Source organism: Macaca nemestrina, chromosome 1 (assembly GCF_043159975.1).
Source record: "Macaca nemestrina isolate mMacNem1 chromosome 1, mMacNem.hap1, whole genome shotgun sequence".
Taxonomy (NCBI): Eukaryota; Metazoa; Chordata; class Mammalia; order Primates; family Cercopithecidae; genus Macaca; species Macaca nemestrina.
The window spans coordinates 68,111,087-68,357,291 of NC_092125.1; the positions used below are offsets into that span (position 1 = coordinate 68,111,087).

Below are 246,205 nucleotides of genomic sequence, written 5' to 3' on the forward strand. Positions count from 1 at the left end.
CTGACATTTCCCTCCATTGATATATCCATTGCAGCTGAAGTTTTCCCTCTAGAAAGCTGTTAAAAGTCTGTGATCAACTAACGCACATGCATCTCCCTTTTACCACTATTATCTGAAGATTTAAACATAAGAATAAAATGTTCAGGTATGTATTTTGGAAATGCAGTGTATAATATTGATAGAATTGAAGAAGATAAATTTGGGCAAAGTAATGATATGTGGAATAAAGGAAAGACAGTCAAAGCAGGAAGATAATTTAGGAATTTATTGTAAAAATCTGGAAAAGAGATGATCAGGGCATCCATTAGGAAAAGTAAGGTTTTGATTATATATATATGGTGGAATCTACAGATTTGATGACTTTTTGAGAGTGAGGGATACAAATAATTCTAAATCATTCTAATTTGGATTACTTAGTGGATTGTGGTATCAATAACTTAGGTGGTGAATAAAGGAAAAGGAATAATTTTTTTTTTTTAAAAAGAGAATGTAGTGAGTTTGATTAAGAAGTAGGTTGAGCGTAACAGGTGGAAATTACCAGTAGGCAACTAAAAGTAATACTCTGATATTTAAAAGGTTTAGAAATGGATCCCAGTGGAAATTTTATGCAAACATTACAAAGGATAATATATTTGTTACGTTTTAGATTGAGAGTTTGAAATTTAGAAGCCTCTTGAACAATGGTGAATTCAGCTGAATTAATACTTAATAAATAGACATAAACTCAATCAAGTGTAGTTTGGTTGGGTGAGAAGTCTGGATGGAGAAGAAAAATAACATGGCTTAGCATATAGCAAAGGAGTACAGTTCCCCTCTGTAAATTTGTAACAATCAGATGCAGTGAACAGAAACTAGTAGAAGTAGCAGGTACCCTAAATGTTTTATCTAATATTATCTATATTATCTTTTCTACTGAAAGCTAAGCAACGTCAGGTGCGGTGGCTCACACCTGTAATCCCAGCATTTTGGGAGGCCAAGGCAGGTGGATCACTTGAGGTCAGGAGTTTGAGATCAGCCTGGCCAACATCGTGAAGCCCCACCTCTACTAAAAACACAAAATTAGCAGAGTGCATGCCTATAATCCTAGCTGCTCAGGAGGCTGAGACAGGAGAATCGCTTGAATCTGGGAGGTGGAGGTTGCAGTGAGCCGAGATCACTGGAGTCTCACAATTTACTTCCAGTCCTTAACATAACATTTTCAATTCAAAATTGTACTCTTACAAGTCATTCTATGATTGATTTTGTAGCCTATCTTTCTGAATCCTTAAAAAATGTTCCATAATTCCTTTAGTAAATTGTTCCATGTTAAAATAGAAAACACTAATAAACTTTCTAATTGTCAGATTATGGCATGTCGTACCACGTTAAACTCTACAAATTTTTTCCCTTTCCTTAATAACAGTAAGTAAATACTTAAGCAAAGAGAAATTCTGTATTAGGAAATGATGATTAGGAAGATGATAATGAGAAATACTATTTTACATAAAGGGTTTTCGATAATCAATTTTTAGCTTCTCTTTATCACAATCATCAATGGCTATTTAATCTGACTTTTGTGTAGATGTATGCATCAGAGTTTAAGAATTACAATCATAAAGGACACATGACTCCAAGCCTGTTACAATTTATTCATTTAACAAAAATTCATTGAGCACCTACTTTTATACAAAGAATAATGTTTGATAGCATTGTATTTGAAGAGCATAAGCAATAAAAGCTCTTAGTGACCGTCATAGATTCTCTGCTCTGATCAAGCCCATTATTTCACCTCCTTTTCCTAACTGATGCCCTAATCATCTCTTTTCCAGATTATCCTAAACTATCTTTCTGCTTTGACTCTCCTTCCTCTACTCTATTCCACACATCATTACCCTGTTCAAATTTGCAATTATATAAACCAAGAAGATTTGAATAATGTTTTTGCAGCAGAAGACCATTTTCTCATCTAACTCAGATTATCGATTTATTTTAGGTGTAAAATTCAATTTCTTTCCTGTATATGTATATTCTTTAGGGCTTCTAAAAGTTGCTTCCATTTTCCACATGATAGGTGGCTGCATTTACTGGTGGGTGACATATTTATGTCATGTAAAAGGTTTGTGGCACACTTTTTGACCTCTGAGTGAAAGTCATCATACAAATGTCACTTGTCATTATCATGGAAACACTCAGTCATGAAGAAAGGTTTTAAATATAGTCCAGTACTCCTACCTAGAACAAAATAATACGCTTCTTTGTTGTGAATAAGAACACTTAGTTACAGTAGCCTGTATCCTACTAAGCATGTACTTGTTGATCATTTTGTGTTAAATTGGTCTATATGTTTAAAAGTTCTGTTCACTCCTACGAGCTGGACAGGCCAGTATCGTGCTGTGTTATTATTCTTTTGAAAAACCTCTGCATACTGCTCTATGCAGCTAGCCAATAGCAATAACTTCAGTGAGCAATAAGAAAATTATAGCAGATTATACAGGAAGAATATCATATTTACAGAGGAAAAGGAAGCAAAGTATAGTTGGCCCTTCTGTCTGAATGAAAGGCTTAGAAGACACAACGGAAAGAAAGCACAGGATAATAAATTAGTGTCCATGCTATTTGCTCTTTTGTTCCTTTTCTTTGCTAGAGCTTGTGTTACTTCTAAAGCTTTAGGTGGCAGGAAAAAAACTACCATTTGATCTGAGTGAACAAAAATAATTCTAGAATTTTTCATGTTAGTTTTTCCCTGTTATAACTGTGCTATCTATAGTAGAGTAAATGACAACTCTTGAGGAAAATATTTGCTGGAGGAAATGGAAGAGAAAACAAAATTATTCTGATTTCTGGTTACTTTTTTCCATCACCGTCTTTAACTACCTCCACATAGCATGATGGATATATTTCTTACAGTGTCAGGTCATTAGGTAGAATTGCCAAACATGGGAAATTGCTGCTATCCTTTTCCCACTATAGACATTACAGTTTATCTCACCAAGTGCTCATTAAATAATCTTATTTCTTACTTCCTGCCTGAACATTACCATGCCATTTCTGTAGCTCTAAGTCTATGCTGTTTGATATGGCAGACAATAGCCATATGTGGCTTTTTAAACTTTAAATTGAATAAAATTAAATAAAACTAAAAATTCAGTTCCTCAGTTGCACTCCCTACATTTCAAGTGCTCAGTAGCACAGGTGGCTAGGGGCCACTGTATTGGACAGCACAAATATAGAGTGTTTTAACTGTTGCAGACAATTGTTTTGGATAGCTCTGCTGTAAGGGAACTGCAGGGAAGTATGATGAAAGGCAAGTGCTTGCAAAAGAGTTAGAAGGTAGACATGAGGTGGATGTCTAGACAGTACAGTACCTTTGTAGTTACTACTTAACCCATTTATGCCTGAAGTTACAATTTTTAGAATTTTTGCAATCAGACCTTGGCAATGTCCTTGAGCAGTAGGACATAAATAACTCCCACATGCTTAGCGTTCCGATAATGGAACACTAGGCATAAATTTCTTTCTGTACCAACAACCTCCTTCTGGGAACAATCTTCCTTCTTCCCCAGTTCATCTTTATGAGTCTCATGGGGGATGCTGTATTATTCCATGACCCTGCCATTATGGCCACAGAGGTTTTGTTCAGGGGCATTCACTTGACTCAAGCTAGGGCTAATTTTTGTACTTGGCCTCCTGATTGGTAGGAAACAGAGTATTTCATTTAAGTTGAGTAATGATGCTTTACTTTATGGGGACTTTATGAAGCTGGGGCCCAGAAAGTTGCCAGAAACTGTGAGCTATAAAGCTCGACATCTTTCAAGTGTCATGTTTTCTGCCATAGGCACAAAGTTAGCCTGTGGTGAGCAAGCAAAATGAAGCTAACATGCACAAAAGTAGAGATAAGAGGTAGAAGGTATGGTGCTGGCATTGGGGTTTCCAAGTCTAGCTGACTGTGAGGCCAAGGTTCATTTCTGTACTTACACCTTTATAACTAACTTTCCACTTTTCTTAAGCTAATTCAAATTGAGTTGCTCTCATTTGCAACCAAAAAAGTATTAACTAATGTACAATTAATTGAAGACACTAGCTTGTTGGAATGTATGGATTTAGAGAGGCAAGTATAATTCAAATTTGTAATGTAACAAATATAAACAAAATAAGTCAATTACATACATCAACAAAGCTCTGGTAATTATATTTATTTTAAACAAACTAATTTATAATTGCAAAAAGACAGTATTATTTTATAAAGACAACTTGCCATATTTTGTTTAACTTCATGAGTGCTAGAAAAACAGACGAAGATATCAGAATAACTAATAGTGTAACTTTTCATGGCACTGTGATTCATGAAGAAAAAGAAATATTAATGGTTTTAACTTGGTTTTTCACCAGGTTTGTATAATCCAGCCACCTCTTTTCAGATAATTACAACTGGTAACAAAACTTAAAGTTTAAAAGTGTTGGCTGGGCACATTGTCTCAGGTCGGGCACAGTGGCTCATGCCTGTAATCCCAGCAGCTTGGGAGGCCGAGGCAGGAGGATCGCTTGAGCCCAGAAGTTTGACACCAGCCTAGGCAACAAAGTGAGACCCTGCCTCTCCACAAAATAAAAAATAAAAACGTTAGCCAGGTGTGGTGGTGCATACCTGTGGTCCCAGCTACACAGGAGGTTGAGGCAGGAGGATTGCTTGAGCTTAGGAGGTCGAGGCTGCAGTGAGTCATGTTCACGCCACTGCACTCAAGCCTGGATGACAAGAGAGAGACCCTGTCTGAAGAAAAAGTCTCCCTTAACTCAAATACTCAAATGCCTGAATAATATAAGATCTACTAAAATTTTTCAAAATACATATTTTTTTGTATAGATACTTGTTAAATCTCCACTTCTATATATGCAACTATATAATTGCTGGTTAGTATTTTTTTTTTCATTCTTCTAGTGGTTTAGTCTTTTTCAGTTGAACAGCTTAAATTAAATAAAGGAAAGGTCCAATTTTAAACATGAGTTGTTTCTTAAAAGCACATTGGGAATTTTTGTAACTTGGAACATACTTTCCCATCAAGATGATATTGTTATCAATAGTGGTTATTTTGTGTGGTACATGAAAACTACTTAACTAATATAGGTGAAATTACTCTTCACTTCCCTTTTGAGTTGTTCTTCCCACATGATTCATCTTCCGTGCTCAATTTTTCCACTGATGTTTCAGCCACATCACTAGGTAATAAGCTTTGTGGTTCTCCTGGAAATAAAACTCTCATTGAAAATAATAGCTCTATGAAAAACTAATTGGAAACTGAAAATACCAAAAACATTTCCATTTTATAACATAAGAAAGGAAATTAGTATGACTAACTTGCGTTGCCTAAGCTGGAGTGCACTAGTGCAATCACTGTTTACTGCAGCCTTGACTTCTCGTTAAGGTGATCCTTCCACCTCAGCCTCCTGAGTAGCTGGGACTATAGGCAAGTGCCACCATACCCGGCTAATTTTTTGTAGTTTTAGTAGAGACAGGGTTTCACCATGTTGTCCAGGCTGGTCTTGACTCCTGGGCTCAAGCCTGCTTCAGCCTCCCAAAGTGCTGGGGTTATAGGCATGAGCCACTAAGCCCAGCTTGACTTCTTTTATTCTACTTTTCCTAACTGAGCTCCTAACTATCTCCACATCACATGATGGTAATTGCTTGAATTATATGTTTGGAAACTGTTTTGCAAATAATTTATTATAAAGAAGAATGAAGAATGAAAAATGAAGAATCTCTTGTGCATTCCCAAGTACATAAAGGTATACAGACTAAAGACAGTTTTGGAAGTGTAAGGTGAAGATTAGGAACAATTTTTGTTATTAGGCAGGATGTGTAATTAACAAAATGTAAAACATTCAAATTATAAATAATTGACAATCCCTAAAAGTATCAAACCCACAACATACTTTATAAATAAGAATATGTAAGACACTAAATTAAAAATCTGATTCCAAGTGGCTGCTAAGCAAACTCAGCATCTATATGAAATCTTGGGTGAGGAAATCCATATGATATTTTCCAACATCAGTCTCAGAAATTTTCCAGTTAGTATTTGGAAAACATAGTTTCTTTTTTTTAAAAGCAATGTTGGTAGGGAGAATTCTGCATTCTAATCCAGAGGGAAAGGTCATCAATACCCAGTGGCCTTGGCCTAAACTCCTGTATTCAACAAGTTTGAAACTCAAGTTCACCACACATACATACACAAATAAGTCTCCTGAACAAACAATAGCGATGTTAATCTAGGTTATGGAAACTCACATAATCTGGTTATTTACTTAATAGCTGTGTAATTGGTGAGGAAAGGATGATTAAATTTTTGGGGCTTTCAATATGAAATTCTTTAAAAGTTTGAAAAATTGGATTACTCAGAGCTAGCCAGAAACCACAGACTTAGAATTGTGGTGTCAAGTTCAGATCAATGTCTTGGAGTTCAAGATTATTTTAAGGGAGGCTGCCTGGGGAAAATGTCATTAAACATTTTACCTGAATCCTCTAGATGTCTATCATAAACTCTCTCATGAAGCTTTCCTAAAGTATAGGCATTTTAATGTTTTCTGAGTAAAACAGTATTTTGTTTGATCCCTCAATAACAATTCTTGCTTGTAGCCAGATTTCAGCACAGTGCCGGCTCCACAGATATTCACTGAACTAACGAAAATGGTAAAGGATGAATGTCTATTGAGCATAAACTGCGACTGAGGGAGAGGTTATATAAAAGCAATGGAAGACAGTTTCTGCTCTAGATTTACAGTCCAACCTCACTTACATAAGTGTAAAATATTTCTTCTTTGTGTCAGTCCCTATATAGCTATTTTGCTCTAGGAATTAGCATTTCCTCCACAAGGGAGAATCACTAAACTCCCTATTTCTCAATGTTGTTTATGCTGTTGATTGTCCAGGTCCTCAAATTACTAAACGAAGTTGAGAGTTGGGTAAATGGTTGAGCGGTTCAAGTATCTTAAGTAAAAACTAAGTGGCCAATTGTTGTTGTGCTCAGGGTTGGCCTGGGACTGTTGACAATGCTCACAGGTTTACAAATTTTAAAAACCTGCATGTGACATGCTTTCCAGGTCCTTTGTCAGAACGTCTGTCTGACCCCTACTTTTGTGTGGCTTCAAATGTGCGTTTGCTGTGTGTAGACAAATTCCAACTCTTAGTTCCAAGAGGCAAACCAAGCTCTGTGTGCCAGCAAGGCTTATCGAGAGCGAGGCTAAGGGGTGAAGTGGGTGCGTGCAGGTGTGTGTGTGTGTGTGAGAGAGCGAGAGAGAGAGACAACTGCTGTGCTCAGGATTCCTCTCTCTTCTTTGCTTTTTGCGAACTAGCTGTTCCTCCACTTCACAGCGGAGATCTGAGACAAGTATGTGGCTGATTCGGGCAAAACAAAACAAAATAAAACCACACGAAACCAAAACAGACCTTCCTATCACCAAATCTGAGTTAGTGGGTGGAATCCTTTTCAACCAAGGAGACCTGTCCTTGGTCCTGACCACATCATTTGCCACTCGCCTCCTTCATCGACTCCGTTTGCTACAAGTACGGAACCGGCGGGCGCCCGGCTCCAGGAAGCTCGGGCCCGGGCCCCCACAAGTGCTCGGCGCGCCTCGGGCGGGTCTCGGGCGCGGGCCCGTGGCTCTCCGGGCCGGGCACCTGTTTCGAATCCAGGCGCGAGGCGCGGTGGGGGCGGTGGGGTGGGGTGGGATGGGGTGGGGTGGGGGCGGGGTGGCGTCACGTGCCGCCGGCGGCGGCGGCGGCGGCCCCGGGAAGGTTCCATTTCTTCAGCGGCCCGCACTCGCGGTGCTCGGGGCCCCTCCCTCGCCCCGCCCGCGGCGCCCCTTGCGGCCGCGCAGCCGGGCGACTCCGGGCCGGGCCCCGCCCCTCTCGCTGGCGGACTCGGCGTGTCCTCCGCCCGCCCTCGCGCCCGCTGCCCCCGCCATCTAGTTGGTGCGGTCCATGGCGAGCACATCATGGCGATTGAAGGTAAGTGGAGGCTGACAGCGGGGAGCGAGGATGGGGACCGCCCAGCTGGCGGGGGGCTCGGAGGCGCGCCGGCAGGCCGAGGCGCTGACGGGGCCGTCTCCTGAGGGCTGGAGCCGGCTGAGGAGGCGCGGGGGTCCCGGCCGCGTCTCGGGAGGCAGGTGGGCGGAGCGGCGCCGCTGGGACGCCGGGCTCCACTGGCTCGCTCGCCCCGGCCTTCGCAGTTTCACCGGCCTCCCGGCGGCCGCACGCGGGGCAGAGCGGACTGGCGGGCAGGTACAGCGTCCGGGCCGCTGCCTCCTGCCGGCCGCGCGGTGTGGGGGTCGGGCTGAGGCCTTACAGACCCCGCGGGACGGGCTGGGAGGAGCGAGGGGCCACGGGGGGCTCAGGCTGCACCTTCTTCTCTGGCTCCCGCCGCGGCAAACCATCCTTTCACAATACCCGCCTTTCTGCCAAACTGAGAGTCCAGTTTTTTGTTCCCTTTCTAACCCTTCCCTGTCCCCACTCAGGCTGATGCTGGGTTACACTCTCTGTCATTCCCCTTCTGTTTGCCGTTGTAGGGTGTCCAGGAAATTTGGGGTTAGGTTAATTTTCTCTTCAAGTGGTTTTGTTCCTCCCCAACACTCAAAATTGTTTTTCTCCGTGAAAAGAAGTAAATACGTCTTTACAACAAGCACACATTCTTAGAATCCTGCAAATATCAGTCTATGAAGTGTTACAGTGCCAACAATGCTCATATTTCGAAAAGCAGCTTAATAAAAATTAAGTTCCTGGATTAGGTAGTTGACACGAAAGTGTATTTTTCTCTTGTTCCAGAAACATGTAACTGGGACCCAGTGTCTATATTTTGCCTTGTTTTTAAGGAAGATATTGTGAAAATTAATTTCACACGTCTAGGATGTTTATGTGAAAGATTACATCTTCCAGGCCCTGTCTCTTAGATTAACTCAAACAGTGAAAGTAATTTGTAAATTTTCCCTGTGCGTGTATATTAATCTGTACAGCTGTGCAAGGTGCCTATAGCTGTATCATTATTTGTCTACATTGAATGTGTGTTCCTAAGTAAAACTTTTTAAAGCGTTTCCCTTCTAAGTGACCAATCACTGGTAGTATGCATCTCTGGGGACTGCTTTTTGTCAGATCGTGTGGACTCCAAAATAGAGTTTAGCCATGTGTTTACGTTTATCTTATTTATTTAAGCGAGGGAGTACTATTATATGCAAGACACGCATTCAGACAGTTTCAAATGTCTACTTTAGTTAAAATGGTGGGAATAAGATCTACCTATAATTTATGATATTCCTGTTATCTGGAGCAGTACTTTCAACGTTTGTTTCCCTGGCTGTCCTTTCACCAAAGGTTAAAAATCAAGAAACCAAACCCACTGATTTATGTTGTGTACTTTATTTTCCCAACTAGTTTGTGGTAGAGTTTCTTGTGAAGCTGTGAAGGTAGAAAGGTTTAGCAGAACATGAGGAAAATCCTTCAGCCAGATGCCATTCAGATATGATGCTATAACTTGTAATTTCTTAAAATCTTTTCAGTTTTTTCCTTTTTTTCTTAGTTCTTCCTTTCTTTCTTCTGGCGGTTAAGTGTTACTGGTTAATTTTCCATGTCACCTGATGGGATTTTGCTCTGCCTACTACTTAACATGTTTAAAGAATAAGATTTTTTGAATCCTCACATTCTAGAGATTCCTCTGTGTTTGAGATACTCTCATAAATATTTTCACACTGAAGCATTTGCTTAAGGTTTCATAATACAAAGATCAGGAATTATATCTTTTCTAGTTTGGCAAAGAAACTGTAATTAATATTAGCACTTCAGATAAAGATGGCAGTTCGAATTAGCCTAACTGTGCTCCTTATCACATAGTAAAATAGATTCATTATGCACACCCTCCCTAGGCTGTGTTATGGAGTAGAATGAGTTCTGCATGAGACTCTGTGCTAAGGAAATCTTAAAAATTTAGGGGCCCAAAAGGGCATCTCATTTTTTCAATGAAGTGTTTCTTAAAACATTCAATTTCTTCATTCACCTATTAATTCAATAGACTTTTTTTTTTTTTTGTACAGTAGCCGTATACAATGTTCATTCCTGGATTCCATGAGGCCAAAACATAAATAAGACTATAACCCTTCCCTCAAAGAGTTCATGTTCTATTCGGAGAGACAGATAATTTTGAACATGCAATTACAGTGTAGTGTGAATGCTAAGAGATGGATCATCTTTCCTTTGTAAAAAAACGTTCAATGATGATGGGTCTAACACGATTTTTGGCAGTAATTCTTATATTCATAAGGTCTTTGTATTTGGCCGAATATCTGACATTCTCTAATGTGTGTCTACCCATCCTAGTTTTGCTTTCTGTAGCAATGAAAAGCCCACTATTCTCTCTCTCTGTGATATCCCTTCTGCCATTTGAAGACAGCTCTAGAGTGTTTTCTAGATAAAATTATCCACTTCCCTTCTCTGGATGATCTGTAGTTGTATGTTTTAAAATTTAGAATATCGTAGTGGGCCATTTCATTCCAGTTATACTATTGAATAGCATACATTAAAACTGTTATACCACTCCTTCACTTGTGTGTAATCCTATTAATATAGTTTAACATTAGAATAGGTTTTTTGGAGCTTCATGTTGGCACAGAGCAAGGCTGTAATCAACTAAAACCACAGTCTCTTTTAGCTGGACTACTCTCAAGGCATGTGCCTGCAACCCTTTACTTAGCTAACCAATGTTTTGAACTGAACAGTTCATTAATATCTGTTAAGCATACTCTTATTAGCTATGGCCCAGTGTTTTAGCCCGAGTCTAGACTTTTAAGTACTAAGGATTGTTTTTATTTCCTTCTCTGTGTAAACCTGCTATTTTATAACACAAAATTATTTCTACTAAGTAATCATTAATTTCCTCCTTTCATCAGTCAGATGTGTGACAAATAAAAGAGACAAATAAAAGATGCTAGAGTTACTACACTGAGCTAACATAATTCCAGTCAGCGGTAAAGAAGTTAGGCTATATTAGGTAAAGTTACAATTTTTAAAAGGCATTTTGAAATATTGAGAATAGTTATACATCCTTACTGTTGGCCCAGTGGTCTGGCAATACCAGATTGGGAATCATTGTTGTAGCCTAGCCAATGAAGTGATGTAATTGCTATCCAGCATATTCATTCTTCTAGTGTTGGCCTCTGTTAATCTGATAGTGTTGACTCTTTTTTGTTGTATTTGAAATTTCCTCCTCTCTTGATTACATATTTCTCAGTCTTCTCTTAATCTACCTGACCTAATGTTCTAGTGGCTTCCATTCTTGACCCTGTTGCCATTGTCTGCTTTATACACATTGCCGTAATTGCACACATTGAACAATTTTGTAATCACTTATTTACAAGTTTGTTTTTCCTGTCTGACTGTAAATTTCTAGAGGTTAATGTCTTATTCATTTGTACCCCTTAGGTTTTGTATGGTACCTGAATACAGTTTCCCCTTGGTAACTGTGGGGGAGATTGGTTCCAGGTGCCCTGGAGATACCAAAATTTGAGAATGCTCAAGGTCTTTATATCGTATGGCATAATATTTGCATCTAACTTATGCACATCCTCTCATATACTTTAAATCATCTCCAGTCTACTTGTTACCTACTGTAATGTAAATGCTATGTAAATAGTTCTTTAGGGGATAATGACAAGAAAAAAAGTCTGTACATATTCAGTACACTTACAACCACTGTAGGCCTACCTATGTTTTCCACGCACGGTTAGTTAAATCCGTAGGTGCTGAACCTGTGGATATGGGGGGCCAATTGTATTTTGTATGAACTGAAACCAAGTTTCTATGCATTGTTTCATGGAATTCTGAACATTGTCATCATAAATTATGCCATTACCCAGAAGCGTATTTCTAACACAGAATTTTCCTGACTTATATTTCCAAATAGTAGCTAGATACTTTCACATGGTTGTCCTCAGCAATCCAAAATGTTTAGCTTGGTATATTCAGAATGTCCCAAAGTTGTCATCACAGCCACCAAATCCAGCCTCCATCAAAATTTACCCCCACTCTGTGCAGATTTACCATCTGAGTGGCATTTTTAAGTAACCAGGAATCTGAGTTAAAAACCTGGACACCAACCTTGTATTACAGCTCACCTCCCACATCCTGTTGATAACGAAGTCCTGCCAAGTCTACAATTCAAATCAGTTTGTGCTGCTTGGTGTCTTCACTTTAGTTTATGCCCATATCGCTCATTAAGAGACTTGCATTAATTTCCTAAGTAGTCTTATTTCCAGTGTTAAGTTTCCTTCCAATTCATTTTCCAAAGTAGTGCTAGTTATCTTCGTATTATAAAATGCAAACCTGAGTTTCTTAAAACCTCAAGATAAGGCTGGTCTTTAATGATCTAACTTCCTTCCTTCATCCAGTTGACATTTTTCTTTCTCTTCCATAAGAATATCAGAAGACTCTGCAAACTGTTTTGCCAAAGTAAAAAATAAACACTTGTTACATTGCTATACTAACTTTAACTACTTAACTTCTCTGGGTAACATTTTTTAAAAATGTAGAATAAGGTTAAACTAGCGAGAATCTATGTGTGTGTGTATATATATGTGTGAGTGTATATAGTGCATTTGCTTTTTATTAATAATGTACCTTATAGTTTGCTACATACATATATTGTATTTTTAAAATAATGAGAAGAATACTGAGATGTTCTTTAAGGTTTCTTTTGGCTCTAAGATTTCTAAGGCAAAATTTAGACTTTCAAAAGCCATTTGAAATACTCAGTTAAAAAACCCAGTAGATTTACTTTGAATAATTTACAGTTTATTCAAGGTTACTTTTCTAACTCACCTAAGAAAATTAGAAACACTTAGGGAACATTAGAGACACAGTGGTATTTTATTTTTTGTTGTTTTAAGGTTGTGTTGCAGCAGTGCACTTTGGTAGGCCGAGGTGGGTGAATCAGTTGAAGTCAGGAGTTTGAGACCAGCCTGGCCAACATGGTGAAACCTTGTCTCTACTGAAAATACAAAACTTAGCTGGGTATAGTGGCTCACGCCTGTAGTCCCAGCTGCTGGGGAGGCCGAGGCAGGAGAATCACCTAAACCCTGGAGACGGAGGTTGCAGTGAGCCAAGATCGTGCCCCTGCACTCCAACCTGGGCAACAGAGCGAGATTCTGTCTCAAAAAAAAAAAAAAAAAAAGGAGAATGCAGCAGTGCATGCCAATGGGGAAAGCAGAGAGAACCATACACTGGCTTAATTTATACAGTTTGTTATTTGAGTAATACTATTTGCATTATCAGTTTATTTGCAAATATTATGTTCGCGCATAGTATATATGTGGTAGTATAATAGATTGTTTTCATGAATTTTATTTCCATTTAGCTGACTTTATCCTTTTATTCTTTTCCCCAAATCCTAGTCGATTACTACCTAATATGAAAGTGCCTATATATGAATAATGTAAGACTGAACAAACTACTATAAATAAAACATTTCACGCTTTTGAGTAAAATGATTATATGCATATTTTGTATGTCTATATAGTAGTATCTTAATTGGACCCTATCAAATTAGAACACTTGATTTGCCATTTTTTTAGAAGGGGGAAATAGTGACAACTCAGGAAGCTGTTATTGGGCATTTACGAACAAATTTCGAAGAGCCACACATGTATTCAGAACAATTTCTTATTTTCACATTTTTAGGACTATGTTAGAATTGGTATTCAAGATATTATTTTGAGCCATCATGAGGTAGAAGTTTTAATGAATATTAAATTATCTTCAGTATTCTGAACTTAATGCGGTAATGCATATGAGTAGCTTTAAAAAATGATTTGGTGCAGAAGTAAAAAAAAAAGTTTTATTCTCTGTTGACTAGAAAATACACTTAAGTAGAATTTTTTGTGAGCACATACTTAAGGTTTTATTGTGTTATGTTAATGAGTATCTAGCAGTCAAAAGCATAATTGACCAAATGAATTGGATTAAAAAGTAGCTCAGAAGTTGGAAAAATGGATTAATTTGTGAACAGTAAATTTAATTTTATAGGATAAAATTTATACCTCTTAGAAAAGACTATTGAATAAATTCATAGGAACTTACATGGATCAAATGAGATATCATATTTAGCATGCTTTGTAAATTATAAAGTGCTCTAAGATATTGTTGTGAATAAGATCTAGTTTATTTTATGTGATGCTTGAGGGGTAGTATGTGTCTCAAAGTGTAGGCTGCTATTTAATAGGAGTATCATAGATAAAATGAGTTTGTAAAAGTATAGAAAGGACTTGACTTTTTCAGACTATTTTAACTCTACAGTAGTTGCATAGCAACAGCAAAAAGTAAAGGAATTCCAATTTGGGAGGATAACTCCCAGAGGGTTGGAAGGCTGAAGGTTTTTTCCCCCTCTTTTTTAAAGAAAAAATTCAAAAAAGAGGACAGGTTAAGAAGTATGAGAAAGTTAACATTTATTTTGGAATATTTACATGGGAGAATGTCTGACATTCAATGATAACTGTAGAAAAGAAGAAAACATCTCCAAAGCCTGAATTTCTTTGATTTTTATATTCTACTTGGTGAAGAATGCAAGGGAATTACCTTTCTTTGGGTGCTTGCCACGGGCCAGGCAACATATATTCATTTTCTCAGTCATGAATAGCACCACTTCTCCCTCTGTTGTCTGCAGCAGACATCTCTTTTATTAAGACATCTTTTTTCCTGCCAGTTGTGGACTTGGTTTCCGAATCCTTGGCAACACTACCCTCCACCCCTACTCTAGCAGCTACTACCAATCCATCAGAATTAGTATACAAGATGAAAGCTATTTTCTGTCCTGAGGTTATTATTACTATTTTATAAATTACTTTAGCTATTATTTTTGCTTACTCCAAAGATTAAGTAACAAGCACAGGTTTGCAAAGACAGTACTAGGTGATGCTGACTTTAGAATTGAAGTCTGACTCAATTCAGAAGCAGTGATCTTTATGTAACCCTGTGTTTTAAATTGGTGACCAAAATTGGTATTATTCCTTGAATGGTCTAATTAGGGACAAAACTAAAAGATGTCTAGAGGTTAGTGACTATGGTCTAAGTGGATTAAGTTGGTTGGGGGTTGGTAACATTAGTAGTTTCATGCTTATGATGTGCAGTATAGGTGTCTGCATAAGGATTAGCTATAAAAGAGTTTATAATTGTAAGTTAGGTGATCATTTAAAGGCTCTGACTGATGCATGTGCTTTGGAGAAGAATCTTTAGATGAGATAGAATTTAAAATATTTCTAAGGTAGCCTTTCAGTGTTTGACCAAGAAGAAATAAGTAGAACCTGTAAATTGTGGTGATTTAGGCTAATGGTCAGAATAAACATGGTAGACAAAATAGTTGATTTTGAAAAGGACTCTTAGATCCATTTTAAAGGAAATAAATTTGGGGGTTTAATTCCATGTTTGTGTGCAGGTATACAAAATTGCGCTTCATTTTATTGTAAATTCACAAATTTGCATTTTTTACAAATTGAAAGTTTGTGGCAACTCTGTGTTGAACGAATCTATTGGCACAATTTTTTCAACAGCATGTGCTCACCTTGTGTCTCTGTGTCACGTTTTGGTAATTCTTGTAATATTTGAAACTTTTTCATTATTATTATATTTGTTATGGTGATCTGTGATCAGTGATCTTTGATGCTACTGTTGTAATTGGTTTTGGGCGCTACGAGCCATGCCAATATAAGATGGCAAACTTAGTTGATAAATGTTGTGTGTGTTCTGATTGTTCCTCCAACCAGTTATTCCCTCAGTCTCTTCCTTTCCTCAGGCTTCCCTATTCCCTGAGACACAACAATTAATAACCCTACAAACGTTGAGTGAAAGGACGAGTCACATGTCTCTCACTTTAAATCAAAAGCTAGAAATGATTAATCCCAGTGAGAAAGGCATGTTAAAAGCTGAGACTGGCCAAAAGCTAGGCCTTTTGTGCCAGTAGGTGAAGTTGTGAATGCAAAGAAAAAGTTCTTGAAGGAAATTAACAGTGCTACCTGCTGTAGTGAACACATGAGTGACAGGAAGACTTAACAGGCTTATTGCTGATATGGAGAAGTTTGAGTGGTCTGGATGATAGATCAAACCAGCCACAACATTCCCTAAAGCCAAAGCCTAATTCAGAGTAAGGCCCTCACTCTCTTCAATTCTGTGAATGCTGAGAAAGTGAAGAAGCTGCAGAAGAAAAGTTGGAAGCCAGCAGAGGTTAGTTCATAAGGTTTAGAAAGAAGCTATCTCCATAACATAAAAGTATGAAGTGAAGCAGCAAGTGCTGATGGAGAAGCTGTAGCAGGTTATCTATAAGATCTAGCTGAGATCATTGATGAAGGTGGCTACACTAAACAACAGATTTTCATTGTAGGTGAAACAGCCTTCTATTAGAAGAGGATGCCATCGAAGAGTTTCATAGCTAGAGAGGAGAAGTCAGTGCCTGGCTTCAAAGCTTCAAAGGACAGGCTGACTCTCTTGTTAGGGGCTGATGCATCTGGTGACTTTAAGTGGAAGCCAGTGCCCATTGACGATTCTGAAAGTCCTTGGGGTCTTAAGAAGGATGCTAAATGTATTCTGTGTGCTCTACAAGTAGAACAACAAAGCCTAAATTTTGGGGGTTTTAGATGATAGAACATCTGTTTACAGCATGGTTTATTGAATATTTTGAGTCTGCTGTTGAGTCCTACTGCTCAGAAAAAAGATTCCTTTCAAAATGTTACTGCTCTTTGACAAGGCATCTGCTCACCCAGGAGCTCTAATGGAGACGTACAAGGAGATGAATGTTGTTTTCATGCCTGCTAATATAATATTTATTCTGTAGCTCATGAATCAAGGATTAGTTAAGACTTTCAAGCTTTATTATTTAGGAAATATATTGTGTAAGGCTATAGCTGCCATAGATAGTGATTCCTTTGATGGACCTGGCAAAGTAAATTGAAAACTTTCTGGAAAGGATTAATCATTCTAGATGCCATTAGGAACATTTGTGATTCGTTTGCGGAGGCCAAAATATCAACATTAATAGGAGTTTGGAAGAAGTTGATTCCAACTATCATGGATGAGTTTGAGAGGCTCAAGACTTAAGTAGGGGAAGCCACTACAGATGAGGTGAAACTAGCAAGAGAACTAGAATTAGAAGTGGAGCCTGAATATGTGACTAAATTCCTGAAATCTCATGATAAAACTTGAATGGATGAGGAGGTGCTTATATGGATGAACAGAGTGGTTTCCTGAGATGAAATCTACTGGTGAAGCTGCTATGAACATTGTTGAAATGACAAAGGGTTTAGAATATTATATACACATAGTTGATTAAAAAAAGCAGTAGGGTTTGAGAGGATTGACTCCAGTTTTTAAAGTTCTATTGTGGGTAAAATGCTATCAAACAGCATTGCATGCTACAGAGAAATCTTCCATGAAAGGAAGACTCCATCGATGTGGTAAGCTTCATTGTCTAATTTTAAGAAATTGCTACAACCACCCCAACCTTCATCAGCCATCATCCTGATTGGTCCACAATCATCAACATCAAGGCAAAACCCTTCACCAGCAAAAAGATAGGACTTGCTGAAGGTTTAGACAATCATTACTATTTTTTTTTTGCAATAAATTATTTTTAAATTAAGGTCATACATTTTTTAAGACACAATGATATTGCACACTTAATAGACTACAGTCTAGTGTAAACATAACTTTTGTTTGCACTGGGAAACCAAAAAGTTTATGTGACTTGTTTTATTGCGATATACACTTTATTGCAGTGATTGGAAGTCAAACCCATTGATATCTCTGAGGTATGCCTGTACCTGGATGTATTTCGATGGGGCTGTCATATAACTACATATTTTCCTTCTGTAAACATGTGGGCAAGTACATATGTTGTAATGATCCTTTTGTTTATTTTTTTAAAATTCCAGTTTCCAGTGACACTCACATGTATATTCATACACAAACACATGCACACAATCACAGCATACGTGTGTGCCCACACACATCTATTTTCTCTTATACCTCTTATTCCAATTGTAGAGGATTATGCCAGTTTACATTTTGCTCCTACATGGGTTTGCCTGAAGGAAAAGATGGTAACTTTGACTAAGCTTGTCATTTTCTATCTGTTTCTCCTTTCCATGTTGCTGAGATGATTATTTCAAAAGCAGTGCTACTATTATCTCCAAGTATAGTTTTTATGCAGTTCTATTTAAATTACCTTAAAGGATTGGAAAACAATTTCATAACTTTCAGTTTTTTCATAAAAATGAAGAAAAATCAATATTAACTTTCCAAAATGCATTAAACATAATGTTCTTTTTTTTTCCCCCTGACAATTAACTAGTGACCTTGAACAACTTTAACTTTTGGGGTCTCCATTTATCTATAAAATTATGAACTAGACAAATGTGTTTCTGAGTTCTAGTGTCTTATGTTCTGTTGTCTCAGTACTCATTTTCTTGAATTAAATTTGGTGTGTGGAAAATTGTGTTTATACAGGAGTTCATTTTGGGGGTGATTTTTTTAGTGGAAGATTAATCTCTTTCCAAAGATACGGGCTAAGTGACTAAATAAGCATTCCCTCTTGTGCATTACACTGTTAAAAGCAGTATACCACTTTTTGGATTACCACCACATCTAAATCAAGATATGTCTACAGTGTCTTTCTTGCCTCCTGCTTACAAATTTAACATTTCTTTTGGAAACTTTTCAGATTTACTTTTCAAGACAAAATAAAACATAAAATTTGTACAAAGTTCAACTTATCTCTAACTGAAAAAGTATTTAAGCCTTTGACTTCCAAACAGACATATACATTAAAAAATTTACATTTAACCTAGAGAATTCATATTTTTTCCTTACACTCCTCCCAGTCTTAGGAAGGATTGGGGATAAAGGGAACACTAGGCTGGGCATGGTGGCTCACGCCTGTAATCCCAGCACTTTGGGAGGCTGAGGCAGGTGGATCATGAGGTCAAGAGATCAAGACCATCCTGGGCAACATAGTGAAATCCTGTCTCTACTTAAAATACAAAAATTAGGCACCATTTGCACGTGCCTGTAGTCCCAGCTACTTGGGAGGCTGAGGCAGGAGAATTGCTTGAACCTGGAGGCGGAGGTTGCAGTGAGCTGAGATTGCGCCACTGTACTCCAGCCTGGTGACAGAGTGAGACTCCATCTCAAAAAAAAAAAAAAAAAAAAAAAAAAGGGACACTGAATTTCAGTTTCCAATAATGTAATAAATTTATATGACTTTTTTGTATTTCTTCTTTTGTATTTCTAAAAGCAGGGTTTTCTTGAATTTTATTTTATTGTCTGGAAATTATGTATCCTTAGTATTTCTGTTCACTGTTCATTTTCATAAGAATAGTGATTTCTTTTGAGTTCCACATGTACATCAGTGAAGTCTTATTTGTTGGTTAGAATTTAGGGGACAAATATCAAGAAAGGTCGTGCATAGTCTTATTTGCTTATTTGACTTTTGTGGGTACTTTGACAAATTTGGCAGCTAATTGACTGTAAATATGAAATATAGTGATTATTTGAGTAACTTGAAAAATTTATGAGGTTCTTTGATATAGATAAATTGAATGCTTTTAAAAGTGGGAATTGGCTTTCATTGTCATTCTGCAGTTTTGAGAAATGTCTTAGAATGTAGTAGTTTTTATTGTTACTGTACATACTAAGCCTTGTAAAAATAATGCTGGTACAGTTAAGATTAGGTGTATGTGGTAAAACCTAATCAATTTATATTAAATACATGGGAGAGTTTAGTTCTAATTACAGGCCTTAAAAAGTACAGCGTTTTTACATGAATTAACTATGTAACTCAAACTAAGTTATGTGTGTAACTTCTAGAGAATGAGCCTTAATGTGCATGGAGAATATTTCTAAGTAACCTCTGAAAACATCATCGGCCTCAATATATTAATACATTATAATTATGTTATTTTTATTACATGACCCTTCTGATGTTTCAAAAATAGCTTTTTGTTATAATTCGGTAAATAGCCAGTCATTGGACTAGCATCTCCTCAATTGGAAAGAACTGTAGTACATAGGTATATTTCATTCCAGCCTTTCAGCAGGTAATCTGTGTTCACTGGTAATATTCCAATTAACACTCTATTTTTTGCACTGGGGTTTTGCTGAATAATTCCTTTATAACCCCATAGCTTTAAGTTAGGTGTTTCTTCTTGCAAAGCCTATCTTCCTGATAATCAGTGATTATTCTGTATTTTTAATAATAAAGAAGCAATGCCATTGTTACAACCAAGTCAGAATGAAGATCTAACCTACTTTGGTGATAGAAATACTATTTTCTAGTTTTTTTAGCTTGCTTCTCAGACGACCTACTTTTTTTAGTGGATATCATGGTTTTTACTTCTCATGTTATTGCTGTAGGATATTTCTGTTTCTTATATCCAAGCTGTTTTTAAAAGCTTCTGTGCTAAACTGAAATGATTAAATTATTTAATATTTTCATTATGGAAAGACTAAAAGTAATTCACAATAATTATAAGGTCATACATATACAGAACACTACAAAGTTTTATTCAGCTTACATTAAAGTGGTGACATGCTTCTGAGTGAAGGAAATAGATCTATATAGTAGTAACTAATAGATAAAATTACTCTTATAATAAATTAGAATATTCAAAGTATGTGTTTATGGGGTACAGTGTGATGTTTTGATATATGTATACATTGTGGAATGATTAAATCAAGCTAATTAACATATCAGTCACTTCACCTTTTTTGTAGTGAGAACATTTAAGGTCTATTCTTTTAGAAATTTTGACATATACAACACATTATTAATGACTGTAGTGACCATGCTATGCGGTAAATCTCTAGAACTCCTCGTCTATCTGAAACTTTGTACCCTTTGCAGTATCTCCCCATTTCCTGTCCTGCCCCTCTCCATTCCCTTCTCTCTCCCACCTCTGGTAACTACCATTCTACTCTACATCTGTGAATTTGACTTTTGTAGATTCTACATACAAGTGAGATCATGCAGTATTTGTCCTTCCGTGTCTGCTTTCTTTCACTTGGCATAATGTCCTCTGGGTTCATCCATATTGTTGCACATGACAGAATTTCCTTGTTCTTTTAGACTGCATAGTATTCCACCGCATATATTTACCACATTTTCTTTATCTCTTTCCACCATTTGCCATTATCTTCTAAAGTTAAACATACATTTGCCCCATAAACCCAGCTGTTCTCCTCGAAATACATTTAGAAGACACGCACGCACAGCATGCGTGTGGGAAACAAAGAGACATGTATTATATAAAAAGGTTCATAGCAAAATGAGTCACAGCAAACCCAAATCAATTCAAATGTTTATGAATGGTAGAATTGAAATTTATACGTATGTATGCATGAATATATGTGTATATATGTATATTTATACACAATGGAATTATATACAGAAATGAAAAGGAATGAGCCACAACTACAAGCAATAAAATAGTTTGATCTTACAAACCTAATATTGAAAGAAGTAGGACTCAAAAATGCCCACTTAACAATTCCACTTGTTTAAATTTTCTAAGCAGACAAAACCAAGCTGTGGTGATAGCACTGAGAAGATTAGGTACTTCTGGAGCACAAAGTAGTGCCTAGGAAGATGAGTTAAAGGGGCTCCTGGAATGCCAGCAAAGTTCTGGTTCTTGACTTGGTTTGTAGCAACTCAGGTGCTTACTTTGTGATAATTACATGAAAGTTTTATACATTTGTGCACTTTTCTGTATTTTTGGTTTTTGGCCCAATAAGTAGAGATTTTTTAAAAAAGAAACATTACAAAAGACTCTTTCCAAAAAAGAATAATCAAAGTAATTTTTAAAGTTAAATTTGTTTTTATCATCATACTGTTAAATTTGTTTTACAAATTTATAATAGTGGGTTGTTGGAGAATATATAATATGAGCATATATGATAAAATATAAATAGTAACTTTAGAGGATTGACCTTTCAGTAACTTACTTGTGTATGTTAAGGCTCAGATACAAAAGTGGGTCCTCTCTTAGAGTGTTTCCTTCTAGACGATGTGAAGAGATGCTTGGGAAATGGTGGTGTGATTTCTGCGGTTGGGAAGCTTGCCATTCAGAATCACATACTTGAATGAAGTGTCTTCATTCCGAGACTTCCTAAGACCTAATTTCTGGGTTGTTCCAGAAAATTCTGTTATCAGGCTATCATATTCATTTAGTTAAGTATAAAGAGACGAGTTAGGGAAACTTTTTCTGAGGTCACTTTTAGGTGCTAATTTAAAATGATTCTTTGTAACAGTCAAATTCACGCTACTTTCTTTGTTCTTAACTTCCCATAAACTTTTTTTAACAGGTGGAGAGAGAACCTGTGGAGTACATGAACTTATCTGTATTAGAAAAGGTAAGTCACTGCTCTGCATGGCTGTTTAAATACTAACTGAATACTTTCAAAGTGTATAATAGATTTTAGTAGGATGGCGTATAATTTGTATTTATAAAGTGTAAATTTTAGTAAATATTAACATTTGTCTTATAGACTTAAGCATTCATAAAGTGCATATTACTTATTATGTGATTATTGAGAGTTGTTGCTTTATATTTAGTTTTGATGGGCTGATAGAGCCTGCCTGGTTTCTAGCATATTGGTTATTAGACATGGTGAAGAGGCAAAGAATGGAGGGTTTGATTTTTGTTCCCTTTCAGAATCTGGAATCTGAGTGCATGCTGATCTCCCATTGACTTCTGTTCTATTACTGTACCCCATCAGAGAGATGTGAGGAGTTGGTTGAAATTCAAATCGGGAACATATCCAAAGACCACAACATCCTTTGACACCAACAACTGTCTATGCTTCCTTAGAAGGAGCCACCTGACAACTGGGTGGTTCAACAAAGTGGCCCCAGGAAAGGTAATTCAGTTACTAGGTGGGAGGCAAGGAATCAGGTATTCTCTAGATTTGGAAGAATCAGGAGAACCTTGGGAATCCTCACAACTTCTTATAAGTAATCACAAATCTGTGAAATGGTATGAAGAAAAGATATTCCTGGGGAGGTCAGGGGAAGAAATCCTCATAAATTTACTACTCTTGGCTCTTTTTAAACTTGGGGCACTTTCTTTTCTTGCATCTCTCTTCAAACTCACTTGGCCCTCCTGAGTCTAGCCAACTAACAGCACTCCTCCCATCCCTAATATTTCACTTTAAGGAAGTTTGGAGCAGTGTCATTATTTGACACTCATACCTGGGTATTAGAGGCATGGCAGGAAAATGTCAGCATATTTTCAGTAAGTCTTCAACAGCTCTGAAAGGCCTCAAGTTCTTTAGACTTTAAAAACATTTTAATCCTTTTTAGGTGAATTTATGTCACTATTATTGACATGGTCGTACTAGTTTATCTGTGAGTCATTGCATGCAATTGCTGTTCATTTAAAAATCTTCTTTCTTTATTAAAATACAGTTTTTCCATGTACCTTTCCTCTGGTACCACAAAGGAGGAAATTGAAGTCAGTTTCGTGAAATCTCAAATTTAGGATTGTGATTCTCATGCTATAACCATTGTTGATTTGTGCTTCTTACTAAAGTGGAGGTAGGGGATAGACAAATTTATGCATTGTTTTATTTCTCCACATAAACATTTGTAGTCTTCTGCTATTTATATAAATCCAGAATTCCTAAAAATGTTTAAAATAATTTTATAGTTATTATCCAGTCCCACTAAAACTTTTTAAAACTTTTAATTTGATGGGATAGCAAAAGACAGTAAAGATCAGTTGGAATCAAAAGCTATTAAAGGTGTGGTCAGGTGAAAAGAGAATCAAGACAAGAATAGAGACAGCTAGAAGTAAGAAAATGAAAAGGTTTAGAGGGTCTTTTGTGGCTACAAAGGGAACAGAAAGCTACAATGGAGAAAATTAGATAAGGATAGAGGATAGTGTGAATATATCTTTTTTTATCATGGCTTTTTTGGTTGTTGTTCTTTATTGCTGTCTCTATTCCTGTTCAGGTAGTTCTCAAAGTATGCTTTGCCCAGATTTCTCTATATTAGTCTAGCTTTTTCTCTGTCTTCCATTATCTATAGAAATTTAATTCTGCATTAAAAAAATTTATTCACACCATAGCCATGACATGGAAAAATATCTGAATCTCTGTTTATCCTCTGAACATTCAGTACAGTAAATTTTTCATAAGTATTTGAATATTTTTAGAATTAATGCTCTGGGCTAAAGCTTTTTGCGTTTTATGCTAGACTTCCATAGAGTAGATCATATGAAAGTTGTGAAGAGTAATTATAATTAGTATCAGTGATTATTCGAATGAAATGACATCTCTGACATCACAACCTCCTTTTTTCTTTTTCTTTTTTAAAGACAGATTTTCACTCTGTCTCCCTGGCTGGAATGCAGTGGTATGATCTTGGCCCACTGCACCCTCTGCCTCCTGGGTTCAAGCTATTCTCATGCCTCAGCCTCCCAAGTAGCTGGGATTACAGGCGTACACCACCATGCCCGGCTAATTTTTCTATTTTTAGTAGAGATGGGGTTTCACCATGTTGGCCAGGCTGGCCTTGAACTCGTGACCTCAAATGATCTGCCCACCTCGGCCTCCCCAAATTCTGGGATTACAGGTGTGAGCAGTCGCACTCGGCCAGACATCACAACTTCTTTTTACCTCTTTGGCTGTTTCTGTCTCTTTTGCTAGCCTCTCTCCCCGTCAGACCTCTGATTATATCATATACCAGGGGTTTGGTCCTGGGCTTACTTCATTTTTCTATCTTTTACTCTGTTTGATTTTATCTAGTTCTGTTGCTTTAAATACCACATAAATTTGTAAATCCAGCTCTTGGCTGTCTGAGCTCCCTCATCTTTTATCAAATGAGTTACTTGATATTTCTATCTGGATATCTGTTATAACAACAACTTGACACGTTTAAAATGCAAGTCTTGATTTTCTTACCTGAGCCTATACCTTCCTCAGTTTTCTCCATCTCAGCTAATAAATAGCACCATCTACCCAGTTACTCAACTCCTAACTTAGGAATCATCCTATATTTCCCTCATTATTATTGTCCACATTTAATTTATTAGTAAGTTCAATCAGTTCTACCTGCAAAGTGTATTTTTTAATTTATCCTCTTTTTTTTTCATCCTGCTGCTGTCATTGTAGTCTAGTTCTCTGTCTTTTTTTGCCTAGATCACTGTCATAGTTTTCTAACTGGTTTCCCTACTTGCATTTTTATCTCCTTTCAGTAAGTATTAGTGATTTTCAAAAATGTAAATCAGGCCAACCACTTTGCTTGTTGAAATTTTTCTGTGGATTCTTATTATACTTCAAATAAAAGTATCTTACCCTGATCTACAAAGACATTATAGTATCAACTCGGAGCCCGAAATGTCATCTGAATATCATCAGTTCAAAAGTCTCATTATCTAAATCACTTACATAATGTATGGGTGAGACTCTGGGTGTAATCCATTGTGGTTCAAAATTCCTTTCTATCTTTGGACCTGTGAAAATAGAAACCAACTTACCCTCTCATGCATTTCTTCAAATCTCATTTCCCTAAGTTGTATTTCAATTTTGATTAAGTCAGTTTTCAGAACTTACTTTTTTATGATCAATATTGTTTGCAGTAAAGCCATATTATATCATAATTATATTTCCCTTTTATATAGTTTTCATCTTAAAAATATCCCTTCTTTCAAATTGTAAGCACCTGTCTCAACTCCTCATTAACCATGGTTCAGAATCCACTCTGATTTCTCTGTCATTCTTATTTTTCTTCTGCTACCACTCTTCCCCCTGTGTTGAAGTATACATCTTCTGTATCGTATATCCCTATAGAAGATTTTTCTGCTTCCCTAGGAAATAGTCAACATATTGTATTACTCAAGGTACTGTTAGCTGCTGCGCCAAACAAACCCCAAACAAATAATGACTCAAACAGGATAGAGGTTTATTTCTCTCTCGTGAAGTTTATATCGGGTATTTCTAGTTGCCACATAGCACTCCTTCAGCAGTGATTCAGGGATCCAGGATCCTAGCTTGTGGCTCTGGCACATGGCTTTGGAGGTTAGTGTATTCATCTTCATTAAGCAGGGAGTGTGTGGGGGAAAAAAGGGGAAAGGAAGATCGTGTGTACGAGATTTTTGTGGGATAGGCCTGGAAGCAAAGTACATTCTTTAAGATTCCCATGTCAATAATTCAGTCACAGGGCTACATCTATAGTAACTTCAAAACAGGCTGGGAAATGTTAGTGAGTCAGTGAGCCCAAGAAGTACAGCAACCTATATTCTGCCCTTTATCAATTAATCTACCCTAATATAAAGTGCTCACCTTGCCATAGTCTTACCTGCTCTATATATGCTAATGGTGACCATGTGGATAAATTTCTTCTAGAGGTAGGTATATAACTTAAAGGTGTTACTTCAGTGAGAAAATTTAAGGCTAAGTAGAAGGGGAGATTGATATGGAAATATGTAATAGGGTTGTTTTGTTTTGTTGTATTTTGTTTTGGAAGGGAAGGGATTGTGAATCCTCTGATTTTGTGATTGTCTTTTGTCTCTTAGGACCCTACCCCCTTTTTTTTTCATTTTCCCTTCACCACCCAGTTGCTGAAGGGCCTTTTCCCTTCTGCCTTTTTTCCTCCTGCAGAAGCTATGTACAAAGACTGCCCAACTACCCCGTTAAGTTATGCTCGAAAGTAACTTATGCTAAGTTATGCTGAAAGTAACTCACATGTACTTTTAGAGTTCCTTGCCTGTAGGCTGTGCTGTCATCTACTCAATTTTGTTATTGCTGCTGTTAGTATTTTCAGATTTAACATGGACTTTCCTTTCTAACTTTAGCCCCCCATTGCTGTCTTCTTTCTTCTGTCTTCCTGATAGTTTTTCTCTTCCTTTGTCTACACCAAAACCTTTCTGTTTTGCTTGGGTGGGGTGGGATCATGAGACATTGCACCTTATGATTTGGTAAGTTTTCTGTTTTTACTCGCGTTTATTTTGAGATATTAGCATTCTCTGTATTCAGATGATTCTGAGGATATAGTTTTTATATGTGAGACAGAGTCTTGCTCTTGTCATCCAGGCTGGAGTGCAATGGCGCGATCTCAGCTTACTGCAGTCTCCACCTCCTGGGTTCAGGCGATTCTCCTGCCTCAGCCTCCCAAGCAACTGGGATTACAGGCATGCACCACCATGCCCAGCTAATTTTTGTATTTGTAGTAGAGACTGGGTTTCACCATGTTGGCCAGGCTTGTCTTGAACTCCTTACCTCAGGTGGTTCACCCACTTCAGCCTCCCAATGTGCTGGGATTACAGGCGTGAGCCACCCCGCCCAGCCTGTAGATTTACTTTTTCTTTCTTGTTTTGTACAGTTTGGGGGAGGTAAAACTGGGAGGCATGGAATTAGGCAGATTCCATTTTTTTCAAATACTCGAAAGTGTTGATGGTATGTTCATGAACAAAAATTTTAATGTTAATTTAGTCTAACTTCTTAATATTTTTTCTTTTCATTCTTTTCTCTTTCTCCCCCTCCTTCCTTCTTTCTCTCTGTCTTTCTAGTGCTTTTTGAGATGTTGTGGGGAAATCCTTCCTTACCCCTAAGATGATAGCAATTCTATTACTTTAAGAGGTTTAGTCTTGCTTTTTATATTTATGTTATTAATCCATCTGAAATTGATTTTTATATGGTTAAGAACCTAATTTCAGTTTTTATTGGTTAAGTAGTAGTTCCAGCATAATTTACTAAGTATTCCAAACATTTCCCACTGATCTGCAGTGCCACCTCTGCTACCTCTGTCGAGTTTTTATCAAGTTGGTCTGTTTCTGTTCTGTTAATCAGTTTACCTATTCCCTAACAGTACGTCACTATCTTAATTATTAAAGTGTTGTGATTCTTGTTATCTAGTAGTACAAATTCTTCTTACTTTTCTTCTTCAGTAATGTAGTAACTATTTCTGGGCCTTTGATTTTCCATATAAAGTTTAGAATCAGCTTGTCAAGTTCTTTAAAAAGCCTTTTTGGAATTTTAATAGGGATTACATTGAATCTCTAGATCTATGTGGAGATGATATCTTTAAAATACTGAGATATCTTATTCTTGAACATGGTGTATCTTTACATTTGTTTAATACCTTTCAGTAAGGTTTTGAAAATTCATCTGTAATGATCTTGCATTTTTTTAGATTTATGTTTAGATATATTATTTGTTGCTATAGTAAATGAAATTTGTTAATAAAAATGCAATAAACTTCTCTAAATTAGTGTTATATGTGGCCATATTGCTAAACTATTTAACTATTTCCATAGATATTTTGGGTTTTCTCAGTAAACATATCATCTGCAAATAATAACAGTTTTTTAATCTTTTCTAGTTATACTTTTTATTTCTTTGGCAGCTTCTTCGGGAAAATAAACAAAATAGAACTAAAAGGATACTCTATATTCCTCTTCCAACTGCTTGACTAAGCATGATCTTAAAAATGGACAATAACAAGTGTTGGCAAGGATGTGGAGGAATTGAAACTCCCATCTATAGCTGGGAATGTAAAATGGTACAGCAACGTTAGAAAACAATTACAAAGTTCCTAAAAAAAAAAAAAAAAAAAAAAAAAAAAAGACATAGAGTTACCATATAACCCAGGCCTATACCCAAGAAAATTGAAAACATATGTTTATACAAAAATTTGTAGATGAATATTCATAGCAAGGTTATTCTTTTTTTAAATTTTTTTTCTTTGAGACAGAGTCTCATTCTGTCGCCCAGGCAGGAGTGCAGTGGCATGATCTCAGCTCACTGCAACCTCCGCCTCCTGGGTTGAAGCGATTCTCATGCCTCAACCTTCTGAGTAGCTGGTACTACAGGTGTGTGCCACCACACCCAGCTAATTTTTTGTATTTTTAGTAGAGACGGGGTTTCACCACATTGGCCAGGCTGGTCTCGATCGCTTGATCTCTTGATCTTCCTGCCTTGGCCTCCCAAAGTGCTGAGATTATAGGCATGAGCCACCACACCTGGCCTAGCAACTGTATTCTTAATAGCCAAAAAGAAAGGGAAACAACCTAAATATCTATCAACTGATGAATGAATTAAATAAATGTGGCATATTGGCACAATGGAATATTATTCATCCACCAGAAGAAATGAATTATTGATACAAGCTACAGCATTGATGAACCTTGCAAACAGTGAAAGAAACCAGACACAGAAAGCCACATATCATATGTATAGGCTTTCATTCATATGAAATGTCCAGAATAGACAAATCTATAGAGACAGAATATAGATTAGTAGTTGCCAGGGCTAGGGGAGGGGAGAATAGGGAGCTACTACTAATAGGTATGGGTTTTTCTGGGGAGTGATGAAAATATTCTGAAATTAGATAGTGATTGCACAACTCTTTGAATATATTACAGAACACTGAATTATGCACTTTGGTGAATTTTGTGGCATATGTGTTTTATCTCAATAAAAAAAAGCATCTGCTTACATAGCGTGTTTTATTCTTACCAGCTCCTCTTTTTATGCAAAAGTTTCCATTACCTGAAATTCTATTCCTTTGATATTTACTACTTTAGATTTTTTATGTCTTTATGAACCTAAATTAAAATAATGATATGCCTGAGACAGGTGAATGTATATACTAATGTATGTTAATATGTTCAAGTCATATTAACCTGGAGGGTAGTTTGTAGTTTTATGGCACAGGACTCTCTATTGTCCTGGCCTGTTAGTATTTTTATATACTAAATCTATCTTTATGGCATTACTTTATTGGATATTCACAAATCAACATGTAATATCCCAGTATGAATGACAATCTGTTTTTGGAAATTGTAGAAAAAAGTCTCTGTAGTGATTAGAGAATAGGAGATGATCAGTGGTTAACTTTGTTTTTTCAATTTAGGAAAAATAAATATATGCCTTTTTTTAAACATTGAAAATAAAAATTACTGAGTCAATTGGGAAGATGTATAGAATATTTAAATTTATTACCTTCAATGTTTTTCCTTGACTACAAGGAAGTCACTTATTTAAACCACTAAAATATAAATATCTGAGCATACTTGAGAAATAGTAGCAAAAAACAACTTTCCAGTCTTTTCTCCCATTTGAATCAAAGACTGTCTTGAAGCTAGGTTGGCCACATGTGGTTTTTTGAATGCTGCTCATCACTAGTCTAGGTGGCCTTTACAATTTCTTTCAAATATGATCTGAAATAATAACTTAAACCTCATCAATTAACATCTTAAGGTGAGTAGTTGTAACTCATCTGAGGGCAAAGCCTTGTATGATTGTTGACATAGGATGTGCATGGTAGTGGTAGGTTTACAAATTATGGGGCTACAATAGATATCCTATATCTGTTCAATTCTGATAGTTTCTTGTCCTGATACACAACTGTTTTAGAGTGATACACTTATAAGAGAGTATAAGGTGTGAGAGATGAAAATTTGGAGACAATAGGTAGATTACAGTTACTAGAGCTAGGGGAGAGGCTGAACTTGATGCTGCTTTTCCAAACCTCTGGCAATCAAGGGAATGTTTTTGCATGTGCTATTCTTTTCCTTTGAGTTGGCTGATATCGCTTTGTGGACAAATGGAAATCCAGTTAGGTGTTTATATTTTACTGTCTACAGCCTTGGATTCTCCCTTTTTGCTGGGTAGACAGATTTATTATTTCTTTCTCTTTCCCCTGAAGTGCATCGTGGGCTCTTCCCTCTTTTGGTGGTGGTTTAGTTATTTCTTTTGGGAACATAGTAGAAAAGTGTCTGAACTGTAGGTGACAATTTTTCATGTAGAATTCGTGAAGGTGTAGAACTATATTCTGACTTTTTAGGGGCTGGGATAGGTACAGATTTCTTGCTTAGTGACCAAACTTGACTTTCAAGCCTTTTATAGTTCTAATTGTCCAGAGTAGTAGAACAATAAAGTAACTTTTCTTTTTTTGTGTATTTATTAGAGCTAGTATTTAGTAGAAAGAGAACATGATTATGAAATAAAGAGATATGGATTAAATTTCCCAATTTGCTTCATCCAGGCTAGGTAACTAAAGTCATTAAATTCTTTGAGTCTCAGTTTCCCCCTCTGTAAAATGGTGACATTATTAAGGCTATCTATACTAATCTCACAAGGCTTCTGTGAGGATCAAGTAAAGTAAAGTGTATGAAACCCTTTGTAGTCAGTAAATTGGTATGTACATATTATTGTTATCTTGCTGAAGAAGGTAGGGACAATCTTGGAACTTGTAGACTCTTATTGGAGATGAATGAATTTTTTTGTATGAATTCTGGAAGGCATGACCCGATTGTTTCATTGTTTATTCTTTCAGTGGTTTGACACTCAGAGCTTTGAATTTATGAGACCTACCTACTGAGTCACTAATGTTAGCCTTCTAAAATGTTTCAATAATTCATTTAATAATGGCATATGTCTGTAGGAAACAGTTTGCTGATCTCTGAACAAGGAAGTGGCTCCTAGTATGAAAAATTCTGACCACAAATCTTTGGGTGTTGGCATATAAGCAGACCTCCATCTTCAATTTCTATGCAGATCCAGTAAAATACTTTTTCTCCTATTGTTAGATCAACATGCAAATGAAAAATTCTAAAAATTATGTAAAAATTGTAATTATCTTTTCTTTCTTGTGACTAAACAGTATGTAATGAATCAAGTACTCTTTTTCTCAGTGTATAATTTAGTTTTCATTATTTTAAAAAATATCTAGTCATAATATAATTCTTTTATTTATGCCATTTTCATTTTTTCTGGTTCTTAGGGTAGATATGTTTCCTTTTGATATAGCTCAGTGACTTCTAGACACTACTATTAAGAGATATCCTTGAATTGAAGAGGCCAATAGATTTTTGTAACTGCCCTGTTGTACATTTTAAGCTTTTTTTTTTTTTTAACCTGGTGCAAGAAATTTCAATTAGGTTGTGAATTTATAGAGCCTCAGTAGTAGCAGAGAATAGGGCTTTAGCTACTATAATTAAAATGACAGTTTCATTTACAATTTAATAGAAGGTGGAGATCATGGAGCTGTATTTTCTTTGATTCATTCTCGGCTTCTTTGAACTTCTTAATGAGAGGTTTGTGTGCACCCAGAGGGAGGGAGCCTACTGCATTGACTCATGCTTGTTATTTTTAGTTTTATGTTCCAAATTCAGGCTGCCATAAATTAACATATACGCTAAGAGTAAAGCAGACCCCCAGTCTTTGAAGGGGAATGATTTTATTCATTCCTGAGGGGAAACATTTTATTATGGAGGTCATAGGAGTATAAGAATCTAGAGTAATCCAAATAAAAATGGAGAGCAAATGGGTGATGAAGGCTATGAGAACCCATCCTGTACCTCACTAAGTTCTACCTTTCTCTGAAATACCCATCTAAAAGTGTCATTTTCTTCTTCCCTTATTTCTTTCTGTAATGGCTGTATGAGTTGGAGTTTTATGAGTGTAAAACTAAGGTGTTTACAGAATGATGTCTGTGTACCAACCTCAGAAATGTAAAGCCTATTTCAGTTTTTCCTAACCCGTCTGCATTATTCAATTGAGTTATGGACTCTTTAATAAATCACATTGAAACGGAACAGAAGTTCATTTATTGCTACCAGAACAGAAAGACAAGAATGTTGTTTATCTGCCCGGCGCTTGGTTCAAGGGAAGTGGTCTAGGCATTCTTTTACTCAGAATAGACATTGTAGTTGAGATGTCCAGGGTGTGTGTAAAAAAGAAAATCTTTTTTTATTCTTGAGAGAAGAGGAATAGAGATGGATTGCTGAGATGATCCTGACAGAATGGGTGTCATACATACCATCCACTATAGTCTCTTTAGTAAGGGTCCAGGTATTATAAAAAATGTCCCATTGTCAATTTAGTTTAGATTTCTCTCTCCTAAGGTCTTTTCCATTGGAAGAAAGAGAGGGAAATTTTCTTGTTTTATCAACCTGTTTCATCCTACGACTTAGGCAGACAAATGGGATATATACTAAGTAATTTTGGCTTATGTACTTATTTTACCTAAATGAATTATATATGTAAAAGTATGTATGGTTGGGATCTTTTGATCAATAAATTTAATTTTCTGATTGTTTATTCTGGCCTGTCATCATTTTCATGAGGAGGAAAAATATCTACAGAGGACAGTTTTCATACATCAACTGAAGTATGACTCATCTTTTCTACATTTCAACACCAGAAGTTAGGTAAACACAAACAAACCTTTAAGAAATATATCTACAAAATGAGAGTGATTAATCTGATGAAATGACAGATTTGGTGATTATTTCCTCAAAGAATTGGTTGTTCACATCAGTGAATCTCTAATTACTGTAAAATATGGGCTTCTGTAAACATATGTTTACATCCACTTGTAGTTTATTTCAGTCAGAGGTGTGAGGGAAGGATCCAGCTTTACGTTAATCTCTAACTGATCAGCCACTTATACAATACCAGTTATTGGATACTTCATTCTTTCCCTGACAACTTGCAGTACTACTGTTTTCATGTACTAAGTTGTTATACACGCTTGGGTCAGTGATATGGTTTGGCTCTGTGTCCCCACCTGAATCTCATCTTGAATTGTAATCCCCATTATTCCCACATGTCAAGGGAGGCACCAGGTGGGAGGTGATTGGATCATGGCGGCAGGTTCCCCCATGCTGTTCTCGTGTTAGTGAGTTCTCACAAGAGCTGATGATTTTTAAGAGTTCAGCAGTTCCTCTTCTCTCCCACCTGCTGCCGTGTAAGATGTGCCTGCTTCCCCTTCTGCAATGATTGTAAGTTTCTTGAGGCCTCCCCAGCCATATGGAACTGTGAGTCAATTAAACTTCCTATCTTTATAAATTACCCAGTCTCGGGCAGTTCTTTATAGCAGTGTAGACTAATATAGTCAGTTTCTGTAGTTAAGTTTTTTTTCTTTCTATTCATCTGTATATGTTTTCTGGAACCACTATTACTCTGCTTTTATTAGTGAGGCTTTTGTTACCTAGTAGAAAAGGGTTTCTTGCATTAATGTTCATTTTAAACATTTTCCGGTTATTCCCTTATGTTTATTTTTCAGTGAACTTTGAAGTAAAGTATGCTTTTTTACAATTTATATTCCAAAGGAATCCTTTTTCCCAGAAATAATCCTAATACAATTGAGTTTCCTTGTGCTTTCTCCCTGTCATGAGGGGTCACACAGAGCACACCTCCCTCAGCAATGAAAATGCAGTAACATGTATACCATCTTCATGCCTAGGAAAGTTCATTAGAGACTCAGAGCCCAAGGTTTTCATTGAGGGCTTGCCATGTAAGCACCCTCTTCCTAGCTTGCAAAAAAATTGCAGATTTCCAAAAGAAATATAGGAGTTCAGCATAAACCATAGTATTTATACAAACAGTCTAGGTACAAGAAACTACTCATATCAATTAATGTTGACTGGTACCACTCTGAGGATCAAGTTCCCAGATGCCAGCCAGGGGCCAACCCTATAAGCAGGGTTTTCTAAGGATAGCAGTCTCAGGTCTGCCATGTTCACTTTTTTTTCTGTACAGAAGGTCAATGCCAAAGTAAGGCATGTTTTGACGAAGTCTATTTTAAAATAAAATTTTAGATTCAAGAGGTCCATGTTCATGTTTGTTACATGGATATATTAATATATTGTGTGATGCTGAAATCTGGGCTTCTGTTGGATCCATTACCCAAAAAGTAAACAGAGTACTCAATAGTTATTCAACCCTTGTCCCGCTCCCTCTCTCTTCTCTTTTAGACTCCCGGTGTCTATTGTTTCCATCTTTATGTCTGTGTGTACTCAGTGAGAACAAGTGATACTTGATTTTCTGTTTCTCCATTAATTCACTTAGGATAATGGCCTCCGGCTACATCCATATTGCTGCAAAGGACATGATTTCATCTTTTTTGTGGCTGCATAGTGTTCCATGACATATATGTACCACATTTTCTTTATCTAGTCAATTGTTGATGGGCACCTAGTTGATTCCATGTCTTTGCTATTGTGAATAGCACTGGGATAAACATATAAGTGCATGAATCTTTTTGGTAGAAGAGTTTGTTTTCCTTTGGGCATTTACCCAGTAATGAGATTGCCGGGTTGAGTGGTAGTTCTATTTTTAGTTCTTTGAGAAATCTCCAGACTGCTTTCCACAGGCACTGAACTAATCTACAGTCCCATCAACAGTCCGTAAGCATTCCCTAAGGAAGACATTTTGAGTTAATTTTTATGTATGATGTGAGATACATATCAAAGTTCACTTGGTATGGATATCTAATTGTTTCAGCCTCATTTTTTGAAAAAAAAAAAAAACCTCTCTGAAATGCCTTTGTCCTTTTATATCAAATCAATATATTATGTATTTATTGGTTTATTTTTGAAATTTTCTTTTTTTTTTTTTTTTTGAGATGGGGTCTTTGGGCCAGGCTGGAGTGCAGTGGCGCCATCTTGGCTCACTGCAACCTCCGTCTCCTGGGTTCAATCGATTCTCCTGCCTCAGCCTCCCAGGTAGGTGGGACTACAGGTGTGTGCCCACCACACCCAGCTAATTTTGGTATTTTTAGTAGAGATGGGGTTTCACTGTCTTCGCCAGGATGGTCTCGATCGCTTGATCTCATGATCCGCCTGCCTAGGCCTCCCAAAGTGCTGAGATTACAGGCATGAGCCACCGCACCCATCCTCTTTTTGAACTTTATCCTGTTCCATTGAATTATTTGTCTGCCTTGTTGCCAATACCAAAGTGTCTTGATTACTATAGCTTTATAACCATTCTTGAAGTGCAAGTCTATGAATTTTATTTGTTTTCAGATTCTTCGCTCTTCCAGATCTCTTGCATGTCTATGTGAATTTTAGCTTCAGTTTATCAATTTCTACAAAATAGCCTGGCGGAATTTTGGATGGGACTGTGTTAGAAAAAAACACCTGTAGATAAGCTGAAGAAAATTGACATTTTAATATTATTGAGTCTACTAATCCATGAACCTAGTGTATATTTCTATTTAGTTCTTCTTTAATTTTCTTTAGATATAAATTGTAATTTTCAGTGTGTAAGTCTTAAACATTTTATCAGATATATCCCTAAGCATTTCATATTTTTTAATGTTGTAAATAGAAATTTTAAATTTAAATTTTTAGTGGTTCATTGTATTATATAGGAATACAGGTATGTTTTGTACATTATTTTGTATGCTGCAACCTTGCTAAATGCACTCGTTAGTTCTAGTAGCTTATTTTGTAGATTCTAAAGAAATATTTATGTAGATGACCGTGTCTGTGAATAAAGACAGTTTTACTTCTTCCTTTCCAATCTGGATGCCTTTTATTTCTTTTTCCTGCCTTATATTTCACTGACTAGAACTTACAATACTGAATAGAAGTAGTGAGAATGAGAATCTTTGCCTTGTTGGTGATCTCAAGGGAAAGCATTTTGGGTGATCTCAAGGGAAGACCATTCAATCTTTTACCAGTAAGAATGATGTTAGATGTTTTTGCCTGGGTGAGGAACATCCTTTTTATTCCTAGTTTTCTGAGAAAGTTTAGAAGGAATGATTGTTGGAATTTTTCCAAGAAAATGCTTTTTCTGTATCTACTGATATGATCATGTGATTTTAAAACTTTTTTTAGTTTGTTTACATGATGAATCACATGTCAAACCAATCTTACATTTATGAGATAAATTCTACTTGTTCATGATGGATTATCCTTTTACTATATTGTTGGATTGAATTTGCTAAAAATTTGTTAAGACTTTTCGTGTATCAGTAGGGATACTGGTTTCTTTTCTTTTCTTTTCTTTTCATGTCTCTTTCTAGTTTCAGTATCAAGATGATACTGGCCTGAGAGAATGAATTGGGAAGTTCCTTCCTCTTGAATTTTGTGAGAGAGTTATATATAGTTGGTATTATTTCTTTCTTAAATGTTTGGTACAGTTCACCAGAGAAGCCACATAGGCCTTGGTGGCATAAATTTTCTTTATGGGAAGGTTTTTAACTGCAGACTTAATTTTTAAAAAAATATATGGGCCTCTTTAGGTTATGTATTTATTCAATCCACTGTTGATGGGCACCTGGGTTGGTTCCATGTCTTTGCTATTGTGAATAATGCTGTGGTGAACATATGTGTGCATATGTCTTTTTTGGTAGAAACATTTTCTTTTGAAGATATATCTGGTAATGGGATTGCTGCATCAAATGGTAGCTCTGTTTCAAGTTATTTGAGAAATCTCAGAGTTGCTTTCCACAGTGGCTAAACTTATTTACTTTACCATCAACAGTGTTTAAGTGTTCCCCTTTCTTTGCAGCCTCACCAGCATCTGCTAATTTTTTACTTTTTAATAATAGCCATTCTGACTATTGTGAAATGATATCTCATTGTGGGGTTGTTTTTTCTTTTCTTTTTTTTTTTCTTTTCTTTTTTTTTTTTTGAGATGGAATCTCGCTCTATTGCCCAGGCTGGAGTGCAGTGGTGCGATCTCGGCTCACTGCAACCTCCGCCTCCTGGGTTCAAGCGATTCTCCTGCCTCAGCCTCCCGAGTAGCTTGGACTACAGGCATGTGCCACCACACCTGGCTAATTTTTTGTATTTTTAGTAGAGACGGGGTTTCACCCTCTTAGCCAGGATGGTCTTGATCTCCTGACCTCGTGATCCACCCGTCTTGGCCTCCCAAAGTACTGGGATTACAGGCATGAACCACCATGCCTGGCCCTCATTGTGGTTTTGATTTTCATTTCTCTGATGATTAGTGATATTGACCATTTTTTCATGTTTGTTGGCTGCTTGTATGTCTTCTTTTGAGAAGTGTCTGTTTGTGTCTTTGCTCACTTTTTAATGGGGTTGTTTTTCGTTTGTTGACTTGCTTATTCCTTATAGATTCTGGATATTAGACCTTTGTCGATACATAGTTTGAAATATGCGAATATTTTCCCCCATTCTGCAGGCTGGCTGTTCGTTGTGTGGATTACTACTTTTACCGTGCAGAAGCTTTTTAGTTTATATAGTCCCATTTGTGTATTTTTGTTTTTGTTGCATTTGCTTTGGGGGTCTTAGTCATGAATTCTTTGCCTAGACAAATGTGCAGAGGAGGTTTTCCTGTATTTTCTTTTAGAATTTTTATAGCTTCAGAATTTACATTTAAGTCCTTAATTCATCTTGAGTTAATTTTTGTATATAGTGAGAGATAGGGATCCAGTTTCAGTCCGCATATAGTAATCCAGTTTTCCAGCACCGTTTATTGAATAGAGTGTCCTTTCCCCAGTGTATGTTTTTGTTAACTTTGTCGAAGGTCAGTTGGCTATAGGTATGTAACTTTATTTCTGGGTTGTCTATTCTGTCCTGTTGGTCTATGTGTCCTTTTTTGTATCAGTACCATGCTGTTCTGGTTACTATAGCCTTATACCATTTAAAGTTGGGTAATGTGATGCATCCAGCTTTATTCTTTTTGCTTAGGATGGCTTTCACTATTTGGGCTCTTTTTTGGTTCCATATGAATTTTAGAGGTTTTTTTGTTTTCTAATTCTGTGAAGAATTGACATTGGTAGTTTGATAGGAATAGCATTGAATCTATAGATTGCTTTGGGCAGTATGACTTTTTTTTTTGGTGTCGGAGTCTCACTCTTACCCAGGCTGGAGTACAATGGCAGTCTCGGCTCACTGCAACCTCCACCTCCCAGGTTCAAGCCATTCTCCTGCCCTCAGCCTCCCAAGTACCTGGGATTACAGGCATGTGCCACCACTCCCAGCTAGTTTTTGTATTTTTAGTAGAGACGGGATTTCACCATGTTGACCAGGCTGGTCTCAAACTCCTGACATAAGGTGATCCACCCACCTTAGCCTCCCAAAGTGTTGGGATTACAGGTGTGAGCCACTGCACCCGGAGCAGTATGGCCGTTTTAATGATACTTACTCCCCAATCCATGAGCATGGAATGTTTTTCCATTTGTATTATCTATGATTTCTTTCAGCAGTGTTTGGTAGCTCTCCTTGAGGAGATCATTCACCTCTTTGATTAGATATATTCCTAGATATTTCTTTTCTTGTGTGGCTGTTATGAAAGAGATTGTTCTTGGCTTGGCTCTCAGCTTAAACGTTATTAGTGTATATAAATGCTACTGATTTTTGTACTTTGATTTTTATCTTGAAACTTTATGAAGTCGTTTATCAGTTCCAGGAGCATTTTCCTGGAGTCTTTAGGGTTTTCTAGGTATAGCATCATATCATCATTAAAAAGAGACAGTTTGACTTCCTTTTGTCCTATAAGGATACCTTTCATTTCTTGCTCTTGCCTGATTGCTCTGGGTAGGTCTTCCAGTATTATGTTGAGTAAGAGTGGTGAGAGTAGACATCCTTGTCTTGTTCCAGTTCTCAAGGGGAATTGCTCCAGCTTTTGTCCATTCAGTATAATTTTGGCTATGAATTTGTCATAGGTGGGTCTTATTATTTTGAGGTATGTTCCTTTTGCTGCCTGGTTTGTTGAGGGTTTTTATCATAAAGGGATATTGGATTTTATCAAAAGCTTTTTCCATGTTGATTGATATGATCATGTGATTTTTGTTCTTGACTCAGTTTATGCAGTGAATCACATTTATTGATTTGTGTCTGTTGGACCAACCTTGCATCCCAGCAATGAAGGCTCCTTGATCATGGCAGGTTAACTTTTTGATATGTTGCTGAATTTGACTTGCTAGTATTTTGTTGAGAGTTTTTGTGTCTACATTCATCAGGGATATTGGCCTGAACTTTTCTTTTTTTGTTGTTGTATTTTTGCCAAGTTTTAGTATTAGGGTGATGCTGGCTTTGTAGAATGAGTTAAGGAGGAGTCCCTCCTCCTTGTTTTTCTGGAATAGTTTCAGTAGGGTTGGCACCAGTTCTTTATGCATCTGTTAGAATTTGGCTGTGAGTCCATCTGGTCCAGGGCTTTTTTTGGTTGGTAGGGTTTTTATTATTGATTCAATTTTGGAACTTGATATTGGTCTGTTCAAGGTTTCAGTTTCTTCTTGAGACAATCTTGGGAGGTTATATGTTTCCAGGAATTTATCCATTTCCTCTAGATTTTCTAGTTTTATGGGTATACAGATATTCATAGTAGTCTCTGAAGATCTTTTATATTTCTATATAATTGGTTGTAATGTCTGGATCATCTCACTGTTTTTCTTTTTTAATCTTACTAGTGGCCTATCAATGTTGTTTAACTTTTCAAGGAAACAACTTTTGGTTTCATTGTTCTTGGTATGTATTTGGGGTCTCAGTTTCCTTCCGTTCTACTCTGATTTTTATTTATTTATTTATTTATTTATTTATTTATTTATTTATTTTGCTGACTTTCAGGTTAGTTTGTTCTTGTTTTTCTAGTTCTAGGTGTGATGTTAGATCATTAAGATTTTTCTAACTATTTTAGGTTGGTGTATAGTACTATGAACTTTCCTCTTAATACTGCTTTTGCTGCATCCCAGAGATTTTTGTATGTTGTGTCTCTGTTTTCATTTATTTTAAATATTTTTAAAATTTCTGCCTTAGTTTTATTGTTTACTGCAAAGTCATTCGGTAGCAAGTTGTTGAATTTCCATGAAATTGTGTGGTTTTGAGAGATCTTCTTGTTATTGATTTCTATTTTTATTTCACTGTGATCTGAAAGTATGGTTGGAATGATTTCAGTTTTTTTGAATTTACTGAGACTTGCCTTATGGCTGAGCATGTGGTCTATCTTAGAGTGTGTTCTATGTGCAGACGAGAAGAATGTATATTCTGTGGTTGATGGGTACAATATTCCGTAGATGGTTATTAGGTTCAGTTGGTCAAGTATCAAACTTAAGTCCAGAAGTTCTTTGTTGATTTTCTGCCTTGATGATCTGTCTCATGCTGTCAGTTGGGTATCGAAGTCCCTCACTATTATTGTATGGTTGTCTAAGTCTTTTCATAGGTCTAGAATAATTTGTTTTATGAATTTGGGTGCCTCAGTGTTGGGTGTGTATGTATTTAGGATAGTTAAGTCTTATTTAATTGGATGCTTTCTCATTATATAATACAATTCTCTATCCTTTTTTATTGTTTTTGGTTTAAAGTATGTTTTATCTGATATAAGAAGAGCGACTCTAGCTCTTTTTTTTTTTCTGTTTGTACGATAGATCTTTCTTCTACCCTTTTCTTTGAGCCTATGGATTTATATGTGAGATGGACTTCTTGAGGACAGCAGACAAATGGGTCTTTTTTTTTGCCAACTTTTAAGTTTAGGGGTACGTTTGCAGGATGTGAAAGTTTGTTACAGAGGTAACATGTGCCATGGTGGCTTGCTGCACAGATCATCCCATCAACTAGGTATTAAGCCCAGCATCCATTAGCAGTTCGTCTTGATGCTTTCCCTCTTCCTGCCCCCCAACTCTCCAACAGGCCCCAGTGTGTGTTGTTCCCCGCTATGTGTCCATGTCTTCTCATCATTCACCTCCCACTTGTAAGAGAACATGTGGCATTTGGTTTTCTGTTCCTGGATTAGTTTGCTGAAGATAATGGCTTGCGGCTCCATCCATGTCCCTACAGAGGACATGATCTTGTTTCTTTTTATGGCTGCGTGGTATTCCATGGTGTATATATACCACATTTTCTTTATCCAGTCTATCACTGATGGGCATTTAGATTGATTCCATGTCTTTGCTATTGTGAATAGTGCTACAATGAATGTGTGCATGCATATATCTTTTTTTTTTTATTATTATCATACTTTAAGTTCTAGGGTACATGTGCACAACATGCAGGTTTGTTACATATGTATACAGTACATGCATATATCTTTATAATAGAATGATTTATACTTCTTTGGGTATATACCCAGTAATGGGAGGATTGCTGGGTCAAATGGTATTTCTGCCTCTAGGTTTTTGAAGAATCACCACATTGTCTTCCACAATAGTTGAACTTAACTTATACCTTTGCCAACAGTGTAAAAGCATTCCTTTTTCTCTACAACCATGCCAGCATCTGTTATTTTTTTTTTGACTTTTTAATTATAGCTATTCTTACTGGTGTGAGATGGTATCTCATTGTAGTTTTGATTTACATTAATCTGATGATCAGTGATGTCGAGCTTTTTTTCATATGTATGTTGGCTGCGTGTGTATCTTTTTTTGAGAAGTGTCTGTTCATATTCTTTGCCTACTTTTTAATGTTTTTTTTTCTTGTAAATTTGTTTAAGTTCCTTGTAGTTGGTGGGTGTTAGACCTTTGTGAGATGGATAGATTGCAAAATTTTTTCCCGTTCTTTACGTTGTTTGTTCATTCTGATGGATAGTTCCTTTTGCTGTGCAGAAGCCTTTTAATTAGATCCCATTTGTCAATTTTTGCTTTTGTTGCAATTGCTTTTGGCACTTTCGTCATGAAATCTTTGCTGGTGCCTATATCCTGAAAGGTATTGCCTAGATTTTCTTCTAAGGTTTTTATAGTTTTGGGTTTTACATTTCATTCTTTATTTATCTCGAGTTGATTTTTATATATAGTGTAAAGAAGGGGTCCAGTTTCAGTTTTCTGCATATGGCTAGTCAGTTCTCCCAGTACCATTTATTAAATAGGCAGCCCTTATCCCATTGCTTGTTTTTATCAGGTTTGTTGAAGATAAGATGGTTGCAGGTGTGCAGTCATATTTCTGAGTTTCTGTTCTGTTCCATTGGTCTATGTGTCTGTTCTTGTACCAGTACCAGGCTGTTTTGGCTACTGTAGCCTTGTATAGTTTGAAGTCGGGTAGCATGATGCCTCCAACTTTGTTCTTTTTGCTTAGGATTGTCTTGACTATTTGGGCTCTTTTTTGTCCATATGAATTTTAAAATATTTTTTTTTCTAATTCTGTAAAGAATGTCAATGTTAGTTTAATGGGAATAGCATTCAACCTATAAATTACTTTGGGCAGTATGGATTTTCATGGCATTGATTATTCCTATCCATGAGCATGGAATGTTTTTCCATTTGTTTGTGTCATTTCTGATTTCACTGAGCAGTGGTTTGTAGTTCTCCTCAAAGAAGTCCTTCACTTCCCTTGTTAGCTGTTCTTTCTTCTTTTTTTTAAAATGCAACTTGCAACTCTGTGCCTTTCAAGTGGGGCATTTAGACCATTTATATTCAAGGTTAGTATTCATATGTGAGGTTTCAACCATATGAAGTTGTTAGCTTTTTGCTCTGTCATTTTTATTGTGTGGAAGCTGTATAGTGTCTATGGGCTATGTACTTTATTATGTTTTTGTGGTAGCAGGTATTGTTCTTTCATTTCCATGTTTAGAATTCCATTAAGGATCTCTTGTAAGGTTGATCTGGTGGTAATGAATTTTCTTAGTGCTTGCTTGGTTGGAAAAATGTTTTATTTTTTCTTTGCATATGAAGCTTAGTTTGGTGGAATATGAAATTCTTTGTTGAAATTTCTTTTCCTCCTCCTCCTTCTTCTCCTCCTTCTTCTCTTCTTCTTCTCTTTTTTTTTTTTTTTTTTTTTTTTGCCGGGTCTCACTCTGTTGCCCAAGCTAGAGAGTGGTGTTGTGACTGAAGCTCACTGCACCTCAAACTTCTGTGTTTAGGCAATCCTCCTACCTTAACCTCCCGAGTAGCTGGGACTACAGTTGTGTACCACCACACCTGACTAATTTTTAATGTTTATTTTTTGGAGAGATGACATCTTGCTATGTTTTTCATGCTGCTGTCAAACTCCTGGGCTCAAGCAAGCCTTCTGCATCACCATCTCAAAGTGTTGGGATTACAGATGTGAGCCACTATGCCTGACCCAGACTTTCTTCTTTTCAAGAAAGCTGAAAATAGGCCCTTATTCTCTCCTACTTTGTAGGGTTTCTGCTGAGAGGCCTGCTCTTAGTCTCATGGGGTTCCATTTGTGCATGATCTGACACCTTTTTCTCTAGCTGCCTTTAAGATTTTTTTCTTTAGCATTGACCTTGGACAGTCTGGTGACTGTATGCATTGGTGATGTTTGTTTTGTATAGTATCTTGTAGGTGTTGCCTGGATTTCTTATATCTAGATGCCTACCCCTCTTGCAAGATTAGGAAGATTTTCTTGATTTATTCCTTCAGTTATGTTTTCCAGGTTTACTTTTTCTCAAGAATGCCAGTAATTCATAGGTTTGGTTACTTTACATAGTCCCATATTTCTCAAAGACTTTGTTTATTATTATTATTATTATTATTATTATTATTATTATTGTTATTTGAAATAGGGTCTCACTCTGTAACCCAAGCTGGAGTGCAGTGGTGCCATCACAGCTCACTGCAGCCTTGACTTTTTGGTCTTAGGTGATCCTCCCACCTCAGCCCCCAGAGTAGCCAGGACTACAGCCATGTACCACCGTGGCCGGCTAATTTTTGTATTTTTCGTGAAGACAAGGTTTCACCATATTGCTTAGTCTGGTCTCAAATTCCTGAGTTGAAGCAATCCACCTGCCTCAGCCTCCCAAGGTGCTGGGATTATAGGCATGAGACCGTGTTTTAAAATTCTCTTTTCTTTGTTTTTCTGTGACTGGGTTAGTTTAAAACACTGGTTTTGAAGTTTTGAAAATTTTGTTTTCTGTAATAGCTCATTTGTTTTTAACACTGAATAGTATTCCGTTGTCTGGATGTTGTATAGTTTTATTTATCCATTCACCTACAGAGGGACATCTTGGTTGCTTCCAAGTTTTGGCAATTATGAATAAAGCTGCTGTAAGCATCAATGTACACATTTTTGTGTAGACGTAAGTTTTTAACTTTTTCGGTAAATACCAAGGAATGTAATTGCTGAATCATATGGTAAGAGTATATTTAGCTTTGTGAGAAGCAGCCAAACTGTCTTTTAGAGTCGCTTTGCCATGTTGCATTTACAGCAGCTGTTAATGAGGGTTCCTGTTGCTCCACACCCTCATCAGCATTTGGAGTTGTCAGTGTTCTGGATTTTGGCCATTCTAATAGGTATGTGGTGGTGTCTCTCTTGTTTTAATTTGCATTACCCTGATGACAGATGTTGTGGAGTGTGTTTTTACATGCTAATTTGCTATATGCTTATCGCTTTTGGTGAGGTATCTTTTAAGGCCTTTGGCCCATTTATTCATCAGGCTGGTTTTTTTTTTTTTTTATTGTTGAGTTTTAAGAGTTCTTTATATATTTTCGAAACAGTCCGTTATCAAGTTTGTCTTTTGCAAATATTTTCCTCTAATCTGTAGCTTGTCTTTTCATTTTCTTCACATTGTATTTTGCAGATCAGAAGTTTTAAATTTTAAATTGAGATCCAGCTTATCAACTATTGTTTTTCATGGATTGTGCTTTTGGTGTTATATTTACAGTCATTTTTGGCCGTTACTTCTTCTGATATTGTTCTGCCTTTTTCCTCTTCTCCTTTTGGTGCTCGTATGATACATGTGTTGGTATGTTTGATGCTATCTCACAGGCTTTCACATTCTGTTCATTTTTCTGCCTTCTTTTTTTTCCCTTGCTCCTCAAACTGGATCATTTCAATGGTTTTATCTTAATGTTTACTGAGTCTCTGATTTGCCTGGCCAAATCTGCCATTGAACCTCTCTAGTAAACTTTTCATTTAATCTAGTGTACTTTTCACTGTCAGAATTTCTATTTGGTTTCTTTTTATAATTTCTGTCCCTTTATTCATACTCCCTACTCATACAATGTTCTTCTGATTTTCTTTTTTTTTTTTTGTCCCTGGTTTATTTTGGCTTATTAATCTTATTTAAGAGTGTCCATTAAACATCCTTAACTAGTAATTCTAATTTTGGATCTTCCTCAGAGATTGTTTCTGTGAAATTCTTTTATCCTGAGAATGGGCCATACTTTCCTGTTTCTTTGAAGGCTTTGTAACTTTTTGTTGAAAACAACATTTTGAATACTCTATTATGGTAAGTAGAAATGAGATTGTCCTACTCCTCAGGGATTTCTCATTTTTGGTTAGTAGATGCTGCAGTTATCTGTTTAGTGACCTCCCCAGACTATTTTTGAAAAGTCTTTATTCCTTCTTGTATATGGTCAGAGATATTTCTTTTTCATTATATCTGTGGTCAAACAAGGACCTCTCTCAGGTTTTCCTAAATGTCTGGATCCAAAAACCCAACCAAAGATGTATGTGCCTTCTTGAAATAGCCACTGCTGGCAAAGCCACTACAGCCTGAGGCAGCCAAAACAAAGGCAAGCATCTACATCTGTTCTTCAGGGAAATGCCAGAATGATCAAAATGCACAACTGACAATTTTTGGAAGTCAGGGTCCTTACTGCTGATTTTAGCACCAGCTAGCCAGTCCAGGTATATGAGCTGATGTCCCATTGCCAAGGTGGGGCTGAAGGGTGGGGGATGGTAGCTGTTTTGTGCATACTGTTCTCTTACTGAGTTTCAGCAGTCTCTCCTTTCAGCAAGCGCATCCATCATTGCTGTAATTGGCCAACAAGGTTCCAGAGTTTCGAAATAGTTGATTTTGACAATTTTTTTTCCTGTTTAATGGTTCAGTGGAGGTATGTACCCTTGAAGCTTCCTACTCCCTCATTTTCTGTGATGTCACTCTCTCTTATCTTTAAAAAATTTTAAATAATAAGATGAAAACTATTTTTTTAGTACACTGTATTCTTTGTGTTGTATATCTGGGTTTCATCTTTTGTCATTTTCTTTCTGTTTGAAGAACTTTAATATTTCTTACGGCAGATTTGCTGGCGATGTTGTCTTTCAACATTTGTGTATTAGTCCATTCTTGTGTTGCTATAAATACCTGAGACTGGGTAATTTATTATAGAAAAGAGGTTAATTGGCTCAGGGTTCTGCAGGCTCTATAAGCATGACACTGGCATCTTCTCAGCTTCTGGAGAGGGCTCAGGGAGCTTTTACTCATGCTGGAGGGGAAAGGGAGAGCAGGCACTTCACATGGCAAAAGCAGGAACAAGAGAGAGTCAGTGGGGAGGTGCCACACACTTAAACAACTAGATCTTGTGAGTACTCACTATTTCAAGAACAGCAGTAAGCCATGAGAGTTCTGCCCGCAATACTTGAACACTTCCCACCAGGCCCCACCTCCAGCATTGGGAATTATATCTCAACATGAGATTTGGGTGGGGACAGATATACAAGCTATATCATTCTGCCCCTGGCCCCACCAAATCTCATGTCCTTCTCATGTTGCTAAATATAATCAGGCCTTTACAATAGTCCCCCAAAGTTTTAACTTGATGCAACACTAAAAGTCCAAAGTCTCACCTGAGACAAGGCAATTGCTTTCTGTCTAGGAGCCTGCAAAATCAAACGGGACAAGTTATTTACTCCCAAGATACAGTGTGGGTAGAGACATTGGGTAAGCATTTCCATTCCAAAAGGGAGAAATTGGCCAAAAGAAAGGGGCTGCAGACCCTATGTAAGTTCAAAATGCAGCAGGGCAGTCATTAAATCTTAAAGCTCCAAATCAGTCTCTTCTTTGACTCCACGTCCTATATTCAGGGCACACTGCTTCAAGAGGTGGGCTCCCAAAGCCTTCGGCCGTTCTGCCTCTGTGGCTTTGTAGGCGGTCAGCCCCCAAAGCTGCTCTTCCAGGATGGAGTTGAGTGTTTGTGGTTTTTCCATGTGCACAGTGAAAGCTGCTGGTGGATCTGCCCCTCTGGAGTCTGGAAGACAGTTGCCCTCTTCCCACAGCTCCACTGGGAATGTCCCAGTGAGGACTCTGTGTGGGGCCTCCATCCTCACATTTTCCCTCTGCACTGCTCTAGTAGAGGTTCTCTGTGAGGCCTTCATCCCTGCAGCAATCTTCTTCCTAGACATTCAGGCTTTTCCAAACATCCCTGAAATCTAGGCAGAGGCTGCCAAGCCTGCACTACTCTTGCACTCCAGGTGCCTAAAGACTTAACACTAAGTGGAAACCTCCAAGGCTTACAGCTTGCACCCTCTGAAGCAGCGGCCCAAGGTATACCTGGGCTTCTTTGAGCTGGTTGGAGCCAGAGTGGCCAGGATACCGGGAGCAATTTCCCAAGGCTGTGCAGGACAGCAGGACCGTAGGCCTGGCCCACAAAACCATTTTGTTCTCCTAGGCTTCAGGACCTGTGGTTGGAAGGGCTTCCATGAAGGTCTCTGAGACCTTTATCCCATAGTATTAGGTATTAGTACTTGGCTCCTTTTTAATTTTGCAAACTTCTCTAGGAAGTGGTTGCTCTGCAGCCTGCTTGAATTCCTCCCTTGAAATTGAGCCTTTCTTTTCTACCACATGGCCAGGCTGCAAATTTTCCAAACTTTTATGCTCTGCTTCCCTTTTAAATATAAATTCCAACTTTAGTCATTTATTTGTTCCCAGATCTGAACATAGGCTGTTAGAAGCAGCCAGACCACATCTTGAATGCTTTGCCACTTAGAAATTTCTTCTGCCAGATACCCTAAATTATCTTTCCTTCTTTTTTTTTCTTTTTTGAGACAGAGTCTCGCTGTGTTGCCCAGGCTAGAGTGTAGTGGCGTGAGCTCAGCTCACTGCAACCTTTGCCTCCCAGGTTCAAATGATTCTCCTGCCTCAGCCTCCTGAGTAGCTGGGATTACAGGCATGCGCCACCATGCCCGGCTAGTATTTGTATTTTTCGTAGAGACAGGGTTTCACCATGTTGGTCAGCCTGGTCTTGAACTCCCAACCTTGTGATCTGCCCACCTTGGCCTCCCAAAGTGCAGGGATTACAGGCGTGAGCCACCATGCCCGGCCCAATTATCCTTCATTTTTAAACTTACACAGATCCCTAGGACATGAGCACAATGCAGCCAAGCTCTTTGTTAAGGCATAATATGAGTTACCTTTGCTCCAGTTCCCAGTATGTTTGTCATTTCCATCTGAGACCTCAGCAGCCTGGATTGATTGTCCATATCACCATCATCATTTTGGTCACAGCCATTTAACTCATCTCTAAGCAGTTCCAAACTTTCCCTCATCTTCCTGTCTTCTTCTGAGCCCTCCAGACTATTCTAACCTCTGCCTGCTACCCACTTCCAAAGTTGCTTTCACATTTTCAGGTATCTTTATAGCAGAGCCCCACTCCTTGATATCAGTTTTCTATATTAAAGAAATTGTGTTGTTGCTATAAAGAAATACCTGAGACTGGATAATTTATAGAGGTTTAATTGGTTCACAGTTTTGTAGGCTGTACAAGCATGGCGCTGGCATCTGTTCAGCTTCTGTAGAGGCCTCAGGGAGCTTTTACTAATAGTGGGAGATGAAGTGGGAGCAAGCACTTCACATGGTGAAAACAGGAGCAAGAGAGGGTGTGGGTGAGGTGCTACACACTTAAACAATCAGATCTTCTGAGTACTCACTCTTGCAAGGATAGCACCAAGCTATAAAGGATCCTCCCACCATGATCCAAACACCTCCCATTAGGTCTCACCTCCAACACTGATAATTACATTTCAGTATGAGATTTGGGTGGAGACAAATATCCAAACTATATCCTTTTTTGTGACTCAAAGTTATGTTGTATTGTTTTGCAAACTTTCACCTTTTATTTTTCAAAGATCATTTAACTGGCAAGGACTTCTAGATTAGCGGCTTTTATTCTTTCAGTACTTTAAAGATAGTGTGCCACTTGTTCTGTCTTTTATTATTTCTGATGAATCTCTTGTCAGCCTTACCTCTATTTTTTTTAGGTAATGTGTAATTTTTCTGACTACTTCTGTTTTTATCTTTACAACTTTAATGCATTTGAATATAATGTTCCTTTGTGTAGTTTTCTTCATTTTTTTCTTTTTTTTCATTTTTTTCTTGTTCTTTGAATTTAGTGAGCTGCTTTTGGTTATAGTTTTCATTAAATTTGGAACAATTTTGACCATTACTTCTTCAAATGTTTTCTTGATTTCTTCTTTTCTCATCTCTTTTGTGTGGGTGTCAGTTATACATACATTTATCTACTTGAAGTTGTCCCACAATTTACTGATTATTTGCTTATTTATTTAGTCATTCTGTTCTTGTGTTTATGCCTTCTGTTGATATGTCTTCAGGTTCATTAACATTTTCTTTTTAATATCTGATGTGCTGTCAGTCTCTTTCAGTGTATTTTTATCAAAGACATTTTAGTTTTCACGTTTGGAAGTTTGATTTAGGCTTTTAAGAAAAGTTCCATGCCTCTTCTTAACACATTTGATCATTCCTCTGGTTCTTCAAACTCATGGAATATATCATAATAATTGTTAGTGTCCCTGTCTCCTAATGTTATCAATTTTCTGAGTCAGTTTTGATTGATTAATTTTTCTCCTGGGTTTTTTTCTTTTTGCTTCTTTGCATACCTGATAATTTCTTTATTGGATGCCAAACATTGTGAAGTTTCCCTTGTTGAGTGTTAGATCTAATAGTGATTAGTTCTTGAACTTTATTCTGAGATAGGTTAAATTACCTGAGAACAGTTTGTTCCTTTCAGTCTTGCTTTTCACCTTTGTTAGGAGGGGCAAAACCTGCATTTAGTGTAAGATTAATTTTCTGAAGCAAAATCCTTGATATGTCAGTCTAATCAGTGGATCATAAGGTTTGAGATTTTAAAATTCTGGATCTTCAGAATAGTCCCCATTTCATGCTCTGTGTAAGATTCGGCATCTCTTCCCTCTAATCCTGTTAGGCAGTTTTTTCCCCAGGCTCTCATTGTTTCCTTACATGTATGTGCTAAGAAGTACTGAACTGTATGTTACCAGTGACTCAGTGCAGGTATCTGGAGTTCTCTGTCTACACAGCTTTTTATTCTGGGACTCAGCCACATGAACTTTAGCACACGTAGCTTCTTCATACTCCCAGGTTTATCTCCTCAGCACTCACCTGATTGTACAGTGACCTTACTGTCCCCTTTCTCCAGGTAGTAAGCTTGGAAAATCATTATCATACAGATGATCTCATTTTTTTTTCTTTCTCTGAATGATCACTCCTTTATTGCCCATCTTCAGTGTCTTAAGTGCCATTGTTTCATATGCTGTCCGTTGTTTTAGTGTTTTCAGGTGGTGGGATAAATCTGATCCATGTTATTTTATCTTAGCTGGAAGTAGAAAATGTGATTATTAGAATGGGGTCGTTTTTGGTGTTTAAATAGACTATATAAAAATCTGCAGCCGCGATTTCAGGAGGGAGTGGGAAATTACACAGGAACCGAGAGTCCTGCATTAGAGAACAAGATACGGTGAAATTTAGGAGGAGACAGAAATTTGATTGTTTAGAAGAAGTGGAAATTGGACAACGTAGTTTATGAATAAAAAGTAAAAACAAAATTTATTAAGGTAGAGAATTAGTTTTATCTTACATTTACCTTAAGGAAAGGCATTCTCTAGCTGTCTGCTCTTTAACCTTTGAATCATTGTCTTAGAACACTCCATTTGATTTCTGAATGAGATTACTTATTAAGTTTTAACATTCCAGAAATGGTGATGTAAATGTAGTTGCTTATGTCATCTTTCTTCATTTTAAAACTTAAAGTTAACAATGATAAAAGATAATGTGTATTATATTTACGTAAAAGTTAAGTATTTTTATATTACTTTTTGAGCATGTCGGGAAATTAGTTTAGTATAGTTATGTTAACTAGTAGATATATGGTGCCATCTAATGGCTAATATGAAAATATATTTAGTAAATACTTCAGTCTTTGCCTAGTGTGTATATATGAAATTTTACTATGAAATTATCGTTGCTTTAGATGTCCAAGGTGCAGTTTTTATTTAAACTCTAAGATATATGTATATTTTCATTTCAGTTTATAGTTTTTAAAATTCAGCTATATATTGGTCTGACTTCTCATCACGTTTAAAGCCATATACTTGCAATTAGCACAATTTAAAGTATATTCGATATATTCAATATAAAATTAGCATATAAATCAATTTTAATAAGCAAGTCAAAGTTACAGACCTCCTGTTTGCTATCTTTTAGTTCTGGTTCCTTAAGACGTGACCCAATATATAGTTATAAATTATGCCTTATGGAACCTCAGCTTTATTGTAAACAGAATTCATTTTCCTTCCACCTTTCATCTGTTTTTGTACATTTTACAAAATATATAAAAAATGTTAGAGTGTTGTATTAGGTTGGTGATTTTTTTTTTTTTTTTTTTTTGAGACAGAGTCTCACTCTGTCGCCCAGGCTGGAGTGCAGTGACCCGATCTCTGCTCACTGCAAGCTCCGCCACCTCCCTGGTTCACGCCATTCTTCTGCCTCAGCCTCCCTAGAAGCTGGGACTACAGGCGCCCGCCACCACGCCTGGCTAATTTTTTTGTATTTTTAGTAGAGATGGGGTTTCACCGTGTTCACCAGGGTGGTCTCGATCTCCTGACCTCGTGATCCGCCCGCCTCGGCCTCCCAAAGTGCTGGGATTACAGGCGTGAGCCACCGCGCCCGGCCTACATTGGTGGTTTTTAAGTGCTGTTCCAGATTGTTAGGGCTTCTCTAGAGCCACTCACAGGGTGTGATGGAGATGGCTAAGTTTAGAAAATTAGCATATCAATGGCTCTAGAAGTCCCGCACTGAAAAACTTTTCAACTTTATTTAGCCCAATATTTCCTGAATGCATTTCACCGTGGAACCCCTTACCTTCCTTTTTTAAAAATCTCACATCCAGATCTGTTGATCTAGTGTTCCTCAGATGTCATTTTGGCAATCGTCTTAAATTCCATTTTTAAAGATGAAGGAATATTTCATATATATGTATGTGTGTGTGTATGTGTGTATATATTTCTTGTTTTAATGAAATAAAATTTGTTGCTTTTTCTTGTCATATAATATTTATCAAAAATTTAGCAATATGCCACTTACGCTGATGTGATTATTCCACATTGTATGCCTGTATCAAAATAGCTAATGTACCCCGTAAATATATACACATATATAAACCCCCCAAAAATTTTAAAAATTAGTAAATACAGAGTAATCATTGTTTCTTTTACATTCTTGTCATTTCCTGGTTTAAAAAAAACTTTATCAAATTGGTATTATTACAAAGTTGGAGGTCTCACTTTACCTGACTTCAGGTTATATTGCAAGGTGTTAGTAACCACAATAGCATGGTATAAAAATAGTCACAGATCAGTAGAATAGAACAGAGAACCCAGAAATAAAGCCACATACTTACAGCAAACTGATCTTTGACAAAGTCAACAAAATTATACACTGGGGAAAGGACACCCTATTCAGTAAGTGGTGCTAGGAAAATTGGATTGCCATATGCAAAATGAAACTGGACTCCTGACTGTCACCATATACAAAAAATAACTCAAGATGGATTAAAGCCTTAAATGTAAGTCCTGAAACTGCAAAAATTGTAGAAGAAAATCTAGGAAAAACTCCTCCAGACATTGGCCTAGACCAAGAATTCATGACTAAGACCTTCAAAAGCAAATGCAACAAAAACAAAAGTAGACAAATGGGATTATATAAACTAAAAAGCTTCTGCACAGCAAAAGAAATAATCAACCCAGTGAACAGACAACCTGCAGAATGGGGGAATATCTTGCCAACTTTGCATCTGATTTTAGGTCTAATGTCCAGAATCTGCAAGGAATGCAAACAACTCAACCAAAATCCCTCAAATAACCCCATTAAAAAGTGAGCAAAGGAAATGCACAGACATTTTACAAAGGAAGACATATAAATGGCTAAGAAGCATGTTGAAAAAATGCTCAACATCACTAATCATCAGAGAAATGCAAATTAAAACCACAAGGAGATACCGTCTTACACCAATCAGAATAGCTATTATTTAAAAGTCAAATAACATCTAATCTGGCCAATATAGTGAAACCCCGTCTCTACTGAAAATACAAAAATTAGCTGAGCGTGGTGGCATATGCCTGTGGTCCCAGCTACTCGGAAGGCTAAGGCATGAGAATCGCTTGAACCCAGGAGGCAGAGACTGCTGTGAGCCAAGATCACATCACTGCACTCCAGCCTGTGCAATAAAGCGAGACTCAGTCTCGAGAGAGAAAAAAAAAAAAAAAGTCAAATAACAGATATTGGCAGGGATGCAGAGAAATGGAAACACTTATATGCTGTTGGTGGGAATGTAAATTAGTTAAGCCACTGTAGAAAGCAGTTTGGAGATTTCTCAAATAATTTAAAACAGAAGTACCATTTGACCTAGCAGTCTCATTACTTGAGGGAGAAGAAATCATTATGTCAAAAAGATGCCTGCACCTGTATGTTTATTGCAGCACTATTCGCAATGGCAAAGATACGGAATCAACCTAAGTGTCCACCAACAGATGACTGGATAAAAAAATGTGTTTATTTATTTATTTTTGTGTGTTTGTTTTTGCTTGAGACAGGGTCTTGCTCTGTCACCCAGGCTGCAGTATAGTGGCACGATCATAGCTCACTCATCCTTGAACTCCTGGGTTCAAGTAATCCTCCTTTCTCAGCCTCCCAGGTAGCTAGGACTACAGATGCACACCACCATACCTGGCTAAAAAATGTGGTTTATATAACCATGGAATTTCATTCAGCTATAAAAAAGAATAAAATCTTGTCTTTTGCAGCAACATGGTGGGAACTGGAATGGAGGACATTATTTTAAGTGAAATAACTAAAAAACAAAGTCAGATGCTGCATGTTCTTATGGGTAAGTGGGAGATAAATAATGTGTACACATGGACATAGAGAATGTAATAATAGACATTGGCGACTCAGTAGGATAGAAGTGTAAGAGAAGGATGGGGGATGGGAAATTACTTAATGGGTATAGCATACACTGTTCTGGTGATGGCTGCGCTAAAAACACTGCTATGCAATGTATCTTTGTAACAAAATGGCACTTAACCCCCCTGAATTTACAAAAAACAAATAAATAAAAGGCAAATGTAACCATGCTTGCTTAAGAAAACTGATGGAGGGACAAGATGGCCTACTAGATGCAGGGAGGAAGTAGCATTCACACTGAGAGAGACCAAATTATTGACTAAACCACCTTAATTTGGGCAGATCTTCAAAGAGAAAAAGCTGAGAGTGGATGGAAACACTGAAGCTGAGCATGAAGGGGGCGGAAGCTGGGAACACTGTGTAGGATAACTGAACCCCTGGACTAGTTCCTGGCCCCTAAGAGCTCCTGGGAAAGAGGCGAATGAAGGACCTGAGGGACAGCTCACTTTCACCACTGACCCCTAGGATCCTAGTTACAGGGTGCCTCGAGTCCCCTGTGGACATGTGAGCTGGCAGAGAGATCTTGCTGGGGATAGGCAGAGACTAATTTTCAGATGTTGCAGAGCCTGGGAGTTTTTGTGGGCTGGGTAGCTCCGTCAGAGAGTGGCCATGGATGCCTTTCCTCTAGGGCTCCCCATCTCCCTTCAGGAAGTGCCAGCCCTAACTGACCTCTGAGCCAGAAGAGAGTGGGGCTGGCTTCGCTATGGAACAGGGCACATCTGTTGTGCTAGCTCTCTTGTCGACTGCCTCTCCCTGGACCTATGCCTAGGTGTACTGTGTAGCATCAGCAGCCCAGCCTGAGTGCTTGGGGTCAGGTTCCAGCTGTGCTGAGGAATTGCAGGTGTTTCTGGGCCACTGGGAAAAGAAATAAGGTGAAACATTGCACTCAGGCTGGGCTGCAGATGCTACACAGCTTGACATCTGGGTACCCCCAGAGCTGCAGCCTGCAGCCAAGATCATGGCCAGCACATGAGCTGGGGAGGAGCCTGTACCCTTAGAACACTGAGAGGGGTGACACACATGGGTTCCTGGACCAGGGTGGGAACCAGACATGCATTTCTCCTTACACAGGGCCTGTCCAGAAGGGGTTTGGCATATTTCCCTGTTGCAGCCTCTGCCTGGGGGACCTGGCAGCCTGGAACACCTAACAAAAGAAACTCGGGCGTGGGCGCCCGTGATTGGAGGGAGTTCCCTAAAGTGGACCTGGTGAGGCCATCTCTTCTCCCCCCTCCCCGTCCCCAACCTCCCCACTGCAGAGCACACCAGTGAAAGTGAGGAAGTACAAGAGTTGTGTGGCTGGGTATTAGCCTAGCTACTGGCCATTACTCTTAAGTGCCAGCTACTGGATTCTAGCCCAAACTGCAGCACCAAAAATCTGCTGATATATACACCTGTGAAACCAAGTGCAAGTGTTTACCTACACATAAAGATGTTGTACAGAGCCCTAGTCCTCTGAAAGCACCCAGAAACGAAGCTAACTGACTATATACAGTTAACACTGCAGAACACCAACCCTCCAAGATGAGAGTCAGTGCTAAAACTCTGGCAATTCAAAAAGCCAAAATGTCCCTCTACCTCCAAATGAATCCACTAGTTCCCCAGCAGTGGTTCTTAACTAGTTTGAAATGACTAAAATAACAGTCATAGAATTCAGAATCTGGATAGCAGGGACGCTCATTGAGATTCAGGAGATAGTTGAAACACAATCTAAGGAATCTGGTAAGATGATCCAAGAGCTGAAAGAGGAAATAAACATTTTAAGAAGGAACCAACTGAACTTCTAGACCTGAAGAACTCATGACAAAAATTTTGTAATACAATCAGAAGTATTAACAGCAGAATAGAACAAACTTAGGAAAGAATCTTAGACTTTGAAGACTGTTTCTTCAAGGCAACTCTGACAAAAATGAAGAAAAAAGAATTTTTTAAAACTGAAAAAAAAACTCTGAGAAATATGGGATTATGTAAAGTGATTAAATCTAAGACTCTGGCATTCCTGAGAGAGAAGGAGAGAGAAAAATAACTTGGAAAATATACTTGAGGGTGTAGTCCATGAAAATTTCCCTAATCTTGCTAGAGGTTGACATGTTAATCTAATAAATACAGAGAATACCAGATAGATACTATAGACAGGAACCATCACCAAAGCACATAGCCATCAGATTCACCAAGGTCAACACAAAAGAAAAAAATCTTAAAAACAGCTAGAAAGAAGGGTCAAGTCACATACAGAGGGAACCTCATCAGGTTAGCAGCAGACCTCTCAGTAGAAACCTTACTAGCCAGATGAGATTAGGGGCCTGTTTTCAACATCCATAGAGAAAAGAAATTTCAACTGTTTCATCTCTTACCAAACTAAGCTTCATAAGTGAAAGAGAAATAAAATCTTCATCAGATTTTAAGCAAATGCTGAGGAGATTTGTTTCAACTAGACCAGCCATATAAGAAGTCTTTAAGGGAGTGCTAAACATGGAATCGTAAGAACAACATCTGATACCACAAAAACACGCTTAAGCACGTAGCTCACAGGTACTGTAAAGCAACTATGCAATCGGTTCTACATAATAATCAGCTGACAAGATGATGACAAGATGAAAATCATGTGTATCAATACTAACCTTGAATGTAAAGGCACTAAACACCCCACTTAAAAGACACAGAGTGGCAAGGTGGATAAAAAGAGAAGGCTCAACCATCTGTTGTCTTCAAGAGAGCCATCTTACCTCTCGTGACACCCATAGGCACAAAGGAAGGGGATGGAGAAAGATATGCAAACAGAAACCAAAAAAAGAGCAGAAGTCACTATTCTTATATCAGATAAAACATATGTTAAGCCAGTAAAAATTAGGAAGAATGAAGGACATTACAAAATGATGAAAAGTACAATCCAACAAGAAGACTTAATTATCCTGAATACATAGGCACCAAACATTGGAGCACCCGGATTCATAAAACCAGTTCTTCTTGTCCTACGAAAAGACAGACAACCACACAATAATAGGGTGAGACTTCAACACCCCACTGATAGTGTTAGATCATCAAGGCAGAAAACTAACAATGAAACTTCAGCCTTAAACTCAACATTTGACCAATTGCACCTCATAGACATCTACAGAAAACTCCACCCAACAACTACAGAGTATATGTTGTTCTCATATGCATACTGAACATATTCTAAGAGCCAGCACATGGTCAGTCGTAAAGCAAATCTCAGTAAATTAAAAAGAAAAATCATACCAGCCACATTCTGAGACCACAATACAGTAAAAATAGAAATCAACATAAGGAAGATCTCTCAAAACTGCACAAGTACATGGAAATTAAACAACTTACTCTTGAAACTCCTGGGAGAATGTTGAAATTAAGGCAGAAATACATTATTTGTATTTAATGAAAATAGGGACACATCTTACTAGAATCTCTGGGATACAGCTAAACCAGTGTTAAGAGAACAGTTTATAACCCTAAATGCCTTCATCAAAAATTTAGAAAGATCTCAAATGAACAATCTACCCTTTCCCCAAAGGAACTAAAAAAGAAGAAAAAATACCAGCCCAAAGCTAGCAGAAGAAAAGAAATAACTAAAATTAGAGAAGAGTTTAATGAAATTGAGCTGCAGAAATCCATACAAAAGATCAATGAAATAAAGAGTTGGTTCCTTGAAAAATTAAACAAGACTCATAGACAGCTAGATTAACAAATACAGTTGGAAATGACAAAGATGGCGTGTAAGTGATCCCACAGTAATACAAAAGATCCTCAGAGAATAATGTGAACAACTCTATGCATGCAAATTAGAAAATCTAGAGGAAGTGTATAAAATTCTGGAAACATGCAGTCTTCCAAGACTCAATAAGAAAGAGATTGAAATCCTGAACAGATCAATATCGAGATCTGAATCTGAATCAATAATAAAAACCCTACCAACCAAAAAAGCCCTGGACCAGATGGATTCACAGCCAAATTCTAACAGACACACAAAGAAAAACTGATGCCAATCCTACTGAAAACTATTCCAGGAAATCAAGGAGGAGGGACTCCTCCCTAACTCATTCTACAAAGCCAGCATCACCCTAATACCAAAACCTGGCAAAGACACAACAACAACAAAAAAAGAAAACTTCAGGCCAGTATCCCTGATGAACATAGGCACAAAAACCCTCAGCAAAATACTAACAAATCAAATTCAGCAGCATATCAAAAAGTTAATTTGTGATGATTAAGTATCTTTCATTCCTGGGATGCAAGGTTGTTCCAACATACATAAATCAAAAATGCTTCACTGCCTGAACAGAATCAAAAGCAAAATCCACGTGATCATCTCAATTGACACAGAAAAAGCTTTTGATAAAATCCAATATCCCTTCATGACAAAAACCCTCACCAAACTAGGCATCAAAGGAACATACCTCAAAATAATAAGAGTCATCTATGCCAGACTCATAGCCAACATCATACTGAATGGGCAAAAGCTAGAACCTTTCTCCGTGAGAACTGGAACAAGACAAGAATGTCTACTGTTACCACTCTTATTCAACACAGCACTGGAAGTCCTAGCCAGAGCAATCAGGCAAGAGAAAAATAAAAGGCATCCAGATAGGAAAAAAAAAAAAAGTCAAATAGCTTCTTTTTGCTGATGATATGATTCTACATGTAGAAAATCCTAAAGACTCCACCAAAAGGCTGCAAGAACTGATAAACAATTTTAGCAAGGTTTCAGGATACGAAATCAATGTACAAAAATCAGTAGCATTTCTATACACCATAATGCCCAGACTGAGAATCAAATTAAGAACACAATCCCATTCATAATAACCACACAAAAAATGAAATGCCTGGGAATACATCTAATCAAGGAAGTGAAATGAAAGATCTCTATAAGGAAAATTAAAAAACACTACTGAAAGAAATTGGAGATGACACAAAAAATAAGAAAACACTGTTCTCATGGATTGGAAGAATCAATATTGTTAAAATGGCCACACTACCCAGTGCAATCTACAGATTCAATGCTATCTCTATTAAACTACCAATGTAATTCTTCACAGAATTAGAAAAAAAGGCCATTCTAAATTTCATATGGAACATTGGATACCCAGGGACATAATAAATATGAGAACAGTGGACACTGCACACTACTAGAGAGGGCATGGGGGCATGGGTTCTAAAACTACCTATTGGGTATGTGCTCACTACCTGGATGCAATATAAATCACCATGTAACAGGTCTGTACATGTACCCCCCAGTATCTAAAATAAAAGTTGAAAGTAAAAAAAATTATTATTTAAAATTGCTTTATTACTCTGAAGTTGGATATTTTTTCAATTTTAAGAGTGATTTAACTTTTAAGAAATAAACATTCCTCTTTAGTGACGATTCCATGGAAATTATTCTTGAAGATTTATTAATGCTCTTTATTTAAAAAATTAAAGGCTTTTTTGAGTAATTTTTAAAACCATATGTTAAATTTTGCCCTCTTTTTTGTTTAACTTTGAATTTTGATTGTTTTTAAGACAGAGTTCTCATATTTGTACATAGGAAAAAAGTATTAATCATTTTTATTTCTAGGATTTTTTTGGTTTAATTTTATATAGCATTTCTATACACCAATAATGAGTAGCTGAAAAAGGCCAAGAAGGCAATCACTTTTACCACAGGTATGGAAAACAAAATAAAATAATAAAGTTAGCCATGAAGGTGAAAGACGTCTATGAGGAAAACTGTGAAACACTGATAAAAGAAATTGAAGAGGACCCAAACAAATGGAAAGCCATCCCCTACTCATGGATTGGAAGAGTTAGTATTATTAAAATGACCGTATTACACAAAGCAGTCTACACATTCAGTGCAATCCCTGTCAGAATATCCGTGTCATTTTTAACAGAAATAGAGAAAACAACTCTAAAATTTGTATAGAACTAAAAAAATAGCCCAAATAGCCAAAACAATCCTGAGCAAAAAGGATAAAGCTGGACGCAGCATACTCTCTGACTTCAAAATACAAGGCCGTAGTAACCAAAACAGCATGATGTTGATATTAAAGCAGACTTATAAACCAATGGAATAGAATAGAGAACCCAGAAATAAATCTACATATTTATATCCAACTGATTTTGACAAAAGCCCCAAGAACATATTTTGTGGAAAGAATAGCCTCTTCAATAAATGGTGTTGGAAAATCTGGGTATTCATATGCAGAAAAATGAAACAGTATTCCTATCTCTCACCATATACATACATGAACTCAAGACTGATTGAAGACTTAAACGTAAGACCTGAAACTATAAAACTACTAAAAGAAAAAAGGAGAAACACTTCAGGACATTGGGTTAGGCAAGATTTTATGGCTAAGACCTCAAAAGCACAAGCTAAAACCCCCAAAATAGACAAATGGAACTATATTAAGCTAAAAAGCTTCTGCACAGCAAAGGAAACAACAGAGCAAAAAGACAACATGTTGAATGGGAGAAAATATAAAATATTAGCAGACTTTATCTGACAAGGAACTTATATTCAGAATTTACAAGAAACTCAGTGGTAGAAAAATAAATAATCCTATTAAAAAGTGGGCAAAGGAGATGAATAGACATTTCTGAAAAGACAGTTTGATATCACTGATCATTAAGGAAATGCAAACCAAAGCGACAATGAGATATCATCTTACACCAGTTAAAATGGCTATTATCAAAAAGATTAAAAATGACAGATGTTGTCAAGGATGCAGAAAAATGGGAATTCTTATACACGGTTGGAGGGAATGTAAATTAGTACAGCCACTATGGGAAACGGTATGGAGATATCTCAAAAAAGTAAAAATAGAACTACCATACAATCCAGAAATCCTTCTACTAGGTATTTATCTAAGGGGGAAGAAATTAGTTTTTATCAGTGGGATACCTGCATCCATAGTTTCTTGCAGCACTATTGACAATAGCACAGATATGAAATCAATGTAAGTGTCCATTTTCAGATGAATTGATAAGAAAATGTGGTAAATTTACACAGTGGAATACTATTCAGCCATAAAAAGAGTGAAACCTTGTCATTTGCAGCAACGTGAAAGGAACTAGAGGTCATTATGGTAAATGAAATAAGCCAGGCACAGAAAGACATTGCATGTACTCACTCATATGTGGGAGCTAAAAAAGTGGATCTCATAGAGGTAGAGAGTAGAATAGTAAATATCAGAGGCTCAGAATGGTGTGTGTGGTAAGGATAGGGGAATAAGAGGTTGATTAATGCATATGAACATAGTTAAATAGAAGGAATAAGTTCTAATGTTCAGTAGCAGAGCAGGGCGACTAGGTAACAACAATATATTGTGTATTTCAAAATCTAGAAGAGAGGACTTGAAATGTTTCCAACACATGGAAATAATAAATACTGGAGGTGATGGATACCTTGAAGTACTCCAAGTTGGTCATTCTATTCTTGTAACAAAATACCAGATGTACCCCATGAATATGTGCAAAAATTATGTATTAATAAAAATGTTTTTAAAGTTTTGATTTTATTTTTATTTTACAGATATTTGCAAATGTATACAAATACATTTTTTACGTGGTATGTCAAGTATTTGCTTTAAAATTGTATACGTATATATTTATGGTTATCTCCCTATTTTCATGTACGGTATTCTATATTTGTAAGTATTGTATTAGTCCAGACAGTTGAATCCTGACTCTGCCACTTAATGGTTTTGTGAATTTGGACAAATTATTTCATCACATGTTTCGGTTTCCTTTTCTGCAAGGGTAGTAGAGTTGTTGTGAAACTTGAATGAAATTATACGTGTAAAATACGTGGGATAGTGCATGATGCAGAGTAAGCCTTGAATTACTTTTGTTGTAATTTTTATTAGACTTGCCAAAGTATGTTCATCTTATTTTAGTCCTCCGTCCTCATGCGTGTGCGTACACACATACATACGCACATACACACACACACACACACACAATCTAAGAAAATGTTCTTAGATACTTCTGTTGCTTTTATTGAATTTAATTTTTTGCTGTTTTTATGTCCTCCTACTTTCTTTAGGGCTATTTTATGCCTTCTTTTCTTTTTTTTCTTGAGGCAGAGTCTCTGTCACCCAGGCTGGAGTGCAGTGGTGCGATCTTGGCTCACTGCAACCTCTGCCCTCTGAGTTCCAGAGATTCTCCTGCCTCAGCCTCCCTAGTACCTGGGATTACAGGTGTCCGCCACCGCGCCAGGCTAATTTTTTGTTTTTTTAGTAGAGACAGGGTTTCATCATCTTGGCCAGGCCGATCTTGGTCTCCTGACCTCGTGATCCACCCACCTGGGCCTCCCAAAGTGCTGGGATGCCTTCTTTTTAAAACTTGTTTCTGTGTGCCTCATAGTTTTCATCCTTTTGTGATTAAAAACACATTTTAAGACTGAATTATGTTTTTCATTAACCTCTTAAGAATGAAGTTTTATTGTTAGAATAATAAAGGACTCTTGTTTTCACTGAGGTTCATGGAGGCTAGAAATTGAATGTTGTTTTGAATCCAGGGCAACCTAAAACCTCTGCTTTAGTGCTGAAAAAAAAAGCAAGCAGCTTTGCTGTGTTCCTGATTTTAAAGTGAATACTTTTGAATTGTAATATATTCTCATGAATTTTTTTTGCTATATTATTTTGGCTGATTTCTTTTATCAGGCTAAGTAAGTTACCTTCCAGTTCAAACTTACTAATTTTTTTCTTTTTAAAATTATAGGTTGCTGTTGAGGTTTCTTAATAACTTTTTTTTTTCTGCCCTGTTGAAAGGGTGTCTTGACTCCTTTAACTTGTTTGTGTGATGAATTCTATCAGTTGATTTTCTAATGTTACATTATTTTTACATAGTGGGGATAAATCTAACTCTGGATGTATTTCTCCATGTATTTCTGGATTTGGGTTTTAGTATTTATATTTTACATTTATATTCATCATTTTAAATTACATTTATGTTCATAATTATTGCCTAGCAATCTATCCCAAATATCAGTGACAAATAAAAATAAGCATTTATTTTCATAGATCTGAGAGTCAGCTGGCTTCCTGCCTTTTTGAAGCATACATGCTAGTACGGGAAGGCAGATAACAACTGATGTAAAAAATAATAAATTATTTGGTATTTTAGAAGATAAGAGATACAAAAAATAAGCCAGGGAAAAGGTGAGGTATGGGTGTTAATGGGTTGCACTTTTAAATATTGTTGACAGAGTTGTTCTCATTAAGAAGGTTATGTTTAAGCAAAGACTCAAAGGAGGTGAAAGAATCAGCTATGTGAATATCTGGGAAAATGCCATCAAAGCAGAGGGGGAACATCCAGGGAAAAACAACCTGGCTAATACTTGAGAAACATCAAGGCAGACTGTGGAATGAGCTAGTAGGGAAGTGGTAGGAAATGAGGTCAGAGTAGTCATAGAGAGCCAGATCATGCAGGAAATGAGGAGCCATTGGAAGGTTTTGACCAGAGGACAGTCCTGATTTATATTTTGAAGGGCTCATTCTGGACACTGTGGTAAGATTAGACTGAGAGGGACAAAATTGTAAGTGGGTCATTCAGATAGTAGCTCTTGCAGACTGGAATGATTCACCACGTATCACCATAACCAAGATAAACTGCCCATAAGAACTATACATTTTTTAAGTTCTTTTTAAATTTTGAAACAAAATGAAGAATAATATTTAAAAGCAAGCACCTGTGTAACTAGAACCCAGGTAGAGAAGTAGAATGCTGCCATTTCTTCAAAAGCCCCCATGCACTCTTCCTTAGTATTATGTCTTTTCTGCTTACTTTTATGGACATTAATTTTGCTTGCTTTAAGTTTTACCACCTAAGTACACATCCTTGAAAGATTAGTTTTGCCTGTTTTGAACTTTATATTGGAATCTTGCCCCTTCTGCCTTGCTTCTTTTGCTTAACCTCATGTTTCCAAGTTTCAGTTTTTTGCATATAACTATTATTCATTCATTTTTATGGCTACATAATTTTCTAGTGTATGAGTATATATCCATGAATTTTTTTCTCCACTGTTGAGTCTCAGATTTTTATCGTCTGAAAGATTTCCAATTGCGCCACTTCCTCACGAATACTTCATATTACAGGTTCTAAATTTTGGCCATTCTGGAATAATGATACTGCTTTATGATGTAATTTGAAGTTTTCTGATACATAACAAAGTTGAATACCTTTTCATACATTTATTGGCCATTTTTATTTTATCCTTCGTGATAACCCTGATCAGGACTTTGCCCATTTTTTTTGTGCTGTCTTAAAAAAAATGTTTTTACACATTTTTAATATATTTAGATATGAGCCTTCTCCTCCTGATTATGTGTTGCAAATACATTATTCCATACAATATATTATTTGGCTTCCCTAGTCATTATATGATATCTTTTGATGATCAGAAATTTTAAATTTTAATGTAATAAAATTTATCAGTATTCTCTTGTGATTTATGATTTTTATGTCTTGTTTAGTAAGAAATCCTTTGCCTTGGGATCATGAAGAAAAGTATTTGTATTTTTTTCTGCAATATTGATTGGCTAACACATTTCACACTTAGATCTATAATCTATCTAGTTGGTTTGTATGTAAATTCATTTTTCCGTTATATTCTCGATTTTCCAAACACAATGCATTGAAAACATGATCCCCCACTCACCCACTGCTCTGCAGCCAACTTTGTCATACATCAGAATCTATGTGTGCAAGTGTCTATGTCTGGCTTTTTGGTATGTTATCTATTCCTGTGCCAATATCATCTGGTTTTTATTATTCTACTTTTAAAATAATTATTGGTGTCTGGTAGAGTTTCTTCCCTTTAGTTTTCATTCTGTGCCTGCCAAGAAACCTTTTAATTACTGTTTCAGCTTTTCAGGTACTCTAATACCAGGAAGATGTGTGTGTCCTGGTTTGACATTCTGTTAACATTTCTGTTATTCTAATGGAGTTTTCTCCAGTGTAAATTTTAAGTTGTTCATATATCCTCTGCCATTTGAGTTTATTTGGCTACTGTGTAACAGGATCTAAATGCTAGATTCTTTACCTCTATTCATTTTTTACCTCACATAGGCCCTCTAGGCCCTGAAAAAAGACAAGTTTTTGGTCTTCTGAAAGTGAGGATAACACAGTAGACTGTGATGAACTCATCAAAGATCAAACTGTTCTGGAAAGCAGCTTGCTGACCAGTCACTTGCTGGCAATGCTTCTTAACTTGCTCTCTTTAAGCCATTGCATTATATTCTTTAGCAGGATTAGGAAACAGTTTCCCTTTTAAAATGCATTGAATATTGGAAAAATCCTTACAAATACTGGTTTTAATATTTTTCCCACATTAATTTTATTCACAAATGATTTTTTAGTTTTTTTTTTTTAACAAATGCTGTTTCTGTTTGTTTTCTTCTGCTTTAAAATTTTTTTTTCCTTATTGTGAAAGTCTTCAAATGTATTTTTACTAGATGTTCTCAGTTTTACTTTGAAATTGGAGACCATAATTGCTTCATCAGAATCAGATAGCATAATAGAATGATTAGTTTTCACCAGTTAGAAACATTATACTGCTGATTTCTATTTGACTTGTATTATATTATTTTAATTTTTTTCCTGACATGTTTTGCTGAGCCAACATTTTCATTAACATTTATTAGTGTTTGGCCCCTAATGGAGTAGTAACCTTGAAATTATCCATATTGAATTTCATTTTGTTTTGATGTGTTATTTCTTTAATATATTGAGGTCCTTAGTGTATCTTAATTTCTTTCAGCGAATTAGCAGTCGTGCCCTACCAGTATTCCTAGGACCTTCTACAAAATTAATGAACATATTCTCAATTCCTTTATTCAGGTCATTGGTAAAGGTATTAAGTAACACGGGTTTATATATCTCCCAAAATATCTAACTAAAATGGATACCACTGAAAGACCTGTCATGGTATACCACCAAATTTTACATCTCTTAATTTCATCATTTCATTGCTTATCTTTTCTCTTTTTAATTGACAAATTCTCTCTTCAGTTAATGTTGATTTGGTTGCTGGTGACCCTTGTAACACTACTTCTTACTTTATAATACCTTACTTATTGAAAGTAGGTCCTACTTTATTTTAATTACTTAAAATTTATATTTCAATCTTTAACGACAAAGACTCAAACTGTTTCTCACATGATTCTGCTCCAAAACTGCGATGCTTGTTCAGAGGTTACTCAGAACTCTATCAGTACCTAAACTTAAAGGATTGTATCTTCTTTGCAAAGCTTTTAGAGTAGTTTTTCTTTAAAATTTCAAATATTTTTGCTTTTACTATATCTGATACAGATATATCAACAAAGAGGTAGAATGGTATCACTTTGCAAATGGAGCTACACATTTTTTATTCTATATGCGTTGAGAATGCAAGTGAGTAGAACATTCCAATTGCTATATTCGGGTGGGAACACAGTATGATGTTGATATTGAGCTCTTGTCATCACTAAAGTATGCTGGACTCATTTATTTAGTGGATAAGAAAACATGATATGCTGGTAAGGTTAGATGAACCTTTGATTGCCTATTTATGTGTTCGTACACAGCAAATCTATTGAACCCTTCAATGTTTTCAGGAAAAGCTACTTCTCTTCAGAATGGATCAGGCTTAGTAAGGGGAAAGATGGTTTTTGAGTGAGCGAACAATGTTTTGATCATTTCAAGAAGAGAACCAGGTGTCCTAATATTAAAATTTAAGAGGAAGATGGTGTCTCTCTGAGAGATTTGAATGAAACTGCTTTGTATTTACCAGAATTTTGATGGGTTTGAACTAAATCTTGAAATAAGCACATCTAAAACTGTGGTTGAAATCACAGATTGGCTTTAACCAGAATATTCCCTTGGGGCTGGTGTTGAATTCAAAATCTTACTCATAGTAGCTCAGCAATGAAGATCTTATTGAAAAGAAAGAACAAAGAATCATTGAAAAAGTAAAGGAGAGGAAGCGGTGACCTTAGATATTGCCCATGCCTTTTCTCATTCAGGTAATTTTAAAGGAATCCATACACATTGAATAGGTAATGAACAAATTTGACATAGTCAACCCTAGTTTGTTGTTCAAAAGAATGACTATGCTTTGCTATAGAGAGATTTGCCAGGAAAATAAGTTTTTCTTAGTCTAAACTTCATTGGAATCATAATTCTAAAGCCTCGATCAAGACTGTCCTTGAAGAAAAGTCTCTGCCAGAGATTGACACAGTTTTATATTAAGATTTGGTTTAAATATATGAAGTACATTAAGTATTATTAAGTAAGAAGTATGTGGTTTAAATATACTTTATATTTGGTTTTCCATACTTGATAAGTGTTTGGGTTTTCTGTTTTTTCCAGTTTCTTCAAGATTGATTTAGGGTTTTTTGTTGTGATATTCAAATGAATTTTCAATTTATTGCATTGTACTTAGAGGAAATACAGGTTCAATCTATTCATGGCTTGAACTCTGAAACAAGTTGAGTGGCATGTCTTTTATCAACCTGACCAGGTAGGTAACTGTTTCTCTTAGAGGGCATTTTTTTCCCTAAGATCTTAGTTTTTCACATCACTGCCATCTATGCCTTCATCCGTTGTCCCTTTAAGTTACTCACCAGTGAATTGTGTTACTTCTGTCAGTAAATGCTCTTTGTAATGATTGGTTTTTATAAAATCTGGGGTTAACAGCTAGCATTGCTACATTCTTTTTTTGATTTACATATATTCTTTCCAGTTTTGTGTCATTTATAATGTAATATAAAAATTTGAGGGAAATTTTATTTGTGAACTAATTGAAATATTATAAAAGGAAACTGAAACATATTAACCTTCTGTTTTCCTAAATTATCTCTTAGAATTATGAATAATTCTCTATGTCCAAACCCAGAGCAAAATAAATTATAGCAGTTTTCTGATTAAAATATGGGGAAAATATTTAGAGCTAATTAAATGTAAAACACATATATCTTTTTCAATGAAAGTTGCCTTTGATAGTTCACATTTTGGTCAAGAGATAGAATTGCATCTATTAAATGAATTATTAAGGTATCCATGACATGGAGTTAGAGGATTAGTGTTTCATGCCCAGCAGGACAAATCAGCAATACATCCCTTATAATGCAAATTGTAAGTTGTTGCTTTTTATCTTTTTAAAAAAATAATTAGATGAAGCAGAGGTACTTTTTGTTTAATTTTGCATTTAAGATATAATGAATAGAATAGTCTTGCAAAATTTATATTAGAAGTTATAATTAATTTGTTTTGATAGAAGTATTATTTAGAGTATTATTGTGGTCCAAGTAAATCAAAATTGAAAATGTGTTGGTTTAGTAGATAAATATCCCCCATATGTTTAATTGTTTTTATGTATATCCTAGCATTTTTCTCAGAAAAAATTTTCTTAGCTAGAAAATGTTCTTTCGTAACAAAATATGATGCAGAATTTAAGTGAAATCTACAATACTTGCAAAGTTGAAATGTATTTGCTCTTGCTTTGACTTTAGTAAGATTGTAATTTTATCATCTTTTTAATGACCAACTTATCTGTAGAAATTAAAATGAATTTTACCACTGTTACTGAAGCTTAAAATTTAAAAAAATTGGTATTTTTAAAGTTTATTTTTTGTAAACACATACATTTATTTCTAAATATAAAGATAACTGCCAGAGCCAGTTCAGTATACATAACACAAATAATCATTAGACTTGAAAGGACTTAACTTTCTACATTTTCTGGTGAGATATTGTACCTAGTGCCCCTTCTCACTTTGCAGTATGATCTTTAGGTAATTCATATAGCGGATGATATAGCTCACAGAGAGCAGTTAATATTCTTTATTGAGCACTGCTAATGAATATCAAGCTTATTTTTTACAGAGTACCTTTAGTTTTTTAATTCATATGTGTTTTATTAGCTTTTCAAATGTGGCATACAAGGATGTACTGCATATTTTGGTTTTTAAACTTAATTCTAAATTCTAAAATATTTTGAATAGTAACTTGAATAGAAAAAAGTTACGATTCCAGTTTTAAAATTCATGTATTTACTTTGAGGAAGATGAAATTGCTTGCTATTTTTTAACATATATAAAAGCTATAAATAAAACATTTGCACATAATATATATAGTAAGCTATGTTACTTTGGTCATGTAGCGTTTTCTTATCTTTTATATGCAGGTTGGCGTACAAGGAGCGGTATTGGTGTTTAAGATCATGGATTCTGGAATCAAAATGTCTAGGTTCAAATCCAGGTTCTACCACTTCATAGATTTGTGAACTTGGACAACTTAATTATTCTCTGGACTTCAATTTACTAATCTAAAAACTAAGATAATATTATAGTACTTATAAAATTGTCTTCAGCATTAAATTTTAAAATGAAAGCAATTATAACAATATCTGGCAAATGGGAAGCTAAGAGATTAGCAGTTAACAGTTTGGGTTCAGGAGTCAGTGTGCCCAAGTTCAAATCCAGATTGTGTCACTAAATAAAAATTTTAAGATCTTGAAGATTTTACTTACTCTTTGTGAACCTCCGTATCTATATCTGTAAAATATGGTTGCAGTGAGGATTAAGTAAGATAATGCTTGTAAAGCACTTAAAATAGTCCCTGTTAAATAATAAGCACTTTTTAAGTGTTTGATATTGTTCAGGTTTTTAGTTGGTCTTGGTTTTGTTGTTTACCACATTAAAACTTTGCAAATTTGGATGGGAAAACAGTGCATTAGTGAAATTTGAGTTATTGACTATATTCAACAAATTTAATTCTTCAGATGTGTAATATTAACCTAAACTAATTATTGACTGTGTGCTTTTAAATAGAATTTTTTCTTCTTTTTGAGATGGAGTCTCACTCTCACTCAGGCTGGAGTGCAGTGGCGCGATTTTGGCTCACTGCAACCTCCGCCTCCTGGGTTCAAGCAATTCTCCTGCCTCAGCCTCCTCGGTAGCTGGGATTACAGGTGCCCACCACCACACCTGGCTAATTTTTGTAATTTTAGTAGAAATGGGGTTTTGCCATGTTGGCCAGGCTGGTCTTGAACTTCTGACCTCAGGTGATCCACCTGCCTCAGCCTCCCAAAGTGCCGGGATTACAGGCGTAAGCCACCACACCTGGCATAAATGGAGATTTTGAAGATCCTCCTTAAGAGGCATATGTATTTAAATAGATTTATTTTCCTGCAGTGGATGGCCTAGAATGCTTGAAAGAAGGTAGCTTCATGTATAGATAAATTAACCATATTTTTAGAAATACTTATGCAGAATGACTTTGTAAGCAGATTCATAGTATAAAAAGATTTTAGGGGGAAATTCTACTCCTATAATGAATGAGAATATATTTTTTGTTAGTGAGGTCTAAATCTGTGTAATTTTTTAATTGACGGTGTACAGCAGGGGTGTCGAATCTTTTGGCTTCCTTGGGCCACACATAAAATACACTAAGGATAGCTGATGAGCTAAAAACAAATTGTAAAAAAAACTCGGCCGGGCGCGGTGGCTCAAGCCTGTAATCCCAGCACTTTGGGAGGCCGAGACAGGCGGATCACGAGGTCAGGAGATTGAGACCATCCTGGCTAACAAGGTGAAACCCCGTCTCTACTAAAAATACGAAAAAAAGCTAGCCGGGCGAGGTGGCAGGTGCCTGTAGTCCCAGCTACTTGGGAGGCTGAGGCAGGAGAATGGCGTAAACCCGGGAGGCAGAGCTTGCAGTGAGCCGAGATGGCGCTACTGCACTCCAGCTTGGGCGACAGAGCGAGACTCCGTCTCAAAAAAAAAGAAAAAAAAAAAAAAAACTCATAAGATTTTAACAAAGTTTACAAATTTGTGTTGGGCTGCATTCAAAGCCATCCTGGGCTGCATAAGGCCGGCAGGCCATGGGTTGGACAAACATGGTTTACAGTATTCATATCTTTAGTTTAATTTCAGTATGTCTTCTATTGCAGTTTTATGTACAGGTGGGATTTACCTGTACAGTTCTGAGTTTTATACTCAGAACTGTTACTGGCTAACTTCTGGTATCATTATAATATATTTGAAATAATAAATATTAGTTTAGTTCTCAGCTAAGGATGAAAAATGAGCTTGAAGATTTTAAATATTTTTATTAGAAGATATTTTATTTCTTGTCTATGACCATATTACTGTTTTAAAATTGTAAATAGATAAAATATTTTTAATGAATGTAAAAAACAGGCATTCAGTCAGGGAATTATGTGAATAGTATGTTTACAGCAGGCATATTTCACCTTTTCCTAGTGGAGCAAGCTGCTTTTTTTTTTTTTTTTTTTAATTTGTCTGATGCCACAGTATGTATTTATCTAAAGATATGTAACATAATATATTTACCATTAATAAAGCCTGGCACCTGCATTTGCCAGCTTGGTTTTATTTAGCGAGTGAAGTGTTTCATGTGGAATAAGAGGAACAAAAAAGAGGGAAAATTTTCAAATTTTGTTAACTAACCTGACCTTTACCAGAACATCATACTCATATTTCCCTCTGTGAAATATTCTGTTGGCATTTCCAATGTAGCATGTCAAAAACTAAACTAATCATCTATCATTCTCCTTCTATTTTCCTCTTTCCTCCCATGCTCTAATCCAAATGCCTTTCTTCTCATATTCTTCATTCTGGTTAGTGCATTACCATTTACCTGGTCACTCAAAGCAGAAACTTTAGAATTAACCTCAACTCTTCTTCTTTCTTACTCTCTAAATTTACATAAGTGGATCTTTATCAATTTTCTTTGAATAAAGACTAGATTTCACCCTTCTCTGTTACCACTGCTACTACTTAAAGAACTGAAGATATTTTACCACTGTTGACTTGCTACCATATTTCAGTTTTCTAGTTGTTTTTTTTTTTTTAACCAATATAGTTCTACAAGGCATACTTGTAATCATGTTACTCCCCAAATACAAAATTTTTGGATGATATTCAAGGTTCTTTGACAATATGGACCTTGCTTTCATCTCCAGTTACAGCTCCTCTGGTATATTCTTGATCTTTCCTGAATACACATATATTTATTAATTCATTCATTCATCCATCCATTTGTCCACAGATGTTTATATGTCAGCTATGTGGTGCTGTCCTAGGTACTTCGAAGATACAGAGGTAAATAAATATGACAGCTGTGATTATTGCCCATTAGTGCTTAAAGAATGCCAGGTATATTTTACCAGGTGTCTTATTAAATGCCAGGTGTCTTTAACCATGCTATTTCAAATGTACTTTTACTATTTATAGAGGTTCTATTAATCTTTTATACCCTATTCAAGTGTCATCTCTTCTAAAGCATTTTGTGACTTTCTCAGGTACTGGTTCTTTGTGTTCCGGTAATAATTTATATTCATATCTCTATTATAGTATTTACTATATGTTATACTTACTTGCTTATAGTGGATCTCTCCTACTAGGTTGAATTTTTAAAATGGGCAAGAGAAAGATGAAAGAGGAACATAGAAATAAGGATTGAGGCAAGGGATAGAAAGAGGCAAGAAGAGGAGAGAAGGTAAACAGAAGCAGTATGAGTAGTAGTTAAGACGCAGACACTGGGGCCAGACAGGGTTTGAATCCTGACTTACTATCTGTACACATAGTTTAATATCTCTTTGTCTCAATTTACAATTGGGATGATAATAGGATCTTTGTGAAGATTAAATGGGTTAATATATATAAAATGCTTAAAACAGTGAGTGGTATATAGTATATGCTATATGTTTTTGTTGCTATTTTTGTTATCGATAACTAGCTTTCTTAAGTGACATGAGCTACATTTTCTCTTTCATTTAGTTTTCCAAGACATGGGAGATTTTCAGTCTGCATGATATCTAATCTTGTGTAGCCACTTAAGGCATTAAATGTCTGAGTGTTTTGAGCCTGGACTAAAAGAGGAACTCCTATATATATTTGTTATTACAGTGTAATATTGAAATACTGCTCTTTTTTGCCTCTTCATAACAGATTATGTTCTGCTTCTGATTTTCCTGGCTATCTGAAATGTTGATTTTAATTATTCTGTTTTCATTTTTACACCATATCTCAGGCTTGATACATACCACTGTTTTTATGTCATATACCTTAGCTTCTTTTATTAAAATAGTTTTCTTCCCTGGCTGTGCTTCAGCCTGAGGACAAGACAGGCAAGGCTAATGTCTGGCTATAATTTCTTGGTTCTAGGAGCAAGATCTGTCCTTCAGCACCAGCCTGGTATCCAGCTAGCACTCCTACCATTCCTGCTGCCTCCTACTCTCACTCCTCCTCTCACTCCCATTGCCCCTGCCTTACAGTGTTACTCTGCTTCATCTTCTACTGTAACACCATTGACCCCGCTTTGAAAAGATATAATGTCTTATTCAGTTCTATACCTCGTATGCCTAACTTTTATAAATAATGAAAAAGGAAATCAGAGCACTCATCATTGACCAATTGGTGACTTCATTTTTAACAAATGAGTTAAGATACTATTTGCCATTGCTCTCTGATTTAAGAATCTTAGAGAAAACAACATTTTAGTTGCTGCTTGAATGATGGAGGAGGAAGAGTAGATTATACAGGGATCTTTGTAGGGGTGTTTGAAACTTAGAATCATTCTCAGCTAATACTTGAATATTATCTGTAAGACAAGGAGGATACAAAAACTTAGCTCCTGTTTAACTTCAAATGACTGATATAGTGACAAATAAAAAAGTTGAAAGAGAGATTGCCAAGGACTGGAGAAGCTGTCTTTTGTCTTTTCCCACTGTATAAAACCTCTCTAGGTGATTTCATATATTTGCTTGGGACCAAATTCTCTTGAAAATCTAGTAGCTTATCATAACAGAATTTCATTCAGTTTCTGGAATATAACATGATCCTCTGTCTCTGGGCTTTTGCACATGTTATTTCTGCCTGAAGTAATTCTTATTAATTCTTAAAATATAATCATAGAGTCCATAACTTCCAGAAAACCTTTCTTGATCTTTCAGCACTGGAATAAGTGTTCCTGTGTTCTCATAGTCCCTGTTCTTTCCCAATCATAGCCTTTATTACACTATATTGCCTTTATTACGCTGTGTTGTATCTGTCTTCACCAGATTGTTCAAGGAACTCAGGAACTGTTTATATAACAATGCCTGGTATATGGTTGGTGCTCCAAATATATAAGTTGGTTGAGTGAATGAGTAGGATATAGTAGAGAGGCGTTGGTTGTTCTAGGCAAGGGAAGAGGATCAATAAAAACAAGGAGTGTGGTATTGAATATTGCAGATTCTGAGGCAATGAGTACAACATTTGACTGGAGTATAGTATTGAAAAGGGAGGCTGGAGCTTTGAATGCCACATTAGGGAATACAAAGTTTACTAAGAAAGAGCGATTGAAGCTTTTAGAGATAAAAATAATGATATGTGTTCTCATAAATTTTGTTAAGTAATATATCCGTGCATGGGATATAACTTTTTTCTAATTCTTTTTTTTTTTTTTTTTTTTGAGACAGAGTCTCACTGTATCACCCAGGCTGGAGTGCAGTGGTGTGATCTTGGCTCACTGCAACCTCTGCCTCTCAGGTTTAAATGAGTCTCCTGCCTCAGCCTCCTGAGTAGCTGGGATTACAGGTGCCCGCCACCATGCCTGGGTAATTTTTGTACTTTAGTAGAGACAGGGTTTCGCTATGTTGGCCAGGCTGGTCTTGAACTCGTGACCTCAAGTGATCTGCTCACCTTGGCCTTCCAAAATGCTGGGATTACAGGCATGAGCCACCGTACCTGGCCTTTTTTCTAATTCTTATTTTCAAATTTTTGCAGTGCTCTTCGATGGATTAAACATATGATGATTGCCTATTTTATAGACTCCTGTCTTTTTTTTTTTTTTTTAAGACAGGGTTTTGTTCTGTTGCCCAGGCTGGAATGCAGTGGCACAATCTTGGCTCACTGTGGCCTCTGTCTCCCAGGTTCAAGCGATTCTCAGGCCTTAGCCATCCAAGTAGCTGGGATTACAGGCATGTGCCACCATGCCAGGCTAAGTTTTGCATTTTTAGTAGAGACAGGGTATCACCATGTTGGCCAGGCTCGTCTTGAACTCCTGGCCTCAAGAGATTCTCCCCACTTGGCCTCCCACAATCACACCTCCCACAGGGATTACAGGTGTGAGCCACTGTGCCTGGCTGACTCCTGTCTTTTAAGATTGTTCCTCTGAATATTTAAGGAAACTTAGAAAATTTGAATGAATGCTGCTGAATAGATTGAACAACTGTCATCAAACTTTGCAGTTTGTTTTTCTTATAAATGAAACTATTTTTAAACTATGACAATTAAAAATATGATTCAAATAAGGTAGTAAGCTAACTTATGTTTGGGGTTTCCTTCTTATTTGTAGCTTAAAGAAAAATAAATGCTTACAGCTGTGACTTTTTTTTCTCTAGTATCTCCAGAGGCAGTTGGATTTTTGTCAGCTGTTGGGGTGTTTATTATCTTGATGCTGCTCCTTTTTCTCTATATTAATAAGAAGTTCTGTTTTGAAAATGTTGGCGGGTTTCCAGATCTTGGTTCAGAATACAGTACAAGGAAGAATTCACAAGATAAAATTTGTAAGTATCATATTGCTGCTTCTCTTGTTTGTTCTCTTTATCTGTACTATTATTTACTTATTTTAATATATGCAATAAAAAGGTTGGTTGTGACATACAATAAACTAATATTTGAGCTACTGTTCTGTAAAAGATCTGTTGAGTAAATTATGTTCAGGTGTCCTTCTGTTGTTCATGAATTGCTAGTACATAAAGGTGAATTGTCTACTATCACAAAATGACATTTTAATTTTCATATGTAAGATATACTTTTGAGCCTATGATAGGAACAGATGCGCTTGAGGAAGAAGGAAGTATGTTGTTACTTTATGTAGCATACTTCCATTGTCCAAGAAGCTCTTTAGAGAACTTTTTTCTCCACATCCCTAGAACACTTTTGAAAGTGTTCACCCTTTTTCTTTACCTGCTATTTAATTTTCAGCTAATGGGTAATTTTATTGTTTGGAGGAGTTGGAGGTGGTTCTACTTAGTAACTTAATTTATATATAAATTGTGATGATAAAAAATAGTGTTCTGCTCCCTCCCTTGGCACCATATATTATAGCGTTACTGGATACTAGGAAAGATGAGGGCTGTAAATACCATTCTTTCTCTTATGGAAACATTTTCCTTGGAATGTTTTTTTAATTACTACAAGAGTTTTTAAAATTTTCTATTTCCAAAGACTGGTTTATATAAATGATAGCAGAAACGAATTGGAAATTATAAAAGCAAAGTGTTAATTTAGAAGAATGTGATGAAAAATAGCTGAGAAATCTTGCTTTACTTATCTGTGTACAGAGATAAGTGTTGGAGATATGCTTTTCTGTTACATCTGATAACTTAAAAGGTGATAGCCCTGTTACTTACAAGAATCTGTAAGTTATTAAATTATATGTTGTGACTTTTGCATTAAGAAACTATAAATAGTATTTTATACAGTTTTAATTTGGTTAAGTTCAATGCTTCTTATAATCCACTCCAGTCCTGCTTTTTGATCATTTGTGCAGAAAGAACTGGCTAAAAGTATCTCTTTACCGGCCTTTGGTAATTCACTGGTTCAGTGTTTCTGGCTTTTCCTTTGTTTAATGACAACTTTGTACAAATTTTATTAAGTACTCCCAAAGAGCTTTTTGTTTATGTGGATTTTATCTATTGATATGTACCATATTAGAGTTAAAACTGAGAAAATTTAAAATATTTATTTTTTAAAAAAACAAGACTATTACACATTAATATAAATAACATCTTTAAATTAAAAAAAACTATCTTCCAAAACAAAAAGAAAATGGGGAAAAAATGGTGAGAAGAGTGATTTTGTTATACTTTTTGCAAATCTTTTTAATGACTAGCATAATGGAAGACAGCTGGATTCTCATTTCTGCCTCTACATTCAATCTGGCATGTAGCCTCTGGATAACTCGTGTTCACTTGTGAGCCAATGAGAATGAAAAAGTTAAGTACCCCCTTGCTGTTATTGTAAAACTAGTCTTGACCTTGAGGATCCCTTGAAAATGTCTCAGGGAACTTTATTTTTCTGAGCCTTGTTTTTCTTTCACTTATTAAATAGGAATGATAATATTTACCTCCTAGAATTACTGTAAGATCAAGTGGGATAAAATGTGTCAATTACAATGCCTTGCATATAGTAGCCACTCAGCAAATGTCCACACCTCCTCTCCCCTAATCTTACCACTAGGCAAAATTGTTTAGATATTTCCCTCTAATATTTTTCTTAATTTGAAATGATACTGGGTAGTTTATTAGTAAGATAGGGTAGTTCCCTTACATAGACTATTAATAAGCAAACTAAAAGTACATAATAAAAATCCTTTTTATACTTCTTCTTTCAGGTATAGAATAAAAACCAATAGTATTTGAGGGAAAAATATTGTCTTGCTGCTGTTACAATAGCTGTGGAGTGAGAAAAAATGTCATAACATTTAAACCAAGTGGTTTGATTTTTGTTTTTCGGAAGAATCTTTACTTCAGCATATTTCTTTCAATGCATAATGTATTTACAGAAAGATTGAAAGCTACAATGTGAATTGCTAATATTGAGCTGACAAATAGCAACATTTAAGTAAATGTTAAATTCAAGTTCCAAAGTGGTTGATATTTTGAGAAGAGAAAATTCTGTTACTGCACCTTTTAGGAACAAGGAATTAGAAAATGGCATTTTTCAGAAATTTCCAACAGAATCTGCCTTCAGTGTCCTCTCTGGTAGACACAATCAGTAGTGCTGTAGAGGATTTGACCACTGCTGTTGGGGAGGTCAGCTATGCTTTAACTGACTCAGTTGCTGAGCAGGTAACAAGTATGATAAGTGGCTTTCGCCCAGAAGAGGAAAGCTCTGTAGCAGAAGAAGCTGTAGACACTTCTAACCAAAAAAATGCCGGGTTAACAGAAGTCTCCAAAAACACTAATTGTCAGAAAACACAAGCCAATTTAGAGCATAGAGCAAAGCAAATAAATACTTGCAAAACTTCAGTTTCACAAAAGCAAGATCAAGGTATATATGAAGAAAGAGTATCTAAACATGTTAATGATAGGCAACAGACTCTATCAGGATATCAAGATACTGGTAATACTGGTGATTCTTCTTTGAAAGGCTGCATGAATAATGGTGGGATATCAGTTATCAAACAGAATACAAGGGCTGGATCTATTTGTCAAGAACTTGAAAGTACCAACAGATGTAAAACAATTGGACTAGGAGTTTCCAATAATGGTAAGAATGATTTAAAGGAGGTAAGATATCAAGAAATGAAAGGAAATCAGAAGAATGCCGATGGAATAAACAAATTGTATGAGCAAAAGAAATACGTTGGTACAGATAATCGTGAAAAGGAAGAATATACTAAATCTCAACATGTATATTTGGGAAGAGATCAAGAGAATATGGGGCATTTCAATAAATATAAACATCTTCCCAATTTAGGGCATTCAGATCGTTTAAAGAAAGCTGAAAAATGTGTTAAAAGTAAAACATCTAAAGGGAATGAATGTTCAGGAAATGAATGTTCTTTAAAAGGTATTTTGACAAGCAATAGACATATGACACAGAAATCCATTATAAAAGAAGACATACATCCAGCACCACCAACTAATTCTAAAGATAAGTTATCTGGGAAAATTGAAGAACAAATAAATTCAAAGAAATACTGTAAAGTGAAAGAAGACATAAAACCGAAGAAAACTGAGGCAATTTCTGCCAAGAAAGGAACAGTAAAGAGTAAAGATGAAAAATATTCTAAGTTAATACCAGAAAAAGGTGAGGTCTCCTAATGTTGGTGTGAATGATTAAATTTTCTCTTGATTTTTTTAAATTAGCAAAACATCATCCAAATTTCTCAGCTTTCCTATTCATGTGTCTACATTTAAGACTTTCTTGAATCCTTTTACTGGGAAACATTTTTAAAGCCATTCAGTATTTTTTCTAAAATGACTTTGAGAGCATTCATGTTATTTGTGCCGCTAAGTATTGCCCCTGGTCCCTGCATTATTTGGCCAACTTTTCAGCAGCCCTAGTTTTTCTTAATGTCCCTATTATGTATGTAATCGTAGCAGAACTGAAAAGTCTTCTTAATGTCCTCGTGATCCGCCCGCCTTGGCCTCCCAAAGTGCTAGGATTACAGGTGTGAGCCACTGTGCCCGTCCATTCTAGCAATTTTTTGATTGTCAGATTTAGTGATCTTTGGTAGGCCCAGTTTAGTTCTGATAGACTTACTGCTTAAAGTAGCAAAAATTAAAAAATAATGTAAAATAGTTTACATATTATTTTATTCAGAAAATAATGGTAGAATGGACACTCATAATAAATTCATTACAAGTAGCATGTAGGGTTTTTAACTTTTTAAATTTGTTTTCATTAAGAAGCATGCTAGTACCTAAAGAAACCAAATATTTCTAACATATTCCACAATATAGTCAGTACTAAACTTACGCATGTTCCCAAATGATTTTCAAAAGCTTTTTGATCCATAGGTTAACCCTTCATTTAGCTGAACGGTAATATTACTGGTACCTATGTTCCAGATTCTGACACAGGGTTTATAAGGTATAGAAAAAGGAGGAAGGCCGGGCACGGTGGCTCACGCTTGTAATCCCAGCACTTTGGGAGGCCGAGGCAGGCGGATCACGAGGTCAGGAGATCGAGACCATCCTGGCCAACATGGTGAAACCCCGTCTCTACTAAAAATACAAAAATTAGCTGGGCATGGTGGTGGGTGCTTGTAATCCTAGCTACTCAGGAGGCTGAGGCAGGAGAATTGCTTGAACCCAGGAGGCGGAGGTTGCAGTGAGCCGAGATCACGCCACTATACTCCAGACTGGCAACAGGGTGAGACTTCTCAAAAAAACAAACAAACAAAAGAAAAGAAAAAGGAAGGGTTTTCTTCTCTATTTCTAATGCAGGTTACGTTAGGTAATGTTTTTTAATAGGTGAAGTTTGGCCACAGACTAATTACCCTCCTCAAGAGACTCAAAACCTTTTGCTGCTTTAAGATCCCCACCGTGGTATCCAACAAAATGCTAACAGCTCTGCACTGGGAGTCGGAGGTCTTATGGCTCGGCCATCTCATTGTTGTCTAATAGTATTTTCTGCAACAATGAAAAAGTCTTACATCTCTGCATTGTTCCATACAATAACCACTAGCTGCATGTGGCTGTTGAGCACTTCAAACGTGGCTAATAGCATGGGGAACTGGGTTTTAATTTCTGTTTAATTTTAATTAGTTTAAATAGCCACATGTGACTATTGGCTATGTATTGGGCAAGCACTGTCACAATATGTGACATTGGTGATAGCATTACCCATTTATGGCTTTATTTTACTGATTTAAAAACTAGGACTAGACTAGATGACATATAACCTTTTTCTAACTCTAAGCATTTAGTTTCTGTCCTGTATTTAAAAATTACTTATTCTGTAACTCCCACTCAAATTTCAGCCTCGATTTCTTTACTACAGATTATCTTAACTGACTATAAAGAGAAAAATAACCCTGTTGAACTAATGAATTTTAACTACTGTAGTCTCTTCATCTTTCTAGAATTGTTTAATAATTCTAAGAAAGTTGCACTATTGTGCAGTTTCAAAGTGGTTACCTTTTTAAAAAACTGGTAATAACTAGTGCTTTTTAGAACAATAAAAAATTTAGACTTCCTGAAAGTTTTTTTTGAAATTTAGGTATATTTAGGTAAAATTTTCTTAGAAATTCTGCCTTTCACAAGCAGTAAGTGTTAACAGTTTGGTGTATATCCTTACAGATAGTTTTGTCTGTGCATACCTAGACTGCATTATGTGTGTGTACATGCCACGTGTGTGTATATATATTTTTCAAATGGGAATGTAATTATAACTTCTACTTTTTAACCTCCTTTTTTCTCATACCATGATATTGTAGTTATTCTTTCCCTGAGAGTTCTTTTAAGTTCACATCCTCATTTTTAATGACTGCATAGTATATCATTGAATAGATGTATCATATTTATTTAAACAAAGCCCACTGTTGGACATTTAGATTATCTCTTTTGCCATTAAATACAATGCAGTGAATTGTTTCAAAAATCTATCTTTACTCATCTGTTAATTAATTTCTTAGGCTGAATTCTTAGAAATAGAATTGATAAATTCCTGGAAATGGATCAGAGTATGCAGATTTAAAAGTCTGATATATTTTGCCAAATTGCTGTCTAGGAAAGTAGTATCAGTTATAATTTCACCAATAGTGTATACCTGTCCATTGCTGTATTTTACTGCTAGCACTGAGTATTATCAGTTTTGAAAATTTCAACCAAAACGAGAACCAGAAATGTGTCTTTTAATGTGAATTATTTGAATCAGATCCATAGTACTGGCAATACTTAGAACTTCACTTATGTGTTACTTATACTTCAAAAAATGTAAAATGGTAAGTATTATAATTTCCTTTATATATAACATGGTTGAAAAATCCCTGTGACTAACAAACATTATTTATATAATAGAGTATACAAGCTGATCTTTTTCCAAAGCTTGGGCTTCTTATGTGAAAAAATTGTATTTCTTTAAATCTGAAAATTCAGGTTATATATGTGTATATATGTGTGTGTGTGTATATATATATTTGTGTATATATATGTGTGTGTGTATATATATATATATTTGTGTATATATGTGTGTGTTTATATGTATAACTTCAGCAAATTTTCCATATTTGATTGCATAAAAATTTTCATTTCACAGGCCCAGCAGGGCCAGTTGAGGGGAGGGAAATGTTTTTTCAATTACGGTTTATTCTTCATGTCATTCCAAATAGATAATTCCTACATGGACAAAGATGAGCATGGTTCGTCCTCTGAAAGTGAAGATGAAGCACTGGGTAAATATCATGAGGCCTTATCCAGAACACACAATTCCAGACTACCACTGGCAGATTCTAGACAAAAGAACTATGCTTGGGAAACAAGGCAGAAATACAGTCCTTTATCCGCAGAGTATGATGGATACAGTAGTGAAGCATCAATAGATGAAGGTAAGATGGGCTGTTTTATTTTTTTACATGACACACTATAGTATTCGATTACTTGTGCCTGAAATTCTAGGAATCTGTGGTTGCAGAATAAACAAGAGAGCTCACACGGTAGAGTCACATTTCTGGAAATGTAATTTATTCAAATTCATATCTTTGGCCTCAGGCCAAAAATCAAAACCAATACCAAAACACCCCAAAGCAAAAACCAAATAATTTACGTGATGTGATAATTGTAGCTCTCATTTCACAGTGAACATATGCTTAGCAAGCATGATATGGAAGATGTGAATCTGCTGTTCTCTCAGATGGAATCAGTTCTCTATACCTGTTATAGGAACTGATAGAGTTTAAGTCTCTCACGGTGTTGAATATGATTCCAGTGTGTAAATGTATGCTGTTTCATTCAATATGGCTCCTAAACACCAGCCAAATGTTGCACATGGCACACAGCGGAAGAAATGGTAATCTGTTTTGTGCAGAAGGGAAAACTGTCTGAGATGAATTTATTGAGAGCTGGTACTATATTATACCATGCTTTAAAGGCAATTTAAGGGATTTTCAAGGATTTCAGTAATTTGAAGGATTATTTGTCTCTAATTGATTTTGTGTTATGTACTGAAATTGACTTTAAAACTCAACCTGTATAGAAGATGTCAGTCCATTTATACATGTTTTTACATCTTTCTGTGACATAAATAAGACAGGTTTTGCCATTAATTAAAGCATATTTATTTCCACATTTAAATAAATTATTCACTTGCTTAATAGACTGTATGGGTGCTCATCATGATTATTATCTTTATACCCAGACATGAAGGGAAGAATAACATATCCTAGATATCATTTTTATCAGTATACATAAACACAAGCGATCCTTGATTTTGTAGCTGTGACTTAATGTTTTAGGGCCTATTACTGTTGATGACTTTGAGTCTTATCCCAACATGTACAGTTGTCAAAGGGGATAAATCGTCTATTACTGTATTTGGCTTCATGCCAACTAAAGATTAGTGCACCTCAATTCTTATGTCTGTTAGTACACAGATATAATAATAAATTAATCAAATACTGAATGATTGCTATATGGTCATTATGAGATTCAAGGGAAAAGATAAAAAATATTTGACATGTACTCTACCCTCAAAAATACAGTTTAGTACTAGGGAAAAGAAGACATGTGCTTACTAAGTTAATTAAATAATGTAAAGCAGTAAAACCAGTCCCCAAGTTATGTACACCTCTGGTACAAGAATAGTAGAGCAGGAAGAGAATGTGTTTTGAGATCTGGTCCTTATTAACGTTCTGGCCATATCTCTTAACATATTAGCTGTGAGACTTTTGGCAATATAGTTCATTGTTTTTAGATTTCTTTCATTGTCTGTAAAATATGAGTAATACTGAACTGGTAGGGTTGCCATGAAAATTAAATGATAGATGTGGTACAGTTTTTAGCATAGTGTCTGATAGCTCATAAGTAAGTGATAAGTAAATGTAGCTAATTATAATGGTAGTGAAAACAGTGATGGTCATGAGCAAGCCCTGAGTGTGCATTCCCTTTTTGCAGGTGTACATTTAGGATTTATTTTCTATTCATTTCTCTTTCCTCTCACCCCAACACCCCTCTGCTGTCTTGAGCATGTCTCGGTAGTTCTGTTAGTCTAGCCTGACTTTATAGACTATGGAAAGAGCAGTGAGGAGAGAGATACAACCTAGGTGCTTTTACTATTCTTGCCCTAACCTCTGCAAGTGGTCCAAGTGTCCCAGAATCACTTTCTCATTTTAGTTTACCCATATATTTAGGAGCTATCCTGTACTTTTTTACACATTCCTACCCTAAATTATTTGATGAAACACTTAATTTTAGGCATTCCGAGATTAGATTTATTTATTTTGTAAACATGAAAAGCTTTTGTGAACACTTTTTAGCAGTCATACACTGCTAGATACTGTGGATATGAAGATCATAAGCTTGTTTCTCTCAAAAGCCTACTGACGGCTGGGCACGGTAGCTCACGCCTGTAATCCCAGCACTTTGGGAGTCTGAGGCGGGCGGATCATGAGGTCAGGAGATCGAGACCATCCTGGCTAACACGGTGAAACCCCGTCACTACTAAAAAAATAGAAAAAATCAGCTTAGTAAAAAAAATCATTTTTTACTAAACAAAAATCAGCTGGGTGTGGTGGCCGGTGGCTGTAGTCCCAGCTACTCAGGAAGCTGAGGCAGGAGAATGGCATGAACCCGGGAGGTGGATCTTGCAGTGAGCCGAGATTGCGTCACTGCACCCCAGCCTGGGCGACAGAGCAAGACTCTGTCTCAAAAAAAAAAAGAAAAAAGCCTACTGACTGGAGGAGGAAAATCAGTGAGTGTATATGTAATATAATATGATGAGAGGTCTGTTAGTCACATGAACAAAGTGCAGTAGAAATATAGAAGAGGGAAAAAAAAGAAAAACTGTTTTGAGATGGAGTCTCATTCTGTTGCCCAGGCTGGAGTGCAGTGGCATGATCTTGGCTCACTGTAACCTCTGCCTCCTGGGTTCAAGAGATTCTGCTTCCTCAGCCTCCCGACTAGCTGGGATTACAGGCACGTGCCACCATGCCCAGCTAATTTTTGTACTTTTAATGGACATGGGGCTTTACCTGGCTGGTCTCGAACTCCTGACCTTCTGATCTGCCCACCTCGACCTCCCAAAGTGCTGGGATTGCAGGCATGAGCCACTGCACCCAGCTGACAAAACTTTAGAAAGTAAAAATAATAAAAGATACACAGAGTAGGAGGTGATTTCGATTTTGGGAGATAGGAATCTCAGGAAGTCTAATGGGGTCTAGGTGAGCTGGACTTGAGTGAGAATTATTTCAACAAGCATGGAATAGGGCTTTCATGCAATCATGAATCCAAAAGAAAGTATATTTCAGCGCCTCTAACTTGGGATCTTTGTTCGAAGAAGGGGAATGCCTTGCTCAGTAGTTTTTAAGCAGGAGAGTGTGATACAATGTAGAGAATATTTCAGGGATGGAGAGAAATCCACTTGACTCCAGCATAGCTGCATCTATACACATACATCTGAGGGAATAGGAGTTAAAATTGAAAAGAGAGATGAGGTTGAAGGCCTGGAGTGCCCCCTGACTAGGAAGATAGGGTTTAATTTGTTTGCCAGTGAGAATTTGCTGAAGAGTTTTTTACTAAGGAATCATAATCAGGGTTGTGCTTCAGAAAGATTAATTTAGCAGCAAGCGGACTGTCAGAAAAGATACCGATTAAAGAGATCTATAGGGTAGTATATGTGGAAAATGATAGAAGTTTGAATTACAGTAGTGGCAATAGAAATAAAGTAAGATAGGAGAGCGATTATTGAGGTAGAATTTACTGGATTTAGGATCTGAATGTGTTTGGAACATTTGGAAAAAGAAAGGAAACATCAGAGATGACTAATTTCCATCATGTATGGTGAGGAGAATGATGACGTCATTAATGTAAATATGAAATCCAGAGAGGGACCTGTGTTTGGTTGGAAGGGGGCAGTGGATAAGAGATATAATAAGTGATTTTACATAGTGATGAGGCAGGATATTTAAGCAGTTGGAAATGGCTATCAAGCTTGTAATCATGAATGCATTTGAGGGAGAAGTTTTCAGATCATATATGCTTAGAGAATAGAAGCTATGGGCATGAATTAAATTGATGAAGGAGAATGCGTGGAGAGAAAAGATCAGAGAATCATTTCCTTTGACAGGAGAATTAGGGGTGTCATGAAAAGACACAAAGAAACAGTAAAAGAGATAAAGAGGAGATTCAGGAAAATGTTATATTTTATCAGCCTTGGAAGAAAAGTTTTAGAAGAAGAAGGAAGGCAGCGTGGTTGGGGAGGGTGATAATTCAGATAAACCCGTTTGTCCAGTAGAAGTTGATCAATCATTTTCAATTAGAGTTTTAGGAGAGTAATAAGGAAGTCAGATTGAGTGTTGTTAAGGAGAGGATAAGTGGTAAGGAAGTATACATTTGCTGCCTAGGCTTTCTTACCATCTATTCTCTCCTTATCAACTCTGAGAGTCAGAGAGGTGGTTGAGGGGTTTTGTTTGTAACCCAACTGTTCACTTTCTTTCTCTCGCCCACTGATACTCCCCTCTGTTATATGTTTGGGAAAGAAGGGGATTTGCGTCTCCACCTGGTGGTTGCCCCTTGGCAAAGCTGCCTCTGCAGAAACTGCTACTTTGTGGCTGATCACCCACCTAAGAGAACTGCTGGGTACAGTTCTCTTGGTAGGACTTCATTCATTTTCTTGTGTGAGTAGAAAATAAATGACACACAAATAAAGAGATGAATAGAGTAAGTTACATTTCTTATTGCTGTGATCCTATAGTCTGCATGTGACCATCACACAAGTTTATAAAGGTTAAACTTGACTAATGTGAGTTAACTAAAGGGAATCACAAGGTAGAAGGAAAAATATTTAAAAATATACATTTTTTTACATGGCATAATATTTACCTCATTAATGCTAATAAGGAACCTTTAGTCTATTTCTCAACAGCCTAAGTAATTCCAGTTGAGAAACTTTGGAACAGCTAATTTTGAAAACAAATCTGCAGGAGTAGAGAAGGTTAGAGAGGACCTGAAGAGGTATTAGGAGACACCAGTGCAAGAGAAATTTTACCAGGTAGAGAGGACTGCCATTTATTGAGTTCCTACCATGTGCCTCACTCTGTTTCTGTTATGCTGTCATATTTAATTTTCATTGCCATGTATGGTGGTAGGTAAGATTCTACAGAATTGAAGTGACTTTGATTATTTTTTTAACCCAAAGTCACACAGCAAGATAAAAACTATACTTGTCAAGTCGACAGCAAAATTAATGTTATTTGGCTTTCATTAGGTCATCACTGCTACTTTAATATTTCCCCTAAGTCTATTTCATACAAGATGAACCCCTTCAATTGGTCCTTTAGAGCAGGTTATATGTTATGAATCTGAAATACACATATTCTAGAAAAAGTAAGAAAATGTAATGGCATATTTGTTTATCATGTTTTCTCCTCTAGGTGGCCATATTAATCTTCTTTTTTTTTTTTTTGGAACTACAAAAAGGATGATATCTGTAAGAAATTTTTCTTACATCAATAAAGAAACATCAAAATAATTTATCAAATCCTTTTGTTCCCAATTTTAATTTATTTTTACTGTGTTGGGCTTAAAATTAAGGGCATTTTCTGATAAACCACTCTAGTTTTAAAAAGGTCAGTGTCAAAATATGGTTTGTGGGTATCTTGTTTAATTGATGAGCTAGACCAACCTCTGAAATTTCATTCACGCTAATTAATACTTTCTATTTTTATATTAGATAGAAGCTTATTCAAGATGATTCTATATGAAGATCAAGTTCAGTGTAAAATTACTAGAATGTCTTCTGTTATTGATAGCTTTTTATTATTAGTTTCCCATAGAGATTACATAGATATATCTTATGGAAAGCTGTATTATTAAATTTACATTATTTATTGTGGGGCAAGTTAATATAAAACACCATGGAAAAATAATTTTCAGCATCACTTATGTCTCAGGGTGTATAGCTTACACACACACATACACACACACAGCCCTACTTGTCATTCTCTTTCTGTTATAGCTATACCACAAGCTTCATTCTATTAATTTTGATGTTACCTTAAAATTAGGACTACCAAAATATATTCATTTATTCCTTTTATTTATATTTTACTCTTATAGTAATTTAATATTTAAGAGTAATAGATTGTTTATATTTCCTTTAAGTCCATTTTAACTGTTATATTAAAATTTTTTTATTAATTTTCATAATTTCTTTGCAAAGTGGAAAAGTACTAAAAATTCTCTCTGTATTTTCCAGAATTCTTTGATATAAAAATAGTGTAGTGACTTTGAATAGTTAAAGTTAGGTATATTACATTTGACTTTTGAATAACCTAGGAGTTAGAGGCACTGATCCCCATAACTTTTGATTCACCAAAAACTTAACTACTGATAGCTAACTGTTGACTGGAAGCCTTTATTGATAATATTAACAGTCAATTAATGCATATTTTAAATTTTATCTGTATTATATACTGTATTATTACAGTAAAGTAGGCTAGAAAAAAGAAAATGTTATTAAGAAAATTATAAGGGGACTTGGGCGCAGTGGCTCATGCCTATAATGTCTCTACAAAAAAATTTTTAAAAACTAGCCAAGCCTGGTGGCCCATGCCTGTAACCTTAATTTCTCAGGAGGCCTAGTCAGGAGGACCACTTAAGCCCAGGAGTTTGAGGTTGCATTGAACTATGATCATGCCACTACACTCCAGCTGAGGCAACAGAGTGAGACCCTGTTCCAAAAAAAAAAAATAATAAGGAAAAGAAAATATATTTACTGTTCATTAAGTAGACATGGATTATCAAAAAGGTCTTCATTCTTCATGTTGAGTGGGCTCTGGAGGAAGAGGAGGGGTTGGTCTTGCTGTCTCAGGTGCCAGAGATGGATGAAAATCTATTTATAACTACACTCACACAGTTCAAACTCCTGTTGTTCAAGGGTCAACCATACATGTTTATTTAGATTTTTGGTAAACTTTTTTCTTAATTTCAGATTTTTGTGTATGAACATCTCTCCTCTAAGGAATTCTTTATCATGTGTATATTTTAAAAATATGGCCAATTTGAAGAGGAAATAATCTTGACTCTTATTTTACTGCAACTTTGGTGTTTTGGATATCTTTTTATGTGATGGGATTAATTCCTCCCAATAGTGTAGAATTTTATTTTATTTTTTACATCTACAGTATTTATTTTTCTCTTTTTATTCCTTATTGTGATAAAATATATATAGCACAAAACTTATCATTTTAATAATGTTTAAATGTACAGTTCAATGTCATTAAGTATATTCACATTGTTGAACAACCATCATCACTATTCCATCTCTAGGATTTTTTCATCATCTTAAATGGAAACTCTATACCCATTAAAAAATAAGTCTTTTATTCTCTCATCCCAGCCTCGAATAACCAATATTCTACTTTCTGTCTCTTATGAATGTGACTACTCTGGGTAGCTCATATAAGTAGAATCATACTCTATTTGTCCTTTTTTTGTCTCGCTTATTTCAGTCAGCATGATGTCATCAAGATTCATCCACGTTGCAGCATGTATCAGAAGTTTATTCCTTTTTTCTCTTCAATTTTAAAATAGTGGTAAAATACACATAACATAAAATTTACCATCTCAACCATTTTTAAGTGTACAGCTCAATAGTTTTCAGTCCAATTGTTGTGCACCATCACCACTATCCATCTCTAGAACTCTTCATCTTGCAAAGCTGAACTCCATACCCATTAAACAACTTTCCATTCCCCCTTCCCCCAACCCTGGCAGTCACCGTTCTACTTTTTGCCTCTGTGGTTTTAACTACTCTAAGTACTTCATATAAATGGAATCATATCCTATTTGTCTTTTTGTGACCAACTTATTTCATTTAGCATAATGTCCTCAGTTTCATATGTGTTACAGCATGTATCAGAATATTCTTCCATTTTAAAGCTGAATAATACTCTGTTTTGTGCATGTGCCATATTTTGCTTAACCATTTATCCATTGGTGAACACTTGTATTGCTTCTGTGTTTTAGCTGTTGTGAATAATGCTGCTATGCACATGGGTGTACAAATATCTCTTTGAAACTCTTCTTTCAGTTCTTTTGAGTATGGACCCAGAAATGAAATTGGTGGATCGATGGTAATTCCATTTTTAATTTTTTTAGGAACTGCCATACTATTTTCCACAGTGACTATACTATTTTACATTTCCTCCAGTAGCATACAAGGGTTCCAGTTCCTCCACCTCCTAACCAACACTTATTATTGTCTGTTTTTTCAAAGTAATAGCCATTCTAATAGGTATGAGGTGATATCTTACTGTAGTTTTGATTTACATCTCCTTAATTATTAGTGATACTGAACATCTTTTCATGTGCTTATTGGCTGTTTGTATATCTTTTTTTTTTGAGAAATGTCCAAATCTTTTGCCCATTTTGGATTCACGTTGTTTGTTGGTTGGTTGTTGAGTTTTAGGAATTCTCTATATATTTTGGATATTAATCTCTTATCAGACACACAGTTTGCAAATATTTTTTCCCATTCTGGACTGGCATTTTTTACTCTGTTGATAGTATCTTTTGATAGACAAAATGTTTTAATTTTCATGAAATCCACTTTGTGTATTTTTTGTTGTTGTCTGTGCCTTTGGTGTCATGTCCAAGAAATCTGCCAAATCCAATGTTGTAAAGCTTTTTCCCTACGTTTTCTTCTAAGAGTTTTGTAGTTTTAAGTCATAGTTATGATGTGATCCATTTTGAGTTAATTTTAAAATATGATATTAGGCAAGGGTTCAGTTTTATTCTTTTACATTTGGATATCCAGTTTTCCCAGAACATTTGTTGAAAAGGCTCTTCTACATTGCATGGTCTTGGTCCCCTATCAAAAATCATTTGACCGTATATGCAAGGTTTTATTTCAGGACTTTCTGTTTCATTCCATTGGCCTATATGTTTGTCTTTGGCCAGTACAACAGTGTTTTGATTACTGTAGCTTTATAGTACATTTTGAAATCAAGAAGTTTGAGTCCTTCAGCTATGTTTCTCTTTTTCAGAATTGGGATCTCATTGGATTCCATATGAATTTCAGGATGTTTTTCTATTTCTGCAAGAAATGTTATTGGAATTTTATGGAGGTGGCGTTAAATCTGTAAATCACTTTGGGTATTATTGACATCTTAATATTAAGTTTTCTAAGCATTAACATAGTGTGTCTTCTCATTTATTTATTTATGTCTTTACTTTCTTTTGGAAATGTTTTAGTTTTCATTGTACAAGCGTTTCACCTCCTTAGTTAAGTTTATTCCTAAGTATTTTATTCTTTTTGATGTAATCACAAATGGAATTGTTTTCTTAGAAATTTCCTTTTTAGATTGTTCATTATTAGTGTATAGGTGCAGCTGATTTTTTAAATGTTGATTTTGTATCCTGCTGCTTTGCTGGATTTGTTTATTAGTTTTTTGTTTGTTTGTTTTTAGTGGAGTCTCGCTCTGTTGCCCAAGCTGGAGTGCAGTGGTGTGATCTTGGCTCACTGCAACCTCTGCTTCCTGAGTTCAAGTGATTTTCCTTCCTCAGCCTCCCAAGTAGCTGGGATTACAGTTTCCTGCCACCATGCCCATGCCCAGCTAATCTTTGTATTTTTACTAGTGATGGGGTTTCACCATGTTGGCCAGGCTGATCTTTAACTACTGACCTCAAGTGATCCGCCTGCCTCAGCTGCCCAAAGTGCTGGGATTACAGGTGTGAACCACTGTACCTGGTCTGATTTGTTTATTAGTTCTAGCAGTTTTTTCTAAGGTGGAATCTTTAGGATTTTCTGCATAGAAGATCATATAATCTGTGAGCAGAGATAATTTTTTTTCCTTTTCACTTTGGATGCCTTTTATTTCTTTTTCTTGCCTAATTGCTCTGGCTAGGACTTTCAGTACTATGTTGAGTTGAAGTGGTGAAAGTAGGCATGCCTGACTTTTTCTTGATCTTAGAGGGTAAGGTTTCTGTCTTTTATCATTGAGTATGATGAAGTGAGGAGTGTTTTAGGAAAGTATGTCAACTTTCTCTGTTGTTGGGATTCATGCATGTCTCTGCGTCGCTGTTGGACAGGGATGAGAGTGTGAGAGAAGATCACTTATAAGAACAGTTTCTTGAGAAAGGTTTAGGAACCAGACATGGTGAACTGGCTCAGTAATAAAACTAATTAGTATGGGAAGGCAGTGTTTTGTTTGTTTTGTTTTGTTTTGTCGAGACAGGTTCTCAATCATTTGCCCAGGCTGGAGTGCAGTGGCACAATGATGGCTCACTGCAGCCTTGACCTCCTGGGCTCAAGCAGTCTTCCACCTCGGTCTCCTGAGTAACCAGGACTATAGGCATGCACCACCATGCCTGTCTTTTTGTTTTTTTTTTTTTTTTTTTTGGTAGAGATGGGGGTTTCTCCATGTTGCCCAGGATGGGGCAGTTTTAAATATAGCTTGCTATCTGTATCTGTTGATAGTATCGTATGGTTTTTCTTCTTCAGCCATATGTGATGGATGGATTACATTCTTTCATTTTCAAATGTTGAACCAGCCTGGCGTACCTGGAATAAAACTCAGTTGGTTGTGGTTTTTATTCATTATTGGACTTGATTTGCTAATGATTTGTTTGGGATTTTTGAATCTTTCTTCTTGGAGATACTGGTCTGTAGTTTTCTTTTCTTGTAATAGCTTTGGTATTAGGGTGATGCTGGCCTTGTAGGATGAGTTAGGAAATATTCACTCTACTTCTGTCTTCTGAAAGAGAGTGTACAGAATTGGTATAATTTCTCCCATAAATGCTTGGTAGAATTTACCACTGAATCCAAAATTTCTGCTTTGGAAAGTTATTAATAATTGATTCAATTTTTAAATAGGTATATACCTATTCTGGTTGTCTGTTTCTTCTTGTGTGAGTTTTGGAATACTGTGTGTTTTGAGGAATTATTTTATTTCACTTAGGTCATCAAATTTGTAGGCATAGATGTTGTTTATAATATTCCTTTGTTATCCTTTAATATCAGTGTGGCCAGTGGTGGTGGAGATTGCTATCTGTTTCTCAGGTTGTTTTCCTGTTATAGCTTTTACCTGATTCATGCCTGAGTTTTGAAAAGAGCAAGGAGGCCATTGTAAGACCTCAAAAACCTGTTTTAATAAATCCTGTAATGCCCACCTATTGTTGTTTAGGGATTTTTTCTAAAAGAAGGTAACAAGAAGGAGAGAAATTTATTCTTTCCCTCTTTGCTGTGGACTACTGTGCACTTTAGCATTTTCAGGACAAATAAGGGACAACTAGCAGAGAATGACTATGCCCGGAAGTAGAACAGGAAAGTAATACCTGGTGGAGCATTTAAATGTCATGGCAGAGTTAAGTATCTTCCTTTTTTCTCTTCTTCCTATGGTCTTTTTTTTTTTTTTTTTTTTTTTTTCCAGAGAAGGATGTCATTGGAATCAGCTGAAGATGCTAGATTAAGAAAGATTAAGTACACTGCCGTCATTTACCGCTAACTCAGATATTTTTGTATAGTACCGACAAAACAGAATGGTATCAATGCAGCTGAATTTCAATAGCATACCAGTTGCTTCTGAAATAATTAAGTAAGCAGTGTTTTCTACCAGTTCTTCCTGCTTTTGTCTTTTGTATTACCTTTTTATCACCATCTTTTACCTTTAGGTTGCCCTAAGCACTTCATCAGGTTTGTCCCACACCTAGTATCTCTTCTTCTCAAATCATGTTTTCCTCTCCTACCAGTAGAAAGATTCTTTACCACTAGAAGTTTCCAAGTTATTGTTTATTTCCTTTCTAAAAATGGAAGTAAAAAGGGGGAGCAGAGGAAAACCTAGCTTCAGTTAGAGTATTAAACCATGTGAAATCATACTTGTTTGTTTATGATATTAACTCCTCATACCCGCTTCTTTCATTTTTTGTATGAGTGACTCTGACTGTAGTACCCAGTAAAAAAACCCCATCATGGGAAGTAGAGTGTAAATATTAATAGTTACAAATAAATACGGTAAGAGAAGAATATATCAATTCTGTTGGTTTTTTATTTAAATACTTACTATGAAGACAATAATTAGAAGCTGATTAATTTAGCTATACTGTTCTCCTAGTTTACTCTTCCATGTTTTCCATTCTACTAATTGTTTGTGGTAGAAGCTTACCTATACATTTGCACTATTTATTTATGTACTCTCTAAATTTGTTCATAGTACTCCCCAAATTATTGCATTTTCAATTTTTTTTCTTTTTTTTGCCTTAAAACTGAGTTTTAATATGGGACAGGATCATTTAAATATCCTTTCTTTCCAGTTACTGCTATAGTACAAACTAGAATAAGAATTAGGGGAGACAAAAAAAGTAGAAGTCAGTTATAATAGTGAAAACATACATTGAAATGTTCAGATGATAATGTCAGAAGAACATGTCCCGTCTGTCCTCTCTTGAGGCAGATATTAATCAGGGTTTGAGTTTTGAAAAGCCTAAAGAAAAGAGACCTGACTGAATGCAAACTTTTATTGGACCATAGGGGTAGACTGTGAGAGTTGAGCTAAAGATACAAATATATACATTATACTTTATGGTAATGTGTTTCTCTGGCTTCATTCATGTTAAATTATTACAGAGCCATTTTAAAGAGGTAAATATCAACTGAATATCATTAGTTTTGGGTGAAATAGAATTGAGATTCTGTTTATTTTAATGCATAATTCTGAAAAATCTTTCATCTAAGCAATCTTAATGTGGAGCTCTCTTTTTGAGATTTCCTACCTTTGAGAAAATAAATTACATTGAAATCTTTGATGTGCGAGTCAAAAATTACCTTGAGAATATAAGAGGTGTTTTGACGCCTTAGAATATCTCTTTCATTTTGCTTGATGTGTACTCATAAGGGTAAAGATTTTCCTAGAAGATCAGATTATATTTAAGTCTGAGTTGCTGAAATTCCATCCACCAAAAGTAAGATCATTTAAATGGATTTTGAATCTTAGTAAGGCAGTTATTTACTATTCAGATAGTTATGAAAAAAGCATTTGGCTTTTTATAATTTAACCAATCTTTTAGTCGTTGTGCCTTGATTTTAGTAGGTAACTGAAAAACATATCATGGGATTTTGGTCATTGGTAACTTTGAAAATGCTTCTTTAATTAAGTATAAATTTAATAAAGCATAACACTTTATAAGGAAAATATTTATACCCTTAAACATTTTTACTTGTTTCTCAAAGAATGAATATACCCTTAAATTTTTTTATAATTTCATAGTGAACAGCTTTTTAAAGATGATGGATTACAATATTTTGGAAGTCTGGAAAATCTGTATTTTTAGTACATTAATTAAAAGTTCTGCAAATAACAATAGCTATACTTTATTAATGATTATGTGGTAAATAATATTGTAAACATTTTACATAAATTAACTCATTTAATCTTCAAAATAACCATAAGGGACAAGTTTTATTAGTGTCCATATTTTGAAGATGAAGAAACTGAAACACAATGAGGTTAAGGAACTTAGGTCTAAGGTTAATAGCAAGTATATGGCAGGGCCAAAATTTAAATACGCTGTGTCTGCCCTCAGAGCTAATGCACCAAACTCCTCCACTGAAATAACTTAGATAACATAATATGAGAAAATTTTTTTTGTATAACTGTTACACCCAAGTAAATCTTTATTGCTGTTTTATTTTTATTGTGTAAGTAATACATGTTCATTATAGAAAAATCAGAAGTTAAAATTTATATATATATTTTTTTCTTTTTTTTTTTAAGTAGATGTAAGGGGTATAAGTACAGTGTTGTTGCATAGATATATTGCATAGTGGTGAAGCCTGGGCTTTTAGTGTAACCATTACCCAAATAGGGTACATTGTACTCATTAGGTAATTCTCATCCCTCACCCACCCACTTTCCCTCTCACTTTTCTGAATCTTCAGTTTCTATTATTCCACTCTCTATGTCCATGTGTAAATATTACCTAGCTTCCACTTGTAAGTGGGATCATGCAGTATATGACTTTATGCTTCCGAGTTATTTTACTTAAGATAATGACCTCCAGTTCCATCCGTGTTGCTGCAAAAGACAAGATTTCAATTTTTTATGACTGAGTAGTATTCCATGGTATGTGTAAACCACATTTTCTTTATTCAGTCCTCTGTTGAACACTTAGGTTGATTCCATATTTTGCTACTGTGAATAGTGCTGTGATAAACATGTAAGTGCAGGTATCTTTTCTGATATAATGATTTCTTTTCCTTTAGGTACATACCCCAGTATTGGGATTGCTGGATCGAATGGTAGATCTACTTTTAATTCTTTCAGAAATCTCCATACCGTTTTCCTTAGAGGCTGTACTAATTTACATTCTCAGCAACAGTATATAAGCATACCCTTTTCTCCACATCCTCGCCAACATGTTATTTTTTGACTTCTTAGTAACAGCCGTTCTGACTGGTGTCATATGCTTGTTGACCATTTGCAAAATTGTATGCCTTCTTTTGCAAAATGTCTGTTCATTTCCTTTGCCCACTTTTTCATAGGGTTATTTGGGGGATTTTGGTTGAGTTGTTTGCATTCCTCATAGATTCTGGATATTATTACTCCTCTATCAGAGGCATAGTTTGGAAATATTTTCTCCCATTTTTCAAGTTGTCTGTTGACTGTGTTGATTGTTTTTTGCTGTGCAGATGCCTTTTAGTTTATATAGTCCCGTTTGTCTATTTTTGTTTCTGTTGTTTTTGCTTTTGATGTCTTAGTCATGAATTCTTTGTCTAGGCCAATGCCCAGAGGAGTTTTTCTTAGATTTTCTTCTAGGGCTTTTAAAGTTTCCAGACTTGTATTTAAGTATTTAATCCATCTTGAGATAATTTTTGTATGTGGTGAGAGATAGGGGTCCAGTGTCATTTTTCTGCATATAGTAGAGGAATGGAAATCCAATTTTCCTAGCACCATTTATGGAATAACATGTCATTTCCCCGGTGTATGTTTTGGTTGACTTTGTTAAAGATCAGTTATTTCTGGGTTCTCTATTCTGTTCCATTCATCTGTAAGTCTATTTTTATACCAATACCATGCTGTTTTGGTTATTACAGCCTTATAGTGTAATTTGAAGTCAGGTCATGTAGTGGTTCCAGCTTTGTTCTTTTTGCTTAAGATTATTTTGGCTATTTGGGCTCTTTGTTGGTTCTGTCTGAATTTGGGGATTGTTTTTTCTAATTCTGTGAAAAATAATATTGATATTTTGATAGGGATTCCATTGAATCTATAGATCACTTTGTGTAGTATAGTCATTTTAGTAGTATCAATTCTTCCGATCCCTGAGCATGAGTTGTCTCTCCATTTGTTGGTATCATTGACAGTTTCTTTTGTCAGCGTTTGGTAGTTTTCCTTGTAGAAATCTTTCACCTTCTTGGTTGAATGTAGTCCTAGGTATTTTATTTTTTTTATTTTTGTAGCTTATTATAAATGGAATTGCTGTCCTGATTTGGATCTCAGCTTATTGTTGGTGTATAGAAATGCTGCTGATTCCTGCACATTGATTTTGTATCCTGAAACTTTACTGAATTTATCAAACCTTGAAGTCTTTTGGAGGAGTCTTTAGGAGGTGTCTTTAGAGAGATGATTATTTTAGGCATAAGATTATATCATCAGCAAACGGAGATAATTTGACTTATATTTTCCAGTTTGGATGACCTTTCTTTCTCTTGCATGATTGCTCTGCCTAGGACTTCCTAGTACTAGGAATAGGAGTGGAAAAAGTGAGCATCCTTGTCTTGTTCCAGTTCTTAAGGGGGAATGCTTTCTTTTGCCCATTCAGTATGATGCTGGCTGTGAGTGTGTCGCTTATGGCTTTTATTATTTTGAGATATGTTCCTTCTATATCTGGTTTGTTGAGAGATTTTATCATGAAGAGATGCTGAATTTTATCAAATGCTTTTTCGGCATCTGTTGAGATGATAATATAGTTTTTGTTTTTAATTCTGTTTATGTGGTGAATCTCATTTATTTATTTGCATATGTTGAACCATCCTTGTATCCCTGGAATAAATCCCACTTGATCATGGTGTATCATATTTGTGATGTACTGCTGGGTTCAGTTTGCTAGTAATTTGTTGAGGATTTTTGCATCTATGGTCATTAGGGATATAGATCCGCAGTTTTCTATTTTGGTTATGTCTTTGGCTGGCTTTGGTGTAAGGGTGATATTGGCTTTGTAGAATGAGTTGGGGAGAATTCCTTTTTTCTTGATTTTTTTTGAAACAGTTTCAGTAGGATCAGTATCAGTTCTTTGTATGTCTCATAACATTTGGCTGTGAATTTTTCTGGTTCTGGGCTTTTTTGTTGTTGTTGGAAGATTTGTTATTATTTGTTCAGTCTCACTACTCATTATTGGTCTGTTCAGAATTTCTGTTTCTTCCTGGTTCAATCTTGGTTGATTGTATGTTTCTAGGAATATATCCATTTCCTCTAGGTTTTCTAGTATTTAAGTGTAGAGATGTTCATGTAGTCTCTGATAATCCTTTGTATTTCTGTGTTGTCACTTGTAATGTCTCCTGTTTAAAATTTCTGATTGTGCATATTTGAATCTTCTTTCCTCTTTTATTTGTTTGTCTTGGTAGCAGCCTATCAATTTTGTTTATCTTTTCAAAGAACCACCTTTCATTTGGTTGATCCTTTGTAATTTTTTGGTCTCCATTTTGTTTAGTTCTGCTCTGATCTTTGTTATTTCTTTTCCTCCAGTAATTTTGGGTTTGGTTTTCTCTTTCCTTAAAGTGCAACATTAGGTTGGTGATTTGTTATTTTTCTGGCTTTTAAAAATTGTTATTGTTGTTATTAATAAAGGCACATAGTACTATAGACTCCCTCTTAGCATTGCTTTTGCTGTATCTCAGAGGTTTTGGTATGTTGTGTCTTCATTTTCATTCATTTCAGAAATATTTTAAATTTCTGTTTTAATTTTGTCATTGATTCAAAGATCATTCAGGAGCAGTTTGTTTAATTTCCATGTATTTGTATAGTTTTGAGCTTTCTTCCTGGAATCGATTTCTAGTTTTATTCCATTCTGATCCAGGAAGATATTTTATATGATTTTTATTTTTTAAAAAATTTATTGAGACTTGTTTTGTGGCCTACTATGTGGTCTATGTTGGAGAATATTCCATGCACTGATGAGAAGAATGTATATTCTGTGGTTGTTGGGTAGAATATTCTGTAAATTTCTGTTAGGTCCATTTAGTCTAAAGTCTAATTTAAGTTCAGTGTTTTTCTTTGTTGATTTTCTCTCTTGATCTGTCTCATGCTGTCAGTGGGATGTTGCAGTCCCCCACTATTATTGTATTGCTGTCTCTCTCTTCCTAGATCTAGTCATATTTGTTTTATGAATCTGGGTGCATATAAATTTCAGATTGTTACATCTTGTTGAATTGATCACTTTATCATTATATAATGCCCTTCTTTGTCTTCTTTTATTGTTGTTGATTTTAAAATCTGTTTTATCTGATATAAATGTAGCTATTCCTACTTACTTTTGGCTTCCGTTTGAATGGAGTATCTTTTTCCACTCCTTCACCTTCAGCCTTGGTGTCCTTTCCAGTTAGGTGGGTTTCTTGTAAGTAGCATCTGGTTGTGTCATGTTTTTTACAAATCTGTTGTACCAATGTTTATCTTTTAAGTGGAGTGTTTAAGGCATTTATGGTCAAGATTAATACTGATATGTAGGATTTCATCTTGTCATAATGTTTACGGTTACCTAGTTGTTTTGCAGTCTCATTTGTGTAATTGTTTTGTAAGATCTATGAGTTTTATACTTTTGTGTGTTTTTATGATGGTGATTATCAATCTTTCATTTCCATATTTAGAATTCCCTAGAGTATTTCTTGTAGGACTGGTCTAGTGGTGATGAATTCCCTTAGCACTTTCCTGTTTGGGAAAGACTATTCTTTTTCATTTATGAAGCTTATACTAGTATGATAACAAATTCATGGTTGACAGGTTTTGTTTTTAAGTCTGAAAATGGGACCCCACTCTCTCCTTGCTTGTACAGTTTCTGCTGGGAAGTCTGCTTTTAGTCTGTTGGGATTTTATAGGTGTTTAGATGCTATTTTCCTCCTGACACTAGGAATTTTTCCTTCATGTTGACTTTAGTCTGATGACTGTTTGTCTTGGTGAAGTCCTTGCAGTGTGTTTTCTAGAGTTCTCCAAGTCTGTTGTATCTGGATGTCTGAATCTCTAGCAAGACTAGTGAAGTTTTCCTCAATTATATCCTCAAATAGGTTTTCCAAACTTTTTACTTTTTCTTCTCCCTCAGGAATGCCTATGACTCCTAGGTTCTGGTGTTTTACATAACTTGATACTTCTCAGAGGCTTTGTTCATGTTTTAAATTCTTTTTATTTATTTTTGTCTGACTGGATTAATTCAAAAGACCTGTCTTCAAGCTCTGAGATTCTTTCTTCTCCTTGATCTAGTCTGTTTTTAAAGCTTTCAACTGTGTTTTATAATTCTTTCAATGAATTTTTCACTTCTCCCAGACTCTTGGGACATTGAGATTGATGAGACACTGCTGTCTAGCCTGCAATGTAGCCAATAGCTGTAAAAGATGCCTGCCCTTAGGCTCACTGCCAAAATAGCTGTAGTGCAGAATCTCCTGCCTCAGCCCCAATCAAGATGGATTAAAGACTTAAATGTAAGACCTAAAACCATAAAAACCCTAGAAGAAAACCTAGGCAATACCATTCAGGACATAGGCATGGGCAAAGATTTCATGACGAAAACACCAAAAGCAATGGCAACAAAAGCCAAAATTGACAAATGGGATCTAATTAAACGAAAGAGCTTCTACACAGCAAAAGAAACTGTCATCAGAGTGAACAGGCACCCTACAGAATGGGAGAAAATTTTTGCAATCTGTCCATCTGACAAAGGGCTAATATCCAGAACCTACAAAGAGCTTAAATTTGCAAGAAGAAAACAACTTCATCAAAAACTGGGTGAAGGATATGAACAGACACTTCTCAAAAGAAGACATTTATGTGGCCAAGAAACATATGAAAAAAAGCTCATCATCATTGGTTATTAGAGAAATGCAAATCAAAACCACAATGAGATACTATCTCATGCCAGTTAGAATGGTGATCATTGAGAAGTCAGCAAACAACAGATGCTAGAGAGGATGTGGAGAAATAAGAACACTTTTACACTGTTGGTGGGAGTGTAAATTAGTTCAAACATTGTAGAAGACAGTGTGGTGATTCCTCAAGGATGTAGAACCAGAAATACCATTACACTCAGTAATCCCATTCCTGGGTGAATACTCAAAGGATTATAAATCATTCTACTATAAAGACACATGCACACGTATGTTTATTGCAGCACTGTTCACAATAGCAAAGACTTGGAACCAACCCAGATGCCCACCAATGATAGACTGGATTAAGAAAACATGGCACATATACACCATGGAATACTATGCAGCCATAAAAAAGGATGAGTTCATGTCCTTTGCAGGGACATTGATGAATCTGGAAACCATCATTGTCAGCAAACTAACACAGGAACAGAAAACCAAACACAGCATGTTCTCACTCATAAGTGGGAGTTGAACAGTGAGAGCACATGGACACAGGGAGGGGAACATCACACACTGGGGCCTGTTGGGGGGTGAGGGGCTAGGGGAGGGATAGCATTAGGAGAAATACCTAATGTAGAAGACGGGTTGATGGGTGCAGCAAACCGCCATGGCATGTGTAAACCTATGTAACCTTCACGTTCTGCACATGTATCCTAGAACTTAAGGTATAATTTAAAAAAAAAAGAAACCAAAGTGATGTTAACTCTACATAGATGTTTATACATTGTTCATATACACGTTACATTGTCCTTATAAATAAATGGACTTAGGATCAGTCTTTAAAATCTAACGTATATAACTATAGGAGCTTCTGAACTTAGTAAGAATTAATTCTATGTCTTTATGATATACATCTTCCAGCAGCATTGGTTCCTAAAGTCATTTAGTCAGGAATCCCCTGTAGTCAAAATGATCTTTGAAAATTCCTAAATGGGTTTGTGTATGTAACTGTATAATAATTCTAAAGTTTGAAGACTATTTAGTCTTTTAAAAATAAAAATAAACTGTCAATGCAAATAAATAAATAAATAAATAAATAAATAAAGGGATTCTCTATTTAGGGCCTCTCTCCAGCCTCGAATAGCTGGGCTTCCATGATCTCTGTTCTTTTGTGGGAGTGGCCTGCAGTGCAACACCAATATGGTGCCTGTGGTGACTTCCATTGCCACCTTTACTTTTTTTCAGAGTAAGTACAGGCTATGGTTATCATAAGGAGTTAAACCAAGGAAATGTGGGCAGTCAGCAGATGGCCTCAACCTGGGTAGGACAGATGGACATTGAACATTTGCCCACTGGGATACCAGTGCCAAGGATGTCTCCTCTGGTGTTGGGAAAACATGTAAGGATAGGGCCTACAGAACTGGTGAGTTTAACAGCAGCCCCTACCCAGGGCTCCTGAGGGAGCAAGAAAGGAGGCTTTAGGTCAACCCTCTTGAGTCTTTGTGGTGTTCAGCAGGTGGGACTTGTGGTGGCTACTTGCTTGGGCACCAAACAGCCTGAAAGAAGGTTTCCAAATGGGGAAATCAAAGCTATACTGGTACTGTGTGGCTGAATGTCAGCCCTGAGTTGATCACTGGTTTTAATTTGATTATTATTAAAATAGGTGAAGCCCTATAATTTACAAAAAATTCTTTTCTAAAGGAAGCATGCATGTGGGATGCAGGGGTGAATATATGCAGTACATTAATGCTTAATATTGATAACTGCTACTGGGAGATGTATAGCATACTGTAAGTGAAAAAAGCAAAGCATAGAACAATTCTTATGCTATAATACCTTTTATCTAGAAAGGTGGAATATGTTTGTATTTCTTATTCTTGAAAACAATAGAAGAAATCATAAACTTAAAAATAGTTACTTATGAGGGAGGAAACAAGATAGAGGAGATAACAGAGACCCTACTACTTGGGTCTGGTGAGACAGAATACTCTTACAAGTTAGACAAAGCAACTTTATTACTCACAGATAGGCAGCAAGATAAACAGAAGCCAGGGATCCATGATGAGCTAGTCCCCCAGGGTTTACAAAAGCTGCCCAAGGTAGATAGAGTCTTGTCTGTGTATGCCTCTTCTTGCAGCACAACTGAGGGACCCCAAAAGCACTCTGCTCTGGGTTTTATACGCCAGCATTACTGGGATCACTGAGCCAAGTGTTGCTTAGTGATAGGAGGAATGATGAGCCTTGGTTGTTCTGGACAGTTTCTTACCTCAGGATGTTGCATTCTGAGTGCATTTATTGAGTTATTCTCACAACTGCAATCAGGAGAGGCAGGGGAAGGGCTGAGTGGACCAAAGCCATCTGGGGACCTGTCCTTCTGCAGGGACAGGGATAGAAACTAGACTCTGTGACAAACCTTGTTTACATAGCAACAAAGTGAAATTAAATTTGCAAACACATTTCCTAAAACCAAAAGCACAATGAAACAAATGAGCTTAACCATGTCTTGAATTAGTTTAACCATACAGAGAAGGATGTTTAGTTAAAAAATAAGTGGAAGCTTCTTTTGCTGTGCAGAAGCTCTTTAGTTTAATTAGATCCCATTTGCCAATTTGGCTTTTGTTGCCATTGTTTTGGTGTTTTAGTCATGAAGTCTTTGTCCATGCCCATGTCCTGAATGGTATTGCCTAGGTTTTCTTCTATCGTTTTTATGGTTTTAGGTCTTACATTTAAGTCTTTAATCCATTTTGAATTAATTTTTTTATTATAGAGTTAATTTTTGTATAAGGTGTAAGGAAGGGATACAGTTTCAGTTTTCTGCTTATGGCTAGCCAGTTTTCCAAACACCATTTATTAAATAGGGAATCCTTTCCCTGTTGCTTGTTTTTGTCAGGTTTGTCAAAGATAGATGGTTGTAGATGTATGGCATGATTTCTAAGGCCTCCATTCTGTTCCATTGGTCTATGTATCTGTTTTGGTACCAGTACCATGCAGTTTTGGTTACTGTAGCCTTGTAGAATAGTTTGAAGTCAGGTAACATGATGCCTCCAGCTTTGTTCTTTTTGCTTAGGATTGTCTTGGATATACGGGCACTTTTTTGGTTCCATATGAAATTTAAGTAGTTTTTCCTAATTCTGTGAAGAAAGTCAATGGTAGCTTGATGAGGATAGCATTGAATCTATCAATTACTTTGGGCAGTATGGCCATTTTCACGATATTGATTCTTCCTATCCATGAGCATGGAATGTTTTTCCATTTATTTGTGTCCTCTCTTACTTCCTTGAGTAGTGGTTTGTAGCTCTCCTTGAAGAGGTCCTTCACATCCCTTGTAAGTTGTATTCCTAGGTATTTTATTCTCTTTGTAGCAATTGTGAATGGGAGTTCATTCATGATTTGGCTCTCTGCAGGGGCAGATTGTAGAACCTTTTTGAATTCATTTCTTTTATTCTGCTTTCAAAGGATTTGATCCAATACAAAGCATGAAGCTACATGTGGTGTGTACAGAAATGATACTTTTCCATTAAAGGAAAAAGGCATCAGAAGGTAACCGTGGAAACAGCCTAGTGTCCGTTCCAATTTCTAACAGAAAATCTTAGTTTTCTAATAAAAACCTACCAGATAGATATATTTCTACTCTAACTCACTAGTTCTAACTTTCTTTTAAAAAGTTTTGGAATCTTTGTTTTACTTAAAAAAAAAAAAAAAGTAAAATATGTGTTTATGGCTGTAAAAAACAAATAACTGGAAGTTGGGTTAATTGGAAAATGTAGTTATGGTAATCCAAATGGCATATAGCTGTCTCTACTGCCGTGGTAACCGTGGGAATATAAGTAAGAATTTGAAATATATTTTGGAACCAGAATTAACAAGTTTGGATGCAATATGGGGGCTGACAGAAATTGACAAATCCAGGATAGATTCCTGGGTTTTTATTTGAGCAACAAACATAGTATGGGAAAGACTAGAGTAGGAATAAGGATTTTCTGGGCATGTTAGGACTTTGAGATACTCACATAGGATATGAAGTTGGCAGTTCAGTGTGAGTCTGTTTACTCAGAGGGAAGGTCTGAGCTGGAGATAGGAATCTAATTATCATCACCATATATGAGATATTTAAAACCAGGTACTCTATTTTTGTTACATACTCCACTGCAGTCGAATCTGTCTCATGGATTATTCCAGATTTTTTATTAGGATCATATTGAGAAAGTGAATTTCTGTAATATGGGCATGGAGTGTATTTTTTCAGAAATCGTTTAAAATATACTTTTGTATTGGTTTCTCAATTTAAAGCAGTTCCCCATTCTTTAGGAATGATCTCTGATTTCTAGCAGTGGGTCCCAGAAGTTATGTCTGTATTTCATGACCTTATCTCCACAGCTGTAGTTGGCTGATGGGTGCCAATGTTGTAAATAGAAGGTGCATAAACATCTACTTTTGGATCCCTAGAGAAGTCTTGGTTCAAGCACTTTTTGAGGCTTAGTTTTTTAATCATTTCCTGGATTGCATGGTACACCTTCCATTTTTCTCGCACTTTTATTTTCTTTGGCTTAAAATTCTAGTTCAAGTTGGTTTTGTTTTATTGAGTTTTACTAATACAGAAATAAATGTAAAGATCCTTGTGTTTTACTACCCAGAGCTCATAATAAGTTTAGATAATGTTTTGAAATCTCTAGAAATTTCACTTCAACTTTTTACTCCATTTTAAGCCACTGCTGGCATCTTTCCTTCTGTGGAAAGCTTATTTGAAACAGTCTTTTAATGAATCAAAGCCATAGGAATCTTGTTTCAGCATCGAAACTTATTAGGGTGCTTCTGCCAGACAATGTGATAGATATGTTCTTTCTGGATCTTGTAGTTTTGATATTAAAGACATCTCGCTCCTTACACATTTTTCTTCCAAGAATGAAAGTATCTCTAAAGAGTTCTCTTTTCTTGGAATTTCCAGATAATGATTTGTATTAGGCTCTTCTCGCATTACTATAAAGGAATGCCTGAGAGTAGGTAATTTATAAAGAAAAGAAGTTTAGTTGGCTCACAGCTCTGCAGGCTGTGCAAGCATGGCACCAACATCTGCTCAGCTTCTGCTGAGGCCTCAGGGAGCTTCTACTTATGGTGGAACATGAAGTGGGAGCAGGCATGTCATATGGTGAGAACGGGAGCGAGAGAGTGAGTTGGCAGGGATGTCCCAGACTTTTATTACCAAGGGGATGGTACTAAACCATTCATGAAGGATCTGCCCCCATGATGCAGTCACTTTGCATTAGGCCCCACCTCCACCACTGGGAATCACTTTTCAATATGAGATTTGAGGGGGACAGACCTCCAAATCATGTCATGATTCTCTTTAAAAATAATAATACATCTACTTTCAGAATATTTATAAATTTTCCATGTATTTAGACTTGAATAGACTCATTTCATTCAGTGCTATACACATTTAGTTCAGTTTAAAATGTAGAAATTAATTCATCAGTGTAAATTAGTCAACAAAATATTTTCTTAATGCATTGTGAAACCTTGTCAAACTAAGATCTGTTTATTCATAATAGTGCTAAATACAAAGTAAATGCTTCCCCAAAATTAATTAGATTTCTGTAAAAAACATATGAGATGCTTTGAATGTAGTTGATTTGTAGTTCATTTATTTCAGACCCTTACATTTCAAATGAACACACTTAAAAATTTATAAGTTTTAGTATACTTTTATGGAGGACATACTCTTTTTTTTTGTTTTGTTTTTGCATTCAGATAAAATTAACTTTAAATACAGAATAATGCTACTAGCAGTTTTGAAGGAATACTCTTTCCTATAAGATGAAGGCATTGAAAAAAGCCTCCTCCAGCCATTTCTTATCTCTGAATTAATAGTATAGTTACATTAATAAATAAGAAGGACTTTAACCAGATGAAAATGCAACTTCTTATCTTTCTGTACTTTTGTTTAGAATAACGTTTGGAGGTATATTTATCAGTAATAAATAGGAGACTATATAAAAGCAAATGAAATATTAGTAATGAGTAAAATCATGTTAAACTATTTTTAAGTCTGTAGGGAAAATTTCTATTTCTATTCTAGGTATAATATTTTTATGTCACTTTAGAACTTCTCAATCTTCAGGAAATTATTGTATATTTTCATTAATTCTCAGAAATTTAACAATTTTATTATATGTTCTGTTTGTCCTTAGAAAATATATTATTTTCATATCTTGATTATATTTGATAATATAAATCATGTAGTACAAAGAAAATTATTTTATCTTAATAATTGCTAATACATTGAACACATTTTTCACTAAGTATTTTAAAATTGCTTTATGGAGTTATGTTTTTTTCTTTAAAATTTACTCATGACTCGGTATCGTGGCTCACAGCTATAATTCCAGCACTTTGGGAGGGTGTGAGGCAGGAGGATCACTTGAGGTCAGGAGTTCGAGACCAGTCTGCCCAACATTTAGGTGAGATCCTGTCTCTACTAAAAGTACAAAAATTAGCTGGGCATGGTGGTGGGCACCTGTAACCCCAGCTACTTGAGAGGCTGAGGCAGGAGAATCACTTGAACCCAGGATGCAGAGGTTGCATTGAGCCAAGATCACACCACTGCACTTCAGCCTGGGTGACAAAACAAGACTCAGTCTCAAGTAGAAAACAAACAGACAAACAAAATTTGCTCATTTTAAGTGTACAAGTCAGTGATTTTTTTTTTAGTAACTTTACTGAATGGTATAACTATTACCATAAATTATTTTTGGAATGTTTCCATTAGCCATTCAGATTTGTCATGCCTATTCACAGTTAATCCCTACTCTCACCCTCAGTATCAGGCAACCACTCATCTACTTTATATAAATTTGCCTATTCTGGACATTTTATATAATTGGGATCATACAATGTGAAGTCTCTTGTGTCCGGCTTCTTTCACTTAGCATCATGTTTTTGAGGTTCATGTGTTGACTTAGCATGGGTCAGTAGTTCCTTTTTATTACTGAATAGTACTTCATTGTGTGAATATACCACATATTGTCTATCCACTTAGCCACTGATGAACATTTAGGGCATTTCCAGTTTTTTACTATTAGGAATAATGCTGCTATGAAGATTCACTTGCAAGTCTTTGTGTGGTTGCTTTAAGTATTCTAAAATCTTTGTGTATATTAACACCTTTAATCTTCACAACATCTCCAGAGTTAAATAGTATTATCATCCCCATTCTATAAAAGAGGAAACTGTAAAATTGTATTAACATCATATAGCTACTAAGTGACGGACCCAGGAATCAAACCAGTTTGATTCCAGATCCCCTGTTTTTAATTCTATAATTAATTAATTTATTTGATATTAATGTGTGTTTATCATATTGATTGATATAAATAATTATTCTAATTAACTTAGATCTATCATATTGATTGGTATAATTATTCTAATTAACTTAGCTCCACCATTATATAATCCTTTTAAACCAGAATTTAGGTAAATATTACTTTATCGTTAGATTTATTATTAGAAATTTTTATGAAAAGGATAAAGGTGGCAAGTACTTTGCCTTATTCATCCTTCTCTATCTAGCACCTCTCAAAGAGTATGGCACATAGAAAGGTAGACAATAAATGTTTATTGAATTAATATAGCCAAAAAATAAAAAATTACTTGGATTTTTCTGTTGCTTAGGTATAGTTTTTTTCATTATTTATCGTTTTCCTGTATATCCTAATTTGAAGAATTTATTTATTTATTTATTTTATTTTATTATCGAGATGGAGTCTTACACTGTCAGTTGAGCTGGAGTACAATGGTGCAGTCTCGGCTCACTGCAACCTCTGCCTCCCAGGCTCAAGTGATTCTCCTGCCTCAGCTTCCTAAGTAACTAAGATTACAGGCACCTGCCACCACGCCTGGCTAATTTTTTGTATCTTTAGTAGAGACGGAGTTTCACCATGTTGGGCAGGCTGGTCTCGAACTCCTGACCTCGTAATCTGCCTGCCTCGGCCACCCAAAGTGCTGGGATTACAGGCGTGAGCCATCATGCCCGGCCTTGCTGAATTTAATGTAGATTATATTTTCAATGCGTTTCTGATTAAATATCCTAAGACTACTACAGATGTTTTAAGATACTATAATTGACAAACATGGGTTGAGTATAGCTCAAGAATTGGGAATCCAAGTTATGTGTTATGCAAAATATGAATAAAAAAGATGTCTGCTTTTTTCAGGTTGATTTTTGGCAGGAATACTGTATCAGTGAAATGTCTTCAGTGTGTTACATCAAGGACCACATGATCTCGGATGTTACTGGTGCTACTAACTTTGCTTGTTTGATTTAAGTGGTGTGGTGTCCACTAGATTGCTCCATTTTGGAAGACCTTATTCCACTTTTTCAGGAGTAAATAATTTCTGGATTGGTACTTTGAGACTGTGAATATCCTGTTCCCCAATACCTAGTGGTTTTAACATTCATTGATGATTCTTGACTAAATCAATTATTACCTTTTTCTTTAGTATTAATACTCAGAGATTCTTTTTCTATTCAGTGTTATCCACTCCTGTCATTTTTTATTTGGATCCCCGAATTGTCTCAAATTGGGCTATCAATTGTTCACTCAAACTGACTCCCACATCTTTTTGACCTGTGTGTGTCCCTGTATTAGTCCGTTTTCACACCACTGATAAATACATACCCAAGACCGGGCAATTTACAAAAGAAATGTTTATTGGACTTACAGTTCCACATGGCTGGGGAGGCCTCATAATCATGGTGGAAGGTGAAAGGCACATCTTACATGGTGACAGACAAGAGAAGAGAGCTGGTGCGAGAAAGCCCCCCCCCTTTTAAAACCATCAGATCTTGTGAGTGAGACTCATTCACTATTACGAGGACAGTGTAGGAAAGATGCACCCCCATAATTCAATCATCTCCCATTGGGTTCCTCCCATGATACATGGAAATTGTGGGAGTTAAAATTCAAGATGAGATTTGGGTGGGGACACAGCCAAAGCATATCATTTCGCCCCTGGCCCCTCCTAAATCTCATATCCTCACATTTCAAAACCAATCATACTCTCCCAGCGGTCCCCCAAAGTCTTAACTCATTTCAGCATTAACTCAGAAGTCCACAGTCCGGCATCTCATCTGACACAAGACAAGTCCCCTCTGCCTATGAGGCTGTAAAATCAAAAGCAAGTTAGTAACTTCCTAGATACAATGGGGGTACAAGCATTAGGTAAATACAGCTTTTCCAAATGGGAGAAATTGGCCAAAACAAAGGGGCTACAGGCCCCATGCAAGTTTATAATCCAGCAGGCAGTCAAATCTTAAAGCTCTGAAATGATTTCCTCTGACTCCATGTCTCACATCTGGGTCATACTGATGCAAGGGGTGGGTTCCCATGGTCTTGGGCAGTTCTGCCCCTGTGGCTCTGCAGGGTACAGCCTCCCTCCCAGCTGCTTTCACAGGATGGTATTGAGTGTCTGCAGCTTTTCCAGGCACACTGTGCAAGCCATTGGTGGATCTACCATTCTGGGGTCTGAAGGACCATGACCCTTTTCTCACAGCTCCACTAGGCAGTGCCCCAGTAGGGACTCTGTGTGGGGGCTTTGACCCCACATTTTCCTTCTCCACTGCCCTGGCAGAGGATCTCCATAAGAGCCCCACTCCTGTGGCAAACTTCTGCCTGGACATCCAGGCATATCCATACATCTGAAATATAGGTGGAAGTTCCCAAATACCAATTTTTTTTTCTTCTTTAATCTTTTATATGGATTTTTTTTTCTTTTCTTTTTTTTTTTAATTATACTTTTAAGTCCTGGGATACGTGTGCAGAAAGTGCAGGTTTGTTACATAGGTATACATGTGCCATGGTGGTTTGCTATATCCATCAACTTGTCATCTACATTAGGTATTTCTCCTAATGCTATCCTTCCCCTTGCCTCCCACCCTCCAACAGGCCCCAGTGTGTGATGTTCCCCTCCCTGTGCCCATAAGTTCTCATTGTTCAACACCCACTTATGAGTGAGACATGCTGTGTTTGGTTTTCTGTTCCTGCCCAAACACCAGTTCTTGACTTCTGTGTACTCACAGGCTTAACACCATGTAGAAGGTGCCAAGGCTTGTGGCTTGCACCCTCTGAAGCCACGGCCCGAGCTCTGTGGTGGCCCCTTTCAGCCACTGCTGGAGCAGCTGTGATGCCTGGCCCACAAAACCACTTTTTCTTCCTTGACCTACTGGCTCATGTTGGTAAGGGCTGTGGTGAAGACCTTTAATATGCCCTGGAGACATTTTCCCCATTGTCTTGATTTTAACATTTGGCTCCTCATTACTCATGTAAATTTCTGCAGCCAGTTTGAATTTCACCTCAGAAAATGGGATTTTCTTTTCTGTCTCATTATCAGGCTGCGAATTTTCCAAACTTTTATGCTCTGTTTCCCTTCTAAAACTGCCTTTAACAGCACAGAGTCACCTCTTGAATGCTTTTCTGCTTAGAAATTTCTTCTGCCAGATACCCTAAATCATCTCTCTCAAGTTTAAATTTCCACAGATCTCTAGGGCAGGGGCAAAATGCCACCAGTCTCTTTTCTAAAACATAACAAGAGTCACCTTTGCTCCGTTTCCCAACAAGTTCCTCATCACTGGAGACCACCTCAGCTTGGATCTTATTGTCCATATCACTATCAGCATTTTGGGCAAACCATTCAACAAGTCTCTAGGAAGTTCCAAACTTTCCCGCATTTTCCTGTCTTCTTCTGAGCCCTCCAAACTATTCCAACCTCTGCCTGTTACCCAGTTCTAAAGTTGCTTCCACATTTTCGGTTATCTTTTCAGCAGGACCCCACTCTACTGGTAACAATTTACTGTATTAGTCCATTAATACATGGACTAATATGTTACATTAGTAATATATAGAGAGTATCACATCATTTGGGAGGCCTCACGATCATTGCAGAAGGTGAAAGGCATGTCTCACATGGTGGCAGACAGGAGAAGAGAGCTTATGCAGGGAAACTCCCCTTTTAAAACCATCAGATCTTGTGAGACTCATGAGAACAGTGCAGGAAAGACCCACCCCCATAATTCAGTCACCTCCACTGAGTTCCTCCCATGACACTTAGGAATTGTGGGAGTTACCATTCAAGATGAGATTTGGGTGGGGATGCAGCCAAACCATATAAGTCCCATCAGGTCTTGAGTCCTTTCTTCCTTTTAATCCTTTTTTTTGGCAGAGAAAGTTGCATTCCTATCTTGTTTTTTTGTTTGTTTGTTTTGTTTTGTTTTGTTGTTTTTTAAGGAGGCCTGGATCCTTTTGTGAGGAAGGACATTTAGAAATGAAGATCTAGGTGTGCTTGTTACTGCTGGGTATCATTTCTTCTAGGTTCTTTCAGTGAACAGTTTATTTTGATATGACGCATTCAATCCAGTACCAGAGTTCTTCCTCTTCTTTCTCTTTTCTGTATTTGTATCTCTCTTCACCCATAGAACTGTGGTTCCTAGCAAAATTTTTTGTATTTATTCATTTGCTCAGTCCTACAATACATAAAAAATAGTTTAGCTATTGGTACTTAAATACCACTGCCAATAATAAATCTATTACATAAAATTCAAGAATTTTGGTTACATAATGTTTGTCCTCGGAATATATCAATAAGGTTGTACAATATACTGTGTTCAAAAGTTATCTGCATTAATTCTTTTTTGTGGTTACTGTTTGCTGTGAATATAGTTCACTTCATACTTTTTGTTTCATTCGATGTTGAGTTTTCCTTTTTCAATTTAATTGTTTTTGAATATGTAAAACATTAGTCTAAATTAAAAGCTAAATTAAAACATATACTCAGATAAATCCCATTTCTTTTTTATTTCTTCTACTTCATTCCCATTCACCTGTGTAGGTAACCACATTTTTAGTTTCTGGCTTATCCTTCCTATGTTTTGTTTTGAAAAAACATAATTATGTGTGTCTTGTTATTTTCCCTTCATATAGAATACTATATATATGTATGTATGTGTGTATATGTATTTTTTCTTTTGCATTTTTCTTTTGTTACTTATTTTGGAAACCACTCCATATGAATTCATAGAAATCGCCTTCCTTCTTTTTTTACATCTGCTGGTTATACTTCTGAATAAGTACCTAGCTTATATTCAACCAGTATCCCACGTACATGAGAAATACCTACCTTTCAGACTATTTTTTATAGGATATTAATATCAGATTCTTTGAAAGAGTAATTAGCCTCATATCTGTGTTACTTTGTTTCCTTTACATTTAATATGATTGAGACTGCTAACCAAATCTTAGTTGTTTTTAGAATATTGTTGGATTTCTTACCTGCTACTTATGTTAACTTTTGGACCCTTTTTTGCATATGTATAGTCAAATTTCTTGGTTTATATCCTGAACTGAAATCAATCAGGAACACTCTGTTGTCAAACAAATTGTTAACAATAACTTGTTAAATTCTTTTCAAGCTCTTGGTTAAGTTACTCTTTAAGAGCAAGTTATTTGGATTCTAATTACAGAATTTTTAGTATATTCTGGCTCTTTGAGTTTTTTCCCCGATGACAAACTCTTTGGAGCAAATTTTAGGTTTTAAAAGCTCTCCAGGCCCGGTGCAGTGGCTCATGCCTGTAATCCCAGCACCCTGGGAGGCCAAGGTGGGTGGATCATCTGAGGTCAGGAGTTTGAGACAAGCCTGGCCAACATGGTGAAACCCCGTCTCTACTAAAAATACAAAAACTAGCTGGGCATGGTGGCGGGTGCCTGTAATCCCAGCTACTCAGGAGGCTGAGGCAGGAGAATCACATGATCCCAGAGCTGGAGGTTGCGGTGAGCTGAGATCGCACCATTGCACTCCAGCCTGGGCAACAAGAGCGAAACTCCATCTCACAAAAAAAAAAAAAAAAAAAAAAAAAAAAAAAAAAAAAAAGCTCTCCAAGCACAGGAACAGTGGCATTCTAAAGCAATTTATTAAATATTAAAGATTTGACAGGCAGAAAGCATTGTAAATACTTAGGAGTCCATTTAATAGGTTGCTAACAGGAAATTATTGAGGTGTATTAATTAAATTTTTAAAATAAAAAATAGCTCCACATACCTATTATAAGTTTATTTTCCTTTTATTGAAATTTAATTCACCTTCAATGTTACCTTTAAGTTTTAGATGTGGTATTAAATGTCAAGATCATTCTGCCGTATTCTCTACATTTTCTTATGACTGCTACTAGTATTATAATTTTATACAATATCCTACATGACTACAAATTTTCTTTCCTTTATTTATACATAAGGACAAAGCCCAGATCAAAGAAGGGCAAATTATACCAGAACATGGAAATTTTGTGTTGATCCATACAATGTCAATATAGATCAACATTTTAATTTAACTTTAACTTATTATGTTCATGAAGAAGGTAGAATTATATTGTAGTAGAATCTCCTTTGGTTTTTTATTACAGTGAATCACTAATTTATGCCACTGTAATTTTATTTTTGAATGCCTGCTATGCTATGCACAGAGATAGAAAAAGAGCTGTTTAAGAGAAAATTCTTTCTGCCAAGTTGAGAAGCAACAGGTGGTTTGTGTGCTGAAGTAATAGTAGTGGTAAAACATAAGACTGAAAAGTTGGTATAGATCATTTAGGGTCTTAACTGATGGGTCAAGCAATTAGGACTGTTTTTTAAGGCAGTGAAGGCCATTAGAAGATTTTAAACTAAAAGCATTACATGACCTGACTTTTGCTTTAGGTAGATAACACTATTAAGTCTAAGAAGAATGAATTGGAGATGTGGGAAATGAGAGGTAGGAAGACTAGTTAACTGTTGAGGCAGGAAAATTGTTGATTTAGTTGAACAGTAATACGAAACTTGTCAAATAGCTAAATGTAACAATTCCTAGCATTCATTAGGTAATTTTGTGGATTGTATCTATAGTTTGAGTGCTTATGTGTTCAACTTCTGGTACCAATCTTATTGAAATCTAGAGCCCTTAACTGTTATCCTAACTCTGGTCTTATCACAGCACCTTTAATTTTCTGTTAAAGTAATTTACGTATGTAAGTATATTAAAAACTCAACAGTCTTTTTTTTTGTTTACTTTCTCATTTTGGTATAAAGCCTATCTTCCAGTAGCTTCCAGAGAAACAGTATATAGCAAGTGAGCTTTTTGAGATGCTGCACATTTGAAAATCTCTTTATTCTAACTTGTAATTGATTAATGGTTTGGCCAGGTATAGAATGCCAGTTTAGAAATCATTTTCCTATAGAATTTTGAAGTCATTGCTCTATTGTCTTCTCACTAATAGTCTTGCTATTTTGGTTCTCATTTATTTTTAGATATTTTATTTTCTCTGCAAGTTTTAATTATGTTATTCTTCTTCCTGTTTTGGGAAATTTTGTAACATTGTACCTTGGGTACAACTTTCATTGTTGATGTCAGGCACTTGGCAGGCGCTTTCAGTCTGAATATTCATTTCTTAAGATGTGAAAAAAAAAAAGGAATCATTTATTTCATAGTTCCTTCCATTTTCTCCTTTGTTTCTGGCAAGATTATTAGTCTGATTTTGAGAAGCCTAATTTCCTCCCATACTGTAACTTTCTGCTATCACATTTTAAAATATCAAGAGTTGTTTCTCAGTCTCTGATGGTTTCTTACTTAAAGTAATTGTTCTTATTTTATGATTGTGATATCTTTTCATCACTAAGGATATTCTTTTCTTCCATCTTAAGCCCTTTTCTTGTTCCTATATTACGTTTCCTTTTTTTTTTTAAGTCTCTTGTCTTTCATATTGGAGGTTTTCTCACATATGTAGAGATTGTCATATTTAACAGTGATATGTAGAAAAGCAGATCAGAAACTGTGTGCTTGGACTGAGTTTGTTATCAGTGACTTCAGTGCTAGTTTATTGGGAAGGAATATGACCATTTCATTTGAGACTCCCACATGTCAGTGTTTATAACTGTAGTCTTTTAGGCCACTTAATTTTTTGGAATAATCCTCCATTATCCTCATCCTGTTTTTGGTGAGAAGTGTGATATAATGCTTGGCTGCAGCACTCTTGGAACTGAGTAATAAAAGGTAGCTGAGCATTGAACTGTTCGTCAGATTTTCACTTAATTCTCTGTTTTCAGAGGGGGAATGCTTCTCTCTGTTTCCTGTTATGCCTGATGTTCCTTAATTGGATTCTTGGATACTTATTATAGAGGACACAATTTATGGTGGGAGTGTTGTTATTGCTTACTGTGCAAGCTTTCATCTGCCTGCTCTTGTTTTAGCATACTTCTCACCCACTACCTTCCAAGGTACTAATGCCTTCAATTCCTGAGCCTTTCTGGAGCTCTGTGGAGTGAACTGGCTTGTTTCTCATCACATTCTGATTTTCACATGAGTCAGGAGATGAATAAGCTGTGGAAAAACTTAATTCCGATCCTGTCTTCAGTGATTATTATCTATGTGATATAATAAACTTTTCTGAGTCTTTTCTTAAATGTAAATTATCAAAAATACTTGCCCTAAAGAGTTAGTGTGAGGACTAGAAATACTACATGTCTTGGGATATAATGGTTCTGAATAAATGGTAGCTATTAACATATTTGTATATATGAAATGTCTTTATGTATAAAATTAAATAGGTATGCCCATTGATAATTTGTTGAAAAAAATAAAAGTGCATGAACTTCAAACTGTCTAAAAAATGGGAACAGCTAGTTTTTAATCGATATTTTATTGGTTGAGAGGGAAAAATATGTTTTTTTCCTATTAGAATGTCTTAAAAATAGAATTGTTGGCCAGACACGGTGGCTCATGCCTATATTCCCAACACTTTGGGAGGCTAAGTCAAGAGGATTACTTGAAGCCAGGAGTTCGAGACCAGCCTGGTCAACATAATGAAACCCCATCTCTACAAAAAAAAACAAAAACCAAAAAATTAGCTGGGTGTGGTGGCGTGCACCTATAATTCCAGATACTTGGGAGGCTAAGGCAGGAGGATCACTTAAGCCCAGGAGCTCAAGGCTACAGTGAGCTATGATTGTACCACTGAACTCCAACCCTGTCTCAAAAAAAAAAAAAAAAAAAAAAAAAGATTGTCTCCCATATAAAAAGTTAATTTGTTATAGTTTTGGTTATATATCAACTAAAATTTAAGTCAAAGTGATTTCTCACTTACCATCTCCAATTCACCTTTAACCATTTAGAAGTCTCTTCTCTAAAGAGACTTCTCACAGAACATTTAGAAACATCATGTAAATAAGATTTTTGATGCTGTTTTTAAAAAGTGCTGTTTTGCCTAAGACTAATCCTCATTTCAGATTTAAAACTCTGTAATTATACAGTTAGAGGCAAAGTTTGTTTATTTTAAATTCATTTTAAAAATTAATATAAATTAACGCCCAATATGAAACTTACCTTTATAAGTTTATGTTCTTTAAAGTACATTTGATGACATCGTATTATAAAAGCTGTACTCACCTAAATATTTCCAACATTTATCCTTATGGAGCTGTTGTCTCTCAAGAGCTTTCAGTGAAACTGTGGGTGAAGAAATCTATAGGGCATGCAACTAGTTGAGAATTGAGCCAACTAAAAGGTAATTGAGACCTCAACCCTCACCAAAAAAATATTCCACAACAGTTTTAAACATGTTTTTCATTAAGGGGTTCTGTGGATCCTTGGTAGGGGTTTGTTCTAGGAGTAAGATAAAATGAGAGTCAGGGAATCAGAATGAGGAGACAGAGCTCAAGCTCCTTATTTCTTCTTTTATTGGTTTAAATAGATTAGATTTTATTTGAACAAAAGGTTCTATAACTAAAAAGTTTTTCTGGGGCTGGGCCTGGGCCTGGTGGCTCACGCCTGTAATCTCAGCATTTTGGGAGGCAAAAGCAGGCAGATCATGAGGTCAGGAGATCGAGACCATCCTGGCTAACATGGTGAAATCCTGTCTCTACTAAAAAAAAAAAAAAAAAAAAATTAGCCCGGTGTGGTGCCATGCGCCTGTAGTCCCAGCTACTCAGGAGGCTGAGGCAGGAGAATCACTTGAACCCGCGAGGTAGAGGTTGCAGTGACCCGAGATCATGCCACTGCACTCCAGCCTGGGCGACAGAGTGAGACTCCGTCTCAAAAAACAACAACAACAACAAAAAAGTTTTTTTGAAAGCTTCCAGTTGATACTATTATTTATTTATTTATTTATTTATTTATTTATTTTTTATTTTATTTTTTTTTGAGACTGAGTCTTGCTCTGTCACCCAGGCTGGAGCGTAGCAGCTGCAATATCGGCTCACTGCAACTTCTACCTCCCAGGCTGAAGCACTTCTCCTGTCTCAGCCTCCCAAGTAGCTGGGATTACAGGCACCTACCACCACATTGGGCTAATTTTTGTACTTTTATTAGAGATGGGGTTTTGCCATGTTGGCCAGGTTGATCTGGAACTCCTGACCTCAAGTAATCTGCCCTCCTTGGCCTCCCAAAGTGCAGGGATTACAGGCATGAGCCACCACGCCCGACCCCAGTTGATATTGATATTTGAAATCACAAGATTGGAGACAAACCCAAACATGAAGTAGTATAAATATCTAAATTAACCTTTCCTTGTTCTCCCATTGTTTAAAACCTTCTCTAGTTGGCCAGTTCTTTGCAGAGGTAATTTGGTCATCATGCCTGACTTTGTACCTTTGTTAATATTGTACCCCAGTTTGAAAAACAGCACCCTCTTTCAGCCTATTTAGCACTGCATTTCAAGGCCAAAGTTAAGGTCAACTCCTGCCATGAAGTTTTCTTGCCAACACTCTCACAGATTAATCTTTCTATTTTCAGAATTTCTATAGACCTCGGTTGCTTTGGATATTCTTTTGTCATGTACAGTAACTTGTTTCACTTCACTTCGGTGTGAGTTCCCAGTATCTCACATAGTGCTTGCTGGATGCAAATTTAATAAATCAATAATTTTTTTATTTAAGTGGAACAAAGTTATGAGGTTGATTTTTCTAATTAAAACCTCTCTTGCCCTTATTACCGTTAGCCTATTTTGTTAATGATTTATATATTTGGACTTCTTGAGTTTCTTGAGTTTGATTCTTTAACATTCTTTATGATCTCTTTCATTTTGCATTCATCTTGATTTGCCCACAAAATGAAATAATAAATCATTCATGTTTGACAGCTAGCTATACTCCTACTTCCCTATAGCCTGACAACAGAATACTCCTTCCATATGCAGATTTCTTGTGACTATTTGGGGTTAAAGAGGACCATCTCTCAGAATATACAGAACACATAAACTTTCTCTCCCTGTGTGTTCTTACATAGGCATTTGATTAGGTTGTGCATTTAGGTCTATACCTACCACAGATTATAGTGATGTATAAGAAAGATTGTTTGTCCCTATTTTAATTGTATTTGTATCAGAATGTTTAATGAGATTTTTCTTGAGGCTTTTGTTATTCTGGAATAGGTGACTAGGGACTGAAAGCTGGAATAAGGAGGTAATAGTAATTCATCTCTATCTAAAATCTTGAGCTAACAGCCATTGGCATTCTGGGTCAGAGACTTCCCTACATGTTTATTATGAGGTAGTCCAAACTAGTTTTATTACTCCCAAATATTAATCTAACTGCTGTGCTCCCACTCCCACCCCATGTCAAATAAGCAGGAGATGAGGTAGGGGGAGAAAGAGAGTTGGAGTTTGAAAGTTGGGAGGTACTGTGGTTACAGCTCTTCTACCTCATCCCATTTTTCAGTGGGCACTTGAGATTTGTGAAGAACATGGAGATATTTTTGAGGCTCCCTTTGGAGAAGCATGGAAAGTAGAAGAGATAAGAGTTATAGGGCTAGTCAGGCAACCAGCAAACCAGGGAATTTGCTACCTAATTAGGAGATTAGGAGTATGGACTTCTGACCACAGGGGAAGACTTGGCTGCTCTCCTCTGAGTAGTTCCTCTGTGACTGCAGAGGCTGAGATGAAGCTGAGTATCACCCAAATGAATTATCTGCATAATTTATGAAGAAACCACCATATCAGCAGAAGCTACTATAGCCAACCAGTGCTAGAGTGAGGTTTAGGGTACCTTTCTACTACCTGCATGCAGCCAGTAAGGCAATTTCAGCAATTTCTGCTATTCCTGTTCCTTACCCCAATACATCAGAGTAATTAGAGGTGGAAGAGAGGGAAAGATGTTCCAGAATGAAGTCATTCAAGGTGCTGGATGGAGTAAGGAGGATTAAAAGTGCAGACCTCACTTTGTCTCCCACTCAAAAGTTCCATGAACAGAAGCTTAGCTGGCATCAGAGGAAAGGAGTAACAAAAGCAAATACATATATAGTGCTTGCGATGTAACAGGCACTGTTTTAAGCCCTTTGCTTATATTAGCTCATTTAATGTTTTGACAGCACTGTGAACTATGAACTATTATTACCTCTGTTTTACAAGTTAGAAACTTAGATATAGAGAGGAAATTAAGTTAGACCTGGGAATGGAATTTTAAATTCTACTAGCTTGAGATTCTTTACTAACAGAAAGTAACTGGTAATGAATGAACTCAAATTAAGGGCAGGATGAGAGAAATTCACTATCATACAATTAAAACATAAGGATTAGAATAAAAATTTCCCACGGAAAAAATTCCCAGGAATTTCACATGCTAAATTCCCATACTAATTTGGGAATGAATTTGGTGGCTAAGAGCTGACAAATTCTCTTACTCAACCTGCATGAGATAAATTATATATATATACATGTATATGTATGATGACAAGAAAGAATATATATATATATATATATATATATATATATATAGAGAGAGAGAGAGAGAGAGAGAGAGAGAGAGAGAGAGACATGAATGGGATTACATTAACATTATTTCCAAAATAATGGGAACTAAAATAATTACTGTCGGAGTTGTGGGCCCTAGGATGTAAAGAGGCTGTTGTTTCAGTTCATGCACTGCGTGTTTTCTTCCCAGGGTGTGAATGCATTGCCAGAATTGGCAGGATAAAATAATTTACTAGCCACCACGTTGCACTAGGGGTCCATACTCTTCTCTGATCTCAGGCCAAATAGCCTGCTATGGCTTTCTGTGAAAGATATCCCCTTTTCTTATTGTGAGTATTCAAGAGTCTCATTGCACTTTTCAGAAATTTGGATTGTCAACATTCACTTTACCCTCTAATTTGCAAGACATGTTTATATATAGTCTTAGTTTAAGATGCTTTTTCTGAAGGCATCTCACCCTCCCACGTAAATCAGTGGATGCAAGTTTATCTACAGTGGGTGGAGAATGAGGAAATGGGATGGGAACTGGGAGGTGGGAAATTGAAGGATATGGATGCCATCTAATTCCATTGTATGAGAAGTATCTGCATCTCAGCTCTAGTCTAGCGTTGGTCCTTGCTACATCTGTTTCAGCTTTGGAATTGTATGCAACCTCATTTCTTTTTTCTTTTTTCTTTTTTTATATATATACTTTAAGTTCTAGGGTACATGTGCACAACATGCAGGTTTATTACATATGTATACATGTGCCATGTTGGTGTGCTGCACCCATCAACTCATCATTTACATTAGGTATATCTCCTAATGCTATCCCTCCTCCCCCCGTCACCCCACGACAGGCCCTGGTATGTGATGTTCCCCTTCCTGTGTCCAAGTGTTCTAATTGTTCATTTCCCACCTATGAATGAGAACATGTGGTGTTTGGTTTTTTGTCCTTATGATAGTTTGCTGAGAATGATGGTTTCCAGCTTCATCCATGTCCTTACAAAGGACATGAACTCATCCTTTTTTTATGGCTGCATAGTATTCCATGGTGTATATGTGCCACAAATTCTTAACCCAGTCTATCATTGATGGACATTTGGGTTGGTTCCAAGTCTTTGCTATTGTGAATTCTTAAGCATACTTAGAAGTAGTTAGAGCCAATGGGTATGCTTGTATAGGTCTGTACTCAGGAGACTTGTAAATGGCAGATGTGGTTTCTAATCTTACCCTTTGTATAAACTATTACTTTAGGAATGTCACAGGCCCTCGTTTCCTTTTGCACAAATGTTAAGGTTAGGCAATGTGATCTAAGGTTCCTTCCACTTCTCATATTTTGAGTTCCTATGTTCCTAAGTAGAGCTACTAAAATTGCATTTTATTGCCTTTATAATTTCCAGCATAATATGTAAAGTTAACTTCAAAAAATAAACTATGTATGCAGTTTATATCCTGTAATCTTTCTTTTAGTTCTTTTGTATAGCTACTTTTCTAAAATTTATAGTTTGTCTCTATGTCAAGATTAACGTGAGAATTCTATGTGCTTTGAACTTTGGTGCTGTATTACAAATATTCCAGAGTAGCTTTGTAAAGGAAGAAAACTCTGAGCCAATAACATATTTACCTTTAGAGAGGTTTAAAATATTCATTGGTTGTACTTGTGGGCAAAAATATGGAAATTTAAAGGGAAACAGCCCTCTACAGAAAGGAAAAAATATATATATTCAATTCATGGGCCGTGCTGCTATTATTGCTGGGTGAGATCAGATGTCCTTTTTTAGGGCAATTTTCCATTTGCCGTTGCTATTACGATTTTGAATTTCTATGCATCATTTTCTCCAGCTTTAATTGGTAGTTGATTTGCTATAAAACATGTTTTTCTGCTATTTTCTTACGGAATACTTAGTGAATAGATCTGGTCAGTGTTATCTACAAACTCCTAATTAAATTCAGGGCTTCATCAATTAAGACATCTTTGATTTATCTACTGTGTCATCATTATTTAAGTTTTTTTTCTCTATAAGAAAACTGAAAAGATACGTTTTGTGTACCTGAACTAGATTCCCTGTCTTCACTGAAAGGACTTCCATGCCTTTATTGTATTTCCCAAAGGCCTGCCATTTAATCTTTTTTTTCATTATCTCAGCTACCATTGAATCCTTTTTCTCTATCCCATTAATTTCATCCTTCATATTACTACACCTTGACATTAATGGACTGTCATTGTAGAGGATATTATGTTTGGTATGTCTATAATATTGAATAGGACTAATATGAAATTTTCATAATTGAGTTGGGTTGCACGAGCAATGATGTTCATATCTGGAGGGTTTCTTTAAATGATGAGTCAAATTTGAAGCTTCTGGGAAGAAAAATTATCAAAATATATGCATTTATTCTTGCTTATGCGAATTTTAAATCAGAGGCTAATCAATTATGTGTTACATTTCAAGTTATTGGTAAACATTTATGTTCTCAGTAGCCTCAAAAATAGATGTTTATAGACTAAGACTCAGTTATCTTTTTTTCCTTATTCGTTTTAAAAGCAAATATCCACAGTAAAGGTGACATAAACTAGTGTCTGGTATAATGGATATTCAATGCTGTATCTTGACATGCTTAACTAAGAAAACTCAATTTAAGTTTGATAGACTTGAGCTTTTCCAGATGAGGGTCACTTCTAGACATGTAACTAGTTATAGAAATTTTGTAGTGGGGTTTATACTTAAGGGGTTTAAATGAAACTAACTTTATTGATACAAAAATAGTAATCTGAATTTAAGTATTAAAAGAATTCCCAATTCACAATATAACTTAGAGTTTTGATTTTGTAATTTTATGTATGTGTTGTTTGTTGGCTAAACTTCATATAATCTATTGTTACATTGTGAGCTTTGCTATTTGAATCTTACTCAACTTTGTCTCTTTCAGTATTTAGAGTTAATTTTCTAAAACTGCTGTAGTTACCTTATTTTTTCAATTATCTCTTTTTTTCAATAGTGTAAAGATCTATTATACAGTGGCTTTGCATTTTTGGCATTCCATTGCAGAAAGTATCAATTTGTCACATAAAAAGAAAAATTAGATATACTTTATTCATGTTAAAGTCACACCCTAGCTTTTTTAAAGGCAGCTTTGACTTAGAGTTCCAAGCCTGAGGATATTGATTTGAATTATGCATGACTGTCTGGTGTGCAGTTGCATTAGCCTGCTGGATGGATAATGTAAACATGTTCTGAATTTTAAGTACATGACAGTATATGAGTGGCAGGTTAAAAATAGAACTAATAACCAAGTGCATATTTGGAAATTTGATTCTTACAGTGTAAAACTATATAGGGATGATCTCTGCAAATGGTTGACTGCAAATACAATAACTTGTTTTGTATTCTACAAATATAAAAGGTAGTGTCTGATAAGTATACTGGGTCAATGATTTTTTTTTCTAATTTGTCAAACTTTTGACAGTAGAAAACAAAAGCACAATAATGTGCAAATGAATAAGGATTACCTTGCACAGATTATTAGTTGATTGCTCAGCCATGCTGTTTCTAACATATTTTTCAATAAATAGGCAGGAAGATTTGATGCTAGTTATACCACTTTGCCATCAACACATCCATTTTGAATTCTAGAATTGCAGTGGGTACAACTAAACGTTGTAGTTTACAAATGAAATTTGACATTCTATTCTCATGAAATCCTGTACCTTTCACTCCCATTTCAAATTGGTAGAAAACAGTTTGTTCTAACTACAATCTGTATCTTTGACACTTATATTTTAATTTACATTTCCAACTATACATTTTTCCTAATGTTATCGTTCTTTGATTTTGAAAATTTCTAAAGTTTAATATTAAATGTTTTAGTTTGTATTATAGTTTATGTGCTTGTATTATATATGCTGTGTGTATGCATGTATATTTGTGCATGTTGGTAAATTTAACCCATTTTTCTTTTGCGTTGATGGTATTTTTCTTCTTGATTCATAATTCATGGATATTAAGAATATTAGCCTTTGTTGCATGTAACATTTTTTCTAGTTTTTTTTTTTTTTTTTTGGTAACATTGGTGGTGATTTTGCTGACCCAAAATTTTTATGTTATCTCAGATTTTTTGTTTTTTTTTTTTCATTTATAGCTTCTGGATTATATGTCACATTCAGAAAGACCTTTCCTGTTTTGAGATTTGGAAAATTGTGTTCATGTTTTCTTCTAGTATTTTTATGGGTTCATCTTTTACCTGTAAATCTTTGATCTAGCTTTGATTTTTGTTGCAAGAACTGAAGTGGAGATCTAGCATTCTTCTTTTCCAAATTGCTGCCGTTCATCGCTGTGTTTTTTGCTGGAAAATCTAATTTATTAATCACTGGTTTGAAATACTGCTTTTATCCTACGTTAAATTCCTTTTTGGACTTGTATCTATTTCTGAACTTTATTGTGTTCCAATTAATTTCTCTACTACAGTGTCTAATGCTATAACATCATATTCTTTGTCAAATCTTTTATGGTTATTCTTATTCAATAATCTTTTTGGCTGAACTTTAGAATAATTCTGGTGCTATTTTGAATGAGATCACATTGAATTTATGTTGAGTGTTTCTTGATTACTTTTAATGCAGAGTTTAATTACCATTGTGAAGTTTTTTGATGCCCCTCCTTTCCAATATTCTGTTGTTTTTATTCATCATTTCTATGTTGTATTCTAGAGGCCAGATACTTATGTCTTAACTGCTGTCTTCATTTGGCCACAGCTGGAATTGGTTATCAGCAATCACTTATTCTTTTTTATTGTGTGATGGCCTTCTTTTTTCTCTATGATTCACTTTCTTCTATTCTTAAACACTCCTAGGTTTTCCTATATGAAGAGTATCCTCCCTCTAATCTTAATTTTTTTAGTGTTTTTTAAAAAATCAACTTGAGATATAACAGCCTTCTAATCTTTTTAATTACTCTTAACACCCTCTTTCCATTTCTTATATATCTCTTTAGAAGGCTGGCTGACAATGCTTTCATATTTTCACGATCCATTTTTCCAAATCACTTGAAAGCTGACTTTTAATTATCTCACACTAGTGAATTTTTTCTATTTAGTTTTTTATTGTGGTAAAATATATACATAGCATACAATTTATCCCATATAAGTGGGATCTCATATAACTTAAATAATAATATATGCCTTTTTGTGTCTGACTTATTTCACTTAGCATAGTTTTCAAAGTTCATTTATGTTATGGCATGTATCAGAATTTCATTCTTTTAAAAATCTGTTATATATTTCTTTTAATTGTGGTAAAATATGTAAAAATAAAATTTACCATCTTTACCATTTTTAAGTGTGCAGGTCTTTGACACTGAGTACATTCACAGTGTTATGCAACCATCACCATTATCTATTTCCAGAACTTTTTCATCTTCCCGAATAGAAACCCTGCCTATTAAAAAATAACTCCTCATTTCCTCTTCCCCTTAGTCCTTGGTAACCACTCTTCTATGTTCTGTCTTTATGAATTTGCATGTTGTAAATAACCCATGTAAATGGAATCATACAATATTTGTCCTTCTGTGTTTGGTTTATTTCATTTAGCATAATGTCTCCAAGGTTCATCCATATTGTACCAGGTATCAGAACTTCATTTCTTTTTGTGGCTGAATAATATTCTGTTGTACATATATACCACATTTTGCCTATCCATTCATCGACGGATTCTTGAGTTGCTTCTACCTTTTGGCTATTGTGAATAATACTGCTGTAAACATTGATGTGCAAGTGTCTGATTGAGCTGCTGCTTTCATTTATTTTGGGTGTATACCTAGGAATAGAATTGTAGGGTCACATGCTAATTCTGAGTTTGACTTTCCTCAGAACTGCCAAACTGTTTTTTTCTGCAGTGGCTGAACCCTTTTACACTCCAGCAGCAATGCATGAGGGTTCCAATTCTTCCACATCCTCGCCAACACTTGTTATTCCTTTGTTGGTTTTGTTTTTAGTGGTAGCCATTCTAGTGGGTAAAAACTAGTATCTCATTATGGTTTTGATTTGCATTTCCTTAATGACTAATGGTGTTAGGCATCTTTTGATGTGCTTACTAGCCATTTGTTTATCTTCTTCTGTGAAGTGTATATTCAGGTCCTTTGCCCATTTTTGAATTGGGTTGTTTTGAGTTGTTTCATATTTTCTTCCATTCTGTGAGCTATCTTTTCACTGTCTTGGTAGTGTGCTTTGATACACAAAAGTGCTTGATACAGTTTGGCTGTGTCCCCACCTAAATCTCATCTTGAATTGTACTTCCTGTAATCCCCACGTGTCATGGGAGGAACTCAGTGGGAGGTAATTTAATCACAGGGGTGGTTACCCCTCATTCTGTTCTTGTGATAGTGAGTGGATTCTCATGAGATCTGATGGTTTTATAAGGGGCTTTTCTCCCTTTTGCTTGGCACTTCTCCTTGCTGCTTCCATGTAAAGAAGGATGTGTTTGCTTCCCCCTTCTGCCATGTTTGTGAGTTTCCTGAGGCCTCCCCAGCTGTACTGAACTGTGAGTCAGTTAAACCTTTTTCCTTTATAAATTACCCAGTCTCAGGTATGTCTTTATTAGCAGCGTAAGAATGGACTAATACAGTGCTCAGTGAAAAGTGTTTGATGAATTTCAATTTATCTCTTGTTCCTTTTGTTGCCTGTATTTTGTTTGTAGTATCCAAGAAATAATTCCCAAAACTGATGTCATAAAAAATTTTTCGTTTTCTTCTAAGAGTTTTATAGTTTAAGCTCTCATTTAGGTATTTAATTTTGAGCTAATTTCTCTATATAGTATAAGATAAGGGTCTGACTTCATTCTTTTGCATGTAAATAACCACTTACCTCAGCACTATTTGTTGAAGACTGTTCTTTACCCATTGAATGGTCTTGGCACCCTTGTCAGTTGACCACACACATACGGTTTTATTTCCTGACTGTCAAGTGTATATCATTGATCTACATGTCTGTCCTCTTGCCAGTACCACACTTTCTTGATTACAGTTGCTTTTACTAAGCTTGAAATCATAAAGTGTGAGTCTTCCTACTCTATTCTTCTTTTCTTTATTGTTTTAGCTATTCTGGTTATCCTTGCAATTCCATATGAATTTTAGAATCAACTTGACAATTTTTACAAAGAATTCCTCTGAGATTCTTATGGGGATTGTGTTGAATCTGTAGATTACTTTGGAGGATATTGCCATCTTAATATTAAGTCTTCTAACTCATGAACGTGAGATGTTTGTCCAGTTATTCATGTCTTCTTTAATTTCTTTCAACAGTGTTTTTCAGTTTTCAGATGTTTTAATAGGTTATTCATGTTGTATCATGTGTTTGAATTTCATATTACTATATTCTAAGAACTTTTTTAGGACATGAAACATTATATAGATTTGAAGACCTCTCTCTATATATCACCATATTCTAGAATTTGGTATTTATGCATCTTATACATATTTTTAAAATTTACCCTCCCATTAACAGCCTTCTTACTGATCTTTTATGTCCTCATCAATGCTTACATTTGCTAGATTTTTGCATTTTTGGCAATCTGATAGGTGGTATTTCACATTTTTGTGGAGTTCCTAGGAAAAGCTGATAATATAGAAATGTGAGATGTAAAGATTGAAAAGGGAGAAATAAAACAGGCATTGCTTGGAAATGATATGGTTGTCTATCTAGAAGAGGAAAGAGATTCTACAGGCATATTATTAGGAAAGGTATCTTATTCAACAATCTTGTTCATTATTTCTGATAAGTTATAATAATTTGTCTCTAGCTCTGGCTAGGAACTCACATACAATGTTTAATACCAGTGAATGTGCCTCTTGTTTCTGTTTTAAAGAGAATGCTTCTAATGTTTGCCTTTTATGATGTTTGCTCTGGTTATTTGGAAGATATCACTTATTGAATTAAGGAAATTCCCTTTTGTTCCTAGTTTGCTAAAACTATAACCATTAATTGATGTTTAATTTTATTATTTTCTCTTTTTAATCTTTGGAAATCACATGGATTTTATCTTTTAATCTGTTCATGTTGTGAATTACATTAAAAGATATCCGTTTGCTAAACTAACCTTGTGTTCCTGAAATAAAACCCAATTTGTCATGCTGTATTTTGATTACCTGTTGTGTTCCCTTTAGGGTTTCCCAAATAAGCTTATTTATACACCATTTTTTCTCTTACTATCTTTGTTTGAGTCTTAGCATCAAGGTTTTATGAAATTGTAAGGCAAGTTTTGGATTATTTGCCCTTTTTCATTTCTCTAGACCATTATATAAGATTAAGAGTATCTGTTCTCTGGTAGAATCAACCTATGAAACTACTTGTGTATCTTATGAGTTTTTTTGAAGATAGATTTTTTATTGATTTAATACTTAAATGTAGGTGTCATTGGATTCTCTATTTCTTCATGAGTCAGTTTTGGTAAATTATATTTTTCCAAAAATTTTTTATTGTATACATTTTCAGAATTATGATTGTAAAGTTGTTAATAGCATTATTTTCCTTACTTAATTCTTACAGGATTTTTAAAAAATAATTCGTTAATTCTTTCAAGGAAACGTTTTGGTTTTGTTAATCCTCTCTATAGAATTGGTTTTTTAAAAATTTTATTGATTCTATCTACTTTCTTTTTTCTTTTATTTGGATTTATACTTTAACTTCTTGAGCTGGATGCTTACTTCATTGTTTTTCAGTCTTTTTTGGTTTCTAACATGTGGATTTAAGACTATACATTCCTTTTAAAATACCATTTCAATTGTATCCAAAACATTTTAATATGCAATATCTTCATTTTTGTTTGTTTTTATAATTTTTCTAATTCCTATTATGATTTTTTTCAGTTGCTGGGTTTGGATTTAAGATTCCAAATATTTAAGCTAAAAGAAATCTCTTCATGTTTCTGAGTTCTCAGTTAAGTGTGTTGTGATCAGCTATCAAAATCTATGCAATACCAACTTTGCTATTTGTTAAGACTTGCTTTATGTGGCTGGTGTATTCGTGTGTGTGTGTCAAGGGGATTAATGTCTATTGTATCCAACAAAAGAGTACGCATTCTCTAATTCTTGGTTGTAAGTTTCTGTGAATGTCTTTTAGTTGAGCTTATTGAGTTCAACTCATCTGCTGTATCCTTCCTAAATATTCTTTCTGCTTTGCCTTTTAATCAGTAGGAGAGATATATAATATCTTCCACTATGATTGTAGATTTTGTCAGCTTTTTCCTTGGAATTCTGTTTTTCTTTAATTATTTTAACGTTATGTTATAAGGGACTTACATGTTTACAAATTCATCTTTCTGGTGGATCATCCCATATATAATTTTGTGGTAATAACCTTCTTTATATATTTATATTTATGTCTCTTCAGAGAGGGCTCAAAAACTATTTTATTTGTTATAATATGCTTACACAGCTTTTAAAAATTGATTTTTGTTAAGTATATCTTTTTATGCTTTAATATTCAACCTTTCTTTATTCTGAGTTATAAGTGTATATTGTAAATGTTTACTTCCTATGTATTTTTTGCGGTACTTTTTATAATTATTCTCTTATTTGAATTTGTTTTTGCTATATTATTTTCTTATATTTACCCCACTTTTTCTATGCTTTTTTTTCCTCTGTGTTATACCTTTTTTTTTTTTTTTGCCTTTGTCATGATGTGACTTAGGAACATGATAATGTGGAAAATTTTTTGATGGTTTCTGCATTTGATGGCATCTGTCTCTGGAAATAACCTCAGGAAAGATCACATTATGAACAGCTTTAAGAATTTAGAAACATTGAAGCAAAACATTGTTCACATTAAAGTTGAGTTTACTAATGAGATCCTCGCATATTAATGTAAAATGTCTGCAAAATATAGTGGTTACTTAAACATCACTTAACATAAACATTTTATTCTGAGGAGGAAAAAATGTTTTTATTCTTTTCGTGTTTTAACCTTTGCATACAATTTCTCTCGTCCCACTCTCTCTCTCTTCCTTCATTGTGCCGTCACCATATATTTAAAGATCTTGAGAGCTTATGTAGTCTTGCAGGAAGGCCTGGATCTCAAATATGAAAAGGTAGAACTCTGTTAGAGTTAACTAGACTTTGAAGAAATGAAATTTTCTAGTTCCCTTTTATAATCCATTGCAGCAATAGCAGTTTTCACTTTTAGAAAATTAATCCCTTATTCTATTCCACTTTCAAAATGGAACTGTTAAGTGTTATGGATTCATTGTAATTAAAATTACACAGATCTTAGTGATCTGGCTCGTTGTCTTCGGTTTATGGACAAAAGCCCAGAGAGTTTAAATACTACTTTGCTTTTTAGTAGCAGACCATGGGTTCAAACTCAGGTTTCTGCTCTCCCTGTTCAGTGTTCTTTATTGATTTCCCCTTTCCCTGTTATAAAAGCTTGACAAATTAGGTTTTCTTCTCAAGGCCTATGGAATTTAGTAACTTGCATAATGCCTGGCACAAAATAGGTCCTAAAATAAATGCCTGTTGTTTACCATTTACTGGGAAATACAGGTACACTTGGAGTCTTGGAGTTTTAAGTGGCTTGCGCTTCGTTGTCTGTGGGCACAGAAGAGGCACACTGAAATCAGCTGAGTGTTTCTTGGTATAGGGTCGGCTGCTTTTCTCCAAACCACTCTTAACAGAACATGGGATTGTCTCCAGAAGCAATCATGAGAGAAGCTGATTTAGATGGATATATTTTCTCTGCTAGTCAGCTTAGTTCAACAAAGATAGTTGGGTATAATTTTTTTTTTTTTTTTTTTTTTTTTTTTTTGCCTAGACTTTTGCTACAGTCCTTTGTGATGAGGAAAAACAGTCCTTTGTGATGAGGAAAAACATTCCCTGTGAGTCTTGATAAAAATTTCAGACATGTGTTATAATATTTTCCCTTAAGCTAATTCTCATATAAGCCTAGTAATACCATTTTTTTTTTTTTACTATTTTTATGGTTTATATTTAGAAACGTTTCATAATCTTTCCAAAACAACAAAAGATGCCTTCCCCCTCTAAAGATGGAAAAATTGAGGCATTGTGAGTGTTGAGTTGGAACCTCTGTGTGAAATTCCCTGCATCAGACTGAATTTGTATAGATATGTATTTCTTATAAATTAAAGAGCTTCCCTTTAGTAAGTACTATATTTATATATTAGATAATAAAAATATTTATGTTTATTCACTCTATGATCTCTAAGTCACAAGTCCTTATAGAAGGAGTAATACGTGTTTCTACATTGTAATACGTATCTTAATCATAAAATTTAAAATAAACATTCACTAAAAGGACATACCTAGCCACATTGAATGATACAATTCCTGTGAATTGTTATGTCATGTGAAGTTTCTTATTATTTATGTGGGTACATTTGTCTTATAAAGTAAAATTGTATCTCTCTGACAAGAAGTCTGTTTAACTGCTTCATACATATTTATACTATTTTTAAAAGAAGTCACAAAAGGAGTTGTTGAAAATATTTTTTGTAGGAGCTGAGTTTGATATTCAATTCCTGATTTTTTAAAAAGATCTCTTATGTAGTAAAAGATATTAAATAGTGAAGAAAGATTTGATTGCTACACTAAGAAAGAAGAAAGTATAGGTAGAATGAGATGATTTCTGACATAATCTGAATAATTTTTACTGGTAAAAAAAAGCTTCGATTCCATTTTGCAATGATGTTTTTGTTACAGTTTAGCACTTAACCTTGAACAATCTGCATGTTCTCATAAATGACCTCTTCTGAAATTTTTTATTATGGGCTACATAATATGAATGTTCCTATGAGATATTGTCTTTCATATAATTAGAAATTTTTATTACTGAAGAACTCAAAACTCAAGTTTACTTTTGGATTCAGGTTTTACTTTGAATCACAGATTGTCATATTGGCTTATTTTAATGTTTATACCTTTTTAAAAATAACTCATTTTCTATCCAATAATTTGATGTCTATTCAGATTTTTAAAAATAATTAGCTGGTTTAATTAAATATATATATATATATATACACACACACACACACACTATTTTTTAAAAGCATGAACAATTAGAGATTCATAATGTCTTGATGGCTTGATTCCTGCCATGTCAGTTTTCTTGTGTTTGATGAGACACATAGAGCAGTTATGGGAGAATACTTGTCACTGGTATCCATGGTAACTCCAAAGATACTTTGGAACTCAGAGGCATAGAGTGAGCCATAGTAATAGATCTCATTATAAGGGCAAAATACATAAAAGGTTCAGGCATATGCTTTTAATTAGTTGCCAAAAATAGCTAGAACTGGAGAGGATGCAGTGAAATATTTTTCACTGATAGAAATAGTATGGGCAGCGTTAAATTTTAAATGCTTCCCATACTATTATCTTTTTCTACTAAAGTAAGGGAGATGTACATTCTGAATACTCATAGTAGTAGTTTCTTAATCACAATTTGGACATGGGAGTACAGGAGTAATACATTCGTAGAAGAGAAGACTTAGTTTCATACTGATAAAAATATAGTATTTGCTTATCATTTTTAATTTTAGTCCTACAACATAATTTATTCAGAAAAGCACTTCTTAGACTTTTCCTTGTAGGTTCTAAACTACCCCTGAGATTTACTTTCTGTCTAAACAACATACAGAATATTATTCCATGCATTTTTGTTTTAAAATGCAAATGATACAGTAGCTAAAATTCTTATTGTTCAGGTATATTAAATTTTCTGTCTTTTTTGGGACATATTAAATTTAAATTAGCTAAAACAGGCTTCAGGAAAAGTAGACAAGAATAATTAAGTATTTTCCATTAGAGAATTATGATGGATAAAAGATTAATAACTCTTTTAAGACAAAATTCTTTAAAGATTTCCTTTTGAATTGCAATCTGTAAAAAAAAAAAAAAAAATCTTGTATTGCATTGCAATTCAACACATTATTTCTTCCTGTTGCTATAGAAACTAATTCTGGTGCAGCTGTGATTGCTAATCAAAATTCTAACATTATACAACCTTTTCCCCTTAGTATTTCATTTTGTTTTTAGTTACAAAATAATAAATTTCAGTGGTAAGTTCATAACAATGGTCAAAACATTAATGCAAAGATTTTTTAAAATTTAAGCCCTTTTCTTTGAAAATAAGGAGGTATTCTTATTGTGTAGTTTCAATATGAATAACAAAACAAAGCATTTTAGCTAAATTACAAAGGTCTATAATTGCTGTATTACATCAACATTGTGAAGCACTTAACTGCTTCATAATCCTAAATTGCTACTATTTCAACCATCTATTTTTGAAGTGTCTGGTTATTTGGTATTATAAAAATGAAAAAATAAAAAAAATCCTCAGAATGCCTGAAGTCTTTTAACACAAAATGGGGATGAAACTTCCTTATTGTTTTATCTTCAAAGAATTGATATCACATCCCCATTTTATGTCATAAGTAAAAGCTAATTAGTTCTCATTCTTGCCTTTATTGATATATACTCCCCAACAAACCGTACTGTTAATATCATCCAATATAAGTCCATATATGTTTTACAGGCCAGAATGGAGTTATGTTTTGGGTTTTGGGTTTTTTTTTTTTTTTTTTTTTTTTTTGCCTCCCTAAAATCATTGGTTCTTTTCTACTTCCTAAAACAAATATAAAAACTAATCACCAATTTATACATAGCAAAAAATGTATTCTGTTATGTATATACACATTCAACAGGCCTTAAGCTGAATCTAAAATAAAATCTTTGGTATGTGTTATAGTATCAATTACACTATGTTATTTGCGTATACTATCACAAAGTTTTAATTTGGTATACCAAGAAAACAAAGATGAAATTTATCATTTCAAGTTACTGATTGAGTTTAATAAAAACTCAGATGTAAAAACATAACATTTTGTATGGTTTAACAGGGTAGACTGTGTCCAAAATTAATCTGAAAACAAATTTATAAGTTCCATGGCCTTTTCTCAGGAACACTAAATAAAAAATGAAAAATACAGATCTAATTTATTTATCCTTTCTGAGCCTCACCTACCTCAGGGGGTTACTGTATTGATTAATGCTAATATGGTAACTATAATAACAATTAAATTTACCGACACTATGAAGCACTGTGCAAAGCACTTAAAACATTAACTGAGTTAATCTTCAGAAATTACAATAAGGTTGATGCTACTATGATTCCTGATTTACAGATGAGCAAATAAAGTCATCAGAGATGTAAATAAGTTGTCCACAGTCACACAGCTAGTGAATGGAAGAGGTAGAATTAGAACCGGGTAGTTTAAAACCCACATTCTTAGCTCCTGTTAAGTACTGTATAGACCACAAATTATTATATGAGCTTAAGGTATTGATACAAACATAGGCACTCTGTCAGCCAACTGCTGCCTTAAACTTTACATTGTTTATTAATAATGTTGGAAGAGGTATACGTCACGTAAAAAATTTCTGTTAGGATGTTCTCAGGTGACTATAATCCCAATTCTATAAATTCTTTACTGTCAGAAGAAAATGCCTTCAGAAAGCAATACATTTTTTCCCAACTCTCCATAATAGTGAAATGGGAAAAGTTCCCTTGGCCCCCTTGCAGGGCCTGTGATGGTGGTGTGGATCACTTCTTCAGTGCCCTGCTACTTAAACCTGTAGGGGAGCATACAGACTGGCAGGCTGTGGGGCTCTGACCCCATGGCAGTGTCTAGGGATGAATGTTTACAACTGAAGCCCCAGTAAGCATGTGTTACAGGGTGCTCTTCTAGTTTGGCCATCCATAGGCGGCTTGTGTTAGTCAGCTCAATTAGACCCCTGCCTTTATCACAAGGACAGAGGGCTTTCTGTGTCCCAGGGTTCTTGCCTTAGTGTGCTAGAAGAATTGGATCACATGTGGGTTTGGAGAATGAATACAAGGTTTTATTGAGCGGAAGTAGCTCTTAGCAGATAGGATGGCTGCCTAGAAGGGAAATGGTTTTCCCCTGGAGTCCGACCGCTCAGCGGCCCAGCTCTCCTCTGACTGCCCCAGCCAAACTTGGCCTCATCTGGCCAGTCTATGGCCTGTCAGTGCGGCCGGCTGACGTGTGTGCTTCTGCCGGCGTGCTCCCCTCGATGTCCTCTCACTGTCCAGCCATTTGTGTCTTGTGCTGATGTGTTCTTCTCGACGTCTAGCCGCTTGTATGCTTGCCTGCTAGGGTTTTTTTTGTTTTTTGTTTTTGTTTGTTTGTTTGAGACAGAGTCTCCCTCTGTCTCCTAGGCTGGAGTGCAATGGCAGGATCTCAGCTCACCACAACCTCCGCCTTCTGGGTTCAAGCAATTCTCCTGTCTCAGCCTCCTGAGTAGCTGGGACTACAGGCGAGCGCAACCACACTCAGCTAATTTTTGTATTTTTAGTAGAGACGGGGTTTCACCATGTTGGCCAGGATGGTCTCGAACTCCTAACCTTGTTATCTGCCTGCCTCGGCCTCCCAGAGTGCTGGGATTACAGGCCTGAGCCACCGCCCCTGGCCGGTCCTGAGGGTTTTTATAGGCACAGGATGGGGGCGTGGCTGGCCAGGGTAGTCTTGGGAAATGCAACATTTGGGCGCAAAGTCAGGAGTACCTGTCCTCACCTAGGTTTGTGGGCACAGGCCTGGGGGTTAAAGCCCTTGCCAGAGACCCATCCTTCCGTTCCCAGCACTTCCCTGCCCTTCTTCCGTATCAATAGTTCCCTTGTATAGATTTTCTGTTACCAAAGGTATATCTTTGCTATTAATAAGGGACTTAAATTTGTGTTAAATAGTACCTGCATGATGGGTGTATTTTTTAAATATTGAGTATTATGTTTTATATAATTTTATTTCCCATAGGCTTATCCCTTAAGCAAAAAACTTTAAACTTTTTGATAGCAGCATTCTATCTTACTGGTTTTACGTTGCCTTCAACTAACAGATTTGCTACTTCATTTATCCATTGAGATATTACTCTGTAGACTTTGGGAATAGTAAGAGCCATTTTCTCCACTAGAATCTCAGACACAAGTAGGAGAGTTTTATTGAGATACTTGGCTTAATTGAATCTTTGATGATAATTTTGGGTCATGATTAATATTGGTTACTAAGTGGAACCCCCAAAAAAGCTGAAATTTCAGCTGCTGTTACTAATATAGATGGCATGGTGTATATTCCTGAATGACTTTTGGTAAGAGCAGTATCAGGTCAAAAAATTCACTCACAGTATATAATTCAAGAGTTTTACAACCATCACAATAATTTAGTTTTAGAACATTCTCATCACCTAAAAAATAAATCTTGTACGTATGAGCAGTCACTCCCCAGCACCAGCATCTAAGTAACTACTACTCATCTACTTTCTGTCTCTTTATATTTGCCTGTTTCTCATCTTTCATATAAATGGAACAATATAAAAGGTGGCTGTATTAGTCCATTCTCATGCTGCTATGAAGAAATACCCAAGACTGTTGTTTATAAAGAAAAGAGGTTTAATTGGCTCATGGTTCTGTAGGCTGTACAGGAAGTATAGCAGCTTCTGCTTCTGGGGAGGCCTCAGGAAACTTATACAATCATGGCAGAGGAAATATAGGGAGCCAGCACTTCACATGGCTGGAGCAGGAGGAAGAGAGAGAGTGGGCAGGTGCTACACACTTCTAAACAACCAAATCTCACGATAACTCACTCACTCTCACGAGAACACCACCAAGGGGATGGTGCTAACTCATTCATGAGAACTCTACCCCCATGATTCAGATCCCTTCTCCAACACTGAGGATTACAAATCAACATGAGATTTGGGTGGGGACACAGCCAAACCATATCAGTGGCTTTTTGTTACTGGTTTCTTTCACTTAGTCTAGTGTTTTGAAGGTTCTTCCTTGTTGTAGAATTTCTTTTTATCGCTGTGTTAGGCCATTCTTGTGTTGCCATAAGGAAATACCTGAGACTGGGTAATTTATAAAGAAATGAGGTTTAATTACCTTACAGATCTGCAGTTCCAATAACCATGATGCCAGCATCTTCTCAGCTTCTGGGGAGGCTTCAGGGAGCTTTTACTCATGGTGGAAGGCAAAGTGGGAACCAGCACTTTACATGCTCTCAAGCGGGAGCAAGAGAGAGTCTGTCGGGGGGAGGTGCCACACACTTAAAACAACCAGATTTCAGGAGTACTCACTCACTGTGACACAGACAGCCCCGAGCCATGAAGGATCCACCCCATCACCCAAACGTCTGCTACCAGGCCCCACCTCCAACATTGGGGATTGCATCTTAGCATGAGATTAGGTGGGGGCAAATATCCAAACCATATCAATTGCCAAATAGTATTATATTGTATAGATGTACCACATTTTGTTCATCAGTTCATCACTTCATGGTCATTTGGGTTCTTTCTACCTTTTGGCTACTATATGAGTAATGCTTATGTGAATATGTGTACAAAAAAATCATTATGTGGATACATTTTTTATTTCTTTTGAGTAAATACAAATGTACAAGTCAAATTGCTGGGTCATATTGTAACTATTTTTAGACTTCTGATAAGTGTTTTTTGAAATGGTTGTACCATTATACATTTCTATCTGCAATTTATGAAAATTCCTGTTTTTTCATACCTTCCAATACTTACTATTGTCTATATTCTTATCATAGATATTTTAATGGGGTATAAAGTGGTATCTGACTGTGATTTGGGGGAAATGTTTTAAAATAAAGAATTAAATACTGTATTAACTGCTGTGGAAACTAGATGCAGAACAGTGCCGCAGAGGAAGGGATTGTTAGACCAGAAAAGGTTTTATACTAGAACTGAAGTCTTGGACATTGAAAACAAAGGATATCTCCATGTTGATGCTGGAAACAAAGAACATTATAGCAAACGCCACTGAAGCATGAAAATATGCGTCTATTTCAGGGAACTGTAAATGGCCTGACAGAGTTGGTACAGTGATTTGATAATTGCATGTGGATCATGAAATCAGTTTAGTAGGTCTTCACAAACACTAAAAAAGTGATTTGCCATGAAGAATACTTAGGAAAAACAAATTGTATTTCTTATAAAATATGGTTATTGCACATACTAAGGATATTACTTAATTACTCTTTTACCCCCATAATTTAAGACATATACTTTTAAATTGTATTTATGGTGTGGGTCCTGGTTCAAGAGTTTGAAATTCACAGGTCTAGAGTACACATTGAAAGACAAAAAAGACATGAAACACTTAAAACAGCCTAACACAGCACGTTACCCTAGTGTGTACTCTAGAAATATCAAGTATGTCAGAAAACATTTTCATTGACTGTCTGTGAATAATATGATACATGTATTTTTTTTTTTTTTTTTTTTTTTGGAGACAGGGTCTCTCTCTGTCGCCCAGACGGGAGTGCAGTGATGTTATCATGGCTCACTGTAGCCTCGACTTCTCAGGCTCAAGTGATTCTCCCACCTCAGCTTCCCCAGTAACTGGGACTACAGGGTTATGTGCCACTATGCCTGGCTATTTTTTTTTTTCAATCTTTTTGTAGAAATGGCATTTCACCGTGTTTCTCAGGCTAGTCTTGGACACATGAGCTCAAGCGATCAGCCCGTCTTGGCCTCTAAGTGCTGGGATTATAGGCGTGAGCCTCTGTGCCCAGCATGTATGAATCCTTTAAAGCTATGGTATTATAATAATTTTTTAATCATTGTTTTTTTTAGCCTGAGTAGATGCTTTGTAAAACTATCTAGGTCATTGTTTCTCAACCTTTTTTCATTATTGCTTCCCTACAGAGATCATTTCAATTTAATTTAAATCAATTAAATTAATTTGAAAATAATCTCTACATAATAGGATACTATGTTCACTATTTGTGTGATGGGTTCAATAGAAGCCCAAACCTCATCGTCACTCAATATAACAATTATATAACTATAATGGTTACAGTTATATCCATGTGACAAACCTGCACATGTACCCCTGAGTCTTAAAAATATTCTACCTAACAAGAGAAGATAAATACGAAGGAATAAGTTTTTGTCAGGTAGGGTTATGTTTTGGTAAGCCATAAAACATAATAGTGAAGATATTTTTTCCCATCACTCCAAAAACCAATTGTAGCTCACTGGGGCATGACATTGTCTGAGTTGAGAATGCATGATCTAGCTTATTCCTATTTTGTTTAAAATTAGAAGACTTGGAATTTCTACCACAGCCCATGAAGAAGTAACTGCTAAAGGACTTGCTTTCCTGCCATAAATAATTAGAATACTCAAAAAAAAAAAGTAAGGAAAAACTATTTTGAGTCATTGGACAGTAGGCAGGGCAGGGATATGATCCATGAGAGAAAGCAAATGAATGAGGAAATACCTATGAAGGCCCAGCTTATTACTTAGAGACAATTTTGAGGCTGCAGTGCAAGGAGGGAAAACCAAAATGGAATCTGGCAGTCTCCAAAAATATTGATTGAAATTAATATTGTAATTTTGGACAATCTTCCTTTCAAAATTTAATAGGGAATTATTTATCAAGAATCTTATAGTTTCAGCATAGTTGAACAAAGTAAAAAGAAATTCTGGTCATTGTTGATATTGAGTTGTCCTCATATTATTTTAAAGGCGATAAAATATATATTGTTAAATTTAATTCTAGATTTATCTAGTTTGGTTTTGTGAAGTTTTCTGAGGAATACCAATTATCTTTTTAATTTTGTCCTCAAAAATTGCTGCATTATTTAGGATAATTCAGTGAATTTAAAGCAATGGATTTGAAATATCTACTGTGTATATTTTAAACCAGATCAGCCTTTTAGCAGGAACACTTGTCATTTCATTTAATTGTTTAGGCAATTTTGTGAATAAAACACCCTTCAGTGTCCCCTAAAAGAAATCTGAAGTCATTTTCAGAATCATAATTTAGATTCATAATATCTTGTAGTCAGATTAGAAGGAAATTTTTTAAATAATTGTTTTCTTGGCTTTTTTTCTAACAGCCTGGTATTGCTGTGACATGTTTCATTTAGAAGAGTTTTATAACTTTGAATAGTCACACCTCTTGATATCATGTACTCTTTTATTTCCTTAATGTTACAACAAAAAATATAGTGTGAGTTCATGACATGGGAATCCAGAGGTTTCACTGCCCTGCCAGTCATGATTGGGTCACATTGAATACCTCTGCAACAATTATTTTGCCCTTTATTCAACAAACTGTTTAAAAATTGTGATTTAGCAACTGCATTTCAAGCAAGTTGCTGGGCACTGCAGGTACAAAGATAAGAGACAGTTCCTGGTCTTTCAGGGAGCTCACATGAACATCTAAACAGAGATAGAAAAGTTAATGTTAAATGTTAACATAGTGCAATACACTGTAAATGATGGAAGCAACGTGTGCTGTAGAAGTCAGTACTTAGGACCGCTTAACCCAACATGCATACATAGGTGGATGTATTTGGGGAGAGGGTGGTTATGTTTGGGGATAGGGTGACAAATGCAACTGGGAAGGATAGGAGATGGTGAATCTTTGAAATTCTTCAAACAGGTGACAACTAAGCTGATTCTTGCAGGATAATATGTGAACTTACCCAAGTGAAAAGGAGGAGGAAGTGAAGGATATCACAGGCCAAGGGAAGGGCACGTACCAAAGAGAGCATAAAAGACCATAATGCATTGAGGAAATTGCCAGTGTATGGCTGTGACTGGATTCAGGGGTAAAAAACATTTAGGATATTGTCTTGAAAGTAATGTGTAGACCTTTAAAGAGTATAGAATCAGCTCTGAAGAACTATAATACTATAAGAACAAAACATTTTGTCCCTGGAACCTGAGCAAGGCTAAGTCTGCTTTGGGGTATAGTTAAGGATGTACAGGCATACCTGAGAGATACTGCAGGTGCAGTTCCAAACTATTGCAATAAAGTAAATTTTGCAATAAAGCAAGTCCCATGATATTTTTGGTTTCCTAGTGCATATAAATGTTATGTTTATACAATACTGTAGTATATTAAGTGTGCAATAGTATTATGCCAAAAACAATTTACATACCTTAATTAATACTTCATTGCTACAAAAATGAGCACATGCTGTTGGGAAAATGGTTCCAGTAGACTTGCTTGATGTAGAGTTGCCACAGACCTTCAGTTTGACTGCTGTATCTTTGAAGCACAATAAAGCAAAGCACAATAAAACATGATATGTCTGTGATTTTTAATGTGATATAGAATAATCACAACTGGAGAGATAAACCTATGGCCTCAGCCTCATGAGCGTCATGAACTACCCAACTATATTAACCTGCACTTAATTACACCTAGTTCCAAAGCACTTCGTAAAACAAAATAAACAATATCATAGTAATCCTATAATCATAATAGCACTATAGTTTGTAGGAAGTTTGAATTAAAACCTGGCAAGCATATGATAGTGAAACATCTCGAAAGTTTTGATTAAAGATGAATATGATTAAGCATAAGAATTAGAGATTCATTTGGAAAAAACTCATACTGAACTCAATTGTGGAAATTCCTTGATGCTATTTGTAGAGAGAAAAGTTAACGTTAAATGTTAAGATTTTCAGTTTCTATTTGACAGCAGCAGAAATTCAGTTTAAGGAGCAAAGCAAAGCAGTTGAGTAAATGTAGTTGTTAGAATATTTAGAAGTGTTTTCGATGTGAGAAAGAATTACACTTGGAATATGTGGGGTTAAATTTTAGAAATCATGATGTTTGGTGCATATTTGAGTTTTAAATTGTATTGGAAATGTAAACATTTTCAAGCCATAGAGCCATCCTGGGTGACATCAGTCTTCCAGTCTTTCTCCTCCCAAGTCTATACATTGAACCAAACCATTGGCAGCTAGGAATTAATGGAGACCAACCCTTATTCTAAGCAAACTTGAAAACCAAATAGACTACTAGGAATTCTATCCACTGAGGTTTTCCTTCTCTATTATCTTCCAGGGCCACCTCTGAAAAGTACTGGAATACCAGAACATTTTGCTTCTGTTGGTGTTGGTGTATCACTAGATACAATTGTTTTACTCAGTTAGCTCATCATGATATATTCCCCATGAGGCTATGAGTGTAGGTAAGCAAGAGAAAACAGGTATAACTATAATACCTACCTATCCCTTAGAGCCTACTTAGTCTGATAATTATCATCCAATATATGCCAACTTTCCTTAAAGATGGTTTGCAGCTGACATCCTCAACTTTATAGCTAAGAGATCACATGTCATCTGTTTCATACTGGACAAGTTGGAACACATTGCTACCTGGTGTTCCTTGGTCTTCCATGTAGCCTGTTTGATACTAATAGTAGACCAAGAGCTGTTTCTCAAAACAGAAATGCTTTTCACTTTACTTGCTGATGTGAGTATGATCTTGTTTTAGAGCTCTAAGGGTCAAGAAATGAGAGGCAGTGAGTTAATTTTTCACTAGAGAAATAGATGTACTGAATAAGATTGTACTGGTAGAAAGTTGGTAGCTATGCGTGCAGTCTGGTTTGAATAATGGGTTATTTCTTTTTTCTTTCTTTCTTTCTTTTTTTGAGATGGATTCTCATTCAGTCACCCAAACTGGAGTGCAGTGGCATGATCTTGCCTGACTGCAACTTCCACCTACTGGGTTCAAGAGATCTTCCCACTTCACCCCTCCCCAAGTAGTTGGAATTATAGGCGTGTGCTACCATGCCCAGCTAATTTTGGGTTTTGTTTTTGTTTTTTTTTTTTTGTATTTTTAGTAGAGATAGTGCCTCACTGTGTTGGCCAGGCTGGTCTCAAACTCCTAACCTCAAGTGATCCACCCACCTCGGCCTCCCAAAGTGCTGGAATCACACCATGCCCAGCTGAGTAATGGATTATTTCAAATCAACAGGAAAATAAACTAATCAAAGATTAGACTTTCAAGGCATGACACAAAAATAATCTGAACTTTGTTTTCTAATAAAATGTATCTGAAGGTACAAAGGAAGATTATGTATATATTTATTTTATAACAGGGTCACGCTCTGTGGCTCAGGCTGGAGTGCAGTGGCACAATCATAGCTCACTGCAGCCTCAATCTCCTGGGCTCAAATGATCCTTTTTTAGTAGCTGCAGTTAACAGGCATATGCCACAATGCTCAGCTAATTTTTTTTATTTTTTTTCTTGAGACAGGGTCTCACTCTGTCGCCCAGGCTGGAGTGCAGTGGTGTGATCACGGCTCACTGCTGTCTTGATCTCCTGGGCTCAAGTGATCCTCCCACCTCAGCCTCCTGAGTAGCTGGGACCATAGACACACATCACTACCTCTGGCTAATTTTGTATTTTTTTGTAGAGATGAACTTTCGCCATATTGCACAGGCTAGTTTTGAACTCTAGGGCTCAAGCTGTCAGTCCAGCTTGGCCTCTCAAAGTTCTGGAATTACAAGTGTAAGCCATTGCACCTGGTCAAATTTTTAATTTTTTTATAGAGACAGAATCTCACTATGTTCCCCAAGCTGGTCTAGAACTCTTGGTCTCAAGCAATCCTCCCACCTTGGCCTCCTAAAATGTTGGGATTACAGATGTGAGTCACCATGCCTGGACTAGAAGATAATTTTTAAAAATCTGTAGGCCTCCACAGCAATTTTACCATCAGGGCTTCCCAATGGTATTTTTTAGCGCCATTACCTACAACAGACATTTTAGCACCACTTGGTTTGCTGGGTCTCAAAGGTCAGGCATAGAGCTTCCTCTATGGTATCCTCAATCATCTGGAGAGACTTATCTTGCTCTGCATGCTACTCAAAGCTATTAGCTTTTTAGTTTACCTTATAAATGGATAAGAGGTATATATTAAAATGTGGAATGTGCTGCTTTCAAAGTGTAAAGAGGCCAATAAAGCTTTTTGTCTCCTTATCAGGAAACAGACAAGGAATATAAATTCTCTTTGACTTTGGGAGGAATATTCTTATCATATGCATGGATCCTTGGGAACATTATTGACATGGCAAGCCCATGTATTTTTGTAGGATTTAGTTCTTGATTCTGTCTCACATGTATATCTTACCAAGGCACTTCATCTCTCAACTCTTCTACTCTCCTGGTCATAATAGCTTGCTGTCATCAGAGCAAACCTGATCCTTCAAGGAAAAGTAGTATGGAATATTCAGGCAGCCGAGGTTTCTGCAGAGTAGATCGTGGCATAGAACAAGAATTCTGAAAGCAGGTCAGTAGATGTATTCCTGTCCTTGCCAGGTGAAGACAACCTGTTAACTTTTGTTCTTTCTGGATAAATACAAAGGAAAAGAGCATTTGTAGGTTAAAGCTGCATATCAGATACCAGGGCTGTCTTAATTTGCTCAATAAGAAGACTCCATCTGGAGCGGCAATTGCAGTTGAAGTCATCTTCTAATTAAGTTTATGATAATCTGCCATCATTTTTCAAGCCTACTAATTTTTGCAGTAGACAAACTAGTGAAAGCATTTGTCAAACCTGCAATTCTCTACCATCTCCGATGGTAGACTAGTCTCTGCCTTTCTTTTGAGATGCTGTGTTAATGGAGAAAGGAAGCTCTGTTGGTTTTCAGCTGTCCTTTCCTGTACCATATAGGCACTGCCTGGAATGCCAAAGTTTGGATTCCACCAATTGCTAAGAATATACATTCTAATTATAAGCCCAAGAACTAGAAAAATAACAATGTCATTTCTTAGCATTATCCTTAGGTATTTAATGTTATCTAATGCTATTATATGTGAGATTTTTTAAATTTTTGCTTTCTAATTGATCATTGAGTGTAGAAATTCAATTCATTTTTTAAAATATTGATCACATAGCCAGTGACCTTGCTAAATTTACCAACTCTTAATAGATTATCTCTAAATTATTTTGGGTTTTCTGTATCACAGTCATCATATGAGAGTAATGACCGTTGTTTTTCTCTTTCCAATCATTTTATATCTTCTTTTTCTCAGCTTATTGCCCTGGCTAGGACCTTTAATTCATTGTTGAATAGAAGTGGTGGTAACAGGCATCCTTGTCATTCCTGATCTCAGAAGTCAAACTTTCAACATTTCACCATTAAATATGATGTTTGCTTTAGGACTTTCATGGATACCCTTTAGGAGATCAAGGAAATTGCCTTCTATTCCTAGTGTGCTGAGAGATTTTATCATGAATGGATAATGAATTTTATCAAATGTTTTTAGTAAGTCTTACAATTATCATATTACTTTTTATATTTGTTCTTTCAGTGCAGTATATTAGATTGATTAGTTCTTAAATGTTACATCTATCTTGAATGTACAGAATAACTGCATTCCAAATTGATTGTGATATGGTACCCTGTTTACATAACTCTGGGTTAGATTTGCTAATATTTTGTATAGATTTTTTGTATCTATGTTCACAGGAGAGATTGGTTTATACTTATTCTTTCTTGTAAGATACTTTTTGGGTCCTGATGTCAAGGTTATTATGGCCTTATAAAGTAAGAAGTATTCCCTCTTTTTTGTATCATCTGAAAAATTTTATGTAAAATTGGTGTTTTTCCCTTCTTTAAATAATAAATTCACCAGTGACACTCTCTCTGGGCCTGGAATTTTCTTTATTGTGGAGGTTTTAAAATAAGGATTCAATTTCTGTAATAGATAAAAGATTATATAATTTCCTATTTCTTCGTGGGTTCATTTTGATAGATTGTGGAGTTATTTTGTAGCGGTATCCTCTCTATTTTGTTAGAGATATTCCTCATTGCATTTTATCAGGTGGGGTACAATTTTGATTTGTCCTGTTTCTCGTAATGTTCACTTTGATCTCTAGTTAAAGCTGGTATCTACCAGGCTTCTCCACTGTAAAGTTACCCTTTGTAATTAAAAAAGTATTTTGTAGGAAGATACTTTGTAATTATGTACATATCCTATTCCTCAAAAAATTTTTCATTTATTCATATATTTATTTATATCTATATGGACTCATAGTTTTCTCATTTATTCTATGAGCAATAATCAGTTACTGTATTTATTTTGAGCTCAGATGGTTAGTGGTCAGTGGGATCACTGTCAAGCTGATTTCTTTGTCCTTTTGACATATCCCCATCAGTCTTTGAACATCTCCTCACTTTCAATACACAAACTTTTCTAGGCTCATCATGTACTTTACCTGGCCTCACCCTGGAATTAGCCATTTCTTTAAATAATCCTGGTTCCTTTTAGTGGATAACAGATTTAGAAGCCAAGACCCAGGCACTCAGTGGACTCACTGCTGTCGAGGTGGTGGTGGTCACAAACCTCCTCAGTGAGCAAAGCTAGGATATTTATGTATGGGTGTATGTGCAAATATGTGCACACATATATGCACATTTGCACTAATAACTTCTATCTATGTATTTTTAAACTATGAGTTTATGTGGATTGTCCAATTCCAATGCAACGCCATAGAATTTGTTTCAGTTTTTTCCTTTTTCATATTTGTAACTCCCTTTTCCATCAGTAAGAAACCTGGCTGCCATTAACCTTAATATATTTGTTATTTGATTAGTCTGCACACATGTCCTCCCATCTCTCTGCACACATGCCCCCTTCACTCTGTTTGAGTTCTGATACCTCGTGCTGCCTTTCACACTTGTGGGTGTCCTCATGACCAGCTGAGCATGGGCTCTGATACCCGAGGTCAGGTTGCCCCACATTGGGTGCCCTCATCGTCCTTTCTAGACCCTGACTTCCTGCTTGAGTTTTAGCACCATGGTCCAGGACTCCCCCTTACTCCACATAGTTGCCCTCTTCACCCCACTTCGCCACCCTCACACTGGACACCCTGTCCACGCTGCTTAGGCTGTAGTTTCCTGATAGGCCACCTGTCTGTACAGATGCACGCCTTACCCTGCTAGTGCTCTGATGTTCTTCACCAGATACCCCTGTGTGTGGCACCCTCCTCACCCTCCTGGGTTTTCACAGTCCACGCCAGTCACCTGGCTCTATGGCCCTGATACTTCTCATTCTCTGACTTCACATTAGGTTGCTCTTCTTCCTCAATGAGAACACACTCCTTATCTTGTTTGGGCTCTGTTGCTCCAGGACAGGCTGCCCTCCCATGAGGAGCTTCCTTATCCTGCCATGGCTCTGACTTCCCTCACTGGGACTTTCTCACCTGCTTGGGCTTCAGCATGCTCTGTAGGACTGCCCCCATGTATGTGTGCTGTCTTTACCCTACTTTACACCTCAGTCTGGTCACTTTCTGAATTGAAAACCCTTCTCACCTGCCCTTGGGTTCTGACACTGTATGTTTGACTGACTCCACTCCCCAGTATGGACATGGACACCCTTCTTTCATCTCACTGGGGCCCAGGCCCCAAGATACCACACTGGGCTGGACATCTTCCCACTTGGGCTCTAACATGTGGCTCTGTACCGCTGTGACTTCCTTTGCCACCATCAGTGCAGCCCTCTGCCTTCCTCTGTCCCACTCAGTGGCTTTAGGGCTGAAATTTTCAGAAAGAGAAGAACAAAGGGGAAATTGCTGTCTTTTTAATGTCTATGGGATTTGAAATGATGTCCTCTTTTTATTCCTGGTATTCATAGTTTATGTAATCTCTTTTTTTCTGGACTCATCTCTTCTAGTAGTTTATCAATTTTATTTGTGTTTACAATGAATTTTATTTTGATGCTTTGTTATATGCTTGGTTTTTTATTTAATTTCTGCTCTATTATTTCATCCCTTCTACTTTCTTTGGATTTAATTTGCTATTTTTATTAACTTCTTTTTTTAACAATGAGTTTTTTTTTAAATTATACTTTGAGTTCTGGGATACATGTGCAGAATGTGCAAGTTTGTTACATAGGTATACACGTGCCAGCTGGTTTGCTGCACCCAACAACCCGTCATCTACATTACGTATTTCTCCTAATGCTATCCCTCCCCAGCTTCCCACCCGCCGACAGGCCCCGGTGTGTGATGTTCCCCTCCCTGTGCCCATATGTTCTCATTGTTCAACTCCCACTTACGAGTGAGAACATGAGGTGTTTGGTTTTCTGTTCCTGTGTTAGCTTGCTGAGAATGATGGTTTCAAAGGATTGTAAATCATTCTACTATAAAGACACATGCACACGTGTGTTTATTGCAGCACTATTCACAATAGTAAAGACTTGGAACCAACCCAAATGCCCATCAATGATAGACTGGATAAAGAAAATGTGGCACATATACACCATGGAATACTATGCAGCCATAAAAAAGAATGAGTTCATGTCCTTTGTGTGGATATGGATGAAGCTGGAAACTATCATTCTTATTTTTGTTAACTTCTTGAAGTGGATTCTTAGACCGTTGTTTTTTAGCCTCCCACCTCTCCCCAATATTTAATGCTCAGACCTGTACATTTCCTTCTAAGCACAGATTAACCACATTCTACAAGTGGTTGTGTAGATCATTTTCATTATCATTCTCTTCAGGATATTTCTTTTTTATTTTTTTATTATACTTTAAGTTCTGGGATACATGTGCAGAATGTGCAGGTTTGTTACATAGGTATACACATGCCATGATGGTTTACTGCAACCATCAACCCATCATCTACATTAGGTATTTCTCCTAATGCTATCCCTCCCCTAGCTCCCCACCCCCGGACATGCCTGTGTGTGATGTTCCCCTCCCTGTGTCCATGTGTTCTCACTGTTCAACTCCCACTTGTGAGTGAGAACATACGGTGTTTGATTTTCTGTTCCTGTGTTAGTTTGCTGAGAATGATGGTTTCCAGCTTCATCCATGTCCCTGCAAAGGACATGAACTCATCCTTTTCTATGGCTGCATAGTATTCCATGGTGTATTTGTGCCACATTTTCTTAATCCAGTCTATCACTGATGGGCATTTGGGTTGGTTCAACTGATGGGCATTTGGGTTGTGAACAGTGCTGCAATAACCATACGTGTGCATGTGTCTTTATAGTAGAATGATTTGTAATCCTTTGGCTGTATACCCTGTAATGGGATTGCTGGGTCAAATGGTATTTCTGGTTCTAGATCCTTGAGGAATCGCCACACTGTCTTCCACAATGGTTGAACTAATTTACACTCCCACCAACAGTGTAAAAGCACTCCTATTTTTCCACAACCTCTCCAGCGTCTGTTGTTTTCTGACTTTTTAATGACCACTATCTTCAGGATATTTCTAATTTATATTGTGATTTCTTCTTTGATCCATGGATTATTTTGAAGTATGTTTTAATCTCTAGTTATTTTCATTTACATTTCTGTACATTTTCTAGTTACAGTTTTGTTTCTGATTTCTAGTTTAATTCTGTAGTGGTCATGTCATCAGTGGATGTCTTGACTATGAGTCGTCCAGATTCTTGGTGTTTTGAACAAAGAATTGGATAAAATGCACAAACAAAGCAACAAAAAAAATGAAGCAATGAACTCATAGATTTATGCTAACATAGATTTAAGCATAGTGAAACAAAATTACACTCCACAGAGCAGCCCAAGAGCACTGGCTACAGAATTTTCTGTGGTTTAAAAACCCTCTAGCGGTTTCCCATTGGTTACTTGGCTACCTCCTATGTAATGAAGGACTGACCTGTGACCAGTCTGATTGGTTGGAGGAGGTGGCCAATCAGAGGCTAAAGTGAAGTTACAGAGTTACCCGTGAAGACTTGGCTGGTCACCAGTCTGACTGTGGGAGGGGACCAATCAGAGGTACTTCCCATTTTTCATCTGCCACACAGTGCAAAGGGAGTAGCCTCTGATCCTTTTGTTACTGGGTATGGAGAGCTGGGGTTTTACTTTTGATTCAGTTCTAGGAAGTCAGCATGGCCTTAGGTTTCCTGCCTTCAGACTTTATTCTCCTGCCTCGTTTAGAAAACATCCTCTTCATGCTTCCAATTTGTGAAATGTATTGAGACTTAATTTATTGCCCAGCATATAATCAATTTTGGCAGATTTCCACAGGCACTTGAAAAAAAAAAGAATTCTGCAGTTGTTGAATATACATCTTTTTTTTTAGAGCTGTGGTTCTCACCACTGTTTTAAAAGATAAGAACCACAGGTCATATGCCGTGTGTGCGCACATGCTATTTTTTCTATGGTAAGAAAATACTTCATCTTGTTTTGCAGGTGCTATGCAATATGCAGATGGTAAATTAAAATGCTTAAAATATATCCATGCCTAAATCCTTTTATAGATATGTTATTTATATAGAAATAGGGGTATGAAATTAGGTAATAAAGCAAGAACTAAAGTAATAGGAGGGCATCATCACATGGTGTTTGATAGTTCCATAGAAATTTCTTCTTAAGGTTGATGTTTACAGTGTAATTTAACAATAATAATATAAATTTTGTTGCTTTATAAAATTATTTAAAAATTTTTCTTATATCAATTACATTTAAGCCAACTCAGTACACTATGTAGACTAAAAAGAGATTGCAAACATTTAAAAAGGAGGGATCTTCAGAGCTATATTTTTTAATGAAATTTTTATTCCACCTACATTTGTGTGTTCTACACTTTAAAAAATAAAATGCAAAAATAAAGTGAAAAGTAAAGATAAAAGTGTGGTGTTACTATTTTCAAAACTTGAAGGATATGGTGTGGCTAAAATAAATTTTATATATTCACAGCTTTAATGTTGTTTCTCTCAAATCCAGAAAACAGTAGTGAAGTCTACCCATTGAGCCCACTTAACATCTTTATATATCACAAACCCATTTTGTGTAACTTGTGCCTTGGTCTCTGGAGCAAGAGTTACACTAAATCTAAAGTAGCACCAGATGCCTGGAGCTCAGCTGTGATAATTCACTTAGTTGGCCCACAGCTAGGCAGGGACCTAATATAAAAAAGCAAACCAAAGGAAATAAGGTATAACATTATTACCAGACCGAAATTATCCTGTGCTGGCATATCAAAAGGAACCTCAGAAAAGGATTGTTATATTGAGGAAAAAAAATACTCTGATCAAGAAAACAGGCCTGGCACAGTGCCTTATACCTGTAATCAACACCTTGGGATGCTGAGGCAGATTGCTTGAGCCCAGGAATTCAGGATCAGCCTGGGCAACATGGGAAGACCCTGTCTCTACAAACAGTTTTTAAAATTAGCCAGGCATGGTGGCACATGCCTATAGTTCCAGCTACTTGGGAGGCTGAGGAGGGGGGATCACTTGAGCCTAGGAGGTCAAGACTGCAGTGAGCCATGTTCACTGGATCATGAACTGGATCATGTTTGTTTTGTAACCAACATTCTTTCTCTTTCATCCTCCCTCCTGGATCCTACATTGTTTAGGCATCTACTCTTTTCCACATAGGTACGAAGAGTGAAGCTGGCCCCATCCCCAGCTTCAAATTTTGATGGCTTCTGATTAATTTCAGACAATTATGGTCATCCCATTTCTTCTACCAGTGATGGGTTTAGGAATAGACATGTGACCCAGGTCTGTGCATTGAGATCTGTGAGGCAATATGCTCAAGACTTCTAGGAAAGATCACCTGTCTTCTAAGAAAAAAGGTAAAGGAGTAGATGGTGTGCTGACTCCCAAAACCACTTACGTTGGAAAATTTTTAATTGACTTCATGTTACAGTATTTAGGTATTACCCTTTAATTCGGTGGCTAATTAAATATGCACTTTTAAAGGGGCAGAGGATGTCAGTTTAATGATTGATAAACTTTGTCCTATCCCTTGAGAATATATTTGGAAACAGCAGAAAATCCAAATACTGTTTTTTCTTTTTCTTTAACAAATAGGGATTTGTCTCAGCCATCAAGTTTGGAGGTAGGTATTTAGTGATGTTTCAGATACCCGGACTTTTCATTTTCCTGCTTCTGCCTTCCTAGCTTTCATTCTCGTACTTACCACTGTATGGTCACAAGGTAGCTGCTACTCCTCCAAGAAGGAAGCAGGGGAAAGGCAAAGGGACAAAGGGGCATGCCAGTAGAGTCTGGCTGCTTTTATCAGGAAAACAAAACTTTCCTGGAAGGTTCACTCTGAAATCTGCTTAGATCGGCCACTCCTAATCGGAATGCTGCTTAGGAGAAAAAGAGGTTATGGATGGAGTCAAGTCAGTCTGCCAGCGGTGGCAGCCACACATAGTTACCCACCCCATATAAATGGATCAAGCTAATTAACCGCCTAAAACCACTTGTCTCTTTACTATTCTGTAATTCTGTGGGTTATTTTGCTATGACTTGCAACATGTCTAATCTGTCTTCTTGAATTCAGCTTCAACTATATTAATTCAGCCACTTTTTTACTTTTTGCTTATGTTATAAACTAAAGTTAGTACAGCCGGCCCTCCATGTATGTGGATTCTGCATCTGTGAATTCAACCAACCTCAGATGGAAAATATTTGAAAAAATGTATAGTTTCTATCAGACTTTTTCTTATTATTTCCCAAACAATACAGTATTACAACATTTACATAGCATTCACATTTGTGTTAGATATTGTAAGTAACATCGAGATGATTTAAAGTATGTGGGAGGATGTACTTAGGTTATATGTAAATACTACACCATTTTGTAATAGGTACTTGAACATTTTTGCGTTTTGGTATTTGAGAGGGAATAGTGGGGTTAGAACCAGTTCCCCACATATGCTGAGAGATGACTCTGTGGATAGACTATTAGACTCACTAGGTAAGACATTTAGTTTTACTTTTTTTCCAAAATTGGGGCCTCTGAGCAACTATGTAAATTTGTGCTACATTTGTGCAAATTATTATTTTTCATTTGAACCAAGCATTGTGGTAATTTTTAAATGAAGCTTATAGTTCTTATGTAACTTTTTATCTTAGGAAGAACAGAGGAACTATTGAATGTTTGAACTGAACTCCATATCAATGATAATACAAACTACTGTTTCAGGGTCCCTTGAGAAAAGAGATGCACAGTTCATTAAAAGAAAAAAAAAAGATCAGTGTTTACATTTAGTGTTTAGCATTGCATTCAGAATTTGTCTACAAAGACTTAACTGTTCTTAAATTATGTACTGGGCTCTATTTCCCTCCTGTCCCCAACTCTGTCCTTGTTCACAGATACATTTATTCTCAATCACTGAGATAAATAATTGAGGTAAAAATTAAAAGGAGAATTTTAGAGTGAAAGAAAATGTGGTTTCATGTTAACTGCTAGAGGTAGAGATGCCTACTATAGGCAAGATGGAGTCATAATTTACAAAGAATACAGACACAGATGTAGAGTGGGATAGAGTGCCATTATAATGGAGAAGAGACAGAACACAGCCTCCAATCTTTGCTGATTGATGGATGTTAGCAAACAGGGAATGGGCCTGATTCACAGTACACCTCATTTTAGGATTCTGGATCCAGAACAGATATAGAAAAACATTTCTGACACCGCCAGCTGAATGCTGGTTTAAGTTCATCTCAGTAACTGAAGAACATAGGTGAGTTCTTGTTGAACACAGTTGAAGAACAAGCAGAGGTATTATGTTTGTTTTTCCAACCATATTTGTATTGCTTTGACCCTAGGGTGGCCACAGATCACAGGGTAACAGATGAAGTATGTATACATCAGGATTGTTTTGAGACAGACAAATAAATACACTGTTTAATACTTATCACTCCCTCATTTTTATGATATGTAACAGGATCTTTCTTCATATATGACTTTTATTTTTGCTAATCTTATTATGCAGGAGGTGAGGAGTGGGAAACCAGATTATTTTATTTGTGCCTCTGAACTAGGGAAGAAGAGGTCATTAGTAAATCTAATAGTTATGTTGCCATCAATTTTTTGATCCAGTTTTCAAAAGTTATTTACAGTTATTGTGTGTAACACTATACTGCATGTTGAGGCTAATTGGAAACAGTGACCAGATTCTTAATCATTATCAGGAAACTGCATTCAGAGAATGAGAAGAACACCCCCGCTGGATGAATTGCAGCCACCACCATATCAGGATGACAGTGGTTCTCCCCATCTGTCATGTACACCCTCAGAAATTGGGGACAGTAAATGTGAATTTTCCCACTGCAGCAACAGTCCAAGATGCTCATATAACAAGTGCCCAAGTGAAGGAAGCACAGGTCATGAAATAGAAAGTTTTCATAATAAAGGATATGAAGAAGATGTTCCAAGTGACAGCACTGCAGTCCTGAGCCCTGAAGTAAGTAAAAGCACATAGAAGTTTGAAAATGAATGTTATTTGGAGGAGGATAATCCTGTGCTTCTCCTCTTGGTAAGAAGAATTGATTTTATCACTATCTTATTCCTTTGTAACTTATAGTACCAGTATCCATCCTTAATCTAATCTTTATCCAACAAACTTACCAGGAATGTCCCAACTAGTCTTCAACTGCCCCCACTCCCCAACCCCAAGCCCCACCACCAAAGGAAGATGGGTACCTACAGATGTTTTTTTTTTAACACTTTGTATAAAACATTCTAGAATAATTGATTTTATCATTTATTTCATCTTGAGGCTACTATTTGTATTATTTTATTTTATTTTGGATTTTTTTTTTTTACTATGAGAAGGTTACTCAATGTTTCACAAGTCTTTCATAATCTTATTGTATTTTCATATCATAGAAAATACAAGGGATAAATGATGATCAGCTTTACTAATGAAATTTGCATCCATGGCTTCATGCATTCAGAGTGGCTGGTTGGTTGGGCTTTAAGTTTACTTACTGTTTTGGAGCAAAAATGTGAAAATGACAACAAAAATAATTTTGTGGCCGTTGTGAAGTATTACTGTATTCTAAAAAGAAGTTGTTTTAATGTTTCTGTCATAATGAAAACAAAAAAGGCAATCTAGTGGTTTTATAAGTTAGTATTTAGATTTACTTTCAAGTTTTTTTGTTTTTGTTTTGAAACAGGGTCTCGCTCTGTCACTCAGAACAGAGTGCAGTGGCGCAATCACAGCTCACTGCAGCTTCGTCCCACCTCAGCTTCCCAAGTAACTGATACTACAGGTGTGTATCACCACACCTACAAATTTTTAAATTTTTTTGTAGAGACAGGGTTTCACTATGTTGCCCAGGCTGGTCTCAAATTCCTGGGCTCAAGCAGTCTTCCTGCTTCAGCTTCCCAAAGTGCTGGGTTTGCAGGCATGAGCCACTGCACCCAGCCTACTTAAAAGTTTTAGATTGCAAGTTTTTACTGCTTTTGTTCCAGACAACATTCAGTAATACTGAAATATATCCGTATTCTTACCAGACGAATTTTCAGATCTGCTGCCAAAATTAAATAATAGATGTAGTTTCCTAATACCCAGAACAATTAAGCTATGGATAGAATTTCCTTAATTTTAAGCTTTTCTTTTATAATTGTTAAAAATACCTTGTATCTGTTATTGCTTTTTTTAATATTTCTAGTATTACAGTATCTGACCTAGAAGAAAATTGTACATTGATATTTTAAGTTTAATATATCATTATTTTATTATTTTTCATGATGTATGTTTCTTTGTGTTCCATTACCTAAACAAATTTGAGACAGCTGTTTTGTAGCTTTGTAAACTACATATACAGCTCACAAGTTAACAGTGAAGTCTGGATTGTGGGATTAATAAACAACAACAAAATACTATCACCACTGTGTCAGGAATTTTGCTATGAGCTTTATGTAGTCTGCTCATTTAATTTTTAATTCTAACAACCACATCTTTAGGAAGTTATTATCTCCATTTTATAAATGAAAACATTAAGAGTCAGAGAGCTAAACAATTTGACTAAGTATAAGCAGCTCTTAAATAGTGGAACTACAGTTCAAACCCAGGTCTGTCTGACTGCCAAAACGGTGCTCTTAACAACTATATTATATTGTCTTTTTTGATCCAAAACGTTGTGTGAGAAATTACTTTGATTCAGTGGTACCCTCCAACATTACCAGGCAAACTCTCTCAGAGGACTAAAGGACCAAAGTAAGATGCTCAAATTATGTATGTGTGTGTGTGTGAGAGAGAGTGTGTGTGTGTGTTTTAATCCATTTCACATACAAAGCAAGAAGTAAGAGGAGCTAGATGAAATCAGAAATCCGTTAACACACCTAGGGATAAGCTGCAAGTGGGTATAGGTAGCAAGACCACACTGTGTGAGTCCTGGTTTATGCAGTGCCCATACATCCTATCTCACTGTCTCTTTTCCATCAGCATTCCTATTTATGATGTAACAAGGACCAGAGTTGAGATTTGAACAAGGGTACCAAGAGCCAACAGCACACACTTGTTTGTTTTGTGGGAGAGATATAGTTATACTCCTGACCATCACTTAAACTTGTCAGTTAGCCTGCTAGGCAGTTGTAGGTTTTATCTGCATTTCTTAAGTAGATCACATGGGTGACAGAGCTGTCAGCCCAGAGGCTACATGATCGTGGCTTGTGCATTTCATCCCTTTCTATAGGTAACACTCATTTGATCCATCATATTTTCTATTTAATCTTTCTTTGGCATATGTTGTAAGTTATTAACTATTTGTATTTAATATCTTATGAATTCTGCCTATGTCTCACAAGCTGCTTCTTAACTCACTCTCTATAGTTATCACACACTGTGAGTTTTGTCCGTATTTCAGAAGCTGCTAACTTGCTATCTGTAACCACTTCTTTGGAATTTCCTCCATCCTGCTTATTTTTGTGTCTTCTGTAGTAGCATTGAATGTGCTCAAACAATGTAGCAAATGCACATTACAGAAATATTTAGATGTGAATGCTGATAGCCTATGCTAATATAAAATTCACTTTTGTGTTTTTTCAAGTTTATTTTGCATCCTTGTAATAGATATTATGTGTCAGATAGAAAATTCTCACTTTTCTCTTGGTTTAATCCAGGCTGTAGTTATCTTAGAGCCTATCCACATATATGATTAAACTGAGAGAGGAGAGAAGGTTCAGAAGAATTCCATGGGAAGGAGTTTATAGACGCTGTTGATGACCTATTGCTATCTAGATAAAGTTTTTTTAAAACTGGTCCAGATACCTTGAAAGGAAGAATTGTTTGCTTATTGCCTATTTTCAGAATGCAAATAATGTCTTTTATCTGTAAATGTTCTACCCTTTCAACACTGGGTTTCACAAGAATTGTTGGCATGTTTGGAAAAAAAAGAAAAAACAATCAGGGAGGCACCAAGAGAAACAAAATTGAAAAATAGCTATCTAGGACCTGATAAACATTTTTATTGCCTGAAAATCTTAGCTGTCATGATGCTGTTTTAGAAAATCTTTAATTGAAATACCAAAACCATATAATTAATAATCTTTAATTACCAATTATAAAGTAGTATACATTAAAACATTTTGCTCTAAACTGTAAATTTTTTTAATAGAATAAGAATATGTTTTGATTTTCTCATACTATATTAAAAACTGAATTCTCTTATGGGAATTTATTCCTTCCCCCCAAGTATTGTTCTTCTGTTGTTTTTTTCCCCCATACATTATACCAACTAGCATGTAAGATTTATAAGACCAAAGACTAACTGGGCATGGTGACTCCACACCTGTAATCCCAGCACTTTGGGAAGCCGAGGCAGGAGGGTTGCTTGAGCCCAAGAGTTTGAAACCAGCCTGGGTAACATAGTAAGACTTTTGTCTCTACTAAAAATCAAAAAATTTAGCCAGGTGTGGTGGTGTGTGCCTGTGGTTCCAGCTATTCAGGAGGCTGAGGCAGGAGGATTACTTGAGCATGGGAGGCCAAGGCTGCAGTGAGCTGTGATTGTGCCATTGCACTCCAGCCTGGTTGACAAAGCAAGACTCTGTCAAAAAAAAAAAAAAATTAAGGACTCATGTCTTTTTAGTTCTCTCTGCAGAAAGAAGCACTCTCCCGACCTAAAATAGGGCTTGGCACATAGTAGGTACAGTAGTTACAGTACATGTTAAGCTGCTACAACAAAAAGACCCCTCAGCCCCCACCAAATACAATGGCTAAGGAACACAGAAACTTACTTCTCTTTTGTTTAACAACAGTGCATGGTGAGCAGGGGGCTTTGCTCTATGAGATTATTCAGGGACCCAGTTCCTTCTCTTCTGTTGCTCTGCCTTGCCCTAGGGTGTTGTCCTAGTCCACATGGTCTGAGCAGACCCACACATCCTGACTGTATATCTGCTTGTGAGAAGAGTGAGACAGAGAGTGGAGAGCAAGTAATTTCTTATATAAACCTGATCTGGATGTTTCACACATAAATTATTTTTGCCTCCCATTGGCCGAAGCTGAGTCATGTAGTCGTATGAGCTATAATAGAGGCACTGAAGTATATATAGTCTCTTATGGACAGTGTTTTTTCTTTTTTTTTTTTTTTACACAAAGTCTCACTCTGTCACTGAGACTGGAGTCCACTGGCATGATCTTGGCTCACTGCAACCTCTGCCTCCCTGGCTCGAGCGATTCTCCTGCCTCACCCACCTGAGTAGCTGGGACTACAGGCACCTACCACCCATACCCAGTTAAGTTTTGTATTTTTAGTAGAGATGGGGTTTCACCATGTTGGCCAGGCTGGTCTCAAACTCCTGACCTCAAGTGATCTGCCTACCTCGGCTCCCCAAATCTTGCGGGTAGTATTTCTAGCTAACACTCAGGAGGATTTTGTTTTGTTTTATTTTGTTTTGTAAATGGAAAAAGAGAAGACTGAGATTCAGTAGTATTCACTGCCACTCAAAGTTTAGAAAATTTTAAAAATTTATTAAATTGGCCCACATTTTGAAATGAGAATTATTTAAGATTTATTAAAATACTTGAAGACGCAGAGTGGTATAGTTGAAAGGTCAGAGACCTAGGTTTGACATTGTTGGTAACTAGCTAAAACCCCTATTACATTCTAGATAGATAGACTGGAAGGAATTTGAGACAATTACAGGAAAAATGGTTATAATTTCTTTTAATTTCATAGTTAAAATGTACCATTTCAGCCTTTCTTGAACTTTTAAAATGTGTGTTCTGTCATTTTAAATAGTCATTAATGTTAGAAAATAATGTGTTTTTAATTGTGGTTAGAAATTGAAGTAAATATAGTCTATGTTACGGAAAGTAAATATTTGCTAATATTTTGAGACCTTTATTTATGCTTTCACATTTCCATTGATTTTTAAGTCTAAATATCTTTATATTTTATTACAGATTGGGGTGTTTTAGAACAAACTCTGAAGACGGAACCGAATTTTTTAATAGCATTATACTTTTACTTATGTTCTGTTCCTCTGCAGCCTGATACTGTGCTGTCAGTGGCATTGTTTATAACATTGAAAGTAAAATGTAGTAGTTTTCTACAAAAGGAGCAGATATACCCACTAAAGGATATATTTTAAATTATCATTTATAAAAACATACATCACACTTTCTCAGAATTGTAATGGTGAATATTAAATTCTAAACGTGTCTTTATCATCATAAGTTTTGAGTTTAACTTACTGCTTATAGTAATCTCGCCCTATAGGGTTGCTTTTGGTTGTAGTTGACAGTTAATTGTTATTGTATTACTTTCTTTGTGGCAGAATTGTTTTCACATCACAAGGCTTTCACATCACAAAGCAGAGAGACTGTTTAGAATGGTATTTCCTTCTAAAGAAATACCAAGTATTTATTGACATGCTAGGTTAAATAATTGAGTTAAAAACTCTAACATTTAAATTTTCTTTGCTTAGGATATGTCAGCTCAAGGATCATCATCACAGCTTCCTAAACCTTTTGATCCTGAGCCAGAAGCTAAATATGGCACACTGGATGTGACTTTTGACTATGACTCACAAGAACAGAAGCTTCTGGTAACAGTGACAGCTGTCACAGACATCCCAACATATAACAGGACAGGTGGCAACTCATGGCAAGTACACCTTGTTCTTCTACCTATAAAGAAACAGAGAGCAAAAACCAGCATCCAGAGAGGACCATGCCCTGTCTTCACAGAAACATTTAAATTTAATCATGTTGAATCTGAGATGATTGGAAATTATGCAGTTCGGTTTAGACTGTATGGTGTACATCGCATGAAAAAAGAAAAGATTGTGGGGGAAAAGATTTTTTATTTAACAAAATTGAATCTTCAAGGGAAAATGTCATTGCCTGTGATATTGGAACCTTCTTACAATCATTCTGTGAGTATCTCATCAAATGGCCTGAATATAGTTTATGTTCATGGTTTATAGTGTGCACAATTTTAAAAATCTTTAATCAAGCCAACAAGTTTGTCAGTCTATTTTTTAACATAGTAATCATGCCTTTTCAAAAATATCTAAGCCCTGGATAGATAGATATACTTTTTCTTACCTAAAAAAGTTGCCCTTGAAGATAATTTGTGATTTATGTCTTTTATTTTATCCTTCACAGAGTTTTGGCCCAGGGTTTTACATGTTTGTTATTTTGTTGAACATTTATTAAATGTTTGATTATGAAGTCATCCAAACTCCTTATAGAATTTTTTTTTCCAGGTTAAAATTAGGCAATGCATTCAGAAGTATCAGCCCCATATATTATTTGCTATATGGCAGAAAGGATTTGCCCTTACAGAATATGTACTGCTCCCTAGGTCATGACTGGATATGTTTCCAGAACTTCTGTGAAATTATTTTAAAGTTTCAAAATAAATCTGGCCTCAGTAGACGTTCCACCCTTTTTAAACAGATTGTGAAGTATTTCCAGAGAACCCTTAAGCTTAGTACTTTGAGCTAGTTCTCTCTTTTCTCTTTTTGTCCTCCAGATGATAATCACATATAAATCTCTCTCTCTGTCTTCATATTTTAAACTAAATTCCCACAAGGCATTGCGAATCACAGGAGAGAAATGTCTGCACTGTTTATTTAAACCAGGGAGATACATTATGCCACATTTAGATTATGAAAAAATCTGTGATATGCTATAAGTGTGCATTACGGTTTATATTTATTCCTCTCTGTTATATTGAAAACAAAGCATTTTTAAAATATAAATATACAGATTTTAGAATATATATATATTTTAAAATAAAGGTATATTATTTTAGTGTTGTTTTAAGCTTTTAAATGTGTAAGCTTCAGTCCAAGTAGTTTAGGGTCTCATTGCATTTACACCAGGCAACATTTTATGTTGTAGGAACTTCATTCACAGTCACACCATACCAGTTTAACTAAATGATTTCAATGTCTTTATGTACAAATGATGATGGTAAATATAGTATATTCATATGGGTTTCTAGGATAAGAATTAATATCTTTCGGGAAAATTGATAACTTGCTATCCTTTTAAATTTTCAGAATTATCATTTTGGGGAAATGCCTTTTTAAAATAATAGCAGCAGCTTATAAGAGGGGAGAAAAAAGAGTGCAGGCAATATTTCAGGGGGAAAAGAACAAATTTTTCATAAAATTTAATAATCTACAGTTATTAATATGATTTCTAAACTTTTTCATTATTTGGTCTGGGTGATCACTAGTTATTCTGTGGAAAATACACCCTTATCTAGAAATAACGTATTTAAATTAGCAGAGAAAGACTCTGTCATCAAGAGGTATGTAATTTATCTGTTCCCAATTGTGTTTTAATTACATTCATTTCACAAAGAGAATGAAGTCATAGAAAATAATACTGTCTTATCTCTGTTCAAACTAAGCAATTTTTTAATGGACCTACATTACATGTGTTAGCTTCGGGTCATTGATTCTATAATCTTTTTCTGCCAACCAGTACAATAATTTCTGAGGAAAAAGTGCTAAATAAATAGCTTGTAAGACATAACATTTCTTTTTTATTAACTTTTATTTTAAGTTCAGGGGTACATGTGCAGGTTTGTTATATAGGTAAACTTGTGTCATGGGGGTTTGTTTTACAGATTATTTCATCACCCAGGTATAAAGCCCAGGACCTAATAGTTAATTTTCCTGATCCTCTATCTTCTCCCACCCACCACCCTCTGATAGGCCCCATTGTCTGTTGTTCCTCTCTAAAGATGTAACATTTGTATTTGAATGAAACTATCCATCTTCTGCCCTTAGAGAATGTTTTCTCTGTGTTGACATGCTTCTCAAATTTAGTACCCTATATTTAATTATTATTCTTTATTACTTTCCTTCTTTCTCCACCTTCTCAAATCTCATTGGTTCCTTTTGGCTTCTGTGCTATCAGTTATTTAGTTGTTAAAATATACCAATAGAATGTATATATTCTATATATACTATAGTATTAATGTTCTCTTTGCTTAAGTTTTAATATTAACTTTGTGGGGAGATCTTGTGATTACAGTTTACTTGGGTGAGTTTGGCTCTAATTTTTGTAAGATGTAGTAATATATCTGTAAGAGATATACTCATAATTAAACATTTGTTCTGGTTGCTTTTTTTTCCCCCAGAGTCAGGGTCTCACTCTGGGAAAAGTCAGGGTCACCCAGGCTGGGGTGTAGTAGTGCAATCATGGCTGACTGTGGCCTGAAACTCCTGGGCTTAAGCGATCCTCCCACCTCAGCATCTCAAATAGTTAGGACTACAGGTGCACACCACCAGGCCTGCCTAATTTTTTTTTTTAGAGATAGGGTCTTGCTATGTTGTCCAGGCTGGTCTTGAACTCCTGGCCTGAAGCGATTCTCCCACATCAGTCTCCCAAAATGCTGGGATTACAGGCTTGAGGCACCATTCCAGGCCTTCTGGTAGCTTTTGAATACTTACTTATTATTGTTGTCATTTTTGTTGTGAGGGTATTAGCCTTTTGGCCAGGAAAATTTTAATCCAGCCAAAGAACTTGCAAACTACCATTAAAACACATTTAAGCTTACAGTTTTTTTTCATAGATAATAGGAACTTAGAATTTTGCATATAAAATTTAGTTTTATAGCTAGTTTTGCAGGAACTGATTGAGAGAAAAAAAGACCAATGTCACCAAAATGACTTTCTGAGGACTAAACAGTAGGTTTCCCTGAGAATAAGATTAAAGTTTAACATTAAGGCCGGGGCGCAGTGGCTCATGCCTGTAATCCCAGCACTTTGGGAGGCCGAGGCAGGTGGATCACAGGTCAGGAGATTGAGACCATCCTAGCTAACATGGTGAAACCCCATCTCTACTAAAAATACAAAAAATTAGCCGGGCGTGGTGGTGTGCGCCTGTAGTCCCAGCTATGCGGGAAGCTGAGGCAGGAGAATGGTGTGAACTCAGGAGGTGGAGCTTGCAGTGAGCCAAGATCGCGCCACTGCACTCCAGCCTGGGTGACAGAGCAAGACTCCATCTCAAAAAAAAAAAAAAAATTAAAATACCATTTGAAGTGTTCCTTCTTGATCATTGCATGATAGAAAATATACTAAGAATTAAAAAGCATAATTTCTTTCTACTGACTAGCCATGTAAACTAAGTAAATCATCTGATCATTTTGGGTATCAGGTTTCTCTTTAGTGAAATGAGAGGATTAGACCAAGTGATCTCTAAAAGCCTATCCATCTCTGATATTATCTAATTATGCTAGTTTATGTTGGGGAAGGAGTTAGGTAGGAACAGAAATTGGTGAATTTTAGATGGGTTTGTATGCTTGATATGACATTTTGTGGCAGACATGTATTATGTTTTCTCACTCTTCCACCTTTTCAGTAACTATCTGGGAATAACTATGTCTACCTCCCTAAGGTAAGCCATAAGTTGACTTTCCCAGTCTCACTGGTAGGTACGGCAGGAGCTGTGTGACCTAGACTCTGCCACTCATATTCATTTTCAGGAAACCTCAATACAGACTGAACAAAGAAGCAGGCACTGCACTCAGATCATGTTTCCATGAAGTTGATGGTGGAGGTATCTGGTTTTCAGAGGCAATAGTAACTCTGTTATAAAATAGCTCTGCTGATGCAGAAATGGTATTGGTGCTGGGCCACTAACAGTTGCAATAGAGAAAAGTCCTTGGCAGAAAAGAATCCAGTGAGAACAGCAGCAGGTTCTCCTCACCCAACCAATTCTGTAGTATGGTTTTTAGACTTCATTCTTGAGAAGCTTAACCATTAACTTGGTTCTTTATTCATCCCTATTCCTTTAATAAATTACTATTCCACTTAATGAGTCAGTTAGCTTCTGTTGTTTTCAAATAAGAATCGTGAAATAGCCATATGGTTTACTATTAACTTGCTTTAGTACTGTCTTATGCCAAACTCAGTAGCTAGAACGTTGTCAGTTATCCTTCCTACCATGGTATATATCCCTCTCATAATTTGAACTCTTCTTACATACTCAGCTTTGTTCAGATGGCACTCTTTCTTAGCATATAACCCCAATTAATTTCTTCACTTGGATTTTTGGTACTATATTACTCTCTGTAACAGTTGCATAAAGCAGCCTTTCCCTTTTTCCTCATCCTGGTTTTACGTCTAATTGCAGCTTATTAGATTTGTTAATGTTATTATATTTGATTGATTAATAATGAAACTTTATTCTTTCTCTCACAAACATACACACAACCCTTCCTGTACAAACAGTACTTAATTAGCCTGATCTCTTCGGAGTGGCTAGCGATAATAATAGTGAGGCTACCTACACATTGGACAGTTCTCATAATATAGGAATCTTTATTAAATCATTGGTTTACTTTAAATAATATGTATGGTTTTTGGTGAGTTGCCTTTTAGGAAAACTGATATTTGACAAAGCTGTGTTGTATTTCATCTTGAAATAAGGTTCTCTACATTAATAGATGAGCTGCAGGCGTACCTATTAAGTTTTTTTTTCTGTAGACAAATGGTTCTCAAAGTGTGATTCCTGGACCAATAACATCATCACATAGGAACTTGATAGAAGTACAGATTCTCAGTCCCTCTCTGAAACTGTCTGAATTAAAAAAAAAATGTGAGGGTAGGGCCCAGCAATCTGTATTTTAACAAGCACTGTACATTATTCTGATATACATTAAAGTTTGTGAATCACTGCTTTTGACCAGGGTTTGCAAACTATGACTTGTGAGTCAACTCTGGCATGTAGCCTGCTTTGGTAAGGTCTGTTGCTCCTCTCTGCAAAAGCAGCATAGATTACCACTCTGTTCAACTCAGGTGTGGCCACATGACTTGCTTTTATCTTTTGCTCATAACCTTTAAGAATCAGAATAATGCTTTCACTATTATGGAAGCATGTGTGGAAATGGAGCCTCTTTGAGCTTTGAAGGAAGCCTCTGTTGCCAGTCCAAAATCCATATGTTGTATAAGGAGGAAGTAAACCATTGTTGAATTAAACTGCTGAGAATTTGGAGTTCTCTGTTACTATAGCATAATCTGCCCTGGCTGATAAAACATTTGCTCTTCTGACTAAGGAGTACATTAACCCCTGTGGGAAGAGAATCAGATGAAGCAGGTAATATAGTTTGGATGTCCCCTCCAAATCTCATGTTGAACATGTTGAAATGTAATCCACAATGTTGGAGGCGGAGCCTGGTGGGAGGTGATTGGATCCTGGGGGCAGATTTCTCACAAATGGTTTATTTTAGCACCATCCTCTTGCTGCTGTCCTCACGATAGTAAATTATTTGTCATGAGATCTGATTGTTTAAAGGTCTGTAGCGTCTCCCCCTCTCCCTCTCTCACTCTTGCTCTCTTCATGTAACATGCCTGCTTTCATTTTTGCCTTCTGCTGAGAGTAAAAGCTCCCAGTGACCTCCCCAGAAGCTGAGCAGATTGCTGCACCATGCTTGTACAGCCTGCAGAACTGTGAGCCAATTCAACCTCTTTTCTTTAAATTGCCCAGGTACGTCTTAATAACAGCAGGGAATTGACTAATGCAGTTGCCTTCTTCTGAAAGAATCTAAGGCACCATATGTGTTCCAGATTCGATTACCTGGGAAGCAGACTCTGAGAGGGAGTTTAGAGTGCCAAATGTTTGTTAAGGAGTGCTCTTGGAATTCATACTTGTAAGAGAGGAGATGGAAGCAGGATTGGGCAGAGAGAAGTCAAGCTGCAGTGCACGCCCAATGACAGTCTTAGCCAACCCCCAGGGAACTCTGGAACTAAAATAGTCCTTTAGAGTTGTCCTCATTTGGGCTGAGATGGCTAGGCCTTTATACTCCCATCAGTCAGTCATTGGATACTGGTTGCCCCTTGTATTAGTCCATTCTCATGACGCTAATAAAGACATACCCAAGACTGGGTAATTTATAAAGGAAAGAGGTGTAATTGACTCACAGTTCCACAGGGCTGGAGAGGCATCTTGAAACTTAAAATCATGGCAGAAGGGGAAGCAAACATGTCCTTCTCCACATGGCAGCAACAAGGAGAAGTGCCAAGGAAAAGGGGGAAAAGCCCCTTATAAAACAATCAGATCTCATGAGAACTCACTCACTGTTATGAGAACAGCATGAGGGTAACTGCCCCCATGATTAAATTATGTCCCACAGGGTTCCTCCCATGGAAGCGGGATTATGGGAACTACAATTCAATGGGTGAGGAATTGTGAGGAATTATGGGTGGGGAAACCGCCAAACCATATCATTCCGCCCCTGGCCCCCCCCCCACCAAATCTCATGTCCTCACATTTCAAAACAAAATCCTGCCTTCCCAACAGTCCCCCAAAGTCTTAACTCATACCAGCATTAAGTCAAAAGTCCAAGTCCAAAATCTCATCTGAGACAAGGCAAGGCCCTTCCACCTATGAGCCTGTAAAATAAAAAGCAAGTTAGTTACTTCTTGGATGAAGTGGGGGTACAGGCATTGAGTAAATACACCCGTTCCAAGTGGGAGAAATTGGTCAAAACAAAGGGGCTACAGGCCCCATGCCAAATCCAAAATCCAATAGAGCAGTCATTAAATATTAACATTCCAAAATGATCTGCTTTGACTCCATGTCTCACATCCAGGTCATGCTGATGCAAGAGAAGGGCTCCCACAGCCTTGGGCACCCCTGAAAGGGTGACCTTGGGTGAGGCAGTTCTTTACAGTTGAGTCAGTTCCTGAAGGGACTGACATTGAAGGCTGTCTTCCAACAGCCCTACCAACAGCTAGGGCAACAGTCTCTTCGTAGATAGATAGGGAATTATCTATTGACAATTACAATTGTCAGCTACAATTCAAGGTGAGACTTGGGTGGGGAAGCAGCCAAACTCTATCATTCCACCTTTGGCCCCTCCCAAATCTTATGTCCTCACAATTCAAAACAAAACCATATTGACATTCCATTGACAGTGTATCACAGTGTCTGTCAGAGCTATAAATCTGGACAGTATAAAAAATAATACTGTATTTGATTTTTTTTAACTGAAAGGCAGACATAGAGCAGATGGAAAGAAATGTAAGAGTGCTAATATGCTAATGTAGTTAAGAAAAATGACTAACCCTTTCCTATTTAACTTAGAGAAGGATTATTTAGAAAATAATCAGCAAGGAAGAAATATTTATGTAAAGTTCAACTATTCATTTTATTTCATTTTTTCTATTAAATTTATGTAAGGTAAAATGGATTTTTAAATAAAATAGCTATAGTGTGATCCCATTTTTATAAAAGTATTTCTATTCCTTTTTCTGTTAGTATATATTCATAGAATGATGCCTGCAGGATGTTTACCTAATAGCAATTTATGAATGGTTTAGGTTTATGGTGATTTTTTTACTTCTATCTTTATTTCTGTCTTTGTTTAATTATTTATGATAATCATTTGTCAGTTAAAAAATGGAGAGTCAGAAAGGGCCACGGAATTTGGACCCTGGTCAGTTTGGTGGGGATAAATAAGTAGATAAGTTTCTTGCTGGATTCTTTAAGACAGGTGAAAGGATGGGAGAAAAGACAGGACCATAGTGAAAACTTAAATTTTCTTAAGTTCTAATGATAGAGGGCACTTAATATTTTCTTAGATGTGTGTATTTCATTAAATCTGACTCTCGCTTACACTTCTATATGGACACAAAGCAGTTCTGGAAGTAGACATGAGAGTAGATGACTGTATTGGGTGAGAAGAGAAGATCTTCAGGAATTCCTAGATTTAAAAATCGGAGAAAAGAGAGGTAAAGTAGGAAGAAAGAGGCAGTAAGAGATCATGAAAGCCAAGAATGAAATTCATGAAGGAAGGAATAATCAGCTTTGTCAGATGTTGCTGATGGAAAGAATAATCTGAATATTAAAAACTGTGTGTTGGATTTAGGATATGGAAATCATAGATAGCTTTTCAGGGGCTAATTTTGATACTGTGAAGGGGCTAGAATCCAAACGAGAGTGGCAGTCATTTAGACTTTTTTTTTCACCTAATCTGGCTATAACAGTAGGAAGGAAAAGAGGACAGTATTTGGAAAGCGAGGGTTCAGGGAGAATGTTTTTGAGCTGAGGAGAGCCTTGGGCATGTTTAAATATTAATGCAAATGATTTGATTTAAAAAAGGACAAATAACTGAAGAGAGCCATTAATCAATGTGTTTGGGATAAACAGAGAGGCAAAAGTGTTAGAGTATTTTCAAGAGATTTATTTAAATGGTAGATCATGAAATGAATAAAGAGAGAAGTGAAGCCAGAAAGGGGATTATGGGCAGGAGAAGTAGAAAGGTTAGTGAACTGAAAGTCCCAAGGATATCAAGAAAGATGTGAGGGGAGTAGCTAAGCAAGAAGTGTTGAAGGATGGCAGACTGTGGTTGAAAGGGGAATGTTTTCAGTTCATTTGAAGTGGAAGGAGAAGGGTCCAGAGTGTGATGGTGGAAGTGGGCATCTGAGATAGAGTAAAAGGTACAATTACTGGAGAGGGATACTTGTCAAGAGGGCTGGTTTCTTAGATAGGCTGAGTGGACACGGAATTTACAAAAGATGATGACAGAAGTTGAAGTGTAAAAAAAGGTTGAATTCAGAATCAAATTTTTAAGAAAAAAACAACTCCATCAAGAAGTGGGCAAAGGATATGAACAGACACTTCTCAAAAGAAGACATTTATGCAGCCAACAAACATATGAAAAAAAGCTCATCATCACTGGGTATTAGAGAAATGCAAATCAAAACCACAATGAGATAACATCTCCAGTTAGAATGGTGATCACTAAAAAGGTAGAAAACAGGCCGGGCACGGTGGCTCACACCTGTAATCCCAGCACTTTGGGAGGCTGAGGTGGGTAGATCATGAGGTCAGGAGGTTGAAACCATCCTGGCCAACATGGTAAAATCCCGTCTCTACTAAAATACCAAAAATTAGCTGGGCATGGTCACGCACACCTGTAGTCCCAGCTACTCAGGAGGCTGAGGCAGGGGAATCGCTTAAACCTGGGAGGTGGAGGTTGCAGTGAGCTGAGATTGCACCACAGCATTCCAGCTTGGCAACAGAGCAAGACTCCGTCTCAAAAACAAAAAACAAAAACAAAACAGCAACAAAAGTCAGGAAACAACAAATGCCAGAGAAATAAGAATCCTTTTACACTGTTGGTGGGAGGGTAGATTAGTTCAACCATTGTGGAAGACAATGTGGTGATTCCTCAAGAACCTAGAACTAGAAATCCCATTTTGCCCAGCAGTCCCATTACTGGGTATATACCCAAAGGATTATAAATCATTCTACTATAGATACGTACACGTGTATGTTTATTGCAGCAGTGTTCACAATAGCAAAACTTGGTACTAATCCAAATGCCCATCAATGATAGACTGGATAAAGAAAATGTGGCATATACACACCATGGAATACTATGCAGCCATTAAAAAGGATGAGTTCATGTCTTTTGCAGGGACATGGATGAAGCTGGAAACCATTATTCTCAGCAAACTAACACAGGAACAGAAAACCAAACACTGCATGTTCTCACTCACAAGTGGGAGTTGAACAGTGAGAGCACATGGACACAGGGAGGGCAACATCACACACTGAGGCCTGTGAGGGGGTTGGGGGCTAGGGGAGGGATAACATTAGGAGAAATACCTAATGTAGATGGTGGGTTGATGGTTGCAGTAAACCATCATGGCACATGTATACCTATGTAACCTGCACATTCTGCACATGTATCCCAGAATTTAAAGTATAATAAAAAAAATTTTTCAAAAGGTTGAATCAAGGACCATTTCCTCAAGGAATAAAGAAGAAATGTTCAAGGAATGAAGATGAAATATCCAGGAGGACAAAATAGGAGGACAGGATGATACAAACTTTAAAGGAAAATAGTTGTTCTTTTCCTCAACTTTTAAAGGAGCAGTGCTTAAGAAGCAGCAGAGAACTTTGCTTCCTGATCTTGAGTCACTTGGGATATGAGGGAATAACCAGATTGAAAAGTCAAGAGGGAATGAAGTATCCTCAGGGAAGAATTCCATTTCAATTAAACAAGGTGTTGGGAGTCCAAAGCAAAGACTAAAGTTCTAGAAGAGTTTATCATATGTCAGGAGTACCAAGGAGACATAGTAAAGGATTATACTAAAATGTCAATCTCAGTCATAATTTGATTCTATTTAAATCTCACATTTCACTTTAAGTCTAATTTAAATCATACCTTTATAGAAATGTATTAGATTGTTAATATTATTATTCTTTTTTGAGACGGAGTTTCACTCTTGTTGCCCAGACTAGAGTGCAGTGGCGCAATCTTGGCTCACCACAACCTCCGCCTTCTGGGTTCGAGCGATTCTCATGTCTCAGCCTCCCGAGTAGCTGGGATTACAGGCATACGCCACCATGCCCAGCTAACTTTGTATTTTTAGTAAAGATGGAGTTTCTCCATGTTGGTCAGGCTGGTCTCGAACTCCCAACCTCAGGTGACCTGTCCGCCTCAGCCTCCCAAAGTGCTGGGATTGGAGGTTTGAGCCACCACATTAACATAAACCATTTAATTTATCTATCTTTGTAAAACCAAAATCCAGTACTAATTTTCATATGTGTCTGTGTGAAGAGACCACCAAACAGGCTTTGTGTGGCAATAAAGCTTTTTAATCACCTGGGTGCAGGCAGGCTGAGTCCAAAAAGAGAGTCAGCGAAGGGAGATAGGGGTGGGGCTGTTTTATAGGATTTGGGTGGGTAGTGGAAAATTACAGTCAGAGGGGGTTGTTCTCTGGTGGGCGGGGTGGGGGGGGTCACAAGGTACTCAGTGGGGGAGCTTCTGAGCCAGGAGAAGGAATTTCACAAGGTAATGTCATCAGTTAAGGCAGGAACTGACCATTTTCACTTACTTTTGACATTCTTCAGTTACTTCAGGCCATCTGGATGTATATGTGCAGGCTTGGGCCCAGAGGCCTGACACTAATTATTGCTGTATAAATGTTGAATGAATGGATGGGTAAATAAGTTCATAGGATATGTATATTATCTCTGAGTTTTTTGCCTCTGGTCTCATTTTGCAGCTAATCTTATATTATTGAACTTGGTTTTGTTTTGTTTTGAGATAGAGTCTCGCTCTGTTGCCAGGCTGAAGTGCAGTGGGACAATCTCAGCTCACTGCAACCTCCACCTCCCAGGTTCCTGGTTTCAAGTGATTTTCCTGCCTCACCCTCCCAAGTAGCCAGGACCACAGGTGTGTGCCACCATGTCTGGCTAATTTTTGTATTTTTGGTAGAGGTGGAGTTTCACCATGTTGGCCAGGCTGGTCTCAAACTCCTGACTTCAAGTGATCTGCCCACCTTGGCCTCCCAAAGTGTTGGGATTACAGGCATGAGCCACCGTGCCCGGCCTGAACTCATTGTTTTGTATCTTCATCTAGATTTTAAACACTTGGAGAAGAGAGACTGTTTTATTTTTATGGTAGTTTTCATAGCATCTAAAACACAGGTGTTCAATGAACACTTATTAAATTTATTCATCAACATGTTCAAGTAAATCTGATCATTCTTAAATTCTTATTCAGTTTCATATAATGTAATATTATTTCTTGAGAGGTGTCAGTATCCTGGCCCTACTAAGAATCTTTTATAACCTGGGATACAATAAGCATGCATCTCAGGGTATTTAAACATATCAGGAGTTGTTTTATTTTTAAATAATAATTGATTAATTAGGGATATATGTGCATTTCTCAGTCAAGAACATAATGCCACAGACTCTTAAAAGTGAGCTACTTTATGACTTACTACAATGATGAACTTGTAGATAGTTGTAATTTCAACCTTTAATTTCTAAAATTCCTATGTGTCAGAAATAGCCTATCTTTTATGTTAATGGATTAAATCAATTTAAATCAATTCAGTTTGATGTTTATACTGTTATTTTTATTTTTAAGAGGTAAATTATTGCTGATACTCTATCATTCAGTTATGTGTCCCTATAAGAATCATACTTTATGTGATTAGGAAATACTTTCAAAACTTAGCTTCATCCATTTTCATATTCACTATAATTCACAACTACCATTGTCAGCAAAAATCTACATTTTCTGAATGGAGATTACTCTTCTTCTTTGTAAAACAATTTGTAATAAATACTTCATGATAAACTAATAATCACAGTTGAAAATTGCTACATGAAGGAGAAAGTTACATATGTTTTAGTTCCCTAGACAACAACAGTAATGAGTCATGGCTCACTTTAGTATAAAATTCAATGATTATAGACCTATTTAGAGACAGTTATTCACAGAGAAAGTAAATGAGCATATATTATTAGTTGAGAGGAATAACTGCAGTCTCACACAAAGAATTGTTATCAGATAAATCTTTAGTGAAAGGAAGAAACTAAAACAGGTCATAAAAGAAGCCTTTTGTTTAAGTCAGATTTTTAGTTTTGTAGGAAAAAATTCAAGTTTAAAGGTCAAGTCTCAAGAAATTTTGAACATGCAGGAAAATTGAGTGAGAAAAACTGAAATTTCAATATGTAAAACTGCCTTTTATAGTATTTAATATAGAGAATAAAGAACATCAAGCAACTAAATTGGGATTCATTTTGTTGAACCATCCAAATGCTAATCCCTTCACTGTCAGCATACCAACAAGTGTGTATTATGTTTTTCAAAAATGAGCCAGAAAATTAACAAATAAGCTTAAAGCGCAGGTATTGTTTTCCTTTGCTGCTCTTATTTTATTTTAAGCAATTTATTTCTTCAAGATACCAACTTTAGTTGTTGCAATGCTAATGAGAGAGATTAACAAATGTTTTATGGAAAGAGAATACTACTTGACCATTTTATGGGTCCAAACAAGCAGCATATTCTATAATTAAGTACACTGTAAAATTTATTAAATTGAGAAAGAGGCGATAAAATAGTGTTTCATATAAAAACATCATAGGGAGACACATTCAAATTCTATTTAAATATTATCCGTTATTTCAAAAATTATTTCTTTGGGGAGTATCTAGATTATGGCCATCCCGAAAACATGCCTTCTTCATTATCATCAACATCTATGAAATGATATATATTTTACTTTAAGGAAGCATTTTTATTACATTACAGTGTTCCCAAGTAAGTTCCCTTTTGTGTTGATTTTTTGTTTTTGTTTTTTGAGATGGAGTCTTGCTTTTGTCACCCAGGCTGGAGTGCAATGGCATGTTCTCGGCTCACTGCAACCTCCACCTCCCAGTTCAAGTGATTCTCCTGCTTCAGCCTCCCGAGTAGCTGGGATAACAGGCACGCGCCACCATGCCTGGCTAATATTTTTGTATTTTTAGTAGAGACGAGGTTTCGTCATGTTGGCCAGGCTGGTCTTGAACTACTGACCTCAGGTGATCAGTCTGCCTCGGCTAATTGTTTAATAATAATAGAGTAGTCATATCCACTGTGTTTCTTATTTATTATCTTACCATTTGGTGGATGGATGATAATTAAATGAACAGTAACATTGAATGAGGTTGTTCTTGAGGCCTACCCTTTATAAATGAAAGAAATAACAAATGGAAGCAATGTTTTATTATTTTCTTGAATCATTTTCCCCATCATGCTAATCTAAAATAACAAGAAAGTATACAATGGGCAAATATATTTTAAAACCAAAATCCTTAATTCTCATATTTTTGTATTCAAAATCTTGACAGATGATTTAAAATAGTAGGTGCTTCATTTGAAAAATGTTTAATACTATTTTTAATGATAGATATGAATATGTATTTTATCAGAATATATTTTATAAGCTAACTACTAGTAATTACATTGCTTGTAGTCTTTCCTCTGAATTTAGCACTAGTGAGGATATTTCTTCCAAGAGTTATGGATATATCTGCTGAGACAGTTATTTCGAGGTAGACAGGATTTAATGCTACTTTTCCAAAGTAGTGTCCATTTAGGCAGATGGTGAGAATTTAAAGAAAACTGGAAAATACTAATTGCAAAAATGTTTTTCTCTCCAGAAAACTTGAGATTTAATTTAGAAAAGAGGCAGTTTTTATCCTTGATGTATTTATGTTCTTAGAATAGAACTTAAGAAATACTGAATGCATTCCTAGGACAAAGGAACTTAATTTTATTTATTTATTTTTTATTTTTTTTTTGAGTATGTTTTACTTTATTTCAATATAATGATTTGCTTGTAAAATACATGAGAGGAAGAAAAATTCATGAGGATATTTTCAAGATCAGAGAACTAACTCAGAAGTAGGATAGGGATCATCTCGCCTGAAGATAAAAGTTCTTAACCATATGAAGGTTAGAAATACGGCTTCCAGAGTTTACTACCTTGGTTCAATGCCTGCCTTCGCCAAAACTATGTTGGCAAATTGGGCAAATTATTTATCTGTGCCTTGGTTCCCCCATCAGAATAATTTTTAACAAACGACTTATGAGTGTTATCATGGAGATTGAGTTAATATGCACAAAGCACCGTAAAATACTTGGCATATAGCAATAAATATTTTAACTTGAATGAAATTGTTTATTAGCAGGTTTCCAGTCTCATAATCACATTTGTGCTGTGGATTCGGTAGAGACTGTAATGAGTCAGAAAGATGTCTATTTGAAAGTTACATTGAATTTTATGTAGGGAAAAGAATAATTCTGGTCATAAAATTATTGTTTATGATAAGCCAGTATATAAATTTCCTGATGTTTATTTTAAGCAAATAGATGTAAATTTCCATCACTGAAAATGAACATGCTCCTGCAAATACCACGTGTTTGTATTCCAGGAGCTCTTATTAGAGTAAAATACACATTTTTAGGTGTTGATTATGGAAAGGTGTTCTGGTAAAAAGGCTAATTCTCCATACTACACATGTTAGAATTGAAATAGTAGTGCCAGCTTACCTGGGTACTTCACAAGGTTGTGAAGATTAAATGAGGTAAAAGTATGTGAAAACCTTTGAACTAACAAACATTAGCTGCTTCTCTTGAGATAAAACAGGTGTCCTTAATTTAATTTGAGTAATTCTACCATTTTTTGTAACGATATTCTCTGATCTTACAAAAGGTATACATTATTTTCTTTCCTATATCTCTTAGAATTGTTTTTATAGGCTAATACTTAGCTATTTACCATGTCCTTTTTATAGTCAGTCACTTTTGGGGCAACTAATGATTAGAATGGTACTAAATTACATTTTTTTTCTAGTGGAAAAAGCTAACAGAACTAATAGAAACTGAAAACTTAAGTTTGGTGCACATAGTTTTGTTATATTTTGGAATTACCTGATATTATAATCAAATTATATACAGTCATGCACCACACATAACATTTCAGTCAAAAACAGATCACATAATTGATTGTGATCCCAGAAGATTATTACACAGTCTTATTACTGTACTTTTTTTGGTGTTTTTGTTGTGTTTTGTTTTGTTTGAGATAGGGTTGCTCTCTTAGCTGGAGTGCAGTAGCACAATCAAGGTTCACTGCAACCTTGACCTCCTGGGCTCATCAGCCTCCCGAGTAGCTACTGTACCTTTTATATGTTTAAATATGCTTAGATACACAAATACTTAACCATTGTGTTACAGTTGCCTACAGTGTTCAGTACGGTAACATGCTGTACAGGTTTGTAGCCTGGGAGCAATAGGCTATACCATCTGGGTTTGTATAAGTACACTCTATGATGTTCCCACAATGACGAAATTGCCAAACAATGCATTTCTCAGACCACACCTGTGTCATTAAGTGACTATAATTTGTATAATAAAAGTTATATCTAAAGAGAATAAGATTTTTTTTAGTTTATGGAAAACAGCATATTAGAAGTACATTTTTCGTTAGTCAGTTTACTTTCAGTGGTATATTTCTCCCTAAAATGAAAATTAGCACTGTCCTTAAGCTGTGTTCAAGTTAAGAAAAATTTTTATACCAGCTCATTTGTGATTTGTCACAAAATATTAAAGAATTGCTAGATAGGAGAAATCTGCCATTTTAATGCCAAAATTGTTAGATATTCAAGACCAAGTTTATGTTTGCATTTAGGAGGGTTGGTATAAAGTTGGGAGCATCTGCAGTCTCTGGATTCACGTCATGGATCCCACTCCATCCCAACTGTGTGTCCTTAGTTGAATATTCAGCTTCTCTGTGCCTCATTTTTTTCATTTGTAAAAAGAGATAGTAATGATAATAGCCACCTCATAAAATTTTTGTGAGGAATAAAGGAGATAGTCCATGTGGAGTCCTTAGAACAGCAGCTGGTAAAGAGTGGGAACTTGATAAATGCTAACTATTTTTATTTGATCTTATCCATGTGTGAATAAATTTAATGTTCTAATTTTGTGGTAACCTTAGTTAGATACTACTCCGCAAGTAAAAAATCATTGCATTGTATTTTTTCAAGTTTCAAAATCAGAAGGAACATACCAAACTGGAAAAGAAGAGGGTAAAAGTACTATTATTACAACAACGGAAGTAGCTAGTAATAACTATTTTCAGGAACTAAATATAATTTAAGCCTCAAATGTTTTTGAGATATAACTTTTAGAAATATATTCTGAGTAATTATTAAGAAGACAATTATAAATATTCTTTAAATGCACTTTTATTATTTTCAGGCATATGTAGGAACTCATATTACATTGACACATAGCAAGCAGCTTAAACTAGGCTATTCTGAGGTAACAAATCCTGTGACTTTTAAATGCCCACAACAACGGTTTCTTTTTTACTTATGCTACATGTTTATTATGGGTCAATTATGGCTCTATTCCATGTTTTCTTCACTGTAAGTTCCAGACTGATTGGGCAGGTTCTTTCTGAAACTTTGTTGGTTGTCATGGCAGAGAGCATAGCAAACTAATCCTTATCTCTGAAAGCTTTTGCCTAAAATTGACACATGCCACTTCCATTTACATTTCATTGTCTAAAGCAGGGGTTGGCAAACTTTTTCTGTAAAGTGCCAGAGAGTTCATTTTTTTTTTTTCTTTTTTTTAGGTTCTACATATGGTCTCTGTCGCTTTTTTTTTTTTTTTTAACAATTCTTTTTAAAAATGTAAAACCTTTCTTAGCATGCTGGCTGAACAAAAAGCAGACCACATGCCACATTCAGTTTGCAGCCTGTAGTTTGCTTACTTCTGATCTAAAAGCAAGTCTTACAGCCAAGCCTGGTATCAACAGTGAGGGGCAGTGAATAACTGTAAACAATATTCCATACAGTGAATTGTAAGATTAATGTAATCTGTATATTCACATTGTGGTTTGCATATCAGTAGTTTATAAATTTGTGCTTTTATAGTACATGAATTTGCTCTCTTGGAACAACATTCTCTTTTACATCTTACTTAAATAATAGAGTTGCGTAACAAAGCCTTTCCTAAATACTCAACTGTGTCCAGTTATCACAGTTTCTGAATCCAAGTGCTAATTTATAAAAATATTATTGAATATGAAATACTTAAATATCTGACAAGTCGTAGTATGTGTTAAATAAGTTGGCCTAGACTGGCACTGCCAAAAGAAAATGCAAGAAAGAGTTTATTTTTACAGTTAAAGATGGCGGATTAGGCACATATAATTATTTATTCTTCCTGTAATCTCCACTGAAATGATAGTATCATAGTTTACAAAAATACATATATATACACATTCACATTTATACCCATAAGGTCCAAATAACTGGAAAGAGGGCATCAGCAGATGAGACATACCACCCTCTGAAGACATTGTGGATGGAGGCTGGTAACTGACTCTTTAGAAAGAATGGAGATAACCGAGCATAAAGTGCACATAGAAGGGGAGAACTAATCTGATCACAGAACCATGAATACTACCAGGTACAGCATGGGTAGCATGAATCTGGGGATTAAAAGCAAGATAATCACTAAAAGCCTGTAAGATGTATAGTAGTATTTCCATCCAGCGTGAAGAATAGTGTCAGGCTTGCATCTAGCCCTTGGGCAGTCAATATCATAAGTTTCTTCTCTGGAAAAACTCAAGATTCCAAGCAAAGATTGCCCCATACTGACATTTAGGAGTCCCCAGGGAAATTGTCTTATCTCCATCTAATCATGTTTATACCTTCAGTGAACAAGCTGCATTTAAACGTTAGAGTTTTTTGGGGAATGTATTCTTAAATATAAACAGGCAGTCATGGCTGAGGAGACACTAAGGGAAAGCCTCCACCAGGAAAGAAAATCCAGGATAAACAGAAAATAAAATTATGCAACAGAAAGAGTCCATAATGGAAAGATGACAAGAAAACTAAAAACTAATTTTAATTAGTGTTTTCAGAAAGATTTAAGAAGACAGATTTTTTTTAGAAGAGAAAAAATGCTCAGAAAAAGAACAGTCATAGAAAAAGGGGGCTCTTCTAAATTACAAGTATGATCGCCAAAACAAAGCAAATAGTAGAAGGATCATTACGAGGACTGGCAAACTATAGCCTTCCACCTGTTTTTGTAAAGAAAGGTATACAGGAACCCAGCGCTGCCTATTTGTTTACATATTGTCTATGGCTGCTTTCATGCTACAACAGCAGAGTGAGTAGTTATGACAGAGATCATATGCTCATGAAACCAAAAAATTTACTCTCTGGCCCTTTACAGAAAATGTTTGCTAACCCATTAATTAGAAAATAGAAATGAAAAAAAAAAAAAAAACTCCAGGAAATATAAAAGGAAAATGGAGTAGAAAAGAAACAGATGGAAAGATTTAAAAAAGGATTAGAGACTTAGACAATCCAGGAGGATTTAACATATGACTAACAGGTGATTCATAAAGAAAGAAAACAGAGGGGAGGAAGTTGTATTAAAAATACAAGGCAATGTGCCAAAGCTGAAGAGCTTGTCTCCAAATAAAGGATCTGAACAATAAATGAAAAAGTCCAGACCTAGACACAGCATTGTGAAATTTTAGAACACCAGGGGTGAAAGAAAATCCGAAAAGACCCCCAGATGACATAAAAATTAGAAAGATCGGAGGGGCATCAAACTTTTCAACTGCAAAACTAGATGCTGCAAGACAGTTAAGCTAAGGCTTCAAAATGGTAAAGATACATGATTTTCACTATATTAAGTGTTTTGTATATATAATCTCGTTAAATTCTAAACACAACACTATTATGGGTAGGTGTCATTATTTAATCCCGATGATAAAACTGTACTTTTGTGACTTTGAGTATCCCAAAGTCACTGTGTTACATTTGATTACTTGGCAAACTACAAATATTCCCAGCCCTTTCTAGTTTTTTTTTTTTTTTTTTCCTGTACTTCAAGAGAAATATGTTTGAGATTCTGTGGCGTTCTGGATGCTAATCAGGTTCCAGCAGTTAAACACATTTGTGCATGATTTGTGAAGTTAAAGTGAAGGCAGAGGCCATTTTCTTACTGCTTCAGATAGGCAAGTTCAAGGAAAGATGCTTTTCCTCCTCCAGTAACATTCTTTTTCTTTTTTTTAGATTCAAGGGGTAGGTGTCCATGTTTGTTACAAGGATATATTGCATGATGCTGGAGTTTGAGCTTCTATTGAACCCATCACCCAAATGGTTAGCATAGTACCCAATGAGTAGTTTCTCAGTCCTTACCCCCATCCCACCCTCCCCGCTTTTGAAATTCCCAGGGTCTGTTTCCATCTTTATGCCTATGTGTACCCATTATTTAGTTCCCACTTCCAAGTGAGAACATGTGGATTTGATTTTCTGTTTCTGCGCTAATTCTCTTAGGATAATGGCCTCCAGCTGCATCTGTGTTGCTGCAAAGGATATGTTTTCATTGTTTTTTTAGGGCTGCATGGTATTCCATGGTGTATAGTGGCTAGTTTACAGCTTCATGTACACTAAGAGGTAATTGCAATGGCCGTGAAGACTTCCTGATCTCTTGATCAAACTAATATAGTGTGTTTTTTAAGTCATATCTTCCCGCCTCCCCACTACATAGTAACTCCTTTGGGGGATCAGCTTTTCAAAAATGTTCTAGGAGTCATTTCTGCAGAACTAGCCTAAACCTTGCTACTCCAGCTCTTCTAACAATTTTGTAAAGCCCCTAATTTTCTGAATTAAATCTCTTTCTTAAAATACCCAAAGTGATTTCTGTTTCCTTCACTGATTCCTGACTGATGTAGTTCACAGAAGTTTAATATTAATGATAGAATAAGAGGTTTTCAGATTTTAAAATTTTTATCTAGGCAGTCCATGCTATATTAAAACACTGCCCGTCATAACCAGGGTTTGATTCTAGTTAAAATGGTTTTTTAACATATAATATCTAAGAATAATTACATTAGTGGAAAGAGGTAAAGAAAGGCAACATCCAGCTGGGCGCAGTGGATCATGCCTGTAATCCCAGCACTTTGGGAGGCCGAGGCGAGCGGATCAGGAGGTCAGGAGATCGACATCATCCTGGCCTGTACATAGTGAAACCCTGTCTCTACTAAAAATACAAAATTAGCTGGGCATGGTGGTGCACACCTGTAATCCCAGCTACTCAGGAGGCTGAGGGAGGGGAATTGCTTGCACCAGGGAGTCAGAGGCTACTGTGAGCTGAGATCCCTCCACTGCACTCCAGCCTGGCAACAGAGTGAGACTCCGTCTCAAGAAAAAAAAAGAAAGGCAACGTCCACTTACTTTCTTCAGCTTGAATAGTGCTTCCGTGTACTGGAAGCATGATATATATTAACACATTTACCCCCGAGATAGCTACTATTATCCTTAATTTATGGCAAAAAAAGAAAAAAAGGCATAGAAAGGTTAACTGAATTGCCCAAAGTCATATGCTTAGTAAGAGGCAGAGTGAGGATTTAAATTCATCTGTCTCCACAGTCTGTTCTTTTAGCTATTCTATACTTTATCACTATATCTTTGTAACACTAAATTGGACCTGAAAGGGGGTTAGATTTGTCTGGGATTGTTGATAGAACCAAGTGTAAAGTATAAACATGTCTTTATTCCCATGTAATTTGTTTTTTATTAGATGTGAAAATCAGAATCCTTAAAATGTCAAGATTGTGATTTTTAGGACAAAAATACAATGTAAAGTAGATCCAGAAATGAGAACTAAAAGTACTCTTTTCATCATCAGTAGTGGTGTGCTGCTGAAAATATATTATGACCAAAATAATTTTATGAAAAAGTGCTGAATTCTCTCTTTGTGGATGCTTGCCATTTCTTTTTAAATTTTGGTCCTTTTGGATGTTTCTCACCATTTTCCTCTGAATCTTTTATGGTTCTGTACCCTAGAATGTATCATGAAATATGTTAACTCACTTAAAATTTCATAGCTCTGATCAATTTAACAGTTTACTAAATTGTGTGAGTGACATATAGAGAAAGAAGCAGAGGCTTTTGATAATGTTATGTTCCTTGGTGGATGGGGTTCTATGGCTTTGAGTGGGCAGGGGCTTGGATATTTAAAATAGGAAAAATGGTAAAATGTGCTTTCACAGGTAGTCCCAACTAATGAATATGTTGTGGTCCCATACTCATTTATAAGTTAAAAGTTCATTTGCAAGTCAGCATGTAGACAGTGTTCGGAAGTTTGAACTAAGGCTGATTATTATAAAAGCACTAAAGATTCTAGGAGAACATAAGTACCACTTAGACTTTATTTTCATTGGATAATGAGGTAGATGTATTTCCCATTCTCACCCTCACTTCCAGGGCAGTGACTTGAGCAATCTATAAGTGGACATCCTCAGGGATTGCTAAGGAGACCCTCCATTGAGGACTCTGGCAGGGGAGGTGACAGTATAAAAGTATGGCTGTGTTGGTGATGGCTACAGCAAATGCCCTCAGCAAACTTCCTCTTAGATTCCATTGGCTAGGATTTGGTCACATACCCATGGCATCTACCAGAAAGACTGGAAATACAACTGCTGGCATTTTTAGTCTTTGAAGTAGGAGGAGAGCCCTTCCAACAAGAAATAAAGAGGTTGGCAGTGGCTGTTGAGCAGGCAACCAACAGTGTTATAACCGAGGATTTTGGTAGCGGTCTTCAAATTTATGCTTTAATATGGAACTATCTTTTGGACGAACCTAAAATGAATAATTTCTCCTTTAAGTTTCTCCCCTCTTTCCAAGTATACAATATTTTATTTTTAAAATTGGATGATCAGGGCAGGGCACGGTGGCTCACTCCTGTAATCCCAGCACTTTGAGAGGCTGAGGTGAGTGGATCACCTGAGGTCAGTAGTTCGAGACCAGCCTGGCCAACATGGTGAAACCTCGTCTCTACTAAAAATACCAAAAATTAGCTGGGCGTGGGGGCGGGCACCTGTAGTCCGAGCTACTCGGGAGGCTGAGGTAGGAGAATTGCTTGAACCCGGGAGGCGGAGGCTGCAGATCATGCCCAGGATCGTGCCATTTACTCCAGCCTGGACAAAAAGTGAAACTCCATCTCAATAAAATAAAATAGGATGATTAGATCTATGACTATTAATTATTTTCAAGGGAGATTTGAAATCTCCCTTGAGGTGTGGTGGCTCATGCCTATAATCCCAGCACTTTGGAGGGCCAAGGCAGGAGGATCACTTGAGGTCAGAAGTTCGAGACCAACCTGGACAACACAGGGAGACCCAGTCTCTACAAAAAATGTTTTAAAAAATTAATTGTGGTGACACATGCCTGTGGTCCCAGCTACTGGGGAGGCTGAGGTGGGAGGATTGCTTGAGGCTGGGAGAGTGAGGCTGTAGTGAGCCACGGTTACACCATTGTACTCTAGCCTGGGTGACAGAGCAAGACCCTGTCTCAAAAAAAAAAAAAAAAAAAAAGATTTATATATGTAGCTCTTCACTAGTGAACAGCTATCTTATATTGTAAATGCAAACAAAAGTTCACAACTCATGCAATATTTCTTTTTCCTTTCATCTTCTTTTAATAAGAACTTAGGCTTGTTTAGCTTTGGAAAATATTTTTCACTTTTATATTACATTAGAAATACCACTCTTTAAAAAATCAATATTTAAAATACAAAATTAATAGCTGAAGTGTTTGTACTGAAACAGATCCACTACCCTCTTCTGTCCTACAGAATTTCTGAGTAAGCTCTGCCAGTCATTTGCATCAGAATCTTATGGAATACGAACAGTGTCTATTTCGGGGACTCAACACTAGATCCACTAAATCAGAATCACTGGAAAGCAGCCTAGGCATCTATTTCAAACAAATTGCCCAAGTGATAGTAGCATACACTGAAATATCAGAGCCACTGATATATAAATTGTTTTCCCAAAGAACATTGTGGATATGAGTGAATTGAAGTATGTATTTTGGAATAAGTTCTGAGGACATATTTTTGTCTGTTTTTTTGTGTTTCATCAGATTTTTCCATCTTTTACTGCCTTTGTTTTCCTTTTCAAATATTTAGCAATGTATGTTCCTTAGGTATCAAAAAAATAGCTTCAGGAGTAGAATTATAGAGAAGTATAAATGAAATTATAGTAAAAATGTTAAGAAAAGTTTCCATTTTAGAAATCCCCTACCATCATTTAATCATATAAAGAGCCAGAGATTACACTGAATAATTACTTGCATCAGTTAAGATTCTGTCAGTTTCAAGTGAATGCACACCAACTCAAAATGGCTTAAGAATAACAAAGACCTAGAGAGTAGGCCTTTATTCAGGCATGACTGAAATAATATTACCAAGGTACTGGTTTCTCTCTCTACTCTCTTCCCTGACCCTGCCTTCCATGCATCAGCTGCATAATCAGGTTTCACATAGGGGCCCTCTTGAAACTCCTTGTGTCTCACTGAGTTATGTGCCCATTCCAGAACCAATCACAGTGGCTACAGGGATGGGCCGCACTGATTAGCTTATGCCCTGGAGCTGGGTGGTCGGTCACCTTCTAAATCACATTAGATAAGAGTTAGAAAGGAGGTACCACCACTAAAAGGAAGTGATGAATGGATGCTCGGGAGATGAACAACTAATGTCTAATATAATGTTTATTTAAACTTTCTTGATAATAATGTTCACTAAACCTTTAGTGATTGGACATAATATACATGAAATCCTATTTTAATCCATTTGATGCTACATCAGAATTAGGCAGAATTTTCTGCACATTGTCTTTAGGAAACTTGAGGTCTGTTACACACAATCAGTGTCTTTCTAATATGCTTAATTGGCTATGAGCTAAATAAGCCCTGAAAATGATGATTCTCAATCTTGATTACACTAGAATGAGTTGGAGAGTCTTGAAAGTCAAGATGCTCAGGCTCCCACTTAGACCTGTTGATTTGTGGGGCCTAAGTATCTGTATCTTCTAAATGCTCTGCAAGAGGCTCTAATACCAAAACTGCATCAGTTTTCATTGCCCCATAGAATCTATCTGACTTTCATATCTTCTTCACTGTCATTTTCTGGATAGCCCCAGGACTGCAGTGAGTCACTGTCGAGTTCTGAAATATCTGTCGAGTCTGACCATAGACTTAACATGAAACAAACCATATAATTCAGAAAACTATTATAAAACTGTTTTTTCCAAAACTGCTCAAACTGCAGCCAGCTAAACGAATGGAAAGAGGTACTTATATACACTATTAAATGTTAACCATTTCATTGCATTTGGCTTCTTTCATATATACTGTAAAATATTAAAATTATTTATCTCCTTGATTCATTAGAATTTTAGTGTATTTTGAGAGCAGAAAAAAACAAAAAACATTTTAAGAATGGATTAAAGTCATGACCATGAGAAAAAAAATGGTTTATTTCCAGTGTTCATTGTATGTAACCTAGAATATTATAGATTATATTTTCCTTTTGATTCAGTTTATTTAAACAAAGTTTATTGTGGAACTGAAGACGTTAGAACTAAATTTTTAAGAAACTGACAAATTCATCATTTCCTGGGCTTCATTGGTCATTTGGGAACACTGATTTGGAAAAATATGCCAAGTGGCCCATTAATTATCCACAAGGCCATTCTTATGGTGTATAGTCCCACCTGGACTGTCCTGAAATTCACAGTGTAAAATGACAGAAGGAATGAAGATAACATTAAAAGATTTGTTCCAAAATAACACATCATGATAAAGTGAAATAAAAACCATTGCTCTTTCTATAGCTATTAACATTTCATTTCCTGGGAAATGCTTTTAATACTCTATGAGGATATATACAAAAACAACAGTAATAACATCATATATAATAACTCAGGTAGCTAGAGAATTCATGATGAAGTTGGTCTCTCAGAAATATCCTTCTTTATTCCTATTTTAATGAACATGTAAATCATATTTTGCCATTATATTTGTCAGTAACTTACTCATAACACTTGAAATTTGAATCAGAACTAATCTTCAAACAGTCTGTTTTGTGGCATAAAAGAATTGTTATTACCATTTTAACGTTTAAGAAAGGAAATTTGAAACTCAAGGTATTCATAAATTTAAACTGAAATCATCTTTGTCCTAATTCCTTAGTGAGAGTGTGTTTAAGATTTTAATTCATATGAAGTGGTTAGCACAGTTCCTGGGACTTAGTAAACAGTCAGTAAATAATAGTTGTGTTAATATTATCATCATCACTACTGTTTCTACTACCATCACCACTGTGACTGTCACCTTTTAGCCACTTCTTTCATAAGCATAGTTTAATTTGATTTCCTTTTAGTTGGAATTGACAGTTGTTTTCATAATCCATTTTGTCCCTGTGAACATCTTGCATGAGTAATTTTTAAAAAGTTTCTCCCTTTTACAGGGATAGTCTTATTAATACGTGCAGAAGTTGTTATAAAATATGAAAAAAATGTAAATTCTTAAAGTCTTAATTGCACGGTAGAATTGGTATATGCTATACTAAATATCTTTCATGGCTTATGCCACTTTTTCATGGAGGCAAAACTTATGGAATATTATGCTTCTATTTTTTTATCATTATTCTATTTGTATATAGGTATACGTATATATACATATTTACATTTATATTTATTTCTATACCTATATATTGAAAGCCATGCATTCACATTGAGACTACCAATTTTAGTTCAGCACCACAGGATTCATACTAATTTTCTCCCTTTTTATATGTGTAGCTACCTTCTTCCATAGTGAGAAGCATGGCTTCTGTTATCCTTAATGTATTAACTCATTTGATCAATCTCTTTGAATGTAGCCAGTGTTCTGTTGCAGCCATACCTTCCATATAAACATTCATTCCCAAACTCAGGTTCTAACTCCCTGTGTTTATTTTCTCCTCCTGCATGAAGTCCTCATTATGTTTGGCCTCTGACACCAAGTAAAGGCTCTCCTCACCGTGCAATGGCTTTGAAGCCTCATACCAGGCTGGCCCTGATGCAGGACACCAGCCTTGGGCTCTGACATCCCACACTAGACCACTCTTCTATGGAAACACTGTCCTTACCATACTTGGAACCTGACACCTGAACGGGCCCACCCCTCTGAATGGGTGCCCTTCTCACCCTGCAAAAGGTTCTGGCAGCCCATTCTGTGTTACTACATGTTGCCCTCAGTGGAATGTCTTCTTTACCCCACCAAGGCTCTACACCCCAGGCAAGGCCATCCCTCTGTGGAAATGTTCTCCTTATTCTGCTCAGGATCTGATGGCCACCACCAGGCTGCCCATCTGGGCTCTCTCCCCATGCCAAGTCCACCTCTTCATATCTTTCTTCCCACCCTGGCATGGACATCCTCTTCACCCTGCTGTTGTGCCATTCCTCTGTGAGGACACCCTCCTCACCCTGCTTGGACATAATTGATTTTTTTTAACTTTTTTTTTTTTTATATTAAGTTCTAGGGTACATGTACACAACATGCAGGTTTTTTACATATGTATACATGTGCCATGTTGATGTGCTGCACCCATAAACTCGTCATTTACATTAGGTATATCTCCTAACGCCATCCCTCCCCCTTGCCCCCTCCCCACAATAGGACCCAGTGTGTGATGATCCCCTTCCTGTGTCCAAGTGATCTCATTGTTCAGTTCCCACCTATGAGTGAGAACATGCGGTATTTGGTTTTCTGTTCTTGCGATAGTTTGCTGAGAATGATGGTTTCCAGCTGCATCCATGTCCCTACAAAGGACACGAACTCATCCTTTTTTATGGCCGCATAGTATTCCATGGTGTATATGTGCCACATTTTCTTAATCCAGTCTGTCACTGATGAACATTTGGGTTGATTCCAAGTCTTTGCTATTGTGAATAGTGCCGCAATAAACATATGTGTGCATGCGTCTTTATAGCAGCATGACTTATAATCCTTTGGGTATATCCCCAGTAATGGGATGGCTGGGTCAAATGGTATTTCTAGTTCTAGACCCTTCAGGAATCGCCACACTGTTTTCCACAATGGTTGAACTAGTTTACAGTCCCACCAACAGTGTAAAAGTGTTCCTATTTCTCCATATCCTCTCCAGCACCTGTTGTTTCCTGATTTTTTTACTGATTGCCATTCTAACTGGTGTGAGATGGTATCTCATTGTGGTTTTGATTTGCATTTCTCTGATGGCAAGTGATAATGAGCATTTTTTCATGTGTCTGTTGGCTGTATGAATCTTTTCTTTTCAGAAGTGTCTGTTCATATCCTTTGCCCACTTTTTGATGGGGTGGTTTTTTTCTTGTAAATTTGTTTGAGTTCTTTGGAGGTTCTGGATATTAGCCCTTTGTCAGATGAGTAGACTGCAAAAATTTTCTCCCATTCTATAGGTTACCGGTTCACTCTGATGGTAGTTTCTTTTGCTGTGCAGGAGCTCTTTAGTTTAATTAGATCTCATTTGTCAATTTTGGCTTTTGCTGCCATTGCTTTTGGTGTTTTAGACATGAAGTCCTTGCTCATGCCTATGTCCTGAATGGTATTACCTAGGTTTTCTTCTAGGGTTTTTATGGTTTTAGGTCTAACATTTATGTATCTAATTCATCTTGAATTAATTTTCATATAAGGAGTAAGGAAAGGATCCAGTTTCAGCTTTCTATTTATGGCTAGCCAATTTTCCCAGCACCATTTATTAAATAGGGAATCCTTTCCCCATTTCTTGTTTTTGTCAGGTTTGTCAAAGATCAGATGGCTACAGATGTGTAGTATTATTTCTGAGGGCTCTATTCTGTTCCATTGGTCTATGTCTCTGTTTTGGTACCAGTATCATGCTGTTTTAGTTACTGTAGCCTTGTAGTATAGTTTGAAGTCAGGTAGCGTGATGCCTCCAGCTTTGTTCTTTTGACTTAGGATTGTCTTGGCAATGCGGGCTCTTTTTTGGTTCCATATGAACTTTAAAGCAGTTTTTTCCAATTCTGTGAAGAAAGTCATTGGTAGCTTAGCTTAATGGGGATGGCATTGAACCTATAAATTACCTTGGGCGGTATGGCCATTTTCACAATATTGATTCTTCCTATCCATGAGCATGGTATGTTCTTCCATTTGTTTGTGTCCTCTTTTATTTCACCGAGCAGTGGTTTGTAGTTCTCCTTGAAGAGGTCCTTTACATCCCTTGTAAGCTGGATTCCTAGGTATTGTATTCTCTTTGAAGCTATTGTGAATGGGAGTTCATTCATGATTTGGCTCTCTGTTTGTCTGTTACTGGTGTATAAGAATGCTTGTGATTTTTGCACATTGATTTTGTATCCTGAGACTTTGCTGAAGTTGCTTATCAGCTTAAGGTGATTTTGGACTGAGACAATGGGGATTTCTAAATATACAATCATGTCATCTGCAAACAGGGACAATTTGACTTCTTCTTTTCCTAACTGAATACGCTTTATTTCTTTCTCTTGCCTGATTGCTGTAGCCAGAACTTCCAACACTATGTTGAATAGGAGTGTTGAGAGAGGGCATCCCTGTCTTGTGTCAGTTTTCAAAGGGAATGCTTCCAGTTTTTGCCCATTCAGTATGATATTGGCTGTGGGTTTGTCATAAATAGCTCTTATGATTTTGAGATACGTTCCATCAATACCGAATTTATTGAGAGTTTTTAGCATGAAGGGCTGTTGAATTTTGTCAAAGGCCTTTTCTGCATCTATTGAGATAATCATGTGGTTTTTGTCTTTGGTTCTGTTTATATGCTGGATTACGTTTATTGATTTGCATATGTTAAACCAGCCTTGCATCCCAGGGATGAAGCCCACTTGATCATGGTGGATAAGCTTTTTGATGTGCTGCTGGATCCAGTTTGCCAGTATTTTATTGAGGATTTTTGCATCGATGTTCATCAGGGATATTGGTCTAAAATTCTCTTTTTTTGTTGTATCTCTGTCAGCCTTTGGTATCAGGATGATGTTGGCCTCATAAAATGAGTTAGGGAGGATTCCCTCTTTTTCTATTGATTGGAATAGTTTCAGAAGGAATGGTACCAACTCCTCCTTGTACCTCTGGTAGAATTCGGCTGTGAATCCATCTGGTCCTGGACTTTTTTTGGTTGGTAGGCTATTAATTATTGCCTCAATTTCAGAGCCTGAAATTGGTCTATTCAGGGATTCAACTTCTTCCTGGTTTAGTCTTGGGAGAGTGTAAGTGTCCAGGAAATTATCCATTTCTTCTAGGTTTTCTAGTTTATTTGCATAGAGGTGTTTATAGTATTCTCTGATGGTAGTTTGTATTTCTGTGGGGTCAGTGGTGATATCCCCTTTATCATTTTTTATTGCATCTATTTGATTCTTCTCTCTTTTCTTCTTTATTAGTTTTGCTAGCTGTCTATCAATTTTGTTGATCTTTTCAGAAAACCAGCTCCCAGATTCATTGATTTTTTTGGAGGGTTTTTTGTGTCTCTATCTTCTTCAGTTCTGCTCTGATCTTAGTTATTTCTTGCCTTCTGCTAGCTTTTGAATGTGTTTGCTCTTGCTTCTCTAGTTCTTTTAATTGTGATGTTAGGGTGTCAATTTTAGATCTTTCCTGCTTTCTTTTGTGGGCATTTAGTGCTATAAATTTCCCTCTACACACTGCTTTAAATGTGTCCCAGAGATTCTGGTATGTTGTATCTTTGTTCTCATTGGTTTCAAAGAATATCTTTATTTCTGCCTTCATTTCATTATGTACCCAGTAGTCATTCGGGAGCAGGTTGTTCAATTTCCATGTAGTTGAGCGGTTTTGATTGAGTTTCTTAGTCCTGAGTTCTAGTTTGATTGCACTGTGGTCTGAGAGACAATTTGTTATAATTTCTGTTCTTGTACATTTGCTGAGGAGTGCTTTACTTCTAACTATGTGGTCAATTTTGGAATAAGTGTGATGTGGTGCTGAGAAGAATGTATATTCTGTTGCTTTGGTGTGGAGAGTTCTGTAGATGTCTATTAGGTCTGCTTGGTGCAGAGTTGAGTTCAGTTCCTGGATGTCGTTGTTAACTTTCTGTCTCATTGATCTGTCTAATATTGACAGTGGGATGTTAAAGTCTCCCATTATTATTGTATGGGAGTCTAAGTCTCTTTGTAAGTCTCCAAGGACATGCTGTATGAATCTGGGTGCTCCTGTATTGAGTGCATATATATTTAGGATAGTTAGCTCTTCCTGATGAATTGATCCCTTGACCATTATGTAATGGTCTTGTCTCTTTTGATCTTTGATGGTTTAAAGTCTGTTTTATCAGAGACTAGGATTGCAACCCCTGCTTTTTTTTGTTTTCCATTTGCTTGGTAGATCTTCTTCCATCCATTTATTTTGAGCCTATGTATGTCTCTGCATGTGAGATGGGTCTCCTGAATACAGCAAACTGATGGGTCTTGACTCTTTATCCAATTTGCCAGTCTGTGTCTTTTAATTGGACCTTTTAGTCCATTTACATTTAAGGTTAATATTGTTATGTGTGAACTTGATCATGTCATTATGATATTAGCTGGTTATTTTGCTTGCTAGTTGATGCAGTTTCTTCCTAGCATCGATGGACTTTACATTTTGACATGTTTTTGCAACGGCTGGTACCTGTTGTTCCTTTCCATGTTTAGTGCTTCCTTCAGGATCTCTTGTGCGGCAGGTCTGGTGGTGACAAAATCTCTCAGCATTTGCTTGTCTGTAAAGGATTTTATTTCTCCTTCACTTATGAAACTTAGTTTGGCTGGATATGAAATTCTGGGTTGAAAATTCTTTTCTTTAAGAATGTTAAATATTGGCTCCCACTCTCTTCTGGCTTGGAGAGTTTCTGCTGAGAGATCTGCTCTTAGTCTGATGGGCTTCCCTTTGTGTGTAATCCGACCTTTCTCTCTGGCTGCCCTTAACATTTTTTCCTTCATTTCAACTTTGGTGAATCTGACAATTATGTGTCTTGGAGTTGCTCTTCTCGAGGAATATCTTTTGGCGTTCTCTGTATTTCCTGAATTTAAATGTTGGCCTGCCTTACTAGGTTGGGGAAGTTCTCCTGGATGATATCCTGCAGAGTGTCTTCCAAATTGGTTCCATTTTCCCCATCACTTTCAGGCACTTTCATCACTTTCAGATGCAGATTTGGTCTTTTCACATAATCCCATATTTCTTGGAGGCTTTGTCCATTTCTTTTTACTCTTTTTTCTCTACACTTCTCTTCTTGTTTCATTTCATTCATTTGATATTCAATCACTGATACTGTTTCTTCCAGTTGATCAAGTTGGTTACTGAAGCTTGTACATTTGTCACGTAGTTCTCGTGTTATGGTTTTCATTTCTGTTAGTTCTTTTAAGGACTTCTGTACATTGGTTATTCTAGTTAGCCATTCATCAAATCTTTTTTCAAGATTTTTAGTTTCTTTGCGCTGGTTACATAGTTCCTCCTTTATCTCTGAGAAGTTTGATCAACCGAAGCCTTCTTCTCTCACCTCGTCAAAGTCGTTCTCCGTCCAGCTTTGTTCCGTTGCTGGCAATGAGCTGCGTTCCTTTGGAGGGGGAGATGCACTCTGATTTTTTGAATTTCCAGCTTTTCTGCACTGCTTTTTCCCCATCTTTGTGGTTTTATCTGCCTGTGGTCTTTGATGATGGTGACGTACTAATGGGGTTTTGGTGTGGGTGTCCTTTCTGTTTGTTAGTTTTCCTTCTAACAGTCAGGACCCTCAGCTGCGGGTCTGTTGGAGTTTGCTTGAGGTCCACTCCAGACCCTGTTTGCCTGGGTATCAGCAGCAGAAGCTGCAGAAGATAGAATATTGCTGAACAGCAAGTCTTGCTGTCTGATTCTTGCTCTGGCAGCTTCGTCTCATGGGTGTACCCAGCCCTGTGAGGTGTGGGGTGTCAGTCTGCACCTAGTGGGGGATGTCTCCCAGTTAGACTACTCAGGGGTCAGGGACCCACTTGAGCAGGCAGTCTGTCCGTTCTCAGATCTCAACCTCCATGCTGGGAGATCCACTGCTGTCTTCAAAGCTGTCAGACAGGGACATTTACCTCTGCCGAGGTTCCTGCTGCTTTTTGTTTAGCTATGCCCTGTCCCCAGAGGAGGATTCTACAGAGGCAGGCAGGCCTCCTTGAGCTGTGGTGGGCTCCACCCAATTCGATCTTCCCAGCAGCTTCGTTTACCTACTTAAGCCTCAGCAATGGCGGGTACCCCTCCCCAGCCTCGCAGCTGCCTTGCAGTTAGATCTCAGACTGCTGTGCTAGCAATAAAGGAGGCTCCATGGGCGTGGGACCCTCCAGGCCAGGTGTGGGATATAATTTCCTGGTGTGCAGTTTGCTAAGACCCTTGGTAAAGCGCAGTATTAGGGTGGGAGTTACCCGATTTTCTAGGTTTTCCTTTGGCTGGGAAAAGGAATTCCCTTCCCCCTTGCCCTTCCCAAGTGAGGCGATGCCTTGCCCTGCTTCAGCTCTCGCTGATCGCTCTGCACCCGCGGACTAACACCAACTGTCCGACACGCCCCAGTGAGATGAACCCGGTACCTCAGTTGAAAATGCAGAAATCCTCCGTCTTCCGTGTGACTCACGCTGGGAGCTGGAGGCTGGAGCTGTTCGTATTCAGCCATCTTGGGCACGCCCCCGATTTTTTTAACATTTATTTTAAGCTCAGGGGTACATGTGCAGGTTTGTTTTATAGGTAAGCTTGTATCATAGGGGTTTATTGTACAGATTATTTCATCACCCTTAATTGGTTTTGTAAGTTAATGACCCCTGGACAGTCCCTCTATAAAGTCTAAGATGATGATTTTATATATATATATATATGGGTGTGGGTGTGTGTATACAGATGTGTACACAGATGTATATACACACACACACACACACACAATGATAGCCACTAACTTATATTGACCATTATACAGATGTGGCCATATTTTATGTTTCAGATAATTCAGATATTTCCCTTTTCCAGATGTCTATGAAATGGCCACCAAGTATAATCTTCAGAGTATTGCAACTAGATGTAATTTTTGGCCTTCTGAGATTAAAGACAGAAACTGAGTGGTGGAACTATCCCTGGTACTGACAAGTCCCTGGCGTCTCTTCTGGATTCTTGTGTAGCTGCCTTAAATCCGCCATTTACAGATCTAACTATACCTCTTACTTTTTTCTGAGATTTTTTTCTAAAGCCTTGTAAAACCTGACTTCATTCCCACACTTTGACTGGGTAGGAGCTTTTGTAAATCTGTACACCATTCCCTGAATTTATTATATCTTACTCTGATCTTTTTATTTTCCCACAATGGTCAGAGGACCTTTCCATAAGCCAGCTGGAGGATAACTAACTTCAAAAGGTTGTACCTTCTTTTAATTAATAGACATGTTCATATGTTACAGTCCTAATGTTGCAGTTATACCCCTTTCTAGGAGGAGAACTTTCTGAAAGTGCACGTGTATTTCTAGCGAAGCATCTTAGCAGTTGATCTCAGGTCAAGTTCTCTGGAGAATCAGACTCAGTTTGGGAGGCAATGACTTTTGCTGTATTCCACTGGGATATAGGTTCTTCAACACTTATTATTCCTATAATATGATAGGTGCAGCTTTTGTGATAATCTCAGATTTATACCAGAAGCTGTTTTCACTGGAGAAGTCCTCAGATTCACATCCTGCTCTTCATATTTACTGAAAGTATAATAAGAAATGAGTTAATAGATATTGTATAGCAAACAGGTTTATTTCATTTGATAGCAGAGTATACCAGTAAATGCTTAAATCTGATTGAGTAGCTGGAGTTAGCCAATAGTGGTGCCAGTAACGGTGAATCTGATAGTGGTGTCCAGTGTATTAGTTAGTATTTTCTCTTGCCTTCCATATTTTATTAATATATTCACTTATCCATTCCCAAGTGAACTGACAGGAAGATCAAAATCTCTGTATTTCCTGAAGTATTCCTTTTGCTTCTTGTGGAAGGTAGAGGCAAATAAAAATTTCTAAGAATCCTAGAGCCGAGTGCTAATTTTGACTTTTTTTGGCAACTGTCTGGTTGTTTATTTTTGAGAACCTAGCCCAAAAGATACCTTATTCACATCTGATTGTCTTATTTACTCTTTTTTTTTTTTTTTTTTTTGGAGAGCTTGTTCAAGTGTAAAGTGTGGGGATGGACCACTCAGAAACACCAACTCCATAGAAATGGAGGTGGCACTCCAAAGTAGGAAAGTTAAAGTTTCATTTGTATAGGCAGAGACAGAGGCACTTTTGACAGGATTACAACATTATTCATATAAGGTTGGCACATAGTTACAACAATTTGGTTGGTTAGGTTTTGTTGTTGTTTTGTTTTTTTGGGTTTTGTTTTTTGTTTTGTTTTGTTTGAGACGGAATCTTGTTCTGTCACCCAGGCTGGAGATAAGGTCTTGCTCTGTCACCCAGGCTGGAGGGCAGTGGTGCAGTCATGGCTCACTGCAGCCTCAACCTCCCAGGCTCAAGCGATCCTCCCACCTCAGCCTCCTGAGTAGCTGAGACCACAGGTGCATGCCACCACACCCAGCTAATTTTTAATTTTTTTTTTTTTTTTTTTTTTTGGTAGAGACAGGAGTCTGACTATGTTTCCAGGGCTCGTCTTGAACTCCTGGGCTCAAGCGATCCACCCACTTCAGCCTCCCAAAGTGCTGGGATTACAGGTGTGAGCCACCACACCCCGTTTTGATTACCTTATTCTTAACTATGCCTTACTCTTATTTATTCGAACATCTGTACCTAAGTTTTACAGTTTTCATTAGTATTAATGAAATGGAGCCCTGAGTTTCTTGCCTTAGTTGAACACATACTTAAATAATTTGTAAAACACTTCAACTGTTAACAGCGTGTTTTCACACACAGTATACCTTTAAAGCTTCATACTTTTAGTCCTTAAACTCACCATATACAATATTGAACTCCTTTCTGCCTCTACCTCTAAACATGCTTTTCCTCCTCCTCCATTTCTAAATCATTTTACAGTACCACTGTAAAATTGTTGATAAAGCTAGGAGCCATAACCTCATCATACATATGTCATCTTGTCGATCTGGGTTCACTGAGTTTCTCAGAGGTTTGGATTTGCAGTTTTAATTAAAGGGAACCTTTTGCCAATACTTCTTCAAATATTAATTCTGGCCACATAACCCCTTTCTGAAACTCTGATACATACATATGAGACCCTTTGAAGTTGTCCCAAAACTCACTAATGCTGTGTTCTTAATTTTTTTCCCTTTTTTTTTTTTTTTCCAAAAATGGAGTCTCAATCTGTCACCCAGGCTGGAATACAGTGGCGCAATCTCGGCTCACTGTAACCTCCACCTCCCAGGTTCAAGTGATTCTCCTACCTCAGCTGCCTGCGTACCTAGGATTACAGGCATGCACCACCACACCTGGCTAATTTTTTGTATTTTTAGTAGAGACAGGGTTTTGCCGTGTTGGCCAGGTTGGTCTTGAACTCCTGGCCTCAAGTGATCCACTGGCCTCACCCTCCCAAAGTGCTGGGATTACAGGCATGAGCCACCGCACCTGGCTTCCCTGTCTTTTTTTTCCTCTGTGGTTTGATTTTAGATCTTCTATTGCTATGTCTTTGGGTTCATTGATCTTGTCCTGTGCGTTTTCTATGTTGGTAATCCAGTCCAGCGTATTTCTCATCTCAGATATATTTTTCAGTCTCTATAAGTTAAATGTGGGTCTATTTTATATAGTCTGTGTCTCTTCTTAACAATACCATGTTTTTTTCTATTGTCTTGAACCATGGGACATATTTATAATAGCTGTTTTAAGGTCCATGTCTACAAATTCTATCATCTGTTTTGTTTCTGGATCAGTTTTTATCGATTGACTTTTTTCCCTTAATATGGGTTTTATTTTCCTTTTTCTTTGCATGCTTGATAATTTTTAATGTATCCTGGATATTGTAGATTTTACATTGTTGGGTGCTAAATTATTTTGTTTTCTCATACTTTTGAGCTTTTTGGATGCAATCAGGCAACTTGAAAACATTTTGATCCTTTTGAGGCTTGCTTTTAAGTTTTGCTTTAGAAAACTAGACATTATTTATTCTAGGGCAAATTTGACCCCACTACTCAGGCAATTTCCTTCTAAGTATTCAACTCAGTGCCCCATATATTATGTTTTCTACACTTTATTCAGAATGTGAATTATTCTCAGGCCTATATGAGTTCTGGGAATTGTTCTGCTTGATTCCTTCCAGTACTTCTTTCCTTGGCCATAGGTAGTTTGGGATTCAAAATGAATTTTTAAACTATGAGTGAGACTTAAGTATATTTAAATATGGCTGAGACAAATTCACTGAAGCATGATATTTAGGATGTGAGACAAGAAGCCTATAGAAAATAGGATCCAGATAGCAGGTGGAGAAATTGGTCTGAAATACAAGGGATGCCTCCTCTTACAATGGTAAGAAAGAAGAAGAGAATCCAGATGTCAGAAAGTTTGTAGATATTTTCACAGGAAGTTGAGGAAGTTTCCACATATTGAGAGGTGTGTGTGCATGCATGCGTGTGTGTGAGAGAGAGAGAAGCAGGAGGCAGGAATGAGTAAGGAGAAAGGGAACGGGGTCAGTGATTTTAGGAGAATGGAACTGGGTCAGCTGATTTTAGAAAATGGAAGATTTATAATAATTGGGAAAATGGAAAAATAAATTTACCCGAGAAGTATAACTAGATTGTAAGTATAGCCAGATGATGGCCAAAGTTCCAATTCATCCCATTGTGTTGCTTTTCCTAGTGCAATCAAGGAGTTAATTGGTTCTTCCAAGGTTAGCGTTTTGGCAGCTTGGAATGCCAGCTTGATGGAGGAAGAAGTAAGGACAAGAAGGGGCTGACGAACAAAAAATATAGTGTCAAGGACTGAAGGTGCAGTCAAAGCATGGAGTTGTGAGAGCAGTTGAGTGAGCAACTTATGTTAGAAAAAAGAGGCTGTAGTCAGCACCTGTTTTACTTAGTAGTTTTGGCAAAGACCTCACCGTAGCCTCTGGTGATGCCGAGGCCCAAGAAATAATGTGAGACTGGGAGGGAGAAGTCATTAGAGAAGAGAAAATCAAATAACTTAGTGTGCAGACTGTTAGAAGGATCATTCATGTGGAAATTTAATTCACCTTAAGTCACATTAAGTCAGAGAGACGTTAGGGTGCAGGGGAATCTGTGAGCCAGGTGGAAATCTTCACTAACGGAGCAGGCCTCACTAGATGATTAGCAGTTGAAACATTGCTGAGAGGGAGAATATGGTACCGTCAGATGGCAGGAGCTTCAGACTGAACCACAATCTGCAAGAGTGTCTCATGGATCCTGGTAACATGTGCTTCAAAATTTTATACAAATGAATTTCTGTCAGGGTATGGGCAGATTTGAAGGGACTTACCCAGTTTTGTAATTTGTATCAATTCCGTCTGAAGGCCCAAACAATAACGGGAACTCTGAAGAGGAGGCAGATGTGGGCCCCAGATTTGAAAGGTAAACTCGTAGGACACAGCCTCCTTCACCTCCTATGCTCACATTCTTGATGGGCAGTTGCCACACCCCCACCAAAAATCATCACCATCCCAGTGGCGCTCTTCCTTGGTAGAAATGTGGGGACCTCACTACTCTTGTGAATTATAGAGGGAAAAATAATGAAAGTGAATATGAGGATGAAGCCAGATTATAAAGATCCTCAAAAACAGAATAAGGGATTTAGACTTCTTAGTAAAAAGACCATTCGAATTAAGAGTCCAGAATCCTGAGTCCTAGTCCATTTTCTCCAGAACAACTAGATATGTTAAAACTTTCAGAAAGGTATTTAACCTCTCCAGGCCTTATTTTTCTCATTTCTAAGGTGAATATGTTAGGTAAAATAGGTAGATTTGAACCATGTTCTCCAGAAATGCTCTGGGAAATGTTTGCTTCAAATTTCTTTTTTTTTTTTTTTTGAAATGGAGTTTTGCTCTTGTTGCCCAGGCTGGAGTGTGGTGGCGCGATCTTGCCTCACTGCAACCTCCGCCCCCGGGGTTCAAGCGATTCTCCTGCCTCCGCTTCCTGAGTAGATGGAATTACAGGTACGTGCTACCATGCCTGACTAATTTTTGTATTTTTAGTAGAGATGGGGTTTCACCATGTTGGTCAAGCTGGTCTTAAACTCCTGACTTTGTGATCTGCCCACGTTGGCCTCCCAACATGCTGGGATTACAGGCGTGAGCCACTGCTCCCAACTTGTTTTTAAAATTATAGTTTAAAATTGTAAAAAAAAAAAAAAAATCAAAATTATAAACACATGTGTATTAAATTTTAATATATTGGAAACTGTTTACATGTTAACTCACTGTATTAGTCCATTCTCACACTGCTAATAAAGACATACTGAGGCTGCGTAATTTATAAAGAAAAAGAAGTTTAATGGACTCATCGTTGCACATGACTGGGGAAGTCTCACAATCATGGTGGAGGCAAATGAGGAGCAAAGTCACATCTTACTTGGTGACAAGCAAGAGAGCCTATGCAGGGGAACTGCCCTTTATAAAACCATCAGATCTCTTGAGACTTATTTACTACCAAGAGAACAGCACAGGAAAAACCCATCCCCATGATTCAATTATCTCCCACCGGTTCCCTCCCATAACATGTGGGGATTATGGGAGCTACAGTTCAAGATGAGATTTGGGTGGGGACACAGCCAAACCGTATCACTCACTATCTACTCTTTTTTTCTTCTATAGATTTACTAATAAAGCCACTTCTCCCATATCTCTCTATATATTTGAAATTCTTATAATTGTGACTTGGGAATATTATAGCTTGGTGTTGATATATTGTTTAATCACTATATATTGTTTAATTTAGTCCTATATATGTCTGCCATAAAAATTATACATGCATCACAGTCAGTGCTTTTTCTATATTTAAAAAAATCAGGTAGTTTTAATTATTTGCATAAAATCAGGGTAATTTTCTTTAATTATAAGCAATCATTATAGTAATGGTTTAACTTAAAAAGTTTATGTAATGTTCCCTAACTTTATCTTTCAATTTTCTTGGTCAGTTCAATCAATTAATATTCTGACATTGCAAGGCAAGGTAATTCACAACTTATCAGCTCTTTATTGATATACATAAAATAAAACACAAACACTGGATGCCAAAACTGTTACTTACAAACCTAAATATCAAATTTCATTTTTTATTCAAACAACCTATTATAAATTTGACTCGGTAATAAACATATACTAATACAATGCTATACTTACCTGTTTCATGTATTTGAATGTGGAATTAGAATAGTATTTTATTTCTTTTAATAGTACTTTTTTTTTTTTTTTTTTTTGAGACAGAGTCTTGCTCTGTCACCCAGGCTGGAGTGCAGTGGTGCAATCTCAGCTCACTGTAACCTCCACCCCCCGGGTTTAAACAATTCTCATGCCTTAGCCTCCCGAGTAACTGGGACTACATACGTGCACCACCACGCCTGGCTAATTTTCTTTTTTTGTATTTTTAGTGGAGTTGGGGTTTTGCCATGTTCCCCAGGTTGGTCTCGAACTCCTGCTAGGATTACAGGTGTGAGCCACCATGTCTGAACAAAAGGGTACTTTTACTACAACTCTTTGAAAACCACTAGATTAAATTATCTTTGAGATTCTAAGATTATATTATTCTGAAATAGGGATCCTGTAATTTTTCATAACTATTGAGACATGATTCACAGATCATAAAATTCACCCTTTTATAGTATAAAAGTCATGATTTTTAGAATATTCATATAGTTGTGCAGCCATCACCATGATTTAATTTCACAATATTTTTATTATCCCCCCCCTCCCAACCAAAACTCTGTAGCCATTAGCAGTTACACCTCCTGGCAACCACTAACCAATTTTTTGTCCTATGGTTTTGCCTCTTCTGCACATTTTATATGAATCGAATCATACAATATGTGGCTTTTTGTGTTTGATGACTTTTACTTAGCATGACGTTTTCAAGGCTTATTCATGTTTTATCACATATCCATACTTCATTGTTTTTTGGGGACTTAATAATATTCTTTGTATGGATATACCACATTTTGTTTGTCTTTCCATTCATTGACATTTGGGTTGTTTCCATTTTTGGCTTTATGAATAATGCTGCTATGAACATTTGTGTACAAGTTGTGTAGACATATAGTTTCATTTCTCTTGAGTATATATCTAGTTCTAGAGCTGTATTTATTCTTAACATTTCTAGGAACTACCAAACAGTTTTTCAAAGTAGGTGCAGCATTTTACTGTCCCACCAGCAATGTATGAGAGTTTCAGTTTCTCCACATTCTCTTCAACACTTGTTATTATCTTTTTATGTAAGCTATCCTACTGGATATAAAGTAGTATCTTATTATGGTTTTGATTTGTATTTCCCTAATGACTAATGATGTTGAGCATCTTTTCATGTGCTTATTGACCATTCATTTATCTTCTTTGGATAAATTTCTATTAAAATCCTTTGCCTATTTTTTAAATTGGCTTATTTGTCTCTTTATTTTTGAGATGTAAGAGTTCTTTACATATTCTGGAAATAACTCCTTTATAAGATAAGTGATTTGATAATATTTCCTCCCATTCTGCCTGTCTTTTTACTTGATGATGTTCTATGAAGTACAAAGTTCTTAATTTTGAGAATTCAGCTCATTGATTTTTCCTTTTGTTGCTTGTGCTGTTAGTGTCTTATCTATGAAACCATTGCCTAATATAAGATAAAGATTTACTACTATGTTTTCTTCTAGTAGTTTTATGGTTTTAGCTCTTTAGATTTTTTATACGGTGTGAGGGGAGAGGTCCAAATTAATTCTTTTACATGTGAATATCCAGTTGTCCCAACACCATTTGTTAAAAAAAATTCTTTTTTCATTTATTTGTGTTGGCACCCTTGTTGAAAATGAATTGCCCATAAATGTAAGTTTTTATTTCTGGACTGTCAATTATAGTCTCTTGATCTATTTGTCTATCCTTCTGCCAGTACCACACCGTCTTGATTATTAAAGCTTTATAGTAAGTTTTAAAATTGGGAAATGTGAGTCCTCCAACTTTGTTATTGTTTTTCAAGATTGTTTTGGCTATTCTGGGTCCCTTGCATTTACATATGAATTTTTAGGACATGTAAATTTTAGGATTGAATTCTTTGTTTCTGAAAAAAAAAAAAAAGGAAGGCCATTGCAATTTTGATAGGGATTGCTTCGAATCTGTTTGATCGGTACTTTGGGCTGTATTACCATCTTAACAATTTAAGTCTTCCAATCCATTAGCATGAGATGTCTTTTCATTTATTTGGGACTTCTTTGATTTCTTTCAAAAATGTTTTGTAACTTTCAATGTAATACAGGTTTTACAGTTTTGTTAAATACATTCCTAAGTATTCTATTCATGTTGATGCTATTGTGAATGGAATTGTTTTCTTAATTTTGTTTTTTCATTGTTCATTTCTAGTGTAAAGAGATAAAATTGATTTTTGTATATTGATCACAAATCCTGAAGCTTTGCTGAGCATATTCATTAGTTCTAGTAGTTATTTTCTTCGTGTGTATGTTAGGATTTACTGCATAGGAGATCATGTCATCTGTGAATAGAGGTAGTTTTAATTCTTCACTTCCAATCTGAATGCCTTGACAAAGACATTCTCCTAGACTAGTCGCTCCCACGGTTTATTGTTGCTGTTTGTTGTTGTCATTCCTCTTTGTTTGATGACTTTCTTGGATTTTGTAAAGTCTATATTATTGTCATGTGCATCCCAGTTAACATTAGTGGCCAGCTAACAACTGGACAGAGATTTCATTAAGTCTTTGCTGAGGGGTTCTGCGTGTGTTGAGCCATGCCTTCAATACTCCTGGAGTCAGTTTACAACTGTGCCTTATCTTTCACTTTCTGCATGCACAGAGCAACAAGATCAGCTAGAGTTATGAGACTACGACCTTCTCAAGTTTTTTTCTGGGCATGCACATAGCTTTGCACATGTGCATGGACTGCTAGATTTCCAGAAATGTGTTAGAACTTTTCAGAGATCCCTATTAACTTTTCGTTCCCTAGATTTTGCTCTTATTTTTTCATTGGCCAGAACTGCTTCTTTGGTGGCTGCAGTGTTAAACAATTGCCACTGATTGCTGTTGGATTTCACAGTTGCAAGTGTTGGCTTTCAACACTACCAGCGAACTGGGGAGAGGGTAATGGGAATAGGGTACATTTAAAATGCCACAAACCTTGTATTTCTCACAGTATTCAGCCATTTTTCTTGAATAAACACTCCTTGGAATGTTGCAGGCCTTTAGTTAGTTCAGATTTCTGAAAAAGTTTTTTTTTTTGACCATGTTTGCCAGTGTTCATGTTGCTTTTATAGAGGAGCAACTTTCAGAGGTCCTTACTTCACCATTCTGCCTGTAACGGTTTTTGAATAGAGGTGTGTCACCACAAAAGCCAGGTGTATGGAAGTCTAGTTTACCAGTGTCTGATGTCCATATGCTGGCATGGAGATTGGTGAACTGTAGTGATGAACTGATCCAAAATGGCCGTTCAGTTAAGGAAAACTAGGAACATTACCAGAAGAAAGTTACAAGGCCAAAAGTTCAAAGATTTAAAAGTAAGTAACAGATTGAGCTGACATGAAGGATGACCTGACTGAGCATAGGAGACCTCTCCTGTGCCTGCTCTCTGCACCCCTTCCTCCCCCATTTCCCACTGTCTGCATCCACTACACAGATAATGTTTAAAAACTTTTCAAGCATTCAAACCCTTTATTTCAAATGAAATATTATTTATAACTCAAATAGTGTACAAGAAGCACCAGAATGGGGAAAAGATAACTAAGATGAAATTGCATTATAGAAATATAGTGATCTATTTTTAAAACACTTATGTGTTTGCTCACGTAATCTTATCACTTGAGAGGACATGAACATGAATCTCTGTTTTGTAATGGAGAAAAATGAGACTTTCAGTAGATCAGTTACCTCCAAGGCTTAGGGCTAGAAACAGGTAGAACTGCTCCTAGTTCTTTTGATTTGTCAAGTACTTTTTGCACTATTAGATAATAACACTCTATTAGAGGAGTTTTAGTAGTAAGGAAGAGCCTATTTTGAGATACTATCTGGAGGAAAAATCACCAGTGTTTATCTGGTTGGTCATGTGAGATTAAAAAAGAGAAGATGCCCAAAAGTTGGAAAAGGTAATGCATGAAAAGTGTAATTTTAAAACATTGCAGCTAGCCAAAAACAAATGCCATTCTAATGTAGGGAAATGAAGATCAAGTTGCTATTAATTCAGTGGAAGAAACAGGGAAATAATTACTGAATACTTAATTTTAGCCACAAATGTGTATATTTTGCTAATTTTTCTCCAGGTGTCAGCAGCACTGTAAACAATGGCAATTATAATAGTTACTTGGGTATCTACATTTGTTAAATATTACACATTTGGGAGTATATTATATTCATTTGCTCCCACTATCAATAGTTTATACTTTAATATCTTGAAAAATGTCATATATTATTTAGTGCTATATTCAATATTTTACCATCTATATTATTACGTCCTCAGCCTGCTAGAGAGTTACTTAACTGTAATCCTGTAAGTTTTGACTTAACTGAAGACTCAAAATATTTTGGAGAAACTGGGTCAGCAGGGGGCAGCACAATCTTACAATGTGTAAAATGTGGTCATTTGAATGACCGTTCAGAAATAGGATATAAAGGTAGTATAGTTCATGGCTTTTCAAGCATTCAAACCCTTTATTTCAAATGAAATATTATTTATAACTCAAACGTGTAAGGCAGAGAAAAGTGGTATTTTACTAACAGAAATCTTATTTTATAATATTTACTTGTAACATCTAATGCTGAAAATGATAGGGTGGTTTTGATGAACAAAAAATTGAGAATGAAATTTTCTAGAAAGTACTATTACTATATTATTTTTGTAGATGAGGAAATTGAGTCTCAAGGAACTTTTAAAACATGTCCAATGTCACACAGATGGCAAAAAGTTAGAGCTTATTCATAAATTCAACTGTCTTACTCTGTCCAAAGCACAGGCACCTACAATTATGCAATTGCTACTAATACGTTTTCATCTTGCTGCAGCTCTGAAATCCAGTGCAACATATTTCTTTTATTTTAATTATGCATTTTAGAGAAAATTCTGATTTGTATAGATAAGGAGTTACAAATGATAACTTTTTTTGACAGCTTGCTCTTTAAACTTCAAATATTCTCAATTAAACAGAAATGACAGGTAAATCTTTAGTCCAAGATACAAAAAATAATACATTAAATTTATTTGCAGTACAATGTGTTCCCTAATATGTTAACAAGTGGTGTAACTATTAAGGAAGTAGATAGTTATTTCACATTTTTTAGATAACTGAAGTATGGAGATGCTAAATACCTTACTAAAGTCACAGTCCTGTAACAGACCCCAGTAAATCTGGCTGCAAAGTTTCCTTTCCTTCTGAGTACACTGTATTGCCTCTATTTTATTACTCATGTATGTACTTGTATTGTTTTTATTTTAATTTTTAAATAGTTAAAATTGTATTTTAAAAATGAAATTCAATAGATTTCACTAACCACTGTTGGAAAACCAGTAGTCTATGGATAATTATAATCCAGAATATAGAAGACATTTAGAAATTATTTGGGGCTGTTATATTAATAATTTAATTTATTTATATTTAGTTTTCCAATAATAAAAACATATTTATATTAAAAACAGATTCAAATCATCTCATTTAAAATAAATTAATTAAAGGGAACATATAATTGGATATATCAACTTGCATAGGAATAACTGATTCTAACACTCTATATGCTGAGTGACCAATTTAAAAAGCTCACACTTCCCCCAGGTGTAAATGTGAGAGCATTTCTGGGATATAGAGTCTTTACTATTTAGCAACCCAATATGTGTCAGCAGTGATTCAGATATCTCAGAGAAAGAGATTTTTGAAATTTTCAGAAATGTGATAGACTAGGAAGAAATCAAGGAAGTCAGCTACATTAATTTTGAAGCAAAATTTATAGTTCTTAGTATGTGCTAAAGCTGTTAGGTTAGAAAAATCTTATATGATTACTCCAACTATAATGTGTCTAGATCACCAAGATTGATTATAATAAAACAGATATTTTTAAGTCTATGTTTTGCTACAGGGTAAAAAATTGCAATTTTTTGTTTGGGATATAAAATGCGCACAAAGCAAGTGTTATCTCAAGTAAAGACTTATCTGTCACTAGCACAGCTAAGTAAGTTGTGATCCCTGCTCAAGCATTCAGTCATGCAGCATATTTGGCCTTATTTTTTGAAGAGGTCTATCTGAGCATGTTACTTCCCAGTTCAAAATGCCTCTCTTGCTTCCACTACTTGTAGAGGAGGTCCAACTTTTCTTACCACCGCATTTCATGTCTTTCATGATTCATTATTTTCATTCAGCAATATTTATTAAGTGCCTGCTGAATGATAGGCACTGTACTAATTTGAGGACATACAAAGATGAATAAAACAAAAGTTCTGCCCTCAAGGGACTCACAGTCTAGTGGGAAAGACAGACAAAGCAACAGTTACAGGACAGAAAGTCTCTAATAGAAATATTCATACAGTGCTGGGTGAATAAAATTTGGCTTCATCCTTCCTTTCCATCTACATTTTCCACTCCCTCCCCATAAACACATGCCACTCCAGATCCATTTACATTTAGCAAATGTGATACCCACTTTTGGGGCTTAGCTCATACTTTCTTTGTGTGAAATGCCCTTCCCTATGCCTGCTGAAATCCTATTAGGACCAACTTCAGGTAACTCTGGAATATTGTTTCTGTTATCCAGAGTTGATCACATCCACATATTTTCTCCCATAAAATCTCTAAAGGCAGTTTTTCATAGTCTGCCTTGAAATCAGTTCATCTATTCCCTAGTACAGTGCTTGTGCTGAACAGACATTGAATATACTTTTCTACTGCTGAGTCTCCAAATAACAACTTTATTTCTAGTCTATTCTGTTTCCTTCAGTAAAATAAAAAACAGTATGGCCGGGCATGGTGGCTCACATCTGTAATCCCAGCACTTTGGGAGGCTGAGGTGGGCAGATCACCTGAGGTCAGGAGTTCAAGACCAGCCTGGCCAACGCGATGAAACCCCATCTCTACTAAAAATACAAAAATTAACCAGGCATGTTGGCTCATGCCTGTAGTCCCAGCCACTCAGGAGGCTGAGGCAGGAGAATCACCTGAATGCAGGAGGCAGAGGTTGCAGTGAGATCACGCCACTGCACTCCAGCCTGGGCAACAGAGTGAGACTTGGTCTCAAAAAAAAAGGAAAAACAGTATATGGCCTATTTATTACTTTTTGCAACTGGCCTGAAGTCTGGTCACAAATAAAATGAATTAGGATTATAAGATGAATATGAGTGTTTCTAAAAAACTATTAAACACAATGTAAACAGTATATTAGGTACTAGAGTATAATGGATACTGTTGGTTTTCTGCCCCAGGTGTAAATGTGAGAGCATTCCTGGGATACAGGCTTTACTATTTAGCAACCCAATATGTGTGAGCAGTGACTCAGATTATCTCAGAGAAAGAAGGTTTTTGCAATTTTCAGAAATATGATAGACTGGTAAGAAATCAAGGAAGTATGTATATACTACATATATACTATATGTAGTATGCATGGCCTATATATGTATGTATGACATACATATGTAGTATATATACTACATACATACTATATGTATGTATACATATACATTTCCCACATACAATTCCCACAGAAAAAAATAATTTCCAATGAAGATGAACTCACATTTTAAAAAGTATGAGCAGGAAGAATTAGTCCACCATGAATGACAGTAGACGCAAGAGAAAGATGTGTTGGCAGCTCTAGAACTAATAGGGCTCTGTGAAAGAGGTTATAAAATAAATATGCTTTAATAGAATAAAGAAATAAAAGAAGTAATAGAAACTACAAAAAAAAAGAATAAGACAATGTGGGAAAAGAGGTTAATTTAAATAAGGGCCATATTGAACTTCTAGAATGAAAAAAGTCGTTAAAAATAGACTCATTGAAAAATATGAAAAAGTTTTGGAGAGTGGAATAGGAATGTTAAGCATATTTTCTAATAAGGACTCCAGAATGTGAGACTAGAAAAAACGAAAGATAATATTTAAAATACATAGATCATCAGATTGAGAAATTAGAAGTTTTACACAGGATTATTAAAACTGAGTCCACACCCATAAAAATTACAGTGAAAGGATAAAATACCAGACAAAATGATAAAAGCAACCAGATAAGATACAAGGGAACAACAGTGTGACCAACAGCAGACTTCTCAACAGCTACAACAAAGGCCAGAAGGCAGTGCAGTAGTATAATATACTACATGCTAGGTGTTGTTCTAGGTATTCAGTATACATTAATGAAAAACATATAAATTTTGGCTTGCATGAAACTTAATTCTAGGTAGAGAAGAGAGATAAACGTAATACATACAATAAGTATAGGGTATGTGAGAAAGAGGTAAGTACTGGGGGGTGGAGGGAGAAACAGGGTGAGCAGAATTAAGAGTGCTAGTGAGAAAAGAGGTGTAATATTAAATAAGGGTCAAGGTATAAGGCTCATTGGGAATGTGATATATGAGCAAAGACTTGAAAGAGGTGAGGGAGTTAACCATGTACAAATCTGAGGAAAGAACACCGCGAGCGGATGGAACAGCCTATCCTGAGCCCAGAGTGCGTGTGTTGTGTTCAAGGAATAGCAAGAAGTGCATTTAGCTAGAACTCTATGACTGAGGAGTAAAGTAATAGGAGGTAAGAGAGTAAAAGAGGCAACCCTCTCACTCCAACCCCCCAAAATCTATATTTTTCAATACTCAAACCAAAAAAAAACTTTCTAAGTCAACTCAGCGTCAGAGACTAAAGCATAATTAAAATTGGAAATATTTAGGCACAAACACAAATGAAAATACCTAAATTTGTGGATTTCAGCCCCTATCAGTATTATAAGGAAATGTCTAGCCTTAAATTTATTTCTAAGAACATAAGAATGAGGCAAATTGATCAGCTATAAGCATTCTTCAACTCAAGAAGTTAGAAAGGGGAAACAGAGTAGAAATTAAAGAAAAATTGTAAAGAAGTTTAACATAAACAAAATCTGGTTCTTTGAAATTACTAATAAAAATAGATAACACCCCTGGAGATGTTGAACAAGAAAGAAAGAAAAATATGTCAAATTAAAAGGAGGACACAACCACCAATTCAGTGGAGATCTCAGAATTTTAAGAGAATGACTCTAGGAAAATAAATTTGAAAACAAATAAAATGTGCACTTTTCTTGAAACATACAAATGTCTAAAAAGTGATTTAAGAGTAATAGAAAACATGAAAAGACTGATTATCATTAAAGAAATTCAGCCAGTAGCCAGAGTCCTCTTAAAAGAAAGAGGAAAAAAAGATGGTCAAGTTTCAGAAGCAAGTTTTACCCAGCTTCAGTGAACAAATAACTTCTGTTATATAAGCTATTTCAGAGAATGAAAAGGAAAGGTATCTAACTTCTCTTTCGAGGCTTGTATAATTTTGACACCAACTAGACAAGAATAACATGAGAAAATTATAAACCAATCTCATTTATAAACATATATGCAGAAACCCTAAATTAAGCATTTTAAAATAATTCAGCAAAAAATATACACATATACCTATATTTATACATATATATTCTTCAAATAGGTATTGTTTCAGGAGACCATGAGAAAAGAAACTTACAAACTTTATAAACCAATCTCATAAGCAGAAATGCTAATTAAATATGTTCATATTGAATAGAGCAAAAAAGTGCATATGTATATATACATATATATACATAAATTTTGATTATAGCAGGAATTTTTTTTTTTTGAGATGGAGTCTCACTCTGTCGACCAGGCTGGAGTACAATGGCATGATCTCGGCTCACTGCAACATCCACCTCGCGGGTTCAAGCAATTCTCGTGCCTCAACCTCCCGAGTAGCTGGGATTACAGGCGCCTGCCACCACACCTGACTAATTTTTTTATTTTTAGTAGTGACAATGTTTCACGATATTGGCCAGGCTGGTCTCAATCTCGTGACCTCAAGTGATCTGTCTGCCTCAGCCTCCCAAAGTGCTGGGATTACAGGTGTGAGCCACTGCACACAGCAGATCATAGCAGGGATTTTTATGACCATTTCCACATGATGCTATGGTCAAACGCTGATAAAGTATTCTGTTATTATGGTTATTTATGTGAATGTTCTATGATTCATTTTTCTTTTCTTAAATCTTATCAGATATGTTAATTTTTAGTGTTAATATGTAGGGCTTATGAAAGAAAAAGTGATCATTTTCTGCTTTTATTGTGGCTCTTCCTTACCTAACCTGAATGTCAGAGCCGTGCTCCATGAGTGCAGTAGCATCATGATTCCGTTTCATTGAACCATCTTTTCATCCTCCTCGGCTCCTGCAAGGCTAATAACTGCACAGCAAGAGCCTGTGGAGGGTACTTACAATTGGAGCAACAGCAACAACATCACCTGCTCTCCAGTAATGTGGATAACAGTCCTCACTGAAGACCAAGGGGGAAAAAGCAGGGACAGACAACTCAGTTGAATGGGCTCTGTAGTTGACGTCTGTTTTTTCTGCCTAGCATTCATATCTTTCTTATGCACACCGTACCCAGATTTTGGTTGGGAGACTAACCTGCCCCTGTGTTCTGCTGAAGCAGACTTTATTCCAAAGCCCTAGAATTAAATCTCATGGGCTCTAAGCAGCAAGTTCCAGGATTTGGATTTTAGCAAGTAGGATGCTGTCTTCCTCTTTCCCATGACACTCAGAGCTGCTGGCAACTAGGAGGGAAAAGTGTGCCAGAGAATGAAGCCAAATTTGGGAAACAAACCTGAGAAATGGATAAAGGAGAACTGGTTCCTAGTGACATGGGTTGAGGCCTGGATCAATGAGTGCCAGAAGCTACCTGTGTACAAACTGTACAAAGCCACTGTTCACTCCAGTAGACTGTCCTTTTGATACACTCGGTGTTTTTACAAACCCTACTAAAACCCAGCCTGGCTCTCCTTTACGCTAGACTAACAGTGTGGAGGATGGAAAGGAGGTGGGATTTGGAGCAATTACGCTCTTTCTTCCTCTCTCCTGAAATTGCCTCTGGTGATCTCCTCCTTACCTAGTTCCCTGGGGCTAGGAGAGGGCCCTGAGGAGGAATCCTTGCGGCTAGAGATGAAGTTCATCATTAGTGGCAGCTCTGACTTTGCAGCAGGTGACTTCCCTTGTTTTAACTTCAGCACCCTCTGTGATCGCCCCATTTTCAGAAAAGTATGATGGAAGCATTTCACATATAAATAAAAACTGAATGCTATCCTCCAGACACAGTGAGAATTAAGTTCCACAGACACTATTCAATAGGTAATTCAATTATAGTAATGATCATTGTACAGTTCAGTGGTTTCACCTTAAAAAATATTGAGCATAAGTAGTTACAAGTAAGCTGGCAGTAATTTAATATTAATAAAAAGCCTAGTATGTTTACTTAATAGGAATTATATTGTATTTTTAATCATATTGTTTTTTCTCTATGTATTTACAAGCTTCCACCTGATTTTAACCTGTTCACACCATTAAGGAAATGTAATGGCTACCTTAACCACTAATTCTGGTTATGGTAGACATATAGCATATATTCATTCCTCTAAAAATTACATATACTTCACTTTCACAGAATTACTTGTAATCCTTTACCCTAGGGCAGAAGACTCAGGGGGAAGGAGGGGAAGTATTAAAAAGAAGTAAAATATTACGCAAGATGGGAAGAAGTTTTACTTTGGGGAGCCTGTGGGACTATTCCTTTAAGTAGACCTAGTTATGATTGGAATTTGTTTGACTTTGCATTAATCACCTGCAGCTACTGCTACCTAGGCAAGCCCCAGTTATAAATTAGTGATGAGATCTGCAGAGGGAGTAGATGGAGATTCCTGAATATACACTGAATGGAGCAGCATGCCCTGAGGAGTAGTCTGAGGAAAGATGCCATTTGGGCAGATAGTGTCGATATTTAATTTGAGGTTGGTTGTTTTTGAGACAGATCTCGCTATGTTGCCCAGGCTGGTCTAGAACTCCTGGGGTCAAGTGATTCTCCTCTGTCAGCCTCCCAAGTAGCTGAAATTATAGGCGAATGCCCGTAACTTTTTTTTTTTTTTTTTTTTTTTTTTTTTTTTTTTACTACAGTGATTCTGTTTAGCTATTTTTTACTGCTTTTCTTGTACTGAGTGATCTCCTTGGAGTGCCACAACTCTACCAATATTGAATGGGCAGTTACACTAATGTCAGTGGAAGGGACATGAGATTAGCACTTTTTCTAGGGTGTAAATTCATAATGAACTCTTCTAGGTAATAGTTTCTTATGTTATTTAAACACCACTATATTTCAGCAGGGCTTACTAAAATAGAATGTGATTAACAAGGATCTTAATGCTCTTGCTTTTTGGTTGGACTTGAAGGTAATGATTTTCACAGCAGTGAAGTGGGGAGTGTTTTCCTTAGGATTGAGAAAGGACTTTCCATCGCTTTCTTTGGGCATTGCTTTTTTTCTCAAAAGTGGCAGTATGACTTCTGTGTATAAGAAGCTATTAGGTTCACATCTTATCTGACAGTAGGTTAATGTGGAAAATACTATATTGTGAAAAATGTATCTAACAGTATTCTAACAGATGCTGCTAGTATAATAGCCTAATGTAACAAATGCACCAAATGTGCTCAAGCATGTTTTTGACACTATTTTCATAAGTGATGATATATCCTAATTGAAACTTACTAAAATTGTTTTCGTCTCCAACTGTCATGAAAACATACCAAACTATGTGTTTTGTGTACCCATGATTTAAGAATATAAAATGTGTATTCCTTTTGGCTTCCACTCTGCAGTCTAGAGTTAAAAATATGAGATTTTAGCCTTAGTATATTAGTCCAACAAATTTGTTCAGACTCCAGGTATGTATTCATCCTCCTTCATTACTTCTACAGCCAGTAGTAGGTTTAAACTCGAAGATTCTTATAAAACATTTAAATTTTTTTTAACTACATTGTTATACGGAATAGTGTTAGTGTCTTTTTTCTTTCCTTTTTAATTCATGGACTGGATCTCTTTGGGAATCTTCAAAGAAAGTTCTGTATATTTATTTTTATCATTGTATATTCATTTGTGTATACTGTGTCTTTTCATCATGTAATTCTTAAATCTTTCTTGCAAAACCCAACACACATTAGAAAAGGGTAAAAAATGCAAATGTACAACCCATTTATCACAAAGCAAAACCCATGTAATTACCATCCAGGTCAAGGAAAGAAACAGTGTCTCAGTAACCCCAGAAACTCCCATCCTGCCCTTCCCAATCACTGTTCTTCTCTCCCACCTCCAGAGTTAACTACAATTTTTACTTTATGTTAATTACTTTTTTGCTTTTCTTTGTAATGTTACCACCTATTAATACATCAGGAACATAATGGTTTAGTTCTGCTTGGTTTGAGGTTTTGGTTTTTGGGTTGTTTGATTTTTTGTTTGTTTTTGTTACTTTACATAAATGGAATTATGCAGCTAGGTATCCTTTTGGGCCCAACATGTTTTACTTACAATCACATTTGTAAATGTAGTTATAATTGGTTTTCATTGCTGTATAGTATGCTGTTATGAACTCAGTACAAATTATTTATCCATTCTATTGCTTGAATCCAATATGAATAATGCTGCTATGAACATTCTTTCATATGTCTCTTGATAAACATTGCACATATTTCTGATGGGTATGTATGTAGGAGTGGAACTGCCAGCTCATAGCGTATGTGTATTTATAACATTTAAAAAATTGGTATCACTTCACATTTCTACAAGAGAACTATGATAGTTCTCAGTGCTTTGTCCTCACCACACTTGGTATCCTTTTAGCTCATCTGTTTGTTGTGTAGTGTTACCTTGTAGTTTTCATTTCCATTCCCCTGATTACTGATGAAGTCAAACAATTCAAAGAAACCTGCTGATATTTTTATTAGAATTGAATTTAATCTATTGATTAATTTGGAGAGAATGTTACAAAATTGAGCTTTCTAGTACAGTAACAGTTTATATAGTACTTTTTGATTTCTCTCAGTAATGTTCATAGTTTTCTGTATCGAGGCCTTGCATATCATTTGTTACATTTATTCCTACATATTTTATATTTAAATGCCATAATAAATGCTATTTTAATACATTTTATTTTCTATTTGCTTCTGATATATAGTAATGTATGGATTTCTACATTTTACCTTTGTATACAACTGCAGTTCATCTGTAGATTTATTCCTGTGTACATAATTATGTAATCTGCACATAAGGGCTTTTTAAAAAAATCTAGTCCCCTTCCAAATCATTATACTTTTTACTTCATTTTATTGTCTTCTTCACTAGCTGGTATCTCCACTACAGTGTTGACTAAAAGTAGTAATAGTTGGTAGTTTCAAAGGGGAAACATTAACATTTTTTGCTATTACGTATGATGTTGCATGTTGCTAGATTTGGTTTGCTAATAGTATATTTAGGATTTTTTCATCTAGATTCATGAATGAGAAACTTTTTCTTTTTTATAATGCCCTTATTAGATTTTGGTTTTAATATTTTGCTAAATTCTTAAAGGAAGTTGAGGAGTGGTTTCTCTTTCTCTACTATCTGAAAGAGTTTGTGTAAGGCTAGCATTATTAATTAGAATTCACTAGTGAAGCCATCTAGGCCAAAGTTTCTTATTTTGTTTTGTATGTATATTTTGGAAAGGCTTTTAATTACAAATTAAATTTCTTTAGTAAGACTGTTTCTGAACAGTCTTCCACCGTGTCTTTTGGTTGTTAATAACTTTCTAGAAAGATGTCTATTTCAGAGGTCTCCAACCCCCTGGACACAGACCAGTACTAGTCCATGGCCTGTTGGGAATGGGTGCCACACAGCAGGAGGTGAGCAGCAGTGGGCTAGTGAACATTACAGCCTGAGCTCAGCCTCCTGTGAGATCAGTGGCAGCATTAGATTACCCTCTACACCCTGTCCATGGAAAAACTGTCTTCCAGGAAACTGGTCGCTGGTGCCAAAAAGGTTGGAGATCGCTGGTATATTTCATTCAAATTTCAAATTTACTAGAAGAAACTTGTTCATCCTATCCTCTTATTTTTTTCATGGTCTGTAGAATACATAGTGATGTCTCCTTCTTCATTCCTGATCATTGTTATTTGTCCCTTCTTTTTTTCTTAATTGGACTTTCCAGAAGTTTATTCATTTTATTAGTCTTTCAAATCACCTATTTCTATTATTTAGTTACTAAAAGTACACCTTTAATTTCCAAAAAATATAGATATTTTATTCTCCTCTAGAACAGAGTTTGGGTTTCTAATCAGTCAAAAACATTATGAATAATTTTCATTTGAAATTATTATTTGCTTTAATTTAAAAATTCTGTGTACTGGGGAAAATTATATTTTGTAGTTATTAGGTGTAATATTCTGCATGTGACTGTTAGGTCAATTTTGCTTATTGTGATGTTCAGATCTTCTACATCCTTATGGTACTTATTTGTCCGCCCATTTGGTCAGTTACTGAGGGAAGTGTGCTTATGTCCCCAGTGATTATGGATTTCTGTATTTCTCTTTCTAGTTCTGGCCATTTTTGCTTTCTGTATTTTGAGTCCATGTTATTAAATGCATCCAAATTTGGGGTTATTTTACTTTTTAGTAATTTCAGTGTTTTATCATTATTTCATATACTTCTTCATCTCTAGTGGTGATTATTGCCTTAAAGCCAACCCTGACTGATACTAATGTAACCACATCAATTTGTTTGATTATTTTTTACATGATTAATTTTTCACATATTGTTCAACTTTTCTATATCTCTGTGTTTTAGATGTTGGCTTATAAATAGCAGGTAGTTCTGTTTTGTTTATTTAAAGGCACAGTTAGGACATTTGATGTATTGAGTCTAAATCTTTGTCAGTCGTTTAAGGTTGATAGTCTTTAAACAATAATTTCTCATATTCAGAAAACAGTTTATTAACATCTATAAGTTTAAGAAACATTTATCTGATTTGTATATAAATATGCAGGGATTTGTGAAGTCTTCTCATTTCCTATTACTTCTTTGGCTTTTATATAATGAAAAGAAATCCAGGGGCTAAAATATGCTAAGGACGATAATTCTAATCTGGTGTTTGGTTTGGTTTGCAACTCATCTTTATTGCGATTTACTTACCTAATCCAAATAAACATGGCATAACAATATATCTCTCTTGCAAAATACTATAAAAATTTTATTATTGATTACAGGGCTGTGACTCCCAAATGAGCGTGTCAGAAATGTCATGTAGTGAAAGTACATCCTCATGTCAGTCTCTTGAACACGGCTCAGTTCCAGAAATTCTTATTGGCCTGCTTTATAATGCCACAACTGGAAGACTATCAGCAGAAGTGATAAAAGGCAGCCACTTCAAAAATTTGGCAGCAAATAGACCACCCAGTGAGTGAAAAATAACTTTTTAAATTCTAATGTTTTCTTTACTTTTGGGACTCTCAGTACTAGGGACTTCAATCCTATCATTTAGTCTTAACCAATCAAAATGAAATGGTGTAATCATCAGCTAATCTGTTTCATGTTTTCTATTTCCAGTCATTTGGGAAGTAGAAAAATTTGAAATTCAAAGTATTAATAGTAAGGTGACAGAACTTTTAATTTTTCATAGTGTCTGCAAAATAAATTATCTCTATCATCTTTTAATGCCAAAAAAGGTTACAGGGCCTTTAAAAGTGAGTAATGTTCACAAATATGAACAGGAATGTGTAGAGCTATTGTTAACTGAAGAATAATGTGTTTTCTATCTGCATGCAGTACTATGAACTATTTTATTTACTTCTATATTTTCCTTCTTTCTCCCTTAACAATTTAAGAAGAAACTATTACTTCACATTTTTTCTCCTTTAAAATTATAACCCAGTACTGCCAGTAGAGACTTTTTTTAGATGGAATGGGCTTTGCTCTTACCAGGACAAACAGAATAAGGAACAGTTTGCAGTTTACCCTGGATACTAAGAAAGAAAAGCTAGATGGCATACCTCTGCCCTGACTGTATGCATGTTATACCTGTTACTGTTCTCTCTCCAGATCTCTCTCCCAGTTCAACAGGGCCAGGGTAGGTTATGGGAGGATAGTGAAATTGTCACCCAATATACCTCTAAATTGTTGGTACCTGTAAGAGGTAAACTGGGAAAGTGGCAGCTTTTTTTTTTTTTGGGAGACAGAGTTCTGTTCTTGTCGCCCAGGCTGGAGTGCGATGGCACAATCTCAGCTCACTGCAACCTCCGCCTCCCAGGTTCAAGCGGTTCTCCTGCCTCAGCCTCCTGAGTAGCTGGGACTCCAGGCACCCACCACCACACCCAGCTATTATTTTGTATTTTTAGTAGAGACGGGTTTCACCATGTTGATCAAGCTGATCTCAAGCTCCTGACCTCAGGTGATCCATCTGCCTTGGCCTCCCAAAGTGCTGGGATTACAGGCATGAGCCACCGCACCCGGCCCAGCTTCTTTATACTTAGCTAAAATTAAAGCTGTTAATGCCGTAAACTAAAAACTTGAAAAGAAATCTGAAATAATAATGCCACCTTAAATTTTCTTAAAATAATTCTCACAGACTTACTTAATGCCATGTTTTATTCCAAGAAGCAAGTAATTAGTATAGGAGTAGGGCCAGGAACAGTATCTCATGCCTGTAATTCCAACACTTTAGGAGTCTGAGGCGGGAGGATCACTTGAGCCCAGGATTTCAAGACCAGCCTGGGCAACAAAGTGAGACCCTGACTCTACAAAAAATTAAAAAATTAGCCAGGCGTGGTGGCTTGAGCCTGTAGTGCCAGCTACTCAGGACAGTGAGGTGGAAGGATCGCTTGAGCCTGGGAGATCAAGGCTGCAGTGAGCCAAGATTGCACCACTGCACACCAGCCTGGGTGACAGAGCAAGACCCTGTCTTAAACAACAAAAAAAAATTGGCCAGGTGCGGTGGCTCACGCCTGTAATCCCAGCACTTTGGGAGGCCGAGGCGGGCAGATCACGAGGTTAGGAGATCGAGACCCTCTTGGCCAACATGGTGAAACCCCGCCTCTACTAAAATACAAAAAATTAGCTGGGCATGGTGGCACATGCCTGTAATCCCAGTTACTTGGGAGGCTGAGGCAGGGGAATCGCTTGAACCCAGGTGGTGGAGGTTGCAGTGAGCTGAGATCGCGCCGCTGCATTCCAGCCTGGTGACAGAGCAAGACTCCGTCTAAAAAAATAATAATAATCAATTAATTAATTAAAATTTTAAAAATAAAGGAGGAGTAACTTTTTTACCCTTGAATTAAATTAACTGTTTCTAGTTGTCATAAAAATTATTTATTCAATGGAAGTAAAAAGTTATTATAGTATATTATAATACTGGAAAACAATTTTGGAAATAATATTGGAAAGTTTGCTTCGTACATATATCATAGAAGGTATCTATCCCTGAATTAAAAGTCTGAAGGCTTAAATTCATATTGCTACCCTTGGACAGTTGACCTCACTCCCTTAAGTCTGTTTATTTGTAGGTAAAATTAAGGTCATGTATCTCACAGGGTAATTGTGAGACTCAAATCAGAGAAAGGTGCCTAAAAGAAGGATGGAATTATTATTGTCCCCTTTCTCATTTCAGAAGGAGAAATTGAGTGGGGAAAAAAGAAGCAATTTCTAGAATAAACAGATTTGGTAGTGTGACTTGATCATCTTCATTAGTATACACTTAGAATGCTAACTCAAAAGGCCTGGGGGATAATGAAATAAGTAAAACTCATAGGTGAAAGATGGGGAGAGGTGAGGCCTGTGACAAACACGAGAGTGCACACGCTGCCAGAAGACTTTGAGATTCACAGATTGTTAGCACTGTACTGGATAAATAGAGCATTGTTTAGGGTCACATTGAGCCCCCAGTTATCAGTTTGCCACTTGTGCTTTAACTAATAATTTACTACATTTTTTCACAAATATTTAGCTGGAGATACTAAAAAATAGAATGAAATGATACGTTTGCCTTTCTATCCTTACTGTAGTCAACTCTGATAGAAACAGAGCAACAAGGATCACAACTAAAAGGGAGGTCTGGCCAAGTGCAGGGATGGATAATAAACAGATGACAAAAGATTAACATCTGCAACATAGAGTCAATGTTTCAGGTTACAGAGTAGGTTATAGCAATTGCCGTTATTTTACCATTAGACCTTCAGTATAAGGATAATTCATGGTGTTAGGTGGGAGGTAACTAGAAAGTAAGTATAAGTCAATTTAAAGCCATTTTATGAAAGTGGAATATTTATAAAGTAAAAGGTAAAACAGTTTTATCAGTTTGTCCTAAACAGTATATATTATATAAGATTATAGCCCCTCATATATACCTAGGTTATAAACTTTGAACTGTGTTATAGACTGAATAATCCCCATTTTTCCAAAGAAAGAGCAATATTCAAGAGCAAAAATTTCAATAGTCCTATTTTGTTTTGCATAATTAATTTATATATATTGGGAGTAGTAAAAGTATTTGAAATATTAAATTGATACATTTTAAATTTAGCAATAATAAGCATAATAATAATCCTGATGATCCTTATAATTACTCTTATTCAGTCTTTTATAGTTTGATAATATGCATGATTCTATGTTCAATGTGCTTTAGACCAAGAGGATATCATTAAAAATATGTCCCCCTTTAAAAAAGTGTAATTTTTGTTTAAGATTACACAATAACCTTAAAAATTCTCATCCCATGAAATTTGCCCAACATCCCTTTTGTTCAGTCCTCTATCTGAATTAAAATGCTAAAGTTTTGTGTTCTTCCACTCCAGTGAACAGTGTTTCCTCTTTAATTCTAACCTTTGACCCTCTTTCACCCAACGATTGACATCTGGTCATTATTTCTTTTACTGCTTTCCACCCCCTGTTGTCAGATGGACTGTTCTGTTGTCTAAAACACTTGATAGGTGGACAGGTTTATATAATCCGAGGTGAGTTCCTGTAGAGGCTAATTGGATGTTGTCTTTTCATGCAAAACCAAAATACCCTAAAACTTGCCAGCAGTGAAGCTGTCCACCATGTTGGTTTCCAAAACAATGCACATTTATTATCTGTGGTACTTTAAATAAAACTAACTTAGAATTTATCTCTGATTATGGATGATGGTATTCAGAGCATATATGAAATAAGCAAAACTTTTTAAAATAAAAATTGTTATTTTTTCATTCATTTGTACTTTGATTCATACAACAGAAATAGATATTTCCTGATAAATATTGTAATTTTCTTTAAAATTAATTGAAATTTTGATATGAAGTACACATGATGGATCACCATGCTGAAGATCATTTGCATGAGTCTAAAAAACTTGAAAACACAGTCTTATAAAGAGAGGATTTGTCTCCCAAATAATCAGGCAATGAACTGTTACGTTTCACTTCATACACTAAACATCACATCAATTTTTTTTGTAATTCATAAAAATAGTTCAGATATCATTCTTAAAATTTTACATTAAATTTGTGCCAAAAAACAATCCTATTGTATTTTAACTATCCTGAAAGCACATTAAATGTACTCTTGCATGCAACCAGGCGAAAGTTTTACTTGGTTTGCTAAACTTTGAACCCTTAATGCATTTGGCTTCATTTTTGCCCTTAAATGTTTTTAAAGTATATTTAAAAACCACATCCATGCAGAGATTTTTTTTGACATTTCATCCTAAGCTGTTTTGATGTCATCTTTGCATTCTTGTCTTCTTTTCCTCTTCACCATTTGCCTTCATTTCTATTTGTTTGTTTATTCTTATTCTCTGAAAACAGTGGAATGCTTTACAGTGTTGTGGCTAATTGAGCTTGCTAAGTGTTTATTAATGCTATGATGTCCTGCTTAGTGAAGCTAAATGGGAAGGGGAATGGGCAGGGGAGGGTAGTGGGAGGTCAAGAATGGGGTGGGAGGGTGGAGGAAGGATTATGAGGTATACCTTTAAATTCTAACTATTACATAGAAATAGTAAGGTGAAGATATTATTACTCCCAAAATATCTTTGGCCTACTTAGCATTCTCTGTATTTGTCACATATTATAAGCATCTACATCAAAATGGAATTGGTTGAATTTCCATTAAACATGGTATACACCATATCCTTATGAAGTATAAATACTTAATTTTCTTAACCTATAAGAAAATTGTTTTGAGTTTGTTTCAAATGATATTTGTGATATGTTGTTTTTTTCTTCTTTAGATACATATGTTAAGTTAACTCTACTGAATTCCATGGGTCAAGAGATGTCCAAATGCAAGACATCCATTCGCAGAGGGCAGCCAAATCCAGTATACAAGGAAACTTTTGTTTTTCAAGTGGCCCTATTTCAGCTTTCTGATGTGACACTCATACTGTCTGTGTATAACAAACGCAGCATGAAAAGAAAAGAGATGATAGGCTGGATTTCTTTAGGTCTAAACAGCTCTGGAGAAGAAGAACTCAATCACTGGACTGAAATGAAAGAGTCAAAAGGACAGCAAGTATGTAGATGGCATGCGTTGCTAGAGTCATGATGAATAGAATAAGCAAACAGTTATCATCCAAGGCAGCATATTTCCAATTCCAACATTATTGTTTCTACCAAGTCACCATTAGAAGAACTGTTCTTTGAAGAATCATATTCAACTTTCTATCAAAATGCTTTAAGTTTTATGAAAAGAACATCTCATACTGACATAAATGAAGAAAATATGTGTATCTAGTAGAGCTTGTTTGGGAAACTGAGAAATGTACATTATCATTGCTAAACTAACAGCCCTCCAGAAATTTAATAAGATGTTTTTTATTTGAAGTTAATTTTAATTTAGCAAAAGAGCCAGTCATTTTATGAAAAATCAAAATTATAAGTGATTTTAAAAACCAGAATTTTAGTTGCGATGCAATTTTAATATCACCCTACATATTATTTATAAAACATAGTTTGACTGGCCAGTCCCTGGTGTTTGTAATGTTCTTTAATATGAAAAAGTAGTTCTCCAACTCTATCATAAGTCATATCTAATGGTGAAGGGTTTCAGTCACATTGAAAATTGTTTTATTTCAGACATGTTCCCTTTGTGCACTTAGTTTCATTGTGCCTCACTTCCTCTCAATAGCACTAAATCTAAGTGCAAACAAGTATTCATTTTCATACAGGAATTTTTTAATATGTTATTTTTTTAAAAGCTCATTTTTCATTTGCCTCCGCTTTTGCCTGATCCAAAGAGACCAAGTCACTGTACTGGTCCCTTGCAAGTCTTCTAGACAGGTTGTACTGTAGAACTACGTAACTTTCTGTTGAAAGCACTTCCTGTATTCTTGTATTCCAATGTAGGAAGCTAATAGAGCAGGACTTTACTTTAAAATTTCTTTCAGTGATTGACTCTTCAGAATTGCAGTAGTGTGAAAATACATTTTTTACAAACAAAATACAGTAGATAAGCTGTTGAAAATGGAAAACAATTCAATTTTAATTTTCTGCTCTGAGTATTTAGTAACCAACACTGCATAAAGCAGGTAGCATCCAAAATAAGAAACTGTTCTCTCTCTAAATCTTCACTCTTACTTCAATTTATATTTGTGATGTAAAGACTATCCAGTTCTCAGTTTGAATTGGAACATCATGTTAAAAACAGTTATGAGATTCCTTATGAAGTTTCTAGTAACTTGTGACTAGACTTTATGAAATTTACAGATAAAGTTCTTCAACGTGATGTCATCTTGTGCCTTTCATGTAAGTTAAATTTGCTCATACAGCTTGAAAGTTGTATTTGCAAAATTAAGCCTTCAATTTTTATAAATGTAAAGATTCCTCAGAACAGTGTCGCAACATCTTTATTTCCTCTGAAGTATGTAAAAGTTGTATAATGTGCTAATTGTTTTAATGTCAAGGCACTTTCATTTGTTTTTATATTTAGGAACTCTAATCAGGAATATTAGAAGCTGTTTTCTTTTTAATTTTACTTCTTACCTAATATATCATTTTATGCATATACTTTATTGGAGTATGTTTTATATATATTAAAAATAGTTTCTTTTTTCTCCTTTTCATTTCTAGTTAAAATAGACAAAAATCTACTATTTACCAGTTACTAAAAAGCAGTATATCATTGCTTCTAGTCCCAACTAAGTACTATATATTATTGTAAACTAGAACTTGTTATTACCATAATAACAAAACAATGCATAGATATTACTTCAGCTTGGCTGTACTGAAAGGCCTTAAAAGAAATCCAAAAAGACCGTGAACTTCTGTAATTTTTAGTTTAAAAAATGGCAGCTCTATGCATTCATGCACATGAATTATAAGAAAAAATACAAATGCTATATTGGATGACATGAGGTTTGAGAATGTTTGTTACAGGGCTGCATTAAAGGGAAAAATCCATCTTTTATTGTTATATCAATGAGCTTTTTCCAGGATTTTTTAAATAAATGAGTAAGAGTTAGAACCTGAATCAAATGGCAAAATATCTCATTTAAGTGTTTTCAGCAACAGTATGAAAAAAGACTTGAAGAGTGGATGTAGATTTTACTGAGAAATTAGACTTAGGCATTTGTCCAACAGTGATCTTTTCTGACTTTGAAACAACTGATTGCATTGCTAACAACTGTTATCTTCCTAATAAAAAGAGTTATCAGTCTTATTTGTAACTGGAACAGAGCTTAGTGAAACACATTAGTAAGACCAGTTTGGTGCTTTCACTCTTAGAAAAAGACCTAACTAATTGTTATTTGTTAAATCTACCTGTTTTCAGACTATTCCCAGAATTGTGTGTGTGAGATTTGATACATCCCTAGGGATTTATCTGGTATAAGTATCAAATCCTTCATGGCCTAAGAATTAATAAACAGTTTTTTAATATTTCTGGAAAGACCCTACCTCCACCCTAGCTGCCAAGTCCTCAAAGATTATAAATTATCTATATGAGTGTGTGTATCTGTATAAACACATGCACTTACACACATACAACATAAATATGTATATGTATATTCATTTGTAAAGGCAAAGGTGCCCTGGCTTTTTCAGATAACTGAATAGAGAAACATTTCATAAATTTAGGATTATTTTTCTCCTCTGTGTATTTACTAGATATTATATTTGGTTTGGGTGCTTTCTGCTGCTATTCTCCTTTACACACAGCAAAGTATACATTTGTTTCTGTAGATTGACACAACTATAGTAATTACTCCCAAAAAGTTGTCTATTCTTCTAGAAAAGGATTAAATAAGGCTCAGGGGACCCACTTCACTCTACTGAATCTAATGTACGAGACAGTACGACTGCTTTTTTGTGTGCTTAAATTTGCATGAAAGCTTAATAGCAAAATCTTCTATCTCAGTAATTATAGCAAATAGGGACCCACTGGTAGGGAGCAGGTGTTGGCTCAGAAACCTGAAAAAGACAACCCACTTTCATATTCTATTAAAATCCCATAAGTTTTCTAATAAAATGGTATAGTCCAAATATGACAATTGGCCAGCATTTATGGGAGCCTCTAAACCTGGAGTTCTGGGGTTTATTTGTCTCCCAAATGAGCTGCAAAAGATAGTTATTGCTGCCCAGTAAACAAAATGTATGTCAAATCAGTAAAGAATTTGTTTACTATAATATTGCCTTATCTTTCAGAAGCTTTCTTCTGTATTCTTGTGTCTTCAGAACAATCCACATTTTGTTTGAAATCCATTTGCATATTATCTTATTAGTGAATTCTCAATAATGTTGTATTTGCTGACAAGAATAATAAATTGGACCACAATTAAAAGAAAGAAAACCCAATGAGAAAATATCTAAACTACCTGATTAATATACACGTGTTTAAATGTAGGGCCTGGTTAGGCATTTCATCCAACCTAGTGAAGATGCCCAGGGCTGTTTGTTAAATGATTTGCTTGATACCATCATCATTTTCATTTCACTTATCAAGTGAATCAGAAGCATAATCAATAACTGCAAATTAAGATAGTACCAATAGGGGAAAGGGGTAAAAGAATTGAGTGTTTGTCAATATGAAGATGAGTGGGGATACTGAATGATATCATAGTCTTCCCAATGGAAGAAAAAGTAGGCTATGGGAGATGTAAATTTTTGATGGAGTAAGAACAGTAGTCACCAACAAATATTTTTCAATATCCCTATCCAAATATGAATAGAAAGGACACAAATTCGTTTGCATAAAATTGCCATTTGCCTACATAGACTAGACAATTCATAGAGATTTTTCACACTGACAGTTACTATATTATGTATATAGTTATTTTAGTTATCAGTAATTTCACCTTGATAGTTTTTATTTCTAATTTTTTTTCCATTCACTGTCCCCAGTTCATCTGTGGCCTACATTCAAGGTAGCTGTCGCTATTATTATTACTAACCAAACAATATTGAATACAAGTTTAAGCATGCTGCAAAGCATTTTCTAACGTTAATTTTAAAACATCGTCTCTGCCCTCCAAAGTGATGGTAACAGCTATAATTTTCTAAGATCTAGCACAATAACTTATTATTTGCTTGATTCTCCAAACAATACTATGAGGTAAGTAATGTTATCAACATTTTATTGATAAAGACACTGCACCATGAAGAGGTTAAGCAGACTTTCCCAAGGTCATTCAGTAAGTAAGTAGTAGAACTGGGATTGGAACCCAGATGTAAATTACTCTAAAACCTATGCTATGCATGTTGCATCTGCCTCCCTGTTTGAAAAAAAAAAAACTACTTAGGACATTGTATTTATCAATAATCCCACTCACCTTGATTGAATGGCAAAACTAAGGGGGAAAAAACAGCTGGGGAAAGAGAAAAGACAAAGAAGAAAAGATCAGACGTTTTTTTTTCTTTTCAGGACACAAATGGTGGTACTTTTGTGTCATTTTGTAGATGACTTTGATTTGCAGAGATTTGGAATTGATTTATCCTGCCAGTTTAGCCTATCTTCTGAAAGCATATTAATCAGTTCTGCTCCTTGACCACTTTTGGGAATCCAAAGTGTTTTAATTGTTACATGACCCCCTTACTACTCTATGAAGGGCATACCCTGTGTCTAGCCCATATCTCACTCTTATCAGTGGTGAGACAAAAGATTTGTCTTCCTCTGCCCTCTCATTGCAATTTATTTATGTTTCTTTTATTCTCAATTTTGTTAAGATTTGTCAGGAATTATAGCTAGTTTTTTATTACGTATGTCTCTCTTTTGCCCTAGGTAAGTAGTCAATGCCTTGTTAGTATCTTTCTGTACCCCTTTGCTCATAGTAGGCAGACAATAAATATTGAACTAAATTCCCTGTGGAAGAAACCAGTCACACTATTACATGAGTCTTAGTTTTTATGAATCTTGTGTTATGCATGGATTTATTTATCCCTTCAGTTACTATATATTTAAGAGTACTAGATATGTGCCATGTGTTGTTGTTCCAAGTGCTACAGATGCAGAGATAGTAAATTGGTCAAAGTCTTTGCCCTCATGGGGCCTACATTCTAAGGTAGGAAGATGGCCACAGAATAGATAATTTCAGTCTAGTATAATGAAGCATTAAGATAGAGGCATGCATAGAGTACCATGGGATTTAGTAGAAGAATGCAACATGGAATTCAAAAAAATCTTCCTGGAGAAGGTAATCCTCGAGTTGGGTCTTAAAGAACAAATACATGTTAGACTCCCATCAAACTTGAGGATACATGTTCTTTCCAAGAACAAAATGTAAAATAATGATTTCTAAACTATAGTATCCTTAAGAATTATTTTGAAAATTTAACTTGGGCCAGGCGTGGTAGCTTACGCCTGTAATCCCAACACTTTGGGAGGCTGAGATAGGTGGATTACTTGAGCTCAGGAGTTTAAGACCAGCCTGGGCAACATAGCGAAACCCCATCTCTACCAAAAATTTAAAAATTAGCTGAGTGTGATGGTGCATGCCTGTGGTCCCAGCTACTCAGGAGGCTTAGGTGGGAGAATCGCTGGAGCCTGGCAAGTCAAGGCTGGAGTGAGCCAAGATAGCGCCACTGCACTTCAGCCTGGGTGACAGAGCAAGACCTTGTAGAAAGGAAGAAAGAAAGGAGGGAGAGAGGGAGGAAGGGAGGAGGAGAAGGAAAGGAAGGAGGAGAAGGGAAAGTATGAAGGAGAAGGGAAAGAAGGGAGGAAAATTTAACTTGTATTCCAAAACTCCACCTCCAGAGATTCTACTTCATTTGGCCTGGAAGGGAGCCCAATAATCCACATTTTATTAAGCTCTCCAGGAAATTCTGTCTGAGATCTATTGATATAGAATATCAAGTGTATTCCATAGCATTATTCATGAAATGTTTCAGTGCCTGTAGATCAGACCTTTAAGTGCGATAGTGATAGTGATAGTAAGAAGCAGATTAAGACTTGGATTGATGTTATTCATCTTGTGCTTCCTTACAAAGGAAAATATTTAATGAAAAAAATGAGTTTCTGTACATTTACACTCAACATACATTTTTCAAAGTGTTTCTTGGTATAATAAATATGTTGATTTTATGGCTTCCAAAAATTCCTTTCCATTATTGTTCAAATATTTCCTTCCAAGTTATCTTTACAATGATGGATATAAAGCAAAGAATGGGGAGGTATTTATCTAGTAATTTCTCTATCAGTATCGTAAATGAAATAAGACTGACCTTTGAGTAAATGTATAGTAGCAGCCATAGGTGCTGGCATTTTTGCTTTTGTATACAGTAAGATTTCTTGCTTCCCTTTATCATCATCTAAATGACTTCATTGTCATCACAGTCATCAGATGAACTGCAGTACTGGATTCTTCTCTAAAAGCAGTGTTTCTGTGACTGCTGCTCTAAACTCTAGTTCCTTGATTGTTTTGTTCTTAGGATCCTTTGTTTCAAATAGCGAGTGAATACAGCAGCCTCAGGACCTTCTCTTTCTCTCAAAATGAACGCTGTGGATAAGGTACATCTGTGTTTCCATTTCCCCTCATTTCAAATGTAGCCATATTTTCTTCTCTGATGTAATATTTTGTGTGAACACGTTTTACATTTTGAAGTTTTCTTTTCCCCCACGAAGATCTGTGGTTATCCCACTGAAAAATGAGCTCATTTGAATATGGGAAATAATGTTGTCATTGAATTAGACTGTTTTGTGACTGCAGATTATCACTGTGTTTGATTTGGTGATAGCTTGAGGCCTGGTTAATATAATCTTGAGGTAATCAGCTTGATAGACTGGAATTACTAGTTTATTATCAAAAAATGAATGTAAAAATATTGCTCTTTTCTCTCCCTGTTTAGACTAGTATGTGCCTTTTTGAAAATATTCCCTTTCTCTTCCCTGCCTTTTTTCCCACTCTTATTCATGTACACTCAAACTAGATACCAGAGTTAGTTCATCAAAGCTGAATAATACCTATCAAAAAGTGGTACCCTGACTTTTTTCTCTTAATCACCTGTACTGGACTGTAGGGAGGACCAGATAGGCTTTCTTGGGGACTACAGAAAGAGCAAAGCGTAATACTCTTTAATCATAGCATGTTTGTTGTTGCTGTTTCAGTGGTGGTTGTGGTGGTTGTATACTTACCTTGAATAGTGTGAAGTACCCTAAAATTGTGTTGTGTGGGCTGGGAGCAGGAAGGAAACTGATTCTTCGTCTAACAAAAGTTTGGCATAATTTTATTGTAAAATTTCAACAACTTATGACATGAAAATTTCTAATTAATTATAAGAACAAAGTCACTGCGGTGGCGATAGTTGTGCAAGATGTTTGACATTATTTCTATGTCAGTTTGATAGTCTGTGTTATAAACTGTCTTATTAGGACCCTTCTTCCCTCTCTCCTTTATTATTCTGATTATCAGTAAATCCAGTTTGTACTGTTAGACGTTTGAGTTTGTCTTTTAAATATCCAAGACTATTTTAAAAAGAAAAGCCATAGCATCTTTATGTTTAAAAATATGTATGACGATGTGTTTAAAATGAATTAATAGATAAAATATAACACTCCATTATATACTGAAAAAATGATTTTTCAAACTTTGTTTATATATTCAGTTATTGCTAGCAGTTCATGTTAAATATGACTATTTTGTTTAATGAGAAAATAGGAATTTTTCCTTATCTCTGAGACTTACTGCTTCTCTTTGCCATTCACATCTGGTTGAAGGTGGATGGTTGTGAACTTCATAACGTCACTTCATTTGTCAGTTTCTGGATGTGCCAACCTCCTCCTGACAGTTTAATTTTCGGTAATAATCAAACCATTTATTCCCTCAGGGGTTGGTCCTCATAGTGATTCCTGTTCTTAACCCCCATTAGTGTGAATGGAAGTAATCCATAAGCACCAGTAGGCGAAAAGGCCCATAAAGGATCAGTATCCCAGAACCCTGAAATAGGACGGCCACTTCAGTACCCAAATGTCATTGCAATTCTAATGGAGTAGAAGCCAGCTTCTTGAAGTGAGGATTTGAGATCATTATGTCATATTCTCTCTTTTTGGTCTCCTCCCTTCTCCCTCTAGCTTGCACATTCTTTTTATTTTAAATTTTACAGGAAGACTTCTTTTAAAAACCTGGTTTTTAAAATTTCACATGTTGCTTTAACCAGGCGATTTCCCAAACCAGAAAACTGAAGTACGTACCATGGAGTCATAAGAAGTTTGGGGGCTTTTTTGTTTTTTTTGTTTTTGGTTTTTTTGGTTTTTTGTGACCTTTTTTTTTTTTTTTTTTTTTTTTTTTTTGTAGTGTGGGGAGTGGGGAGAAGGAAAAGGGAGGAATCGTGCTTGTTTTGGTTTTGGGAAGTCTTTTTGGATAAATATTGAGAATATTTATAGTATTCTGTAATTATGTGACATTTGTTGTGTGAGGGGAGACCAGAGTAGCTGTTGCACATAAATTGACTCTCTTAATATGTAAACATATTTAAACAGTTGTTTGAAGCAGAGCTAGAAATTAATGGTGATACTTCTAACAGCATTTTGATGTTATAAATATTACTTTATCAAGAGAAAAATTCCAGTAGTAGCTTGCATTATAAAATTAATTGATTTATTATGTTTCCGTATAATTTTATTGAGATTGCTTTTGTTTTTGTGGTGAATATAATACAGTGGCAACAATTTTGAGGAATCTTTAAAGCTGTTTGGAAGAGATGGCCAAACTTTGGCTAGATTTTTACTAGAATTTTGAAATAAGAAAGTGTATAAATATGTTTTCAGTTAAATTAGTCTTGAGGAAGAACAGTTATTATATGAGTTTTAAGGATCTTGATAAATGTTGGGACCTATCCTAAAACTCATGAGGTTCCTCACTGATCAATACTCTTGCATTGTATTTTATTTCTCAAAATAATGAAATTTTTATGGAAAAGCTCAATTAGTGGAATCTTTTATTCAATATTCCCTTACTCTTCTTTCTTCCTTCCTTCTTTCTTTCCTTCCCTCTCTCCCTCCTTCCTTCCTAGTTCTTTCATTTTTGAGGCAAGAAGCTTCCTTAATAATATAGTTTCTACAGAGCTTTCTTACTTATTTTTCTAATAATGGATATAACAGTGTGATAAAGTTTAAATGCTCTGTGAGCAAAACTCTTATCAAACAACTGAAGAAATGCACTGCTATTAACCTTTTCCTTGGTCTTGAATTGTCTCCAGCATATTTGCTAGTGACTCTAAACCATTAATGGATCTTATTAATATAAACAAGTGTCTGTGTGGTTATCAACAGTGTTGTATTATTGTCACATTTATTTACATTTTTGGTCAAAAATATAAACAGATGCGTGTGTGAAGCAGTCTGTTTTATAGAGTGAGCATATATGTAATCACTTTCATGTAATTGGAAATGTGCTGTGTGTTGCATTTTATTCTCATGTCGACTTTTCTACTATGTATACACCGATTGTCTCGGTGCCTTTTTCCTTTTGTATAATTGTATTACATACAGAAATTGCTGACCTCTGTGAAAACAGTGTAAAAAATGTTAAAATTATTATTCCAATGAGATTTTAATGGCAGTTTAATTTTCCAGAGAATAAATTTTGTGTGGGTTAAAAGTTATTTTTCTTCACCTTTATGTAAGAAATCTGTTCACATTTTAGTATTCACATGGAATGGGTAAACATCTGATTTCATTGATGATGATACATAAACATCAGTCCTAATTCTTGTCATTGACAAATGTTAATATGACTGTTACACAAAATAAAATAATGTCAATTACATAAGGAAATATCGAACGGATATATGTACATGTTGCTTAGATCTTGGGTTTGAAAGGAATCTCATCTAAATGCGCTATAAAATACTGCTCTCAAAAGGTTTGGGTCATATTATTTTCTTTAATTGTAAGTCAAATCTGGCTTCCAAAGAAAATAGACTTACAAATTCAAACATTTAAAAATATTCTCCTTTAAAGTTCATATAAATCACAAATAAACTAAATAGCTTTAAAATGGTCTCACTATCTTCAGCTGGAACATGAACTGTTATCTAGTTTGTTCTTTCACTTAATGTGAATTTGTTGTCATTCATATCAGTATTGCTATTCTGTTTAACAAAATAATTTTCTCTTTGCCAATAGTAGTTTGTTGATTTTTCATTCTTTTTCATTAGATAGTTGTATTGTTTCCCAAAGACCTTGAGTTTAGATATTTTTCATATTTCATTACCTTGTCCATTTTACTTCCAGCAACAAAGATTTATAACAACAGACTTAACAAGTACTATTTTGCATATGAAAAAGAATTTAAACGTTTGGTGCTCTAAAACTGAAAGAAATTAAAGTTGCTGCATCATCTAATCTCTGATTGTCTCTGAATCCTGAGTTCCATAAATTATCCAGAGCCTTTTTTAACATTATTTAAAGAGGGGAACGCCAGTGCCCAATTGGTCTGGTTGAGTTTTTTTTCTTTCCTTTTTGTAAAGTCGTCTCTACTGAAATATAATGAAAACATGAAACACATCTTCTGCTCAGAATAAATGGATTCATAATGTAATCTTCAAACTATAATTTAAGGAATTTGTATTTTTTCCCAGTACTCACTGCTGAATTCTTCCCCCACTCTCAAACATTTTGAGCTTCTGTTATTAAGACATTTAGGCTGGGCACAGTGGCTCATGCCTGTAATCCCAGCACTTTGGTAGACTGAGACGCGGATCACAAGGTCAGGAGTTCAAGATCAGCCTGGCCAACATGGTGAAACCCCATCTCTACTAAAAATAAAAAAATTAGCTGGGTGTGGTGGTGTGCGTCTGTAATCCCAGCTACTGTGGAGGCTGAGGCAGGAGAATCACTTGAACCTGGCAGGCGGAGGTTGCAGTGAGCCGAGATCACGCCACTGCACTGCAGCCTGGGTGACAAAGCAAGACTGTCTCAGAAAAAAAAAAAAAGACATTTAAGATTAAGCCAAAAGTAACAGATTTGCTTGAGTGTTAACAAAAATTTTTTTCTGAATTGTAAGCAATATCTTACTTAGGGATAATTTATTATTTAATACTTTGAAAAAAAATTATTTTCGTTTGGGTCTTTCAGAGAATTACAATTAATATAAAGTGAAATTCCAGCAAAAAGTTGGCACATCTGCATTCTTGCTAACAAATCATGAAATTGTCATTTTCTATTGTTATAAAATGGATTTAGTAGTTATTCATTATAACAGGTTACTATATTTAAGGTATGTTTTTTGTTTGTTTCTCTCTTTTTTAAGCCAAAACCTCACCAAACATTATATTTTAATTGCAAATTGATTATAACTCCTTTGATCTCCAGTATGCAAAATAATATTTAAATCAACTTTTTCTTTCCATAGATATCAAAATATTTCGTGATGTTTCCCATTTGAAAATAAAGTCATTCCCAATTTTAAAATAAATGGTCTCAGTAAAGGTATATATGGAATATTTTATTAGTAATTTATAATGAATTATTAAAATATAATACTTGTTTTTATGAAATTAAGTACCAAATAAATGGGGCAAATTATGTGAGGATCTCATAAACTTATATTGATTAGTAAGAGAAAAAATGAAAACATCTACTCAGCATGAAGAAAATATATCTAAAGGAAAACCTTCCAAAGAATACTTTTAATATGTGGTAGAAACTGCCAATTCTTCGCCAAAACCCATGTATTTCTCTTTTTCTTGGTCATATGGCTAGCTTATGTTTCTCGCCTTCCCTTGAAATTAGGCATGGCCATGTGACTGAGTTCTAGCCAATTGAATACAACCAGAGATGATGTGTACCAATTTCTAGGAGGTTCTTTTTTTTTTTTTTTTTTTTTTTTTTTTTTTTTTTTTGAGACAGAGTCTTGTTCTTTTGCCCAGGCTGGGGTGCAGCGGCACGATCATAGTTCACTGCAGCTTTGATGTCCCAAACTCAAGAAATCCTCCCACTTCAGCCTCCCCAGTAGCTGGGACTACAGGTGCATGCTGCCACACTCGGCTTATATTTTTATTTTTTTGTAGAGACAAGGTCTCACTGTGGTGCCCAGGCTGGTCCTGAACTCGTAGGTTCAAGCTCTCTGCCTGCGTTGGTCTCCCAAAGTGCTGGGATTACAGGTGTGAGCCACCACACCCAGCCCAGGAGGCTTTTTAAGAATCAAATATGGCCAGGCATGGTGGCACATACCTGTAGCCCCAGTTACATGGGAGGCTGAGGCAGGAGGATCATTTGAACCCAGGATGTGGAGGTTGCAATGAGCCGAGATTGTGCCATTGCACTCCAGCCTAGGCAACAAAGGGAGTTCCTGTCTCAAAAAAAAAAAAAAAGAATCAAATGTGCCTTTTCCGTGCGTTCTTTTCAGTTTCCACTGGCTGGATACAGAGAAAACAAAGCTTTCAGGAATGGCAAAGCCCCAAGTTGGAGAGATTCTGGGTCACTGAGTCACCTCACAGAAAACAGACAACCAGGTATGCATGCCTTGGAATGACAGCATAAATAAGGAAAAAAAACTTCTATTATATTTGAGCCATTACTTATTTTGGAGTACATTTGTTACTGTAAACAACCAAAACTAAAAAACTATTGATAACCTTCCAGTGGGGTTCTGTGAGAATGAAAACCTAAAATACTTTACATTAACTTAGCAGTCAAGCAGCCAGTGGTGAGGAAATAGATACAGCAGCGTGGAAACCTGTAGCCGTATTTTGCTGTGGCAAAGCACAAATAAACCAGTTGCCTGTATAATGAAGGTGGTCAGTGTGACTGCTAAAACTGTAGTTCAGGGGAAATGGATGGAAAGAGCCAGAGTAGCGGTGTGTTTGAGATGTTCCTTGCTAAAATATATTAAAAGAAAGCAGTAAACTCAAGCAGGAGTTCCATGGCTTTCACGGAGAGATTGAAGGGAATGGAAAAGAGCCCTGAGATTAACTGCCTTGGAGATGGAAAAGTCTACTGCTTCTAGATCCCAAGTATTAAGATAGAAAATTGAAAAAAGTGTTGAATAAGAAAAGTCCATTGAGACTGCTCAACCAAACACAGGGACTCAACCTCATGGCAAATATCAGAATTGTTTTAGTGTTCCCTCCTGTATCAGAGGAACTCCAGGCAAACTTTCATCCTCATGAAGCAAGCTATGAAAGTTGTGTGGCCTCCAAGAAGGAAACAATTCTCAGTATCTACTTCAGATGAAACCATAGCATGTAACAGTCTTCTAACTCCTCAGAAGTCAGAGCAGTGGACCACTGAGAACAATGAATAAGAGAATTCCTCTTAGAAAACAGATGGAGCCAAATAAAAAACTGCCCCTAGGTCAGGCGTGGCAGCTCACACCTATAATCCCAACACTTTGGGAGGCTGGGGCAGAGGGATGCCAGGAGTTAGAGACTAGCCTGGGCAACACAGGGAGACCCAATCTCTACCAATAAATAAGTTGGGCATGGTATACTCCCAGCTATCAGGAGGTTGAACTGGGAGGATCACTTCAACCTAGGAGTTCGAAGCTGCAGTGAGCTATGATCATTTCACTGCACTCTTGCACTCCAGCGTGGTCGACAGAGCAAGACCCTGTCTCTAAAAAACAGGAAACAAAAATAAACATTTAAAAACTGCCTCTGCTGAGAGAATTGGGAGCCGGGGTTTCACTGCTACGAATCAATGACTGCTATATGTTTCTCATTCTTCCCTCTTTCAGATGGAAATTTTAATGGCAGTTATCTTCTTCCTGCTCCGCATTATGTATTTGGTGGAAGTTGCGGGGGCAGATATCTTTAAATTCCCAGGTCACTGGACTTGATGGAAAGGAGAGTGTATCACCAGAGATAGAGGACTTGGAGAAGACTGCAATAACTGGATGGGACTTGAGGTGGTCTTCCTTAGGGAGAAAGTAAGCTATTTAACTAAAGTTCTGTTCTGTTCCTGGACACACGCTAAACTATACTTCCCAGCCTCTCTTGCAAGTATCTGTGGCTATGTGACTGAGTCCTAGTCAACTGGAATGTGAGTGGAAGTGATATGTACCATTTCTAGGCCCAGTGCCTTCATGGTCTCTCTCCCCATGCATTAGCTGGTTACAGAAGATGGCTAGTATGCTAAGGGATGGTGAAGCCACAGATGAAAGGAGCCTGGGTCCTTGATTCACTGCTTGAAGGTCATCTATGCATCAACCAGTAATATCTTCAGAGTGTTACATGAGAAAAAAAACTTCCACTGTGTATTTGAGCTGTTACTCATTTGGGGTCTATTTTATCCCTGCAGCACTAGCATAGACTGATAAGTAAACTCACAGCAACTGAGGAAAAACTAGATAGCACTGTAGCAAAATAAAAGTTCCAAACAATATTCGGAAAGACAAGGTCTAACACTTAATTGTTGGGGGCAAAAACCAAATAATAAGGTAAGTCTCCAGAACATTGCCTGCCAGCAGTACTGGAAGGAGTTATTTTAGGAATGGATTGTAAGGTTTTTGTAAAGATTAAAAATGCATGACTCTCCAACTTCACCAAACTACAAGAAATGAATTTAACTGTGACCCAAGGGATGAAATGAAGTGATAGGTGAAAAGCCAGAGGAACAACTAAAACCTGAGCGTCAAACCTAGAGACATAACTGAAGCAATAAGAATGTTGGAGGAACACATTTGTAGGGTGAATAGAGAAAGAACCCAAGCAGTGAACCAGATTTAAGGCAAGGACACCAGAAACGTCATGAGGGGCAAATGAAAACCAGGTGGTCAAAACCCTTGAATCCAGATGAGAGACTTGTATAGCTAACCCCATAAGGTTTAGAGTAGAAGAGTGATTTTAAGAAGGCAAGTTTAATAGGGGATAAGAATCAGAAAGAGGTCCGTTGGAAGCTGTTTTAAAAAAAATTTATTTATTTATTTAAGACGGGGTCTCACTCTGTCGCCCAGGCTGGAGTGCAATGGCACAATCTCGGCTCACTGCAACCTCTGCCTCCAGGGTTCAAGTGATTCTCCTGCCTCAGCCTCCCAAGTAGCTGGATGACAAGTACATACCACCACACATGGCTAATTTTTGTATTTTTAGTAGAGATGGGGTTTTTCAGCATATCGGCCAGGCCGGTCTCAAACTCCTGACCTTAGGTATCTGCCTGCCTCGGCCTCCCAAAGTGCTAAGACTACAGGTGTGAGCTAACGTGCCTGGCTGGAAGCTATTTTTTTAAATTCAGATGTTTAAAATCATAAGTGATTAGATATAAGGTAATACTAGTAATCGATATCATGTGAATATATCCTGTATCCTATATCATGTGAATTCTGGGAATTGATGACCAATTCAGTGCAGTCGTGCAAAGCACTGGAATGACCAAGTCACAGGAATCAAGAGCTGACATCCTCTCATTAGAATATACGTTCCCCAATGGCAGAAACTTTTCACAACTGTGTTCCCAGTGCCTGAGCAGTATCTAGGGCATAAAGTGAATGAGTATTTAATGAATCTTTATTTCTGATGGACGTTGGGACATTGGGAAGTTTGAGGGGGCTTGAGAGGTTTTTGGGGGGGTGTCTTTTTAGGCAGCTATTTGTGTGTTTTAATTGAATAGAATCAGCCAAGAATGGTTAGATTATATTAATGTACATTATTTGCCAAGGCAATAAAAATATACAAATACATTTGAGAAATATATTCAATAATACCTGAGATGAAAAGAATACTTGTTCAACAAAAAGAAACTGATTTATGAAACCCCATGTCCTCTATCATTTCTGGTTCATTAGTTGATTTTTTAAAAAACCTCTATTTCTGATGTAGCTATAACTGTTAATAGGAAAATAATACTAAGCTAACACCAAGCTTTTTTTTTTCAATAAACTTCATTTTAGGACAGTTGTAGATTTACAGAAAAATTCAGTTGATACTACAGAGAGTTCCCACACACCCAGTTCCCCCTATTAATAATATCTTACACTGGTACATTTTTTACAACTAATATCCAATTTGCTTCATTATAATTAAATGAAATCGCTGGTTTAATCAGATTTTCCTAGTCCTCTCTCCTTGCTTATCTAATATCCTTTCGCTGTTCCAGGATCCTGTTTAGGATCTTACACTGCATTTATTTATAAGTCTCCTTAGGCTTCTCATGACTATGACAGTTTCTCAAACGCTCCTTGTTTTTGATGACTTTGACAGTTTTGAGGAGGACAGAACAGGTATTTTGTAGACTGTCCCTTAATTGGGATTTCTCTGATGTTTTTGGTTTACAAACCTATTTTCCCATCTGGAAATATTACTCCGCTCAGCATAGAGTTATGAGTTTTAAATGGGTTGACTGAGGCAAGTTATCCAACACTTAATAAGTGTTCATGTAGTTTTATTTTCATCTTTTCGTGATTAATGAAAGTACACTCATTATCTTTGGCACAAATAGTCACTTCATATGCTTGGGGGGCATTACTAAATCAACCATCATTTTTCTAAATAATATTAATACCTTTAATAAATTTTATTTTCCAGATTTTCTATTCTCTAGATCCTTTCTAACTAGCTTGACATCCCTTAATCCATGAAATCTGAGCCTCTATTCACTTATTTATCAGGGGTTCAAACACAATGAAGACTTACAATATGGTTTTACATTTTATACCACTTACTTGTTTTTTATTTTTTAGTCACAACACAAGTATAAGGATTCTATTTTAATTATTTGTAAACTGTCAAAACTTATTCACCCTGTATTACTTTGATAATTATTTTTAACCACTGGGCAATATTTTGCTACAGTAGCTCTTAAACTGTACAATACAGATGATTTTTGTTCACCCAAGATAGTTTCAGTCTTTATAGGATGTTACCATATGTTACATACCATACATGCATATAGATATCCAGAGATTTTGAAAGCAAGAAAAAATATGTTAAACTTCAGTGAACATATTTTTTAAATGAATCAGAAACAGTATCCTATCTTTATTATGAATGTCAATTTTTTTCAAGCTTACAGGTAATTGGATTTCAAATTAAATTGTGTTTGTGTGTAAAATCTTTGTAGAAATCTTCATACTTTTCAGAAGATTTTAAACATTTATACTATCAATTTTGTGATTTTTAAAAATTTTGCCTCTTCTATAAGAGTAAAATATTAAACAAAACCACTTTTGCTTGGGCTTCAATTTACTTAGCAAAGAGTTTTCAATGACTACTATGTGTTCGAGACTTATTTGGCTTAGAGCTGTAAATACAAATGAGATATAGTTTTTTCCCAAATGAAGCCTGTGATCTAGTAGAGGAAGACAGACCTGAAAACAAAACAAGGCCAACAAAAGTGTAAATATTCAATGATACAAGTTTGCAAATAGTCCAAGGGCTCACAAATGTCATGGGGTTGGTTCTTCTTTGGGGTAGGGGGTTGCATCAAAAAGTATTCGACGAGAAGTTAATACCTGAATACGGTGTAGAAAAAGGAGGACTGTACATACTTTCTAGTGAACTGGGATGAGGGAAATAGCACATGAACACAGGAATGGAGATACAAGGCCGAGTGCTTCTTGATGAGTACCGCAAGTCATTAGTCATGGCTGGAGCATAGTATGTGAGGACAGTAGCGTGAAAGATAATGCTGTAGACACAGGCAGAGAACAGAGCAGAGGGAGCTTTGTTTGCCTTGCAAAGAATCTCACATTTATCAGTAGACAACAGAGAACCCCTGAAGAGTTTTAAGCCAGACAGTGACATGATGAGATTTTCATTTTATTGAGACTATTCTTGCAGCAATTTGGAAGATAGGCTGGAGCAAAAGGAAAAACTGAAAGCATATGGCCTATAAAGAGGCCATTGCAGTCATCTAGGTGAGAAATGTGTGAGGGCTCAAACTAAGGTAGTAGCAGAGGGAATATAGAAAAGGAGAAAGAAAAAATACTCAAGGAGGCCAGGCACGGTGGCTCATGCTTGTAGTCCCAGCACTTCAGGACGGCCAAGGCAGATAGATCACTTAAGATACGGAGTTTAAGACCAGCCTGGCCAACATGGTGAAACCCTGTCTCTGCTAAAAATACAAAGATTAGCCAGGCGTGGTGGCTCACGCCTGTAGTCCCAGCTACTCAGGAGGCCAAGGCAGGAGAATCGCTTGAACCCAGGAGGCAGAGGCTGCAGTGAGCTGAGATCGAGCCATTGCACTCTAGCCTGGGCCACAGAGCAAGACTCTCTCTCAGGAAAAAAAAAAAAAAAGGAAGAAGACTAAACAGGCCTTGACGACTGACTAGTTGTGGAGGATTAGACAGAGGGAGATGTCTAGGAAGACACTGTTTCTGGCTTGGACAGTGGAATAGAGGATGTTGCTGTCTACTAAGAGGGAAGAATAAAGTGAGACTCTCTGAAGGAAGAGATACTGAATCAGTTTCCCTGTGGTGATCCCCCAAAGATTTCTAATAGGTTGTTGCATATGCAGGTCCGAAGCTCAGAAGAAAAACCTGAATGAAACGTATGGATTTAGAATTTATCAAATTTCAAATCGGTTGGAGTCTACATAAATGGGATTTGTTATATGCTGATTGATGGCATATAGTTTAACCAATATATGTTATGTAGATGAACATTTAAAAAATCATTTAGGTAATGCTAAACCCAATGGGAAGATGGCATATTAGACTCTAGCACTCCTACCACTCATTAACAAGGACTATTATAAAATAATTAGAAGAGATTTCAAATAAATAAATAGAATGTAAAGAGCCACCATAATGAATGTTATGCTTACTCTAGTTGCTGTTTAAGAATTATTAAACAGCAATTTAATCATTATTGGGAAGTGGTTCTTTTTCTTTCTTTGTTTTTTTGTTCTTGTTTTTGTAACTAGTTTCTACCACTGATGTTTCACGAATCTTGGATGGATAGTAACTACTAAATAAATAATGAAAAATGTGGCTGGGCACAGTGGCTCATGCCTGTAATCCCAGCACTTTGGGAGGCCGAGGCGGGTGGATCATAAGGTCAGGAGATCGAGACCATCCTGGCTAACATGGTGAAACCCCATCTCTACTAAAAATACAAAAAATTAGCCAGGCGTGGTGGTGGGTGCCTATAGTCCCAGCTACTCAGGAGGCTGAGGCAGGAGAATCACATGAACCCAGGAGGTGGAGCTTGCAGTGAGCCAAGATGGCGCCACTGCATTCCAGCCTGGGCAACAGAGTGAGACTCGGTATCAAAAAAAAAAAAAAAATGTATGCACTGCTTAAAGGGAAAGCTTGAACCATATCAAACAATAAAACTGATTTTAGAAACAAATATTTATACATTGCAATGAATGTTGTACTTTGGTGGTCTTAAAACATGGTATGCTATTCATCTATTTAAACAATAGTGCCTAATTCAAAACATTTTAGAAACATATTCTTTTGGTATTATTTTCAGAGCCCATCTAGCAGTCATGTAAGAAAAACATTCCAATGATTTGTAGTCAAAACTCATTTTTGACAAAAATCAGTACTTTTTTCTTTTTAAACTTTTTATTATGGGAAATTTAAAACATCTACAAAATAAACAGAATAGAATAATGAACTTTCATGTACTACTCACCGAGCTTGAGTAGTTAACTAACATTTTGTCATTCTTGTATGATCTATAGCTTCATGTACTCCCCATCCCCACTTAATTTTTATTACTTTCAAAAAGTTTTAAGGTAAATTTTTTATACTTTCATGTACCTTAGATTGAAATCCACAAATGTTACCTTGCACAATATTGACAAACAGATGCACCTTTGTAACCGTCACCTCTATTATAGACCATTTTCATCTACCAAGAATGTTTCATTATATTATTTCCTAGTCGTTTGCACCCAAAGGCAATCATGGGTCCATGTATTCATTTAGATTAACTTTGCTTATTCTAGAACTTCAAATAAATGGAAACATATGTACTCTTTGTTCCCAGCTTCTTTTGCTAAGCATAGGATCTTTAGATTCATCCATGTTGTTGCATTTACCAATACTTCATTCCTTTATATGGCTGAGTTTCATTGTGTGTGTATACCACAATTTGTTTTCCATTCTCCTTGTCCCAGTTTTCTATTGCTGCACCACAAACTATCCCAAACTAAGTGGCTTTGAAAAACTGGCAATCATATATTTTGCTCATGAATCAGCACTTTGTGCATGGCATAGCAGGGGCAGCTTTTCTCCGTTCTGCATGTCACCCCCAGGGTGGCACAAAGGCTGAAGGTGACTTGATGGTCAGAGACAGGAATCATCCAAAGACTCACTCATGTACCTGGTGGTGGATGCTGGCTGTCAGCTGGAACCTTAGCTGGAGCCTCTGCACATGGCTGCTTGCATTCCTCACAGTCTGGAAGCTGGGCTCCAAGAATAAGATCTCAAGAGAGCAAGGCAATTGTAGGTGGCATTTTTATGACCTATCTTCAGAAGCCACAAAGCATCACTTTCTTTGTACTCTATTCGCCAACACAGTCACAGAGTTCTATCCAGGTTCAGAGGAATAGAGCAGAGACTCCACGACTTGGTGAGAGGGTTGTCAATGTCACATTCTAAGAACACATGGGATAACACATGTTGTTGTGGCCATCTTTGGATAACGCTGTCTGCCATAGTCTCCCTTCTGGCCACAAGAGTTCACATCTTTCCCACATACAAAATACACTCAACTCTCTCTTCCAAGAGCCCTAAGTCACTTACCATTATGGTAATGGCACACAGTCCAGGATCTCCTCATGTCATTTAGGTCTGAGTATGGATGAGATTCCTTGGGAGCAGCTTCTGCATTCAGTTCCTTCAGTAGCATTCTGAAGAGTTGTGAACCAAAGAGAGAAGTTACATGCTTGAGACACACCCAACAGACAACAGGGGAACAGGCAGAGGATAACCACTGTAAACCCTACTGCTCAAAAACATGTCCACTCCCTGGGATTTCTTCCTTTTGATAAAATGTAGCTCATGTTTGCAACTAATACATTTTATCAGACTACTCTCTGCTGCAGAAGTTTGTGGATCCAATGAACTCTTTTATTTTTGTACTGTCTTTGTTCCTTTCAGTCCAGGCAATCTACTTTTTCTTTAAACCTTGTGAGCTTTATGTGTATTAATTTCCAATCCACCCTATTAGAGAAAAGCCATACCCACAATCTCTTCAAGAGAAGTCCTACTCTACCTAGAAATATCTATGAGATTGCTATGGGACAACTCTTTTAAAATCTTTAGATGCCCCATTGTTTAGCAGGGAAGATCTGTGAGGCATTTCCTTAAGATCCTTAGAAGAACTTCTGTCTATCTGAAAAGGCATATAAAATACCACCTTATGGCCAGGCACAGTGGCTCACGCCTGTAATCCCAGTACTTTGGGAGGCCAAGGCAGATGGATGGCTTGAGCCCAGGAGTTCAAGACCAGCCTTGGCAACAGTGAGACCCCGTCTCTACAAAAAAAATTTTTTTAATTAGCTGGTCCTGGTGACATGCAACTATAGTCTCAGCTACTTCCTTGAGCCTGGGAGGCTGAGGCTACAGTGAACCATAGTTGTACCACTGCACTCCAGCCTGGGCAACAGAGTGAGACACTGTCTCAAACAACAACAACAACAAAAAAAAAAAAAAAAAAAAAAACCCACATTTTTTAACACCACTTTAAGTCTTTCTGAGGTCTTAACAAAAGGATTTCCAGTCATGCCCTTGGCTTATATGTGGACATATTTCTGCAACACCATTGATTTGCTATAAGCCATTTCTTAACTCAGGCATCATTTACCATCTGGAGAGGCTGGAAATGAGAAACCATGTAATTTTCGTACCCAGCAAGTCCTGGCTCCTTATATTTAACTGTCCGTTCTCTTATCTCTCTTCTAATGCATTGCCAGTGAGAAGTCAGGTGACATTTTCAATATTCTACCTGAAAATCTTCTTAACTAGATTATTGTCTGCATTCAGGACATTGCCTCTTTTCCATATTACTGCAGGGGACTTCAGGGACAATTCTCCACCACTATAAAATGAAGGTCTCTTTCCCCTGCAGCTTCCAATAACATTTTCCTTACTTTCTCTTTGGTACTCACTGACATCCTCCTCAAGATCCTTTAAGCCCCTGCTAACACCTTGTCTCCTCAAGGCCCTTCCAACTTCACCTACTATCCAGTCCCAAAGCCAATGCCACATGTTTTAGGTTTTTGTTTTGGCATTACCCCATCTCCAGGTACCAAAATCTGTTCCAGTTCTCTGTTTCTGAGTGACAAATCACCCCACACTTAATGGCTTAAAACACCAAGTCATTTATTTTACTCACGAATCTGCAATTGGGCAGAGCTTGACAGAGACACCTCATCTCTGCTCAATGCAGCATCAACTGAAATAATTCACAGGCTGGAAATGACTCCACAGTTAGGCTTTGAAGTCATCGGAAGGCTCACTTACCTGTCTGGGAGTCAACAAAGGTTGCCATCTGGGACACCGAGGCATGAACTCTCCTGGTTAGTCTCCTTGCAGCACAGTGCTGGATTCCAGGAACAAGCATCCCAAAAGAATAAGACAGAAGTGTGTGGCATCTGTACGACCCAGCCTCGTAAGTCTCATAGTGAAGCTTCCTCCATTCTTGGTTGATTGACACAGTCACAAAGATCTGCCTAAGTACAAGTAGAGGGAATATAGGAGACGTGATATAAGGTGGTGGCCATCTTAGAGAAATGAAATCTGCCATAGTCCTGTTGCTATTACTTAGGTTTAACCTGTATCTTATTTATAAGTCTACATTCCAAACCTGTATCTTATTTATAAGTCTAGATTCCAAACAATGTTTTTATATTTCTGATGATAAAACCCATTTTTAAGGTGCCATGATTGACTTGATTATTCATGATTATTCATGATTGAGATATTGAGAACGCATGGAGGCTTTCAATTCCAAAAGAGTTTTTAAAATCAACAGAACCATCATCATTGCAAGTACTGTTTGAATCTATGTGCAATTCTAATTATCAGCCCTTTATCACAGATGATTTATACTTGTAGTTGAATGCATTGCACACTCTGACTGTAAACTACAACCATTAGATTATCACTATCAAGGAGAATTAAATTTAGCTGGCAAAAGATAGACTAATTTCTCAAGCTCTTCAACACCTGACAACAATCTTATAAAATATTATGAGACCTTTGGTATTGTCAATTATTAACATGCCTGATTCTTCTTTTCCCACTAGCACATTTCTATGAAGAAAATTAACTCCTATATATTTTTTGTGAATATAACTTAAGGGCATATAGCAATCTAATTGTATGCCTAATTATTTCAAGTTATCTTTTAAAAGTTGGTCCTAAGGATCTCTTTTGCTAAACCCTGTATCCAGAGGAGGCCAGAATTGACACAGACTTTTAAGAAAACCCCTAGGCCACGTGCAGTGACTCATTCCTGTAATCCCAGCACTTTGGAAGGCCGAGGCAGGCAGATCACTTGAACTCAGGAGTTCAAGACCAACCTGGGAAACATGGGAAAATCCCATCTCTACCAAAACTACAAAACTTAGCCCAGCGTGATGGTGCATGCCTATGGTCCCAGCTACTAAGGAGGCTGAGATGGGAGAATCATTTTAGCCCAGGAAGTTGAGACTTCAGTGATCCAGGATCGCACCACTGCACTCCAGCCTGGGTGACATAGTGAGATCCTGTCTCAAAAAAACAAACAACGAAATCCCCTGAGAAATATTTAATATATAATCTTCCCTGCTATATTTGAGACACTCAATTGTACCCAATTGTATCAGGAATATTCCGTAGATATGGAAAGATGTTTCTTTTGAAACCTTCTAACTATAAATAAACTATCAATTACTGAGTATATACATTCTTGTCACACCACTGCCCCACTACCGCCATTTATAGGGGGAAAGGCAAAAAAGAAAAACAAAAAAAAACCAAAAAAACCATATATATACATAAATGTCAGTCATGATCATTTAATCTCATTGGTTGGGACCAGTTGGAAAAGAATAATCTTATTTGCTAAGAGTGCATGGCACAAGGCTTTAGAATAAAAATGAGCACAGGGAGGTAAATACCCAGGCAGCTTGCACTCAGCCTGAATCGGGCTTTTGACTTCAATGTAAGAGAAGGAGAGTGAGTCACTAAAAACCTTCCCACTCAAAGGTGATTTCTAAGTGATGAGTTATGTATTAGTGATAAAATAGCAGGTTTTACTTAGATGTCTCTTTACATGCTTACTATATAGGTATAACATTTTAAATCATGTCAGTAACAGGTTCAACTTTTAAAATAGATATTAAAAGAAAAATTGCACAATTGCATGTCAAATAAACATGCCTAGAATGACAGCCTTCGGCTGGGACCATGTGGCCATTATCAGGGCCTCACCACCATCCAGTGTCACTGTACTCCAATTACAGAAGGAAGGAAACA

General features: G+C 36.3%; 1 protein-coding gene across 24 annotated transcripts; it reads left to right on the forward strand.

Moving 5' to 3' along the window:
* The first annotated feature begins 7,841 nt into the window (after positions 1–7,841).
* LOC105484909 (synaptotagmin 14) lies at positions 7,842–243,353 on the forward strand. Of its 24 annotated transcripts, XM_071079813.1 has the most exons (13): positions 7,915–7,978; positions 22,352–22,399; positions 22,702–22,906; positions 72,662–72,714; positions 75,999–76,163; positions 82,445–82,660; positions 154,829–155,100; positions 160,572–161,021; positions 216,663–216,852; positions 220,344–220,400; positions 221,654–221,934; positions 234,200–234,305; positions 235,529–236,714. In XM_071079813.1, the coding sequence occupies exons 5-13, from the start codon at positions 76,052–76,054 to the stop codon at positions 235,606–235,608; spliced, it is 1,764 nt and encodes a 587-aa protein (XP_070935914.1). In that variant the 5' UTR covers positions 7,915–7,978; positions 22,352–22,399; positions 22,702–22,906; positions 72,662–72,714; positions 75,999–76,051; the 3' UTR covers positions 235,609–236,714. The 24 variants fall into 24 exon arrangements, 23 of the variants coding, with proteins under 23 accessions (XP_011745313.1, XP_011745319.1, XP_011745321.1 ...); XM_011747012.3 differs by lacking the exon at positions 72,662–72,714; XM_011747014.3 differs by lacking the exon at positions 72,662–72,714 and having other exon boundaries at positions 7,962–7,978; positions 22,766–22,906.
* Positions 243,354–246,205: the final 2,852 nt, after the last annotated feature.

Excerpts from the sequence above, each read along its gene's own strand:
- LOC105484909 (XM_011747005.3), top strand. The coding sequence starts at position 78,315 with ATGGCATTTTTCAGAAATTTCCAACAGAATCTGCCTTCAGTGTCCTCT. Across the intron at positions 155,101-160,571 it reads CTGCAGTCCTGAGCCCTGAA|GATATGTCAGCTCAAGGATC; the intron begins GTAAGTAAAAGC and ends TTCTTTGCTTAG. Across the intron at positions 216,853-220,343 it reads GGCAGCAAATAGACCACCCA|ATGGACTGTTCTGTTGTCTA; the intron begins GTGAGTGAAAAA and ends CCCTGTTGTCAG.